This window comes from Strongylocentrotus purpuratus, unplaced genomic scaffold, assembly GCF_000002235.5.
Source record: "Strongylocentrotus purpuratus isolate Spur 01 unplaced genomic scaffold, Spur_5.0 spur5_scaffold_7, whole genome shotgun sequence".
NCBI classification, from domain to species: Eukaryota; Metazoa; Echinodermata; class Echinoidea; order Camarodonta; family Strongylocentrotidae; genus Strongylocentrotus; species Strongylocentrotus purpuratus.
This window is the reverse complement of record NW_022145613.1, coordinates 33,385,510-33,673,867: the sequence shown is the minus strand read 5'-3', so window position 1 is coordinate 33,673,867 and position 288,358 is coordinate 33,385,510. Positions and strand designations below refer to the sequence as shown.

Below are 288,358 nucleotides of genomic sequence, written 5' to 3'. Positions count from 1 at the left end.
CCAAGGCAATTTCAAAAGCCTTAATTGTCCACCACCTATTCAAAATTAATGTGCAAACATAATTAACGTATTACGACACCTTCACAAAGAATACGAACGGCGAAAAGACTTGTAAGTCATGTGTTTTCATTTCATTTCATTTATTTATTTAAACACGGTAACTCTCTCAGCTTAAATGGCTGTTTTTTCAGAAATTCTGTGTTAAATGAATACAAAATATACAAATTATATCGCAAACAAAAACCAGTAACAAAAGATAACAAAACAGAAACATATGCGAAATGAACGTATCAAATCAAAAGTAAGGAAAACATAATTGCATGGGTAACTATGAAGAATAAGAACATTAAAAAAAAACATGAATTTTATATAAATGTACAAAATATAAATTAACAATAATGAATCAAAAGTAGACAATTAACAGAGAAGTTAATTGTAAACCGAGAGTCTGATTGACTCTCCTCCCAAGGGTCAGCCCCCCCCCCCGCATCGTGTATTACCTAGGTGGTGACATGATGTGTTTTTCAAAAACATTTATTCTCTATGGTTTTCAGTTCCTGTAAAATTTTGTTCCAGCATTTCGCCACTCTATAGCTTAAACTCCTTATTCTATATTCGTTTGGCCCTTATGTAATGCGAAATTATGAAAAGAGTGTCGGGTATTATACACGGGGTTGCGCTTTTCAAAGAAACGTAGAAAAGGTTTTGGTGCATCATTATTATTTGGTGCATCTCTATTAATGTCCTTTTTAAAAATCTTTCTAAAATGTTATCTAAATTCAAAAGTAGGAACATCTGATCTGTTGAGAAACTTGGGTCTTTCCTTAAGACAATTTTTAGCGCTTTATTTGTAAAGTTTGAAGTTTTCGTAAGTTCGTAACCCCTGTATTTGCATAGACTATAATATATCACAGTAATCAAAATGACATTGCATCATGGATTTATAAAACAATTCTGCTTGGCGTTGTGTAATAATCGGACGAATTCTCCTTAGTATAATATATAATTTAAATAAAAATTGTCTTCTTATTTCGTTGATATGTAGGTTCCATCTTAGATTTTCGTCTAGAATTACGCCAAGATACTTACACGATGAAACTCTCGGAATGGGTTTACTCTCTACTAGTAAATGTATATTAGGATCAAGTCTGTTTAACTTACTTCTGGTACCTACAACATAAAACTCACACTTCTTAACATTTAATTTCAGTTTGATGCATTTTAGATATTCACATACGGATTCTAGGTCTTTGTTTAAAGTTGTTGTCAAACTTTGAACATAATAATAATAATAATAAGAGTGGGTTCTTGTAAAACGCTCATGTCAGTCAGATTTGACCCTCCTGACATAGCTACTCAACTGAAAAAAAAAAAAAAACATGTATAGTCAGCATACATTACCTCAGAATGCTTCACTGCAGTTGGTAGGTCGTTAATATTATAGTGAAAAACACCATGGGTCCTACGAAAGTACCTTGCGGTATTCCGCATGTAAGTTCCTTAGTATTCGAGCTTATACCATTCATTGTAATAAATTGATTTCTCCTATCAAATAACTTTATAAGATGAAGTCATGAATTATACTCAAGTAATTGCATGGGTAGTGAATTAGTGATAACTGGAAAGTATATTCGAATATTGAGAAACACGATCGCTGTTGTTTTCGAAAAATCAACTTTAATGCCCTAGAAATCACGCTCTGATTACGTAATCCGCCACTGCCATGTGCGCACATTTCGATAGGTGACACACAAGGATAGTGAAACTGAGGTTATACAGCCTAGATTCGATTGAGTTGAGATATAATTTAACGACTTAATTTTTGAGGCACCCTGTTGCTTTTTCTTATCTCGTTCTTTTGCATCATCATTGTATATACGCGCAATCTAATTCTAAACTTCTAATGTGTCTAATTTGAACGGTTCTGAAGGTGGATTAAACATCCGTCATGTGAATATATAAATCTATCCCATCACAAATTCTCCTGTGAAGTTCTAAATTATTGAGGTGAGGAGAGTAGGCCAAAATAGAACGGCACGTTTGAATACACCCGGTACTGTATGCGCAGAGAGGACAAAACGAGCGAAGAGAGACGAACAGAGGGGCATGCATTAATTTTAAGCAGCAAACGTGATATGAATGCTAAAACGGTGTGAAACAGATTTTTTAAAAGAGGGAAGATGACGACCGAAATGTAATTCCCTATTAAATGTCACAGATACATTTCCATTTAATGAGATACATGAACCTAATCATACCTGTTCGTATTCTCATTGCAAATTGCGAAAGTTTCTAACATATTCCGGTAAATCACAATGTTAATGGCATGCACATCAGCCAAACAAATACGAAATTTGAAAATGAACTTTAAAAAAAATTATTAGTTCAAAATTACGTAACATGTTTCTAACCTCAATGCCTGAATGAAAGTATTCTTAACATGCACGCCATAAATAAACTCAACAATAATTTAAAAATCTCCAACAACAAAAACCGATATACTTATAGAGGCATTGGGTATGAAAATGTGCCCCTTTGTCCAGTTTCTATTCCCAGTCTATCTAAAGTATTTGAAACTGGGAAAAACCTCACCATTTCTTTTTAGAAATTGGACATTCTACCATCCATATATTCGGATTATGTGCCCCTCCCCCCCCCCCCTATCGATGGGTGATACAAAAAGAAGAAGGAGGAGGAAGAGGAAGAGAAGGAGGAGGAGGAGGAGGTGAAGAAGGAGAGGTAGAAGGTGATGAGGAAGAAGAAGAAACAACAAAAAAAAGCAACAACATAGACATCAACAATGATATTTGTGTTCGTGATGATGTTTGAGGATTGCTTTACCTGACTGCTATACAGCATGTATTATTTTCATGTATAGGCTATGATTGTAAGTAAGCAAGCGAACTACCAGGGGACCGACGGCTTTAAGTCCTCGCCGAAGGACTTGGTAATGAAGATGAAAGCTTTACCAAAGGATATACGAGCGCATTGACTTGGTTTCGAACCCGTGACCTCCCGGTTATAAGAGAATTTTAAATATTCTGTTTTATTTGGTGAAGTACCGTTTACGAGTGGAGGAGGACTAACAATAAATATGTCGAAGTATACAGAAATGGAAACAAAATTTGGAATATAACAAATGTATGTATCTATAAAAAATAAGAAATAAAGAATACCAGAAATTGATATTCAGCAAAACTTATCCGAAATGGTACATTTTGTTTTATTGTTCCTATAGATGATCGTTATTATTATTGTTACTATTATCATTATTATAATCATTACTATTATATTATCATTATCATTAATCACTACATCGTGCTTTAGCATCAGTCTGAAGGTCTATATATCGCTACTATATGTCATTGACGAAGAGGCGTAATACCTATTCAAGGAGACGTCCCAGTTGTAAATACAGATCAATGAGCTTCCAATCAGTGTCAAGCATTTAATTACATGTTTTACAGAAGACTTTGAAAAATTAAAGAATGAAATAATGATAAGGAAATAAAAAGTAATACGCCTATTAGTGTCTTGTTCTTGTTTTATAATAGTTGAAGGATAAGGGAGAAGATTATAGAGAGAGAGCAGACTGAGATGGTATAGACACGTGAAGAGGAAAGACAAAGGTGAACTAAGATGGGCAGCAGAGAGAAAGATGAAAGGGGGGGGGGAGACCCGGGAAGAGGTGTTAAGGAACACGGAAGAGAAATTGATTTGGAATTGGTTACAGACAGGGCGAGATGGAGAGCGGAAACGAGGAGACCTGACCCACATAGAGAGGGGAACCCACGCGAGATGATCATCATCATCGAACAAACTGATAAACCTGCGCTGTTATAGGTCATTTAACTAATTCATTTTTGCGATAATGTTTAGTATAAAGAACCCCTTTTCAGCCACGTTCTTTACGTATACCTCTGGTATTAAAAGTTTGACTAAACTAAATAGTTGCAGCTCATATCAATCTGAAGGTTTGCACTGTGTATAAATAAAGAATGTCAAAGAATTTTTAAAGGGGAGGTGCTTTTTTTCCCAATTCGTGAGAAAATATTTAGCTGCGAATCAGACAGCCAGTGAATAAGCGGGGGGGGGGGGGGGTGGTAAGGAGCATTTTTTTTTTGAACACCCAAAACACCCCCCCTAAATACGCCATCGATATGTGTACATGATGACTGTGGAAAGTCGAATCATATTGTTGTATCAGGTATAAGATGTGATGGAGAATATAAGTCCCAGTAAAAGATTTTTGCTAATTAGTTACACTTATCATCATTGATTATTAGAATGAATATTTGATTATAAAATAAAAAGAATGAAATAATGAAGAATGAATTGATGATGTTGATAATGATAATAACACTAATGATGATGATAATAATGATAATGATAATATTATAATAATAACAAAAGTAATAAAAATATAAATAATTAACAATACTAATAATTGTCATTATCATACTCATAATTGTATACTATAGGTTTTCCCGCCCAATTCCATCAGAGTTGCATTCGAATTCATGAATAGGCGTTCAAGTTCTAACTATTTGCATAAACTCTCTGCTCTGATGGTTCATTTTCATTGTTTGAGCATTCAATTTCGTTCTATATCATTCCTTTTAAATAATTTAAAAGGAATGATATATTATTGTATTACATTCAAGTTAGAGAGAAACCCATTCAATTTGTTGACGCGAAGTTGTCATTCGATTTCGCGCTAGCTGGATAGACGTTCAATTTCGTCCTTATAATTTCAATTTCACTTATAGGCACACACTTTCGCAATTTGAACGTTCGAATCAAATTAATTATCATAAACAAGTTCTTTATTTCTATGTAATTCTTACCGCAATTTTTTTTCACGTCATACTTACTTTTTGCACTGTTTTTAATTATATAATTTCATTTTCATTTGTAAAGTTTCATAATGTTTATTTTAAACATATTTTATATATTCTCTTTTCTCTAATCTTCTCTCCCAGTTTCACTTTATTCCTTAGCAGCATGGATATAACACTTACAGAATGGTTATATTAAACTCATAAATTTGTTTACATGTAAGTGTATAATGTATATTTTTTCAACAAATTGTGCTTTATGTCACGTTTTGGGATGTATACAAAATGAGATATTTCTATATAAGGCGAATGTCCCATTACAAGGTTCATACAGTTTGCATAATTCATTTAAACATAATTATGCAAATGCAGATTGCAAATAACATAAACAGTAATATATATATATATATATATATATATATATATATTTTTTTTTTTTTTTTAAAAGACGGTTAAAACGCTATAAAATGCTTGCCTATTCGTCAGGGCGGTGCAGGTGCGATTTTTTTTCATTTGGACGCGATTTTACGTTTATGTGAGAAAATCATGAAATCGCATGCTAATACAATTAAATTGAATGCACTAGTTAGCTTTTTGAATGTTGATCTCGGTGATCATTCAAATTCGCTCGAAATTGAATGATCGCATCGTTAAATCGGATGCAACGTTGACGAAATTGGGCGGGAAAGCAATCATTGGTAGTATGCGTTTTTATTGTTGTTGTTGTTGTTGTTATTATTAATGTTGTTAATGTTGTTTTGTTATTCCTATTGTATATCATTATTTTTATTCATAAGTGTATTAAGTGCTTGTTTTTCATATCATGCTCACGACGTTGAATTCATGAACTGCAAGTTTAGAAATGCATGTCATATTTCATAATACGCTCGGGATTATAAATATCTTTACGTCAGTGAACAAAACATGAGAGATAAGAGGAGGGAGAGAGAAAGAGAGAGAGAGAGAGAGAGAGAGAGAGAGAGAGAGAGACAGAGAGAGAGAGACAGAGGAGTGTCCCACTGACCAAATTTAATTATATAAGATGTTGAGTCTAAGAGAGAAATATTTGCATCTCTGTCTTAACTATGGAAGCTGTCCCATTTTCTGAAGTGAAGTGTTAAAGCGCCTCTCTCCTCCGCTAATTCGATTCTTCTTGTCTATTTATATATATATATATTTGTTGTTGAGGAATTATAGGTGTCTATTTTAAGTTGAAATATACATAAAAATCACATGTTTTATTAAAAGAGTAATGTGATTTAACAATTTTTCTTCTTCTGCGTTGGATCCTTTTGTCCCGATATGAATTTCTATAGTTGCCAGTGTAGATTTGTTTAACGCTGATAAATCAAAAAGATCGCCACAGTCCTTCCAAATACTTACTACCTTCTCACAGGGGAAAAACAGATGTTCATAAGCAAGGGTGTCGATTTGTATTCGTGGTTGGGGGGATGATAGGTGCAAAAATATTTTCGGCAATGGATCAAAGCAACCAAAGTGGTAGAAGCGTGTGGCAAGTTGCACCCCTCCCAAGCGCGTAGCCAGGATTTAATTTTAAGTGGGCGGTAGTGAGCACGCGAAGCGCGGTTCCTAGGGGGTTGGGTGCAGAGAGGGGGAGTCCCCCCCCCCCCCCCCCCCCCGCGCAAAGCGCGGAAGCTTTGACGTTTCACTAAATTATTAGAGAAAGAAGACGATTCGTTGGACCGTTCTCGACTCTTAATCCTTGTTTGAATCAAATTCCCCTTCCTCCGCGCATAGTGCGGTAGCTCTGACGTTTCATTAGATTATTAAAGAAAGAAGACGATTCGATGTACCATTCTCGACTCTTAATCCTTGTTTGTATCAAGTTCCCCTTCCTCCGCGCATAGTGCGGTAGCTCTGACGTTTCATTAGATTATTAAAGAAAGAAGACGATTCGATGTACCATTCTCGACTCTTAATCCTTGTTTGTATCAAGTTCCCCTTCCTCCGTGCATAGCGCGGAAGCTCTGACGTTTCATTAGATTATTAAAGAAAGAAGACGATTCGATGTACCATTCTCGACTCTTAATCCTTGTTTGTATCAAGTTCCCCTTCCTCCGTGCATAGCGCGGAAGCTCTGACGTTTCATTAGATTATTAAAGAAAGAAGACGATTCTATGTACCATTCTCGACTCTTAATCCTTGTCTGAATTCATTTTTGCCCATTCCTGCGCGGAAGCTTTTACATATTATTACATTATTAGAGAAAGAAGACGATTTATTGTATCGTGTCCTTCATGAATTCAGTTTCCCTCCCTACCGCGCGAAGCGCGGAAGCTTTAATGTTTCAATAAATTATTACTCTTAATCCTTGTCTGTATTCATTTTCGCCCATTCCGCGCGTAGCGCGGAAGCTTTCACGTTTCATTAAATTATTAGTAAAAGAAGACGATTAGTTGTATCGTGTACTTTGACGTTTCATTTGATTATTACTCTTAATCCACGTCTGAATTCAGTTGCCCCCCTATAACAGCTTTGCCCTGTTCGCTAAATTGTTAGAGAAAGAAGACGATTCGTTGTACTGTTCTCTGTATTAATCCTTGTCTGAATTCAGTTTCCCCACTGAAAATAAGTTGTGACATGATAATTTTCCAAAATGAAAAATGTTTTAGGAAATATCAGAAAATAAAATGAGTGAAAAAAATAAAAAATAAAGATACAATGACGTGAATTTTAAAAAGGGTGCACGGAAACAACATAACAACTAGTGAACTATAGTTTTATAAGTCATACTAATGTCCGAAAATCTTTCTCCTTGTCTCCGATCTCATCACAAAATCGTCACAGAGTTCATCTATGTTTACACTGTCCAGGATTGTCTGATGTGCATTGCAGATTGCTACTTTTGTGCTTCGCGCTTAACATTTAGCTCGTTGCTTTTGATGCTGCGTCTTTGCATTTGACGCACTGCATTTCTATGATGCTGTTGATTGAACAAATTGAATAAATTCATCAATTCCTGATGAAGCCGTATGAGCGAGAATTCAATTTATTCTTGTCTCATATACGGTTGTCTTATTTACTTCGTATATATGTATGTATTATGAAAATGAGATAGCAAAATGTGTTTATTGATGGTCATCTTGCGAGTAATAACCAATAACTACTCTCATCGGACTCTCATGATTAATTTTTCTCTTCATTTAAAAAAAATAAATTATGGTGAATTATTGGGGGGGGGGGATGATTGTACAGGCCACCCCCCCACCTGAAATATTGGGGGGGGGGGATATATCCCCCCATCCCCCCCCCCCCCCCCCGGGATCGACACCCATGTTCATAAGACTCTTCGTGTTTATAGCAAAATGAGCAAAGGTTACTCTTTGCATGTTTAAAAGTGTATAGATGCTTATTTGTATAAATTAAATGATATAACATTTTACATTCAAATTCCCTCAGCTTTCTGTCCAAAGTAGATTTTCGGGGTCTTAAGAAAATAGCCATCTTTTCTATTTCGACCATATTATTTGCAAGGCATAACAATGTTAAAAATGAGAACAGAAAATGTTATGCCTTGCAAAGAGTGGGGTTTTCCATGAAAAATAAATTCTAAGCTTGATTAGGTATCCTTACAAGGATGTTCATACAATGTTATTTTCAAAAGGGTTTTCCATGAAAATGGAATGAAAACTGTTTTATTATATTAATGTCAATTGTTTAAAACCCATTAGTCTGAAATTGCTTGACGTATTTATGTCATCTTTCCTATCAACAATATGATAGATTTTAAATTATTTTTCAGAAATTAAGTCACCATGGAAATAAATATGCCCCTGAATGTGAATACATATATTATTGAATATAATAATCTTATATATGAGGAAGTTTGTCAGAGGAAGTATTGTATACGATACCCCCGGACGATACCGTTAGTGAGCGGAGTGGAATCCGTACAAAAATAAAGCCAGAAGTTAGTCGGGGAATTCCTTTGCGATTTAAGAAACGTCTCCTTTAGATGTCGACATGTTCAGTTCACGTGAGAGAAAACGTATAGTTTTCAAATACATGCGTGTTTTCATAATTCCTATAATAATTTATCTCGTTATTAACATCGGCCTAATCATCGTCGTCGTCGACATCATTATCACCTGCATTGAACCCGTATTTTATTTTATTAGGAGGAGTACAATTTTGAGATAATCCGACAAACAAAATATTTAAAGAAGTTATGAATTTGTTTCAGTTTTGATTAATCAAACACAAATAGGGCCTAATTGATAGTAAAATACTACGTTGCCGGACTGTCGATCTCAATGTCCGCGGTTCGAATCCCACCGCGGCACTACTGTCCTTTGGCAAGACTGATTTACATTTGCCACATTCCACCCAGGTGAAGTAAATGGGGACCGGTAGGAAGCAATTCCTTGAATCCTTCATTACATGACTAATTTTCAGCACTTTAATGTTTCACTCACATTCTGAAATCCGATCTATGCCCAAGCTCCCTACTTACTAAAATTGACCTACTAAATACATGTATTTACAACCCTTCGGTATGCACACTAATTACCGGCAAAGTAAAAGTGAAGTGTGAAAAAAGTATATTGCTTGTTTTTATACTACAGTTTTGTTAAGGAATGTAATTTTTGATACAACAAAACTTCAAAAACCTGTGAGGGGGTAGTCACTTCCGCCACCATCGCCCCTTTCGTTCACTATGCTCCCTCGTCCCCGGTCGCATTTCGTCCCCCCCTCCCCCCGGTCATGAACGAAATCGAATTTTGAATGGAAAGACGAAATATGTAATCATTTCCTACAAGTTCAACTATAGTCTATATCATGATTCTCAAAGTTGTTATCGCAGCACAATGATCGTATATTTATCTAAACAACTAGGCCCGAGTTCTGAAAGGAGGTTTGTCGACAAACCTAGGTTTATGTGCGTCATACGACGCGTTTTGACTCGTTTCAGACCAAGGTTTGTCTCAATCTTGGTCTGAAACGCATCGAAACGCGTCATATTATGACGCACATAGACCTAGGTTTGTCGACAAACCTCCTAATTCGGGCATAAAGTCTGAAAACATCGACTTCAATAATCCAGGTACGTCATTTTATATCGCCCCACTCTAAGAGCGACGGATCTACACGTGAGCGTTCTTTGCTACCAAGCTCCAACTCAATGGGCACGTGAGCGCTGCCAATCTAGGGTAAGTTCGGTGGGTTACAGGCGGTGAAGGAAAATGGAGCTTTAGCAACGTGACAATGATTACACGTGTACATAGACTTTTTGTTGTTGTTGGTTATTCCTCAGGCAACCGACATGTACCGTCACCGTGAAATGGAAAGGAGAAAGAAATGACAACGCAGATAGCAATCTCTCATTTCCCCCTTCCATTTCTAGAATTTAACTTCAGCTTTAAATACATTTTGGTGATAAGTATTTAGGTAGTACGCGATCCATAATCTCCCCATGCACGCAGTTTCTAAAAAAAAAAGTATCAAAGTGACGGTAGTGACCTGTTTTGCTAAAAAAAAAAAGAGGTAATAGATAAGAGTTTGCTATTTTTCTTTTTTTTAACCGGAAGAAAATGTGAAGTATTGTCGGCCTCAATTTCTTAATTGTGACAGGGAGAGAAAAAATACGATTGTGTTAATTTCGACTAAAGTCCTAAAATCGTGAGTTATTATTTACCCAAAAGATTTCCACAGTCGGCCATGGCGTAGGTAATATGGGCGCTCCGCTTCCGTTCGTTTCGTTTGAAGGGAACATCCACCCCACCCCCCCCCCCCCACCCCGTCCCTCGCGCTATCGATTTTGAAACCATGACCGCACCATAATATATACATGCTATAAAATAACACACATTAAATTGACACGGGTTTTACAACACCATGAATATATTTATAATGGGAATAATCAAAAGCACCTTATCATTGCACCAAGAAGAAACCTAACGTCTTTTCCTCCTTTCCACAATTTATACAAAACACAATGGGTTTTTTTGGGGGGTCTTCTTGTGTGTGTGTTTCCCTTTCTCCCCCCCCCCCCCCTCTCTCTCTCTCTCTCCCTAAACTATGTTCACTATGGATGTTAAAATGTAACATTGAGCTCTGGTATTGGCATCGGTATGTCGAGGGAACATGGCTAGGATTCATTCTGGATTGTGTATCTTGCAGTAGATTGATTGTTTGAACCAGTAAAATAAAAACAACGTCACCTAAACTTGCTGGAAATCAACTTCAATAACAATCACTACTCTCATATGCACATATTGACCTGTGTAATTAAGCACATGGCGTCGGGCCTACTTACCTTGATTTCCTTCTCTTTCTATGCTCATTACTCAGCCCTAAACATTTTAAACTAAAATAGTTTGGCACATGTCATTCATTTGTAATTTTGAACAATCAGCGAAGTTTTGTTGGATTCTGTGAGAATCTATTTTCTATCATTACCAGAACTCAAGCTTATTAGCAGCATGCATGCATATCGTGTTTCTGCAGAAATGACGGTTTGACACAAATCGAAACGATAACATAGCATCAGATATGTATCTTATGTAATTATTAATATTTATGCATATGTATGCATATTTAGGTATATTTTTGTATTATACCATCAGCTAATCAGCATCAGCTAATGAGGAAAGCCGTATTTGGCTTGGTTATATTTTGTTATGAGTGGGGTGCAGAGAAAGCACAAAGTACATCACATACAAAGAGATTTTTGCCTCAGAGCACAAAATGTAAAATGGGCGATTTTATTTAAAAGGGGAACTATCAATAAAAAGAATTTGTTCACTTCAGTTCGAAGAGGCACTTTTGTCAAAAAAGGGGCACGTTTCTTGATTTTTTTTTTGGGGGGGGGGGGACGTTAGCGCATCAGCTCCCCCCCCCCCCCCCCCCCGTTCCACCGCAGCTGTTAGGTGGGGCTCCTCATTCACAATGGTCTGGCGACACTCCTGATTGAGTATTTTACCCCGAGCTACCGTCACAAAAATCTATACTCCCAAATCTTTAATTAATTCCAAATTGTCTGATTACAACAAGCTAAAATATAATTATTACTGCAGGTGCTATTTCGATTTTTCTTTGGATTATTCTCATCATCGTTATCATCATGTTTATCATCGTCATCATGACCATCATTAAGATTATGCTTACAATTTAAAAAAATTCAACTTGAATAACCATAACTTTCTAGAATATAATATCGTACATAAGCCCTATGATGTTCATCGTTGTAGGAATGATGTCACATATTGTATACAAAATTTGCATAATTCATCTCGATCGTTGAGCACACTAATATGATTCAGACATGTCATTTTATTCTTCCAAGAAGGTTCTTTTGTGACATTCAAATAAAAGGTATCCTCTAAAATTTTACGGATTACGATCTTCGTGCTGTGAATACAAGAAAAAAAAACGCTGTTTACATGATCACAGAGCAGGGGCGTATCCAGCCGGCGGCAGGGGAGGGGGCCCAATTCGTGAGAAAATATTTAGTGGCGAAACAGCCGGCCGATAATTCGCCCAGTGGGGGGGGGGGGGGGTGAGCACTAATTTTGTTGGGGGCCCTCGAAAATTTGAAAAATTGCACCAGCGAAGGGGGCCCAGCTCCAAAAAAAGGCAATGTTAACGTAATATTTACACGTTCCCCTCCCCCCCCCCCCCAGGGGAGGGGGCCGGGGGCCCGGCCCCCTTGATTGATATCGTGAAGTTTGATTTTCTTGAAAGTCTTTGTTATATCACGCTTGTTATGAACATTGTGAAATAATGATAGTATAAAAATACTATACTTAAAAAATATGGCAATGAGAAGACCTGCATTTTTTCGAAACTGAACCCATTTACTCAGCAGATGTAAGTAAATTGGATCCTATTTAAATTATTTTATACTGTCTTATTGTATTTTAATCAGCTGTGGATGTTATCCTTAAACCGAAACGTTATACGAGGTTCATTATTCCTGATGATTTATTCCCCCCCCCCCCCCAACCGTAATTCTAATCGTAACAATCATAAAGGTTATATTTTAATCCACATAGAACAGGGGTCCGTTTCATAAAACTTGTTATCTATAACAACTGCTAAATTTCTATGACAAATTTGCTCTCAGCCAATCAGATGCCACGATTTCAGTAGCTTATAACAGTAGGTTGTAACTTGTTATTGATATCACGTTTTATGAAACAGGGCCCAGGACTACATTGGTCTGTCAGGCCTGCGAGCGTGAATTATTTAAAGAAAGTTTCAGCGACTATCAGTGACGTAGCCAAGATCCAGACATCGACTTGGGCGGGGGGGGGGGGGGGGGGCATCGATCTTATTTTAGGGGCAGGGAGTGGGCACAGATCTTATTTAGTGGTTGACGTGCACGAAAGGCTTTTGATTAATTAAGGAGTGTGGGAGAAGGTCGTTTGCATCTTTTAATCACGTTCCGCTCCCACTAGTTTTTATCCTCTCTCTCTCTCTCTCTCTCTCTCTCTCTCTCTATTCTCTCTCTCTCCATCTCTCTCTCTCTCTCTCTCTCTCTCTCTCTCTCTCCATCTCTCTCTCTATTTCTCTCTCTCTTCCTCCCCCCACTTTGTTTCCCGTCATTTTTTGGGGGATGGCACGTGCCTCATGCCCCCCCCCCCTCCCGACCACATGCAGCAATGAACACACACGGCGAACTAAAGGGTTGCTGTTGTACTTAGCAGTCGAGGCCCTTGTCATCTCAAGAAAAGCTTGAAACGATATTCCCAATGTTGTTCAACAATATTTGTTGACTTGTTGTTGATTAGAAAAGTAAAATACATTGAAAACAATATTTTTTAAAAAATCCAGTTAGGTGTGGTGTTAATGGAATATTTTCACGTTGAAGGATATTTTAATTTGAGCTATTGGCAACTCGGAAGTGTTCTCGAATAGCAGGAAAGTCGTTTTACCTAGCCATGTGGCATTATAATCACGTGTCAATATATTTTCCGTCATCACTCTCAAGTACGTAATACGTTCTTCTCTAAGCTCGAGGCAGGCACCATACACTGTCTTAATTATCCTATTTCAGAATTGCCAATGTAAGTTTATGTTTTTCATTCATAGTTACATACACCCCCACACATACGCCCATGTTCATAATTATTTAATTCAATTTGGCATTGTAACGAATTCAGATATGTGTAGTATTCACAAGTGAGAAATACACATAAAAGAATATTATAGATACTGTATTATGTCACTATTTCCGTATAACTTATTATTTTGTGGAGTATTATTTATGTATTTATGTATTTTATTTGTTTAACGATTTGTTGATGAGAACTCTTATATGTTACACATGGTTTGTGGCAAGATATAGACCGAATGTTTGGAGACGAAAGCTATGAAATCGACAGTGTCTCTAGTAACAGTTTAATAAGTTATGTTACAGTATATTTTATCTCTGGGATGCTGGGAAAGTATGGTTGATCGCCATTGCAAAGGGGTTTTGAATCAGGAACCTTCCGCTTCAAGACCATTGTATAATCAATGATCATGAATAGTCTCGGCTAACCCCCAAGCTTAACGTGCAGAATAATTTTATGGAAATCGCGTTTATATAGAAAAATATATCAAGGGAATACGGAAAATTGGCCGATCCAATGAGGCCGACAACTTTCCCACCCTATAGCGGAACCTCGGAAGGGCCGTAATAGAAAATAATGTCAGGGATGAAAAAGTGGAAATTGAAATGTATAGCGCATAATCACATTATAACGTCTCTATGGCTTCTAAAGAGCCTTGGAAATTGTTACCCTAGTATTAGCTCCGGCAGCTGTAATCAGCGCACAGTCATTTTTTCAGAGAATTTTCATACCAGGTACCCATTTACTTGTAAAATGTAAACGTAGATCAATATCTTGCCAAATAGTGCCGCGGTGGGATTGTCGTAGCGACAAACAGATTTGACAAAAGACTTAACTCCGTTTCGCTGACGATCGGCCATGCAAAAGGAATACGAAATATGGCTGATCGTCAACGAAACGGAGTTAAGTCTTTTGTCAAATCTGTTTGTCGCTACGACAGGCAGCCAGTGATTCAAATTATTTAAACTGCAAGCATTACTTTAAACAAACAGAACTTGTTATTCCTGACTAATTTGTTTTTGATTGAGGTGTCATAATTATGAAAGGGCAAAAACTGAACTTTCTAGAAATGTGATTTTTTTCATGAAGGCATACTGTAATTTCACAAATATTCTTTATGTACGTGATCGACGACATCACATGTCATCCATTACGTATACTGCTAACTACTTAGCTGCCACAGGGACAAGGGCCCTCTATGTTCACTCCTGAACAGCGTTAAGATACTAATGTCTATTATCCTCGACAAGGGCGGGGTTAATCGAACACAAAGGCCTGCATGATAATTAAAATTAATATAACAATGACCGTACCCTATTGAGGAAAAAATAAATGTGACTGTAATCGTGATCAGTATCATACAAAGAACTCGATCCACATATATTATCACCATAACCAATGCTGATGTTCACTTTTATAATGTGATAGGAGGCAATACTGAGGTGGCGGAGAACCTTCCAAAGTTTGTGTGTGTGTGTGGGGGGGGGGGGGGTAGGCACAAAAAAAGACACTTTCTGAAGAAGAAGAAAAAATGGGTCACCTACGAAGGGAAACCTCAAAGCTAGAAAATATACGATTTTTAGACAGTGGTATATGCCCAGGTCCGATTGGGTGTAATGGTCTGAATATTCATCTGCCAACGAGCAAACAAATTTAATGAGGTCGCTATGCGAAATATTACATCTTATATAGATAGAGGAAAAAACACAAATCCTAATAGGTTTTAAGCATAATCTAATCATGAAAGAATGAAAAGACCTCTAATAAGTAACATAATTGTATCAACTAAACATGCGAGCGAGCGTAGAGAGTGAGCTTCGGATTAAATTAAAGATAAAGTTGCTCTTAGTCGCTTTAGATTTAATAGGTGCGCATGTTATGGAGACAAGGGAAAAGGACACTTATTGGAAAAGATTAGGAGCACGTGTCAAAGTAAAAAGGGCAATTATCAGAGGTGGAGCGAGACACTTCTCGCACCTGAGAAGAGACACTCAACAGTGATGGAAAAGTGCATTTGTGATGATAGAAAAGGGGCACTTATTATAAAAGAAAAGGGACATCTGTTGAAGGAAACGTGCCCCTTTTCATTTCCGGTCAGTACACATTTTCTTTTATGATAAATGCCCCTATCAGATTTTAAAAGAGCAATTATCAGAGATTTTTTTTTTAAAGCACTTATTTCAAAATAAAAGGGGTACCTATCAGAGGTTAAGGGGGCACTCATCAAAGTTTTTTTTTTTAAAGGAGCACCTATCAGAAGGGGAAGGGGCAACTATTACAAAGGACGAGGGTCATGTGACAAATAAAACGGGCATCTCTCAGGTTTGAAAAGGGGAAATTATCAGCGGTAAATGGGCCACTCATCAGAAGTAAAAAGGAGCACTTTTCGTATACCTGAAAAGGGGCACGTATGAATGATGAAAGAAAAGCACTTATGAGAATGGATAGGGGCACTTGTCGAAGGAAATGGGCACTTCTTATATAGGTAGGCCTACCATAAAAGGGCACTTGTTAGGATTTTAGTGGAGGTGCAGGCATTATAAAATTATGAGGTGAATCCCAATTCTTTGGTCTAACAATACGCTTCTGCTGAGTCGTTGTTTACATCCCCAAATTTGTCCCAGCTTCGAGGGAAGGGTGAACTGATACACATTATGATGGTGTTAAACCAGGTCAGTACCCCAATGATTACGTAACTTATACAAAGCAATAAACAATCCATTCCAACTCCCTGCTTTAAACCATAGACTGTACTCACGGTACCGGGAAACGTGAGTTTAGTGTCGTACTCGATTATTACTTGGGAAGATGACAAAGTGCTCCCATCTTTACATAAGTATGAAACATTAGCAAAATGTTTTGAAATATTGTATAATAATTAATAATTCATAACATAATTTATCGCTTGATTATTAGACGAGTTTATTTGCCTAGAAAGAGATATAGAATTGAATGTGTGAGTAACGTTCACTAGGAATGCCACAATAACCCCCGCTGCAGAATGTATTCGTCCAAGGCACGTGTATCTGACAAATGTGTTGATGAGTTTCGTTCTGTGTGCGAGTCTGTAGCTGGAAACACCGTATGTAAATTACCTAAGCGACCTAATTCTGGGGTGAACTCACGTTCGGGTACAGACGATGCCAAATATACATGTAACTAAATCGAAGTCAGGGATGTGCATCTATCGGATGAGCAGTACCAGATAATAATTATATTGAGCCATTTCTTCTCCCTCGATGTACTTTCGAGATATATAGCTGTGCCAGATATCGGGCAAGAAACCTCTCACTCTGCGATCGGCTGTGCATATATAAGAAAGAAAAATCTGCGAGAAAGATTTGAGACTTTTTCTTGCTCTTGGAGAACATAGACGTGTCTTCGCTCCACGACTAGGCTCGGGAACTTATCGCGGTGACAACATCAAAACTCGGTCACCGTCTCCAAGTTCAACTCGGGGGGTACACGTCTGGGATGAATGGGAAGTAGAAAGGACTTATATTTGTTATTTTGACATCGGCATTGAGCAATTTCGGAAGATTTTCGGTGGAGTTGGTACAAGAGACATTACCTTGCTCTCCTCTATTCGTCTGCTACAGTGCTAGTGCTACTATTCCAGTGTTTAGATGCCTGGATTCTAATGGAAGGCTGAACTCCCTGGGCTGAAGCATCCAATAAAAGCTCCAACAAACGAGGATTGGTTGCGTTCCGAAATTTGGTACCACTACCAGACTTGAACATCGAGAAGAACGACCTGATTAACCTTTTTACGAGTGAAAATTCTGACAGAAGGTGAGTTTCCAGTCAACCAGAAAAGAGATTTGATAATTGCTACAATTTATTTTTGAATTTGCCTGTCTTTGTCTTTGAGGAAAGTGTATGTTTAACTTTATGAGCCTGTTTCAGTGATTGGGGTTCATTTAATTTTCTGGAGGAAACGGTAGCAACCTAATCCAGAATCTTTGTTTTCACTTTGATCGGATGTCTTTAATTTCATATTTTTCTTACACTAACTTACTTGAGTAGGATCTAACTACAAATCATGATCGATATCTGTGGTAACAAATTATGAGATAGATCTAGACTCTAGACTCTATAGACTATAGACCCAATTAACTCTTTGAAGATTAACATCATCGATATCGGGCACTGTTGATATTTCATTGTTTAAAATTTATATTCAATTAATTTACCTACTAACATTAGGTACGTACGGCTGTCTATTTGTAACTCTAATTTAGATGTGCCGAGCCTGCTTAGAAGACTCAGACTCGGAGTCAGTTGGTGTTTTATTTTGCTATCCTCATCCCCTCAGGACTTCCGTTTGCGTACTATTATATTATCATTAATTGTCCATAAATCTTCTAAATCCATCCACTTCTTATTTGGGATTTGGTAGGTATTCGTAGATCTACGGGATCCACCCACAGAATGATCTAATAATAATTTCATCTGAAACAAATGTGTGAGATGTGTGTGTGTGATCCGCATGACTGCTAACGTTGGCTGCGACCTGTACCTTCGTATCTGGAGCACATGTCGCGTGTCTTGTCCACGTGAGGACTGTAATGTAATAGAAGGTCGACAGTAAAAGGCAGTCGGTCACGTTGAAGATGCTCGGCAATCAGCGAGCGGCTCTCAAACTTAAGAATGTTTAAGCATATAACTGCATTTTAGGATTATGTAATTCATATTTCAGTTCTTCTCCGAATGGGTTGTGCGATTTAAGTTACCACAGATCTCAGTTACGTATTGTAATGGTGTATGGAAGCGAAATAAGCTATTTTACAGAACAAATTCGGAGGTTGATGATATCAACGGCTGTGAACTACTTTGTGTTCGCCTGCCTTTTATCGAGCGCGCTGCTACTTCCTATTACGTAACACTACGTTTGTGCTACACTTGCTGCATGATTATTTTCTCACATTCGAATTGAGAATGTTTTTTTATTCTATTATTAAGGGGAGTGGCTTAGTTTTATTAAAAAAATTATGAGCTACTTTCACTTTTAATTTAAAAAACAAGAACCATCTATTTAAATAATTTATGCTGTAACTATGGCCCGGCCCCCCCCCTCCCCCACTCAGTGTTATTTAGGGTACGCATATGCTCGTTCCCTCTTTTTGAAAGCACCCCCTATCTGAGGACTGCCAACATTTCCGAACCCTCCTTTCGCGGGCTTTTTGCAGGCTTTTCCTGCCTTGGAGACCCCCCTAAATTCGGAAAAATGTTCTATGTACCCCCCTAAATTCGGAATAATTTCTCAGGAGTCCAAAGAGATGAGAGAAAAAAAGAGAAAAAAACACCCCCTTTTTAAAGAAATCTCCTGGGTGAAAAGTCAAATACACCCCTTTTTTTACAATTCTCGGGCCGGACTTTGTCGCACGAAAAGTACCCTTTACCGTACATTTTGGCATCACGCATGCGGTCATTCCGACCCCGGAGTGGGGGGGGGGGGGGGGAACTATGGTCAGTGCATGAGATCCCAATATCCATCGGGCCAGGCCAATTAGTATTACAAAATTGAAAATGAGACAGAAATTTGTTGTTTCATTGTACTATATATCGTCGCTGTTTTCACGAAGTGACGGTAGTGAACAAAAATTGCATTCACTTTGCGTGACGATTTTCCTCACTACCGTCACTTCGTGAAAACAAGGACGATATGACTATTCCATGGACCAGTATTTTATAAATGGCTAATTGGTGGTATTATCTGGTATACATGTACTTGTAACTGTTTCCTCGATAGAAGTATATTTGGGTTTATCAAATAAAAATACTCCCCAAAAGCTTTCATAAATAATAAATATGCAGGCATCATCCTATTAGAATAATATCTTGTTCACCAATTTGTTACCCCATGTGCTGTCCAACTTTACTTGTAATACAAACAAATGCATTGCCGGTATATATTTCATTTTATCAGATAATCAATGATTGAGATATAGTATATTGAGTTTTTTTTAAACAATAATAGATTGCAGGATCTGATGTTGCCATCAAATTAGCTCATGAAAATTTGTCTGTTAAAAATACCAGTCACATTTCATTTCAGTGTGAATAAAAAAAGAAAACTTAATTTAAATGTTCAAAATGCAAAATTGAAATGGTTACAATTTAGAAATTTAACACTCCTTGACATTTTTGTTTAATCTGTTCATGTTTGGTGTAGGGGAAAAGATTTATAAAATTAAAAGGTTAAAAAGGGAGAAGAATTTTAGAATGATAATGTTACAATTTAGAAATAAAAAATATATATCCAAATGATATCTTTCTTGAATCTGTCCTTGTTTTGCGCAGGTGGAAAGGAATATCATACATACATAGCGTATTCTTCAAAACCAATCCCCTACCATCATATACGATCACATTTTTATTTATATATTTCCTGAAAGGAGGAGGAATGATGTATTGTGCATGACTTCGTCCCTCAGACATACAGCTCTCTGAAAAGCACTGTCATACATGCATTAGTTGGAAATTCAGACAGCCACTAACATACAGACTTTGGTTTACTGTTGCAGGCAATGTGCTATGTGCATCTGTGTTTATTCAATGCATGCTAGAATATAATATGAATTGAACCTCATATAGTCTGCCAATGAAGTAATTAACATGTTTAAAACTTCAGGAGAGCTCTATAATTATTGATAGGCACGTATCTGTAGATTACATTATGCAAATGACACAAGCAAGATAAAAATGATAAAAGTATATAAAGATTAATATGAGAGTTACGTTTTGCTATACACTGAATCAATGATACAGTAGTGGAACTTGGTACATTTTTAATTCAGTCTGCTAAAATGTATAGTATGGATTGTATATTATGTAGGCCTGTAAAGAAACAGATAATTGAGATTTCTAAAATTAATACCCTTTAGAACATATTGGTGTTGACGTTGTATTTGAGACTAACATTTTCTCTGTCAGGGATTTGGAAATAGCTGTCAAAACCAACAAATGGTATACTTTTCAAAGAAAAGCCTAAATTTGAATCACTCTGGTGGAAAAATGATTGTTTGCTGTCTTTATTTGGATGGGAGCCAGCCCCAATGCTTTGTAATGTAAACACTGTAGTCTTCCATGCTAGATCAGACAGACATGGGCCCTTTGTTTGTATGTTGCAGGTTCATGGGAAGTTCGAACATGCAATACTTGGCCTCATTTCAGTACAAGTACCCATAGTCTCTTGGATCAGACTTTTTTTAATGGTTTAAAAATATTTAGCGAATCTGGACCATTTTGTAAAATTTCTTGCACTTGAAGAAGTTTTCTGGATTTACAAATTAATAAAGTCATCCATAAGGTTGATCTTGCTGTAAAGTTTTAGGATATTGGAATGATTAAAAAAAAAAATTATATAAACTTTCTATATATATATATATATATATATATATACATCTCTGGTGATGGTGATCCAACATTTATGGTTGCAGTTAGGTTTCAGTTTGGGTTAAGGGTTAGGGTTTAGCATACCTTATTCATAGATTAAAGGTATACCGGTAGACCAGTTTTGGAAATGCCCCCCTCTCAAAAAATGAAAAGGAAGCTCTTATTACCAATCATGTGAAAGAATATGTTTTCACTAATATGTGATGATACAAATTTTGCGGAGAAACTGCCTACTAATTGATATATTTGGTAAATTATCATATCTATCCGGCCTGGATAGATACCGCTGTGTACAGTACTACAGTGCGTGTAACTTTACCAAGACTGGGCCAAATTTCTTATCATTTTGATGATTCCAGAACCTTGCAGTACACACCAATACTTATTTGCTAGATGATCAACCTTTTCTGATCGATTCCACAATGTTTCTTTCACAATGCCATTGCATGACCAGAACTGGTCTATACCTTTAAAGGTAAAGACCATGTGAAACGCCATGTGAAACGCCCCCCCCCCCCCCTCAAAAAAAAAAATGGAATCTCTTATTATCAATCATGTGAAAAAATATGTTTTTACTAATACGTGATGATACAAATTTTGCCGGGAAACTGCCTACTAATTGGTATATTTGCAATTTGGTAAATTATTATATCTATTTGGACCCGATAGATATCGCACATGTGTCGTGCACGTGTCGGGTAGTCCCATATACATGTATACATCTTTCTGTGTACAGTGCTTGTAACTTTACCAAGACTTGGCCAAATTTCTTATCATTTTGATGATTCCAAAACCTTGCAGTACACACCAATACTTATATACCGGTACTAGATGATCAACATTTTCTGATCGATTCCACAACGTTTCTTTCACAATGCAATTGCATGACCGGAACTGGTCTTTAACTTTAAGGGATCAGGATAGGGATTTGGTTAGTATAGAAAATATGGAAGAGCAATTACCACAGGAGCATGTGTCACAACCATATTCCTGTTACCCTTTTACTTCCAGTGAAGTTGCAAAATACATGGCAGAAATTAATCATTAAAAAGATGCAATTTTGATAATTCAATAACCTCAAGCCCTCAACCCACTCTGTCTCAACCTCCACTCCAGGCAATGGAACTTATTTGGAGAAAAAAAATGGCTACAAAATACAATACAGTGAAAGGCCTAAGGGTCTGGAAGATATTACATGTAGTTCCTGCTTTATGCAATGGGAAACAATGTTTCAAATCGAGCGAGCCATGTTTTGCCATATGGAGAAACTAGGGCAGTTCATTTCTGTACATGCACTTGGACTTGAGTCAGAAGTTTAACCTTGCTCTCCAGGCCCTGTGTTTGCAACCTACATGTATGTGCTTTTGCCACGGGAAAGGCATACATACATAAATTAAGAGGTAAAATATAAATACAGAGCAAATTCATGATACATGTATACCAACAATTACCTGGTACCTGGTTACAAACTACAAGTCATTGATAATTATTGTAATTGCACGATTCTATGTACTATACACAACTAGCAAGAGTTGAATGCATATATTTTGATCTTTGAAATGTAGGCTAAATTATTGTCAGAAACTGTTCAGTTTGTTCTAAAAAAGTGTGTCTTGGAGTCTTATTATATTGTCTCATTTCTTGGGCCATTATGTTGTACAGTTTACTTTAGCCATTTTTTTGTACTTTTGCAAAATCATTTATATATTTTTCTAGATCAGTCTCTCTTGTTATGGATCTCTCTCTCCCTCTCTCTCTCTCTCTCTCACTAAATCTGATCCTTGCACACTAGATAGTATTGTTGTTCCAGATTGTGAACTTGCCATCCATAATGGTGCCAAGCACCCCGCTCCAAATTACCCAAATACAGGTCGGGTTCAACCTCCAAATTCAGCCTGGCTGATAAATAGGTCAACAGAGTCGAATTTTGGTGGAGCTGTATTTGTCACAGATGTTGCCGTAGCGCGATCCCTGCTCGCTCCAATATCGCTGTCGTGGCTATATTGCCCCGAACACACATGCGCAATGGGTGAGCCCAATTTACCTTCTGCAGGCTTTGCCATCTCTTCGTAACTAGGTCAAGTAACCTGCAATTGCACAGCACATGTAGGTCTCCCATAAGCGCTTTCGAAAGGTCATGCAGCCTTTTTATATGAAGGTTTCATTCGCTTATCTAGTTTTCATGGGGCTGATAATTGTTTCAGCCTTGCTTGGGCATTGCGAAAGAAAGTGCTTAATTAAACCTGACCTATATTATAGCTGATATGAAATGATGTTATTAGAGCTATCACGTCAAAAGGCAAGAATACGATTTAAGGCAGTACGTATTAACTCCTTAACCTCTATAATTTTTGTTCAAAGATAAATGATTCATTATTCTCAATCTCTTTCTTTGTTTCTTTTTACAAACCCATGTAATCCAAGTGGTATCAACACTGAAAAGGTTCAATAAGGTTTAAGTTCTTAAAATTTACATGATCTAATAGGTGCTCTTGTATCACTTTGTTTTTGAAGACTGGTAACAAAGTTTGAACCATAGACTATGGGAGGCAAACAGTTCTTCCACTTGATATTGCGAAAGCTATTTCCAAGAGATTTGTCATCGGTCTCTGCTGAACTACAATCTTTGGCGTCCACTTATTACTCTATTGATTGACATGTAATCTTCACTTTGTTTAGTTGATGGCCATTTCTATTTTGGCAGAAAGGTGGGTCGGGTCAATACAGTCATACTTCCATAAATAGAGGCCGAGCTTGGAGGCATGTTTTATGTTGATATAATTTATTCATTTATTTCTCTCTGGGTTTCTCTCCCCTATTCTGTCTCTTTCTCTCTTTTAATTTTTTGGTTGCTAAAGATATATATGTTTCTTACTTTTGCCAGGTATTGGGAAGTAGTTGTGTGATGACTCGAAATGATGGTGTCTTTCTTTCTCTCTTCTCATGAACACCAATATCTTTCTGTTTTTCTTTCTTTCTTTTTGCTCCTTTACACATCACTATTTTTTGCTCCTTTTATATATCTTTCCTCTTTCTCACTCCATTTTTTGTGTTGCTCTCTCTCTCTCTTTCATCTGTCGCCACCCTCTCTCTCTTTCTCTCTCTCCCCCCCCCCCCCCCCCCCTCTCTCTCGGTTTCTGTCTCGTTCGTTCCTTCCTTCCTTCTGCCTACCTTGAAAGAAGGTCGGTTCAAGTCTTCTTGACATTATTTTGTGGTAGAGGTCACGCGTACTTGGCCCTGATACTACCTATATACCCTTACAAAAAGGGAACTCTAAAAGTTAGGCAAATATGCAGTAGTCTCGCTGCAGGATTCCCAATTATTGATTGGGAATAGCGTCAGAAATAGTGCTATTCCTGCCACCTCGATCCATAATTTCAACTAGAGCCTCTCAGTGCATGGTATATATATATATATATATATATATATGCACTGCAAAAATAGTTCATTATCATTATTACCGTAATGTAAGAGATTGCCAATTCATTCTGGGCCTTGTCTTAAAATAAGTTGCAATTGCTTCAAATCAATTGTTACTCTTTCTAATAAGGACCATAATCTTCAACCCAGAAAACCATTCTGGTCAATCTTAAGACTTAACTTTTAGAATTGATTGAAGCCATAATGTGAAATTTGGTGATGTATAAGAGCAACTAAGAGGAGGTGGGGTGTGAAGTTGTTTGCCCAAAATCTAGTTCCTGTTCACCGGGGAAAAAAGTGTTGTTTTTTGGACTTTGGTGTCAGGGTACGTGTCTATTACTATCTGGTATTTACATGTCTATTTTTAACTCCTTTTGAATTCATAATCAATAAAAATCAGTAGTTATGAAATATGAAAAGAATTGGCAGTCTGTGCAAATAGACATTTGTTAAAAGCACTTGAATTGCTTTATGGTGACTATATACCTCTCTTTCACTCACATTTTTTCTTTTGTAAACAGAGGAAATTGAGTTTTTAGTCATCTTACTTTAGAATGTTATTAGTTGCAGCAACTAATAACATTCTAAAGTATTGAGACTTGTTTCCTATTTCTAGATATCTAAACGAAGAAGGATAGTGTGAAATATAGATTATAATGCAACCCATATGAAGTCCCACTGGTACTGTTGTATAATCACATTTGCATGTTCACTTTCTTTTAATTAATGTGTTTGTGTGGGGAGGCAGGGGGGGGGGGGGAGAGGGGGTACATCAAATATGTTCAAAACAGGCAAAGCAATGTATATGTACAGTTTATGCTATGGTGTTAAGAGGATATCGTTAATTTGTGGAATCACGTCCCTGTACGCGCATAGAAGTTGCGTCATTGTGACTAAATGTTGTTTTGTGGTTTGACCAGAATACATCTATCTGCCATATTCATTGTTTCTCGCTTATGTACACGGCCAGGTGTGTATCTCGTGACGCCCAAACCATCCAACTCCGCTTTGTCTCGCTAATTTCAAATACGGTATGTTACATAATCCTGCCGAGGCAATCTGTTTGCTGCATGATCACTTAACCTCAGGGGTGGATAACCTCCCTGCAGCAGCCACACATCTCTTTGTCTGCAGTCGAGAGAGAGCGTTGGAAGGTGGACTATATTTGTGTTGCAGGGGAAATGATGAATTAATCCACATTGATTTAATTAACCCCGATGATGATGATGGGAGAGATAAAAGAACGAGAGGAGGTCAAGCAGTTCGATGTAACGCCTCAAGTGTCCCTCCTCATCATCACCTGCTACCATCTTTATCTAAGGGATACTATCTACTTCAGTTGATAATCATCACATTATGTAGTCCTTAGAAGAAAAGAAAGTACCAGTATAATAGAGAGAGAGAGAGAGAGAGAGAGGGGGGAGAGAGAGGAGAGAGAAAGAGAGAGGGAGGAGAGAGAGAGAGAGAGAGAGAGAGAGAGAGAGAGGGGGGAGAGAGAGAGAGAGAGGGGGGGGAGAGAGAGGAGAGAGGAGAGAGAGAGGGGGGGGGGGGGGGGAGAGGAGAGAGAGTGGGGAGGGGGTGAGAGAAAGAGGGGTGAGAGAAAGAAAGAGAAAAAGACAGGAGTAGCAAATACATGTACATGTAATAACAGTACAGAAGCTTGACATTAAAAATTATGGAAATATCGTGAAGGAAATGAATGCTCTTGTAAAATCCCCATTTTTGGTACAAGTATTCCTGTATTATATATTACCATCTCATTCTCTTTATCCATCTAAAAATACCAGGATTTTGTATAATGTTCAAATTTGAATATCATGATTCAATGAGAGTTACCCAGAGTTACTGTGCATAGATATCTAGTCCCGTGAATGTAATATCGATCCAGACATACAAGAGGTGACCATGAGGGGAAAACATTTTATAATCATGTGCGTATGAGTGTACAGACGCTTTTAATTGGGTCAGCCGAGAAGGAGGAACCGAAATAAAAACGGGGAGCATGAGGATTATTTTTAGCACTTGTACATTAACAGAATGCGGCCATGAAAAGAGAAAATAAATTGACATTTAAGAGTTGACTGTGACTCACGCCATGTCTTTCTTCAGAGTCATCTTCTTCTGCGAGGGCATGCATGCCTTCAATCATGTTTGAGTAGGTTTTCTATGGTGTCCTCAATGTGCGAATGTACTCTAGTCGCTGAGACTATCAAAGGTCAAGAAAAGTGCGTAGTTCATTATGGATTCTACTATCCATGAACCTAGCTAGCTGGAAACATGCCGTCTGATACTGATACGGGGCTGGTGGGAATCGAACAAGGAAACACATACATGTAACTGCATTGTGTATACATTCAGGGAAAGGGATGGATTTTTTTTGTTTTAAAGATAGAGAATTCAGCATTGTATAGTTGTTCCCCGATGCTCCTGTTCACTTATGTCATATGATGACACCCTTAGAGGCCCACTTCCTTCCTCTGTTAGACTTATTCCTGTTTATAGTCAACTTTAATTACACATTTGTCCTCTAAAATAATGTTTTTTAAAGAAAAGTATGGCTATGTCTATGTATGTGTGTCTGGGATTGGTTTGTACAGATGTGTACACATAGGCCAGTCAGATCCCGTTATTTAGTTTTTTTAGGGGTAACACTGAAAGATGTGAGTTAGGATCGAAAATCGCATGATTAAAAGCCAGGACCACAGAATCAACTATATGACCTACGTGCAACTTATTTCAGAGACGTTGAATCAAATCCATTGCTGCCACAATATTAATAGTCCACCATCAACTTCTTCATAAATGTATTGTAGCTATACCTGCTCTCTCTATTAAAGTCAATGGCTAGTGAAACATAGACTTGAAACCACTTTTTCTTCTTCTTTTTCCTGGATGTAGCGCTGTTCGGTTTCTTATTGCGATATTGTTGATCATTCTAAGAATCCATTCCGATTTTGAGTACATTTTGCTGGTTTCACCAAATGTACATCTGAGGAGAGCGTGAAGGGCTTTTCCTCTGAGCAATATATATACCAACATGTAGGAGTATAATGCCTTTCTGTCTCTCAGCAGTCAACAACAATGAGATTCTTTTCATCAATCTATCAATTATATAGGAGTATAAATTGATTTTAGAATATTGGTCAGTCGATAAGCCAGGCTCTCCTTTTAAGGCTCAAGTCGGAATCAGGGACCAGTTTCTTGAAACCGTCCTAAGTCTAAGTTCGTGGACATAAAATAACACACGTTTCAATGGGATATCTAAGAAGTAAGACTTATGACGGTTTCGAGAAACGGTCCCGTGGTGCTTACAATGGTAGAGTCTGTGAAGAAGAGACTAGGAAACTACTCATCTACTTGTGTGCCCAGAAAGTAGGTCACTCTTTTGACTGGTAATGGGATCTTGAAGGTCAAGTTCAGGGAGATGTCAATTCTCATCTCACTAGTCCTGATAACCTGACCCAGTTGGGACGTAGTTTGCGGGGCACACACCCTCCTCTTGCATAACAACACGTAACACAGAGTATGAACTCTGAGACTAAGGATACCCCCCAGTCTGTAGACCCTGTGGTGTAGTTGCTCCAGTCACAGGCTAGGCTCAAGGCTTGATGGAATCGTGTCAAGTGTCAAGTAGAGTCTGTTTCTGCAGACTAGTTCCGTGTGCTGTGGAGGATAGGGAGTTGTCTAAACCAATCGGAAGTGCTAGATACAGGAAGCACTTTCGCTTTGAAAAGAAACTTCAGTTTATTTGTCTTAATTTGCTTGATTTTGACCTAGTTTAGGAGAAGGCAGAATAGAGAAAGATTTGATACCTAAAGAGCCTGAAGGACAAGTCGCACGCACATGCAGTAGCAGTATTAAATGTATGCTTTTTTTGTATGTTTGTCCCCCAGGCCCTATTAAACATCTATTGTATCTCCAATCTGACTAATGGTACAATTTATTACATCCTTTGTTATCTTTCTGTATTCAACATGGAGTTTATTTGAAGTTACTGAAGGTTGAGGATACAAATTGAGTGAAGATACAATTAATTGTATCTCTATGTTTCTGTGTCTTTGTGCAGTGGAATATATTGAAGAGGGTTAGAATGATTAGGTAAGTGCATGTAGATTTATAAGCAGATTTAATGGCCCTAATTAGTAGATTATTGTCATTATCAATTAATGTTTGTATACATTTTTCATTTGCTGTAATGAATTTGAACTAAATTGTATTATTTCAGGTTGTGACATGATGACGTCTGTTGCAACAAGTGGGTATGCAGTCCTATGTCGGGTGTGTGGAGACAAGGCCTCTGGGTTCCACTATGGTGTACATGCATGTGAAGGGTGTAAGGTACGTAAGCTCAATTCTTAACTATTTCTAGAAATTTTGAAAAAATGCAAGAGAAAATGCTTACAGTATTAGACCCAGGATTTCTTCAATACTTTTAAAAGCCTCTGTATCCTGAATATTGATTACAAGGATTTAGTTCAAGTAGCAATCAAATGACTTTGATATAACTTTTTATTTTATTTGACTTTTAATATGACCTTTAACCTGGTGTTGAACCTGATATTTAACATGGCTGGCTTCTCTTAAATTTCCAGGGTTTCTTTCGACGGAGCATCCAGCACAACGTGAAGTACAGGGTATGTAGCAAGGGAGACGAGTGTCTCATCATGAGAATAAACAGGAACCGATGCCAGTACTGTCGCCTCAAGAAGTGCCTTGCAGTGGGGATGTCCAAAGATGGTAAGCAACCAAACAATGTTTCACTCTTGGGCCTCATCTTACAAAGAGTTACAATTGATTCAAATCAATCGCAAGTCCTCCAATCAATCACAAGTTTGCAGTCTCCTATCGCTTAAATTCATAGTTGCGATTTGATATCAACTCTATTTAAGACGGGGCCCAAGAATTATTTTTCTTAATTGCATAAAGTCACAAGTTCATTCTGTATTTTGAGAAATACAACCATTTGAAATAGAAAGGCTGACGTTCTTTCTCTGCAATCTAGCAATTAAAAAGACCATTCGTCTTTCCTCACTGGGACGTCGGGGGGGGGGGGCTGTTTTTTAAAGCAGTTTATCATTTCATTTGTGAATGAGGTGTAACACCATTACATATGTTCCATCATCAACTTTTCATTATTCCCACAAAGGTTTTATTCCGTACAATTTAGTATAAATGATGAACTTCAGATACTATCATGTCATCTTTTTTTTTCTCACACTCATATATGTATATATAAATGCTAAACATCATGCATGTATTATTTTATGTGGTCCCCTTTTAGCTGTGCGACTTGGCAGATGCCCCAAGAAGTGCAAGCCCCAGGGTCTGTTGATGCCCTCCCCGCCCCGCTCCCCTGCAGGAGATGGAGACACCAGCACCCTGGAGGACTCTCAGATGAAGACCGAGCAGCTCATACTAAGCATCCATGAAGCACAGAAGAAGACCTTATGGGATTGGGGCATCCTACAGTGCAGGAGTTATAACCTTCTATCACAGGTGGGTGTCTGTCTGTCTAGGGCTCCAGGCTGGGATCTCATAAGGCCATGTCTGTCTCGGTTGAGACCAAGGATAAACCAATTCCTGTTGATAAGCCTGATCGCATTATTGGCAATTATACCAGAAGTTTGCCCCTAAGAGCAATTCTGCGTTCATTTCAACATTATCGAATGTGTTTTTTAAACATGCATGTATATAATAATGTTTTAGTTCTAACTCATTTATTTAATTTAATGCTGCAATTAATCCATTATTTCAAAGTATGATATAACTGTTTACCTGGGAATTGCTCTGCAGTCAATTTCTAATGGAAACATGAAAAACAGACATTAAACCATGGACCAAAAACTATATCTAAGAAGTATCTGCAGTACTAATATTTTTATTTCATTTTTTTGCTTTTCTAGGTTTCAGACAACAACAACAATAACGGCGACAGCATCCTGGCAACTCGTTCCAAAATCATCAACAACCTCATCACAAACAACTTCACCGCGTCCATCACCCGCATCATCAGCTTCGCCAAACTCGTCCCAGGTTTCCTGACGCTGGACAAGTCGGACCAGATCACGCTACTCAAGCAGGGCTCGCTTGAGATCCTCCTGGTGCGGCTCGCACACTATCTCAACACCAAAGAAGAGGGCGCCAAACTGATCGAGAGCTGCGGGTCGGCTTGCCAGATGCTGGAGGAGTGCGGCCTGACGTCGCTCAAGGAGATCATGCTGGACGTGGTGGACTTTGCGCACAAGTTCAAGTCGTTAGGGATCGTGACGAGCGAGGTTGGACTCTTTACCGCAATCATTCTCCTTAGTGCAGGTAAACGATATGCTTTTTTATCTTTATTTACTCTTTCCACATAGCAAGCTTATAGCAGAAAAGAACTCTCATTAAAGGAGAGAGTGCATAGGGGAAGGAGATTTTGGCCAGTAGTGCCTATCATTACAAAATTCCAAACGTCTATGGCTGAGACACCATATGGAGCCTTAAAAACAATTGATAACATTTTTTATCATTTTATTCTTGACATTAATACACATGTCGAGACACTTTATGGAGCCTTAAAAACAATTGATAGCATTTTTTATCATTTTATTCTTGACATTAATATACATGTCGAGACACCATATGGAGCTTTCATAACAATTGATAGCATTTTTTTATCATTTTATTCTTGATTAAGTTCTCATGGATTTTAGCTATAGTAAAATATTGTCTACAGGAATTGATTTTATTGATGTATGGTGGTGCAAGAATTTCATTGAAAGCAAGAAAAGAAATGCGTTGTGAATAGCGTGAAAAAAAGAAATCAATGTTTCTTGTTTGCTTGTTTGTGTGTGTTGTGTTTCAAAACATATTCATGGCAGTTACCACTTGTTGCTATGCTGGGCAAACTTTGAACAAGCATTGGGCCTTTTATGGGTAGCAGTCGTTCAGGAAAAAATTCATTGAGTTACATGATACTTCTATGGACTTTTGAATTCACAAAGTCATGTAGTGTGCACTGATCAGCGATATATTAGGCAATCCTTACGCATGCACTATCGAGCCTTTGAGGAGAGTGCGCGAAGATTTAAATCTGCTGAGTACTCTCTTCATTTCAAGTGGCATCCATCCTAGCAAGCTACAATTTGGGGCAAAAGTGCAGGACCCCACCATACACAGACATCGATAGGCTAGAAAAAGATTGCTCGCTAGAAGGCGCCGACAGACTGGAGTACAGACTCGGTAAGCTGAACCAGTCGACTGGAAAGTAGGTCGCTACGAGTGACCCCAAAAAGGGCGCTGAGAGGTTCACCTCTGTTACACTCTGAGGCCATCAGTTCTCTCCCCCTCCTCTCCGCTCCCACACACACAACAATTCTCTCTCTCCAAACACCACTCGCTTGTCTCCCTCTCTCTCTCTCTGTATCCCTCTTCTCTTGCTCCAAACTCTAAGAGTCTTTTCTTTTCCTTCTGTATTTGATGCCTTGAACTCCTTTCTCACATGTCTCTTCTCTTTTTTAATTGTTTCTTCTTATCATGTATCACCTCGACCCCTTGCTTATGTTCTCTCACTATCTCTCTCTCTCTCTCTCTCTCTCTCTCTCTCTCTCTCTCTCTTGTGTTTACTCTTCTCTACCGCACTATGTACCTCTCTCAAGTCTAAATTTGACTCCACCTCAAGTTATTTCTCTGGAAGGAAAAAAAAAACACAAAGAGAAAACTAAATGTATTAAAATATACCCAAAAGATTTTTTTTTTTAAACAACAGATAATAGTCACTTAAAAGTGATTAAACTCTACAGCATGTAGATGTAGGTTCATTGCTTGCAATAAAAAGCTGCAATCATCAGATCAAATAAGATGATTAATTCAAGCAAAGTTCAGGACGTGACCGACAGACAGAGCCGCCATGGTGCACTTGAACTAGAGATAGATGTAGGTCACAAACACAAAACAGAAAAAAAAGGGACAGCCCGAACTGTGGGCTTAATTCCACATTTTAATCACTACCGCTTCCCTCACTGCCTATTCTAAGGCTGCCTCAAATCATGAACCCGGAGCAGATGTGTGTCAGTAAGGCCACATGAAGGGTCCTGCATGCTGCTGCAGTTCCTGCATTAATTGTCAAGGGCAAAAGTCACTTTGTTCTCGCCTCAGCGCTTGCTTCTAAAGACGAATTGCGTGCACAAGTACAGTGTACGTGCTATTGTGACGTTTGGTGAATGGTTGCCAAGATACGGTAGTTATTTTTTTCTTCTGTAAAGTGTGTCATTGATCTCACATGCCCGATGGCTGGGGATATACCTTTAATGATACAATGACGGACAAGATTTCCATATGAACGGATTTTAATTGCATCGGTATGACGATGGTGTGGGTAAAGAAACCGCAAATTACATTTTTTTATTTTGTCATGATATATTCATCTTGGAGTGAATGTAATGAAATCATAACAAATAACATTAATATACTTCATCCGTTCAGAGCATGAAAGGCATCAACTCATATACATGTACTGTATTCTGTAATACAGAGTTAACACCCTTCTGGCTCTCAACAGACCACATATCCTTCAAGAAAGGGTTAGCAATCGATTTTATTTTATCTTCAAAACTTAAGCGCAAAAACCTCTTGTGAAATAGGCATCAGCATTTGGAGGGGGGTCAGACGTGCCCCTTTGCACCACCACCGCATTTAACATGTGCCATGAACTTCCGCTGAGAAGTATGTCATGACGAGACCTATTTTTGCTATTAGCGAGAAAAAACGTCAGCAGACCATTGAATCTGCCCCACATTGTCGGCCTCTCCATGCTGTAGGATGTGTGTGTTTGAGGATGTGAGTGTGCGAGTGTGTGTGTTATTGTGTGCCGTGGTTGTCTCTCTCTCTCTCTCTCTCAGACCACATCACCGCTTTATTGATCGAATGGTAGAAAGATTGGCCTAGATTCCCGTCTAGTTCAGATGAATATGGCACAGTTGAGTAAGGCATTGCTGGTGAGATAATTGTGGGAGAGAGAGAGAGAGAGGGAAGGGGGGGGGGCGGCATAGGTTTATAAATGGTTAATCTTCCCGAGCAAAAACAGAAGTGCTATGATTATGAATCATAGATCATTCCTTTTGTGGGGATGGCATTTTATTTCCATGACAATTAACTAGAATTCTATGTGTTAATTTTAGGAAAATCACTAGTCTTTCTTAATTTATGCTTTTGGAATTTTGTTTGTTAAGGTTTCATTTTGTGTGAATTTACAAGTGAGACATATATTTTAAGGTGTCATTTCAATGGAATATTTAGTAATATAATGAACATTATTATTTTTTCTGAGTGAGATGTCCTGTTTTTACGTATTGTGTTGTCCATGTTTCTACATAATTTTGCAATGATTTATGGAAATCCTATCCAGTATACTAACCAAAACATACTTGTTATATATGCATTTTGAGATTTTTGGCAAAATTGTTAAAGGCAATAATTTAAATACAGATATACATTTATTTGATTATTTTGCGATAATGTGGATTTCATTTAAAAGCAGCAATAGCAGTATTTTGGGGGTAACTTATGAAAATTGTTCACCCTCATGCAAAACAAAAAAATTAGTAACTGCAAAAAGCTAACAAATTCTCCCCTATTCTTCCTTTACTGTTGACAGATCGTCCAGGTCTGAAGTACCCTCAGCAGATAGAACCGCTCCAGCTTCAGGTCATACAGGCCCTCCAGTCCCAGGTCATGCACAACCATCCCAACGACCGGTCCGTGTTCCCTCGTCTGGTCACCAGGCTCTCAGACGTCAGGCAATTCAGCGTCATCAACTCGGACAAGATGCTCAATATCTTTGACGCGGGAAAATGAGGCAAGCGCTGCTCTCGCTTGAGTTCGAGGAACAATCATGCCAATTATGAAAGACAATGGGAAATTTGAAAAGAGACTTCATGAAGAGTCGACTGCCCTTCTTTCTGCTTGGACTATAGAAGGCAATCGTAGAGGCGTTATCGGAGGATGTTTTTGTTGATGGCATCATGTCCCTGAACTACGGGATCAAATGCACAGACAGGTAAAAGATGCTGTTTTTAGCAACGTTTCCTGGAAAAACTTGTGTGAAGTATATAAATCTACACTATCGTGAAAGGGCCTCACGTTTTTGTCTTCACCACCTCTCTGTTCCTCCTCTTGACTCTGAAGATCATTGTGTGATAATTTCCTTCCAAAGCTGCAGAAGGAAGGAAAACAATCCACAAACAACCTGCTTCATAATGTGTGAATATTTATGTTATAATCTATGAAAAGATATGATGCACTTCTCTCCTGTCAGCTACTTTGTCCATTGTCACACGGAATGTCCATTTGTATTATCCCTTGTGTCAATTTAATTTGAGCATATTCCAAGTATTTTGATTCATATTGAACCTTAGGCAATCATGAGGTTATGGTGATGTTCCTCTCTGAAGATAATGTCCTTACTGCTTTATTACTTGCTTTCGTGTTTACTACAAGCTATAAGCCTAAGGGCAATAACTCATATTATTTTTCATACAGAGTTAATACCTTTCTGGCTCTCAACAGATTATTCATTTTATCGCAATATCTAATGTGTTCTTTGCATGTGACTTTCCAATGCAGCAAAAATAATTTCAATTAGCAAAATCATATCTATTGAAGACCAAAGAAAGACTCCGCCCTTCCCTTCTAAAAACATCTCAAATAAATCAATAAAAAATCTTGTATCAAATGCTGAGAGCTGGAACCCTCAGTATGAATTACAGGGTGGTTTTAAAAAAAATCCTGTCCAGGAAGCTATATGTAAGGTTATAAAATCATTATTATATATTATTTGCTGTTTAATTCAACTAAGTCAATGTCAGTGTTTTAAGCAAAGCCTCATAATTTTATGTACCTGTTTAAATTGCTCAAGTTTCTTTTGGGACATCTTCTTCCAATCTTTAAGTGCTGCTGTACCCCTGTCTCTTAACTGAAGGGACCTTGTGTAAAAGGGACCAGTCTCCCTATCTATCTATCCATCCATCCATCTATCTATCCATCCATCATCTATCTTTCTTCCTATTTATCTATCTTCCATTTTATTTATTAATCTATTTATCTATCCACCTCTCCATCTATCTACCAGTCCATCTATCCACCTATCTATTCATCTACTGATCTTTCTATTTGTCTATCTTCCAATTTGTTTATCTATCGATTAACCTATCTGTTTGTTTGTTTATCTATCTATCTGTCTGTTTATCTATGTCCCATCATAGCTTGGGGCCGCTGAGGCAACAGCATGTTTCATATCGACTCTTGAGGCACAGGTTCTCCTCCATAGATTTCTGTCTTCATCTGAATTATGTAAATGTACATAAATCTACCCTCTTTTCCTTTGACAACAGATCAGCAAAAGTTCTATTTTCTAGCAATGAAAGTAGATATTTCTGGTTAGCTTCTTTTATAACCCCCCCCCCCCCCCAATTATTCTATTCCAATTTTTAGAACATTGCTCGAGAAAACATGTTTCTCATGGATTTTGAAGTTTGAAAGTATTTACTTCAGTTACAAAATAAACTAGCCATTACACTGATCTGTACATACCTCAAGCTAGAAAGAACACAATAGGACACATTACTTTGTGAGTAAATCATAGTATTGTAATTTATAAGGATGCTGATATGCCCTTTTGTCATGTATGTGTGAATTTGCATCAATCATGTGCACTTGAACGTTGACACAAAATGTATATCTTGCAACAATTTTGCCAGAGATGATTGGAACTTCTAAATCGAAAAATAGCAACGGAAGCAAACATCCTAAAGCTTTTCATCTTGCCCTCATTAGAGTAAGTCACAAAAATGAACAGAAAGTAAATAATGGCCTTACATCTTCTTTCTGTCGGCCAATCACAGCCCAAGTATCTTTTGTGCGCTTGTTCCTGTAGCTTTCGCTTATATTGCCTGATTTCGGCTTTCTGTTCATTCTTGCGATTGACACTGATGAAGGCAAGACAAAAAACTTAAGTATGTCTGTTTTTGTTGCTATTTTTCAATTTTGCCAGAGTGCGTTGTGTATAAACTGCATCATTAATTGTGACACACTAGTTCCTTAATAGTTTTACCTGTGTGGATTGTAGAATCCATATTCAAGTATGTGGAATATGTGATATGATAGCATGCGGTCACCTCGTATGGATGCCTGAGAGATTGGTTTCTAAAACAAAAGCAAAACCATGACTTCTTAGCCATATGTAGTGAAATTCTCTTGATTTAGTCTGCTGAGAGTCAGAAGGCTTTAACTCATATCATTTCCCACAGTTAACACCCTTTGAGCTCTCACCATGTGATTGGTCTGATACATGAGTGGTATGAAGGTTGCATTTTAGTTTCTATTTTCTGCTCCTGAAAAGTATTCTGATATGTTAGAATATGTTACTGCTGTCTGGTCGGAGCCAGAAGGATGTTAACCCATATCCTTGAACACAGAGATAACACCCTTCTTGCACCAAGCATACAATGTCTAAGGATATGCAATCATGCTCCTTCATACTTATTCTGTACTTACCCACTTGCTGAATTCCTGTTTTCACCAGTACCAAATTATGCCTCTTCAAGGAAAACAAACAATTCTGTTCAGAGCTAAAGGGGCATTAATCCTCCTCTGTAAAAGTATCTGAGTTAATGCCCTTCTGGCTCCAAACAGACAAAACATCAAGTGTGTGCAATAGAAATAGTAAATTAAATCATAGTAGGTAGTTTTTCTTCTTTTATACTCATTCACATTTTTCTTTCTTGAAAATTTACATTTATTACCCTGTTGTTTCTATCTAAGCTGATAAATATTTAAATGAACGATGATGTCAACAGGGTGCAATAGGTATCCATAAAATCAAAGAATTCAACTACATGAACAAAGAGGGGGGGGGGGGGGGGGTGGAGATGATGAACTATTATATATCAAATTTACTTGAGAGAATTTGAGAGAATTGTGGTGATATGTGCTTTAGTGAATGCTACGTTGTTTTGTGTGACTTTGCAAATAACTGTTCATGAATGCTTTATAGACAGTCCTAATTTCCTAAACTATTATAAGTGTCATGTCGAAAGATATAATAATTCTTGTGCACGTGGCCTATTATGTGAATGTATTATGAAATCGTGTAAGTTGTATCTTTTCAGAATTGTACAGCAGATTATATATTATTAAAATGGCACATAAACAATTTAATTACAGAATCAATTGATTTTTTGGTTGTGAGATAGAGGTGAGAGATAGAGAGAAAGGGGATACAAATGCGAAATGAAGGTAATGTACATTTTGAGAGAGTAGAGGGAAAGGGAGGAGAGAGAAAGAGAGAGGGGAGGGAGAGAGAGAGAGAGAGAGAGAGAGAGAGAGAGAGAGAGAGAGAGGTGAGATGGAGAGGGGAGGAGGGAGAGAGAGAGAGAGGGGGGGGGGAGATGGAGAGGGCAGAGAGGGGAGGAGGGAGAGAGAGAGAGAGAGGGGGAAATGAAGAGGGGAGAGAGGGGAGGAGGGAGAGAGAGAGAGAGAGAGAGAGGGGGGAGATGGAGAGGGGAGAGAGGGGAGGAGGGAGAGAGAGAGAGAGATGGAGAGGGGAGAGAGGGGAGGAGGGAGAGAGAGAGAGAGAGGGGGGGGAGATGGAGAGGGGAGAGAGGGGAGGAGGGAGAGAGAGAGAGAGATGGAGAGGGGAGAGAGGGGAGGAGGGAGAGAGAGAGAGAGGGGGAGATGGAGAGAGGAGAGAGGGGAGGAGGGAGAGAGAGAGAGAGAGGGGGAGATGGAGAGGGGAGAGAGGGGAGGAGGGAGAGAGAGAGAGAGAGAGAGGGGGAGATGGAGAGGGGAGAGAGGAGAGGAGGGAGAGAGAGAGAGAGGGGGGATGGAGAGGGCAGAGAGGGGAGAAGGGAGAGAGAGAGAGAGAGAGAGAGGGGGGGGGGAGTGGATATGGACGGAAATGTCTGAAATTGAACAGATGAAGTCAACATGAAATCTCATCTATTCAAAACTGTGGGGGGGGGGGGGGGATCGAAGGTTAAAAAGCACCTTACCTTTTTTATACTAGATAGCGGGTCCCATCTGTAAAATGAAATCAAATAAAAAAAAATAAAAACCTGCATTATTTTACACTTCTTTTGAACATCTGGCGAGATCTGAAGAAAAATATAAACGTTTAGCGCCCTCAATCCCCAATTCATTATAGACATACTGGAGTTTGTTTTTCTTCTTCTATTCTCTCTTTCTTTTTCGATTGTGTGTGTTCTTCAAGATGTTTTCTTTTCGATCTCGTGTTAGTTACTTCACGATGTTCCTTATTTGGAGGGCCATCTATTCAAAGGGTATTGTAGTCATAATTTAATTACGATCAAGAAAAATGTGCATTTTTTATGCTTTAATTATTAATTGATGAAACAATAAACACGAATATTTAATATCAACAAAATTAAGAATATAATCTTGTCTGAATGATGAGTGTAAAGACCTGCGTACAGTCGAACCTGCTTTATTGACCACCCGTATAGAAAGACCACCTGCTCATAAAGATCACTTTTGTTGTCTCCCTTAATAAGCGGACTTTATAACAGGTTTCACTGTAGTTCAATTGAGACGGGCGCCAATTTGTTGACCCATTTTGTTCCGAGGCTTACCGTACTGTCTTTCTTGTAAGCTCTTTGGTGAATTTTGCCATTAAACAGAATGATGAAACACACAACAGAAGAAAAGTAGTGCGTGGAATGTCGAGGCTCTAATGGATGTAAAGGGAATGGAGCAAAGATGCCAGAGTTTTCTTCAAAGCGGGATCGAGAGAAGACACAAGAGAAGAAAAGGGAGAAAAGTAGCAACTGATATTGGCCGAATGTGCAATGTCATTTTGCAGTAGCAGCAACCGCAGCCTGTAAGGATTATTCATTGAATATTTATAAGCGATATGGCAAGCAAAATTTGAGATTTTTCAATTTTATCAACAGTATCTGGTATTTTCGGTCATTCTTTTTGTGTGTGCAGGATGATAGTAGCATTTCATATTCCATTTGATTTGTTTATGTTTACGGTCTGCTTAGTTATGAATTATTTTCATACGATATTTTGTTTCAGAGATTCTTTTGTTAAAAGACATGTGGATTCCAGGTATGAATGGTTTTATTTATCCATTCTCTAAGCTTTTGTAACGCAAGCACCGGTGAGCATTAACAACAAAAAATAGCTCTATTTATATATCTGAATTTCCTTTCATAGTGTTCGCGGTTCCTCAAAAAGTTTCCGACCGAATGATGGCGCTATTACAAATCATGCACGAATCTCTTTGACCATGCAGCGTGCACGTTCAATCAATGTCCCTCGATTGGCAAGTAATATTTTATGAATAAATTCCAAGACTTATTTAGCGCGTACAACTGGGGAATTGAATTGTTTTTGATAATTTTTTAACAAATGTGTTAAGCGCAGGGTTCATTCAGGTCACCATGATATGTTAAAGATACTCCGAAGATACTATGTCCCTTTTGCAGCCAACATCAAATTCTGTAGAACTTTGCAGGAATTAATATGTCATGTATGTCTTATCTGTGAAATTTAAACGTTAGCAGTGTCCTAATATTCAAATTATGCAAGGAAACCCGTTTACTTGCTAGACTTCACTGTCAGACACTATTGAGTGACTGACTGTCTTTTTCTTCTTCTTTGGTAATAACATACATAAAATGAGCTGTAACGGGTACATGAGCATTTGCCTACATCAATAACCCACTTCTTGTAATGGCCAAAATTAAACTGATTGAATCTTTGTGCAGCATAAATCGTACGACCATTCGGTACAATGGTCTGAAAATCAGACTATTACTTACTGGCTCTATAGCTCTTAAGTCGATTCGACAACTAATAGTCGTTATTTTCCCACTTAAAGACATTTTCAAGCCCCCCCCCCCCCTTTTTTTTTTAACGGAAGTTCTTAATTAGTATTATTCAAAGTTTCAAAGTTTATTCAACACTCTAATAATCTTTCAAATGCCGTTGGAATTCAACCTTTTCATTTTTTGGCCTGCAATGGGACATGCTACCTTTAAAGGTAATATAAAGTTTTGGTATGGGGTCATGAATTTGGTTCAAATGAACATATTGGAAGCATATGCGATTTTACAATATTTAATGATCGTTGTCGCGGTTTAAATCGACTCTAAAGTGATGAAATTGTCAATAATAAACTCTATATGTTGTATAGCTTCCTCTCAAGACTGATATTACTTTAGCTTTAAAACAATGTTTTTTTTTTATTACAATCGACTGATTTGTTATTCCCGTTTGGAAATTATATGTCGGAGCTGCTTAGTCTGAGATTTTCATGGTCGCAGCTACCATGGAGCGGCCTTAGGCGCTATTTGAAATTTTTGAAATTTACCGGGAGCACCGGTAAATTTTAATTTTTCAATTTCTCGAAAGCAGAATTGTTTTAGGGGCAAAATTTTCTAGTGCTTACAATACATTCAAAGGGGCATCCAAATATATCAACAATATTTTAAGGAAATACTATCAATTCAATCTTCAAATTTGCCCACAACTTTACATTACCTTTAAGTTTGAAAGCCGTACAATTGGGAAAGCAGAATGATAGGGTAAAACGGGGTTAAGCGGAACACACATCAAGATGAGGGACTTTTTACTTTGTAACCATGTCAATATTAATTGTAGCCTCTAATTTTTTAAATGTGGTATGTAATACTAATACTAGGCTATACTAGGACACCCTATCTTTGTTATGAGTTTTTTTTAAATACAATTAATCATCAACGAAAAAAGGGGTAATGGACGGTGAGAAGTGAGCCGCCCTAGGCCGAAGTGGGACAGTGCAAGGGGTGAAGTGGGACAAACTTCACATACATGCTAAAAGCGCAATTGTTACAGGCGATTGTCCCGAAATGAGTGATGAATATATTAAAAGTATTCAATCACTTTGAAATAAGAACATTTTAAAGGAGCCTTTATCTGACCTTAGAATATAATGGATCAATAATTGATGAGCATTTTGGTAAGTTTTATTTAAATTTCAACATTAAAAAAAGAAAGATTATTAGTAGAATGTATACTGTGTTTTGACCAATCTGAATCGCCTGATATAAGTTTATATCACTCTTTAATGTACAATATTTCTATGTAATATGTCTATGGACTATGACTGGATAAAATGTACGTTCCTAATAAATACAAATGTTAATGAGTAAAATGGGACAAAATGACCGAGTTCACCCCAAAATAAGAGGAAAACAACAAAATATTATTTCTTCAGGTTTTATCATTAAAGCTATTATTGCACAATATTGGTTCATATCAGAGCTTTAAACTATATGCACAGTGTTTAGAACGGCCAAGTGGTCGGTACACGGGTAAAACCTTTGACAGGAACCCCCCTCCACCACCCCCCCCCCCCCCCAAAAAAAAAAAAAAAAAAAAAAAAAAAACACGAAAAAAAGAAGAAGAAAAAGAAAGAAAAAAACCCAAAGAAACTTGTTAATAAAAAATAGTGATAATTATTGAACCTTCATACAACATCGTGGTATAGCTGTTGATGTATTTGTGAACATAGATAATTACGAATTTTTTATAGGATTTTACCAGATTAATATTTACAAAAATGAGTTAGCTAAGGTGTCCCACTTCTCCCGCGTCGAAGTTTACCCCGTTATCTCCTATCATTTGGAGGGAGAAAAAAATCATGCTTTGAAAGATAGGAAAGTCTATTGGTTATACACGAATTGAGTTCAAATAAATGACCCTATATTATTTTATGAGCAAGTGCAAGATGCAAGTGACTTCAGTTCTTAAATTCTACGAATATATTACTTGAATCGATCCTTGTCATTTAAAAACTCTCCCTCCAGTCTTTTTAACTATCAAGCTACTCCTCAGGGTGGTGGTCTGTTGTGGTCCGCTAACACAACAATATCGACCTTCGTATATTCTAACAAGTGCTCCTAAAAAGAACTCTGTTTTAAGAAGATACTGTGATCCTTTTCATATTACCATTTAATGTTTAATGAATTGGTGTGCCCTACTGAACTGCTAAAAAGTGCGTATCAAACAACCTTTATTTGCAATACTTTAAAATGAAAATAAGAAAGAAAGGAGAAACCAACAAAGCAGCAGATACCTCCATACCTCTTATCTTAGACAAATAAGTGATCATCGATATTGTTTTTTTTTTAGGTCAACGAGATGCACCAATTTAGCTAATACAAGATGTCGTCCTAAAACTTTTATAACGTGCATTTTAAAGGTAAAGACCAGTATTGGAAACGCCCCAATTTCAAAAAATGAAATGGAAGCTCTCATTACCAATCATGTGAAAGAATATGTTTTGACTAATATATGATGATAAAAAATTTGCCGGGAAACCGCCTACTATTTCATATATTTGGTAAATTTGTTTCTCTCATGGTCTGTGAGAGATATAGGGTAGTCCCATATACATCTTTCTGTGTATAGTGCTTGTAACTTTACGAAGAATGGGCCAAATTTCTTATCATTTTGATGATTCCAGAACCTTGCAGATGCTAGATGCTAGATGATCAACCTTTTCTGATCGATTCCACAACGTTTCTTTCACAATGCAATCGCATGACCATAACTGGTCTTTACCTTTAAACAAACCCAAATGTTCTTCTTTAAAAATCTATTTATTTCCAACACATGGGGTGGATGAGCCCTTTCAATAGAAATTGGTTTTCAAAGGGGTCCATAGACTTCAATTTATCTAACGAAAAGTCCACCCTGATATTAAGTTGGTTTTGATACAAGCAGAAAATGGGAGGGGAAAAAAAGAAGTGACAGTTTGCGCAATATCAGATCAAAAATAGGAAAGTTATGAATGTTTGAAGTTGTCGTCAGGGAAATACAAATTGGCATCTCTGTGACGTATCTTGCAAGCTCCTCTCCAGAACATTTTATAAACTTTCTTTTTTTTTAGTTATTGATGACGGAATAAATTTATTTTATAAAGGGGTTGTATAAAAAAAAAAAAATTCTTCAATAATTTATTGCGAATATATGATTGATAATTTTCACAAGGGAAAATATAATTTTTAAATCTTTTTAGAACAGGGAACATGGGAGTGGAGCTCGCAAGGCGTGTCAGAGTTGGCAATTTGTGTTTGGTTGATCGCACCTCCAAAAATTGAGAACTTTCTTATTTTTAATCATTTTTTGTTCTAACTTTCATAAAGGGGTTGTATAACAAAAAAACATATTCTTCAATAATTTATTGCGAATATATGATTGATAATTTTTACAAGGGAAAATATAATTTTTAAATCTTTTTAGAACAGGGAACATGGGAGAGGAGCTCGCAAGGCGTGTCAGAGTTGGCAATTTGTGTTTGGTTGATCGCACCTTCAAAAATTGAGAACTTTCTTATTTTTAATCATTTTTTGTTCTAACTTTCACTGACCTGTTTTTCTAATTGTTCTGCTTCTATTAAAACCAATTTAAAATTAGGGTGGACTTTCCTTTCCTTTTTTTTTAAAGTCCTAAAAAGTGCCCATTAATAGAAGCTCACATTCTTTCTGCTCGTCTTTTTTCTCACTCTTTTAACTTCTTTCCCTAATATCATTAAATTGTTTCATTTTTAAACAGGCCATTCATATAATTTTTCCACCTTGAAATTTTCCCTCTCTTTTACTCTCCCTGCCTTCCTTTAAGTTCTTTAAAGTAACTATTTTCTCTGAATCTTTGTTTATTTCTCTTCCTCAGAAAGAAAAAGAGAAGTCAACAAATTTAGACTTTCTCTATACTCCATCTCGCTTGTCTACTCTGTCATCTCTTTCTCCCCCCTCCCTCTTGCCCTTCTCTCCCTCTCTCACATATCTACCTCACTTTCTCTCTCTCACACATATCTCCCCTTATCTCCTCTTCTTCTTCCCCCTCTCTTGTCCTCTCACCATCCACCCTCTCTCGTGCCCTCTCTTTCACATATCCCCACTTTGTCTACAGATATCTATCAGCTCTTATCAAATTAAAGGCAAGGAGCATTCACAAATGAACCAATATCAAATTGAACCAATAATAAACTGAACAATGAACACAATATATACCAATCATCCAGCCTGCACATTCTTTTATCTACCAAACAAAACATAATGAACAAACAGTCAAACAAAGCCGCAATAACTCAAATGTGATTGCATTTCTTCCTCTTTTAATTTCATTCTCAATACAATTTAGGGAAACTAAGACGACAGAATAAAAAGAAGAGAAACATTCGGAAACATACAGAAATAATTCTTTCCCAATAAAGTTTGATTATGCAAAGAATAAAGAGAAACAGCATCAATACACTTAATACTTACATAGAGAAGAAATCAACATTAATAATCAATGTTATGAATGGTTATGTTTCAAAATCATCGAGCTTTAATGAGATACCACTTAGCTTCCATATTTATGGACAATTTTTCAGTGATAAGCATTTGATATCTATAAGTGTCTGATGTCTATTTTACGCTATCATTTCCAAAAAATTATATTTACAAACAGAAATATTTCTTCTCAGAGCATTACGTTGCTCCTCATTAGTTAGTTGAATTCATTGAATATTTCTGATGCACAAATAATTATGGAAAATATGAAATTTCAAACCCCTGGGTTTTGGGGGACATCTAATGCAGAACACAAATTACATCTTGATGCATCATGACATGCATAGGAAAATACACTCACATTTTTTTTTACAATCTTTAAATTTGTCTTTTTTAAACATGTCACAAATTTCAGCTGTTTTAGAATCTTATTTCAATTTCTATACAGTCGTACGTACGCATTCTCCACAACACAACGACACACTAGACATTAAATGGACTAATAGGACAGAAATCAAAAATCCAGATACATTCAAACAAACCTGTGTCCACATACTGTCAATGGTTGCTTCACAAATGTAAACCATTCATTGAGGTGCATTCTACATTAAAGCTTGCATGCCCCTTAAAAGGCGATCATCGCAAATGTCAGGCAACATTTGGTCGATGCAAACACGTGGCTAGTTCATACCATAGGCTGCCTTGAAGCTTTTAAACTCTTTGAGGTAACAGTCAGCAGTTATTTTTTCTCATTTTTTTCCTTTAAAATTCAGTAATTTACAACACTTTTATCTGGCAGTTTACACATAGAACGACACACAATTGGCAGAAAATGCAAAAATACATGTTTTCAATCCATGTTTTACAACTGGCAGAGTTAACCCATAATACATTTTATACAACAATTCACCCTTGTAACTCGTATGGACAAAAGCAGGTGCTCATACAACAAAAACTCAAGAAATTTCATTCAATCTCTGAGCAAAGAGCCAGAGAGAGAGAGAGAGAAAGAGAGATACAGAGACAAAAATATTTTAGTACAATTGAGAAATAATTTCTTGCACTGTTTCAATTCAAATATCTCAAGTGATGCTTCTGCTATAGAAAATTGTTTTCTTTTTTGTTTACACTGAACACACTTAAGATCTGTAAATTGTCAGAGCACATATCACATACAAGTAGTGGCAAAAAATGCTTAGATATTCATATTTACAACCAAGATCACACAGAATTCTCCTTTTTTTTGTTTCAACTCTACATGAACTATACATTCACATTCAAAATGCCTGAGATTATATTTCAGATAATTTACAAATAGTGGCTGGTGTCAGAAGGTGTTTATCTCTCTGTGGTAAGTGAGTTACACATCAAACAAAGCTTGGCATCAGCGAATTAATTACATGTACAACTATGAATCAGTTAGTCTATCTTCTACACAAATTGATCTGACCTAATTTACCCCCCTTCCCTTTCCCGCCCACAACTAGCTTCCTATTAAAGAAAAAAAGTCTATATTTCACATCAAATTAAACAAATGGCTACTTTCACACAACACCACATTATACACTACTGTTATTTTCTTTAAGATTATTCTACATTTGAAACAACAATGACTGTGTTTACCGTGTCTAAAAAATAGACTCACAAAAACATTTCTCTCTCTTCGTTCTGGTAGTAAAAAAGAAAAATCACCTAGCAGCATTTGTGTATTTGAATTGTTTTCAACAATTTTGACCAAAAATATTGAAAGAAAAAATAAAATAAAACTGAACACAAAATCTAACTTTTGTTAGTCTAAATTATTTGCTATCTAGAGAACAATGAAACAAATACTTATATTAGGGTGAAATTAATCGGTTGTAACCATTTCATTTTAACCATTAATACTTAATTTTTACTCTTTTATTTAGCATCAATATTAGCAGCATCATCACAGTGGTTATACTATGACCTGCCTCTTTCTAAGTAACATTAATAATACTTGGAATATCTAAATTAATCAGGTGATTTTTTTCTTCTTCAAAATTCCTATTTCGGTGTTCATTTGGCAAAGAATGCAAGCTACTAATTAAAATACAAAGTCTTAAAACAAAGAGGAAAGAATTAACTCTATTCTGATGGAACATAAAGAGATGACAATTTTAGTGCAGTCCTTATCTTTTGAGTTGTAAAGGTCGTGTGAGAAGGACAAAATATGATACATTTAAATAACATCTTTAAGATATGCATGATATGACATATAGAAAAAGTAAAATGATCATAAATATGAGGATTTATTCCTTTGACTTTTATAATAAACTGTGCATTTTGTGATAACAAAGCCACATACATAAGCTGACTAGGTTTCTGGATATATTACAGTGACTACATCTTATTCGAAACGATTTCATCCATTCATAGATCATCATCATCTCTTTCTTATAAAGTCAAAAGCACATCACAAATTTAGGCAGTCCACTCGACAGATCTGCAGTATAAATTGAGCAATAGGGGAAGCATTCAGTATTTCAGCTACAATAACTCAAAGATTTCTCTTATATATTTCATTTTTACTTTTTTTTACAACACGCAAGTGTTTTCTAGTTGAACTAGTATAGAGTCTTCACAACGACAGATATTGATTTTAGAAACTTCCTTTTCAATTTTGACATAGCTTAATTTTTTAGAAACACAAGCATACCTCTTCACATAAACGTGATTATAACGAAAATGAAGATGTACATTTGGCAAAATGGGAATCACTAAAAAGCGTCTACCCAGCGTAATATTTCAGTACGTATACCTTGGGTTTATCATGTATAAAACATGTTCGGATAAAATTATTTCATTTCTGTATTTCAAAAAACACTTCAGAAAGAAATATTGTGCATCTTATTTAAAGTGATAATAATACATGACAAAAAACATGATTTCAAAACAGCAATTTATTTGCTTAGCAAGAATAATATTGTTTGGCAATGGTTGGAACTGAGTTGAACTATTCTACAAAAATGATGTATATCATCTGGTTCACATGCATAGTCTCACAATGATTAAAAACCAAAGTAATTGTTGAGTTGTTTAACCACATCGATTGAGTTTGACACAATCATTTATCCTCATCAAAGACAAAACAAAATAAAAAAATCATCCTACTATCTTCCCGAGCCATCTTAAACCTTCTGTGCGATCAACTTAAAATGAAACCAACACTTGTCTTAAGTGTAATTTATGAGGTTAAAACTTTCAATCAACATGATGGTTTCATTAATAACCTGGCTTGTAAAATATTCCACCAGATTAAACTTTAAAATGAGCCTACCCATTTCTGTTTCAGGACAAATTACATTGGAATTCTTAAATTTGTCGCAAATTTGTCAAAATCTCAAATTCTTGGGCAGTATTTGCTCCTCCCCCCCCCCCCCAAACATGGACAGGATTAATGTCATCATAAGTTTCAAGGGGAAAATGCCAAAGAAATTGTCATTAATATTTAAATTCATTTAGATAAATGCACATGTGAAGATTTAATCTTGGAAAATACACAGATGACAGATGATGCTACATTGTTTTAGCCTGTGGCTATGTTCTCTGAAACAAAACTACATATGTCTACTAAAGAAATGCAGTATATATATACTCTATTATTATTATTAAGAATGAGTACAACTATTTTTTTAGTAAACAATCTTGATTTTACCAGATACTGAAGTAAAATATAGATTAAAAATCATCAAACATGGCCATACCTTATCTCCTGTCAGCCGTAATCAATTAGTTAATTTAAATGAAATATCAAACAATGATGATAAAAACAAAGATTCCAGTAAAAGATTTTGTTAAAAAGAAGTGACTCTTGTAAATTATTTTGAGTGGCAATGAAATCTCATATTTAAATTATATGATAATGTTTACTTTGTTGTTCTTAAATTGGTAACCAAATAACATTCATAGACAAGAAAAGAAAAAAGATATAGTTGGAATTCAACCTCACGATATGAGTATGAATATCTACCTTGAGACAACCGCTTACATACATGGATGGAATTCAGATTAATCTGACTGAGAATTAAATCTGTTGAGACTTTTCTTGATCAGGTATTCCGTTCAAATAATTATGAAAATGACTTACACAATAAAGAGATGCGCTCTACACAGTTCACAATACTCTTCCAAAAAGTATGGAGACATTGCTTAGCCAAACAACTCACAGAAAATAACCGACGACACACATTTGACTAAGGCTTTTCAAATCTTTTCCACTCTGTTATAAGCTACTGTTATAAGCTACTATAAAAACGACCCTGGTCTCCAATCCTATTCAATGCAAAAAAGTATGATGCTATCACACACAGAATTATTACTTAATCCTTCATTTTAGTCTTACACAAATTAGCTGCTGCCTGAAGCAAAACATTTTGGATAATATAAAAAACAAACACAAAAAAAAGATTAAAAAAAGTAATGACTCAAACATTATCTCAAGTATGTTTTTTTTTTTCAGTATCAATTCAAAGTTTGATATTTTTCTACACCATAAATTTATCAAAAAATTAAAGGAGCCGTATTATTCTTCATTCATTATTTGGAATATGGCAAACACATCAAAATAAATAGCTTCAAACCTGTCCATGAATGAATTAAATAAATTTAGAAAAATTCATTGATCAGTTGTAATCATATTTTAGGAGACATCCAATGGCAAAAATGATAAATCAGATTAATAACTGAAATCAAAATGTCCCCTGGAAATTCAGCTAAAGCTCACATGTTAAAACCTACATGAATACTACTGAGGTCCATCAAAATAATTTTTGAAGTAGTATTCATCTGGCAGTTTACTTTTCCAATTTATAAAACATATCTAGACAATATATTTTCATCTAATTTCAGAAACTAGAATTCCGTTTCTCTTTCACGGCAGGATATAATTGGTGCAAATGACTGGATAAATACCATCTAGAGTTTAGTCAATAAACCTCTTTAATCTTGGAAAACTAAAACTGAAAATATTGAAATCAGGCAGTTTGGGTAGTTTTGATCCTCTATATTTGGATTACAAAAAGAGAAGAAAGTGATGTGATAAGTATTTTATAAAAACTTGCAAATATCTCATCACAGAGAATATAGAATTTTGAAAATACTCTTCAGAATTGTTTGCGTATATGCCATATACAAGTTTCAACTGTCAATATTTCACTTTTTTTTGCTAAATAAAGATAAAAGTCATAGTGGGTGAGGGCAGCTGGAGGCTCAGCATAACAAAATATTTCAAAAGATTTGTATTTCAAGTTACCTACGGTATACCATGGTTTAACCTATACAGTGAAGGAGCGTAGTCCACATGATTGCCAATATGAAAAGAGATTTGATTTCAATGAAATGGGAGAAGAAAACTTCCACTGTTATATGTTCTATGGCAAATGATTATCTAAGTATGAAATAAACTGAAAACCTATTAAAGGGTAAATGGTTTTTAATCAGTTAAAAAGGAAATTAAAAACAGGGAAGGTACCCTTTTAAGAGTATACCTGACGATTTTTGTAAATGCCACATAAACTATTCTCACAGGTAGATATGTGAGACACTACGGGATTACATCTCCATATCTTATATTACAAGATACATGAGCATGTTCTTACTTTAATATATCAGGGTATATTACTCCACTCCATCCAAAAACTGTAAAATGTAAACACACCCATTTATAATAGTGCAAGCCGCCATGAAAAAAAGATATATTCAACTCGGCAGTATTGTCATAAAGAGTATCATATGCAACACCTGTCTAGCTATTCATACACTTACAAGTATCAACTGAAAATCTCAAAAATAGAACAAATTTTGTAATTTCGATATGTTCCTTGACTGGATCGTCAGACCGCGCTAACTGCTCTCAGCAGCTTCCTCTTTGTCCAGATCAAAGATTTCTGCGTGGAGGGGTGGAAAGCTGACACCAGGCTGGCGTATCTTGAGGTCCATGAGGCGTCGCGTGTGCTCCGGGCTGATCTCGCGCAGCTTGGGGATCGTGGTGAGCAGGCGAGCGAACAGCTGGTCGTCGTCGGGATGGTTGTCGCTGATCTCCAGTTGTAGGGCCTTGAGGAGGTCGAGCTGGACTTCCCTGATCAGCTTGCGGTTCTTGAGACCTGGTCGATCTACGAGACGATGAGGGGAAGGGAAGATGGAGTAATGAGAGAAGGAAGGAAGTTTAAGATAAAACTTGCAATACTGATTTTTTTTTAAATAACTCCATACCTGCCAACCTTCCACAAACATTAGAGAGCACAATGATGAATACAGTGCATGTAGAATGCTTTAGATCAGACTATTCTTTGACTATATGCGCACAGTACGCTACAGAGGACACATGGCGCCGGCAACGAATGCTTTGTGGTCAATATCCTACATCAAATGATTTCTTGAACTTGAACCCTGGATGAGACAATATACCTTAACCCTGACACTGACCCTAAACCTATCCTAAGACCCAATCACAACTCTAACCCTAACCCTACACCTAACCAAAAACCCTTACTGCAACCAAAACCCAAACCCTATGGCTTGAATTCACAAAGGAGGTTTGTCAACAAACCTAGGTTTATGTGCGTCATATGAAAGGCGTCATATGATGCACATAAACCTAGGTTTGAGGACATCAGTAGCAAATGTGGAAGCACCGATGAGACCTATCTCACCTGCTGACATGATGACCACGGCTGACATCAGAGCGTACTCGCTATCGTCCAGCATCATACGATTGACCCTCTGACCGAAGTCAAAGAGGAGATCAAAGAGGTTTCCCATGGGCATCTTGTGGGCGTCCACAAGGCTGAAGGTGTCCCCGGTCGTCCACCAGTAGACCGTGTTGGTCGCCACGTCCACCACCGTGGAGAATCGTATCGTCAGCACCTAATAGGAAGAGGGTGGGGTAGGAGAAGATACAATTGGAAGATTCTGTGAGTAAAGACATATAAACTAGAGCTCAGTATGATTGAGGTGCGCACGATTTACACAAGAATTTTTAGTAGTTCTATTCTAGGTAATTCTGAGTGTGGTGACATTGAAGCAAGGAAAAAAATTCTTTCTGAAAAGTACTCAAAATTGTCATGAGATATTTGTTTCATTTGAGGGATTAAAAGTTTTACCTCCATGAAACAATGTTATTAGAAACATATTTCTATAAATCTTTTCTTGCCATTACATTTAAACTCTTCAAGATTCAAAAATTGAGGTTTTAACTTTATGAAGTTGATTTCAAATATATCTAATGAAGGAAAACAATTATTATTTAGGCCAAAACTTAAAGTGCTTCAAAGTAAAGAACCAATCATGTCCCTTTCACTTAGATACTGAAGCATTTGTGCATGTGATCTTACCTCAAATAGTCCTGTCTTGATGAGTGTGATCTGATCTTCTCTATCCAGCTGCTTGAAGCCGGGGATCATCTTGCTGAAGTTGACGATCCTGGTGATCTGGCTGGTGAATTTGTTGGAGAAGAAGGTCCACATCTTCTGACCATCGATGGGGCCTTCAGAGGGGTCCAACTCCCTGGGTGGGATGGGACCGGTGGGGAATCCTGGAGGGGGATCGCACTTGCTGCAGTCATGGTCGTACTTGGAGTGTAACTGCAAGGTTGGTTGGGAGAAGAACATAGGTTAACTTTACGTTATTGCTGCCTTCAGAAACTTTACAGTGAATCAATTACGGTAAACTTTGCTGAACGAAAGGTAATTTTCTACAGATTTGTTAATGGAAAGATCACATGACATAACAGGTGAACTTTATTTTTTTTTCATTTAGAATGTGGGAAACCTGTCTAGAATGGTTAAGGAAAGCGGGAAGAGTAGAAGGTAAAGACCTGTCATCATATGGAGAAGAGCAGTGATGGAAGACTTAGAGCAAATGAGATTGAGCTGGGAAGATCGAGGCAAAGAATCTAGGTGAGGACAAAACCAGGTGGAAGAAAACAGGTTGCTTTTCTCAGTTTGATACTTACCCTTCCATTTAGCTCTTCATCTTCTCCTAGTTCCGGGAAGTATCGCTCCCTCAGGAATTTAATTCTTCTGAAGGTGTAGTGGCAGGTGTCATGGTAGACTTTGTTGACATCATGGATGATCTTCTGAAGCTTTGTCTTCATCTCTGGCGTGATGGGTTCATTGGGGTTGAAATTATCCAGCATGCCACTACGAGGAGTCTCCATCTTGGGTTCATCCTGCAGGCCAGGTTCCTCTTTGATGAACTGCTTATGGTTCTGATGGGGAGACGATGGTGACTTCGACAGATGCGGAGATGGGGAGAAGGACGGCGACCTCTCTGACTTGTCGGGGTCTGGCGTTGACCGGACCCTCTGGTGGAGCGGGTTGTGTGGAGATTTGGGATTGAGAGGCGAATGGTTGCTCTTGCGATCCATGGAGGCGTGGTGCATCTTGGCACTGTGAACCATGAAGGGACTACCCATGGGGGACATGGCCATTGAGAGGTGAGGTGGAGAGGCTGGCATGAAGGATGAGGAGATTGCAAGAGGAGGTCTGGTCATGGCCATGGGGGACCAGGGTGAACCCAGAGGTGAATGGGAGGGCAGGAATGTTGCCGGGGACATACCCTGAGGGAAGGATGAGGGAATTTGAAAAAACTGGCCACTGGGGCCCTGTAGGGTTGAATATGAGGTGATCTGCTTGCCGTGCGGTAGCGGGAATTCCTCTAGTGACTTGCGTCGCTTCATCGACACCCCATGGGCGTATTTTGAAGATGACGGGGAATCTCTGCTATCCGATCTTGAGCTCTTCTCTTCATCTTCTTCACGATCGTGATCGTCCATATCTGCCTCAAAATCTTTCTGATTGTCAATCACCACTACTGTTGGACTTGGTGGTATAACTATATCCCTGTGCCCCTTTTCTGCATCCCTCCCTTCCCTGGAGACATCTTTAGGTATTAATATAACAGGTTGTCCTGATCGTAGCATCTTAGAGATAGTAGACATAGGTAGCCTGCTGTAAGCAGCCTCATCCACCTCCATGGCTGTGGGCTGCTCACTAGAAGGGGCACTTTCTGAGCGGTACGCACAATGCGAATACTCCTCCTCAAACTTATCATACTTATTCTGGGGTACGCTCGGTGAGGTGTCGTGCCTCTGTGCAGAGTTATTCCCCGGTGAGCTCAACTTGACGGCTGAATACAGATCCACGCCGTTGCCTCGTGGATCTACTGCCCTGAACGGTGGGGTTGATAAACTTGTGATTGTTGGTGACTGCATGGCACTCTGCTGCATGGTGGCTGATGGGCATGTGTCTTGACAGCCCGTGACTGACGATCGTCGACTGTGGATCGGGGGTGGGGAGCCCTCAGGTGGGGTTGAGGTTTCGTTATAAGCAGGGTCTCGATCCTGACCCCCTTGCTCAAGTTCTTGTTTGATGATAGTGGAGATGGAGCGCATGTGTTCCATCACCACCTGTGGGTTGACCTGGCCGTCTCCGCCCAACATGGCTGCCATGGGGAATCCCCCCATCCCACCTGCCATAGAGGGGTGGCCATACATGGCAGCCATGCCTCCCATAGGCATCCCACCCATTCCTGGAGGCATATGGTGTCCCAGCATGGCTGCCTGAGGTCCACCTGGATGATTCATTCCTCCTGGTGGCATTCCTCCCGGCGGCATTCCACCCGGTCCGTACTTCCCTTGGGCAAACAGGTCTGGATGGTTGCTATAGAAACCAGCCGGCTTCACTGTCATGTCACCCTGGTTGCGTTGCTTGGCGATGGTCTCATGCATCTTCTCTATCATCCGCTTTGACCTCCGACCTAATCTGGATCCTGCAATAGAGAAACAGAAGAGAACAAGGAAATAATTAAATGTAACCTACAACAAGAAATTGAATTCATAACATATTACTATATTGAATTATGTCAACATACAAAATTTTTAAGAACAAGAGTTGATATTTTACAAATACATAGTGCTTCATGGAGGCAGGTAATGACCATATGCCTGGGACACTAAGAAACATGTTGAACCAATAACTTTAAGGTCATATAAATAATAACCCAAATAAACAGCTCGAAATGGATAGTCCAAAGGTGTCAAATTGTTTGAAATTCCTACTCCCATTGTGAAGAAGTTATATTTTTGTCACAACATTAAAACAGTTTAGCTTCCATAAGATTGGGGATTATTGAATATTAAAGTTCATCCATAAATTGCACCAAAAAAAAAAAAAAAACCCATTTAATTTGAGATTGGGATCATCTACTGATGACTTAGGAGCTCCTCTTGCACACAAGTTCACCTGCAGGGTAGCTGATGCTCTGTATAACTTCTTATAATAGAACAGAATACACATTGCTCATTATCCCATTACACGACAATTGACCTTAAACCAAGAAATGCCCAGGACTCTGCAAGGAAATTGGACCTTAATGGATGCGATTGTCGCCCCCCTTGGTTCCGATCATTGTGCATTCCTACACATTTCCTTTTCCAATTGGAGGTTAATTGGAACTGTCCGTGCCTGGCATGGAGAATGAGTTTATAAAGAAGAGGAGATCAAGATTAGCCGTTCTACTGGTATCGGTGTATGTTGGACTCCTACTAAAAGACCCTTTTTTTAATAGGCAGGGACTGTATCATGAGAGCCTGTAATTGTGAAGAATATTAATTTCATGTGAATGTAGGAATGAACAAAAGAATATCAGACGGAGAAAGAGAGGATACAAGGGGCGAGAATAAAGAGAGAAAAAGGCAGAAATAGGGATAGAGAAGGAGAGAGTTAAAAAAAAAGAGGCCTAAGAGAAGGAGAGAAAGAGAAAGAGATACGAAGGAAGTGATTGGGGAGAGGGAGGGTGAAAGAGTGAGGATGGAGAAAGAAAGAAAGTGAGGGATGGAGAAAGAAAGAGCGAGGGAGAAAGAGAAAGGAAATAGGGAAGGGAAAGGGGGAGAGAGAGAGAGACAGAGAGAGAGGGTGGGGAGAGCATTTCCTAGAATTGACAGGAGTTGTCAAGTTTTCCAAATGCCAAGGGACATCACATACCACATCCTTGTAAAACCTCCTCATCGATCGGTCACAGTTATTATGCAATGGCGACAATGTGACTGAAGCATGGTTAAACATTAAAAACAGAACAGGCACAACCAAGAGAACTCGACACATTTCCTCCTATAACCACATGATTATAGTCTTTTCACACATGAAAAGTGTGATCTTGAGGTCGGCTGCCAGCGCAAGCACAGACCAAAGCGAGTGACAAAGAAGAACCTTGATTCATTATATAGGAATAAAATTGACTACTACTGAAGGCAATATATATTTTATGTGATTTTGAAGAATCTATATAGGATTTAAATGCCTTTATTCTTATTTCTCCCCAAACACCATATAAAAGTCCTGAAGTATGAAATGTTAGGAAACTATTTATTGTGCTCAATGATCGAGAGAGAGAGAGAGAGAGAGAGAGAGAGAGAGAGAGAGAGGGGGGGGGGGGGGGGGGTGAAAGATATAGAGAAAAATATGTAGGTAGAGTTAGAGAGAGTGAGAGAGTGAGAAAGAGAGAGAGAGAGAGAGACAGACAGACAGACAAAGGTAGATTTGAAAAGTAAACCTTGCATGGCTGTTAACCTAATGCGCATCAATTCTTCCATGCACCGGACACGTCCCATCCGACCCGACCACCGGTATGAACTCAGGATGACATATCTTTGATGGATCTCCTCTTCCCATCCCCTGATTGCTCAGATATTAACCCAAGATTGACCAGTAATCAAGAGATTTTCAGCCGTCACCCCACTGGCTACTCTAATCAATTTCCAAACAGAGATCAAGAAAGTTTGGAGGAAGGGAAATCTCAATTGGATGTGAAAACAGTCCCGAGTGGCCTTCACCTCTATTATGCCAGGTCTGACTCAGTTGGCTTCTCCCCCCCCCCCCCCAAGTGACCGTACTTCTAACCCCTCTCGTCTGTCTGTCTCACCTGACCTTTTACCACTTGTATGATATTCTCTCTAATCTATTCATGTTTTAATAGATAATAAACTTTATAATGTTGTGGTGGGGATATACTTTAAATTTACACCTATCTTTGCTGGATGTCTTTAGCGAATCATATGTCTTTTCTAGGTTATTCTATGGCTACAGTTCTGTTGATTTGATTTACATTTAATTTATTCACCACTTTCATTAACAAAAAAAAATGTGCAAAGGTCAAAGCTCTTATGTTGCACCCTTTTCATCTTTACCACTCTTATCTGCAATATCATCCATTAAATGAATACAAAAATATCCTTGATATGTTTACTCTTTGTTATAGGCCTTCCTTGAATCATCCACATTTATCAAATTTTCTGTCACAGTCTCTTAAATTTATCCCTCTTCTACTCTTTACCTCTTTGCTCTACTGCACTTATAATAAAAATGATCCCATTTTCAATAGTTGTATTATCCTTGTATTCCTTATACATGTACTTCTGTCCCTCATCCTCTATTCAAAACCTAATCAAACATATCCTCCTTGCTATTTTATTTCTCTCCTATCTATTATTTATCTGTCTTTATCAGTCTGGCTATCTCTCGTTCACCCTCTCCTCATTTACCCATCTCCTCCTTCCATCCTTTTGTCGGCTAATTTCTTGACCGTCTCCCTCTAGCTTCTGTGGTTGGAGATTGACCGGTAATAAAGACTGCAGCCCATCCCTGTGGCTCCACTGGCAATTTGGGAGAGGAGTCGGAGGGAGGGATATCTAAATTGGATGTGAAAACAGAGCACATGCCCTCCGCTGGAGAACGTCTTACCGTCTCAGCCCGTAGACTCGTCATTATGTGCCATTATCTTTCTCATTCTCTTTCTCTTTCACATTTCCTCTTAATATCTGCATCTTTTTTTCTCCTCTATTCTGAATATGCTTGTCATACGTCTTCTCTCTCTCTCTTTCTCTCTTCCCTTCATTATATATTCCCTTCTTTCCTATCCATTCCTCCATCTCTTTCACTTCCTCTCATTCTCCCTCTTTTTCTCTCTTTCTCTCTCTCTCTCTCTTCCCTTCATTCCATTCTCCCTTCTTTCCTATTCATCCCTCCATCTCTCTCACTTCCTCCGATTCTCTATCTTTCTCTCTCTCTCTCTCTCTGCTCTCTCTCTCTCTCTTTCTCGCTCTCTCTCCCCCTCTCTCTCTCCGCTCTACATTCCACCTCTCTCTTTCACCCTCTCTCCCCACATGTTATTCATGTTTCTCAATACAACCTGCATCCCTCACAATTTCCATTTTCCCTTCTCCTGTCCCACCCACTCTCTCCATAGTCTGGATTATTTTTATTTGTTGATTTAAAAAAAAAAGAACCATACCGTTTGTCATGACGATAGCTTTAGCATTTTAACATTATAATCTTTCTTTTTTGAAATATTCTCAAACTTTCACTCTAGATCGCTTACCATTTTCTACATCATTCCACCGACTCCATAGAATCCATTATAAATTATATTTCAGACAAATGTAGAAAGAAAAACAAAAATTCAAAAGAATAGATGAAAGAATGAAAGAATTTTTCACACTTCAATCCCAAACCTTAGACCCAAACCTGGCACCAGGCTAAACTGATTTATTTGAATTCTGAGACTAATCCACCCTCTTTTGCAACAAATGACCATGAATCTAGATGCCGGCTGTACCCAGGAATCTTACTGGAGCCTGCAAATAATTCCCATATTTATGAAAACATAATTACTCTTTATATAAATTCTACCCGCAGCTAAATTGCTTTAGCCTTCATTTAAAAAAAAATATATGATATATAAGCAACTCTCCAATGAAAAAAATATGATATAAGCATCAAATAAATGAAATTTAAACTGGTAATATAGTGATAGTATATGTGATAGATTAATGTATCACTATGAGAGACATTATAGTCCATTTTAGGTGAATCTACTGGTTGTCGGGTCAGATTTCACAACTTTTAATCACCTTGACTGATGCTGCTAATCAATCAAATTACCCTCCTATATACCACTAGGTAACAATAAGAAATCTTCAATTAATACTAAAGAGCAACAATTTGGGTTTCTGCACTTTTTCAAAGCTAAATTTTGTTTGAGGTATCTTCAAAGGAAAACCTGTTACAAGACATGACAAAGAAATAAAACTATTTGAAATTATTCAAATCTGAAGATTAGCGATTCTGTCGGGGGGGGGGGGGGGGGGGGGGGTGGGAGCCTAGGCCCCTTAATTTTGTCAAGCCCCTCCCCTAATCTTTGTATAGCACATGTAGAAAATGAATACAAGAATTCCCTCGCCCCCTGCCCTCGCCCCCCCCCCCAAAAAAAAAAATAAAAAAATAAATAAATAAATAAAATAATAAAAAAAATAATAAATAAATAAAATAAATAAAAGATAAAATAAAAAAATAAATAAATAAAATTAAAAAAAAAAAAAAAAATTAAGATAAAAAAGTAATTAAAAAAAAAAAAATCTAGAATTGCTCCTGCTAATAACCAAAGACAAACATTCTAAGGTAGGTTTTGCCCCTAGTTAACTGGAATAAGTAAATCAAATTACAAGATTTTCTTTCTTTAAGAAACAAACCTGTAACTTGAATAGAGGCTTCCCTCAAATGTAAAGGGGCAGTTCCATACCACCAATAATGATGGTCGATAATGATGACTTTAACTATGAAATCAGTCTCTTAAGCTCATGAAGAAAAGGTATCGGATATGTCACCAATCTCATGAAATTGGTGCTCCAGGCTCATTTAGCAAAAATCAATGAGCAACATCAATATACAAGAACCCTCCCACAAACATTTCCAGAGACTGATTAAAAAAAAAGAAATTCTAGGTATTGGTGATAATAGACCAGCACTCAACTAAGATCAATGTCTATTGTAAACTTGGATCATACACCTTTGCTAGCTCTTACTGCTTATGCTTTTACCGATTGCTGGAGAAAACAGGTCATCTGAGACGTTCATCACCGCTATCATTACGACTATTGAATAACTCTATTGTCCGTGGAGGATAATATCACTCTTTCAGAACAGAAATCAGCCCATGCATGAACACTTTGCTTACAGAGCTGCAGATGGTATAATGCACTCAGAACAACACACAATTACATTTACTTTCACCAACAAACAAACGCAACTACTAACGACCTTGTGCGAACAAAATTCCCATGGCTAATCACGGGCATTGAATGTTTCTGCCTCTGAATGTTGCATGTCGCCAATTAATTTCCGGCATGGGTCCCCAACTTCTATTCTAAGTTGCGGAGCCGAAGGTTGATCTCGTTTGATGCTAGTCGCCAGAAAGCTAATGAATTCTTTGTCGCTTCAACAATGCCAAGGCCAGCAGAAATATGTATAACTTTAAAGGGGAAATATGGTTTCTGTGCCCGGTGTATGATACAATAATCGTATTTCAATAGTCAGAATGCAATCTGCATACATCAGGTGTTTGTCGGAAGGGCCAGCAAAATAATATTTGTGCATTCTCCCTATTTAGAGACAATACCACATAAAAGGGTGTATGTAGTATCTTTTTAATGGGTAAATGTGCATCAATTTGAATACATTTTGAAGCTTATCTAACATGTTATCATCTTTCTGAAAATTGTGTTAATTACGATATGGGATGAGTGGAAAATGATAAGTACCGGAGTGTTGGCTCAGTCAGTAGAGCGTCCGCCTCACAACCGGGAGGTCGTGGGTTCGAACTCCGGCCGCGTCATACCAAAAGACGTTAAAAGATGGGAGTTGTTGCTACCTTGTTTGGCGTTCAACAAAAAGGGATAGAGCAACGTCGATCTGGCGCTGCTCAGTGGCTGCCGGGCTCACGATCAATTGGGCAAAAAGAATTTCCGTTTTGGTTAAATAAAATTTGGAGTGGACTATTAGGCTATTATTATTATTATTATTATTATTATTATTATTATTATTATTTCTTATATTGGTACTTTTATTATGCTAGACTGACAATATTTTTCTTACACTTTTCCCCAGATCCCAGACAAGTAATATGAATGCGTATGTTACAAGGTTCTTCAAACGAATCAAACAAAACAAAAAGTAACCCCCCCCCCCCCAAACAAACAAAAACTATGAAACAATTCTTCTAATACAATTTAGCTCCATTCTATTCAGCACTGGAGTGCACTTCAATGCCACCTTTTCAGCCTTCTTCTCTTTTTACTTACCGCTTAAAGATAGACTACTTTTGAAATAGCTTCACACAAAACCTCTCTTACCTTAATGAAACACTGTTGTGTCATGCCTTTGATTTGCAGCGACAATTTCATTAATTTACAGACCCCCTCATTGTTAATGATACAATTTATGTTTTCAAGGAAAGTGTGAACAAATTCTGTGTCCTCAATAAGGATAATTAATTAATTAATAGATTATTCATTCTACCATGAACCAACTTGGATAATAATAAACGAGGCAAGTACACTGATGAAAAATTCATCAAAGAAATTAGGCAAAAGAGACATGCTGGTACTAATGAGCTAATGTTTGCTCATGAAAAGTATATGGATGCACATTCATAATACAACCAACCCGTTAATATAAGTGGTTTATTCTGGTACAATTCATTTAACTTTGTACTACATGTTTTTTTCTGTTATCAATTTGAAAGGAATTTCTAAAGAATGTACTTTCCATTGGAGCATGGAATTAAACTATGTAAATCTACACCTTACTTTTGATAACACATAAGATAGCATCTCCGAAAGATACTGTTGAACTCTTTGACTTTGAAAATTTCGATTTTTATATGAATGCAAGCTTTGAAGGACCTTTTCCAAGTACTATTTTACATCATTTTCAACTTAATAAGAATATGCATGGACACCAGATCAAGTATTCAAATAATTTTCATATTCCTGGGATAAGGGCATTACTTTTCCCAACAAACAATTTTCTTTAGGGGTCCAAAAATTTGGAATGATAAAGCAATAATTTTTCCTCTTTCTATTAAATAAGTAATAATTTATAATCATTTTTATTTTATCACTGGAGACAGACTTTAATATTAGGTCTGGCCATCCTGTCTTGTCTCAAATACTTTTATTTAATGTACATGTTTACTTTTTCCTTTTTATTGTCTTCTCCATTTTTTATTTGTACATATTATATTGATATCACTTTATAACTTTTATTTTTGATTACCTTTTTGTATATTTTTAATGAAAGTATTGAATAAAATAAACTGATCTGAACTGAAAAAAAGTAGTGACACTTATTGTGTATTTTTTTTAATGATACCTTCATTATACATTATCTTCAAAAGCTAATTAAAATCTAAATAAATTTGACACATATATATTTTTATTGTGTCATATATGTCTGAATCTCTTTAGATATAAGTGACTTTAAAGATCATGACTGAAATTTTCTCCTTTACTCTTTCTTGCAGAATTGTTCATCTTATAAAAACAATGCTGTCACTCAAATGTCTCAAGTCTAAATGTGTATAACAATGAGGAGACATTCATATTAATTAACTTGGGTAAACAAAGTAATCTAAAATATTTATTATCAAGAGGTCATCCAACCATTAAAACCAGTCAATATGTCTGCCTCTGACAGAGTTTATCACCTAATAAAGATAACCGTCTCCTAATTCATATAACATAAAGTATAACAACTTCCCCCAATAAAGTCCTAAAACTGAAACAGTGAATATTCTTGATGGGCAAAAGGCGATGTAACCATCTCACAAAAATCATAAACCTGATTGTTTTAAAATTTGATGATCGAAAAATATGAAATATATCCTATCTAAGGGCGCGTTCATGCTTGATTTTGACGGCCAGAATCAGGCATCTGTTACGCGTTTAGTTTAAAACACGCTTGCGTTCATGCTCACTTTGGTAGAATCACCGAAAAACGGCGATCACGATCGCCGATCGTAAACTCACAAAAAGATGCGTTTACAATTTGTAAACGCGTTTAAATGGGGTCAACGCACTGACCTCTAGTGGGTCTACGTAGCATGCGCACACAGGTTTGCGAATCCAGCTGAAGGCCACCCAAGAAGAATTGCCTGGAGAAGTAAGCATGAACACTACATCGTGGAACTGCGATCACGATGAGCGTTTACGATGAGCGTTTCAGATCGCTCATTCTGCCTTCAAAATTTAAGCATGAACGCAGCCTAAGTCTATTTAAATGAAGTCCATTATAAGGACTGGTTATATTTGGTGGTTTATTGCACACTTTCAAAAAAAAAATTGAAATTGAGTTTCTCCTGATGTATTACATGTAGATAGAAAGATAGAGAGTAACCATAGACAATCAGAAATATAGAGTTGGATAGGACGCTTGCTAATCCATGTAAATGGATCACAAAGAGATTAGATAATAAGAGCGATTAGAAAGAATAAAATAAGAGCTGAGAGGTCAAGAGACAGAGAGAGAAGAAAGAGAGTATAGAAGAAAGGGTAGATAGATCGAGAGAGAAGAGTACACGGGAGAGTGAAATGGAGAGTAAGACAGAGGGAGATGAGAGAATGAAAGAATGAGAGTGAGAATGACAGAATGAGAGAGAGAATGAAAGAATGAGAGTGAGAGAGAAAGAGAGAGAAAGAGAGAAAGAGAGAGAAAGAGAGATAAAAAGTGAGAGAGTAGGAGAGAGAGAGAAAGAGAAAGAAAGAAAGAAAGAAAGAGAGAGAGAAAAAGAATGAGAGTGTGAGAAACGGGGAGAGAGAAAGACAGAGAGAGAGAGAGAGAGGGAAAGAGAGAGGCATAGCGACAAAAAGAGAGGCAGACAAAAGTGATAGGAACAACACAGAGCAAGAGCAAGAGAGGGAGTTAGAGGATATAGGAGAGAGGGAGATAGAGGGGGAGAGACTGACCAACAGACGGACAGACAAACAGACAAAAGGAGACACAGAGAGATAGTAAATTCTATTTGGTGTTGCCACATGGCTGATGCCATACAAAGAGAGATGATAAAGGAGGGCGGAGTCTATGGGATGATATCATGAATTATTGATGCCAGGTTTCTCAATTACGGGTTTTCATTAAGAGCGCAGTCCATGATATATTCATCAGGCGAAGTGCAACGAAAACCGGGTTCATGGTCGTCGTCGAAGGCTATTTTTTCCGAGAGCGGGAGGCCGGTCTGAGTGGAGTTCCAGCTCAATTTTCGAGACAACCTGTTGGTGAATATCCCCACTGAGAGGCCATGAGCAGGCAGCTAGCATGTCATGAAATTTTCAGGAGACGTTCAAAAGGGATGAAGAAATAAAACCAATGCCTCACTTGGATCTTGTACATGCAGTTGTCACAAATCATAATTACGGCATGATACATATTACTGCTAGACGGGCATTGAAGTTTGACAGAGTCATATGTGTAACAGAATCCTTTAGACTTTCTATTAATATTACGACACAGAAACCACTCAGAAACCACTCATAAGTGTGACGCTATTACAGATGACACTATCAATTAATTAATTATCATCAATAGACACTCAAGGTCAAACTATTATGGCGTTATTTCTGAATAAGATTCCTAGAATATGATTACAATTACTTTCCAAAAATTCAATTCAACCGAAGATGATTTCTATGGGCCGTACAATCAGGTATTGAAGTTGTCTTTGAGATAATGGTTTGAAAATAATTGCGATAGTGTTCTAGCAGTACATTCCCTAGATTTAAGGTGACATAAGATAAGCTTTTCAACCATCACAAAAGCTTGAATAAGCTTGCACAATGTGAAGTATAGTTTTTTAAACCTCCTCTACTTTCAATTTTATTTTGGGAGGGCAATAATTGCAATATTTTAGTAAGCAGATAACTCAGAATGTCATTTTTTCCAACCATCACAAAAGCTTTAATAAGCTTGGATAATGTGAAAGTATAGTTTTGTAAACCTTTAGCACTTTTTAATTTATTTGGGAGGACAATAGTTGCTATGTTTTAGTAAGCAGATAACTCAGAATATCATTTTTCTCAACCATCTCAAAACTTGAATAAGCCTGCACTGTGTGAAGTATAGTTTTGTAAACCTTTACAACTATTTAAAAAAAAAAAAATATTTTTTTTTTTTTTTAAATTATTTTTATTTTTTATTTTTTTTAGGGGGGGGGGGGGGGGGGACAATAATTGCCATGTTTTTAAGTAAGCAGATAACTCATGATATCATCGTGAAAGCCAGAAGGACATTAATGTTCTGTGTTCAAGTATATGAGTTAATGCCCTTCAGGCTCTCAACAGAGATATCATACAGTACTGGGTAAGGCAATGAAAATGTATACAAAAAATGATTTAATTAGCCTTAAATTCAAGCTTGTGCACAAGATTTGTGCATGGAATTGGAGGAGAATTGCATAATTACATCATATGTGATGGCCTTTACCAAAAATTCCTTGGTCTAAAAAAATTCTACCAAATTAAATAAACATATCAATCCACATATTTCATACAGTGCTATAAAATCTGTATTTACCAATTGAAAGAGTGAATTACAATTTATAAAAAAAGGTTGGATGACTTTATTTGACACTAATTGTCCAATTTCTTTTGTTGAATGAATGGTTAATTGCAGGATATATCATATGGTTGCTAATTAAGCAGGTGCATATCTTTCTAACCTTGAAATAAATGACCATGAGACAATGAGCATTATTACTACACAGCTGCCTAACGAACGAACAAACCAATAGTCCCAATCGTAGTATGAAAAAAGGTGTGTTTTCATTGGTGCTATTAAACACAGAGTGGATAAACGATTTAGTGTTATATTTCGCATATCTTCTTTCACATTTCCCCCCATCCAAATTTGCTTGTACTCAAAAGTCATTTAACACATCGTACAAAATATCTAACTTCATAGTGAAATGTTTATAATTATCTTCTATTCTGTGTCCAACTATAATTTTTGGCAAGTTTGTCGCCAACATGGCAAAAAACAGGAAGTTTTATATGTAAAAATAACTAGTAAAAAGTAAATTTCTTCAATCCTATATGATCATTGGGGCATTCGAGATGTAGTAATATTTCTATCATCACTGCTTCATTTATTCCCGTAGCTTTTGTGAGGATAATCTAAACGCGCCTTCTGGTTTTCCTACCTAAACGGCTGAACCAGTGGGAAAGAATAAAAACCACAGCAGTAATATCCCCGAAAATCAATCTATTATTCAAATGGTCCAAATGCCAGATGGACAGAGAAGTTAGGTTTGTAAGGGATGGAAATGGATCTATTATTTACAACTAAAATAGAAACATTTATATATAACTCAGATTTCTTTCAGATCTGTTTTTTTTTTTTACGGCGGCTTACAATGCAGTAAAGTTCAGGGTTACAACTTTATCACAATAAATGTCAATTAGGACTTAAAATTGTAATAAAGTCCAAGGTAATATTCCAACCCCCATCTCCTGGTTTTCTCCTGTGATCTGTACTTTGAGTACAGTGCCTAGATATTACCATAGAGGTAACGATGTCATGGATCAGTGTCAATAACGCTAATAGGATGCACAAACTGTGCTAAATTGAGATGCAGTATTCCTCTTGGTTTGAGAAAGGAAGCATCGATCCGAGGGCTACAGATTTGATTCATATTTGTCCACCTATCTCAAAATTGCCGTCTTATAAAAGCAACGATTGACTGAGATGATTGGGGTTAAACAATGCCATACGTGTTTATTGAGATGAAGATTGCCTGCTTCATCTGCACAAGAGTGTAGAGAAGATAAAGAGGAATCTTCGTAAATTTAGACTAGTTTAGTTTTGTCCTCGGGATACAAAGAGTTCTCTAATGCCCAGTGCACACTACACGATCCTTCTGCGATCTGATTTTCGAAGAAATGGCAATTACATTAGATATGGAAATCTGGATAATCATCATCTTCCCAATTTAGATTCTGAATGATAAGAATGTCAACAACCAGAATCTTAGTGCATTTATATCTTCCAGTCAGAATTTAATTGTAGAAAATCGCAAAAAATGGTGAGATATCACTACGGTTATGAGCCGATTTAGCTTTTCCTTTCCCCAAGCAAGATTCCAATCCCTTGAAAATTAGATTTTAATAAGCATATGACTAATCAGATCCTCATCATTCAGATTTTAGAAGTTTGAATGTTCATATTAAATGGTACTGCAAATTCTTCCAAACTCTGATCATAGTCAGATCAGATCTTACAGAATGCGGTGGGCTTAAGGTAACATTCTTATCTGTTTGCTAATTCCATGTTTTACACCACTGCACGCCCCCCAAAACACAGGAAAATAAAGTTTAAAACACAGGCTGAGGTAGCTCAAAAATTTGTGCAGCTACTGTAATACCCCAATTTTCATAAATTTCACAAGGTTAAAACTGCACCTTGACTCTCATCACTTTCGTGCTTACACATGCAGAACAGTGACAAGTGCAAGAAACAGAAATAAGTAAACACCCAATTTTTTCTTTTCCAGTGGTGGAAATGGTATTTCAAAAAAATGATTATCATTTTTTTTTAAAAGGTTTTTCATCCTCTCCCAATCTACCTTCTTCATCCCTGTCTCATCTCCTTTAACCTCGATTTCCTCAGCACCTGCAGAGCCTTGATTGGCATTGTTTACATTATCCATTTTTAAACCAGATCTATCTTTCAGTCCTTATCAAGCTTTTATCTCTTTGGCATTGATAAAATATTAATGCTTTATTTAATGAGACAGTCAGAGAAATGGGTATGAATCCAACCAAGTGACTAGATTTGGATCATAGAAAATCAGATATGTGAGGGAATACAATATCAACTGAGCTATAGAATTTGCAATTGGTATAATTTACAGTGTGTAAATTTAGGGCTCCCTTTTATTCCTTCTCTATTTTTATCACGAGTTCTGTAGATAACAAATGACTTAATCTCACAAATTTTACGGTGAATGTCCGAAACTATAATCATGTGATATTTGCTGAACATTTTTCATAGAAAATAAATAACGGCTGAAAGTACAGCATGTCATCTCGACACTCATGAAGAAATATTAGTTGTGCTTTCCAATTAATGTAACTTCCAGCGAGTTTTTGCTATATTTTAAAACATTTCGCTGGATGAAATATCATATTACTTAATAAAATATTGAGAAATAGTCAGAGTTGATTTCTCTATAAATTCAGTTTCATCTTCAGAGCTCAAAGTCAGCTATTAAAAGTTAGTGTTTGTATCATAGAGATCTATGGGACATTACCGTCACTTGTGAATAATGAAAACAACCCTATGCTATGTGTAGGTGCCTCAATTGTCATTACAGAGCACTCGGACAATAGGACTGGCACCCCTCGGCTGTGTACATGTTTTGCCTTGTAATCTAGGCATATCGATATGGGAGTTCAGGAATGGGTCATATAGAAAATAGATGAAGTATAGCTGAAGATGATGATGAAGAAAAATGAGGTATATGAATTCAACGATAATGATAAAGGCAAAGAAATGTGAATATTGGCAACAATATGAAAAGATGGGGGCAATTAAAAGAAGAAAAAAAAGAAAGAATTAATTCCATGTGAAGAGCTTATTGTCTCCTGGCTCTGAGCAGAAAACTTATTGAAATGGAGAAGGAAAATATCAAAACTTTCTGAAAGGTAAAATCTTCTAAAAGAGAAACTCATTAGCCAACTCCATAAAACATTGACTACCCAAAAAAAAATATTTAAAAAGATTTCATGTTGCAAAACATTGTTGATCTATTCTGCTACTGAAAATTTTCATGGCACTTCACTTTCTTTCTTACAATTTGAAGAAAATAGCCATTTTACGGGCAATAACTTTTTGCAGTTTCAGAAAATTCAGTGTGGTGTCCGTTGCAATTCAATCCTTTGAAAGCATGACACTTTCATGACTCTGTTCCACCTGCAAAATTTGCAAATATAATAATGTATGTAAAGTTTCTGGTTTGGTAAACACCACAGGCCGCACATATATGCATGGTCCTGATGCTGGACAGGGGATGAGGATGCAGGAGGGAGGATGAGGGGTGGGGGTGGGGGATGAGGTGATAGGAGGAGGGATGCACTCACCATCTTTTGACATGCCGACACCGAGACATTTTTTCCATCTACAGAGTTGACACTGATTCCTGGTATAGAGGGAGATCTCGCACTGTCCGTTGTTTGAACACGTGTACGATTCATGTTGGTTGAGACTCCGCCTGAAGAAACCCTGTGATCAAGATGGAAATTGAAGAAAAAATAGAGAGAACAATTATGATGATGTGTTTGTGGCTGGCTGGTTTAGTTCTACAGATAGTTGATCCTACAAAATCAAGTTGCAGTTAACAATGTCTTTTTGTACAATTTCCACTGGAAACATATTTTTTACACTGGGCAGAGTAATTAATGTTTTTAATACAAAGTGTCCGAAAAGTCTGAAAAGAAAGAAAAAAGTAGACAGAAAACATGACAGGGGTATAATGGCTCAGTGGTAGGGCAGTGGCCTCACAACTGGGAGATCCTATGTTCAAAGCCAAGTCAATGTATATGTATTTGTCAATATATAATATCATAAATCAGTATTAAAGTATCGTAGTCATCAAAACTCATATCCTTATCATATGGAGTGATTTCATTTCCAATCTCTCTTCCTAATTCATTGTGCTAAGGTTTTGCATGTTACTATTTTCCATTCTTTTTCCAAGAAATCTCTAACTACAATCACTAATTTGCGGGTTTTCATGCAAGCGGGGAATAAATTCAATGCAAGGTGTCAAACCTTAAAAGTCAATGTTATACGATGATTCAACCCCCGCCCACACTGTCACAATCACAATGCTGTATTTCATGATTGTTACACATATGGCTCTGGGCCTTAGCAAACGGATTCTTCTTTCTTTACATAACAAGACATCCATCACTCCTAGCCTCCTACATACTTCCAGGTGTCAATTTCACAATACCACATTACCACGAGCTCGGAAAATTGAAATAGAAAAGGTGCGATCGTTATCAGCAATATCCCTCTGCTTCTTGTGCGCATCCATCTTTTTACGATCCGTCACCTCGACATTACCCGGGCTTTATAATTCTTCAAAGGCAACGAAGATCGAAGCTAGCTCTGAGGGTGTGAAAACCAGTATCCTGTAATTGTCCCAAGTTTGAACTTCTCGCGGCCTTCGATGCTCTTCCTCCGAGATTGCCATTTGGCCGCTGCTAATCCCAAAGATCAGAATTTTCTAATCCGGGGATGACGCTTCATATTTTTCCGTCAACAATTCAACGTGACAGAGAGAGGATACTTCTGTCAGCGGGCATTTATTCTGAGGAGTCTGCCAATGAGCCGGGATTGAAAGTGAAGGTGATCACCTATTAAGGTAACATACTGAATGTATTTAACACTTACAAATGTACACTAACATTTACAGAAATCACGTTTGACACTCCTGATGCATCGTGAAAGCTCTGGGGCTGACGCTGCGAGAAGTTGGATGACATCCATTTTTAGCACTGGACGGCTAAACGAACTGCAATCTAGCTAGCTAGTGTGCTCCTCATGTTACATTCTATGACTACTAATATTCAGAAAGAGTGTATTCATCATAAAGTATTGTGTTTGAAATGACAGAACCTAAAATCCTTGAATACTTCTTTATTATCCCCATTAATTATTACAGATAAAACTGGTAAGAAAGTATCTCAAGAGGAGGAAGCTGTTTAGACTACACAAAAACTTGATCAAAGTCACCAAGGATGCCACTTTCCTGTTCACTTAAATAAATCATTGAGAAAGAGTAGTGAAAAGCACAATTATCATTGTAGAAAGAGTTCCGTGGTAACTTGTTACAAAGGTCTCTTAACATCGAAATGATATTTGATATTCATATACAAAAGGATGACATTCAATGGGTTTGCAATTAGATCTGCGGACTTGTTTGAGAGGCATGTATGTTTTGCAGAAAGAAAACTGTATATGACCCATCTCGTGTTACTCTTATGCACATACTTAGTCTGAGTGGGACTTGAAGAAGAAAGAGAATTTACAAGTGCTCTCATTAAAAAAAAAATCACTAGTTTTAGTTTGCCAAATCTAAAGAAAAGAACATTTGAGATAGAGCATGAAATATGTTGAGAGATTGAGAGAAAGAGAAAGAAAGAGAAAAAAAAAAGATAATGGGAGAGACGAATGGAGGGTGAAATAAAAAAAGAAAGCGAGCCTGAGAGTTGAAAGAAAGGGCAGGAGAATGGAAAATACAGAGATTAAGGAGAGAGAGAGAGAGAGAGAGAGAGACACTGAGAAGAGCAAGAGCAAGAGAGAGAGATTATATACTTAGAGAAAGCTTATAAGTGGAATTCTATATGTATGACAAATAAATAAAATCAAAATCCAATCTGATCTGGAATTATATAAAACTAAAAATATAATTTGCATTTACATAATTTGGAATTTCAACATAGAATATTGCATTAATTATTAAAGACATGCTTTAAAAAAAGAATTGTCACTCTTGGCCCTCTGAACGTCTTCTTGTGCCCCCCCCCCCAAGAATCAAAGCCCCTGCCCTCTTCCTGAAACTGCCCCTTTGAATATCTGATTTGGGGCCTACATGTACAGAGATGAGACTCCCAATATTCCAATATTTGCGAAATATGTCAAAGTTCAAACAAGTCATACGTTCATTAACACCCTGGCTATCGATCAGCTCATCTATCTCTACTTCTCCTACAAGAATTTTCTCACGATCTTTCTCCTGCACACATCTCTGACCACCGACAGATAACTAATTGATGCTCGGGCTAAAAGATTAACAAATTTGAGCGAGGGGAAGGAACTCGCGTCACGGACGGGAAATGGAATGTACAACTCGATTTCCAACGAGAACTTTACGAGAGGCACACTCGAGATGGGTGAGTTGGTAACGCGAGAGGTGCTTGTATGTGATGCCAAATTGAACTTCGTTGAATGTTTTCCACCTTCCTTCTTCCCTTTCTGTATCTTGTTTCCTTTGAAATTTTCCTTCTCCGCGCCGTGTTATCGACATCCCTTGCATGTCGGCGAGTTCCCTTAATACATTACTGTCCAAGTTTCTGGCTTTCTTCACTTGTTTTCTTGTTGTGTATTGACTATTCCTCCACCGATTTCATCAATATATCCATAGCACTATACTAAGAATATAGTTCAAGGCAACTTTTATTTCACAGAATCACTCCTCAACAATTGCCTTATATAGTTCAGTGCATTATACAATACTCTTTCAGCTCAAGAATGCTCGCCATTTATAGTCAATTTACATAAAATATATCTATTTATGAGAATTGTTTTTGAAAGTTGTTGATAATGAGGAGAGAAAAGGAGTTCATTTTCATAACAACTTACAACTTTAAAATGGGCTTGATACATTTTATTTATCAATAAAAAAAATAGAATATTCTAAATAATAGAATACAATTTTTTCCCATCTCCAATGATGAAAAAAGCAATGATGCTTCCTAACTACTGTTAATCATCACTAAAGGTACAATACAAAAATAGATGGTACTGCTACTGAGTTTAAGTTAATACTGTAGATACCTTTCCATTGAATAGATGGCATTGTCCATAACTGAAGGTGTATTTTGCACGTATTAGGCAACCATAGCGGTAAGTGAAATCATTGGCATCATTATCATGAAGTGAAAAAGAGCATTATCATGGGGGAGTAGCAGAACAAAGCCTGTTTCCTTGTGGAAAAATTGAGTCCCTACCCACTACACTACTAAATGATCATTGAAACCCACAATTGACCAGGCATTTGTTTCAGGGACATTTGCTCCAGACTTCGTTTGATGAAAAAAAGATGTAAAGGGCTAGGATTATATGATAGTAACTGGGTTTTAGGTTTAACAGTTTGAGGGTTAGGGTTATGACTGTAGTTGGGAATTTGGTTTGTGTAGAGAATTGACAACAGACTAAAGCATGTGTCATACAGAACCGCATAGTTCTTGTGGCAATGGGAACAGAATTCTGTAGATACACCAGCGAGGGTCAAACCGATTTATGAGACCCATCCTTTTCATACGAATGTGAAGAGGGCCGGCCGTGTCGTCAAGGCATTAAAGTCCCCTCAGAATGGACACAAGCACATGCCGATTTCACGAGGCCAATTTTCATGAGACCGATCAGCTTTATCATGTGAAGAGGGCCAATGTCCTCAAGGTGTTGAAAGAATAAAGTCACATAATACCTGATGTTTTGGCAGGTACGAATGGAGGATAAAGTATCGCTCGGAGAACGAATCCACTGATTTCCCTCCTGGTTTCCTGATTGTTGCTGGATTTAAAGGCAAACATAGCCAGGAAACTGGGTTTTAAAGTAAGTTACCTTAATACATCCCGGGCTCTACCATGACCTTGCTATTTCTCACAAACTACTAACAATATCGAGGTGTTTATAGAAATATATATCTTTTGTTTGGATAGTTAACTCCAGCAATGTTTTTCTTTCCCTGAAGGATGAACTTGAGAGAGATTTAAGGGATTCGAGTAGAGGTCAATGATTATCCTAAGATAATCTCTTTGGATAGCTATACAGGTAATAATGCTTTAATGCTTAAACTATTAAAATCAATCCCCAAGTAAAGCTTGTCCATTCTATTCTACTATTGTATTAATACAACCATTTAACTATCTCTATAGGCTCAAAATATATTCAAGGCGAGTGCTTTGGAGAATTCCAGAATTTTCTTCAGACATCCACGAATGTAAATATAATTTAGACAAAGAAAAAGCCACCTTATTTTTCAAAATAGTTTATATGAAAAGTTAAACTTTTTCTTATTAGTCCGTGTAATAACCACTCAATTATAATAATCAATTATTGCATTTATTTTCTAATAGCTAGACGCCTAATATAGTGAACACAAAACAAGTATCACAAGATACACTTAATGGGTTATAATCATTGCGACAAAACCCAATAAAGCCTTATAATTCTATGTTTGTCCCTTTACATCTGACAGCATCTCTTGCACTCGAAAATGTTTAATGTAATTTACTTTCATATTTTTATTAAATTCCTTTAAAATCTGAAATTCAACTTGAAATATCTACATTATCTGGTATTTTCAGGGCTATTCTTCATACAGGAATACATGCTACGGTGTTAACTCTAATCCTTTGTTTATGAAACCTCAACAAGCAAATTACAAAACAGAATTTATTTACTGGTGCAATATTTAATCAAATAGTGATAAAATAGGCAAACTCTGTTTTGTGACAAATGGGTGGAGATGTCACAGTCGAATGGTTTATTCACTAGACCGGGGAAACAAAGGTCATGCGGCTCTCGCACAGTACTCACATCCTTAAGCAAGGCATTTTATTTACATTGCTTCTCTCCACACCGAATGGAGTGGAGAATGTGCGCCATAAGTGCAGAATTATAATTGTATCCGATGCTCGGGGTAATAATACATTGCAAAGTGCTTTGATCAGTTACTTCAATGGAAAGTAATTATTACCATCATTTATCAAAAAAGTATGTTTCATGCAAATTTAGGGATAAGAGAAGCCATTGTTCGTTGCAGATCAACAGTGCATGACATAAGAAGAATTATCAGGGTAGGCACTATGTTTGGCACTGCTTTGTTGTATAAATTCTACCGCTAGAGGTCAGACAGAACTAATTGAAAAAAATGCTCAATTTGTGATATATTATGAAAAAAGTTTAAAATGTATCTTATGGAAACTGTAGCCAATTTGGCAAAAAATTGTATCTGTATTATATGAGAATATACAATTCGCAAGTATGTCACTCGAAAATCTCTTGAAGATCATTTGGCAAGATTATAATACAACAGTTTACATGGCAAAAAATAATTTCTTGCATGGTTCACAATATATCAACAAAACCCAAACCCCAACTGCATCGAGTCGGTGAAAATTACTTATGTAATTAGTCAATGTAATTAGTCAATACAGTGCCGAGGTGTGTGAATTAAAGTTGTCCTTGATAATAGAGGCTTAAATGGGAGCCATTTTCTCTATCGTAAAAATATTTGAACTGCCCTAATTTTGATGTTGCTGGTAACATTGGGGGAAAACTATTCTTGTGTGTGCATTTTTAAAACAACTACATTTGAGGAGAGGGGAGCCCTTAAAAAGAAAATTTTTCTTTTTTCTCTGCAATCTCCATGTATTTGGTAGTTCTTTTATTAGCATTATTTTTGTAAGCTATAACATACCATATGATGTTATGTTCCGAGAAACTGAGACAAAAATATTGTTTTGAGACAAAATCCAACCTGTTTTTCTAGAAATTGAAGATAAAAAAAGAAAGGACCTGAGCCTACCCTTGGGAAATTAGACCACATTACTACCAGTATATCATCATTCGAAAATACAGTCAAACCTGTCTATAGCGACTGCCTAAGGGAAACACAAAAAATGGTCTTTTGAGACAGGTTCCTTTAGTACATGTTTCAATGAGAAACCCTTTTCAAGGGAAACAAAAAATGGTCTTTATAGACAGGTTCCTTAAGTACATGTTTCAATGAGAAACTATTTTCAATGGAAACAAAAAATGGTCTTTATAGACAGGTTCCTTTAGTACATGTTTCAATGAGAAACCATTTTTCAAGGGAAACAAAAAATGTGGTCTTTGTAGACAGGTTCCTTTAGTACATGTTTCAATGAGATATTTTCAAGGGAAACAAAAAAACATGGTCTTTGTAAACAGGTGGTCACGGTTAGGTTTGATTGTATGTTCAAGATGACATTAGAAGGGTTTATTGAGCTTACCTTGCAGCCTTCACATGAGTGTATCCCATAGTGAAATCCTGTTGATGTATCACCACATACCATGCATTTTATGAGCTCATTCAGTTCATCTGTAACAATAAAAATAAAAACAAAGAGAAGACATTAACCAATTAGGCCTATATCATATACACACTGTCTCGTCAATGTACATTTAACAACTAAATTATTCATACCATTACCAAGTTTTGTAATTTTGAAGTATGTGAAAGATTGATTCGTCCTGATTTATGCTTCTTGAGAATGTGACATTGAAGCTTACATCTAAAAGTATTCAACAAATTAAGGCCCTAATGTCACCTTTTATTCTTGAGTTACGAAAAAAACCCAAAAGCATCAAATTTACAAGGGGTATGAATAATGCAGTTATTAACGGTATGTGGGGGACAGTTTAAAGGCAGCGTAACGTAGAAGTGTAAGAATCAGGGCTGATTAATTTACAAACATTAATAAATTTAAATTTATTAGGCCAGTTGCAAGTAGGTGCTGTAAGTTGTCATTTCTACATTGTCATTAACTGACTCCAGATAAACAAAAGTTTGCAAATCTGTGAAGACTTAATTTGGGGGGGGGGGGGGGGGAGAGGGGGTTATATAGCATCAGCCTACAGTGATCAATGTTAATTATACTATTGATTTCAATTAACCATAGAAAAGTTCATTAATAATTTGCATCACATATGATAAAATGGTATGAATTATTAACTCTTTATCGGTTCGTTAAGGCACACAAATTACAAATAAGCCAAGTGTGAAATTGTTATGAACGCCTACTACTTCGTATGGACAAAATGGCGAAAGTGATACAAAAATCATTTTAGAAATGATCAAACATATATGTGGGACACTGTAACCATTATTTCATAAGATGCAAAGACATAGAGCAACATAAAACAATCACAGACACAAAACAGGCCAATTACACCCATACCAACGGAGAGATGACAGAAAGATACACGGATTCAATCATGTTCGCTCAGACCCAGAAGGACATTAAGTCACATACTTTTATGTTTTATAACCCTGACTTGATACCCATCTGGCTTTTAACAAGCACTGACATTCGCTGACGGTATAGACTCTGACATAGGTTCGGGTCATCTCTGTCGATCAGAATGAGGGTATGGTATGTTCATTAACACCTATTAGGACTATACAAACAGTATCAGGGAAATGCATTATCTTAAAATCTTAATATAAAATTGGATTATCCCAATTACCCCCCCCCCCCCCCCCCCTTCCCCATCAATTCCCATTTTATATATTTTGTAGGGTAAGGTTGTATATTATTCTCAAATATATACCAAACTATCACTATAATCCTATTAACACATTGGATACAATTTGATTTTGATGTAATAGGCATGCATGTACAGTATACTAGTATAGTACAGTACAGTGTAATACAGTGTAGCATAGAATAGTATAGTAGAGCAAAACATATTCAACCCTTAATGTAAAATTAGTTATTTTATTTCAATGTTCCTGAGCGTTCCTTGCAAACTGAAATAACAGAAGACATCTTTTCTACAGAATAAGAGTATTCATCCTAAATTATCAATGAAGTTTAGGGAACTGAGCCCCACCTAAATGGTACGCAGAGACGCACCCAAAAATACTAAAGGAATCATCAATGAAAATCATTACTTTGGCGCATAGATGCAGAACCATAATATTTTAATCTAAAAGTAGTATGCCCGTACAATTTGATTTTACAAAGATACACATGTCAATCTGATTTAATAGTCAGATCACAATTTTAGATGCACTGACATCACCAACAATTCTATCCTTTGCGTTGAGGGTGCGTCTTTATGTGCAACTACCGTTTGCTATCAATGCTATTCTATTTATGATGTATTCAGTTTTCTTCAAATACTTTGCAGAGTGTGAGTGTGGTTACGACAAAAATGAAAGTAAACCATTACATTACGCAGTTTGTATCTGAGAGTCAAGTTCAGTAGTTGAGAGGTTGCTGATACAAAGATTTAAGTGCAGAGTCATAAATCTTGAATGGTTCATGCATACCGCATTTCAAGTTGAGCTTCATTTGTCGACAAAGTAGTGTTTGAATAGACATAAGTACTTCTATCCAAAGAAAAGGAAGATTCATTTCCTATTTCTCTATCTTCCTAAATACCCATTCAGCAAAACCATTCAGCACAACCAACCAACTTGAAAAGAAATCTAGATACAAATTTCCTAAGTTTTATAAAGATACAATTGTGAGGAAGGAATTAAAAAGGGATTTGCATCTGCTCATCATTTCAAGCAGCATTACACATTTGGCTCAAGTTTTAATCCTTGAATTGTTAAACCACAATAGGAGCAAAAAGAGGCAATTTTGACAGATTTTATTGCCTGGATGTCTATTTTACTTGTTCACGTAAGTATGACATCACTGTCTCCATTGAGATCGACCCTGCCCTTGAACCTAAAAAGCAGCTAATTGCGATGCAACAAAGAATTGAACTTGAGTACAGAAAAAAGAAAACTGCGACTGCCTTAAGAGAATTCATTTTTTCTTCTTAAAAAACACACACACCCATACAAAGCATGCTTATAGTTTCCCCTGTAAATCATACTCAACACAGTTATAATTGTGGAAGAGGGCCCTCTATGAGCAATATGAATAACACTTCCACACAAGTTGACAATGTGTAGATTATTGAAAATTACAGTTCTCATTTTGCATAAAAATATATGTTCTTAGTCATGTAATGAGAAAAAGGGGCATTTATCACATGAACCAAATTATTATTTTCTTTTTCAAATTGGATTAATAATGCTGTAATTATTGTGACCACTATAATCACCAAAATTAAAATAAATGCTGATTATTAAAATGATTATCATGATCAATCTATAAGACTAGCTGTGCCATCACAACTAAGGCTACTGGGTCATTTTAAAAATCATGATAAGTTTGTCAGAAACATTATACTTTTGATATTCTTGTTATAGTCAAGTCCAATGGGCCCTAATGTCCGTTGAAAGAAATACTTAATCTATTTCATGGCATTACTTAAAATCAAATATTTCAATTTCTATCTACTTTCTATCTGTAATTATTTCATCCTAAGAAACCATTATTCTGTATAAGTGATAGTGATATACAATTTCATATTTTCATATTAATAAATGTCTATTCTAAAACCATATTATACAATTTCTAATGTTCTTTATCTGCAAAACTAGCAACCATTTATTGATTTGTAAATCTCTACGTCTCTTAAAACTTTGAAATTTGAGATTCATTCAATAATTTTTCCAAAAAGCAATTCTGTATTAAAAAAAATAATATTCTATGTACCTTACAAAACTAATTACATTTCCATCTTAGTTTCTTTGTGTATCTTTTTGTTTAAATAGATCAATATATATATTTATTTCAGAAACCTTCAACTTTTGGAGTATATCACAATGTCGTTTGAATCAAAACCATTTAGCTGGAAAATCACCAACGCTATCTCCTTTTATAATCTTTAATATTCATTTTAAAAAAGAAGAAAAAGAAATACAACCTATATCGTTTCAAACATACAGTGTAGATAAAACTATAGTGAAACTCTTGAAACTGTTTCACTATCTTAATGAGATTTTCTTGACATAGTCAATTGGACAATGTATTTTGATTTTGTTTCTCCTAATATCACCCCATTCTTTTTTTAAATGGTTAAATATGAACCAGAACTGTTGAGGACAAGCTATATCAGGGCGTCTCTTGCTACGCTGTATAAGCAAAGAAACATTATTGATTTAGGTAAAGCAAATACTACTTGCATAGCACCTGCTTTACTAGCCCTGGGGCAACAAGATACGCAATGCAGCATGTAATTCACAATGATCACTCAGTGGTGAAATTGGGCAAGCAAACCCTATCCACGACTGCTTTTATTTCATTTCGAAATGTGATTGACAAATGCAATCAGAATAATGTCCAGTAAGCGGACATGCTTAGCGCTGCACCTGTACGTTAAGTACCATATTATAGCGTAAAAATCTTGAAGATGAGGGTATCGCCCCGTAAAACATTTAAAAGAGTCATAGATAAAAACAAAAGGCTCAGGTATTTCATGTTTTAGTTAAGGGTAATAAATCCAGAACCTTTAAGATCAACTTAATATCTTGGTGCAGTATAAATAGGAAAGATACTTATCTTTGCTGCTTGAATTCTGAAGAATTTCTCAACAAATTCTTCCCAAATTTGCTCAGAAAGCACAAATTCTAGTTTGTTTCTTTTACAGGTAATACATTAGAACTGTGACGCCCCCTCCCTAGTAAAAAAAGAAAAAAGAAAGAGAGAAGAGAGAGAGGAAGGACGAAGCCTTAATACGATAGACCAATCTGTTATCACATTACCTGCATGCAAATAGGTCTTCATCCTCACCACTGCACCGTCACTGCGGTAGTAACGAGGGATCATCGATCAATGGCTAGGGATGACAATCCCCACAAAACTTATTCCGCACGTGTCCCTGAATCCCCCCGAGGCACAAGCTTTTCCCCCCTTTTCCTCTCCGCCTATTCAAAGCTTCCAGGTCATAATCACACACTCTGGATAAGGGAACATTCCTGCCGACTGGGGACAAAAGCACTAATGAGTCGCTGGTGGAGAGCGAAGAGGGAAGCGGGATGATGCCACTTCGACATGCACAAGAAGACAACAACCGAGGGGGTAATCTCGGACGGGATGGCTCACAAAACACCGTTTTTGTTTACTATGCTGTGATTATGTCACAAGCATATCCACGTGGAACTCACGTCAGGAGGGCCCTTGGCTGACAGACGACAATAACACCAGTGGAATGATCCATTCCTATTATCAACCAGGAATTAATCCATTTGTCTCATGGAGCTACAGGTACTGGTGGTACATGAGGCATCCCCTCATTGCTCTATCGGTGGCGGCGGCAGCGGCGGTGGCAGTGTACTGCCAGTGACAAACGCTGAATGAAAGATCTTTACAGAATGACCTTGAGAATTCTCTGAGTATATCCGAGTGTTGATGGACGCAGTCATAGATTAGGGAAAAATCCTGTGTTACGAAAGTATAGTGTCATTGCCGGTGATGGTACAAGTGTGAGTGAAAAAAAGGAGGGAGAGGGCCAGAGAGGAAGAGGAAAAGTGAGAGGGGGGGGGGATCGAGGGAAAGAGAGAGAAGGCGGAAAAAAGAGAGAGAAGGCGGAAAAAAGAGACAGATGGAGGGATAGAGAAAGAGAGGGAGAGAGGGAAGAGAGAAATAGAGAAAGAGAAAGAGAGAGAAAGATAGATTGAAGGGGAGGGGGGGGGGGGTAAGGCAGCAGTAAAGTTATCTATGGATAAAGAGAATGAAATAATCACACTAATACATGACAAAGCTCAGTGGCTGACTATCTCCAATATTCACATAACATGGCCACAAACTCTCTCTGTCTCTCTCTCTCTTTTTCGCCAAAAAGGATTGAATGAGGAGGTGAGAGAGGGACGAGGGGGAGAGAGAGGCCAAAGAAGTGTCGTTGGATGACCGATGACTGAAAAGGGGGCTCAGAGTACGATGCTGCCGTAGCAGACGAGTCGGGCGTACACGCTCGGGTAGTTGCGTGGGGAAACTTCACGTGGAGTGTGTTATCATGTTTGTCTTTCACGACCAACACTGGCATGGCAGTGGCTGGGTTGTTGCACTTGTTATTTCATGTCATTTGCAAGGCCATTCCAGTTCAAGGTTGGGCTTCTTGTCACAAAGTCACATACAACCACAATATCATATCTTCTTCCTCTTCCATTGCGCTGCCGAGTTTCTTTTGATAATGTCCAGCTCAATTTCCGTGAAATTTGCGGGTTCAAATCCAGTTCAACTCCAGGGAAATGAAATCAAACTTTGATATCAACACACTTTGCATTTCAGAGGAACTATCAGAGTTACAGAGATCCAAGTGTATACTTATATCTTATAGTTATCATAAAACAAATCATGTTCAATGCTACTGAAATGCACAGAAATATATTCATTTACATTTTATTTCAACCAAGACACAGCAAGCTTATCAATAATACTTACACATCTCAGGCTGATAGCCTTTGACCCCACCCTCCCCCTCCCCTCCCCCCCCTCTCTCTCTCTCTCTCTCTCTCTCTCTCTCTCTCTTCTCTCTTTCTCTCTCTCTCTCTCTCTTTCTCTCTTTCTCTCTCTTTCTCTCTCTCTTAAACATTCCAAAGCACAAATAGCTATTTAACTTTAAATTTAAAGGCAAATTTAAGTCACCCATACATCCATTCCATGCATGCATAATGTACTTTGATAAAAGTTCATTATTTGGGTATCTGCAGATGTTTTTAGACTAATTCAAAACATTAAAATTGCATAATAATGATTCCAATGATTCTAGGGCTTTAAATCCTGAAAATATTATTGAAAGCTATGGAACAATGAAAAAGTACATGAAATTAAAGGAGCTTTTTCATTGCTGAAATTATCTCTTTATCAAAGCACTGAAAAAGATTGACCGAAGATTCTCCCTTAAACATGACACTAAAACATCAATATCAATCAATCTAATCACCAGTAATACTGTATGCATAATTAAACTTAGCATTGATTTGTAATGAAAATTGTATTTTGCTAATTCAACAAAACACGTAGTATCTCATATAATGAGTAACAAAATACTCTGCTGAAGAAATATAAGATAGCTACAAGCAGTGGAGCTGTACTAAATTTGTCTTTTCGTATGTCATTTTCTCTAACTTTTGTTTCATCTGCAAAATTTATCTCGCTTTATTTGCCTGTCGTCATATCTTCCCTCTCCTTATCTGATTTCGGATCAACAGAGGGAGGTTGTCGCACTTGCTCCGCCGTCGCTTGGGTACCGGTGATAGAATTAGATTGATTTTTTCGGACAGAACGATGAAAACCCTGTCAATCTACGGAACATAAAATGTCTACTGGACAATGGATATGCTACTATCGGTTCTTACGCCATCTCTACTCTGGGGTTTGGCATGGCTCATCCGACGTTTGGTTTCTTGCGGCTTAGAATACAGCAAAGTTCAAAGCGACGAACATTGTTCTTTATGTCGCCCCCAACAGGTAAAGGTAAGCACTGCATGGTTGAGAAGACAAGTATTTTATGATTTCATGGGTTAGCTTGTTGTTTACAAAGAAGTCCCAATTTAGAAAATTTAGAAGAAAGAAAATCAAATTACTTCTCTTGAACTAACAGTGTATCTTTGATCTTCAATTCTTATCCAGGATATAAAAAAATAAAACAAATATGAGGGACAAAATTGCCCTCAACATCATTTTTTCATTTCCTGATTTCAATCTTGTTTAATTGTGAAGATATTTTGTTCTTTCTTGATAAGTTGTCCTTGTAATCAAGGAAGGATCTGGGGAAATTATAGTTCAACCCAATAATAAAAGGCAACTAATTCACTACTAATGTAAATGAGTCCAGGGGCTACTCAATTGCTGGTACCATTGCAAGACAGAAGCTATTTTCATAACACAGTTTGATTCATAGGGAATTTGAAAAGGCCACTTTTACAAAAGTTTTTTAAAAAACTAGAGAGGGAAAGGACACGGTTTATTCCTCTCCACGTTATAAGACTCCCTTCAAATCTTAACGTTTTCAATTAAATGGGAATGTCTTGGACAAATGAAGTTCTTACAATAAAGTACTATTGGAAACAGTTTCATTTTCGAACTGTCAGCTATGAGGCAGCAGGATGTTAACTCTATGTAAAAGAAGAGGAATTAATGCCCTTCCCCCTATACAACATACATTTTAAATGAATGTAATCGCATGTCATCTCCGGCTTAGTATCCAGTGGAATAAAGATCATTTCAATCTTGGCGGAGAGAGGGGGTGGGGACATCTGGGGAGGGGGTAGGGAGGAGCGGGAGAAAGTGCAACATCCTTGCTCCGTCAAAGTCAAGCTCCGAAAGTTCCTTATCCAAACCAAGATGGGGGTGCCTCTAAACTAATTCCCCCGATCTGAAAGGAGCTCAGAGTAGTCCTCACACCGGCGCTAATTATCCATCGAGAGTCTGTCACATTGTAAGTGAACAGCAGCCCCGGAGTAACTCGGAGCAAATTTACGAGAGAGGGACGATTGAATGGGAGAGTTACCAACATTAAGCCATGATAATTGGATAAGAATTATGCATGCTACAATAATGCCACTTTCTAGAGTCGATTGACCTTCTAGGTAGTGCAGAAAAAGGGTTTCAAGCAGATTGACAGAAATGCTTGCTTTCTAGTGAATTCCGAGAAAGGAATGGTTTGAAAACATAAAAAGTAATTCTTCCTCTCTATTACACAATATTCACTGAACGGTCTCCCCCTCTAAATGTAACTTTAATAACCAGTATAAATCTAATCAGCATGTCAAATAGGAGACCAAATAAATACTTGAAATTAAATGACTTCTTTTTCAAAAAACATTCTAATTTGATAGAACAAAATGACTGAATAGATGAAATTGAATTTCATGAAACATCATTCTTCAGAATCATTTTCAAAATGAAATACATTTTATGTTTAGTTTACAAATATGAGTTTAGCCTGCAACATTATGAAAATATCAACCGGAAGAAAATTCATATATATCTTATTGCATCAGAAAAAACCTCTTGAATATAATCATGTCAATCTTGCTACAGAAATAAAACAATTTCATTATACAACAAGCTGAAAAATATGATTATCTGTCTGAATCGCCTTCTGGGATTTAGATCTAATACTTTTATGAATTGTTCTTTCAATTTACTCTAATACAAAGTATGGAAATTCATACCAAGATTTCCAACAGGTAAAGATGACATATATCATTATTAACAAACAATGAAATACTTTTGTTCTTCTACATACGATACAGACAATATATTTACCAAAGTTAAAAACTAAAGAGATGATTGGTAATACAAAACTGAAAATTAGCAACAAATACTGAAGCTTTACATCTTGCACTCGATCATCAGATAAATTGCAAGAATGAACAGAAAGCCGAAATTGGACGATATAAAAGTAAAAGATACAAAATGGACAAACATACAGTGACTATTCCTTCAGAGGGAGAGCGAGGGGTATATCCAGGGGACTTTGGGATTTCAAGATGTAAAGTGTGAACTAATGATTGTGCTATCATATCCTCCATCCTGCGACAACATCACTTACATAGAACATCCCCTGATCTTATCATCATCTCTCTCTTTCCAAGCAAGTATCCCACTCATAGTGACATCATCTAAAGTTCATGTACTTTGCACTCGAGGGGGGGGGGGGGGGGAGGAGGGGGAAGATGCCTCTCACAAGTGATGTTTAGGAAACATTTTGACAACTGTGGCATTAAGAGCTGGAATATCTGGTACTGCTGCAGAGGGAGAAACTTCACAAAGAATCTATTTTTATCTGTCATTTTAAAGAGTGACCATGTATTGATTTTTCTAGGAGCAAACTTTGACTATGCAGATTTGCGTAACACCTTTAAAACCAACAAGATATTGATGGTAATAAATTTGAGAAAAAAACACAAACTTTTAAGGGTATATTCTACGCACAGACTTTTCTCTTATCAAATTAAAAAGGTCAATCAATATTTCTAAAAAGATCACCTCTGTTTTTTTTACCACCTGTTTGTGTCATGTACAATAATAAATCATCCTTTTCAAACTTTTGGGAGAATAAGATCTTTGTCGATAGTTTCAAACTCAGTATAGAATATGATATGGAACCTTTAAGCTGTCAAGGTGATCAAACTATTTAGCTGTGCATTTTTTTAGTAGAAATAAGAAAGAAATACTTCCATTCTGACCTGTTTAAGCTAGGCTTCTGGCTTCTAAAGAAAATATTTAGGATAAATGACCACCTACTCCCTTTGATATCTCAAAGAGAAGCGATACAAATTCAGTCACTTTTCATCGCATGTGCCACTCTGTTTATTTCTTGCTGAAAAGAGTGGCCTGAATTATTCTTTTGTTGAACAAGCTTCACAGAGTTATTGGGGTGAAACAATAATTGTATTTATTGTACATAAAAGTTACTATCGATAGAGTATACCTGTATAGTATTTCATGCTACTTAAACGTGTACTGCTTGTACTGCTGTATCGGTTTCTGCTGCTGCTACAAATCTACTTTTACTACCTCTTTAATTTCTACTGAATTTCTTTGAATATTGCTACTTTAGCTACCACACATGCTGCTATATCAGGCATTGTACCATGACAACTGCCAATGTGTTTGGAATAAACTGGTGAAAATAAACTTCTGTTGGGCAAGAGGATGATTGATGCTCTACTACTTTTATTACAATTACACTAATAAACAAACTCAACAATTCGTCCTTGTTTTCACGAAGTGACGGTAGTGAGGAAAATGGTCACGCAAAGTGAATGCAATTTTTTTTCACTACCGTCACTTCGTGAAAACAGCAACAAATTGATATCATTGTACGGGTAATTATACATATCAAATCAGAAATATACAAGTTTATTGCGTTGTTCAGGAATACTGGGATTTCAACGTTGGATGACCGAAAAAGTAAAAAGGATTCAAGTAAAGAGGAGAAGCAAGGCCCTTTGAGCTTCTTTATCTACGTATCATCTTGTAAAAACAAATTCAAAAGATAATATTTTATATCAAATTCCCATTTCAAAGGTGAATTTACTGTCTGCAATGATAAATTTTCCTTCTGTGATGAGTCCATGAAAGGGGTTCAAAACTTCATCAACATGGTAGCATAAGTCATAGTACATTTAATTTTCGTCCATATTTACTAAACCCATAAGGCAAAAGTGACCTACATGTCAGATAAGATGATGATAAAACGATTTGAGGTTCTATGTTTTATGTCCATTTTGCAAAGGCGGTAATGAATTGAGACAGGATATTCAGTTTCGAGATAGTGGCGAATCACATATTCCATGTCTGACGCTTATCTCTTTAAACTCATACTCTACCATAGTGACCTACATGTCAACATGAATAACTGTAAGAATCATGATTTGAGCTGTAAAAATGTGACATTTATTTAGCTAAAATTATGCTTACATCATAACACAGGATGTGTACATTTCACCCCAAATTCGCAATAACACCAAAGTCTGGAGTATGCTTACTGCTCCCTCACTAGCAATATCACAAAACTGTGTGAATACCCATGGAAATATATATCATTATAATTTTAATTATATAAAAAACGATTGTCAGGTGAAGACATTAAAACTAATTTATTTTATAAACATGTACATGTATATTCACGAAGGAAAATAACTCGAAATCTAGCATTCACACTATACATCAAAAAATATTTAAAAAAGAACCCTAATAAACCAATAATTTCCTTATAAGTTTAAACTTCAACATTAATATAACCCATTGCCTACTGGACACACATGGTCCCTGTATTAAACCTATGGGAATTAGATAATTCAGTAGTCGATGGTTAAGTAAATTCAAAATTTTCATGGTGATACAGAGTCTTTCTTTTTTCTCCATTTTGTATCCCATGATCTGGAAAAATTCCACATTGTCTAAAAGATGAAAAATACATAATCATAGTTCAAACCAAATCATACCCTAGACAATAATATGAGGTATTGTGCTAGAGTTCTTTAAAATGAGCTACTGCAGCAAACATTTAATCAAACAAACAAGGGACATAAACCAGGCAATACTACTAATCCCCCATCAAAAATATTTGTTTCCTCAATGGTCATTCTTCTTTGATTCTAATTTAACAAACATCATGATAGGTCTGCCATGCAACTTTTTCTACTGTTGAATATCTTTACAAAAAAACTAAACTCTAAAACAAAACAGTGAACTTTTTCGAAAATCAGAGTGTCAGAACCGAACACGCTCAATATCCATAACAGCATAAACACAAGACGGCGAGGTATAACAAAATACAGCTCCTTTCCTTCGAGAGATGTTAAATTGAATGTAGAAATCACGATTGTCTCTATTTATATCAATCATTCATTCGAACTGAAAACTGACAAATGGATGGCAAAGCAAATGAAAATTGAGGCCAAAGATAACATAATTTTATAAAAGAGTGAGAAATAAAAGTCTTTTTCTTTTTTCTGATATTTCAGCATAACCTTGCAATGGTTTTGTCTCAAATGCAAGTTGACTTGGGGAGAAGAATTACAAAGGAACATCCGATATCACTGAAAGCATGATTAAGTCTCTTTGTCATGTGCCCTCTAGCTTTAGTCATTTCTAATATCAATAAATGCATCTGTTGGAGCGGAGGAATCCAAAAGTCGTGAGAATATCATTTTGTGCATGAAGAAGGTAAAAAGGTAAGAAGGTATTAAAGAAGGGGTGGAGGAAGATGGGGATGCATTGAACGAGAATGAGGATGAGAAAGAGAAAGAGAAAGAGAGAGAGAGAGAGACAGAGAGAGAAAGAAAGATAGATACGCAGATAATTGATAAATGGAGAGAGAGAGAGAGAGAGAGAGAGAGAGAGAGAGAAAGATAGATAAAGATGCAGACAATTGATACATGGAGAGAGAGAGATGTAGATAATTGATAAATGGTGAGATGGAGAGAGAGAGAGAGAGAGAGAGAGAGAGAGAGAGAGAGAGAGAGAATAGATAGATAGATAGATAGATAGATAGCGAGATGGATGGTTAGATAGAAAGATAGATAGAGAGAGGGTGCAAAACAGAAAGTGAAGGGACAGGCAGACAGACATAAAGATAAACATAGAGAGATAGAGAAAGTATATTAAGAAGAATAAGAATAAGCGGAAATGATAATCCTATATACCCGACATGCTTTAAAAAAACTGTTAGATCTGAAACTTTGACTTTTTTTTACAAAGCTGTGAATCTTTACTGGTCAGAAGTGAAAGTGAATTATTATGCATTTTTTGTGGCAAGATCAATGCACAGTGTAAACTGAGCATTGAAGTATGCCATATCCTGTTGAATCTTGTCACTTGTGTCAAGTTAATAAATTTGAAGAATTGACAACTTGAATACGAGCTAATAAATACATTTTGATTTACATTTCACAACATTCATAGATGTCTCGAGGTTGTTCAAAACAGTGATATTAAATGTAGTATGTCTCTGCTCGAACGGCTACTTCCGGATTTGAATACATGCCTTCACACAACAGTTCCTCTGTTTGGAGCCAGAAGGGCATTAACTCATACACTTCCACACTGAGTTAACGTCCTTCCGGCTCTCAACGGACAATGCATTAGTTCCTATAATTAATGCACAGACTACTGAGGTAGTAAATCAAACTATGACGTTCATTGCAAAACATGAATCCTGTGGTCTACTGGAGCGTATATTTTACTCAAAAGCAGTTTTTGTTCTTCTTTTTTTGCGCCATTTGAAATGGGCTGACTCATTCTGGCTCAGCTTAGCTAGACACACAGATATTTCTTTGACTTGCATGACTGCCAGAGAGATATAAAAATATAAATAAAAAAGGGAGGGGGGGGGGGGGGGGAGACAGACATATTAAATGCAGCAGCTTTACCCTATGTTGGGAGTAAGGTGTGCATATCCCTTAGCATATAGCATGGATGGAGGAAGAAGAAAAAAGGGAGGAAGAAAAAAAAGGGAGGAAGAAATAAAAAAAGGGGGAAAAAGATGTCTTGACATTTTCTCAACCAATCAGGTGAGGTTCTTCGCTAACCAATCTTTTAGGGTGCTATCGGTTGGGCACGGCCTGACACATGATGTTGTGTTTAGAGGGCAGGGAATTTGGTACGAGATGTAATTTGCTGGCCAAATATTTGTGCTATGAGTTACAGACAACTCGTCAAGGCAAACGCTTACAGCGCTGGTTGCGTGGACCTACCAGAATGGGATGGGAAAATGGATACAAAACCAACACGGAGGGTGTTGTCAAAGGGAAAAGTAGAAATGAATGGGAAAAAATAAGTGGAAGAGGACTGTGAAAAGGAGAAAGGAAGATTGGGATCGATTGAAAGAGGGAGATGGAGAGAGAGAGAGAGGGGGGAGGGGGAGAAAGAGAGGGGGAAGAAGGGAGAAAGAGAGGGGGAAGAAGGGAGAAAGAGAGGGGGAAGAAGGGAGAGAGAGGGAGGGAGAGAGGAAGAGATGAAGAGAGAGAGAGAGTAAAGGGACAGAGGGAGGAAGGGGAGAATAGAGAGAAGAATAGAGAGAAGAAGGGAGAGAGAGAAGGGAGAGAGAGAGGCAGAGAGGGAGAGAGAGGCAGAAAGAGAGAAAGAGAATAGATGTGAATAGTTTAAAAAAGGAGAGCCCCCTTAAAAGTCACCATCAATTTGCAGAATATGTGTCTATTGTGTGAAGAAATTGAGTGGGTTGTAACGGTTGAACTGTACAGTAAAACCATCACAAGAAACATGTAAGCCAATGACGACTGAATTCTCTCATTCTCATGGGCTTTAATATGGGAGCCACCCAGTTCCTGCAGGCAATGAGTTAACAAACTGTTTCCTTTATATCACAGCAAAGATGGGTTGTGCACATCAACTAATCATTCTGAACAGTCTTGACGTAAACTACAAATACACACCATTGAAGGGATGGTGGTATATAGTTCATATCATACGCTCTAAAAATCTAGAGATGTGGTAAGCCACACGATTCTACCGACAAATTTAGCCGCTACCCATGTGCTTAACGATTCATCATGATCACACCTCAAAAAATAGCAGGCATACATGTCTCATGGATCGGAATACATTGTACGTACATTAACAACATTTATTTTGTAGGGCATAAAGGATGCGGATCTCTAGACAGGTGCAGTAAAAAAAAATGTTCATTCCCTTTCAAAGTGAGTCAAAGATGAGGTAATCGTTGAAATCTATAAAAATATTATATCCATGTTACATTTGGTGAGTTAATTGGAGCCAGAAAGGCGATAAATCTATGTCAATTTATATTAATGGCCGTCTTGCCCGCAACAGATGTGTTAGATGTTTCTGAAGCTTGCAGAAAGTTGAATTGGGTCCCAATTGGAGACATTTTACTGTCCCTGTTTTGACATAAAAGCTGATAGAGAGAGAGAGTGATATATGATACAAGTATAATCTGTAAAGCTAATATTTTATATTTGTTTCTAGTTTTGAACACATTAACCTATGCAGAATTAATTAGTGGGTTGCAATGATAAAATGGGTCACAAACAAATTGAAAGAGTTTTGAAGTCTCAATTTCAAAGGAAAAAAAAATTGTTTAAAATTAATTAAAAAATGAATCACCTCATTAATCACTATCCCTAATGGGAAGGGTGCAAATCAGATTTGAGGTACTCTGTCCTGAAATCTGAATTCATTATTTTTTTTTTTAATTCTAAAAGAGAAATGAATTTTGCCACCAGCTTCCACCAGGGTTATCATATCAGGAAGTTATATGGCCCTAATCCCCACAAACACATCGTCAATGCTGCATGTATGCCTTGTCATTCACAAGAAGGAATTTCACTGGAATGGATTCGTATTAAGCGTCGTAATCTCATTCTCAGGGTGGGGCGAGATGACCTGTTGATAATCTCTTGAAGACAGCAATACAACATGTACAGTGCACTTTCATATGACAAAAACATTTAGTTTCGTCAGATAGAGAGTGAGAGAAAGGAGTGAGAGAAAGAAGTGACAGAGAGACAGAGATAGAGGTAGATAGATCCAAGGGGACAGAGAGGAAGAGAGAGAGAGAGAGAGAGAGAGAGAGAGAGAGAGAGAGAGAGAGAGAGAGAGAGAAGTATCCATAAGAATCGAGCAGAAAATAAAAGGAGAGAAAGAGATATAAGTGCGCAGGCAACGAGAGAGAGAGGATGGGGATGGGGGGGGGGGGGGGGGGGGGGGGGTGGGGGTGGGGGGGGGGGGGGAGGGTGGGGTGGGGGTGGAGAGCAATATAGAGAGGATAGGAGGGAGAGCTAGAGAAAGAAATAGAGAAAGTGAAATAGTCATATTGCAGTCACACTGAAACTGCCAATAACAGACCGAACTCAAAGATTGCATTATCTCAATTGGTTGGTTTGGATACAGCAGTGTGCCTGAGGTATCAGAAGATGGAGAGGGGGAGGGGGGGGGGGGGTGTCACCTCCATACCAGTAAGAGTGCAAGTCAGATCAGGGTAATGCCTTCACAATATTTTCCCCCTTGTTGATCTTGAGACAGTTGTGTACTTTTCCCCCCTGCATGCCATGCTTGTTTGGCCAGCTATCTCTGACAAGATCTTGTCCAAGACAACGAAAATGCTAAACAGGGAATTCACTCCACATTCAAATCAAGTAACAACAGATAAGTAAACGTACATGTCATCAATGTACCCAGAAAGGCATCAACTGTGTTAAAGTATACGGGTTAAAGTCCTTCTACCCTTCAACAGATAACACCGTACATTTGTTAGAGTCTTGGCATCTCTTTCAAAGGATATACTTTATATGTGTACACTCATAGCACAAATCCATTACTTCTCACTTAATGGAAACGCTAGATCAATTATTATTGTACAAACTTGGCCTTGAGCCGAAAAAGCAGACATTTTTGATACTACACATACCTCGATTTATAACAATGGCACTAAAATACATATCTTCGCTTGACTGGTGAATCAAGGGATAAGTTTTTGTTCTCATTGTACGTGCCTTGCCCTCTTTTATAATGTACTTTTCAGTGATTATAAATAAAGGCCATTTGTCCCATTTGCAAAAGTCACAATTTTATTAATCCCTGAAATAAACGATACAATGCTTTTCTGACTTTAATTAAGGTTTTTATAAATGTGTTTTGGTAATTTTAGGCAATTGACAGTCCCGTTTTGAGTCACTGAATTCAAAGCTCTAAATAAAATGGGCTTGGCACTAGAAAATGAGTGGTATGTTTATGTAAAATTGAATTCAACAGGTTAAATTACGCATCAACTGGATTCATCCGATAATTCATTCAGAGAATTGTATTGAATATTTGATAAGGCCCTTCATAACTCCAATAAATAAACTGAACAGATTGCCTTTACATGTTTCTGTAGAATTATAAAGGAAACAGTAAATTATTGAAAAGGTGTTTTAGAATTTTCTCCTGCATGAAGCAATGGAGGAACATACATGGAGGGTTAAGAATGGACTTAAGATTGGAGGGTTCATCACATTTTGGGGGCAAAATGATACACCTGTACTATTCACATCAATGTAAGAATATTATTTTCAACTGTTATTCAGCTACTGACTACATAACATGTTATTCTATAACCAGAATGAAGTCTAAATAGTGTACAAGTTTGTTTCCTACTTCCCTCCATTCCCCCTTCTCCGTGTCTTTTCCTCTTTCTCTCCATTTCTTTCTCTCTCTCTCTCTCCCCCTCTCTCTCTCTTTCTCTAAGGTCATCTCCTTTTCACAGAGGTCATCTTCTCATCAATGAAAGAATATTATTTACAATTGTTTTTCAGCTACTGACTACATCAAATGTTATTTTGGAACTATAATGAATTCTAAAAAGTGTACAAGTTTTTTCCTATATCTCTCCATTTCTTTCTCTCTCCCTCTCTCTGTCTCTGTCTCTTTCTCTCTCTAAGGTCATCTCCTTTTCACAGAGGTCATGTTCAAAATAGAGAAAAATTTTCCATCCATGGATTTAAGACTGTCCGGGGTTCAGACTGTTCCACACAGAAGGAAGGGAAAGGTATGGTGGGAGGAATTAACCCACAGGTATGTGACACCAAGATTTGGGTATCTCTCTTCACCTTCAAACTTCTGGGTCTCCTGGTTGGGGATGGGTATTCCTGGTGTGGCATTCACAAATATACATCTATTTTCTTCTCACCTTCTGCCATTCTCTGTTATTACTTCTCCTCTTGCGTTTTTATATCGGAGGTGCCTCCTACCCCCTCCCTCAATCCCTGCCCCCTCTTTCTCTACCCCTTTCATCCTTCCATCCTATTCCCTGTTCATGTACTTCAAGGGAGGTGTAAAATAAAGCCTGTGACATTCACCCCTCTTAATTTCTTCATTAGATTCTAGGACAATGCTTCAGATGATCATAGTTAAATCTTCGGGAAATAAATAAATAAATAACTATGAAGAGAACTGTGTAATAATGATCCCAAGAAGATTCCTCGAGGGACACTGATAACACGTGTGCTCTGTATCTTTGGAAAAAGGCGCTTCATGAATAAGTATGCATCAGAATGGTGGGAACAATGTTATATGCATTTAAAGAGATACCAATCACTGGTCACTTCTGGAAATTCATACATTTTTTATAAAATATTTTTTTGGAGGGGGTGGGGTCATATTTCTCCTAGATTTCAATGCATATCATTTTTAGGAGGTAAAACAAGACGAAGCCTTGGAAATTCCCATACTATATGGAATACAAGTCCATGGAGACGATATAAACTTGTTTCAGATGGAGAGGCTAGCTCCCACCATGACAGAAGCAATAGAACCCCCTTCACTGATCACCTTGATCTTTGACCTACGATAAATTAACACTTAGACATATCCCATCACTCCTTGCTGGGTATCATGTGACCTGCCTAGGTGTTCCAAGCTCGACAGGTCTACGTCCTTGCATCTATATCAGTATCGCACTTGAATTCACTTTCCATTTTTACGGCAAGAAATCTGGTTATACAAGACTGTATAATTATATTCTCTTTGGAAGGGTCTGGTAAGGTTATGGGTATGCCTTGACTGAATGTGGCATGCCATACGTCACATTCTGGACAAGTAACGGACAATCTGATACAGTAACTGATAAGCCTGACAATTGCCTGCAACTGTGCCTAACTCTTATTTACTATGGGTAATCATTTTATTGTACAAATATGTATGTGTGCCAAAATTTAACTGTGGCAAACCTCCTCTTTGCTTCATTGGTTGATTAAAGCTTGTAAAGGGTTAAGAACAACAAACCATGTTACTGGCGGAAAATTAGAAAATGACATCACAATATGAATGAAGCTGCATTTCAAAACAACATCCTGAAACGTATTCCAGAGTAAATTCCACAAGGGCGTTAACTCATGTACTTTAACACAGAGCATAATGCCCCTCTGGTTCCGAACAGACGCTATCATGAAGAAGTTTCCTTTTTCTCTCCCCGGGCTAAATTCATTCTCTTTCCTGTACCTCCTCTTCATCTCTCTCTCTCTCTCTCTACTCAAGTCCGTCATGAACTTGTTGATCATGAACCCAGCGTGCTCGGAGGGATTATTCCACGTCGTGAAATTCAAACCATTCTCTAGCTGATAGGCTTGGCAACACAAATCGCTGGTATCATTCATCTTACAGGAAAGAGTTACGTTTCAGCCAGTGCCCCACTCACTCATTCTCAAGCTCGACTATCCAGAGGGTATGGGCAGTGCGCTAATTAATAGATTTTCTACCCAAACAAGTATATGGCCGCTGCCTGTCCACAAGAAGGTTGTAAGGGCTATAGACTGTCAATGGCAGTATTAGTAACGTCCTTCTTGCGGCCGACATTATATGAGACACCCCTTTCACGGAAAGAAAAAGGAGTACCAATTATTTAGGTGATGGGGGAGGGGGGGGGGGTCATCAATAAGGTGAGAGGGATTATATACTTCTCTAGAGTTCATTGTCATTAATATAATTTTTATTTATATCAGTCACTTTATAGAGAGAGAAGAAGCCTTTCTTCATTGAATAATGCTTGTTCTTTGTACCAACTATACTTTGAAATATATCAATTTTCAAAGAAAATTTCATATGGAAATGCTGGAAATTTAAAAATTAAATATATATATATATATATATATATATAAGGAGGAAAAAGAAAAAAATTCAAAACCTTCATTGTACAGTCATCCCCCAAGTATACTCCAATTGCTCAGTATATAATACTTTACGATTGCACTCATTATCACAATATTCATACAAAAGATGGAATGTTGATTATGTATTAAAGGTCATTTAGAGCAATACCAGTGGTACGTGACAAGAGGCTAGAATTTTGACAGTTAAATACACCAATAGATAATTCAGTGTCACACAACTTTCTTGCACATGTAGAAGTGTTTCATTTTCATTTCCTATTTGATCATCTTGCTAAATTTACGGACCAATTAAATTGCTGTGAATTGGTTTCACTTCTTCTTTCAAAACATCTTATACTGAAGTTTCTATCTATTATCTCATCCTACGCAGGGTACTTAAAAGTACAAGTGACCTCTTACTTGTCTCTAGATAAAGTACAGCTTTATGCTGAAGCTTGAGGTCTATTGAAATAAGCTAGAACTTTTAACGTTGTCTGTTGAGAGCCAGAATGGCATTAACTCTGTTTTAAAGCATATAAGTTAATGCCCTTCTGGCTCCAAACACACACAATATCTCATGAAAGTTATTAAATGCTGCAGAATTAAAATACAGCCATTTCCCGCTAGGCTTTATATAGTTTGCGTCCTTTTTAGCAGTTCGATCCAGTTAATAAAATAAAGGTATTATGATAGAGCTATGTCTATAGACAGCTGATACAGCTTAAAATCACACACAAAACGGGGAGGAAAAGTGCAGTATACATCTTAAAGAGGCATAAGACTAGTTTGGTCGGTATCATACTGGGAGTTTAATTCAGTGTTAACATTTTCCTTTGATGAATAGTGTTTTTTCCTTTACCATTTCAACCATGCAAGCATGTTGCCTCTATTGTACAATTGTTCTTTCTTTGGTCTTACATACATTTACAATATTATGATGCCGGGCCCCCTTTTATAATTGATGGGAGGGAGGGGGGGGGGGGGATAGAGTTAAAATAAAAAGACTGTGATTAAAGTGTGAAGTACAAATTGGAAGATAAATACCGGCACAGAACACTTTGTTTGCCCTGAATAGAAAACTTTACAAAATCTGAATGCGGTTGGAAAATAGCGAACAATTAAGAGAACATAGGGTGAAACGTGAAATACTAGATAAAATAGAAATGCAGTGATAACATGTGATGTATATAGAAAACAGAATCAAGTCATGTCATGGTGCCGTAAGGCCACATGCTATTCTAGTATCCACGTTCGACTGGGCACAGCATGGTGTAACAGCCCATAAGCCATACAGTCAGGCCTCCAGTCGCACATAAAAATCACATTGGGATTCCACCACAAATCTGTCATTCACAGCAAACAAGCCGCGCTGCATAACCGTTGGCTTTGCACAACAAAAGGAAAGAATAATTCGTTTACACTGGGATAACGAGACCCATGGATGGGTTCCTATTCAGTTTGAGTGAGCATGTACCCGTACGTAAGAACAGTGACTATAGATATGAATGAGATATGAAAACGGTGAACTTGCCAAACATGGTTGGTCGCATCCGATCATTACTATATCCAATCACAACATATATAGGCTAGCATAGACAGGTCCAGAACTTGGATGGTCCTCGGTAATGGAGGCCTGGTCTAGAAACGATAACTCCCCGTCTTTTTCCTGGTTGCAATGGGACTGGTACTAAATCCATATAATACAACTCTAATTTTGTGTTCCTTTTGTTGTTGAACCTTTGTGAGTGAGGCTCTGTAATAATAAAAGCAGACTCGTTGTTGGTTGGCTTGTGCTGTGCTTTTGTGTAGAGATAAATAGCTATGCACTAGAGTGAAATAACTATCCAAACTGGTTTTGATAGTGACATCTTGTGACCCGTATTCCCCCCTTTGTAACCAATCTTTATTGCAGTCTAGGGAAGGCTCCCTCCAAAAGAATTGGGTCAATGCTTTGAAAAGTCCACAGACAGCTAGCACAGAGCAAGAATCATACTCGCAGAATTGGATCGACTCACAACATTTACAGTTGCTTTCTGTAGGAGAAAAGCCCCTGTTCGTTGCCCTCTCTCCCTCTCTCCCTCCCTCTACATCCCACATGCGGGTTTATTTAGACAGAGATAGAACAAAGTCCTCCCAAACGGGGCAAAGAACGCCATTACTGCACCAAAATGTGGGTCAAGGATGCACTGCCTGTTTGCATGTTTACGTTAAACTAGATCGAAGCACACATCTTGGCGATGATATGATTGCGATTCCTAATCTCAGAAGAATTGAATTCTGGTTCATCATGATGGTAATATTTGTAAAGATTTACACCTCGTAGTCATGGGCCGTGCCAGATTTCCACCGTAAACTAGGCCAGAAATCCAATCGTACACTAACCCAACATGCGCACAAGAGTGCTACGACAGTGACCTACATTGATAAGTTGTGAACCTGCTGCGTGACGGCTATTATGATGGATGTGACAAAAAGAAAAGAATTGGACATTGATTATTTACGTCTGCTCATAGAACCAGACCTTTCCCCCAGGTATTAGGATTTCAAAGCTAACAGTTTACTATTGTGAAGTGAGCGTTTTCAGAAAGCAAAGTGACATGAGAACTGCTAATAGTAATCCCCAGTGGACTGAACAGTATATATGAAGAAAGGCTGGTAACAGATACATTCAAGTCAGCACACATTGCTCTTTTCAAGCATACCATACAGTACCGTGCCATGCCAGAGGAGGCGCTAGAATGTTCCTAAAGCAAACCATACTGTACCGTACTGTACAGTACCATGGCGGAATACCTCTGAGGTGGTCCAGAGCATATCAAAGTGAACCGTACCGTACCGTACCTCGACGAGCGCCTGAACGCAAGCCAGTCTACAGTGTACCGTACCAGAAGTGACCAAGTGCCCCCCCCCCAAAAGCAATGGTGATTGGGTGACGGCCAGGCAGCTTAATAGTTCTTTAAAATAGCGTGCCAAATACTTCACTTTTGACACGTTGGTCGTCCCCAACCCCCAGCCCTGACTGAGTGGGAAGCAAACCAAATTGGTAACTTAGAGGTATGCTTCCCACATAGGCGTCTGAATGTTCGCTAAAAAGAATCACCTGGCATGGTACACATTGGAGCGGTACAGGTCAGTACGGTATGATTTGCTCCCAAAAGCACTTGAATGCACCCTATAAAAATTCATGAAAAGAAAAAAGTTCATAGACATCTACAAACTATAAACCTGTCATTATTCAGCATCTCTTTCCAAACATCCTCAAGATACAATAAGAGCTCAAACTTTAGCGATAAATTATAATCATCCACTGTTAATGACATAAGAAAATACATTTTTAAAAGTCACAAGATACAGGAAAAGGACAGAAAATTAGAGGCGATGTTTTAAGAGTTTCTGACATTGGAAAATCTGCCATATTAATGGCTGATCTTATATCTAGCAACATAGCAAAATGGAAGTAAATAATTAAAACTATGATTTTCATATCCACTGTAGATTTTTTTAATCACCTGAATGTATTTAGAATTATTGAAGTGGATGCACTTTTTGCGTTAAGCACACATATTGAAAAAGAACAGTAAAGAGGACGTGTTCACCTTGACAACTCATCGATCGATAAGTTTGTTTTCATAAAATGAGGATAAAGCCAATATGAAAAGGGATGTAGGAATGACTAAAAAGCATGATGGCACAAATATCTCTGAGAAGAATTATCAGAGAGATTAGAATTACACTTCTCAATATCTCATTTGAGCGACAGTTCCACTATCTATCTCTTGCTCTCTATCTCACTTTAAACCTTGTCTCTCACTAGAGGGCTTATACAGAAAAACAAGAGCTTTGTCTTTACCTAAATACCATTTACAAACATCCCCCTTGCTACCGACTTAAAGCCTCCGCCTTCAGGGATAACTAATTTCGCTGAACTTCTGCATGAATATGGTGAAGATCGTAATGTGTGAGGAGGTAAACTAGAAATCCCTTTTCAACAGCTTCTCATTGTAATTCATCCACTTAGTCCCCATTGAGCGCCTCCATCGCTAGCTTAAAATCAAGCTTCATATATCTGTTGGAACTAGGAAGCGCAATTCAATTTGATGCTCTCTTAATCTCAAGTGCAATGGTAAATTCCACCGCAAAGGCACAGCTGGAGATAGACCCTCAGATTGAAAACCCTGTGTGAATAAAGGAATTGTCTAATTAGTCCTGAATTATTTAATTTTCGGCAATGCAAGTGCTCATTTTTCATACATGTGGTAGACTTGTATGCAGGTGTTGTGGAGAATAATATGGAAAAGTGCAATGACCTTTGATCTTTCTTTACCCTGTGAGCTGAGAATTTGAGAATACCTAGTCCATCCTCAGGATGAAGATGTGAGATGGAGGAGTAAGATATGGGAATGCTGCCACAATTTAGATAACAATTCTATTTCATGAGAATCATCCTCAGTGATTTTTTACTTTAGACCAAATTGCAAAACTTCAAATTCCTACGGTTATGATTTCTGGTATAAAGTCTGAAAATAATTCATAAATGTTCTTGTGATACTAGACAAACAAGATGGTTAATTGATTAAAGAACTTCTCTAAAACATAGCACCTCTGGCACAAAATTACAATTCAGAGGTGGAGCATGACCCTCGTGATGCAACAATTTCCATAAACAAATATTCAACAATATTTGAAGCATCTGTTTCAGAAAGCTTCTACATCAGGCACTGCTGGTCGGAGGGATGTCTATTCGGCATTACCGACCTCCACGGCCTAGCGATAATTGGGAGCGGAGGTTAACGTTGCAGACAACGATATTCATGGGGACGAGGTTAGCACGGCTTCCCCCACAAAGTCAAGTGTGTGCAAATAAACGGTGGTCGTTTGGCCAGATAAGAAAGACATGATGGTGACTGATGGCCCGGTATTAGGATGCCTTCCAAGACGGATCGGTGTCTGATTTATGGAACGAAGAGTGATGGCATGGAGACGGAGAGAGAGAGAGAGAGAGAGAGAGAGAGAGAGAGAGATGCACATAAAGAGTGAGAGGTGGAAGAGAGGGAAAAAACCAGGGATAAAGAGGGAAGGAGAGGGGAAGAGGGAGAGTGGAAGAGAGAGAGAGAGAGAGAGAGAGATGCACATAAAGAGTGAGAGGTGGAAGAGAGGAAAAAAACCAGGGATAAAGAGGGAAGGAGAGGGGAAGAGGGAGAGTGGAAGAGAGAGAGAGAGAGAGAGAGATGCTCATAAAGAGAAAGAGGTGGAAGAGGGGAAGGGGAGAGAGAAAGGGAGAAAGGACAGGGAGAATGGGAGAGCTAAGAGGGAGGGAGTGAGAGAGAGAGAGATACAATAGAGATATAAAGTAAAGGAGATAGGAGATAGAAAGAGAAGACGGGAGATTGGGGGGGGGGGGGGGGTCTTTCCAAGCTGATCATGATGAAATCACTTCCTATACGCCTCTAGACTTAAATTATCACAAATAAATGAGCATGTTTAGAGTAACAGGGACAGTGTATATTGAAATAGGCAAATTCTTAACCTATGAGTGCATTACAAGAGTAAATCATACAAAATACTTAAGGATCAGACTTGGGTTGTGGGAAAAAGGGGGAAGGGGAGCCGCCGGGGAAAACTTTGAAGAAAAAGGAGTAAAACAATGATTACTATACAGTGAGAGCTCTGCATTATCCTGGAGGAACAAATTAGCGCAAGCTGGACACAATTTTTCGCTCTCACTGGAGCTCATTATTCCCAAACGAAGAGCGAGATGTGAACATTTTCAAATAATCCCCTCAAATTGTAGAGAAAGACAGATGGTGATAGAGATACAGAGAGAGAGAGAGAGAGAGAGAGAGAGAGAGAGAGGGAGAGATAGAGATAGAGATAGATAGAGATAGAGAGAGAGAGATATGGAGAGAGAGAGAGAGAGAGAGAGAGAGAGAGAGAGAAAAGAGAGAGGAGGGAACGAGAGAAAGATAGTATGGAAAGGGGGCACCATGAATAGAAACATGCTGAGATTGTAGAGATAGAGAAGCAGCAAGAGAGAGAGAGAGAGAGGATGGGGAGGGGGAGGAGGGGGAGGAGGGGGGCGGGGAGGGGTTACTATGAATAGAGACATGCTGAGATAACAAAGTGACCCATGTTATCTTCCTTGACATGTTTTTTCCCTCCTCCCAACACGGTTTGGCTTGGCTCGGCGAGAGGAGAAAGGAGGCCGAGAGGTGATCGAGTGAAAAGTTCAGGCGAGAATCAAGCGGAATCTCGGCGCGATCGTCAGAGCCACGGTTCTGCCGGGCTGCCTACAAGACAGACAATTCAATTTTAAAAACCACACAGAGCGCCTCATTCTAACATGGACAACAACACACAACCCTCTCTCTCTCATGTCTGAAATCTTAGGACTGATCCTTCCAAAACATAGATAGGGTTTCATCGTCGGGCAGTAACCCAAAGGGGGAGGGTCTTAAACTACAAGCAGTACCGACACAGAGGGTAACCACTCAAGGTCACCCGCTAATTACTTTAGGAAGATCTACATTCAGAAACAATGGTTATAATTCATACTTTGGAGGGTAATATACCGGCAATTTCCTAATTGGTAGAGAACCATTAGGTAATCACTTTGAATCTCTTTTTAACTTAATTCACTTTGAACATAGAATGACAAGATGACATTGTTCCTAAAAGAACAAAAGGAACAGTATCATGATCTGAAATGTGTTCTTTTAGGGATAGCATACCTTACATATTTATTATCATAGCCATTATTGCTTAAAGAGGATCTCAAGGCCAGATTAATAACTGAAGGGCAATATCATTACCTGATGTATTGTCTTTAGAAAATTGTCTGTTTAGAGCCAGAAGGGCACTGACGCATATACTTTAATAACACAGATCTAAAGCCCTTCTGCCTGCAATCAAACAAAACCATGTCTGCATTATGTCCATTGTCATTGTCATGTTCGAACATTTCAAAAAGTGATGCCCAAGGCTACCAAATTTGCCTAAGGTTGTTTTTTCGAAAGTCTTAGCAATTGTGTTTATACACCATTATACTTCACACTTTAAGTGCCTTTATATCAAAATGGGAGCAAAAACTCAACTTAAATTGAATGCATTTTTGTTTTGGTAGCCAAACTTTGTACATAGATTGCAATAATAGAATACTTCGTTCACATCTTATGAAGAAAGTACACCGCCAAATCACACTGGATTCAAGTATTGATAAATTTCTGCATAAGAGAAATTGTGTACAGCAAAGTTGTTTTCATATCTTTAAGTTTAAACTTTTCCCTTGTTCAAGCATAGGCCTACATAAATATGTAATCCCAATCCACATACATGCATTAGGTAAATTAACAAAAATTGATGAACATCAAAGAGAAAAATACAAAAGGCTAGATAATTTACCATTCCGAGGCTAATGGAAATTGTGCAACAAATTAAGCTGGCCTTGATGAGATTAACTTATCAATTTCTAAAGTGAAAATGCTATTACCTGTAGAAGGTCATTACTTTACCTAGAAACATCTACTATATATACTATAATGATAACTATATTGAGATATAAAAAGAGTAGATATTTCCTCTCTTTGAGCTGATAATGAGTGTTATATTTTCTGGGTGGTGAGAAATCGTTAGGTTTCCTTGGCGATGGGGTGGAATGGATAAATGATAAGAGAGAGGGAGGGAGAGGGAGAGGGAAGGAGAGGGGGAGAAAGAGAGAGAGAGAGAGAGAGACAGACAGAAAGAAAGAGAGAGAGAGAGAGTGAGAGTAAGAGTACACTTATGTTCAACAGGTCCACTCATTACATGAACATTTGCGATAAAAGACAACAAACTGTAACAAGCAATAAAGATTGTCCATTGAAATTCATCACATCAACAGAATTGTTCTTTCACAGGCCAAATACAAATTATGTACTGTATCTGTCTATGTATATTATCCCAAAATTGTCTCATTGCCTAACCTTTCAAACAAGTTTGACATCAAATGAAGAAGAAGAAAAAAAAAATCAAATTGGAATATAACTTTTATATTCCTATCTGCTTTACATTGCCCAACAAGTAACTGTTATCAAGCACATCTTTTTTTCCCCGACTGCCCTGAAAGAAAGCAAAGTTCAACTAGGAATCACATATATTCTTCACACTTTGTGTGAATCAATGTGGTCATGTGACAGGAGCAATCAACCACTCACATTAATTACCTTTGCAGCATTCCCGACATAGTTGGCATTCTTTCAAACTTTGGGCCCGGGAGAGGATAGGATGGTGCTGCACGGCAGGAAGGGTTTCACACGCGCTCTAACCCGGCCCAGATTGGATCAACCCACACAAGGGGAAGAAGATTTGGCAGAGAAACTAGGAGGATGACCTTGGTACAAACCCTACAGTGTACTTGACTCTAACATTCAAGTGTTAACATCGTTTCCTGCGCTTGTCACGGTAGGATTGAAATTAAGAATAATGACAGACTATGAAGGATGAAGAGAAAGTAAGTTACAACACCAAGTTTTTTTTCTCCAAAAATATAGAGAGGTCAAATAGGAACCTTTTTTTTTAGGGAGAGCAAACTTATTCAGACTCTTCTCTGAGAGTAACATAATTGATTCATACAGGTTTATCCAAAATCATACCATATATACAAATTTACAGAAAATTTCCAATTTACAAATTGGAACACTCATCAACTTATATCAAATTGACATGTATATCACTGAATATATAATGGAACATTACTTACTGACTTAAACAAATGAAGAAAAAGAATACATAAAGCTATTCGATTTATATCTCAAGTTGAAATTGTGAACGTTATCGCCCACATACAAAATCCTGCAATCTATGATTCCTTTATATTATAGGAGATATGTAATATCCTGTCCTGATCATGGGATTTTAACAAACAATCATGTGGTTTAAAGGAAAATCTATCAGGAATGAAATATACCAGAATATACAAATTAGCTGATGAGGGATAAAACATTGAAAGCAGAAAATAGAAGGTAGGTAATTAAAAATTAAATCCTGAAAATTCATGGGCATACCTTTTTTCAATTATTTTCAACCAAATGTCTACAATGAGTGATACAAAATTGATCCTATGTCTTCCAGATAAATAAAACATTACTTGGAGTGTGCAAACATTAATTTCCAACTCCTAACATATCAATGAATAATTTACTGAGTTTTTAACTACAACAGAAATTACATTTTCACATAGAGCAACGATTTTGTTCCATTCCCTAATCCATGATACTTAAAATAAAACTGCACATGAATATTTTCCATCAACTCATTTGATGGCGTTTATAATCTGCATCTCATAGCGACATACTTGATATTTTCCTCATTTTCTCATCAATGTTCAGAGGACCATTCGATACCACAGGGGCAACTCCGTTCCACAGGTGACTGCCCCGTCGGGCAACCAGCAAGAGCAGCTAATCGAGCATCTAGAGCTCGCCCCAGGGGTGCGGGTGTATAGTCTTACCCATGTCCAACCCTCCCCAAATTAAACTCTTTAAGGTAATCTCATCCTCGTTGAAATCTTAGTCGGTTAGTCCATCCAAGCCACGGGCAGCTAATCACACTTCATCCAGGTGAGGAAGAAGAGTATATTGTCTATAAAATACTGGGTTATTGCATCTGCAGGTTAGAAAAAAGAAGTCTACAAAATAGGAAGATGATGGATAAAAGAGGCCGGAAGGGAGGAAAAAAAGCAGAATTTCATCCAAATCACTTGTAAATCTAGAACCACCTAGTCTGGGTGGCATCAAGAGAATGCCATTTCTTAATGCCATTAATACCTTGCAGGTAGATTAATCAGGTAGTTTGGGGGAGAAGTGCACATCTCATGTTGTTTCATCTCTCTAATACATTGGCACAGGATGTCCCTTATACAAACAAATTTTACCACACTATACAATGTGTATACCCCCAAAAAGTATATCCAACTTTGGTAGATTCCCATTTAAAAGATAAAACATATGTGATCTACCTTAAATTATATTTCACTTTAAAGGATAACTAATATTCTGTCTAAAGATACCTTATTCACATCTCTGCTGCCATGGATAACTGAGCATCAGGCTTTTCAAAAATTGTTGTTGGGTTTTTTGTTCAGGCTGAATCAATGAATGTTTGCACTTATGCACTGTTGTTTCAGTCAGGAAACAATTGCCGACTTATTTACATTGATTTTGAGCGCTCTAATAAAAAATGTAACAATGTCAGCACTGACCCAAGAGCCTCACTTACAAGTCGAATTTATGATATTCACTTTGTTGTGATGTCACATTCTTGGCTTCTCTCGCATCCCTTGTTTAAAGTAAGCCTTGTCATTTAGACATTAAGAATGAACAAAGTTTACTTGGAACGCTACCGTTTTACATAAATGTTTTTATAAAAGTCTACTGTTAATATCTTTGGTAGTTATCATCTTGTCTATCTTTCTTCCATTTATTGAATCTTTGAGGTAAGTAACCTTTGAGTTCTCCTGTGCTGTTTGAGACAAATACCTTATGTACCTGAAGCATTGGAAATGGTGCAATGGACAATTGACAAGAGAGATCTTAGATATCATGAGATGAGAAGTAAGTTCGCTTACTGGTACTTAATTAATCTACGGTTATTCTGTGGATTGAACCAATTGCTTCATTTTATCTTGATATCAAGAATAAACCCCTACGTCCATTTCCAATCAATCATTCTGTATTTAATTCTTACAATATGATCCACAGGGAAATCATATTCATGAAATTTAAGACTCACAATGATCCATAAACTACCAAACTTATTCCCATTTAACCTAGAAAATATGGCCGGAATTTGATAAAGAGTTTGGTGATTTTTTTCCAACTTCCACAGATTTGATGGAAAACTACACAATATTTGAACCAATGTTTCTGTTTATAATATTTCAATAGGTTCAAAAAGCTTTTGGAACACTTGAGTCCGGCAGCATTGTTAATCATATGAAATACAATACCTAAAGATATGTAAAACAAATTGATTATTCTTTTCCTAGAATTGACAAATCATAAGAATTAATGTCATGTCATGAAGAGAAATGGAAAATTCTTTCTTCTGAACAATTTCAAGTCTATGTTTATTTCTAGAGCTTCTTAGGCAACAGCTTGCTTGTAAAGAAAATTTTGGACTTCCAATTCTTATTCATTTTGAAACAGTAATAAATGGAGAGGTACAGGTCAATGAAAGCAATCAATCCTTGCATCTTGCTAAAGAAGAGAAAATGTTCTACTGAAATAAATTATTCTCAAAGCTAAAAATAGTTGACTTTGATAACGTTTTGAAGATAGAAAAAATGCATCTGAAAGCAAACCAATCCAGATGCTTATTATCAGAAGTAATTTAAAACAAAGGGCCTAAACAATACCCAGTGCATGTGTAAGATAAACGTAAATTTCCTCTTAAAGTTTTTAACTAGCTTATGCTTACTACCCAAATAGGAACTGACCAGTCTTGCTTCCTTTCAAGGTCATATTAAATGGAAGCGCTTAAAGTCGGTTTATTGATTTATATCTATAATTTTAAGCAAGATTACGATAACCCTGGGGTCTACTAAGCTTGTCAGATTATTCTAGATCTTATACGGATTATAGAAATCAGTTTATAAATGACATTAGAAACGGATACTGCAATTTACAAGACAAATGTTATTCCCCGATTAAATCCCACTTATGCTTCGGAGGTGCGTTATGGTGGTCACATTCTTGGATGTTTCTGACCCAATACTTATCATGATTTCTCCTATCACAGTATGCATGTAGTTAAAATTCATATAGTAAGCTGAGAGAGAGAGAGAGAGAGAGAGAGAGAGAGAGAGAGAGAGAGAGAGAGAGAGAGAAAGAGAGAGAGAGAGAGAGAGAGAGAGAGAGAGAGAGAGAGAGAGAGAGAGAGAGAGAGAGAGAGAGAGAGAATATGGTGAAACAGAAATTGCAGATAAATCTATGTAAATGTACGATTGCTTATCAATTTCAACATATTTGAAATCAATTTACCTTCAACTCTCTCTCCCTTCTATCTAGAGTATTATAACTAAGATGGAAAGGTAGAAAATATGATTGAATTAAATGAGACCGTTTCTCTTTTTTAAAAACATCTTTTTGTCCTTCCTCCATTCCTGCCTCCCCCCTTCTCTCTCTCTCTCTCTCTCTCTCTCTCTCTCTCTCTTTCTCTCCTTCAGATGCACAGTTTTCATGCAACGTGATGTTCACATCATGGACAATGCAGTAGACCTCAATTCTTTATCAAGCTTTTGTTTGAAAAGAAGCCAAAACCTGTCGTTTGGACTATAAAGAAAAAATTTTATTGTATAATATTATTGTATATAATTAAAGTTTTCGCGTAACTATACCATTAATTTTTCTAGTCTGAACGCGAGGATAGGGTCCTTGTCTCCGCCTCTACAGAGTCTGTTCATCATCGAATGTCGTCTTTGACTGATGGAATAGATAAATAAATAAATCCATGCTCGGTAGAGATTGATGCTCTCTAATTGGAGTTTGGAGGGTGCATATGATCCAGATATGTCGGCTCGCATTAAACGAAATCGTATAACGAGGGGCGGAGATCATGCAGCAAAATAAACCCGTGTTGGAGGGGTATAGGTGGAAGAGAGAGCGGAGGAACACTCTTTTAAAGGTATTTCTGGGGATTGATGGAGGAAACAAATTAAGGGAGAATATCTGCTTACACTTATAGCTCCGTAATGACTTCTACATGACTTTCAACATATTGAATTCATCTCTTGATTCTTCTGCTTCTAGCATCTCTTCCGTTCTTGCCTGTCTGCATGCTTTATATGCGGTTTGTGCTACTCTTTCCCCTATGAAAAGTTAGGTTGTCTTTTATTGTGTTATATTGCATTTCTCTTGCATTCTTTCCATTTCTTTATTTCTTTCATGAAAATATTCAACCCCTTTCAGATGAATCAAAGAGAATTTTCCAGTTAATATTCCAAAGAAATAAACTGAAATGGCAATGTAAATTGATTCTGTCTCCTTATCTTCTTCTTCAGAAGAATTCATCCTTTCACTACATGCCAGTCTTCTCTTTTTTATCATTTCCATGACAGATAATTCCTTTCTCGGACATTCCCAAATTTTCTATTTTTTCTTTCTCTTTACATCTCTCTCTCCCTCTCTCTCTCTCTCTCTCTCTCTCTCTCTCTCTCTCTCTCTCTCTCTTCTCTCCCTCTCTCTTATACCTGAATCTATGTTTGTCCCCCCTCTCTCTCTCTCTCTCTCTCTCTCTACCTATGCATAGCTGTCTATTGGTCTATCTCTTTATCTTTCTCCCTCTAGATGACCGTTTCTGATAAAGATATTACCCTACATGACGCCAAGAAGGATACAAATCTCACTTTCCTGGATCTATGTATCTTTCAGGAGGTGGGGTGAAATAATTGCTTTGTCTATTTCTCATCTCTCTCTCTCTCTCTCTCTCTCTCTCTCTCTCTCTCTCCATGAATTTTCCTCTTTCTCTACTTTGTTTTTTCTCCACTTTTCTTTTTTCTGTGCATTTAATTATATATACACAACTTTCATTACTTCATTTATTAATGCTAAATACTTTGTATAGGTGTACTTATATTGTCATATAAGATCTGTTAACAAAAAGTAGGTGAAATCCCATATTAATATCTGATCATTGATTAACCAACACAAGTGATTTTTGTTTTTCATCTAACACACATTTACAATGAATTTCATCTCCATTCATGTTTCAGGACTTAACAGGTTAATAAATGATGAGAGATTAGAAATTATTCATCAAATGAACTCGACTGACCTCCAATCAGAGTACAAGCCATGAACTGCTCTTCAGGAATGCTTAGATGTATCACTCCCTCCATAAAGTGACTAGTTACATCAAGCATTTGATAGTGATGGATAAAAGTGAAGAAATAATAACGACTCAAACTCAAAGAATATGTCTCATGAAAAAAGGAGCACACACAGTGCACTGGATTAGTAGTTAATACATCTACTGCTGATGTTGAAGTACTACAAGACAACTAGCACAACATCACATGTTCAGAGGTACAGGAGAAAATTCATGAATGAATGATGAATAATTCACACGCCAATATATAAACTGGACATGCTGAAAACAAGTAAGTTGAAGCCAGTTTCTGTCTTGAATTCAATCATTGAATTTACCGCCGTAGAAGCATTGGAAAGAATTATAAAAACTTGTAAAATTAGAGTAACAGATTGGGTTATACGAAAGATGGATTATAGGATCAGACAATAACATAGGCATACATATATAATCGGAGGGAGAGGGGGAGAGGAAGATAGGAAGAGAGGAAGAGAGGGAGAGGAAGATAGGAAGAGAGGGAGAGGAAGAGAGGAGGAGAAGAAGAGAGGAAGAGAGGAAGAGAGGAAGAGAGGAAGGAAGGAAGAGGGGAAGAGAGGAAGAGAGAGATAGGAAGGGAGAGAGAGAGAGAGAGAGAGAGAGAGAGAGATAGGGAGGGAGAGAGAGAGAGAGATAGGGAGGGAGAGAGAGAGAGATAGGGAGGGAGAGAGAGAATTTTTCCTTACAACTACACACCCACTCACAGGCCACAAGATGAGGAAGGGAGAGCTCTATTGGCATCAAAATATCAGGTGAAATCGTACGCTGATGTTCAAGAAAAACGGAAATCACACAAAAACAGGAGAGAGAGGAATAACACAAAGATGGGGATCCATTAGATGAACGAGTCAACATTAGTAGCCTGGCAAGAGGGGAGGACCTACTTTCATAAGTGTTGCTTTGAAAATTTCATGAAGAAAGAGAGGAGAGGGGAAAGGAGAAGGGATAGGAGAGGAGAGGAGAGGGGAGAGTTGGAAGAAAGAGAGAAAGGGAAATAAAGAAGTGAGGGATAGAGACTGGAAGAGAGAGAAAAAGAGTGAAAGCAGAAGAGTGATGGAGAGAGCACCCCATTATGTGGGGGAGGAGGAAAAAAAGCACAAAAGTAGGGAAGAGCAGAGATCGAGAAGAGAGCAAGAAAAACAGCGGACAGAGAATGGATTCGATCTTGACGAATGCGCCTTAGCTTTCACATTCATGTTTGCAACCTAAGCCGCCATCCCCTCCTAGAGTTTCGATCGGACTGAAACCCGGCCGCGCCGAGATGCATATGTATTCGCGGGAAGCAATCTCCAAAGAGTCGACTTTGCGCATGAATGGAAAAACACTTTGAGGATATCAGAACTCCCACCAGGATTCTGCAGATATTGCCAATTTCCAGTTTGAAGATTTTAATCTGATTTTTCTCCTTTGATTCCCTTCTCTATTTTTTTTATCAGTCGTTATCTGTTGGGAAACCATTAAGGTTGATATCACAAACGTATTTTCTCCTTTCTTCCTCCTGCTCTGATCATATGTACGGCCCAAGCTTCATTTCGATTAACATTAGATTGCAAAGACATAGGGATATGAAAGGTTTGCTGTTTTGATTGGTGGCTAGAATTTATTTGTGACACTTTTCTGCCTAGTTACAAGCTTATGGGAGGGAATGGATATGTAAAATGAATTAAAAATTGTTAATAAAAAGAGAGACAGGGAAAAGGACTCTGTTCATTCAACAGATAAAAGCCAATGTTACACTCAGAATAAACAATAAAAACGTTGAAAAATAGAAAGCGACACAGTTAGTATACAGTTATAGTCATACCCATAGAGCACAGGTTAAAAAGGAGAAAAGGCTTTAATTTTCAAATGTTTAAATGACTGTTATTCACAAATCTCTTTCAGTAAAATTTCCCCAAATCTTCTTTTTTCATTGGCTTGTCTTTGGGTTTTATTTACATATGATAATTCGCAACAATTTGCACAAGGTTCAGAAGCAGTTACTCATTAAAAGAGCAAAACTCAATTCATGGTTCAACACAAATATTTCAAATAGTTAAATTTTGTTGTCCATGGCAGATAGAAAAACAGGGAACTGTAATATTCATCACACCAATACGACAAAGGGGAACAAATCTTGCATTTGAAACCATGATTCCAAAGAGAAATTAATCTGTCTCCTGACAACGATCAATATCTTGCGATATCAAGCTTTTTTTTGCTAAGTGTCATATACCATGTTTGAAGTAGAGTACGGAGAAAGAAATCTGTTTTGGATGCTCTAAAGCCAGAGGCCAAAGGTGCATCACATTTCTAAAATTTGGAATCAAAACAACAATAATTGTTGGCAAAGAGGGCCTCGAATTACACCGAATAGGACTTAAATGTGCCTGTACTCGCACAAAACATAGGTATTATAGAATTAGGGTTTGACCGGTTGTGGGTTAATATCACAGATCAGGTTTGTCAAAAGTTAGATCTCTCTCTGTTTCTCTTTGGAAAAAATACAATTTTCATTTCGTTCTAGAGTGTTATGAATATTGATCCTCTTGAACTAGTGTCCAAATATGATTTGATGATTTGTTTGTCTCTATCAAACCCTTGGCTGACCAGCCATTTGATCCTTCCTTTCCATCGGTATCATGGAAATCAATTCTAGAAGAGGTAGGTGGGATGGCCGTGCCCCAACTTCTGCTATGGTAACAAACGTTATGAGCTTCATTTCATCCAATCAATAGGGTAAAGGTTAGGGTAAGGATCAGTTAGTGTGTTGTGTCCAGGATTGAAGATATGAATTCAGTTACTGCAGGATAATGACTGCAGGGGGGTGTTTCACAAAGACTAAGATCAACTTTAAGTTGGACTTAACTATGGCAGGCCGTTCATGCCACTAGTCGCTCTCACCATTGGTCTCTCAATTATGATCTTAAGATAATATTTTTTCCTTCAATAATGAACTATCAAAAAAAGGTAAATTCTGTAGATTTGTGACCACGATTAGTACGTCTCTTGAGAGACCAATACCACTAAATGGTGAGAGAAAACAGTGGCATGAACAAACTTGCCATAGTTAAGTCAAACTTAAAGTCGATCTTAGTCTTTGTGAAACACTCCCTAGAACAATGTTTGTCAGAGCATCAAAGTGTAGAACCTAGGTGCTCAGAAGCAATGGGCTCAGAAGAGCTACTCTGGTAGATTGGTCGGTAGCTGTTTGCCTGCAGGTGCCAAGGTTCTATTCGTCTGGGATCGTGTTCGACAGAGCCAGGGATGGGAACCGCAGTGTAACCAGTCTGTGGAAATCCAATCTCTGGACCACACTTTGTGAGGGTTGCACAAGGTTATGCTGCTGCCGGCTCCGGTGGCCTAACCTGAAAGAGATCTGGTTGGAAGACTAATCTAATTATACTATGAAACCAGGCCTATAGTCTCCTGTTCCCAGACTCGGAGGTTAGAGGTAGTGATTGCGAATTGAGGATCATGAGCGAGATTACGGCACTTCATCTTAGAATTGGTGGTCGGGTAGGCGGTGGTGAAGTACGATGAAGGGGAAGGGACCAAAAGTCAGAGACGACCAAATGAATGCTATGATATCAATAATAATGTTGGGCTTATATAGTGCATAATATGTCACTATCTCTATGCGCTTAACAAAGCAAAAAACAAACTTTTATCTTACAAAACATTTGAAATAGCTATACTGAATGATGTGAGCAAAATAATGACAGGATTGTGCTATACATTAACTTTTGATGTAATGATCCATATTTCTTTGCAGTTTTGTAATTTTCAAACATATCCTCAGCCTTGTTTCTACGTCTTGAAATATGATACTCAACCACCGCGGAACAGGCGCAATCCAGCCCATGCGAGGGGGTACTACTGTTTGCGCAGACAAAACTCGCCACCGAGTCTTCCGTTACGTTTGGGAACGAGACGGGAGGAGAGAAACGGATGCCCTCTTGAACAAACATCGCCGAGCCTCTGTTGTTCAAACTCAGGTCTGCTTGGTTTGGACGACGGGAGTTCACGCGACATTCATGTTCGTTCGTGGTTTGTATGGTCAAGGAAATAGAAGGGCCCGGTGATTGGAGTAACAGCAAAGTGGAGCAAGATTGGAAGGACAAGCGGAAGAGATGGAAGAAACTGACAGCAGGGGAAATGTGCATGGAGAGTAGGAGAGAGAAATAGAGAGATAGAGAGGGAGGGGGGACGGAGGGACAGAGACGAAGACAGAAGATAGAGAGAAAAAGAGAGAAAGAGAGAAAGAAAGAAAGAAAGAGAGACATAGATACAATAAGAGACAAAGAGGGGACATGGTAAAGAGAAAGACAAGAAAAGAGGGAAGACAACCTAAGATAGAAAGCGATTTAGACAGGTTCAGAAAGTGAGAGAGAGAGAGAGAGAAAGAGGGAGAGGGGGGAGGGGAGAAAGAGAGAGAATAAAGACATGTACCAACTACACGCTATCAGCTCTAAATATTGTCAAAGACTCACCAGGCATAGCAACAAACAAGGCATTCAACCCTACCTCTAATGGTGTGCCAAGGTAGCAGAATGAAGATTTGTTAAAAGAGATAAAGAAGAAAAAGGGACATAGATAGAGAGGAGGAGTGAGATAGGGTTGCAAGAATGGGGACTAGAAGGGGAAAAGAAACATACCTAAGTCAACAGATCTAGAAACAAAGTCTAGATGACATAAAAAGGAACGTATTGGCTCACTTGGCGTCAGTCAGTTTACTGTTCGAGTAAAGCCCTCGAGGGACTCTATCAGAGCGCATCTGCCCTAAAATGTTTTACTTGCATTGAGGAGGCGATTAATGGAGGGTGAAGGCATGTATCTCACACAAGATCACTTTATACTCGTTGTGCTTATCTTTACTTCCAATGCTCATCCCATCCTTGGTCAAAAAAACTGGACACGTTTTAGTTTCCTATTTCGTAGCCTAATGTTCCCAATTTGTTCCCCTCGGCCGCAGACTTGAAGATATCGTCAGGGGTACTATAGATGGCAGAGGCTCCTATATCCAAGATGGTTCCATTCACTGTCACAAACAACCCCACATAATTCTTAGATGAAGATCTACTCATCTTGCTTGCCACTATTGAGACTTTAATAGTGCATACATCTCTTAAAATAACTTGAAATGCTCTACACGAAACTACATGAAAGATACTATGGAGAAAAAAACACTATAAACATGGACAAATCTTAGAATAGTTTCTTGCCATTTCATGTTTTGCTTTGGAAAGTTTACCATTTATTCGATTAGTGATATGTGAAGGTCGCTATCAATCAATTTGTTATACACATAAACAACATGCGATCAAATCACCAAGGTTTTGAATAATGACAGATAACTCAAATTAAATCCTAATTAATAGAAAGTGGAAGTAAAAAAGAAGTATATACATAGAGGGATTAAGAGGACAAAAGGAGACATAATTAATGGGATGCAAGTAGAGAAATGGAGAGCAAAGGATAATGTAGAAAGAGGGTGGGTACGTACACCACCCATCCTCTTAAACAACATTATTATTACAACAGAGCAAAGTACTCATCTATCTTCCAATTCTTCAAATGTCTTTCCCAATCAGACTAACAAATACAGCGCAATTCTCCTTATGTACCTGCTCCGCAAACATCTCTATGTTCCCCAGTCCTCACGGGCGGCGTGAGGATATTTATAGATTGGTAAAAATGCAGTCATGTCACGGCGGCGCTGTAAGACTACACTCACATTCTGAAGGCCAGGTGCCATTAGGCCTCTGTGTCTCTCTCTTTAAAATGAATCCAAACTGTTCCTGGTTGGCACATCTTAACTTATGCATAGTGTGCACTTGAGAGGTCACAGCTAATCATCAGGAATAAAAGTGGGGGGAAGGATGACGAGAGGCGCGAATACGGAGCTGTACGTCAACCTTGTCGTTATTAGCAAAATTTATTATCTTAACTAGTCTGCCGAGAACCAGAAAGGTGCCCATTCTATATTTGATGATATGAATCAAGGTCCTTCTGCTTCTCACAGGCAGACTAATCTCATAACACTTGATAGGGCAAGGTGTTGTAGCACTTTCCCTCCTGTTAACATTGCTGAAATGGCTAAAAACAAGTATTTTCTACTTTCATCTATTGCCGATTTGCAGTTTTGTTAGAATGGCCTCTCAACCCAATACACTGATAGGAGTATACTCCATGACATGTCTCAACTGTTAGCTAAAAAACTACCCCTCCTCCCCCTTCTCATTATCAGCATCATGACTCTATAGCCCATGCACGTCTATGCTGCAGCTGCACTATCTAACAAAGTAAGAGACAAACTTGCAATCTTTTCATATAGTCATTGGATGATACAAAATCAAACCTGAAGATCTTTCGTAAAGTATCAGACTCCAATATTATTCCTTGTCCCAGGGCTACAGGATTACCTTCTGAAACGACGGAGAAGATGACTGAAATACGAGTAAGAGAAGGGCACGGACAGGGTGGGGGCATTGTAAAAGCCCTCTGCATATATTCTAATATTCGATCCCCGCTGTGAAATGCATGTGGCCGGCAGAGGGTATTCCGCTGAAGGCAACGTAGAGAGCACATTATTCAGAACATATTCCCTCTTGGAAGACTGAGGGTATTCTCAGAGGCACGTGAATGACCTACAGTAGAATGTTCTCTTTCAAAACTCATGTTGTTTTCATACTGCCTTTCTTTTACAGCTTCTTTCATGGAACTATGAACATTACAACATTCATACTTTTAAGAAAGAAACAAAATATAAGTATGAGCTCTAGGAATAGGATACTGCCTTGCTGGGTTTAATATCAGCACATTTGCACAAAATTCTAGTATAAGAATTGCCTACATTAAATGATATTGACATTTTGGGCAAGATAGGATAATGTTACAGAAGAAAGCTAGCATGTCTGTGATCTGAATAGAAAGACCACCAGACTACAATGACTTTATTTTCATTTTCTCAAGAACAGTTCCTTACTGAACAATCTATCAAAGGAATAATTCAATAAAACCACCCGCTTTTAAAGATCACCTCCCTTGTTTCCCTTACACAGTCTTAATATACACGTTTCAATGTGTTAGACAGAAAGAGTAATACAAATTCTTAGAAATCATTTATTAGTTTGTAACAAACACAAAGAAAACGAATCAGAGTTTGTGTTTGTCAAGTACTCCACCTGTCTACATGTGCCTACATCACGTAATCCTGGGGAAGGAGAGGGAAAAAAAATATCTCACCCATTAAGAAAACATTTGTTTTGTGTGACTAGCTAGGCAGACACCCCAAAGTGTGTCGTCGTAAGTGGCACGTAGGAAAAGTGCCCCTAAATCTATATTCAACAGGAAAAGAAGCGGAGGAGTGAAGAAGGTTTATTACGTGGCTAAATAAATTACAAAGCTTAAAGGTATAGTTATGCCACGGACAATGAGAGAATAAAAATAAGTGCAAGAGTTTTGGACTGCATAGAGCTTGAGGTCACCAATAGTCGTGAGTGAAATGTCGCTAGTATGTTCACTTGATATCGTACAAGATTGAAAAAGAGTGACTTTCAATAATTAGCAAACCAAATATTACAAATAAAAGAAGATATACAGAGTCATAGGTAATAATGAACAGAAAAATGGGATAAAAATAAAAAGGGAAGGAAATTACTACAGACTGAAGTAATTCATGAACATCGAATCTGTGATGTAGAAGCAGACAGCTCCTGAGTGTGGGGGCCCACTTTGGCATGGATAAGCCGACTCTATCGCCATGGCAACGTCATCCCTGAACCGGCCACGTGCATCCCGGGGTAGGATGGCTGGCATCACCTGTCCCGCAACTGTATCGGATGTTGCCGATCAGGGAGCAGAACAAGATGCAGGCGAGGATGGGTTTTAACCACCATCATATAACCCAAAGCTTAAAAACAACATGCCTCTCCTACCCCTCCCTGTAACTCCATGGGGTGTTTCACAAAGATTCCAAGTTGAACTTAACTTTAAGTTGGACTTAAATATTATGAAGAGCCATTTGTAGCCTTAAAATGAAATATATTCAAAAGCAAAAAATCAAGTATTTTAGACTTTTCATAAAGTCCACATCAAGAACATGAAATCTCCTTGATAATAGAAAATATGAATGATTTGGATCAACATTTTATGCCTTTTAAAATAACTTTTACAAAATATTTTCAAGGGTGCTAATGGCTTTCCATAATTGTCAAGTCCAACTTAGAGATAAGTTCAACTTAGCATCTTTGTGAAACACCCCCCCCCCCCATGTGCATAATCTGATATTGTCTGCTGGGAGCCAGAAGGGCATAAAGCAATTGTAAAAACTATATGTAGTATACAGTGTTTATGTCCTCTATTATTGTGTAGACTTTCTAAGAGCTGCAAAAGGCCTTAAGTAACTCTCATTCTTTTATGAAGAGTCAATACATATGTAGAGGTGTTGTGGTTAGAATACTCCCCATGCAGAGAGTGGAGAATGTGCACACATTGTGTGCGGACAAGCCTGAATCCGCTGAACGGGTTTATAATGTGTCTGTAAAGCGCTTAGAGACATTGTTGATTTATTAAGCGCTATATAAATGCAGAATATTATTATCCAGAGAAAAAAATATTTAACAAAATTTGGGGGCTACTTTTCAAGCTTGCTTGCAAGACAAGAAATTCTTTAATTTGTTTTGCATTGAACTATATGCACATTTTGGGGGGCTCTTTTATGACTTTCGGGTGATCTTTTTGGCATTTCGGGGCTAACTTGCCCTGAAACCCCCTCTAATTCTTTTCCCTGTTATTATCATTATCATTCTAACATTGATCTGAAATTCAAAGTAGAGGAACAACATCAGTAATGGTGGAAGAAAGAAAGTGATCTTTTTCCCCTCAAACCTATTAAACCAGAAGTAAGCCAACCATCATATTATCGGCCTATAAACCTCAAATAAATTGGAAACAAAGAGAACATATGTAAGGTTGTTGTGTATTTTCACTGCTGCAGAAAATTTTAAGACACACAGTTATTGTCTCCTTTCTCATACTTGCGGGCTATTACAGAACTGTTCACACCGTTGTTCGGTAATCGCATGCCCCCTATTCTTCTCCCAGCCTCACATTGTTCATCAGACCACAGCTATGCAAATAAAAGCCATGGGGAAACAAAAAAGGTGTGTGAAATACCTTTTGATGAAAGTACAACGTTGGGTCATCTATTGAAAAAATGCCTCTGATGACCCTGAAATGTGCTTGCAATTAGCAAATTCCCCTAAATGTAATATGCCGACTTATATAGTCAAGATTAGTGCAGCTCTGCTGGGGGGAAGTTCACACGTGGGAAATAGTTGGTGGACAAACTTCCATAAATGATGTTAATTATTTAATAGGTTGATGAAAATCTTAATTCCCACATTCATTTTTAATTATAAAATGCAAATATGTGTGACAAATGTTGATGTAGGCCTTAAATCATGAAGAAAGAAAATTACTTTAAACATTTTTAATTACAAAGTCTATTAAAACTAAAGATTAGTACAACTCAAATATAGAAGATATTTTGCCCCAATAATAGAAAACAGAAGAAATTCAATAAAGACTCAGGTAAAAGTAGCCACTTAATAGCTATAGTATCTCCTTATCTTTGTTTGTTTGTTTGTTTTTATTTCTTTTTTGTTTTGAATCAGATTTCCTGATTCCATAATAGCGTTTCATTCCATAGCGTTTTAGCAAAAGACAGGGAAGTGACATTGGTACAAGCAATGATGTATGAACGGGAAGGCAACAGAAAAGGTAAATTCAGAGAATTCATCCTTGATCTCTCCAGTCTAGGTCATCTGTTTAATTACAAGATTCACACCTTGTTAATCCTACTTAATACAGGTGCCTTTGACAGCATTTCACTCAGTAACATTTGTGAGTCATCATAAACTTTAATGAATGAATAGTAACAATTTAAATACATTTTATTTGTTGTTGAATCAAAGAATGAACCAATTAGCAGACGCAGAGACAGCCGCAAGGTCGCTGTGAAAAAATGCCCCCATTTCGCTTAGATATCAATATTACTTTAAAATGATGTTTTGTACGTACACAGAAACATCAAGAGAACAATTTTGATGACAAAAGTATGCATAGTTTGTGCATGGTTTATAAATTAATTTTCATTGGAAGAAAAAAAACAGAAAAAAAGTGAAGGAAAAAAATCAGCGGGGTCACACCAAAAAGACATATCAATAAGATATTGCTGAGAGCCAGAATGGCATTCACTTCTGGCTCCAAACTGCTGATGATGGGTTTCTTTCTTCTTCAATTCCTCCTTCTTTTCTCCTTCTTCTAATTGTAACTTTATTTAGTTCAGGAGTCGGAGGCCTAATAACACTTGCGAACGTTGTACATCTATCAATAGACTAAAATAACATTCGCATTGAGAGCGTTATCAAACAAAGTGATCAGATTTCTCATTAAGTTGAACATTCATCCTCCTTCGCGGTACGAGGGGTGGTAGAAGATCATATGTATCTCTTCCTATTTGCACATTACATATCAGTTGAAGTTAGAGTACTCTGAATCTCCATTTTTTCCAAAAAATCTAACGCTAGGTAAATATTCTTTAAAAAAAATGATGGCAAATTCAGAATATGTATTTCTAAGACCCGACAAAGTAAGAGGCAGCATTGTTTTACTAGTAACATATCCTTTTCTCTCTTTGCTCAACACCAAACTGATATTTGATATTGCAACGACTATGGCGTCTTTAAATTGCAAACCCTTACTGAAGTTTGAATATTGTATATTAGATATCATTACACAAATATATCAGCTACCGATCCACTTAGAAGTATATAAATATTATAAGTGTTCAAATATCACACTGGCTGGGGTTCTTAAATGAAGTTTGTTTAAGCTTTTGTTCTGGTCTTTGAGTCCTTCAACAAAATACAGAAAAATCATCTTGAATGAAAGTGGTGGCATTGACAGGAATATAAAGAAGGTGCTCTATAAGAGGATATCAGATGAAATTGGGCGACTGTTTTTCATTTTATCCAGGTGAAAAGTATGACAGACAATTCTTTGGGCGATACAAAGCTTCCGCAAACTTCTTGGGCAGCCCACAAACTATCCTTGGGTATTATTGGCAGGTTTGTTTGCATATGAACTAGAAAAGAAACATTAATAAACCCTTTGGAAATTAAGCCTAAGATAACTTGGACTGGAAGCAATGGGAATGTGTGCTACACCAAATCAAATGTATTTGATGGGGTAAAAAGAGGATAAAATGAAGATGATCCATTTCTACATGGATTAATTGATCTGCAAAGAGATTAAATTACTGGGAGGCACTAGAGGAGGAATTCTCTTAAAACGACTTTGATAATTCAATATAGAAAATAAACATTGGGTTAAATGTAAGTATGCTCCAGCTGCAATTAATCTGTTTTAATTTGTTGAGATTTAGGATAAGAGTTAGGATTGCTAACTGGCAATCTGGTATTGGATTAGGGTTAGGGTTAAGGTTAGGTTTAGTGTTACGTCCAGGATTGAATTTAGATATTGAGTAAGTTTAGGCAATTGACCAGGAAGCAATTGCTGTAGGAATATATGTCATACAACCAAAATAAGGCAGGTCAAAGTCAAACCTGCAAGGAAAAATATGACAGGATGCTATTTTTATCGGACCTTTATGAAGATGATTGACAGGTTATATTGTGCACATGCTTATAATACCTAGTAATGTGGTATCTTCAATGTCAATTTGTGATCATTAATCCTTTAATGTACTTAGAAATGGAACGAATGTGAAAATGAACAATTAGATATGCATCAATCAAGTTATCTAATGGGACAAATAAATGAGTACTCTATATCTCATTTATTAATCATTCACTCACACATCCATCATCCAATATGCATGTAGCGACTAGCATGATGAGAATAACCAGTCTGTTTAGAGACAGAAGGGTGTTAAATCATATGTATACTTTAACACCCTTTAATACGTACAATGTATGTTAAAGCCTTTTTCGCGCTTAGCAGATAACAAAATTACACAAGGACACACACAAAAAAGGCAGATGACTGTAAAGTAATAAACCTCCTCTTAAATTATCGAGTTTTACTGCTGATATTTCTGACAAAGTAAATATTGGCACCGGGCTGTCATTGGTCATGGCCATGTCAACTCAATTAAGACGTGAACCATCGGATGCATTTGTTAGATCATGCCATGACACAGCCAAGGAAAGGTGTCAGGTCATTGGCGAATAATTTGCTATTAGTCGACACTTTCCCCGAGCTCAATTGACTGACGGGGATGCAAGGTGAAGGTGGTTGTGAATCATCAAAATGAAAAAGGAAAAAATTGAAAAAATTGAAAAGAGGTACGAGGTATGAAATGAAGTAAGGGGAAAATGAGTGAATGTGTGTGATAGGGTGAAAAGGAGCGGGTTGGAAAGGTGTTGGGGCGCAACCCCCCCCCCCCATATAACGCAGACTATTTTTCATTTCTTTTATTGATGAGTATTAGGAGGCATAGGGGCTCATAGATATAATGGCTGATCATTTTAAAGCCCATCTGCACTAGCTTGGCCAGGGGGGATGAGACCTCCCTGCAAGGTCACTGACGGGTGGTTATCACATCAAATAAGATTTCGGTTAACATAAGAAAAAGGGGATAATGGGGGACCAATAGGCACCGCTTAGGCATTGTTCGCTATATAGAGGGCGCAAGTAGCAACAAGTAGTGCAGTGGGGCTTTAAGTCAAGATGGCAAAGATCATACTAAGCAGCTCAGATTTTCACTCTTACTATTACTATTACTCATGTAACTACTGTAAATCATCAAGCAAAGGCTTACACGAACGGTAAAAAGTAAAGAAACAATACCTTACAAAGGAAGAAACGAGATGTGTAGATTTACATGCTTCAAGGTGATGAAGATAAACGCACTGATGGTGTGTGTATACTGATTTGTGCAATGATTGTGTGTGTATTCTAACCATTCAGCAAATTTTCATGGATAAAATGTTGTGCTCCTCTGCAAACTGGAGTAATATCCAAATCAGCATAAGATATGAATTTAGAACACGAACATTTAAAGATTTATCTTCACACTGCATACTCTTTGGGAAGAGAAAGAAAACCAGCCTCCTGACTTTATTATTCCTAGCATTGAGTAAATTTGTACCAAAAAGTGGAATTATTAAATGCTCCATTTCACCTTTATACATATATATATATATTTCCAGTATTCTAGTTCTCTTTTACTAATAGCCTGACGCAGATGGTAAACGGGTGAAATTCATTGACGTGCTGCTGCAATAATTTTCCAGGAAGCAGTATTATGTTTGTTTAAAGAACTAGATGAGTTGTATTACTAATCATACGTTATGGGTCACCTCTCATCATCAATTATGAATAGGGACAAAGTATCTCTCACTTACTCTGTCAAGGTTAGTGTACTAGTTCACACTTGAGGAACCATCAAGGTCAAAGGAATGGGCAAGGAGCCACCTGCTTTGCTCCTCTACCCAACCCAGAACCCCCCCCCCCAAAAAAAAACCCCCTCTATTTCTCTCTCTCTCTCTCTCTCTCTCTGTCTCTGTGTCTGTGTGTGTGTGTCTCTCTCTGTCTCTCTCTGTCTGTCTGTCTCTCTCTGTCTCTCTCTGTCTGTCTGTCTGTCTCTCTCTCTCTCTCTCTCTGTGTCTCTCTCTGTCTCTCTCTCCTCTTTCTCTGTCTCTGTCTGTCTCTCTCTCTCTCTCTCTCTCTCCCCCTCTCTCTCACTCTCTCTCTCTCTCTGCTCTACCTCCTCCTTCCTCCATTGGGTTCTTGCATTTATCTAGATTGTAGATATTCAGCTGCGCACGGGACGAGACGAGGAGGCGCCGCCGACAATTAGGCCCAATCTGGGATGGGGGGAGCGCGGGTCATGGAACACGGGTTCAACCCGGTTTAAAGCTAGGTCAGTGCCCAGGTGGACAGGACATGGGTGATGGGATTGGAAGAGATGGGTTACGCGCGCGCGACGCGAAGCCAGGTGTGAATGATACCACCGATCATTTCCATGGGCAAACGGCCAGGGGCAATGTTTAACCATGTTACCCAACCAATCGATGGCTCATCAAGAACAACAATCTACAACACTGAAGAGCAACGTCCACGGGCTAACCTTGAAATGTGCTAACTGCGGAGAAACAGTTCCGAGATAATCCTATTATCGCGATCATCAGGGACACCTCGTGGGACTGTTACTGCATGTATCGTCATCGCTTCGTTGAGTACCTGGGACACTTCAACAGGTGATTAGACACCCTAGGACATAGTATCACTACAAGAATAACAGTTTAGACAATGAATTAGCAAGAACCTTCAGGACAGGTGTGGAGCCATGCCAAAGACATCTCCTCCCATGTGCTATAAATGTTTGTCTGATCTGGATTGACAGCGCAAGTTCAAATGAAAGTGGGTTAAAAGACCTTTAGTCTTCTCCAACCTCTTGTTTGGTGTTCGATAGATCGCTTAAAAGGGGCACATTAAGCTGATGTGATATTGTATGTCCTTACCCTTGCATGTCATCCAAATGGTAAAATATTCTATTAAACTGCCCAATTATACTTCTGTAATATTACATTATTATAGAGAGGTGATGATGAATTAGGTCTGGAGTATACACTGACTACATAACCCCTAACTAATTGAAGTATATACCAGCTTGTCCGTATATACCATACTCCAGTTATCCTAACATATATTTTGAAGGTACCATCAACTTTTGAAGTCATATGTTAAAATAATAAATGCCTCAAAATCATGGGAAGCACAGACATCTGGATACTGATAAATACATGGAATTTCTTACATTCCAGAAGGAATATTTGTTCAAAACAGGGTATGAAAAGAAAACTAAAATTATTGGGTTGAATTTCATTTTATTTTAAAACAAGTACTGCATCAGTTTTTCTTAAAAACTCCAAGAGACATTTGTTAAATCTGTTAAAATCAGTCTAAGACAAAGTGATCAACAATCCACAAATTGTCATGAACATGCTAAAATGTTAAAATAGTAAACAGTGGGGGGGGGGGGCACTACTTGAGCCTAGGAGCTACACTTTCCCAGTCATCAATCATATGGGGACAAATAATCCTCAATTCATTGGAACATTAATCATTTCACATCATGCACTTTACCGATACCTAACGGTTGAGTCACTTATAAATGGCACCATCGTATGAATAGGAGATGGCAATGAAAAACATTCTATTACAAATTAAAAATCATTACCTCCCCCATCTATTATAGCATTCAGCCAGAAATGCAATAACCAGAGAAAACGCTACCCCCCTCTTTTCAGAGGAATATAACCCTTTTGAAATTCTATAGCTTTGCCATTTATCGATCTTCATAAATCCATGGCAATCATATGCGGAGGAGAGGATGAGCGCACGAATGCTCGCCTCGACGCCAGACCCACAGATAGGTGACAAATCAACAAAAGAGGGCACTATCACGTTTCACACCGAGATAATCCAACTAACATTCTGGCCGAGTCCAAACTTGACAACCTTTGGCGATGCGTTGCAATATCATGTTTTCTCTGCCTTGACAGGGAAACAGGACGGTTTGGAAACCAACGACGGTCCAATATATCACAGAGACGATCGATGCGTGTGCCAGAGGCTTTACATATCGCAAATCCTCATAAGAATGGAACGGTGGATGCTGGGAAGGACGTCACGAGAAGTAATGTGCACCCGTCCATACAGCCTCCCTAGAATATACAACTCTTTAGTTTCACACTAATGAGTTGCAGAGTGCATCTTATGAGTAAGAGCTGCAAACGCATGAGGAATGCATTGCAGAGCATCCCCATATGAACGACCATATTCCTGCCTGGAAATGCAGTGTCTTAGAGATTGCTATTCAGTATTCACATATATTTATTTATGTCATTTTTACATTATCTACCTCCATCTCTTCACAATTGTTTTCACTAATTGGAATAAGTTGGATAGCAGAAATGCAACGATTAAGTAACTGAATATATGTTTTATGTACTTATTCTGTTTTTTATTAAATATAGTAAGAAACATTCTGTTTTTCTATCAAGCATTATCTTGGGTTAAGAAATTTCCTTTTAAAATGTTACGTTGCCTTTATGCAAGCATTCAAAAAGTAAAAGAACGTTTTCTACCCATAGATAATGGTATTGATATTCCTTCAGCTTCTTGCTCATAAAATAAAGATGTTATGCCAGTTGTTTTGGGAAAGTGACGTGGTAGTTGAGATGCACTGTCAAACGACTCATTACCATAGCAACGGATGATGATCAGGAGACACTAAGGGTGCACATATATAAAGAGCGGTCCTTTGCACCCATGATAGTAAGCACGATTGGAGCATTACCAAGCAAAATACTGTCTCCACTGGGAATTATCAGCAAGAAAAAAATGTTCATTCCTGCATAAGGTTTTTTGTTAACATGAAAGAGGGAAACGAACGCTTTTAGAGTAAAGAACATAGAAGCATTGAGGATCAGGTTGTATAATATACCAGCAAGCAGTCTAAGATCAAAAGCAAATTAGAATTCACATCAGTTGTCGCATGTTTTTTTTTGGAGGTAGGAATCGAAGTAAGACGATCATCAATGAATGTTCAGAGAATTTAACATGAATAACAACACGAAAAACAACTGACGCAGAATGTACTGAAAACTTAGTTCATTGTCATCCGAAGGTTGATTCAGGTAAAATCTGATATTCTTCAAAGAAATATGTTTAAAACCCAAAGTACATTCAACCTTCATTCTTACATCATGGAGAAAAAAAAGGGCTAGACCTCCAGAAAACAAAATTAAGGAAAATGATATACAAATAGCCATCGGATGCATTTGTTAGGTCATGCCATGACACAGCCAAGGAAAGGTGTCAGGTCATTGGCGAATAATTTGCTATTAGTCGACACTTTCCCCGAGCTCGATTGACGGGGATACAAACGATTACAAAAACGATAAAGAAATACATTCATGAACAAACCGCCAAAAAAATTTTTAAAAAAAAGACCCATTCCCACATCATCTCAACAGTACTGAAGACCAGAGGATACACATTTTTAGGACCTGTAAGAGCCAGATATAATCAAACAAGATGACAAACTACAAATAAACACACATAAAAATGGGACAATAAAGATATACAATTATTAAAGCATACTCAATAACATAAAATATGACTAAACAAAACTTACCTGAGTTATCCAAAGTAGATGTAGAAGAAGCAGAAACATGAAAGATAAAAAAAGAGAAGAATAAATAAAAATCAATATACAAAAGCTAGACAAAAATATTTGCAAATATGTTCATAGAAAATTGCATAAAAAATTTGAACTTCATATCCAATGAAACACATACTTTCCCAATTTGTTTTGGATGTAAGAAAGTGAAGAACACTTCAACATTTACACTTCACAGTTCACACACAACAAATATGCTCATCACTTTTTTTAGTACATAAAACATTGATTATGCTTTTATGACATTTTACGTATTAGTATTACAATTTTCCTATGTGAAAAGAAAGATCAAAATAACTTCAAATTTGATTATTGCTTTGAATTGTTGTCACTGTCATTCAGATTTCAAAACAAAAGTGAAATAACAATTATGTAGAAACAACCAAAAGCAACAACAATAATCAAACATACATTTTTTCAGAAGGATAACAAAAAACAGTTCTTTGTTCTCCCTTGTAGCAACGAAGAAAAGAAAGACGGAAGAGAGGGGGAGTTTAATAAACAAGTAAAAAGGAGGTGCACTTGGCTTGTCGAGTTCCTCTCTCGGTCGACATGAGCTTCATGAAATGACAATATCTCTCCTCATCTCAAAACATCATGCATCCCTAAAAAACACACTCCTCACTGAAGTCCTTCTGAAAGACTAGACGAGAAGAAACAGAAAGTTCTTCAGAAGAAAGCAAGGGAATAAGCTCCTGCAATCAAGGACATAGGCCATATCAGATAACATTATCTGAAGTAAGAATCCATTAGTCTTGAAATGCTAGAAACGCTAAAATTGTGAGATGAACAGAAAAATGGCCAGCACACTTCATCAACCTACTTTCCCCACCCGGAAAGAAAGTCATTTGAACATCAACAAATTACAGAGAAGGGGTTCATGAAAATGTGCTTTGAAAGGCATTGTCATCATCACTACATAAAAATCTCTTGTTTGGAGACCAAACTCATGATACAAGTTTTAAACAAAAGAAATCCAAATTCAACAGATTCAAAGCAAATGATTACCCAACTAAAATCCATTGGTTCATACAATGACATAAATTTTTCACACCCTGATAAAATGGAGTACTGGGGTGAAAGAAAATGTAAGGACTAATATATCAAGATAATATCAATTAAAAGCTTAACCCTTTACTAACTTTGGTCGACTAATGGAACAAACAATACATTGCTATAATCAACTTTTGTCACACAATATGTATCATGTACTCCCAGAACTTACAGGGCAGTTTGGGGTTTAGATCCATAGTTAATAAAGAGTTAAAATATCTAAAAGGAAATTGAAATATTCAGTACTAAATTTTATCAAAATTCTTCCCTTTCTCGTCCTTTTTCATTTTTAAATCAGAATCAGATGTGAAATAATTGCAGCATTCATCTTAGTCTGAAGCTCAACTTTGAAGATTGACTAATTTGCTCAAAACTTCCTTCAAAATACCATCTTTTCCAAATCTCTAGCTAAGAAAATGGGATTTAATGTCATGAAGTTTACTTCTGAAATTTTCTCCCCCTTCCCTTGATGTTTTAAAAACAAACGCATAGATTAAACAGAGGGGATATCCAAGAATTCAGCAATTACAACAATTTATTGACCAGTTTATATTGGGTGTAATGTCAAGAGAGAGAGTGTACGACGGCTGGAGTTAAGATGGGTAGAAGGTCTTAAGAAAGCAGCGATTACGGTGTTTGTCTGTTTACCCAGGGTCGAGCACTCCTTCCGTAGATCCGTTCCGACGCTTCCGATCCAACGATAAGCAATCTGTGCCTCTCGTGAACAAACGTTATTGCCAGAATGTCTCTTTTGCGTCAGCAGCAGCAGCAAACAGGAGAAGGCGTTTCGCTCTGACCACACTTTGTGTTTACTCATTTTGTCAACTACACATGCCACGGGAGTTAGTGGTGCTGAGAGAATGGAGTTTGGTTAAAGGAGACTGGTTTAACTTTTTTAGTCTGTTTTCGAGGAATCGACTCATCTTCAAGAGTGGGCGAAGGGGGCGAAGAGGATGAGAGGGGTAAATACAGTGATCAGCATAAACATCTCTGTAGGATACATATTACGTTCAACTCTATGTGAACTGTGCATTTTCTAGTTGAGAAGGAAAAAATCCTAATAGCAATTTGGGAGCAAAGTTTACAAATAAGAAACATGAAACAAGACATTGACAATCATGATGAGACTATATGATTCATACTGATAAAGGCGATGAAAATTGTGATAATAGAATTACAAAATAAATGTTATTAGAATCAGGATATAAGTTTACAAAAATATTTCACCGGAAATACCCACCCCCAAAAATAAATCACAAAAAATACCCCTCCCCCCAAAAAATACAAAGTAGTAAATGATTGTCAGCAAAGGAACATGTACATGAAGCACTAAAAGTGTAGAAATACCTCATTTCCTGTCAATTCATTTGTTTAGGAAAATCATTTCCAGAATAGTATTAAGGTGGCGTCAAAAATGTAACATTTTGACTAAAGAATCGGATATAAATCATGAACATCCATGAGTTTACTGTATCAACAACATTGAAACAGTCTCACTGGTGACAGTATGTGGTTTGATTTCTTTTTCTTCAATTTATGAGTTAGGTCTAAACAAATTGGTTGATTTTCGCCACCAAGGGAAACTAGATGTATCACATTACTAAGAGAATCTAGTTTTGAGGAAATTGGAACGCTTTATCAAATTTCGCTGCCAATTTTGCCATGTTCAATTCCAGCGGTTTTCATTCTAAACTCCAATTCAAGACAGCTGAAATTGCAATTTGCACATTACTGCATATTGATTTGGTGCGTTGTTGTCTATAATAGAGGAATATCTCTGTTTACGGTAGACATATCTTGTAAATCCAAACATAATCTCTGACAGATGGACTTTCAGGCTGCACTTCCAGACTGCAAATATCGCTCCCAGAGAGCAAGAAGGATGCTAACTCTGTACTAAAGTATACGTACCAATGCCCTTCTGGCTCTCAGCACCATTTTTGTACAGACTTGATACCATTTTGTTCTGATGTTTAATACATGTATAGAGAATGTTTAAAATGCCATTTGCTAATTTCAGGCAGAGATCTAGAAGATCAGTCTAAATCTGACTAAATTGTTCGCTTGAGGGCTATTCCTCCAACAAGTGTCCAGGTATCATAAGATTTCTAGAATTTTTCTTTTCTTTTCCTCATCTGCTTAAAGTGGAATACAAAAATGGTTCTTCTCCGACATTCTCACAAAATATTAATCACTTTCAACATGATGCACAGCTTCTTTTCTGATATCAAAAAAACAAATTACTAGATCAAGATTATTTTTATTCATCCCGAATGCAATTTCCTTCTATTTAAAATGAATTTGTATGGAAAAATCAATGTTTAGTATACTGCAATTATTAGTTTTAAAAAAAGGCATATATGGACTCTCAAGTATTAAAGTTTCACTTGTTCTGTTCGTCTTATTGAAGAGTTTGACGCGAAATGTTTTCCATGGGAATAACATTTAGAGTGAAGATAGATACCTGTATCAGTTTCAAGAGTGTATGCAATTGCATCAATTCTAAATTTAAACACAACGTTCACTACTCAAATTTTTGAGCAGGAAATGCATGCCACCCATGGCAGAGAAAGGGTTCACTACAGAACATGAGAGCCTGTTATATTTTTTTTCTTCTTGTTTATCATCTCCAACTTTTCCTCCTTCTATATCATTTAATTTTGTATTTGTTGTCTGGGGAAAGCGCGATGGTGGCATTTAGAGAACCATCATGGCGCTGTGAGAGTTGTGTTTGCGAGAGGAAATGAGGACATTCTATTATTTGTCATCGGAGAAGGAAGAAGGAACCAAACTCCTCTCATATTTCATCATAAATTCAAGACGAGCTTGGAGTAGGTGCTTCGGTAACAGAGAGGGGAGAAGTACCCACAACTCCAATAATAGAGGAAGTGATCATCGGAATGGAATGATGCAAGCAAAACAACAAAATGGCCATCGTTTGTCTTAAAGAGGAAAAGTAGGAAAGTAGTCTCTCCCATGCAGTCCAAAAGAGAGAAATCAGAGGCTTGATGAAAACAGGGCAACATAAGGCTTCTTTCTACCATTAAACTAAGTCTGTATGTCATTTTACGTTGACATTTGCATTATAAGACCAACTCATCATCTACTCAAAGCCAAAAAGGGTATTAACTTTAACATTTCACCAAGAGTTATCATTCTTTTGGTTCTCAACAGATAAAACATTCTTGAACTTTTTGTTCTGGGCCACTATCTATCTCATGAACAGTTACACCAGTTCAATACAATCAGTTTCTAAATAATAGGTATTTCAAGAGTATGCCTCTTCTATACAATTTTAAATAGCATCTAAACAACAATTACACAAAGTTTATTCTCATTGCTTATTAATATACAAAGATATCTGGTACCACAGGGAAATAACTCTTATACTTTAACCCAGTAATTCCCTTCTGGCTCAAAACAGACAATAACTATTAATTTATCTCAAAAGCGATAAACATACAATAAATCAATTTCACCTTAGAATATCAAAAAGATAAATCCTCTAGAGTGGGTTTTATAGTGTCCTTCCCCTTCTTAAATTTCTGCATTCCTTAATAATGCATTGGCTTTGGAAGAGGATGCCTGGAGTTTAGAGATTTGTAGAAAAGAAAGGATTTAGGAGATCTTAAAAACAGAATGCAGTAGACAAATAATCAATGGCCAAAAATCTGACAGTTTATTCTATTAATACCATGCAAGTATCAAATTACCTTCTGGAAAATCTAATCTCTCATTATGTTTTGAAGGTATACTAAAACAAAAATAAGGCTAATACATTACAAAGATGAAATTGAGATAATGTAACTTAATCCAATATCTTATCTAGTAAAAGAGCACAGGAAATTAATTTGTACAAAGTCATAAGCTTCCCTGAATGTGGATCTCCTGTTAAAATACATTTTGAAACAAAGGTTTCTTTAAAAACAATGAAAATAAAAACAGAATAAACTAAATTACAGTGAATATGGATTTTGTTTGTTCCAATATCTTTTAAACACATCCTTGAAACATACAAACTTTACTGTAGCTTTGTATTCTCTGTTTTCTTGATTTTGTCTGGGCCAAAATAAATAATAAATATAATTCTTTCTCTAACAAACTAGGAATGAACTCATGCACCTTCTGCCTTCCTAGCTTTTCTTTCTCAACATAATTTCAAACGATAGACTACAGCATCTAGCCTCTGATGCGTTCCTTATTTGCCTCAACTTAATTCAAACTTGCCAACTGGCGTGGCCGATATGGGAGGTTCTACAACCGATGCCTTCTTTCACTAAGACCCCGTTCTCACTCACTTCGTTGGAGCGCTCTGGAGCGCTCCAACTAGGACCCGCTCCTCAAGAGCGGTTCTTAGGTGAGTGAGAACGCTCAAAGTGGTCCAGGAAGCGGACTTCTGGACCGCTCCAGAAGTCCACCTTCCATGGTGGTCTTGAGGAGCGGGTCTTATTAAGAGCGCTCCAGAGTGCAACGTGCAATGTGAACGGAAAGCGTACTTTGAACGGAAGTGAGCTAGTGACCTTCGGTGCGAAACATGTAGTACGGTACATACGGTTTGGATTCCGCGCGCGAAAAAATTGACCCGCCTACCTGAGCTGCCATAGCAACAAGACCACTTTGACTCGTGGAGCGGTTTGAGCCATAAAAACTGCTCAGAGTGTTAACGCTCGCAAACCGTTCCTCAAGACCCGTTCCTCTGGAGCGGTCTGGAGCGGTCTTACTAAGACCACTTTCAAAGTGAGTGAGAACGGGGTCTAAGTTGCCCACATGCAATAAGGATACTCCATCAAAATCACGGGAGGCATTTCACATATCGCATAAGGGTGTTAACTCATGCAGTGTTACAGTGTAAACGCACAGGAGCCCTTTCACATATTGCAAGAGCCATAAGGGTGCCATAACTCATGCACTGTTACAGTGTAAACACACTTCCGGCTCTTAACAGATGTTTTGTAACTACAACTGATGACATTTAAAGATATAAAACCTCATTACCGTAAAGTACAGAAATTATATTGAAGCAAAACCGGGAAATATTTATGTGTTCGCCTGAATTTTTATGTAAATCTTGGATATCTAAAGCCAACTAATACACGAGTTGTAGACGTAGTAGCAGTCTTTAATGGATAACTTGAGCAGCCAAGGGGATAATCTAACAAAAGGTTTTTTGGAGTTGATTTTGAAAGTCATTAAGTGTTTTCACTCTATAACTGTATTCACAACTGAAGAAGGAATCAAATATAGACAAATCTCTTTGAGTGAAAATGGATATCTCTCTGCATAAGCATTTTATGAATATTTGGTGCCATGCTATAAATACTACTACATGGTTAAACTAAACCTTGCAAAAGTTCAAAAGGAAACCTACTTTTATTGTTAGAATCTAAAAGGTTCATCTACATGTCAAAACTATGAGAGAAAATCTGAGAGCTAAATTCCATGGCGGCTCTTTCCACATAATATTTCTTATTAAATGTTCCATATACTAGAGAGCTTTCGCAAGTGCATGTGAGACCTGTATATACCGTTTGATATTTCATTGATAATTTGAAATACATATGACCCCAATAGCTAGTTTAATTTTGATCTTATCAGAACGAAACTTGCACACAATCTTTGGTATTTCCAGCTAATAAAAATTGGCAGACTACCATACTTGGAAATAGTTAAGCCCATTTTAAAAGTAAAGTTGATTATTGGTAGATATAGAAGCACTTTCTACCAAGACTTCTTTGAACATAAATTACACTTATTTTGACAGAAATCAAATTAAAAAAAACTTTTTCCATCATTCAAATTACTATTATAAAAAGAAAAAGAGAGAGATATTTTGTACCTAAAGAAATTGTGTATCTTGAGATAAACAAATTTCATTGTCATGTCCAAAAGTCTACCATCTTTCCACATAAATGCATGTCCGAGTGCATGTGTGTCCATAAATATTACAATATAATATTAATTCCTTTGATATCATAAAAAACAGATAAATGGCAGCATTCAATGTTAATAGCCAATATCTATTTTTTTTGTTGCAAAAATATGAAGTAAGCAAGGGGGGGGGTCAAGAAAATAAAGGAAATAATATTTTATTAAAAATATGTCCGAGAGAGAGAGAGAGAGAGAGAGAGAGAGAGAGAGAGAGAGAGAAAGGGGGAGAGGGAGATACAAGAGGGGAGTCAAAGTTAAAGAACAGCGGAGAGAATATAAAACAGGAAGCATTGAAGTACAGATATAACAATCAATAAAGTCAAATAATGAGAGTGAGATAAAGAGAAAGAGAAAGAGAAAGAGAAAGAGAGAGAGAGAGAGCAAGAGAGAGAGTGAGAGAGGGAGAGAGAGCAAAAGAGCGAGAGAGAGAGAGAGAGAAAGAGAGAGAGAGAGAGAGAGAGGGGGGATAACGAGAAATGGAATATAGAAAAATCTAATAATGACAAACATGATGACCATGGCTCTACCTGAAGGCCAACTAATTTCTCATTGAAAAAAAAAATCATCATATTTCAACTTCCCCCTGGACAACATCGCTATGACCAACCCATTATAAAGCACATCCACTATGAAGTGACCACAATTACCCTCGAAGCCAGCGACCAGAACTGTCCAATCTTCTGCTGAGAGCCATAAGGATCTTAACTCATATCATTTCACATAAAGCTAACGTCCTTCTGACTACCAGCATACATAATGATTCTGGTGTCATTCAATCTCTGTTTCCCCCATACGACTAGCCAAAGCAATATAAATTGGCTGGGCAACTTAATTGTCTTAGCGCTGTGAATTGTCTTCACCCCTTTTCTTTGTTTGTGTATTTCTGATTTTCTTTGTGGAGTCCTGTGCCTCGTTTAAATTAAAGTTAGGAGGCCGTGGCGTTGTGAAATGCTTGATCCCAGAGCGGATTCAAGCATTTTACATTCTGCTCGCATCCATGAAGACGATTGCTTCTTGGTGTAAGCTCATCAAGCTTTTCTTGTTTCTTTATAAAGATTGGGCAAAGGGAAGTTAAGGACATGATGGAGACAAAACAGAGTTTGAGACAGACTGAACAATTACAAACAGACGGAACATTGACAAACAGTAGGATTCAATAGAAACAAAGATTTTTTGAAATATATTAAGTGAGGTGAGTTCACATAATTCATAACTACAATAGAATCCAATAAGACAGCGGGAGCAAATAGGTAAAAAATTACAAAAGGAAACAAAATTAATATTCTACTAATCAATGATAGAGAATTTTTGGGTTAAAATTTCAAACTAAAGAGAAATGATGGGAAAGAAAATTAAAGAGTTATCCTACTATGCCAATGGATCTTAAAACAATTTAGTCCAAGACCCTAAACAGGCATTGCTGCTCAGCACTGTGGCCTACCACACAAAATATTAAAAAACAAATAACTAGAATTTGACTACATACTTATCAATAAGCAGTCAATAGAAGGACTGAATTGCATGCAGTTTGAGCACATAAATTCATAGAATCTGTATTGGTTTCTCTCTTCTTTAAACCCTTTATTATCCTAAGAAACAAAACAAAAAAAGAAATGATGCATAGAGACATATTGTGATATAAGTACAGTATATTATTATTATTAATGAGGTTCCAAATGTCAGAGACAAGTTTCATTCTAGTTGAACACGTTTTTATTGTGTAAAAAGGATATAAAATAGAATGGAAAATTTGAGACGAGAAGGTAGACAAATAAAAAAATAAAAATAAAAAAAAAATAGTGTAAGATTCAATATTTATGGTTCCCCTGGCTATTATCGTCCTCCATAAACCAAGAAATAAGAGGATTGCACAGACTATGAAAAAAAATTAGAATAGTACCTGTTAAGCAAGAAAAAAAGATATAAAGCCTATATATTTCTTTATGAAGACAAGAAGAAGGAAAAAGCTAAATATAAAATCAAACACAATATAAAATTAAAGTACAGATGGAAGTAATAAAAGTAAAGGCACCTTTTGTTGTTTATATAGCAATTGAAATTAAAAATTCAGCAATTATCCTTCTTTTTATAGCTCCCAGACTGTACATTTTAAAGATCATGGTCACCTGTTATCAGCAGAAAATAGGAAGTGATAAAACTATAGAAAGCTTCAGAATTCAGATGTGAAATAAAATGACTTCCCAGGGGTAATTTTTACACTTCCTAAAAACTGTTTTAAATCTTGAACCTTCTTACGATATTGAAAAGTAAATTATCTTCTTCTTTAAATCCATCTGATATTTCTCTTTCTTTCTGTCTCTCTTGATTTATTTTTCTTCTTGTCTCTTCTTCCTTTGCCAGTCAGTCTTCCCTATATCTCTTTCATTCTCTCTCCCTCTCCATCTCCCCCTCTCTCTCTCTCTTCTTTCCTCTCTCTTTCTTTCTCTCTCTCTGTCTATTCAATTTGTGCATTTTTTTCATCCTTTATTTGTTTCTTTATTCATTTCTCCTCATAACATTTCACCTTTTCTCTATTTATTTTTGTCTTCTATTTCCTTATGATATCAATCTTTGCATATATATTTCATTTAATATAGTTATTCTATCTCCTGGTCACTAACCAACCACTATCTGTCTCCACCATTCCCCTTTTCGTTATTTACTTGTATTTCTTACTATATTTCTTTTCTACCCCTCTTTTCTGCCTCTATCTCTCCTGTCTCCGTCTCTTCCAATTATCTAGGTCAAGAAACCACAAACTTCTTGCCACGTCTAACATTTCATGATAATTGATATTCGAGCTTGCTTATGTTGGTTAGAATCACTGTTTATTTTCCCTATACGAACACACAATAACACCTGTGCGGCTAGATGGATATTTACCTACAGATGAGGTTGTGATGTATGAAAATTTCTATAAAAATAAAAAAAAGAGATTTTTAAAAAATAAAAAAATTCTTCACATTTTGTTATCTTTATCCTGACGAAGATGATCAGGATCTTAGCAGAATCGAATATTGTCTTTGAAAACCCCCACAAATAAACAAATTAACACAGAAGCAAACAAACAAACAAATATAGGACATCTGATTTAAATTAACCCTTAACCAATGTTTGAAACAGAAAAATGGCGCCTAACAAGTGCTGTGGAGCTTCATGATGATAAAGATGAAAGAAAAAAACAAACAAACAAAAGCAACAGACAAGACAAGAAAATGGATATGTTATCTCTCCTCTATCTTCAAAAGTTTCCTGTGACATATGTGTGACGCCTGCATTGTCGTTGCCACAATTTACTTTGGACAAAACCAACTTCACTGGATAATAGAAAGTAAACTATAAAACAATTTTTCTCCACATGGACAACTAATGCGTATCCTTACTTTCCCCTATGAAAAAATAATGACCATAGCTGCACGGACACTCCCCATGCTCATGAAGCAAGTTTGTCTTTTTCCAAGGTTCATTAGGCACAGAAATTCTAACCAACATCACAGTCGTTAGCAGACACAAAAAGCTAGGGGTGGGTCTACACCATGAATATTTCATGATAGTAGTCAAGAGATCATGACATAGCCAGTGTTGGCAGTGTCATAGATAATGTAAAGCTATCATCTGAAGGGTTCATTTCAACTTCAAAATAGCACTTACGATCTCGGGTACTGTACTAAAGAAATGACGAGTTTAATTCCAAAAGGAGCTAAATCCACTTTGGATAAATATGGAGTTATTGATATCAGAACATTGTTCACTAGCTTAAGCACCAGTCTTTCAACAAAATCATTTACCTAAATTTGGGGACCAATTATGAAAAATGCACCTTCGAATATCACTTTTCCTTAGACGCCTGTACAAAATCTGGTAAACCACTTCTATTTTCTCTGTAGTTACAATAATGGATTTAGCTCCTTTTGGAATTAAACTCTTCAAATATCTATCTATCGTGATGAAGTAGGCTGGGCATCGTAATTGTCCAACTGCAAGCCTCATTGAGAGTAAAGTGATATTATTTGTTAAGCTATATCAATCTAAACTTCATTTCCCTCATGAGCATCATTCAATTTTAACCCTTTCGCTGCCTTGAATCATACAACATATAAATGTAAAAAAGAAACTTTTGCATGCAGGAAACTTCTGCGAATTGAGTGAGTGATCAAGATCCTTAAAGGTTTCAAGCCACAGAAGATTTGATTATGCAACATAGACTAGATATAAATCAATACAGCTTCTTGCCACCAAATAATTGTAATTACCAACTCACAAGGTTTCATATCCCCAAAGTTTCCAGTTTACAAAAGCTATTTTCTCTTTTAAATAATGAATTTTTTATTTATATACTGAACCAAGTTTCTCTCGTATGCCTAATTAATTTCATTTATTTTAACCCTCACACATCAGAAATTGTAAGCACAATAGCCATTAACTTTTTGAAATAAATTCAATTATTGCATAAACTTTGCCACATCACCTATAATACGATATGCTTTGTGTAATTCATCAGGTATGAATAGAGTACAAAAAGGGGAATTCCCACACAGAAATTCTTAAAAGATTGAATAGCTCTACATAATGCAATAATCCTTCAGCATTAACACAAAACTGCTCAGGCAGTTTATCTGTTGTGGGCGTGTAGGCTAAAACGACTGAAATTGATTGTATTTATGTTTTAATAAGTACCAGAACTGCATTACTTTTGATATAAAACCTTTCGTAATAATACACTTAGGTATTCATGATTGGAAAGCTAGATGATAGATGTAAATATTTTATAAAGAAAGCAATAGCAATTGCAAAATCTTTTTTTTTTAAAGGGTTAGTTTACATCTACTTAAGATAGCACTTTCAGGGAAAAAGATTCTACCATAAATAAACAGATTTCACCCACCATTTCAATATTTTGGATTTAATTTAGAATAATATTAGAATTAGAATTAGAATTATATATTACCTAATGAAATATATAATGAAACTCTATGTCTATTCATAATGACTATTTTACATCATTCCAAAAGGCAATAGTCTTATTTTGTTATATTCCATTTGATTGATGAAAGCATGTTATAGTGTAAATACAATTGAAAATGAACTATAAAAACTATTTATAATTCTAATTAGAAATAATCTTCCTCACACAGGTGATAAATTCATAATCCATAACACTTCAAATTCATAACCCATTCAAACATTATAACATCTGTGACTTTACTGAGTATGCACATGCAGTGTCAACTTGACCTAGTTTTCTGTTAATAATTTTTAATTATCTGCTGAATTCATTTGCTAATTATAAATCTGTCTGCTTATGTGTTGCTTCATAGAATCAAGGTCACATATTTAATAACATAATCAAATAATTGCTCTTACAGTCAACATTTTGGAAAATGAATTTGTGGGAATATCTTGCTGCATGTTGTGTACAACGACAAAAAAGATGGCAATGCAAGGTTCATCATATGGAAGTGTCATTTAAGCATCGCTCCTTGCCTTAATTCATTCTTGGAAATCTTAAAGTGTAGATCATGCATTCAGTTGAAAACCTGTTCATGTCATTTTCTTTTCTTGGAAGTGACACAAAATTAGAGAAACAACCATCATGATGAGTAGATAATAGCCACTGCTATGGATACTATTCAACAATTATTTATTGAGATTGTTAAATAAATTTGTTTAGGAACTATTTGCCAACAATGGTGGTAACAACAGAACTAGAAACCAGAAAATATAGCTTCCATTTTTCATATAAACTGACATCAAACAATGATTTTTATTTCATAATATATTGAATGAGGATTTTTTCAGGGTTTTTATAACCCCTTGCCTTTAAAAAAATTCCCATGATGCAAAATTAACCCGACACCATTTCATATTTGTATTCTGCTAAGAGCCAGAATGGCATTAACTCAGTTTTAAAGAGCTGTCAGTTAAAGCCCTTATGGTCCTAAGCAGAAAAAATGGTCTACCCCCTAAGGAAGGCCCTTCCCATAAGAGCCATGATGGGCATTGGTATTTATCTTCATCTTCTGGCAAGCAGGGAGTCGATTCTATTTTCAGTGAGCTTGTGGTAAATGGAATAACTCTACATTTGTCTTTATTATTCTCCCTTCTCCCTCTTCTTTCAACTTCAAATTGGAATAGCACCCTAATTGATTGAATTATGCTTCCATAAGTATGTTGGCGAATGAACCTGTCCTCTTCAAGGACCCAGTTTTCATGACGGAACCGTTCTCGGATATGTTACCCGATGGAACGCTGTGCAAACCAAACCACTGTATACACCAGAAATATCCAACATTGGGACTGTGTAACAGAAATCATGATTTAAGTTAACTAATGAGAAATTATCAATTTCTTATAATAATTTTATTATGTGTAAAGTGTATTTGTATAGTAAGCAAGAAAAAATGAAGATGTACATAAATTTTTGTTTCTTCATACTTTCTGTAATAATATATTAATACCTTTGTTTATCTTTCTGTTGGAAATGAAATAAAAATGAATTGAATTGAAAAAAATAAACCCATAATTTTATAAGTAACAAAGGAACAATACAACAACAAGAAGACAGATGGCGCAAACAATTCTTCCTAAATCGAATTTCTTTGACCAAGGGATGTAATTTACTTCATCATCAAAAAAATGATTGGACGAAAATATGCAAGCAGGAGATATAGTCCATTTTTCTGTTAATGACAGGTGCAGCGAGTGAAATGTTATTTTTCCTCTTTTACAACTAATTTTGGCGTCTACATCGAGCATCACAAAAAATGACAAGGACCACGTTTTGATTATTTTTGAGTAGAATTTAGAACTAATATTTGTTTCTATTCCTGACGCTGACAAAGATGCACTTTTTTTTTCATGTTGTCCATGGCTGGAAGTTTAAACAAGATGCCTGATTTTCTGCTCATAATTGGAATGTATGCATAGGCTATATATGGCAACTCACTTTGTGCACAAATACATGTACCTATCTTATTGAATGAAAGCAGGAGAGAGAGAGAGAGAGAGAGAAATAGAGAGAGGGAGGGAGAGAGAGGGAGGAAGAGAAAGAGATGGAGGAAGAGAAAGAGAGAGAGGGAGGAAGAGAAAGAGAGAGGGAGGAAGAGAAAGAGAGAGGGAGGAAGAGAAAGAGAGAGGGTTGAGAGAGTAGCACCTAGAGATGGGGATGAGAAGAAGAGAGAAAACAGGGAGAGAAGGGGAAGAGATAAAGGGAGAGAGAGATTGGGGGGGGGGGCAAGAAAGGCAAAAGGGGGAACGGGGGTAGAGAGCACGAGGGAGAGGGGGGAGGGGGTTAGATTGTCAAGAATGCCGAGACAAATTCAGCTGTCATTCAATCTATAGGCATTATGCATCCCCCATTCTCTCTCTCTCTTTCTCTTCCTCTTCTGCGGCGATTTTATATCTTATTTAGTTGGACAGGGTCTTGTTTGCTCAGTTGCATGTCTGTTATTCTTACAGAAATAACATTTACCCTCTCCCAAGACAGATGAGCAGGGCAGGGACAAAACGCCGCAGGGAGAGGATATAAGACCCTGCTTATAGCACCTTTCTAGAACATTCTTTCTTTTCTTTTGACAATATGACTGCAAGTTGTACTGACCAACCATATTGGTAGATGGACATCGTATCATCTGAATCATTTCCTGCACCGAAAGTACAGTTCAAATTGAGGGGGGGGGGGGATTTGACAGAGTGCCACTTAAGTGGCTTCACTGAAACCACATTACATGAAATTAAACAAATTATATTTTCATTTGGCCATTTTATAACATTTTTAATTGCAATTATACTTTGTTCTGCATAATAACCTTCAGATTTCTAAATTTTTGAAATGCCACCATGAATTTGGAAACATGTTGTATAGTGAAATATGATCATGCAAAATGTGGCATGGACAGAAATTGTTGTTAAAAATTAAATCATCCTAGCAATATGGTAGCTCAATGACCTGACCTGACCTACTTCTGATCACGCAATATCAACATAATCAATGCACTTTTGAAGAAGAAAAAAAAAAGGGGAGGAAAATCAATTTCTATATCTGTATCTAATCAGTTTCCATCAGTCAGTCAACAGTGTCAGTTACATGTACTTTTGCGACACCTACGAGTCTATAAGAGAGAGCTTGGATATATATATTAAAGGAACTGGTATTAAACAAAAATCAATTAATACATACAGACAGGTAAACAAACAGCAAAGGGTAATAACTCACAGCATAAAGATCATAGGTGATGGTGAGGTAACAGTCAGTCCCACATGTTAAATTCTACGAGGTAATTGTTTGTACTTCAGGGACACAGCCAAACCTATCTAGGGCAGGCACTTTAGTGTACCTATTTATGAAATGGACCACTGGATGGCGTAAAACACCTGCTCGAACTTCAACACCAGTCGCAGCTAAGCTAAGGCCCCGTTTATTTGAGTTGGAAGATTTATTAAAAAATGGAGTTCTCAAATGTAATATCATCAGGCAAGAGCCATAAGGGCGTCAACTCAGTGTTAACGTATGAGTTAATGACCTTCTGGTTCTGATCGCTTCCGCCAAGGGCTACAGCTAATGTGTGAAGAGACTAGTCCACACAGGATTTCAATCACACAGTATGTTAAGCAGTAGAGGGCATCGTATGGCTCATGCTAACTGCACTTTGACAAATAAATCCAGTTCATACCCAAGTTCACATTTTAAAATTCTAGTCTTTTCTACCAATACAAACGTGTGTCACTATAACCTTATATTCACATCACTCTCAAAGCTGTCAGAAATTTGTGGCACCAAATGATACGGAATAAGAGAACGTCTGATGCCAGTGTGAAAAACCAATGTGTATGCAGAACACATTTTTTAGAAGTACAGAAGGTGTGTTGCAAATGGTTTAGGCCTATATTGGTTTGCGTGCCAAAATGGGCAAAGTAAATTGATTTTCTTCTATTATTCCAGGCTAACATAAATTGAAGGAGAGAGAGGAGGGGGCATTTAAGGTCAGTGTCCCTATGATGTGAATTGAGGAAGGAGGGGGGGGGGGGGTAAGGTTAAGGTGAAAGCCCCTTGCCTCTCCTTGAATCAAATCTTATGAAACATAATCTTTCCAGAGACACGGGGAAAATGACGGCGAAATGGCGTCTTGAATCTCTAATTCTTGACCTGAAAACATCAACACGCTTAGCGCTCTTCATATTTCACTTTTACTCCTGATGTATCATTCAGATCAACATTGTGACATTTGATCATCGTCTCTTTTCAGTTACACCACTCTTGACAAAATTGATAGGTGGAGGTGACAACATCCACGACATCGTTGCCAAGGTAACATCATCGCAGGTAAATGGTATTTGCCAAGGAATGAACAATGCCTGGTCCACCCCCCCCTTCAGTTTACAAGCTCCTCTCTCTCTTTTTCATCTCTCTCCTCTCCCTAAGACCACTTCCATATCCCCCCATATCTCTCTCTCCTCCCCCTCTCTCTCTCTCTCTCTCTCTCTCTCTCTCTTTCTGTAAATCCATCTTGAAAATGTGATGAATGGAGCGTATATGAATAAATCATTTCAAAATGTTAATGGGCCTTGAAATGACCATTAACATGCATCTGACTATGGATGAAACTAAAAAGTAGGGAAAACAACAATGAATAGCACAAACATGCGTGTGAACAATATGGCTTGGAATACTTTGCTGAAAAACAACATATGGTAAGCAGGGAAAAATAAGTATTTATAGAATTTCATGTATTTATGCCCATGCTTGCATTAACTATGTACCTACTTTGGACCCTCACAGATTTATAAGGGTGGGGGGGGGGGGGGCAAGAATATTCATAATGTCGGAATACTTTTTTCAACCAAATTCTTGCAACACAGATTCTATCATAAATGATTCATAATTAACCAAGTTGCATGTTTTTATTCTTGTAATAATCTGTATAGAAAATGATAACGATTTTTATCCATCTAGCGCTCTATTCCGCATAAGTCTTTTTTTTTCTTGGTTCACACACATTGATAGATACAGTTACATTAATAACACACATCACAAGCAACAAATGCATTAATGTGTTTGTAACAAGATCTTTCAAAAAGTATTTTAAATTTTGACATTTTTCTGAAAATAGTTATAGTGTTTATGGTGATTTGGTCATGGAAAATAGGGGAAAATTCTGGAAGTTTAAAGATAACTATTGAACTTTAGTAAGGGATAATTAATGTAAACATTACCACAAAAAAAAAAATTCTGTTCATACTATGATAAATGTGACCCTATTATCATTGAAATCACTCTAGTAAGAGGAATGATCAAAAAAAGTTTCATACAATTTTCACTTCTCATTTTCTTGCTAACTAAATGTTCATATATTTTTCACATAATCTAGTTTCATTATAAAATACTACACAAGTTCACATGAAAGAGAGAGTTTTACAATGTTTCATTTAAAAAAAAAAAAAAAATTGATGTTGCGTGTTGTGAAAACTATTCAAAATTATATTTTATAAATGCAATATCTTCAAAAGAATGATAACTGCCAATAATATGTGTTTCACTTTAAGTTTTATATACCGTAAGCATTTCTTAAAAAAATTAAAGTGTAATAATTTCATCGATTATCTCTGAAAATTATAAAAAAGAGTTCAAAATAGACTCTTACTTGAGGAAAAGCGGAAGGAAGAGGATTATACCATTGATGTGTATTTGGAAAACTAGGCACATGAATGTTTTATCCATCAAGTTCAACTAGAGAGAGAGAGATAGTCTCGTGGTCAGAGTAAACTCTTTAGGCCTACAAGTTCACCTCATACTCCTAGACCCCCCTCCCTCTCCCTCCCCGTCCCCCTCCCCCACATCACTGCCAAAATGTGTCAGATTTAGGTGCGACTGTTTGCATAACATGATCGGTACCGTAAACGTTTCTCTCGTGATTCTTTGGGGCTATTTTCAATTCATCTACTCTGTGATGATTAGACAGGGTTAGGACATCATCACCTGTTTAAGAGCGAGAAGGACGTTAACTCATCTACTTTCACCTGCAGTTAGTGCCCTTCTGGCTCTGAACAGACGCCTTGTGATGTCTTTCCAAACACTGCATGCTTATTTCTAATTTGCAAGCGTGCCGATAACAAAGTGGATGAAATTGGGTGTGAGTACCTGGATTTTAATCTCTTAAAGAAAAAAAAATGATACACTAAGACAAAAGTGATGGGCTATTGTGTTATAAGAATTACGGGAAAACGTTTATATTTATATGTGGAAAATGTGAATTCAAGGATACCTTAAACACTATACTAAACAGGATCCATAAAAATAACCCTTTAATATCAAGGGAGAATAAATGAAATGCTTGAACTCCTGGTGTAAAGAGAGGTATGGTAAATGGAAAATTATAGGCTCAATAGGACAATACTTAGGTGTCATTGCTGTTTTAATGACTCGTTGTATTACATCTTTGTAATGAAATATTCAATTATATAACAAATACCCAGAATAATACCAAAACCAAAATATCATATTTTTTGTGTGCAATGAATTGGAGGACACTGTTGTGAAATATATGGATGTTGACATGGCAATGCTATGCTGAAATTTTTCTACTCAAAATTGTAAACTTAACCTAAAACTAACTGCAAACAAAGATCTTTCTCTTTGACGAAATAAACTGAGAGCAAAAGTCACCACAGCAAACATGGCAGATCAAAAAATGATTTGACAGTTCAATAATGGAGTGTGATGGCTTAATAAAGATATTGAAAGATTTAATATCAAACTAGAAATCATCCTTCATTTTGATTTGACCCTTGGAAGGGCTAGGTATATATCATGCACACCTAACATTCCTTCACACAGAACTGTCATCTACAGGAGATACAGACCCCGATTCCACCATGGATCTATATGCCACATGATGTAACTGTACAACAAGGGTCCTGTTAAATAAAACTTGTTATCAATAATTTGTTAAAATAACTGTTACAAGCTACTGAAATCATGACATTTGATTGGATGAAATCTAATTTTTCATAGAAATTTAGCACTTTATATTGTTCACAAGGTTTATTGAACAGGGCCCAGAAATGCACTTCATACAGCATAGGGACACAAACAGCATAAAGACTAGCCATGTTGAATTCACAGACCACAGATCTCCAGGCCCAAGTAACCCCTTCGAAAGGTAGTGACCCGCCGATTGCATGCCGATTTCAATCTCTCACACTCTCTCACCACCGAATTAAACAGTGAGGAGGTCATAAGCGAACGTAATTACAGGGTTGCCTAGACCAGGATGGTGCCATGCGGTTTATATAATTCTATTTCACTGGACAACCCTTCCCTCCTCCATACAATTCGCCATCGGCAGAGCGTGTAACGTCCAGGTGACGTTCTCGCGCTCTAATGACCTACAAAAGCATGACCCTTGCTACACGACCTACAAACACATCATGACCTTCAATAACCCATAGCTATAGTCATGACCTTTTCGCAACTCCGAGGCACCTCTATTGTTCAGTATGAGGTTTCTGCCGTTATATAAACAAAGATGTTATCTTTTGTTCCTTTCTCTTTTGCTCCTTGTCATATTATTCTACATGTATTCCAGATTTACTGGTGGCCTATTGTACCAGTTTAGCAACTAACATACAAAGCTTTGATACAGTCATTTCCCGCCCATGATATCTAATGGTTTTGTTACAATACGTTTTTTAAAGAATTTTACAGGTTAAAAATATGAGGTATGGGAAAGGTTTCAAAGACAGTCATTGGGGGATGTGCAAAAATGAGATTGCGCACTTCAATCCAATTTGACTATAGATACCAGAGCTGCCAACCTTGTGCGACCAAAAAAAGGTATCATGATGGCAAAAAAAAAGGAATTTCAAGCAAAAAAAAAGGAATTCATTAAAACGAAAACTTACAACCACATGCGACACACTTCCAATGCAGAAATGTCCATTCCTTTTGCTGTTTTTTTCTCCTTACAAGCAGGTTTTTATTATTATTTTTAAAATTTGGTATTATCAGTACCGGAATTTCATTCTTTTTGATAATATTTTTCTCTTCAAGTATGTTTTCAAGTATATTTTAAACTAAGTTTTCTATTGAATTTGGGATCAGATCAACATTTTAGAGCAGTTGTTTGATGTGCGGTATGAAAAAAAAAAAAAAAAAAAAAAAAAAGTGCAATTTATGAAGAAAAAACGTAATACCGTAATTTGGAGGAAAAACGGAGTAATTCCGGCAAAAACAGAATGGTTGGCAGCTCTGAGATACCATTATCATTTCTATGATAAATATAAGAAAAGGGGGAGGCATATTTCTAAATGCTGATATGTTTCTGTGTAGATCCTGTATATATAGCATTCAGTCTTTGTAAGTTTACAATCATAGCTCTCTTTTCATTCATATATTCTTTCCTACTGACAAAACAGGCAACAGCAATAATAAAAATACAATGTAACTTTGCCTTGCAGTTTTGTAATTCTTTTTTCCCCTTATATTCACCTCTGCCCCCTCCCTTAATCTCACTTCTTGTCCCTTGTCTAGCCTTCCATTTTTTTGTATTTTACTTTTTATTTCATCCTACCAATCAACTTAACCTGATTCCTTTAGTCCCCTCCCACCAACGCCTTGCGCACTATATAACATATTCATCAAGTCTGGATAAATCCAGCAGATAACCCCTTTGAATAAAACCTTTATATAACTAAGGATCATGTGGATTAACTACACCCATGGATACATCAATTGTAGTCATATTCAGAAATCCATAAAAGCTTTAAAGAGTAAAAAGAAATCCTGGCAGTAGATACATAAAAAAAAGGATATTATTCATGAAATTATACATTCCCAAGCAGACGGAAGGCATTATACAATCTGATATGGCTTAACCTTTTTTTTCACCTATTTCAACAGCGGCTTGCTTCAAAGATGAAGTTGAGTTCTGGTCATGCGATTGCATTGTGAAAGAAATGGTGTGGAATCGACCAGAAAAGGTTGATCATCTAGCATATAAGTATTCGTGTCTATTGCAAGGTTCTGGAATCATCAAAATGATAAGAAATTCGGCCAAGTCTTGGTAAAGTTACAAACACTGTACACAGAAAGATGTATATGGGACTACACGAACACGTGGCGTAAAAATCCAACCCTGGATTTTTACGATGTTACATGACATATTTAGAATATGAAGGCTTTTGAAGAGCCATGATTTTCCGGGAACATGTTTTATCTGATGTTCTTCCACACTTGCATAATAACAATGATAACGCTCACAAATTATTTTTCACCTCTTCCCAGAACTCAACCTTCTCTTTAAAGAGAAATAAGAAAATGAAAGTGGTATAAAAGCTACAGGTTTACACATGCATCTGGGTAACTTGCTGTGTCATCATGCCCACAATAAAACTCATAATATCATACCTTGTTCTGAAAATAACAAATTAAAAAAGAAATAAACTTACCTATGGATGATAGGGACGGACGGAAGGTGGGTTGATGGTTTGTCCATGGAGTGAGGAATATGGTGGAAAAGGCAGATATGGAATGAAAAACAGAGAACAAAAAAGAGGATATTTTATTGTTTAAGTGTCTCTTGTCTCTTCACATGAACAACAAAACAAAACGCAAAAAAAGTTCAAATATTCAAGAATCTTAAACCACCTCCCTTGAAAGCTTTGAGAGAAACTTTCATGCTAAAAACAGGTCGTTCAGATAATGAAGTGGTAAACTTTGACAGTTTTTTACAACGTGTAAAAGAAGGCTATATAGAAATATGAAGAGTATTACACTTATGCCATAAAAAACTAGTGGTTTACAGTGCCATAGCTGAACGAGGCTTAACAACTGAACTTTAATGAGAACACAATTCTCCTCCCCCGAGCTTCAAATAATCATTTAAATCATTTGACTCCATCTTCACAACAAAATTTTGCAGCATAGAAATACATTTTCTACCATGCACAGAAAATTAAAACTTTTTCTGCATGGAACAGAAACAGAGATGTGTTTTTTTTTACCACTGAAAGACAAATGTAATGAAACAAAAATCAAAACACAGATTTGATGCTTGAAATTTAATTTATGATAACAGACATGTGACTTGTGAAGTACACAGGACAAGCTGCTTCTAAAGCTACCTCGTACAAAAACAAAAGTAACTCTTGGAGACCAAAGTAGGAATAGCCTACCTCTAGACATAAGAAAAGCCTCATCTGTTGCTGTCTTCTAAGTTTTGTTGAAGACACACTTGTTTTCAGGAGCTTTTGAATAGTTTTTCATATTTTCTTTTATTGTGTGTCTGTAAAGTAACACTGTTGGAAGTTTCGTTTCCATCACAGCGCAGTATATTTATAGGGTAGCTTCGCTATAAATTGATCCAATTATTATTATTATTATACTAGTTTGTCAACCTACTAGATCAAGTCCTTGACAGTGATTGATAAGGATTCATTTTTTTCATTTATTCCATTGGAATCTCTGATTCTTCAGCCAAATTAAAAAAATGCCTAGATGTTTACTATACAATTTGGCCGATATAAAATATCTATTTCGGATTCTATAATGTGTGTGTATCTTGTGGTTTCATTATCCCTCAATGCTCTATATTTGTAAAAGTTGTGTAAAAGTTGTGTAGCTATCAAGTATATTTACCCCTTTGTCATATTCAAAGGAAAATATTTTTAGAATTCATCAGACACAAACGAAATTCTAACACATCTTTCTTCAAAGGCTGCTCTCTCTGTTTGTTTCTCTCCCTCTCTCTCTCTCTCTCTCTCTCTTCTCTTTTTTCTCTCTCTCTCTCTCTCTCTCTCTCTCTCTCTCTCTCTCTCTCTCTCTCTCTCTCTCTCTCTTTTCTCGTCATATGAAACCATTCAGCATTATACTCAGCAACTACAACGAATAAATTACACAAGTCATCCAGACGTTTCGTTAATCGGAAGTACCTGTCATTATGCTTTGCAATGTGACTATACAAGTACACGAGCATCCTTTGGGAGAAAATAAATGTCTGATGTAACAGAACCCCCTTTAGCAGAGACCCAAAAAGCTGTTAGGGCATGCAGGAATTATCAAAATGTGGCAATTGCATGTCAAGCAATTGAGAAAGGCAAGTGTCGAGCACCAGAGCCCTAAATTACATTTCTTGATTGTTATTCATTCCAAAATGTAATTTGACATATTGAAAGGGTAAACACACGGCAAGGATGGGTCTAAATGTGTAGAGTTCATGTGGTGGGAGTGGTAAATGGGGGTGATGTACGGCAGGTAATGAGAGAGAGAGAGAGAGAGAGAGAGAGAGAGAGAGAGAGAGAGAGAGAGAGACAGACAGACAGACAGACAGAGAGACAGAAAGACAGAGACCTGACAGGGGGGGGGGGTGGAGTCTGTTAACCATCGTCACTCACTTTGGATACCACTAAATAGTCCTACATTTCATTGCAAATCATAGATCCATCGTGAAAAGTTTGAATGAGTGACAAAGTATCATATACAGTATATGAATAAAAACTATATAATGGAATAAGGAGACCCCGGCACTGTACATTGGACTGATCGACAGAGGACACACAGTCCCACATCATAGCGACATTTGTGGTTGTTTGTCGGGTTGGGGTTAATGAATTTTGAATGGTGAATGCAGCAGACAGTGACAGAAAATGTCACATGATCCAACAGATCAATACTCTCTGCTGATCAGACTTTGTTCAAATAAGATATGGCAAGATGAAAGAGAGAAAGATGAGAGGAAGATGGGAGGAAGATGAGAGGAACGGATGTGGAGGGATGAAGACAGTCAAGGAGGAGATGAGGAAATAATGAATAAGAGGATCAAAGGAGAAAACAAAGCAAAGCAAGAAAGAGGGAAATAGGAGAGGAGAAAATCTATGAGACCAAAGATGGGAAAAGATTCAGAGGAAGAGAGAGAGAGAGGGAGGGAGGGAGAGAGACAAAGGAAGGTAGTGTGTGTGAGTGTGTGAGAGAGAGAGGGAGAGAAAGACAGAGGGAGAAAGATATAGATTAACTATAAATAATGATCAAAGATAGCTGAATGATCAAAATTTGGTGAGATATGAGGAAAAGGAGAAGAAATAGGTGAGGAGGAGAGGCAATTAGAGGAAGGAAACTTACAACAAAGCAATTAATGCGAGCATGATTGGGGTCCCAGAACAACGAAGAGCAAGAATTATTTACGGTGGCACATAAACATGTTGAAAAGAGTGTCTAAAATGAAAAAAAGGCATGATTGATGAGAAAATGAGATGAGCTTTGGAATGAAAAAGGCAAAGGAAGGAATGAATATTAAGCGAATGAAAACAGAAAATATATATTCATAGGAATCAGCTAGAATGAAATAAGAGGGGGAAAAAGATGGGAAACTAAACAATTCACTTTGGAAGAAAAAAATAGAAGGGTATTATAAGAAAAGGAGATACAAGAGAAAGTGAATTTGTCTTTCCCATTCAAAATTTACCTTAGGCAATAACTAGCTGAAGCAGTGAATGTATTCAGAAAGATCTGTCCATGCAGGGGCCTTGTTGTGAAATGAATATTGAACTGCCCTCACACAATCAAATCCATGATCATTTGTACCTGTATTATTGTCTCAAAAATCAATTTTCAATTGCTCCCCCTGGATGTGGAGTTAATTCTCTCTGGTTTTCCTATTTTACTGATCTCCTCATCTTATTCACATTTTCTCATGCCTTGTTGTTAACATGAAGATCTTTTGATATTCTCAAATACAGATTTGTTTCCCTCTTTCCTCCTTACTTTGATATTTGCTTTGAGATCAAAGGAAATATCCCTCCGGTGCAAAACTAATGTGACTTTGACATTAAAGTCTAGCGACTAGCGCCTACATATGACATCATCAATTTCTTATTCACTCTTTCTTTCTTTCTATAACATTTTGATGCTTTTTATGTCATCTCGTTCCTTTTGGCTTTGATTGTACACCGTAAGCACCGGGTCAAATGAGCGCACAAAACCTCTCATAAAATCGTGGACAAGAATAGAAACTATAGACCCTAATAAAATATTGATATCCCAATGCAACAAATCGTTTCCTGCACAATAGGATATGTGTTGTGAATGGTGGATTCCATTTTCTTCTGGCACATACTACCCAGATCCCCTCTCAGCAATCTATTCATGACATTCATCAAAGAAAGGAGATTTTATAGAAAAATATAGCTCGGCATCGGTATTAGAAACAGATTGAAAGTCATTGCTCAAAGGGCATGCCGCCGAAAATGGGGAGAGGGCGAAATCAGATTATCAGTGACTCCAAATGAAAACTCAAATTTGAAGCGGATTACGGCGAGCAAACCGGCATCGTTTCAATCCTCAATGTCTTCGTTGAGATCCGGGCGCTCGGGTAAAAAGTCTTGGGGGTCATATGAAGAAAACAGCAGCAGCTTCAGAAACATATGATGGCTAGCTGTCCCAGAAAATAAGAGAGGGGTTGAGAACGGTGATGAAGAGATGAAAAGTGGCAACCGCAATAATACCTGAAAAGTCTCCTTCTTTCGAACCCTTTGAGAGCCGACCTTTATTTATCGCAAGGCAAAGCATGTATGGAGATTCCAAAGTCATTCATGAAGCTCATATAAAATCCAGGAAAACCTCCCCTTCACCCACTATAATCAGAGTGAGCTTTGGACCAAGAATATATATATCTCAAACGCATCATGTTAAAATGGAGTTACCATTCTATACTGACGAAATAGCAGCAGTAACCACTCTATCGACAAAAAATGCAAACAAAACTGCTGGATATGCAAGGATTAAGTTTGTGGCTTACCAAAGTTTTGTATTAAATGAATAGTATATCTGTACAGTGCTTAAAGACATTTTTATTAAAGGCTACATAAAAGTGGAATATTATTTTATTATTACCTGTATTATTGTGTGAGACCAACTGTGGTGGCTCCATAGCATACCTACGGACCACTGTATAAAATAGCATTTGTATCTTCCGTTGGAAATCATTCTGCAGATACTGTGATAATTCATAGGTAACGTTTTTGATTTCTAATCTGATAGTCCCAAAAGAGTTTAGATAATGAGTAAACTTATGTGATGGTATATCAAAAAATTAATAAAACAGACAAATGGCAGACATTTTCAAGAATTTATATCTGTAGGTATTTATTTGCATGCTAATGTTGTTTAAACAAATATTGCCATATATGACGTCAATGAAAGAAATGTCATGAACAAGTAAACTTGTATAAAATGTTAACTTACAAAAAGAAAATTTTAAATACGGTACTTAAAAATATTCCAACTAATTTGTCAGCTCTGTCTGATATTCTCACTTGACTTCAATAAGCAGCAACATCAAAGAAATTGAACATTCCTTGACACGAAGCATGAATTGCCATGGCAACGAACATTTTTATGAATCATAACACTCAAATGGGGGGAAAGGGGGATTTTTTTTATTTGGTTCACCGATAATTAGTCCCACACGCTCAAACCTATTCCTTTCATGTGCAACAAAGGTTTACACTTATTCCTCATGAACTATGTGGTAGATATTCAGGAAAGAAAAAGATCATATTTATGCTTTTAACCATACTGAAATTCGCTTAAAAGAAATAAAGCAAACACGATTCAGGGCTATATTTTATAATGTTTGAGGAAATTTAGTATTTATGACAGTTTATCATTTCGTTTTTGAAAATAACAATTTGTATCTATATATATATATATATATATATATATATATTTTACTAAAGGCGTCATTAGAGGGACATTTGGAGTGAAAAAATGAGTCATTAAGTAGACATTGTCATTAGAAGGACAATATGGTGTCCTCTTAACGTTTTTTACGTTTTATTTCTCAAAGAAGGCCCAATTTGTTTATATATCTCTCTATAAATATGTAATTCCACTAAAGGTGTCATTGGAGTGACATTTTGAGTGAAAAATGAGTCATTAAGTAGACATTAGGGTTAGGGTTAGTGTAAGGATTAGGGTTAGGGTTAGGGTTGGGTTAGGTTTAGAGTTAGGGTTAGGGTTAGGGTTAGGATTTTTATGATGTCCGCTTAATGTACCATGTAGGGCTATATATATATATATATATATATATATATATATATATATATATATATATATATATATATTTGATTATTTATGATTCATTGTCAGAAAAATACTTATTGTACTTTATACTATTATTGTTATCGAAAAACTGTTTAATTACATGAATGCAGAAGAAAGAAAAATAAAATAAAATAAGACAAAATATATGCCTGCAGACTTCATGAGGTATTAAACATATTTTATCATGATGTAAGTTGCCACATTGCTATGAAATGAAAACAAGAAAATAAGATTAAAGTAAAGATAAACATATATATAGATGAATACATCTATTTATATACTCATGGCATATCTGTCAATACACAATACTATGAAAACGAGGAACAACGAAACAGGAAATCAGTAATTCAACTTGACAATTGAGTTCATATCAACTATTGTGATTTATATATCAGAATTAAATCAAACAAAGATTCAATCCCATAAGTTTCTGGTGGATTTCCTCACAAACGTCCTGTCTGCACTTTTGCTTCTTTCAAACCAAGGGTCATACAGATCTTAAAACCACACAACTATGAATGTACTTTACTTTTGATCCTTTTCCTTAATTCCTTCCTTTTTTTCTCTCTTTCTCTCTTGCTTCCACAATTTTTTGCGCTTCCTTGGGTAGTTGTGAAACAGATTTCAAGTCGAATTATTTGGGTTTTCTGCATCCAGTTAGCTTGAAAGGGAGTCAATGAGACGAAAAGAAAAGGAACTGCTAGATTGATCATTTCAAACCCACTCATGTGTGTTTGCTGTTTTCTTTGTGTCTAATCTCAATTTTTTTTAAAGTCTTCGGAGTTGTTTTTCTTAGCTTTTGTGAGCTGTGGTGGTGTACTTAATTCACTATTTACTCAGGCAAGTGATCATCTGCAAGGCAGACGGCACATTTCTTTAGCACTCACACCATCTAAAATAGTCGATGAAAAGCCATTTTCGATCTGGAAAAAAAGTAGGGTGAAAAAGTTCTGCCCGCTGACCAAATATTCTTGAGAAGACTCTTTGTTTCTGGGGGAAAACTTCCTAAAGTTTTTTTAATATCACCTTGGTTCATCCACCTTGCCTATAGCTTTTTACTTAAAAGCATGATTTATCACACATCTTTAGATGTACTTTACTTTATAGCCTCTTTCTAAAAAAAAGAAAAAATTCAGGGGGATTTTTAATATGCATTAACTTTATTATTCATGTTTGGAATGATTGCCATGTCAGAATCAGAGTTACCTCCTTGTAATTTGTCAAAGAAAATAATAGACATAATTATTAGACACAACATTAGAAAGAGACAAAAGAATATAAAAATGTAACTGCATGGTAATGAAGTTCAAACTTATGAATGGTTCAATAGTTTGATTTCAAATCAAATCAGGCAATTTGTGTCAAGTTTGGTAAAAGGTTGAAAATATGACTACACTAGCAATCAATGCAACTGTCATTCACTTTGAAATAAGCTTTCATTTGTGACATGTCTATATGGATTCTCTGTCCTGTTCTTTCTTTTCTTTCTCAATTGAAAAACTGTCAGAAGCAGCAGAAGGCACTTGTACTTTCGGTGCTCATTCAAAATCTTGTCGTCTAAGACTTGGAAGGAATAAGAGTTATTCCTAGAGTTCTTCATGAGCATGCAGGGAGATATGAACGATTTGGCTACTGGAGTGAGAACTTCGCAATTAGTATGAGGCAGAGGAAAGTAGGAGAGGAAACAGAGAAAAGGAAACAGACGTAAGCTTCTTTTTCTCTCCGCCATCTGTCTGGCAAAAAAAAAGTTGAAATAATTTCATCTGCTAATGCTGATGAACAATTATTACAATTGCAACTAGATTTCTGGAAAACCACAGCCTCTGCCTAGCAATCATTAAGACAGGCAGAAAGGTGGGTAGAGGTGCATTTCAAATCAATGCCATTACCGCAAAGCATTTTTTTTTTCCTTCTGTTTTTTTTTTGTCTTTCTGGCTGATCGTTCTAAAGCAAGGAGCTGCAAACCAGAATATCCAACCACAAGATCACATCAGCGCCCAGTCGCTGTACAATTGGGATCGCTCTCGGGGCGGGAAACCAAATGCTACATTGAGGTGGCCGTGTTTCATGTTCATAACCAGTTCAATGAGCCTACGTAAACGGCATGCTTTAGGCGCACACGCACCTGTAATTTTTGTTCCCCAACAGCCATGTTAGGAGCGCACGAAGCTGCTCATTCGGGCTTGCGGATTACCATGTGGTTGATGGCAAGTCAATTCAAACAGGGCGGAGAAAGCCATGAATAAGGGATCAGTCATCGTCACTACGTCGCTTACCTTTCGTTATTTTTACGAATCACTACAACAAAAAGATATGTACAGCTAGCACGCACAGTGGGAGGGCCTCTATCCGGTCCAGCAATAGTACAGTTATCCTTTTAATCCCCCACTCCTCCCCCTCTTTATCCTTATAAAGGGGCAGCCTTGTTCCCATTTGCGTAAATTTGCATCACATCATCGTCCCCCCTCCCCCCTGGTGAAACAATCACTGAATTTACGGCACATTTGCCACATCTCTTAGGAATCGTATTTAGAAGGCAACATCAATCAAGGTAGAACCAAAGTATCAGAAACTTTTCATAAAAAACTGAAATATATTCAAGCTCGAAACACATATTAATAACCCCATTATTCAAGAATTGTTGAAAGTGTAGGAAGGCACTGCAGATGAAAGGTAAATTTCAACTGTATTGAAGAAAAAAATTAATTACAGAAGGACAAAATGCCTTTAAAAACACACCATCACACACGACTGCACGCTCCCCGCTATTCATACGTCTGACAGAGACGAAGCACGAATCGCACATGAATGAGCCAACGGGAGAAAATTGGAAGCACATTCACCCCTAAACATGAATAGTAGAGACAATCACATTACATGGTCGTCCAGTTGCTATCTGAATTACCCCAAGACACGTGCCAGCCGCGCAAATTCAATGGTCACTGCCATTACATATGCAATTCTTCCAATTAACCACATGGCTGACTGCTAAATGAAAGAAGTCATTGTCGATTTCTCCCTTCCGTGAATCGTTCGCACAGCCAATACTACACTCTTCCAAACTCTGCTAGCTAATTTCATCTATATACGATCCATCGCCAATGAATATATACATCAAATTACTTTCTCTTTTTTTAGAACATTATAACTCCATAATAATGCCCCAAATGTGCTTTTGCAAGTTACCTCAATTTCATGAAAAGACAATTTTGAAATAAATTTACAAGAATATCTGTTTATACAAGCCCTGAAAACTTTAAAAAATGTGTTGTGTGAGGTATGCCATTCATATCACGATGTTCTACATAGTAGTTTGCATATCTTCTCTCTCTCTCTCTCTCTCTCTCTTTCTCTCTCTCTCTCTCTCTCTCTCTCTCTCTCTCTCTATTTTATGGGGGGGGGGGGGCTCCTGTATCTTCAACTCACTTAGATTTAAATTCTGGCCCAATTTCGGAACTGTCTATATGCCCATGCTAGTTCAAGTCACTATCAAAGGTAGGTGGGTTTAAAGAGGCTGCACACCACACACATATAGCTGCTCCCCTAATAAACAAAACACTGTCAGTGGGAAAGTACCCACATAATTTCACCATGGACTCTCACTCTGAGTGGAATAAAATGTTATTTACCTGCAAGAAAGGGAATGTACTTTTTATTCTTCCTTTCTGATTCCATAGCTATTGATACATGATTAACAGACTTTTTGTGTGTGTGTGTGTGTGCAACCCTTTATCATAACATTATTTGATATGAAGCGTAAATAATCCAGACATCAATAATAAACCGTACAGTTGTTTTTTTAATGCTTCAATAGAAATTTTTGACAAGTAAGAAAATTTAAAGAAATATTCTCTCTGTAAATATCGAAATTGATCAACAAAAACACATAAAACATTTACTACTGTTTCACTAGCTGTTTGCAATAAATGTAGTTTCTGTTAGAACAAAATAGGACTTGATACTCTTTTAAATGCTTCAATCGAACAAGGACAAAAATTAATAAATAAAGTTAATACAAGTAATCAAGGATCTCAATATATTATATATCCACATGCATGGAGAGAGAAAGAAGGAATCATGCGTTCCAATAAACTATTGCACAATATCAGTATAGTACATTGAAACATAAAAAGGAGTTTAGCTTAATTTAATCTATATAAAATTATCAATAGAGGGAGCCCTATTCTCTATCAGAATGATGAATATTTACAGAGAGCCATTGTGCACTTTTAAACCAAGAATGAGCTATTGCTAATCCTATGGAGTGGTTTCACACAAACATATAATCCTCATGACTTTGAAAACGAATTAAACCTGAATATATCCTTATTTCTCCTGATTAAACATCGCAATCCACAACTTTTAAGTTGCAATTACATCACTTCCATAACAAACATTAGCACTCCATTCCCAGGGGTCGATATAGATCTGTTTTGTACTCTTTCCACGACGATGACAAATTTCAATGAAATTACGTCGTCGAGACAGAGGGAATACTCTTTCTCCTATGGAGAGAAAAATGGGTCACTTTTAGGCAAAAAACTATAGCACAATGACAGTCATCTTTTCTGGGGCAATTTTATGTTTTTGTTTCTCCGCTTTCAGCCGACCAGACTGAAATTAAATGGGTTGTTTTCACGTGTTGATTTGCGAGGAAGTAGTAGGGCGGCATGTCTCATTTCCGACTCGCTGCGCCACGGACAAATAGCGATTATGGGTCGCATTGAAATTGGAGGATGTAATAACAACATGAGACATTTCTACATAAATGCTGAAGGGTGGAGGTGGGGAGGGGGGGGGGGGCTAAATTGAAGAATTATGTTCTAAAATTAATATGCACTTTAATTTGTAAAGTTATCAAACAGCCCATCCTCTGGAGAGAAAAAAATGCAAAGTCATGCAAGACTATGGTTCTAAATGGAAGGAGGCGATAGGTGCGATGTGCGGATTAATGCCAATAGAGGGCCTTACACATTCTAAATTTCACTGGCATTATGTTCACATCATTCTCATCACATTAAAAACAAAATTCATAATTTTGATTCTATTAGTTTAATTCACATTGCAATATTTTCTTGTAGAAATACTGGGTTTTCTCATTCTGTTCACCAGTCTACAAAACTGTGTGGTCTTTGAGGGCAACTTGATTCAAATTCATATTACAAATGTTGTTCGAAACAGGCTGAGGAAAACAAAATCATTCAATTGTAGATTTCCTGTTTCAATAGCCTACCTCGTATGTCATACATCATATATCTACTGGGAGACCCAAATTGGTATAATTTTTAATCAATCAATTCTATTTTCTGTATTGGAGAGGATGGGCTTCCTACTTTTCCACCTTTTACAACATTTCTTGAACAAACTATTAATTCTCTGTGAAGGATTTTCTTTTCTCCTATCTTAAAGACTCTGCTCTTTTATATAGTCTACCCCACAAAATTGGCCATCATCTCTAACATCCCACGCCCCAAAGAAAGTTCTCCACCCTTTCATTTCTTTCTCTGCTGCCCTCTCCTTACCATTAACGTCATATCATCCATCAGATCACTCGTATGATGAACATCTCCTACGATTCAATGAAACACAAACCTTCCATTCTGGTCTGCCAGACACCCAATTGATTCCGCAGGGTGGACGATCGACATGGCCAAATAACATTGACTCAAAATGAAAGAGTCAATCTTTTATTTGCTATTTCTGGGGGTAAGGTGTAATGAAGGAGGAAAAACAATTTGGAATGATGATGATAACATCTGATCATTAATTTTCAAAATGACTACTCCCACCTGTCTGCCTGTGGCATGAGGTATGCTGGAAGAAATGCTACATTCCAAGGACGCGCGTATTATTGGTGAAAAGTACAGCATGACGTGTGAATCGATGATTTCCAAAATATTGATAGTGCATGTTGGGTGAAACTTAAATAAGAACTACGACACCTGAAATAAAATTACTCTCTCGTAACCTGTGAATTTAACTTCTCACTATTGAAAATGAATAGAAATATTTTCAAACTGCATTACGGCTTAAAACTTCATAATTGATTATTACAGATATATTCTAATTTACAGAAACTGACAAGAATTACAATACGGTGGATTTCTAAAGGATGGATATGTCATACAAGACATACAATTCATCATATATATACAAAAATATATAAATATAAATTTCCTTTTATAACATTTTCTCATTCAAATAATTAATTAGACCAAACAGTTTTATCATAATCATCATGTTCTACTTATCATATTGATTGAATTTTGATGTTTAAAACCATTGCTAGAGTTCTACCTAAACTTACACATTTACTATCCATTTTTATCATGTTTCAATCAGTCCTTTACTAACTTTCTCTTATTTACGTTCTCATGCTCACGCCTTCCATAAAACATTATCGCTCAAAGACGTAGTGCACACTGCCTGAAAACATTACTGACAGGTCATAATTATATGATTTGCGCACCTGCTAATAATACAAGGTGGAGCATAAAAACCCATCAACACCAACTTGACAGGTTTTCAGCAACTTTAGATGTCTGGCTGTGAGAATATGCCCCCCAAATGTGGAAACGTTTTATAGAACAATTGCGCACCTTATACCATTCTATACCTGACCTAACTTTTATAACCTTTGGAAGTAAGTTTGAATGTCAAATACATTAAGAGATGAAAATTGAACTCCAGGGGCATATTAACACATAGCTGGTGATGCTGGAGAGAGGGGAGGGGGGGGGGGTAGAATAGAGGACCCCTCCCTAACAATTATTCTCACCTTTTCTCCCTTCCAGAATGTCTGCCTGTTAAATTTTTGAAATTCTGCCAACTGTGAATTACATGACGAATATGGTTAGGAACTGGGAACATATGCCTCCCATATAGGCCTACGTGTTAGCCAACCAAATCCTATCTCAGTGTCAATAGTTCATTCCATTTCGTACAACAAAACGGTTCCAAATTTTATATCTAAAAATCACATAAAAAGATGGAATAAGGTACAACCTAACATTGTTCAAAGTCTCCTCTAGTTGAATCAGGCATAGACATCTTCCAATAATTTTAGGGAAAAAAGACATATTGAAAAAAATTGCCCTATAAAAAAAAGGCCCCTATCGTTTATGAAATTCCACCTGCTTAATTCATCCCTTAGTTTCTGTTATTTTCTGCCTCAGTTTGGCAAAGGTAGGTAAAAGCTACAGCACAATATTCGTTAAAACATTGCATGATACATTAGAGAGTGAGACAAGAGTTGTTTCGTTAGCATATTGTGAAGATCTGTGTATCATACCCCCACCCTGTCCCCACCCCTACCCCCCCCCCACCCTCGAGCATATTCACCCCAAGCTGCCCCTACCTGCATATAGGTGAATTAAATTTACTGACATACACCAAGATACCAACAGGTGACACATTGTGTAGCGCTTCAGGGGGTAGACCGGGGACCGTAGGGAGGGTAAAATTTACACCAGTGGTGAATTAAGGAGGGCAGGCACAGGCACTGGGTGCACCCGCTCCAACGCTAGGTACCTGGGACCAGTCAGAGTCACAATCAAATTTGGGAGAGAGGATCGGAAAGGGAAACACGATGACAGTAATCATATTTGAGCACTGTCAAAACTTGGTTGGGGGTTAACTTGGCCTATGATACGCACTACTGTGGAGTACTTCGTACAACAGTTGTTGACATTCATGTAGCGTTTTATATGCGGGGAATCAGAGATGAATAACTGTTTTAAATGAGAAGATGGACAGCTTTCTGGCGAAGGGTGGAACAAATAAATCAAAGAGGACTGTAAGAATGGAAATAAAAAGAGAAAAGAGAAATAAAATAATAATGACAGAAAACAAAAGATGAAATAAGTCAGGAATGTATGTACAAAGAACTTGATGAGAAGGAACATACAACAACAGAAAGAGAATAGCATGAAGAGAAACGATAAGACAGATGATTATAAAAAGAAGAAAGGATGAGAAAATAGATGACGAAGGATATATATGTACATCCCTTTCAAAACCAATGACAACTTTCCATGCATGTTAACTCCCACCCTTTCGGGTAACGCACACAAACAAACAAACACTAACTGTGGACGGACACACTGGAAATAAAGCCCTTCGGAAACACACACGCCACACTACTCCCATGCACTGTCCTTCTCCGAACCGAGCCGTCCCGGGGTCATGCTGCTCTGCAAATTGGCATCAGATATCATGGCACAGGAGGCAAGGGGTCAGGGGTCGGGATTGTTTTCTCGGCGGAGCACACCTGGAAGAATCTGGTGGAATGTGGGGAGGTATTAAGGCTAGACCAACCTGACCTCCATTCTCCTCAAGAATCCGTAGCCTGCCTGCGCTGCGTAGCCCTGTTATATTGGTTGACGTTGGGCTTGTCTGGCGTGCCATGAAACCAGAGCTACAACACTGGGGCTTATTCCAGGTTATTCCATGGAATTGTCTCTGTTAAGTTTCACATTCAATGTGGTTCAGCGGCTTTTGATTGTTCCTTACTTTGAAAAACCTGATGGACAGATGGATTACAGTTTGGAAAGTAGTGAAGGGATAGGGTGGTATATGTCTTTGGCAACTAAAATGTTCATGTCATTTTCTTTCTTTAAATGCAATGGAATTATGACAACTATATCAGCTAGAGCAGAGACATGTGCATATATTTTCCAAACATCTCCTCAAGATATTGACTTTGCATTTTATTTTCACAAGTTAGATGAATATACAATCAAAACCTCTATTTTTTGCATGAAACTCTTCATAATCAATATTCCAATTCAAATTTAAGATTCAGAACTAACATTTTTTTTACACATGTATCATATCCATTATGAAATGGTATTCTAACAAGAATTAAACTTGAAGCTTAAGATAAAACCCTAATGGAAATGTTATAATAAACTATAAAGGCATAAATAATATGCCTAGTGAATGGTATCGACTACTGAAGAAAAGCATTCTCTTTTTATTTAAAAAAAATTAATTCTAGCTCAAGTATATGACAAATATAGTAAATCAAAAAATACTATAATCATCAATTCTCCCACTAAATTTACCACATTGTCCCAATTTGTGTTTTTATCACCTAGAAGATGCAACACACCTTCAATACTATATATGAAGGTGAGTTATCAGCACAGTTTATCAGTCATCCGTTTATAAGTTGATTCTACTGCTCAAGCATTGGGCTGAAAGTTCAATGCAATATTTATGTGAACCCTGGCAATACATCAATGTCATACTGATAAACTGTGTGTTAAAGGGAATATACTGTCTGTTGAGAGTTAAGAAGGGCATCAACTCCTATTCTTTCATACAGAGTTACGCCCTTCTATCTCAAAAGGGACGGTATATAGGCCTATGTCATCTGTTCAGAGGTAGAAGGGCGTTAACTCTGTGTTAAAGTATATGACTTAACGCCCTTCTGGCTATAAACAGATTATAAAAATGGTAAATTGCACAAAGGCAAATTCATATTTAAGTCACACTGCTGATAAAACAAAGAAATTGAGAGACAAACATAAAGTCTACAGAAGATTGTAAGATGAAGAAGTTCTGGGACCCATTTCACAAAGCCTTTTTCCAATGACAAATGACAAAAAACAGTGACAAATCTGCTGATAACCAATCAGAAGCAAGGATTTCAATAGCATATAACAAAAACTGTCATTTGTCACTGATGACAAGTTTTGTGAAATAGGGCCCTGGTCTAATAAGTAAATTTCTACATATCCATGACCTTGAGATATGATTTGATAAAATAAGAAAGAAGTAATCCTTTGAATGAAAACGTTATAAAGAAAAGCACTTGAATCCTTTCACAAGACAAAGCAAATGACAAATGACTGCGTCCCTAGGATGGGATAGTGGACTATTGGTCCTGTGGGCTACGTACGCTTCCTATGTGGCAGACTAAAAATAAATCAAATATTTGAACAATGCAAACATTGGTCTGTAAGCATCATCCCCCTGTCACTCACTGCATCATTTCTCAGCAGCTAATCGATAGTCTTTCTAATCCAGACCCTTCAAGTGTTTCTCTTCTCGAATTGGAAAATGAGTTTCCATAGTTACAATAGCACTCAAGATCAAATCTGGTTAAAATTTGGTGGAAATAATATTAGTTGGAATAGCCATTGCTTCTTTGGAGAGAAAGAACAGAAGGAAAGTGCTTTGATTTACCAACTGAGCTTGGAAGGTATGATTCTGCCCTTGAATATGATAATACATGTGTATCTTGTGATATCTGATCTCTCGGTTTGAGATTTGTAGTAGAATATAATAACCTATTCACTTTCGCAATGATTTCCCCCGAGGTCTTTAATCTGCTTAAAATATTCACCTACTTCCCAGAAAGGTTCAACTCCATTAAATTAACCTACATCTTCATGTATCCAAAACATACAGTTTTTTAAACAAGACAAAGAAAAAGAAAACAAAACAGATCACTTGAAGATTCTTATTTGATTTTGATGATGATGAATTTACAGGGCAGGATCGAATTCAAATTCTAATTCAAATTCAAAGTCCAGTCAACAATCTTCATGAAAACATTTAAAACATACAAATACAGAATGAAATGATAAAAAAAAAGATTTAAAAAAAAGAGAGTGTTAGAAATTACAATGGCAATTTATGAGAGCATTTGGAATAGGATCTACTTTGGGAGAGAAAGCGTTTGGAACGTTAGACTATTTAATGAGGGAGGTATTAGTCCATAGAGGGGATACGATGAGAGGCACTTATTTATTCCTGAGTACCCTTACCCATCTCATCCTGTTTAAGCCATCGGCTTGATATCTACCCATCATTCTACCATCCATTGTTCTACAAATCACATTCATGCCATTCAACAAGAGTGCTTTCATTTATAAACATTCAACATGGCCGACTGTCAGTTACGTACGTAGCAAACTTCTATTCATAGACAAGAATTCTTCAATTAGGAAAGGAGAAGACAATTCATATGCATGAATGTTGGTTATTTCTCACAATTAAGCTCTTTACCTCTTTTTAAATGACTGTAATGAGATTATTAGATCAAGATCTTAATTGTTTCACTGTAACATGAGTATACTCCTAATAAGTCATGTAAGCAATTGCTTCAATGAAGACACTTCCAAAACATAATTTTCAGAAGTTAACATTTCTTGAAACTTCCTCCATTGATTTCCTTTTTTATAATGCCCTCGACCGTTCCACTCTTGGTCAAAATATTATTTACCTATCTTGCACTTTGTCCTTACCTACATATACTATGCATTTCTTAGCTGCACTGCATCGGAATCATGTATGCATGTGTAGCATCAGTCGTAAAATCCAAAATAAATGACATCCCCACTTCAATAGGCTGCATAGTTAATAACACCTTAAATGGCTTAGTAAAACAAATAATAGATTCTAAATTACTGAGAAATGGCCATCATCTAACAATTAACAGAACATAGCCTCTGTTCATATATTTTATAACACCTCTCAAATTTTCCTGCAATTATAACATTCCACTCGCATGCATGAGATATATATATCTTTTGTTTTTAAAGTGACCAACTAAATCACTGACCCTAACTGGCACTCTATCTCACCTTTAAACTGGATGATAAACGTATCGCGACATGAGTGATCTTTCAATCAGCCATTTTGTCTCACTCTATCCATCCTATCGTTTCGTCGAGCGGAAAATCTATGCGATACTGTTTACTTAGCAGATAAGCCCCATTCCAAAACCGCTTGGACCATTAGCTCAAGTTCATCTATAATGACTTGCTACACAGGACGGCCATGACCTAGATGTACCAATGTCATGGAGGGGAAAAATTGATAACTTATTTTTAAAGATCTACACAATATAAAAGCTGGGGTAATTATACTAAAGCTCCACAAGTATCATGTAAGACGGACACGAGTGTGATACATGTACCCACTATTATCCTTGTATTTTTTTCCTTTTTCAATTACTCTACCAATTGATCTGAACTGCTTTTTGATATCTAAATGAAATCATAAAGACAGCATAAACGTTATTTTTGCCTTCAATAATGAAATTGCTCAAGAGTAAGCCAACCCCTTCACACAAAAAACACCATGATGATTTGATCAATCTGCTCTGATTTTTTTCTATGCATGCCATTGATCATAGTTCTGTACAATAATCACAATGTCAGCCTACGATCAGTCACAAGAATCAACCCAACTGATAATATATCAAAAGAAAACAATGTTTTATTTATTTTAAAAATAGAATAGAATCAAAAAAATATAATGTTACCAAAAATAATGACAGTTGTTTGTATAGAGCTATATAGAAGTATATAGAACTATATACAAGTAGGTAATCTCTTTTCAGTGGAAACCTCTGTGATTCTGTAATGACTTGTGATACCCCTGTCACACAACCATCACCAGATACCCCAAGGTCACCCCCTCCTATCATAAAGATATCCTTGTACTATAACCTTGACCCGGGTCAAACCCAAGCTATATCTGTTCAGGAAACTCAAGAGCTAGGTTCATACGGGAGTCTATATAGCACCACTTTAGTGGTTTTAGACTTCTGGTTTATCTTGTACTTAAGGGCTGTGAAAATGGCCCCATGGTTTTGGGAACTTGAATCATATTTAAAGTCTGGATTGCAGCTTAAAGGCATTGTTAATCAATGTTTCCAGTTGAGAATCATGGCCCTAGTGTCATCAGTGTCTGTGATATGGTGTAATATTGAAGCCCTAAATGATCATGAAGTGCCTCAAAAAAGTAAAAAATCTTTGAGTGACTCATTTTCGTTGGGAAAACAGTTTGTGAAATTCCGTATTCCAATAATAAATATCTTGATAATCAGACAGGTGATCGGCTTTTAAAAGTCATGGGGTTCCTGACTGACCTTAATGTTTATAATTATCATTGCAACATGAGCTAAATCCAGGATTTTGTTTAAAATTTGAGGCAAAGATACCCAATCCCTTTAAATCTTTAAGCAGTAGTTGTTTAGATACCAGTGAACCCACATGGTGGTTAATGGGTTATTGTTTACAAATTCGAGTTGCTAAAAACATATGGTGTAAAACAGCTATGGTGTCATGCAAACACAGCTTGTGTGACAAAAAATAGAAAAATCCATTTGTCATATCAGCTACAGATAGCCCTGTCCAAGAGCGACAATGGAAAAGATTTCTGCCACTAGGCCTGTCTTCATCAGGTCGAAATTGCAAAATATTCCACTATTTTAACTATTCCGAACGCAAATTATCCAGCTAATTTGCGACTTCATCAGCCCGCAGTTGAAATTAGCGGGATATTTGGTCAAGATAATCATCCCAAGATATCTTGGGCTACTTTGCAAAATATCCCGCTATTTGTCCGGTGTGTGCCTTTACCAGCCCGAAGACTCGCAATATGCGTGAACGCTTAGCAAAATATCTTGAGCTAGTTTCTCGAGCTCGAGCTGGTGAAGACGCAATTTTATACTTTGGGCTTATTTCCCAAATCAGAACTAGCGGGCTATTTGGCAATCTCGAGCTGATGACGACATACCTAGTGAACAAGCCTCAAACCTTATTCCTGACCTGGGTCATGAACGGATCTCTCTGCTTGGGGTTACAAGACCTCTTCGCTCTTCTACATTCAGATAACAATGTCCGGAGGCATGAGAAATAAAATATTCCGCGCTACCATCCCATGCGAGAAAGTGCCTCACAGTAACCCTGACCTACTTCATAATCCATACATGCGTTACACAAGGAAACCTGTTACATCAGTTGATGATCTATAGCGTTGTTGTTAATCCAACCATACAAAAATATGCCGCTCATATTGTACGTATTAGAAATCAGAAAAGACAATGTGTAGAATGCAATCTGGATACTTTTTGTTGTTGAATTTAGTTTAAAGGCTACAGCTAAGGATATATCTTTATCTTACCCTAGTATACTGTTGGTATATTTCCAGGTTAATCTAACTCTAATTTAATAATTTACACATAGATTACTCCATATCTACTGTATACCTACTCCTATTTTACATTTAAAGTACTCAGGTATACAGTAAGAGTTGATACATTCTGGCTCTACTTCAAATTTACTTCAAGTACAGTGTGTATAGGTAGACCAGGGCCTTGTTTCATAAAACTTTTTATCAATAACAAATTATAAATTTCTATGACTAATATGCTCTCAGCCAATCAACTGCCACAATTTAAGTAGCGTATAACAGTTATTCACAACTTAATATCGATAACGAGTTTTTATGAAACGGGGCCCTTATTTTACACTAAACGTACACCGAGTTTACTCCACATCTACCTAAGATTAACTATTTGATTATCCTTGATACTCAGTGCTCCATTCAAAGTTTACACGTTATCACATTTAGCAATACCTAAAACTTACACAAATTTACACAAATTTTACACCAAATTTACACAAATTTACACAAACTTACACAAATTTACACAAATTTTACACCAAATTTACTTTTGATCCACTAGCTGATCAAACTTGGCGTAATTGGTTTCTACTCTATATTTACTCCTAATCAAATACACAAATCTTACAATAGTTCAGGACAGAATTAAAACAAAGTTTACATCACAGATGTCCAAGATTTACCACTTGATCATCCTTAGTATCCTCAATATCTACACCATGTTCATCTTAAATTGACAATGTATCTACACAGATATTACACAGGCTCTACACCAAACCTATGCAGCGTTAATTCCACATCTACTAAAGATCGACAACCTGGTTCAACACTGATTTGAGATCAATATTTACAATATGGGGCAAGATAACATCTTATCACTGCTTTAGGACCACCCACTACAACAACAACCCCCCCCCCCCCCTCCAAAAAAAATTATTAACAAAACACTACAAGACAACTACATTTGCTCGTTTGGACACCTAAACACTATACCAAGACCAAATAATATTGAAGGAGTACTCTTCGTCTGTCCATAAATAACATACTACAGCTTTAATTCCACCCAAATAAATTTGGCTGCACCGAGGAGACAGTTCTTGAAGAGTGTATTCACCTTCTATAATGACCAATTGCCCTTCCAAGGTACTCAGAATCATGTCACAAATCTCCCAAGCAATAAAGTATAAGTGTCGTTTTCTTTTTAAAAGCAAAGTGTGTAAGGTATAGTCAGACCCCTAAGATATCTTACTGGTGATATTAGTTTTTGTGTAGTGCAATAGGGACGATTCTTAGTGATGGCAAGAACATTTAATCAAGCAAATGTATAGATAAATTCTTACATAAGTTTCTGATGAAATAATGTCAGGAAAGTTAAGCAGTTAATGAAAAATGTAGACTGTAAAAACCAATTATCTTATTTATTGAAGGGGGGATTGGCAAAGTTATTTCATGGCAGCAGTATGAGTTCATTGTCTAAAAATAACTGCAAATGTCAAGGCAAATGTTATTATTCTTGTAGTCTTGTCAACATGAACTGATTTCACAAATAAGAAACCTTGAATCGAGTCGGGAGCTATATCTAAAATATTCAAATCTCTTCAACAACAAAGAAATATAACAACTTCCTTTCCTGGCCCAGTGCCTCTCCTTTCGGATTCAACCTTTAAGAATTATCTCTATAAATTATAAAGACGCAAAGGCTGGGACAGTCCTTTAGAGAGAGGGGATAAGTGTGGGAATAAATTTCTCCCATAAAGACTTGACTGGATGACAGTAAATGTGTCAATAAAGAGAAGAGTGTCTGGAAGGGAAAATTGATGGGTTTTTAGAAGGATGGGGAGAAGGGTAGTCAGCAGTGCTGTGGATGATGCCTTACCTTTTGGGTAGTCTTGGGTTCCGAGACCATGCTCATCATTTTGTGACAACATAACTGTGATGATGATGATGGGGTGATGGTGGTAAAAGTGGTGATGGGGATAATGGTGGCATTGGAGGAATGGATGATGGTCATCATGATGTGGTGGTGGGAGTAGTGATGATGATGATGAAGAAGATTATGGTGATGATGGTAGGGGTGGTGATGATGGTAGTGGTGGTGGTGGTGATGATGGTCATCAATATCATGATGTGGTGGTGGCAGTAGTGATGATGATGATGATGAAGATAATGGTGATGATGATGGTAGTGGTAGTGATAATGATGATGGTGGTGATGGTGATGAATATCATGATGTGGTGGCGGTGATGATGATGATGGGGGTGATGGTGGTGAAGGTGGTGGTGAAGGTGGTGGTGATGGTGATGATGGTGATGAATATCATGATGTGGTGGTGGCAGTAATGATGATGATGAAGATAATGGTGATGATGATGGTAGTGGTAGTGATAATGATTGTGGTGATGACAATGGTGGTGATGATGGTTGTGTTAATGATGGTTGTTTAATGGTGTTTGTGATGGTGGTGGTAATGATCGTAGGGATGGTTACTATAATGGTGGTGATGATGGTGGTAACAGGGGGATTATATTGATGAAGATGAAGATAATGGTGGTGGTGGTAATGATACAACAGACGACAGTGATAAATGTGGTAATCATAGTCCTTGCTATGATAATGATGCCCATTCTCGTTTCAATAATAGTTGGGATTCTAAAGATGCTTTATGATTGTGGTAATGGTGATGATGATAATTTTGATAGTGATGGTGATGATGTTTAACAACGATGACAGTTGTAAAAAAACAAAATCAATAAATAATTATGTCCAACCAATGAAAGAACCTACACCCTTTCCCACTCTTAGAAACACTAAGTGGTAGCGATGGCTACAACATTGTATGACAGCGCAAGCAGTGGTGGAGTGGTTAGGAGATGATCATGGTGGTTATAACGGTGTTGGCAGTAATGGCAGAGATGGTGATGAATATATTGATCATGTGCCATTCATGAGCGCTCCATGTTCCCCAAAATCTAACGTGGTTAGATTGCAATCGTGATGCTATCGGTTTCCAATGTCAATAAAGGGTGGTGAAAGCAAGACTAGGAGAAGGCTGAGTTGGAAGGAGTAATTGTCAATCATCTTTTATTCCTAGACAGGGGAGCAGCCATGAAAAATGTTTGTGTTGACATAGTAGGTGATCTCAAAGATGAATTGGACAATTTCTTGTCATCAGGATTTCTCTCAGCCTCTCTCTCTCTCTTTCTCTTTCCTTCTCTGTCACTCTTCGCACTGTATGCAGATTTATCTTTGAGGTTTTCCCCTCCCCCTCCCCTCTCTCTCTCTCTCTCGGTCTTGTGGTCTCTTAAAATACCCCCTCTATCTCTCTACCCACTCTCCCTCCCTCTCCATCACTCACTCTCTCTCTTCATCCCATTTCAATCAATCTTGTATTCTATTTATTTGTCAAAATATTGCTATAAAAAGTTAGGGTTCAAAATCACATTTAAAGGGATACCCCCTACTAAAATAGGGTTAGGTAAAATTGTTCTCTTTGTGCACTAAGAGGATCATTTGCATTGTGAGATGATTTATACCTTACAAATTCAAGGTTAAAAATCAGCGTCTTTTGTACCGATCATCGCTCCAGATATTTGAAATACAACCTCATCCAAGAAAGTGGTTAAATTCACAGGTAAAGGGGTAAATTGCCAATGTTCCTGTCCATTTGATCGATCAGTCGAGCTTGAATAGAAACGGTCAGAGCCCCCTTTTGTAACCTTGATCTAAAACCCAGATATATCAACAGTCTTGACTGTGACCTTTGACCTGAGAAAAATGAGTCACGGCTCGGCCAAACAATGGGGACTTCAAAACGCTCTGAGAGTATGTGTGATAATCGCTGGACAAACACTCTTGCAGAATTGGGTGAATTCGGCAAGATACAGTATCGTGTATAGAGCGTGAACTGCAGGGCCACTGGGTAATTGTAGTAGGTGAATAGGTCCGAAGACATTGTGTAGGTGCACACAGTATAAATGCTGTTTTTTGTAAGTTTATTCATGCCATTCACCAATTTTATCATCAGTCTGAACAGTCAAAAAATTCCAATAAATATCATTTCTGAAGGGCGAGGCTTCATTATGAAACACATCATCATACAAATACAATACAGTTACAGATTCAAAATTAATTCTTTAAATACAAGAATGAACAGAGTCCATCAATGTAACTCCCATTTTATCATCCAAAATCTCAAAATAAATTCAGATGTACTCTAACTGATTAATATTCCAATATTTGATTTGCTAATTCTGTGAAATTGAGTTCTCTATCCGTAATTCCCTGTTTCTTTATATACAATTTAAAAAACATCAAAAATTTCAGTCTTGTAAAAATTCACATATAGTTTGGAGTTGTTGATTAACTTTACTTACCATTCACTGAATAATTATAATTGGATACATGAATGATAATAATGGCCATTAAAAATAAGGAAAAAGAGAAGGGCAGAACTTACCAACAAGATAGGTATGTGTGTGTCAGGATGTAGATCCATGTGTACATTGAGGTTCAGCAAGACAACGATTGATCATCCAGCGAGGGCATAAAGAGAATAGATGGGTAGAAGATGGAGGGGGGGTAGGAATGTGATAAAGAGATAAATTGGTGGAGGAGAAGTGATATTTTCAAGAAAAGGAGGAATTGGAGAAGAGTGACAGGGAAAACACAGGTTGATTCAGAACAGGGAGTTCATCATAACCGTTAAAGGAAGATAGATAGATGGATAGGGAAAGAGACAATTAACCAGGAGAATGGAGGATAGAAAAAAATAATAAAAAGAGAGATGGATAGATAGAATAATGAGCAGAGAAGAAAAAACAGAGAGATGTTTGGTCGGGGATGGAGAGAAAAGGGAAAAAACAAAACAAATGATTTTGTTAATATTATTCATCAAACATATATATTAACCTCTGTGGGCAAACGCCAGAGGACTCGATAATGAACTTTAAAACCCGCTTCATATCTCTTTCTTCCTCGTCTTCATATCTTAATCCATTACACAAGTGGTTCCTGCATCTTGCCTAAGGGACAGACACATAGCAGTAGCCAACAGGTTGCTTAAAACACTTCTCTAATTTGTTAATCAAAATATTTCATCAATAAAATTACCATGCATAGGATAATGGCCCATCAAGAAATAGACCTTCATAAGATAATAAATACAAAATAAACACAAATATCATTCCAGAACTCTGTATCCCCATAAATTCACCCACTGATTCACTTTGGAAGAGTTGATAAAATAATACCTCCTATAACACACCTTAATTTTACAAACATTGTGGCACAATTTATTGCACAAATGCATACCCAGACAAAGCCTCATTTAGAAAGCATTGTATTAGCAACCCTCCTTCTCCCTAGTTATTCCCATCCATTGTATTATCACTCTCCTCCTGAATGGACCAATGCCACTGCCACCAGGGGGCTACGAGGGCAGCCTTTAGTCAGACCCTGCACTTTTGAAAGTCAAGGTCAGATGCCACAATGGAACCGTTTAGAAGGTGGATCAATTTGATGGATTATGAAAAGGACTTTTGTTCCCAACCCCTCACTCTCTCCACTCATGCATCACCTCTAGCAATTAAACAGCGGCCATCGATTACAATTTGCCGGGAAGATAAAGGCCCGTATAAAAAGATTGTTATTGTACTATTTTCATTGACATTCATGAGTTATTGTTACTTTTCTAAGAGCCATTTTGTCTGCAAACAATCAGCTGTGTATAAATGATTAATGACCCATGTTGGAAAATCTTGAAAATAGTGCATCCATTTGAAATGATAAATTAAAAATGAGGGGAAACAAATGAAGCAATTTCTTTGAATAATAATAATCATATTGACATACATAATTAAATAATTTTGTTTTGTTTTGATCTGACATAGCTATAACAATCCAAATGTATGCCAACAAAAATGTGGGAACAATATCAGCTGTGTATAAATGATTAATGAACCATGCTGAAAAATCTTGAAAATAGTGCATGCATTTTAATTATAATAAAATGAGGGGAAACAAATGAAGCTATTTCTTTGAATATATATTGACATATATGATTATTTAATTCTTCTTTTTGTTGTACTGATTGATATAGCAATAATAATCCAAATGTATGCCAACAAAATGCGGGTACAATCAGCTGTGTATAAATGATTAGTGACCCAGGCATGCTGGAAAAATCTTGATAATAATGCATGCATTTGAAATGATAAATAAAATGAGGGGAAACAAATAAAGCTATTTCTTAGACATATTGACATATATAATTATATGATTTTGTTTTGTTTTGATCTGATATAGCATTAATAGTCCAACTGTATGCCCCTCCCCCAAATGTGAAGTTAAGCCTGTATCATCATCTCCCCCTATATTGCTCAATCTCCTTCATGTTGCTCACTCTCACACCCTATCTTAAAGGCAAAGACCAGTATTGGAAACGCCCCAATTTCAAAAAATGAAATGGAAGCTCTCATTACCAATCATGTGAAAGAATATGTTTTGACTAATACATGATGATACAAAATTTGCCGGGAAACCGCCTACTAATTCATATATTTGGTAAATTTGTTTCTCTCATGGTCTGTGAGAGATATAGGGTAGTCCCATATACATATTTCTGTGTATAGTGCTTGTAACTTTACGAAGAATGGGCCAAATTTCTTATCATTTTGATGATTCCAGAACCTTGCAGATGCTAGATGCTAGATGATCAACCTTTTCTGATCGATTCCACAACGTTTCTTTCACAATGCAATCGCATGACCATAACTGGTCTTTACCTTTAAGAGCCAGAAGATCGTTTGTTTACCAAAAAAGTAGCAAAAAGTAGATGAGCTTAAACACCCTTCTGGTCCTCAACAGATGGTTTCATCTTTTTCTAGTCTCCCCACATACTAGAAATGGTGTTATGTATTTCAGCAAACTGCTGCATACTATATAGTTTTTCATATCTCTATTTCTTTGGTCAGTGATACCCTTTCAGCAAAGTTGCTTTTGATAGTATTTTGCCTATGGGGAACATCCTCTTCAGTCCATTTAAGACTTTCCAGTTTCACACTCTAATTTCTCTTCCTGTACACTTTTCAATGTCATAAACCTCTTCGATTTAAATATGATTCAAAGAAATCATGTCAATTATAGTTTTTGTCATGCATCTCATCTCTTTTCAATCCCTGAATTTACAATGGTAAATCCATGTGTAATTAAACTGACCCTCAGTTGCCCTATGTACCCATCTTCCTATCATTTTGAAGGCATCCATCACAATCATTTGGTTTCTTTTCAATTAATAATGCTTCTTTCAATCCATCTACCTAGTATTAATAGCAATACTACAAAGAACGCATTACTTTGCGTTCTCTGTTTTCTAGTTCTAAAGGAAGAGGGGAACTCATTGTGCACTTTATATGGTATTTCCTGCACATTCATGCCCGTTCCCACAGGTTTACAATACAGTCAACAATAACAAATTATTGAAGAATCTGATCTAAATGTACCATGAAATCTCTCTATTGATTAAAATCTTGCTAAAAATTGATTTCTATTTTTATTCCTCCTTTGCTTCAGCGATTATGGTTAGAACGATTATTTTGTCTAGTTGAAAAGCAGACCTAGATCATGATCAAAGGGTAAGAGAGACCAATATATCATTCTGTGGGGAAAAACAATTTCCATGAATGACTTGGCAAGGACAAAAGAAAAATAGCAGAAATCATAATCAGTCATCAGAACATGAAAGAGCACAAAGGCTCTTATCAAAACTAGTTTACTCAAAAGAAGTCATAAAACATCTGGAGTCATGCTTTCTTTTGAAATTCACATCTGGTACGGAACGATGCTTTTCTTAAGTTTTCTGTTGAACCTTTCTCTTGTCTGCGTGCGTGCGACACAAAGACGATAATAAACGAATGAATAAACGAGTAAAAAGGTAGACAATATGATTCCAGGGCAAGCTTGCGATTAAACTAAAATCTCCTAAAGCCTCGAACATGACCTACCGGTATGTTACAAAATGTGATTACTTTCCGCAGACGCATCAGTGATGATGCTAATTTTCTACAATAACCCAAAATTTCGTCACCTGACCTACATGGTTTTAACCAGGCAGACAGTTTTGATTAACCCAAAACCACAACCAATTTTGGAGGTGAATTCTGCGGTCGGCGAATAAGTTTTGGGTCCAGCTCTGGTTTAAAGTAGTGCAAGTGTTGAGGAGTCCGTGTCTGCCATCAGAGAGAGAAAACGGAAATAATAAAAACAGGAGTCCAGATGGATGAGTTGCTAGACCAGTGATGCAGCAAAATTGAGGCAGATGTTTTAACAAAAAAAGAGCCTATAAAGCAAAATACTATTTCTTTTATGACAGTTTGAATAAAATCCCTATATTGGTAAGAAAAAGTATATGCAGTCATACATTTTCACTGGATGAAGGATCAGAAAAAGGATATGCTAAAATATTGTTGTTCTATCTAGTTCATAATTTTGGCTTCAAATGTTGAAACATAATATCGTGCCATGAAATAATGCTTGATGTTTGCAAAGTAAGACTTGTATTATTAAGTAGTAGACAATAAAAAATATATTCCAATGTTGTGTAGGTTGCATCACTATGAAAACTGACAAATAAATAAGTAATTGCTGAAATAGAAATAAAATAAGAGGAATTCCAAATTACCTACACGGTATCTTGCTACGTGTCTGCAATTGCTTGACAACTAGAGTAATAAAATAGTTTTTAAATAATAAAAGGTTGCTGATCTTTTAAAAGAGAGAAAGAGATAGAGAGAGATAGAGAGAGAGAGAGAGAGAGAGAATAACAAGAAGAAGAAGAAAAGGGAAGGGAGAGAGATAGAGAGAGGAATAGGAATGAGATCGAGAGAGAAAAAGTTATGAGACTTTGATAGTTGCCTTTACGTGCTCTACATTTCTGTTTCCATAAAACAACGTTGCCTGCATTGTCGTTAGAAAAGTACACGTCGTACTCTGAATCATCACATATAACACCAATGGCAATCATCAAACCGATCAGTAAAACGTCTGCAGCATTGAAATGATATATGGAAACACATCTACACATAACACAACCATGGATATACACTTATCTGTATCTCCATGCTAACCCAAACCTATATATAAGCCCTCTTTCTCCCACCAATCACAAAAAGTGCAATCAATGTTCATAGTTATATTAAGTCAGTCATTACAGCAGTGGAAATGCTAAATATATAAATATACATATTTATATATATATACACCAGGATGCATTCATATTGTATTCAACAAAAGTAACTTCCACAAAGAGCCATAAAATGGTATATGACAATCACTCCATCAATTGCTCATTTATATACGACCCCTCTTTTCCTGAACGGCTGCTAATGCCTGTTGAAATAATACATTCACGAGGTACTGCTGACCAGCATTTTTCAATCTTACGCGGCTCATGGCCCCTAACATGGGAGATGCATAAAACTGATATACGAGGCTGTATTTAGACAATAATGTAGTTATGGATGCGTACTGCAACCATCCTGTGATGGCACGAGCATAATGATAACATCGTGGAGGAGCATGCTCCGGTTCACGGTTGATCGCTTCGAGATGGCAGTGGTCAGTTGCTTCCAAAGCCCTCTCTGTTCCCTCACGATATCCCTCAGCTTCTATGTGAATGCTAAATTAGTGCTTACCGGTTGGTGATAGTCTCAGACTATTAACCACTATTTTAGTAATGTGAATGCATGACATACTTCCAATGAATTATCAGTTTGCTATATCATTTGAATGGAGGAATATGCTTGCTTTGATTTGTGTGTATAGATGATCACTCAATATCTATCTATTCATGAAAGACAAACTTTACTTCAAGGAAGGAAAGAGAAAAAAATATTCAAATCCAATTTCACTCCTAAATGACTCATCTCAGATTCAGAGTTAGATTATATGCTGGTAATTAACATAAATAATATTTGCCGTCAAGCAAAGCAATAATATACATAATATTGTGAGATAAATACAGGCAAGACATCTATACGACTCTCATTCAGTATGTCTAATTGCGAAACATATCCTCTAAAACATTACCTTGATGTTTACAGATGTACACACCAATATATCAAACATGAATATTTGATAGATATCAAACCTTTTTGTTACATCTCAGCACATTTTGTTAATATCCTACGACTACTGCTGACCCAAAATGTCAAATTTGAAAATGGGATATCACCAAACTGACGAATAAATGGCATTCAGTTGTACATATCACATAACTGAATTCTATAATGGTCTGCCTTTCGAGACTACCACTACCGACTGAGCATAGTTATTTGAGTGGCACATTACGTCCGTCCACCGCATACACTCGCAGCCTGTCCCACTATAGCAGGCAATCTAATGTATTACGTCAATGTTTGAGGGATCTCAGAGGTAGAGGTATAAATGCTTCGATTCGCCTGAAATGTTCGCCCGCCGCGAGGTCACCTGTTTCCAATATTAAACCGCTGAAAAGGGAGGAATAATACAAGCAGCCTGCGCAGGACTAACTAGTACTAGTAGAATGTGCTGAGAGAATGGGCCAAAAGTGGAGAGAGGGAGGGAGAGAGAGAGAGAGAGAGAGAGAGGGAGTCATTAGAATATTCAGAATGAGACAGAAAGACTGAATCATATAAATTCAGAAAGAAATATATAAAGAAGAGACGTGGACATATAAAGACAGATATCTTGATATACAAATCAGCTTGAGGGATCACTGAACATCCCAACATGGTCTTGAAAGAAGGTGAACTGTATATGAATGTATGAAAAGGACATGACCCCAGGGTGATATTAAAAATGTCTACCCCAAGTAAAAATATCAAAAAATAAAGGCTTGAGGGATGAAGAGTCATAGAAGTCATAATGTGCAATGGAAAAGGGGAAAAATACATAAGGAGACAATGGGTGTGAAACCTAGAAATTTAAGAATTTAAACTTTAAAGATATACAATGTTCTAGAATACAGATGAGAATGGAGGGATACAAAAATATGGGAAAAGACAGAGAGGTAGAGAGAGAGAGAGAGAGAGAGAGAGGGAGAGACACACACACAAACACACACATACAGAGAGGGAAAGAAGAGAGACAGAGACAGAAACAAGACTGCATATAAAAAAACAGAACGAAGAAGAGAAAGATGACAGGGATGTTGTATATGTGTTTTAATGACATGAACTGGATTGGGATCGGGGGCAGCGCATCTTCTGGAGATGTATTTATCCCCTGGAAGGACAGGTATATCAAGTACTAGCGCCCGCTGAACGACACCTGCACAAAATTGCTGAATGGATCTCCCAAATGATCTCCGCATATGACATGCCCCTGTCTTCATGGTAATGACATTCTTATATTAAAGGTACCGATACCGGTACACAGCTATGGCTGACAGGACAACGCAACAAAGTGTGGTCTAATGTTTCATATTTAATAAGTTATAAGTAATATGGTAAGTTTGAAATATGAGGGCATTACATGAGCAAATCCTTTTCATGTGACAATGTCATCACAATATTCTTTCTGATAGGAATAAACAAATGATTAAAAAGGAAGAACAGCTCACATATGACTTTTCACCTTTAACGAAACTCAACTTTCTCTTTAAATTATTGACATTTATCCAAAGTGTCCCAAAGTGGCAATATGAGAAAAATATGCCTGATAGCTAGATCAATAGTAATGAAAACTTCAACAATCAAAGAAATTAATTAAAATTACTTTTAGGGGGGACATTGATGACATTTGGTGCTCCAGATGAACATCAGATTTTGATGTTTTGAACGAATAACAGGTCAAATGGGAAATCTGTTCTATTTACATTGAGAGGTGACGACCTCAGATGATAACATTCAGAATTTTTCCAATCAAAACACTTAATTTCTGCACAACATTGATTTTTGTGAAAGGTTGAGACAAGGATTTAAAATAACAGTTTGTTTTAAAGGTTGCTTGGTCAAGATCACATATAAATGATTAATATCTATTTCAATAGTACATCTATATATTTGTTTGTAATAAAAGAAAGTGGAATCTTCCACTATCTCTTAGCCCCCCTCTCCCCCCCCCCCCTCCTCCTCCCTGGAAACAAAAAGATAATGCTATAATGTATCCCTCACTCATGAGACAATACCAGTGGCTCAAATTTGAAGACATTGCCAAAAGACAAACTAATGAATTACGATTCTTCAATTTAAATACAGTAGGAATGAAGACAAAATAATGCGGTATCCTTGGGAAATAGCCAAAGTGTTTCCAAGGCGATTGATGCGAGGATCGGACATGTCTCGGGACACGCAGACATGCATCTAAAAACACACTTCACTAATGAACGATGCTCCACTTTGATTAATGTGTGTCACATAGGCAGCATTCATCTCCAAGGTCTTTACTATTTCAATGTTGCAGGTTTTTTCTCCTCTCCTTCTGTCTTTCATTAAAAATGCAACCTGTGTAATACTCCCACGGGACCTATGGCTTGAAGTCGTATTCCCTACTCGGCCTCTAGCCACAGTGAAAATTTCTTGTAAACAAGTTTTTAATGCAATTCGTAAGACGTCAGTAGGATACATGAGTGTAAAAGGTAGACAATTGCTGCTCACATTTAGAAGGTGATGGGGCCTAGTCACTACAGTTCTTTTTATCACGGGGGGGGGGGGGGGGGGGGCTATTTCACATTGAAGAGCAACATGATAAAAGGAACAATCACACAACAGACAAGTGGGGGCCCAGTCACTATGCTTCTTCGACGGAGGGGGGGGGGGGTGTTGCCATTAGTGAAGGGGAAATGTTACACAATTTCTGCTCACATTTAGAAGGTGGGGCCTGATCACTACAGATTTTTTTTTTGTTGGGGGGGGGGGGGGGCTTTTTGATGATATAGAGCAACATGATATATGGATGAACCACAAAAGTAGACAACTGCTTAGATGTAAAAGGGTGGGGCCTGGTCACTATGTCTTAAGGGGGAGGGGTGCTCCTATTGTTGAGGGGCAAAATTATCTTAAAGTACAACCATAATGGTCGACACTGGTGCTTAGTTGTAGAAAATGGGGCCTGGTCACTATGCCCTTTGGGAGGGGGGGGGGGTGGGGTTAACCCCGGTCACACTTTTTTGTGAGGGGGGTGGGAGGTATCCTATGTTGGTGAACAATATCTGAGGTTAATTCAATCATAAGTTTTCACAGGGAGTGAATACCTGTTTAACAAACATTGCGATCAAGGGCTTAGATAGTTTCATGTTTCCCTAAACATTGTGTCTCGTTTAACCAACTTCTTTTTCAACTTGGATGAAATCAAGAGCAACGAGTGCTCAAATTCAACTGTCTGTCTTTACAGCAGCAATATATGATAACTGTACCCTACATCAAAAAGTTCAATAGTGCAAGATGACTTCTTCTCCAGACAAAATGGAAAATTTGATGCGTATTAGAACACTTTATTTTAGCAAAAGAGGCCATCAAATTCATATCATGTCAGTCATTAGTGAATAATAAAACAAAGACACCATAGACATTCAATACACATGTACCATATTCTCTAAATCAAGGAGCTGAGCTAATTGCCTGAACTGAAAATAACACCGTCTACAGTAGCTGGTAGCAAGTAAATTAATTCTCTTTTGATACACTTAAACTGGAATAAGTTCCTTGAAACTCCTCCAAGGCTCCAATATTTCTTGTTTTTCATCCAGGAACATATCTAATCCCTTTTTTACCAGTAGTAAAGTGTCATTCTGGACTATCCTGTTATATAGACGAGCTGGACCGATTCCCACTGCAGCCTTATAAAATCTTCACTGAACCTTTTAACATTCACAACAACAAAAATTGGCAGAAGCTGGACAGGCCCATAGTGGGTGAGCTCCTGGGTGGATTCGATTTTTCTGAACTTGAAGTGTGAAGATTGTTTCCACCCTAGGGCTCACCAGGGAAACCAAAGAAACTTGAGGCTGGAAATCAGTTAGAACCTTGGACCGTAGAAAGATGGGGGTGGACAGTGATCTCATAGAAGCTGTTAGGACGAGGAAGTGATTGTGACAGACACTTGTATACCAACATTTGGGCTTGGACGAGTTTAGAAAGGCGTTCATGTAAAGTTCAAAAAGCATGCTGTCACACAAACAGGCATCACTTGAATGAGACAGTCTATAGGCCACAAAGCATTGGCTACTCTTATGTGATTATAAAACTTTTATCAAATCATTTCATGTTCTAAAAGCTGAGCTAACATTATGGAATAAAAAATTCAATTAAATTGTTAACTTTTATCAATCTATGGGTAACAGAATCAAAAGACACAAGTACCACGTTCTAATATCGATTGTGCCATGTATTCTCATGTAGGTCATAACTGTTCAAGGAGTTCAGAAGGTCATTCTTACATATCATTCCATACATCTTCTTCTTTACCAACTCTTACCATTTCAATCAACAAAAGTTATTCAAAACAACAAATTGACAAATTTATGTCAAGTTTTTCAATGCAATTTTTTTTCTTCAATTTTGCTCCCTTCCAATCAGCACTTTCCCTCTCGATCAAAATGAAAACAAAAACAACAAAAATTCTGTAATTCGACAGACACTCTTGGCACACTATCCAGCTCGAGTCTTGTGCAACAAGGGTCCAGACAATTTCCCTCAACCTCATTTCCGAGGGCTCACGCCTGGCCACAGGAACCTCAGAACGTCGCCGTACCATAAAAAAACTGATTCAAGAAAATTTACGACAACCGACATTATCAGCCACAGAGGGGTCGCAGTAATCCCAGTAATTACTCGTGATGAGGGTAGGAGCAAAGACAGGGTCCAAATTGTTCTGGACATTGTGGAAAGCTAGAATTAGCATGTTGACGCAGGGGGCTCGGCCTTGGCTAGTTGCATGGCGGCAACTCCATTTACTTCTAATTTGGTTGCGGTGTTGTTGCCAAAGTCATTTGGGATAGTTTGAAGGTCTGTGTGTAGAGATGCAGCTCCAGAGAGCTAGGAGCCAGGACATCGCCGAGATTGGCGTGTTTAAATTAAGAGTGGCAAATTAAGTGGGAAAAGAAGGCGTATTGTGGGCGAGAAGCGGCGGTGCGAGGAAATACATATATCCTGGTTTTCCACTTCGTTCACAAATACAGGCACAGATTTTCTTCTTTCTGTGCCAATGTGCAGTCACAATTGAGATCACAGACATTACAATGACTGAAAAAACAAGCAGAGTTACATCAGCCTGTCATGACCTACATACACATAAGTTCACTGAGAATACAACATGAGGCTAATTCAATCAAGCATTATTACCATATCAATCTAATTTGTCTTCAATATATCTCAGGATAATTACAAGGTAAAAGCACAGTAAACATCCTTTGTATGGATCCTAATCATGACACAATAGTCACAAATATCACAACAAAATGAATATATGTATAATAACATCCCTTTGAGATCTGTATTTTTTTCAATCCAAAGTACTACACTACTAGATGTATGGTGAACTTATACAACAAACTAAAATCTTTTGTATCTCTGCTTGTATTGAAAGGACACTGCTCACTTAGCTATCTAGGGAAAATAAGATATAAACTCCCACAAATTTAGATACAATTTTGCCTGTTTATTAAAAGAACATCTGCAAACCCTCCCTATTCATTCATCCATTCTCAACCACTTACATTTATCTTATCTTTTGTCATCATCTTCCTAACACAATTTTTTTCCAGGTCAAAATACTATTTTTCTCCCTAAAGACTACATCCTGGTCTGTGGAGCAGCACTAAAAAGCATGTCACATGCATTCCCCGACATGGAATAACTAGAGAAAGCAAATAAACATGAACTCAATAAAGGGCAGTTACCCTGTATTGCCATCCCCTAATTCCACTTGCACTGGACAGAATCCAATTATACTTTGCTCACACCTAGCTTTAGCCCCACCTATATCTTTCCGTGTGATCTCGATGAGAAGTGTAGCGGCAGCCTCCCATGGGTTAAGCCATCACTCCGGGCGACACGGGCAGGCAGCAGTCGGGTGAAATGCGGTCTCAGCTGATTTGCGGGCACATTCTCGCTTTACATTTTTACGCATGTTGTTTTAAACGATGCCGAGATTTTCACGCTGGATGCACACATCACGCTGGTTAAACTAACATCCCTAATTTCATACCTGCATCGGACTACAGTATCAAATTAGAATTGATGATCATCACGTACTGCTTTATGGAAAGAACCCATGCTATGCCAAAGTTACTACCATCCTTTTGGTGACCATGAGATCAGATCATATTACATTTTCATATGTTAACTGTTCACATATTTACAAGTGTAAATTTGTCCATTTCTTTGTCTTTAGAATCCAACAGACACAAAATATTTCCCTCATAATCTACAAACCTCAGTTTCAAAGTGCATACAAATATACAAATACAGTCATGACCACCAATAAGACATTTCTTTTGATGTAATATGGCCTCCAAAAAACCTTTACATTGGTTAATATTGGTTTCGCTTGTTAATTGAGTACCTAAATATAGAATATTGATTCATGAATTGAGAATTCCAACCATTTCTCCATTCATGAACTCAATACCAAGACAATCATCTATTTATGTTGTCAATCACACAAGACACATCTTCATCTCCACCCTTAAATCGTTCCTAACCATATCAATCAATCAATCAATCAATCCATTAATTCTTCCATGTACCGTCCCCTACATGCACTTATCCATTCATCTTTCCACTCAATCCTCCATCGATACCTTCATCCATCCATCTAACCATCTCTCCATCCATTCATCTGTCATTCCATCTCTCCATCCATCCATCCATCCATCCATCTATCATTCCATCTCTCCATCTATCCATCTACCCCTCCACCTATATCCTTCCATTCCTCCATCTACCCATGCATTCATTCAACCATCCATCAAGGACTACAAACCGGACAACATTTCCCACCCCGACAACATTTCTCAAAACATCTGCCGGTGTTTAGATAATCTTGCAAAAATAGTTTTCAAAAGGAAGATGCACTTTACCCCCCTCCCCCCCCCCCTACCCCCCTTCCTCGCTCTCTACATCTCTCACATCCTCTTTGTCCTACATTCCCCCCGCATCCTCCGCCGACCAACGAACACCAGATAGAAGGATAGATGAAATGCGCTTCTCCTGTAAAAACCGCCCCAAGATATTATCTTTGGAAACATGCGTGTTGCCGGTTATGCCCGCTCAGCTCTCCTGGCATTAGCAATCTTTTTCATTCATGACATTACCTAGCTCCCATCAAATGTAAGATGTATTGCTGCAAACAGGGATATCTTAAACAGGCCCTCCTCGATATGTTTTTTCTACGATGTTGACATCAAAACTATTATTTTGATACCGTCCGATAATATTATCGTAAGGTATGAGTTTGGGAGATCATATTCACATTACGGATGACCCATTATGAGTTCTCCTAGATACAACATATTTGAAGTAGGTTATTATGCTGCTTGCCTAAGGCTTTCACTCAGTGTTAAAGATGTTTATTGTTATTAAATTATCATACTCTATTCATAGTAGCAGTTTATGTTCATACATGTACATGTACAGTGCCAGGATTCTACCATCAAAGAAAAGTGAAATTGAATTGACAATAAATCCCATAAACACAAATGTACCACCTCATTGATGTGAAAACACACAAGTTTCTTCATTTCAAATTTAAATAAAACTATAGCAGCTTTGCAAAAAAACATTTCATACATTACTCACAACGGTAATTATGTCTACATAGAAACTTACTAATATACTTTTTAATTGCATCTGAAAAGATAATCTAGACGACAAGGCAGTTATGTTTTTATAATGTTTCGCCATCTGTCCTTATCCTGTGGTATATTTTACCAATAATAGACATCGGGATAGAAATGCGACATCTATGTTTGTCTTTCGTATTGATTATCTGAGACGACATCTTTCAACGGATAAACATGGATTCATCATGCTCATCCAGGAAGTTGGGGAAGGCTTACCATACACCTGCATGGGATCTACTCTCCCTGCCTTGTGAGGGACAAGGACCTTTTTATACCCTTTTCTCCACCCCCTTCCTTTTTGTTTTACTTTTAAAGAGAAAGAACATTATTCCATCGCAAACAAGACATTAAAATGTGATCACTTTGAACTAAACTAAATTTATGGGTAATGTATTTTACATGAAAATGAAGCCATTACTAACAGGCTAAGTTTACAATGCATCGTGTTGAACATTAATGTTCATTTCCATCTTAAGCAGTAGATGATGATGATGATGCCCCCTTTCAGAATAGCAAGATTTAATGTTTTGCTATACAATAAGTAATTGATACTACTAGTGTGAACATCTTTTATTTATTTTATTTATTTGACATATTTATACAGGATAAAAAAGAAACAATCGAATCAGCAAAGCTGTTTTTCATTGATGTCCTGTTAACATGATTAAACATTTCCAATTCTAACCAATGGGATTCTTTTCATTACATCATGTTGTCTGTTTGGTGCAAGAGGGGCGTTAATTAACTCATATACTTTAACACAAAGTTAATGCCCTTCTGGCTCTGAACAGACAAATTATAACAAAATATTGTCCAGCAAACTGGAGGGTTGAACATCATTTCTAATGAATTCTTGATCCAGGGTCCATGATTCCCTTTGTAAACATCTATACACCAATCACACACTGTACAGGCCTATACCTATAACTGGGCAGGGAGTGTTATGAACATTTGCTGATATGACCAGTGCCAGCACTGCCCATGACTTCAGCAGACAGCAACATATGATGTAAGATGACCTCCTGCAGAAGTAGTGTCCACATACAACGTTCCTTCCGATGATAATCTTATCACAGGTGTATATGCCCCTTTCAATATATGATAACTCTTTACATGTTTTCCTTACACAAATTTTAACTTTGTATAAGTTTCATCTAGTGTGAATACCACATGCTTCTCCATATGCAGCTATGCTCGTGCAATCTAGGATTGAATTTCCTAACAGAGTATAAGGAGGAGAAAAAATGGAACACAAGAACAAATTTTAACTTTGCACAAACTTCATCTAGTGTGAATACCCCATGCTTCTCCATATGCAGCTATGTTCGTGCAATCTAGGATTGAATGTCCTGACGGGGTATAAGGAGGAGAAAAAATGGAACACAAGAACAAATTTGAACTTTGCATAAACTTAATTTTTCTAGTGTGAATGGGTCGACCCTTATGTGAATCCAGGCTATGTTTAATTGATTGAATGTAGAGCCTTATAGGGTATAAGGAGGAGAGCATATGGATAAGGAGAGTAAAGATTGACATCAGTAATCATCAATTAGCACACTCTTAAGGCACATGCAGGTCACTCAATGAACGAGTTTCTCCCTCCTCAACTACATCACAAGCGAGCAAGAGAGCGCTACCTGTGTAATTGATATTGATGACTTGAGGTCTCCACCTGGTACAGTCCCAATCTCTCCCTATTTTGCAATCTCTGTCTCTGTCCGACTCTCCCACTCCTCTATCTCTCTCTCTCTTTCTCATTCTCTCTTGTCTTTCCCATCTATATATTTGAATATATTTCTCCCTATCTCTTTCTCTCTCTCTTTTTGTTGTTGGTGGTCCTTCTTTAGTTTCATTTCTTTCTAGCTCATTTCATTTTTTCATCTCCATATTCTTATTTTTCAATATCGTGCTGCATAAAGGATAAAGGATAATTAAACTAAATCAGGCTGCAAATCAATCAATCTTCATAAAAATTTTACCAACACACATTTGCTTGACTTACAACATTTAAACTATTATTATTGAATTATCAAACCTCAATATCATTTATCTTGCAGGTGACAGAAGGCAGCAGTTACACAGTAAATGTAAGATTTGTCATTTCCTTCAAATTTACGATATGACTTTTACATACATATGGCCAACATATAGTTTGTTGACTTTCAACATTGAACAATGAACAATTACGATAGCTATCATAATGCTAGGATCATCATTTTCAGTTGTTCAACAATTAAAGTTGAACTTGAGAACTTTCAAATTATGGTAAAACGTTTCATTTCAATGTACAACATCATGACGAGAAAGGTAATACTACTTGGATTAGTACTCGATCACTATAAAAGACAAACATCCTGTGCCAATAGAATGACAACAAAAACAAAAATATATAAAAATTATATAAACAAACAAAATTTTTAGTCTAAAAGAAATTTTATCAAAATCTCTACTAGTTGTAAGTGTTGAAATACGTATTTTTTCAAATCAAGCGCAAGTATTATACATCCTTCTTCTCTTCCAAACGGCACATATCGCTATGGTAACAAAAGCAAGCGGTATCTCATGAAGCAGCCTGGGGAACAGACTAATTCATCCGGGGCGAGTGGGAAGTGAAGTTAGCATCTATTTCCATTTGACCTCCTTTTTCCTCCAAAAAATACCATCAAATCCTCTTACTTCTTCTTGAAGCTAACGAGGTGTTGTGTACAGGATTACCCCTAATGTGTCATCAATGAGGATCGGGAGGAACCGCTCTTTAAGAGAATACTAAGCCGGGTGATAATCGCAATCTGAGTCTCGTGTTTACAGACGAGGGGTTGACGACTAAATAATGCTTCCACGTTTCAAGAGTAATTCATTAAACCTGTTGGTGTTATGTTGAATTTGCATCATGCAGATTTTTTAAAGGTTCTTTTTAATATGATAGGGTTCAATGAATATATAACATACAATATGTTTAATATATATATATATATATATATATATATATATATATATATATATATCACCATTAGATTGTTTATTCTATATAATTTATATATATATATCATATATATAACATCACTAAGGGCAGCAGTAGTAGCAACTGCTTGTAAGAATATTGGAACAATTAATTCTAAAGGGCATTACAACAGTCTTACAGTCATAATGACATGTGATATGAATTTTAATAGAATTATTGACATCATTATTATTCTAGCTCATTTGGTTTAATCATTGTTGGAAAAGCGGTGTTCATATTTTGTAGTTTGTTTTTCTGCAATCATTTTCACATCATTTACATTTCCATCCCTGAAATCAGATTGGTAAAATATGAATGTTTGAAGGCAAAGTGTCTGAATATGAGACCCTACTAAGCATTATGCAAACCTAACTTGCTTGTTTTATTAATTTTAAAGTGAATCTCATCTAAACGCATCCCCTTATTTCACCTAGATGTATCGTGTTACATTTCCAAGGTTGAGCATTTAATTACAAGCAATTAATAATGGCAATGCACTCGCAAGGATGATAAAAGTTCAAAAGTTGAAGTGGTTGAAAAGAGATTTTCTCATTTTGTGATATTTTGGGTGGGGGTATAACCCCTGAAAATTGTGTTTAAAAATACCTGCAATACTTACAATCCCAGAAATTAAATATTGAAATATAAGCAAGTTATAAAAGATAATTTTTTAATGGGTAAAACAAGATTGGTTTTGCTGGTCAGACACTGTCAATCAACATTGTCCTGATAAAGATTTAAAAGGGAATAGAAGGAAAACAATTTATCAATTTGTACATTATAGAAAAGCAACTATAGGCACCAAGAGAACACAATTGAACCAAAAAAATGAGCTCAACCACTAATATGTGCTTCTTTTAAATTCAAAACTTACAAAATAAACACACATTCTGATGAAGAAGCATATGTCACCAGTAATAAAACAGCCTCTCGTAATTCTTTCTTCTTTCATGAATTGAGGTCCTCTCATCAAGCAGAATTCCATAAAAAATGACAATACACTCCACGCTGCTTCTTCACTGACACTGAACCAGATTCCACACGTTTTGATCTCCACTGAGAATACCGACAGAGTCCAGCCTCCTAATCATCTGGAAACAACATCTCATGTTTAATTCATCGCGGCGAGGGATAAGATAGCGATTAAGAGGACTGAACTTCCGTAAGCCATTAATAGATCATCTTCTTATTGACCTTAGCAATGGCTAGTCGGCGGTGATGAACTCACGCCTTTCTCATCAATCATGCAACTACTTCAAGCCATAGCATCCTGCCAAGCGATTGTCTTACGACTCTATCCTGAAAATGGAAGATTTTCTGCGTGATGTAAATTTAATGAAGCGTTATGAATCACTGAAATAGGTTGTTAAGCAATAGGCCTATATGAAATCCACGCATTCTATTGCCCTTCTCCTCCTTCATTATAAGATTCATTTTCATTCATTCATTCAATCGTTCATTCTCGGTTCTCTAAGTAACACCATGCAATGTTAAAAAGCTAAAAACTTGTGGGTACATATATTTCCAACAGTTTTATAATTATTTTTGCCTTGCAGTTGTTATTAGATGAATCTTGTTTTCGATAAAATGATAGTTCATTTATTTGTACATATTTTTCTAAATGAATACAACAAAAATATATACAAAATTCAATTTAAATTTTAACGGAAATGATCCAATACTTACAACGGATGCTATAATTAATTTATAAATACATCTACTGAAAACCTGATTAACCCCACATAACACGGCATAATATTCAACATTCATTGATGTATAATTGTTAGAATTACATCCATGACAATGAAATCATGGTATTCTGCAAACATGAGATCATGAACATCAAGCATATTCGGACTGGATTTAATCGGTTTATCACCTGTAGATTGAAGTTGACAGCAACCTCACTGACCAACAGATACCAAATTAAAATTAATATCCTGGATATAAATTTGTCGGTATTTAATACATCATCTATTTTCTTCGACCACAGAGGGGCATCAACAAACCTCAATTAATCTAGGTGAGCCACCAAAATACGACAACAAAATCTTCATTTAATTGAAAAATATGAAATAATGAGGGTGGTTACTTAAATTGTATGGGCTGTTAGTTAGTCGAAAGTGATATCCATGCTGACAGCTGCACTTCTACTTATAATTCAACCTGACAGGGTTTCAGACCAGTCAGAATTTAAGATAAATCTTTTAGATTTAAACCTACAGCCTATGATGAAGCTAGCACTGGTCTATTTGTCATGCTCTTAAGAGAGGCATTTATACAACCATATATATGTATGCCATAAATCTAGACAAGATGGTCATAATACGAAGGGGCAATCAGTCATTTAGCTCAGACCTGGGGAAAAGAAATACATGACATGAAGAAGAGGAATTCACACTAGTCAGAACTCTCAAACTATTATAAGAAACGGACTCTAACGGACTCTAAAAGGGGGATTAATGTGGATAGGGACATACAGAAGATCTAGATATCAGAGGGGAGAGGGGAGAGAGAGAGGGGAGAGAGAGGGGGAAGGAGGGAAGGAGGGAAGGAGGGAAGGAGGGAAGGAGGGAAGGAGGGAAGGAGGGAAGGAGGGAAGGAGGGAAGGAGGGAAGGAGGAAAGGAGAGAGAGGGGGAAGGAGAGAGAGAGGGGAGGAGTGATAGAGAATGACAGAGAGAGAGAGAGAGAGAGAGAGAGGGGGGGGAGGGAATGAGAGAAAGAGAAAGGGGAGAGCCAAGGAGAGAATAATTGGAAAGAACGAGAGAGACAGAGAAACAGAGACAGAGGGACAGAGAATAGCCCCTATACAAATTTAAGTTCGTCGCGAACTCGTATTATGCTCGTGGTAAGCTTAATAAGATCGTTTTTTAGGCTTTAAGCTCGTAACACGCTCCCAGGACGCTTGTAACGATCTTACAAAATCTTGGCGAGCTCGTGCACGAGTTCGCCACGAGCTCGTGGCGAACTCGCGGGTAAACTGGGGAGCTCATGGCGAGCTCGTGGATAAAAGAGGGAGCTCGTGGCGAGCTCGTTGGTAAAAGGGGGAGCTCGTGGCGAGCTCGTGGGTAAAAGGGGGAGCTCGTGGCGAGCTCGGGCGTAAACTTGGGAGCTCGTGGGCGAGCTCGGGGGTAAACTGGGGAGCTCGTGGCGAGCTCGTGGGTAAAAGGGGGAGTTCGTGGCGAGCTCGTGGCGAGCTCGGGGGTAAACTCGGGAGCTCGTGGGGAGCTCGTGGGGAGCTCGTGGGTAAAAGGGGGAGCTCGTGGCGAGCTCGTGGGTAAAAGGGGGAGTTCGTGGCGAGCTCGGGGTTAAACTGGGGAGCTCGTGGCGAGCTCGGGGGTAAACTCGGGAGCTCGTGGGTAAAAGGGGGAGCTCGTGGCGAGCTCGTGGGTAAAAGGTGGAGTTCGTGGTGAGCTCGGGGTTAAACTGAGGTTAAACAGCTCCCAGGAAAACAGTTAGGTATACAGTGTGAGTCCCAAAAAAATTTACACCTAGAAAATTGCTAATTATTTTAAAAATTATCTGTGAACAGTAAATTATTATACATTCTATGAAAGAGTGTTTTATCTTGAATCATTTAGTATCATTTTTGTGTGGTATGTTTGGATGAAGAGGAGGCATTGTATGCGAGAGTGCAAAAATCGACTTGCGCCAAAGTTGCTAATGTGATGTTTGAATAAAACAATTGCGATATGGGTATTATTTCAGTCATTACAGATCAACATAACATCCCAAACAAAATTAATCATGCCACACATATCAAAAATTGAATATAAAATATCAACGAACATTGTTAGTGTGTTTGCTTGTGACTTTGCTTCTGCAAAAAACATATGCAATGCATTTCATTTGATACATTCAATTCATTCTCTCACTCCGCTGATCCCAACATAATACATACTGTAGGCATCACTTTGGCGCAAGTCAATTTTTGCACTTTCACAAACAATGCCTCCTGTTCATCCAAGCGTGAACACAAACCACACAAAAGTGATACCAAACGATTTGGAATAAAACACTCTTTCATAAGATGTATAATAATTTACTGTTCATAGATGATTTTTAGAATAATTAGCATTTTTCTAGTTGTAAACTTTTTTTTGACTCACACAGTATACATGTATATGTATTTTAAAGTTCCCTTCAGGATGCCAATTTCTTTTATTTATTCTATTAATATATGTACATGTATTTTTAAAATGTCTTGGGCCAAGGAAAATGAGTTCCTACTTCCTAGTTTCTTGTCTCCATCAGCATCCTTTTTATGTAATTTTTTTTTAAATAAAAATATTGATCTGAAGATATCTCTCACCTGAAATAATTAAGGTAAACAAATGCATACTTTATTATTTTGATACATTTTTGAGCCTCTTTGTCAGAACGTAAATTGTATATGCAATTACATTGAAAGTTCAGAAAATTTGTGTTGAAATTGAAACAATAGCTTTTTCATGCTGAAGTAACCTGTCAAATTACTTGTAAATTTAATTAAATTCTTTTGAAACTTTGAAACATTTATTTGCAGCATACCAGATTGGGAAGGGGGGGGTTGCCATTTATTCTGACTGTATCATATATTTAACACCTTGAAATGTCACTATCAGGTATTACATAAGAGCACACACCCAGACCTTGATTCGAGGTCAACTCCCTGTTTCTAACTTGCTCTCTCCTTATGTACATAGGATTCCCCACTGCTAAGACACAAATCTCTATTCCTCTCTTTTCCCCACTCTCACTTTCTTGTTTACTCTCTCTTGTGGAATTACCACTGGTAGCATTCCTGATAAGAATGAATTGATGTGTTAGTTATAGGCCACTTTGGGCAAGTCTTTCTCCATCTTGCTTTTGTAGAGAGCAGACATGGGTTTTGAATGGTATTGCAGCTCCTTTGTTTTAGGTAAGAGAAAAACTAATTCCTCACACCTTATAACTAAATGTTCTACTTGTGTATTTATAGGCCAACAGTTAGGCCTACCTCTCTTATACATTTATGAAAGAGAAGTGTAGAGTAATGATTAATGAGATAAAGTATTTATTCTCTTTCTAGTGAGATATCTTTTCATATATTGGGAAGTTTGTTTCTCTATCTATATAGCACATAGTATATTCACTTCATTAAAGTAACATTAGATATAATCTATGTGATAAGGTTATATTCATGTAAATATTCCTGTATCTTGACTGACAAACCCTATCATTTAGGCAACATGAGAGCACATTAATGCATTTTGTCTGAATACTGAAAACTAGTTTGCTAGCGGATATAAAGAAGGGATTGTTCTAGAGATCCTATAGTATGTGTACATGTATCATTACTTGGTACCCTGGGTTGGTGAATACACTGACAAGAAGGGGGATGCTATATAGTTATTGTATGAATACCGCTTTATTAGTTTGGATCTTTGTAATATTATGAGTGATTAGAATGATGGAATAATTACCAAAATGGATAATAATATTTCTTCAAAGGCAGAGTATTATACAGTGTAATTACTCACATATTTAATTTCATTATACAATGTAATTATATAATTTGGAAATCATTTATTCATTCATATCGTTGTGTGAAGTTGTGAACACTGCATACAGGTAACATGTATTTTACAGGGTTTGTATTGACTCTAATAAAAAGATACTTGTTTTAAGTTATATTTTATGTTATATCTTTTCTTTCTGTACTTTGATATATTAGTGTTTTCATTGATTGATATCCCAGAAGTAATGAGCTTTTAACTTTCCCTTATTCTAAAGAGGATCACTGTATTCTTCACCAGCTTGCCAACTGAATTGTCCCTGCACAGCCAGCCTGCAGATGTTAACAGGATATTGGAAGGTTGATAAGTTAGATAAATATATACATGTATGCATACCAATAGCTCAACAGGATCATCAAGTTCACCTCTATATGTAGACACAAATTAGTTCTCAATAGGGACTTTTAGATTTGCACGAAGACAATGTGGATTGCTACGGTCGACGTCCTTTTTATGCACTGCCTTCAATGGACGTCACAGGTTTCAGTCCACGCAAATCTAAAAGTCCCTAATGCCAACATGCTGTTGAGCACGCCATTAAGCTCGCAGCCATTTTTTTCTCCACAAGATTGTCGACGAACTCGTTGACGAGCTTGTCGACGAACTCGTACGAACTCGTTGACGAACTCGTTGACGAACTCGTACGAACTCGTTGACGAGCTTGTCGACGAACTCATACGAGCTCGTACGAACTCGCCAACGAGCACGCCAACGAGCTCGCCAACGAGCTAATCGGCCAGTGACGAGCTGCATATTTGGAGCACGCCAACGAGCTCGCCAACGAGCTCGCGTGCATGCTCGTAGCTAATTTGCATATTTGGAACGAAACGAGCTCGCTGGCGAGTTCGTCTGCGAGTTCGTCGACGAACTCGTGGGCGAGCACGCTGACGAGCTCGCGTGTTAGCGTACTGAAATTTGTATAGGGGAGAGACAGTGGGGCAGAAAGACAGAAAACAGACAGAGAGACAAACAGAGAAAAGAGAAATTGTATAACCTACCAAGAAAACACTAGCAGATTGGTCATTACAACGCAATAACTTCCAAACAGATTTTCAATTTTGAGAAATAAGAAAAAATACAACAAGTACACAAAACGTAATATATACTATCATTGTGGGTGTTCGGTTATACTGCACAGTAACCAGATCGATGAGCGTAATGCTATTGGGAGATTGATCTTAATTCTCAAATTACATCATCAATCAGACAAATTGGGTCATATTATTTAGAAACTGATACCAATTGAAGTGGAATTTGCCTTTTCATCATACCTAATCACATTCCCTATCTTTTAATCCTATTGAATTGGAGAAGACAGGGTACTGGAATTCGATTGGAAATATTGAATGGAAATAATTGTCTAGTTTTACCATACATTAAAGCAAAAAAGGAAAATCAGCATTGTGACTCCTCACTTGTAAACAAATTATCTCATATTTATGATGTGTTTCACCTTGAAAATAGATTTTTGCACATCAATTTTTTTAATTAAAAAAAAAAAAGTTTCACAGAGTGCAAACCCTTTCTAAAATCATTTTATGAATAGGTGAAAAATGTTGTTGTTGTTGAAAACAATTACTTTATTACATTCCTACATAGAATTAAATTTGTCACACAATTATTGTTTTTAACAGTTGCTTTGACGTGCATTGGACCTTTCAGTCACGTTGAGATCTTTTCCAAAAGTATAATGCACTATCAAAGAACTGTCCTATTATTATCGTTATGTCAGACAAGCTTTTGAGTAACCTTTGGTCATTTTTGACACATCCATGACCTGCAATATAACAGCCTCAACACTTTTTCTATTCCTGGATGTATGGGTTGCTGTTTTGTTTTGTTTTTCAAACAAGCCAGACGATTTAAACTATTGATTCATTTACAGACAAAAGAAAAAAGAGATCATGAGTGAGTGAAAGTGCATTAGGTTATTTTACTTTATGGACGCTTCATACGCAACCATGTGCCTTTCTGCTACTGCCTTGCTGATGTTATGACACGCCAAAAACCTTGTACCTGTTGCCTAGCTAGTGCAGCTTCCATGCCTTTCATAAATCCAGCGGCAACGACGATATTGTATTATTGCAGGTCGGCATGCATTCTTTCATCTTTAATTGCACCAGAATTGATCTTACTTGGATCAAGCTTAAATGAGCAAGACCTTGACGTGCGTGTTTCATTGGTTAATCACTTGGTTGGATGATTGGGAGGCCGTTCTTATTCACATATTAAGTTTTTCAAGGTCACCAATTAGTTGCCGCAAGTGCCTGCATCAGCACATCTTAAAAATTGATATTATGATTTTTTTGTTTGTTATGATAATAGTTTACGACAAAGGAAATTATATAAAATATTGTTTCCTGAATTACAGACAAAGACCTACTTTAATGGGTGGATATTAAAAATATTTTACCATTATTTTCTAGAAGAATATGTCATTTCTATCTATTAATATTAAGAAAAGATCATTTTGAGCAACAGTAATTCTTAGTTCAACTATAATGACCAAAAGGTAAATTGACGGTTTCTGTATAATTTGTGATCTCAAACTTTCAAAGGTTCACCTCACCGCTCTTTGTCCCATCTATCACAAACGATGTAATTATTTGTTTCCACTCATGTGGATCAACTTTTAAATAAGATTTTTAATCCCAAACTGAAGTTCTGTTTCCACTTATAAAGATAACACCTTCAGCAGTTGATGGTTCAGGATAATTATTCTGGGTCAAAAGTTAAAGGAAATCCAAATAACTGCATCAAACTAACTGAACTTATATTAAGTTTCCTTCGCAACCTGCTGCCTTTAACCTATAAAGCAGTAGATAATTTGCAGAGTCATTTGCTCACAAGACAAACTACGTAATGACATAATGGGCAAAGGTAAACAACATGATCTCCAGAGAGAGATAGGAAACAGAATTGGCCCGGGAAAAAAGATACCTCAAAAGAAGAAGACATCTCAGACCTCCAATTATTCCATCTTCTATAAAAAGCTCCCAATTATTGGACTGAGACTTCTTTGGCTTATTAAGGTACAGAGCTATCTCGAGAGATTAACTTGATTTATTCCTATCTTGACCACAGCAGTCAGAATGTTTCTGTTTGGGAACTAATGAATTAAAGTAGAAATATCAGGAGATTTCTACTCCACCAGCTTAATTTACTGGGCATTGAAAATTCTCTGAGGATGTAGAAATGATCTATTCTTCTGTGTATGTTTTCTTAGCTCAAAGAAATCAGTAATATTTAAAGTATTAAAGTAAATTAGATATATCATGAGACTTTATAAACAAGGTAAAAGCAAATCATTTCATTTTTTTTTCTCATTTTGGTGTGCCAGCCAGGCAACATTGATAACTGATTGGTTTGTCTAAAAATCAACTTTAGAATTCATTTACATTAGATCATACAAAATTCAAACCAAAGAATAATGAATACATGAAAGTACTTGCAGACATTTATAGTTGCTACCCAGGTCGCAAAAAGGTTTGACTTTGAAGTTCCCTGATGAGATGTTCAGTAATATGGCAAACAAAACTATTGGTTACTGTAAACGCGGAAATATTTGCGATACATTAATTTTCACGGATTTTCGCGCTAAAGTCGGTGTCTGCAAATTTTAGAACCCGCGAAAATAAAAACATGACTTCTTATGCGTGTTCAGAACGGGTTGAATTTGGTGCAACGCGAATTTAAGAACCAGCGAATATGTTTTGGGGTTGCTCAGCACGAAAAATTAATTGCGCAAAGTAACAGCGTTTACAGTAGTTCAAGTTCTAGCTGTGATTCATGTATAGATCTGTTCCTTCGTTCAGTTTCAGGGCTCAAATCACCCAGAGGCAACTGTGATGCTCTACTAATTCAGTTCACTGCCAGTCCATGAAATATTTACAAGCAAGCGATGTGCTATTTACAGACCTAGATTGTGATGCATTCATTTGCAAATGCAACGAGTGTAACAGGAGTTAGAAGTGCTGTGTCTGCTGCATACCATGAATAGAAAAAGGGCTAAGACTTTCAATAAACCAATTTGAGAGCAAGTTGAAAACCCTATTGTTTTGACAATAGAAATATTGCCTGGATTACGTAACACAGCTGCACTTTCCAAAATGTGACACACAACACTATTAAACTTGTCTAAGGTTGAATTTTTTCTAAGCCTTTGTGATCGTGTTGAAAGGGGTATTTCGTTTAACCATTAATGACTACAATGTTGTAATCTATGAATCAACCCTACCTTAAACACTCACCCTAGCTACCCATTTGCAACACCAACAATTTACAAACAAGTGAGATTCAGTTACAAAAGGCAAAACTATCCACCAATTAAGGAGGGGTGAAACAAAACATCCATTATAAAAGTTTTCAAACTTGCACTCTAAGAGCAAGGTCATTCATACAAACCGCAGAGGAATGGCAGAGGGGGAAGAGAAAAGTATGGAAAAAGAGAGGAGGAAAATAAAATTGAAAGTGACCTAGAAAGTCAACTGACACCACCCAAGGAGAAAGAGCATTTTAATGGGGGCTTTCACACTTCCTTTAAACTTCACACTTAAATGCTGCAGTCACACTCTCATGAAAAGCCTAGCCGTCAGTACTATTAAAGCCCCACTGTACTACTTGTAGCTAATTACTCCCTTTATATAGAAAACAATGGATAAGGCCTGTTTAATTCTTTGAGCATCTGAAATGTTGTAAGTGCATGGTTCTTATGTCACTTTTTAGGAGTTATGTGGACTTTTTAGAGGCGTTTCACAGCAAAATATTTTTTAACGAAAATTGGCCACCAGTGGCACTTACAGCAGGTCTTTACAAGAAATCTGACTGTGGCCTTAAAGACACAGTAACCTTCAAAGGCTATCTGTGGCTGATTTTAAAAGACAAAAACCATAGGATTGAGAACAAAATGAGACAACCCACTAATCAAGTCATTATTCAAACAGTTCCCAAATCAATTCCATCAAACTCAATCATGAGGGTGATCGACTGCAAGAATCATGTCCAATTCCAATGTTAACAGATTTCCCAGTTTTGAAACTGTGAAACGTCAATTTCATCTATGATTAATCAGACGACCCATATCAGTCTCTCTCCCTGTAGCTTGCATTGGTTCTCATCCCACCCACTGCTATCAGAGGCAATTGGGAGAAAGGTATAAGTAAAGAGATGTTTTTTTAAATCAATGAGGCACACAAATTGTTGTTAAAAATTCTTAACTGATGAATTAGATGAGAAGGGCAGCTCTGACACTACTGGATATAAATCCATTATGGAAATAATTTGGCCTACTTTTTGTTAAGATTTTATATGATTTCATATTTTGTTTTGCATTCTATTTTGGGAGGCAATGCATATCAATTAATGTCAATTTTAACCAACATTCAAGGCTCCCCTCTTATCCCCAAATCTGCAAAATGTTTTTTTTTCTTCTGAACATTGAAAAGAACAAGATTAAACATATTTCCAATGAATATTGTATTTATTTTTGGAAATCAATTTCCATTTTCTACTAGGAAAGTAGCATTCTTCATTAAGGGATCATGATAAAATGTGGTATACCGGTAAACCTGTTTTGTATTAAACAATGACATATACCACCATAATAAAAATGGTATATAAGGCATCATATGAGGCTTAGAGGAGGAAAGTATATGTTAGAATTTTTGAGCTGGTGTGAATAAACCTCATGGGTCAGGCAGGTTTGACGAGGCTGGTTTACTTTTCCAGTGCAGTGTCCAAATTACTGTGTCACATGTTGTGATAATGACACACATGAACACGCTGCTAACCCACCAACCGAACGAAGGAACGTACCAACCAAGGAACAAGGAAGGAGCCAGGCTTAATCTAGTGTGTGTGCACAGAGGCACGTTAGAAACGAGATTTAACGGGAGAGGCAGAGAGAAAATAAGACGGGAGAAAGGTGATGCTCCTACTATGCATACATGTCCGCATCATCATCCAGCAAACGAACAGCGATGGAACGGAACGCTCATGAAGGAGCAGGCTACATCCTCTGCGACAACGCGCACATCAATTTCATGCATAATTGATGCGAAAACTGGGGTAGGAATAATGCCTACTGATCCATTGAAAGCGGTTGACGTATGCATCATAATTATATATTCATGGCCAAGAAATTCATGTTTATCCCCCAAAAAGTCAGTCATCATTTTTTGTTTCATTCATGAGAAACATTCTCCACTACAGGAGAGGAAGCCATACAGGTAGAATGATGTATACCTACGGATTTAGCCAAAACCAAGGCAAAGAGGGGGAAAAAAGCTACGTACCGTCATTAAAAATTCATATGAAAATATCTTGTATGATTATTAATTCAACGCGATACATCATTCGCTAGAAGGGAGACAAATACACCACATATAGAAATTTCATGAGCACGGTGGCACAATGTTTATCATCTGAATAAATGAGGCAATGACATGGAAAATTATTTTTTTCCTTTGCCAGGCTTGCCAACCTTTTTTTCTTGATCAGCGAGTGTGAAATTTCTTTTTGTACCAAAACATTAAGAAGAAAAACAATTTTCCAATAATGCATTTGAAATAGTGTATACAATTGTGTTTGGCGAGTTTCATACTCCATTAGCATTTTGGGTCGTTTATTTTCTTCACCCCTCCTGCCCCAGTTTTCCACCAGGGTGAATGGAATTTCATAAATTTTCAGAAAGTACATTATCTCTTTCTTTGGTCATTACTGTTGCGCATTCTCTCTTCCACTGTCATGAAGAATTTCCCTCACGTTATTTGATTCACCTGCATCTCTCCACATTTCATTAATATTTATGGTTTTGTTCATTTTGTCTTCTATCACGTTTTTCTTCTCCCCCACCTCTTTCTTTCTATCCTTCACTCTCTCTCTCTTTCTCTCTCCTTCTCTCTCTCTCTCTCTCTCCTTCTCTCTCTCTCATTCTCTCTCTCTCTCTCTTTCTCTCTCTCTTTCTTTCTCTCTCTCTCTCTCTCTCCCTCCCTCCCTCTCTCTCTACCATCTACATGTCCTCCCATTAATCCTTCCTTCTTTTCCATTAACTTCTCACCCTTATTATCAAATCCTTGACACTTCCTTCTCTTATCATCACTTGTTCAACAACACCAGCAATTTCCACCCACTGTTTGAGCTGCATTATCAATAGGTAATAACAAATACTGGGTAATATCCTCGTCTCAAGTTTAAGAAAGAAGTACATGGAATTTTAGTGCTTAAAACACTTCACATTAAGTCAAATTACAGCCACAAATGGGAGTTCAAATATAAATTCATACATAGGTTTATCTGCTGAAAGCCAAAGCCTGAAGCGGTAATCAACTAAACCATTTGACATCTTTAACACCTCTCTGCCTTCATGAAACATGCTATAACCAGAATAAAGTTTGACAAAAGGGAATTATATCACTTGTTGTGTGTGCACGCAACAGAAAGATAATGTCAGGCCTCCATCGCATTTCTATGCAATTCCTAAAGCCTCTATTTCTTCCCTTTTTCGCCAATTTCATGCTTCACCCATGTCGTAGCTATGTTACAAGCTTGATGCACTTTCACGACACAAAACATTTATAAAGTTCACCTAAATTAAACAAGACCCTTTCTATGATCCATTTCCTCTCATGATCTGTGTCTCTACATGTCTCTCCAGGCACGTCTTTCCCTCTACATCCCTACACATTTATCCATTTTACCTCTCTCCATCTCCCTTGCCGCCCCCCCCCCCACGCCCTCCTCTCTCTCTCTCTCCCCCTCTCTATCTCTTTCCATCTCTCTGCTGCAAGAAACTTGATTCTCATCATTTCCTCTGAAAGAGATTCTAGGTAAGACAATTATCAGCGCAGTTAACTATCCACACATAACTTTCATTCTTATGGGCTTGCTTCCAATAACATTCAATACTTTCTTGGTATGATATGATATATGCCTACAAAGTATAATATATCTATAAAGTATTCATTATGATCTTGTACCACATTGCACTCATGAATTTCTGTTCACAGTATTGCTCATATCCCTCGGCCAGTGACAAAGCTATACATGGAGTTTACTGAATAAACAAAAAAAAGGTTTACTCCATAAGAAATAGCTGCCAAATCTTCATCTTCTCCTCATTGTATTTCCTCTTGTTCAATCTACATCTCATGAAATTCCCCCATCCATTTTGTGTAAGATCTCTCGTACTGCCAACTTCCTTTCTTCTTTCCTCTTTCTCTCTCTCTCTCTCTCTCTCTCTCTCTCTCTTTCCGTATCTTTTATATATACATCTCTCTCTCTTTCTGTATCTTCTATCTCTCTCTCTCTCTCTCTCTCTTTCTGTATCTCCTATCTCTCTCTCTCTCTCTCTCTCTCTCTCTCTTTCACTCTTTCTGTATCTTCTATCTTTCTCTCTCTCTCTCTCTCTCTCTCTCTCTCTCTCTCTCTCTCTCTCTCTCTCTATCTCTCTATCTCTTTCCCTCTTTTTGTGTCTTCTATCTCTCTCCCCAATAGATATTTTTCTCTCTCTCTCTCTCTCGAATGCAAGGCATGTCGCCATACACATGTCACTCTCTATAAGAGAAATAAATGCACATACCATCAATCTTGCTTTCTCTGATGTGCAAACAGCAAACACAATAATCATCATCAAACCAGCATGACAAAAGAGACATACAATGAAACCAATAAAGGCATAATACAGACATACATTACGCGCATTACACTGGTACCATACACAAACTAACAATCAGCGAAACCTCGTTCAATCCTCATGTCATTCACATGAAAACTTAAGGGTTCCTGGTATGCGCCGCAATCTCAGGTTGACAAAGCATGCATGTCGCATGCTGGCGAAGCAAAAAATAGTGGCCCGGAGGGAAACTGCATAAAAACCACATTAAACACACACTGGAAAATAGAGAAAGAGGTGAAATAGCCTCGGGGCTACAAAATCATGTTTTGCTGTTTCATCTTTCATCCAAGGGGAAATATGAAAACAGAAAGGAAAGGCCCTTGCTCTTGCCAATCGAGGCATGCACGCATATAGTCCTTGCTAAGAACCCAAAGTTTACCTACATGCGGTTTTGTCATCAATGCTAAATTAGAACGATTAACCTCGGTGATCCTTATGCACCTCCTTCGGAAAAACATTCTACCGTTCTGCAATCATGCAGCTGTGTATGTATGTTCCTTTGCATCGGTGTGGGTAATTATATGTTTGGATATACTTTGCATATTACATTCCGTAAAATAATTTGCAAGAAAATAACGTCATGAGAGCGCTTATAGATGCAACCAACTTTACAGAATTTTATCTGTCCAACTTGGGTAATCTTTAACAACAAAAAGAAGCAATAATCATCAGGTTAATTGCCCATAACTTTGGCAAAAATTTATTTACTCTCTGGGTCATTTTTTTTTTTTTACAGTATTCATATTTTCAGTACCATTAATTGTATATTTTCTTCTTTCTTCAATCAAAGATCTGTTTTTATTCAGAAGCTCAGCCTGTGCAAAACATGAACTGGAATACGCATGAAACACTTTAAGACACCTCCATTTTCACGTTCTTACGTAAAGTCATTTATACCACGGTGATCTCCTGCATTCCTTTTAAATTATTATCATCCATTAAAACATATAATATGAATGACGTACTCTAGGAGGCTTTTACCTGCTCTATTGCACATAACACTCTTCTGGGGGCCCATCCCCACTGAAAATGCAACTACATGTGACAGGATGAATTCATAGTCACAATATGCACATACTAACAACAAGTGACACACCAACTACCTTTCTAATACCGTGTGCTCTCACAATCTCTAACATAAAACAAGCACATTGGTAACAGATGAAACAATCTAATAAGGAAGGAGGCAATCGGCGAGGGTAAGAAGGGAGGGACAATTTGAGTTTTGGATATGAATACAAACCCATGTACTACAAAGACGATGAGAAAAAGAAAAATCATCCTTGCGTGAACTACCTCCTAAAACCATTTTGCGGCACACTTTGAAGAATGGTTCAAACCTATTCATTCATAGAGTGCCGGTCTTTATAGATATTTGCGCAAGGGGCTATATTTATAGTCGGCTTCATGCACATCTGCTGGTGCGACTAGACTACTGGAACAAATGTGACATTGACATCATTTCTCCTGACCTTGATTTGGTGAGAGGTGGGGAGTAGGGCGGGATGAGACCATGGGGTACCTACCCATGAAGAATGGGGATCTATTTATCGGATCTGAATAACTGGACTGGTTTTTAGCCGCTTGATTAACCCCTGACACCTTTAGCGCCTGCGCCTCGCACGTAAAGGTCACATGAGCATGTGACAGGGGTCTTGAATGATGCTCTTAAAGGGAGCGCACACCATGATGCCTTCTAGCTAGGTGATATCCTCGTCACATCGGCTTGATCCATGCCGGCTTGGACACACTCTCTTCATGCCCTCATCTCTTTATCAAACATTCTATGGAATATCAGATGTATTGTTTGGTTATTCCAAGTCTATTCAGCATATCAGTTACTTCCCGTTTTTTTCAAAAGAGATTTCAAAAGAGAAAATACCAAGTGGCAATGAAAATGTTGAAAAGCAAAGAACCAAAGAACCAAAGAACCAAAGCACCATATATTGTCTTGATGCCTGCTGTGTACGCACTCGATCTCTTAAAAAAACCATGTCAACTCTCACAAGGTGAAACCACATTTTGTTCACAATTACTGTTTATATTCATTTTCCTGCAAGCAATATCGTTTTGAAATAGCAATTACAAATGTTTCAAGGATTTATCAATTCATGAATATTTATTGGGTTTATCCACCATATTCTCTGCATTAAATGTAATTGTTTGTTGGAAACACTGCCATAAAAATTCTTGTTAATATGCAGACAAGTTCTTGATTTGTATTTTAAAATGACATAACAACAACAATATTCTTTGTAGTCTTAGAAAGCTACTACAATTAAGACGATTTCAAAATGATTTCCTTCACCACTCTAGTTCACTACAGCACAATTGCCCAAACCTCCTGGAGAAAAAAATGCCTACAATTTGTCTCGCCACTTGACCTACAGAACCAGAATTGGTTGCATGCTCATTTCAATGCTTGCTTGCATAAATTGCATATGGATGTCATTGTGGTAAAGACTTTCAAATTGTACAACTTAACGGCAGGAAGGTAAGTTGTACAATCGATTCACAAGACACAGTGCAACCAAGATCGTCTTTCCACTTCACGGCCAGAAGCCGTGACGAACTCCGGGACAGCCTCCCCCATCCCTCTTGCGCACAGACAGCTCCCCGACTCTCACCCTCTTCGCGATTCCTCCGTGAGTGAAGAGCATGTTATCTATGCTGATGTATTAGGCACAAGGTATTTGAAGACGTTCAGAGACACTTTTTAAGATAAGACACTGACCTATATAACTAATATTGCTCCAGTCATTGAGGGGATTGTAATAGGAATGCATTTACATACGATTACGACACTTGCGGTGAAGACCATTCCATCAAGTACAGGAAAGGTCTTAAGTGTTGTACAGCCCTGACAGTGGGCCTACCCACACGTTTCTCCTCTTTCAGGCAATATAATGTGATCATGACTTTCGTGTAATGATGTAGTACATTTGAGAAGCATCCTACCTCCCTCCATCCCTCTTTTTTTCTCTCATCTCATTATCCTCTTTTCTCCTTTTCTTCTCTATCAGTCTCTACCCATGTATATCTCTTTCTCTTTATCTGAATTTCTCATTTTCTCTCATTCTATGGTGTGTGTGTGTGTGTGTGTGTGTGTGTCTTTCTCTACATCTCTGTCTCTCTCTCTCTTCTCTGCTATCACCCATTCCCTCCTCTATCTAGCTCTTTACCCAACTTCATTTCCCTCCCTCCCCTAACCTTCCTCCCTCCATCTCTTCCTCTCAACCACCCATTCACCCACCCATCCATCCACCCTCCCTCCCTCACTCCCACCCTCCCTCCCTCCATCCCTCCCAGGCGCGTAGCCAGGGGGGGCGGTGGGGGCGGTCGCCCCCCATAAAAAACGCCGGCCAAAAAAGAAAAAGAGAGAAAAAAAGAAGAAAGTAAGAGGACGTAGGAAGAAAAAGGATTAAGAGTCGAGAACGGTACAACGAATCGTCTTCTTTCTCTAATAATTTAATGAAACGTCTAAGCTTTGCGCGGGAGGGGAGGGGGGGGAAACTGAATTCAGATAAGGATTAAAAGTCGAGAACGGTACAACAAATCGTCTTCTTTCTCTAATAATTTATGAAACGTCAAAGCTTCCGCGGTAGGGGAGGGGGGGAACTGAATTCAGATAAGGATTAAGAGTCGAGAACGGTACAACAAATCGTCTTCTTTCTCTAATAATTTATGAAACGTCAAAGCTTCCGCGGGAGGGGAGGGGGGAGGACTGAATTCAGACAAGGATTAATAGTCGACCGAGAATGGTACAACGAATCTTCTTCTTTCTTTAATAATCTAATAAAACGTGAGAGCTTCCGCGCTACAGCTTCCGCGGAGGAAGGGGAACTTGATACAAAAAAAGGATTAAGAGTCGAGGACGGTACAACGAATCGTCTTCTTTCTCTAATGAAACGTCAAAAGAAACTGAATTTAGATAAGGATTAAGAGTCGAGAACGGTCCAACGAATCGTCTTCTTTCTCTTATAATTTGATGAAACCTCAAAGCTTTCGCGCTTCGCGCGGGAGGGGGGAAAATCCCCCCTCCCTGCACCCTCCCCCCTAGGGAGCGCGCTACGCGCGCTCTGTAAGTGATTCGCACGCTTCGCGTGCTCACTACCGCCCCCCCTAAAATGAAATCCTGGCTACGCGCTTGATCCCTCCATCCCACCTACCCACCCTCCCTCCCACCCACCACTCACCCTCCCTCCCTCCTCCCTCTGCCCTCCTCTACCCTCCCTCCCTCCCTCCCTCCCAACCACCCACTGACTCACCCACCCACCCACCCACCTATCCACCTTTCCTCCCCCCCCCCCTCTCCCTTTTTCTTAATCCCTTTCTCATATGATCAATGACTCACCTGTTAGCCAGAGGTAAGGAAAGCAACATCGTGTTGAAGGCAGTCATGGAGGAAGACGGAAGAAAAGAAAAGGAGAGAAAAGCGAGAAACATTTCATTAATAATTTGCACATTACTAGTTCTCTGTCATGAATTACTAATGCAAATAAGAGCGATTGTGGCGTCAAATCTGCAACAGTTAAATCTGAAAAAAGGCACTCAATATGCAGAGGTGTAGAAATGTTACTACTACAACACTAACATCATGGCGACACAAACGACTTGGGCTCTATATATCTTTCAACATATTTTGTTTAGAAAATGAAATATCAATACTATAATCCAGATGAACATTGAAATAATTATTGTTAAACTGTTGAGGTTATGTACAAGGATGAAACACACTATATAACACTATAATCAACATTATCAAGAAGTTGAGTATAAGTTATTATTTAATTTTTTGTTGGCATCATTTCTTTTAAATAAGTTTGGGAGTGGGTATTAAAACAGGGATTCATTGAGAAGTGTAATATAATAAGCACTCATAAGCAAAAGAAGGAAACCAGTTATATAAATATTAATCCATAGACCAAAGTAGCTTGCAATATTTTTTGCACCATTATTTTATAAATCCTCCTTTTCTTGGAGACAAAAATGAGTACATATAAGCATCTTTTCTTGGAAATACCTGAGATCATTTGATTTTGGAAGAACAAAGTTCTTACTGGTTGAACACCTAGTGTATGACTTGGACATGCAAGCTTTTCTAACAACTTGAGTACAACAATTTCAACAAGAAACAATATTTTAGAAAAAAGTCTCTCAGCCATTCCGCTAATTTGTCAAGTTCAACAGGGTAACTTAATCCTAAGAGTATACTTCATTGTCTAGGTTATAAGATTACAACATCTCATTGACAGAGCTTTTTCTCGCCCGCCGGTGGCCGGCCAACCAGCCAAATGCAATTTCAAGAATCCAAGATGACGGGCGGGCGGTAGAAAAGTAAACTGAAAGAGTAGCCGGGACCACAAACTGACACTATTCACTCACATTGATTGATTGGCAGGGGCCTTGATTAAACGGTCAATATTGGATAACACAACATCATCGGATATTAACTTCCACTTCTTTTATTTCATTCGGGAGTTTGCATGGGACCGCCGCTGCGAAGACACCACATTCGCCTTCCGTCCGTTCAACGTGATCAGCACGTTCCCCGATCAGGTAAAACAAAAGTTCTCCTGCAGTGCATTGTGGTAGTGTATACTGCACAAACTCACAAATCGATAGTCTATGAAAAATAACTTCCTGAAGGAAACTCTAACAACTTCTCTTCTTCGGACACTCGTTACTGGATAAAAAGCTGGACATTAAGGACACTGAATGACTATTTTACAGACACCTTCAAGGATATACAAGTATTTTCAGGTATCCAAAGTCTAAAACCTAAAACTAACTTCCAATTAGACGTAAACTACACTTAGACTACCCTCAAACTACTCCAAATAACCGCGTCAGGGTATGTGGCTGGAAAAAAATTCCGGTGCTGAAGCGATAGACTAGCTAGCTGAAGCCGGCAGAAAGGATCGTGTGAGAGGCATTTTGGCAGGTGTTGGCTGCGTTCCAAGAGACAGACAGACAGGCCAGAACGAGCGCCACGCTAACCCAAACAGTTTCCCCTCGCTGACATGCTGTACAATCCTCATAGTCTGCTCCTCGGACGTTCTCCTGATTGAAACCCAGCGAGGGCTCCCTTTCAACAGGACAGTACACCGACCGACCGACATAGGCACATTCGGATGTGAGAATGTTAATAGCATCAAAGAATGTTGATAGCATTCGAAACGAGCAAGAGGCCATATTCCCTTTCTCTGTGTTATTAAACGGGAGGGAAGTATCATATTGCTCTTACGTTAAACAAGGGAATTATCGATGCTCTTTCTCTTACTTTAAAATCCATATTGCAAACAATCCTTGCCCTTCAACATATGAAGTAAACATCTGAAAAACAATATTTGCTCTCTCCATGCACACCAACCCAATGAAGCACAATGGATTTTTGCATGTGGATCAATGATCAATGATAGAAATATGTGTATTTCCGGTAAACCTGGTCGATAAAGCTTGGTGTCCATCAAGTGGATACTCCAATTTAATTTAATTTAATAGACAGCATAGGCCTATATGTCTTTCCCCTAAGGCTTTTAATCATAATGTATGTTATTGAGATTGCCAATTAATTAGCAGTATTGACTTGAACTGGCCTATATATGGAAATTCGCCGATGGCTTTCAAGAATTATTTTTGAAATTAGGTATGGAGATCCTGAAGTATCTAAACTAAAAGAATTGTGCACATGTATTCTTTTTTCATTCAATTCGGATTTGATTGAACAAAATGTATTAATTTATATTTTTTGTAACATTTTTTGTAAGGCAATTATGTGTAGATATATAACAGAGAATCTCACATTAGTTAAAAATGGTTTAAAGGCAAAAAAGCATCAAAGAAATTGGGCTGTACGACAGATATCATTAAAGCATTCTCAATACAATTTCTGAAGCATTAATGTCTCAAAACGAATTATGTATACACAAAATTAGGATGCTATGCACGATCCCATAAAGCCTGAGAATTTTGTTGAAAATGAGAGTAAAAATAAAATGATGTTCTTGTATGAGAATATCCTATAACCATATAATGTACCTTTGCCCTACAAATTTGGCAAAAGGGCGAGGATTCTCAAGAGTCATAAGGCTCATTCCAGATGTCACTCAATTCTCTAAATTGAAGCCAAATAAAATATCAAATTATAGAACACGCATTAACACATCCCTCTTCATCCCTCCCCCTCTATAAAAAAATGTGTGAATAATATGGCATTTTATTCAATAGGAGCAAAAAATAAACACCGGTTTCTGTTTGCCTTATATAGCTTGGATATAATGCTTCAGCCACGATGAATAGCCGATCGCCAGCCTTCGCGCTTCCTCTGGACACAAAGGAATGGAGGTCTGAGAGGTGAGGTCGGTGGTGTGGAGAGCGGTGAAATGGGTCGGTCTAGCAAACACCACTTTACTTAAACAGCATGAGGTTTTACACTAACAACAGATTAAGCGTGGACGAAACACTCTACCTTCTCTTAATGATGTAATAATAGGGGAATGAATTGTATTGATTCAGCTTATAAAGCACTGTGATATGTTACTTATTTAATATTTCACAAAGTTGAGTGTTTAGATCAGCTAATTAGGGTGTGAAAGGATGTAACCTTACTTACAAAACATGATCGATCGCAACTACTTTAAAAAAAATCAACCGAAGGCCATTTCAATGCCCTTGAACGTCACCTTTTGAAACGTGTGAACATTACGATGACGTATTTCCTAATCTGAACAACATTTTTGGGGGACATACCGTACCAGAGGGTACTGTAAATTGCACTTGAGCTGATTCTTTTTTAAACAGTTGTAAGCAAGTTAGAATGAATCTAACAAAATGCTCATAACTTGCTTTTTAAGAATAATTCAGGAATTTCATTTTCACTTTGAATGTTCAATTGCATCTTTATAACCTACACGTCTATCTTCTTCCTGATATATTCATGAATGCATTCCCTATCCTACTTCACAGGATTATAATATAAAAACAATCTCATTCTCATGTTGGCTGCTGGAAGCCCTCCCGGGGCAAAAATGATGGAAATAAATGTTTTTTTGTCTTCTTGAGCAAAATTGGTTCACTTTCCAGTATCGCTTTTATATGATTACATGTAAGCTTTTCCTCATCTATGTTCATTTCTACAAAAATTCCCTGTTTCACATTTGTAGATGAATTTTTGTTCCTTTCTCATCATTTTCCTAAACCATATTCATCTCATTTACATATCTCTTTTCTCTCAATCTCATCCTTCACCCTCCCCCCCCCCCCCTTCTCTCTCTCTCTCTCTCTCTCTCTCTCTTTCTCACCTCCTTCTCTTTCTCCTCTTCCTCCTACCCATCTACATTTATCCTACTTTATTTTACTCCTACAGCGTACTTCATTTCACCCTCCTTCCTCTCTTTGCTTCTCTCATACTCTATCTCTTATTCTCCAATCCCATCCCAAAGATATTTTCTCTGGTCTAATTCGACAACTGAACTGGGTAGTCTTAATACCAATACATATACATTCTGTTATGATGAGTGATTACAATTCATGAATACAAATGTGTGCCAGGAAATAATTTTTTGAGAAATAATTCCTCTTCATGATGACATAGGATTTAAGGTTATTGGGTTCTTTGCCCATCAGCTGTCACAGGATTATGTCTCTTCAGCTAGCAAGTAATCTTTATAACCTTTTCCTTGGCAAAAAAAAATGTTATCAAGATAATTATACTGTACAATAAACAGCAGGTATATGTCGTATTTTGATGATATATTACATTCTGATTTTGTTCTATTTCAGTTGGATAGCCCTATCATTAAATTTTATTTTATTGGGGGAGGGGGGGAGGGGGGGGGGGGGGTCCCAAAATGTAATGCAAGTCCAAACGTGCAAGGGATTAAGACTTTGGTAACACAGACGTTCAGTTCATCCCATGTTACTATTTGATATATATGTCCCTTTCCCTGGAAATAGAGTGAATAACTAAAATTGTATAATATTTGTTTTGACAAAATTGATTCATAACAGGCAACAGATGAACAATAAAATATTCACTCTGTACCTATAATTACACACAAAATTACGGTCAATTACTGAGGATAGGTGACAAATATAATATCAGATAAGGCCAAATTTAGACCAGCAAATCTTCTAAACTAGATATACTGCCCAAATATTCCCTTCTGATTACGCACTTCCATACCATTATTAAATGTTCACGGTACTTCTGGAATAAAATGAAATGAAATGAAATGGAAGGGAAAATGTCTGCAATCTTTTCTATTTTTACATCAATGTGATTTTGGGCATGTCGCCATTGGAACATTTCTGACATGTATGAAAATAATTGGGCGATTTCTTCTATTAGGAGACAGGAGGGTGTTAACTCTATGGAAAATATATGAGTGAACGCCCTTGTGATTCCAAGCACACGTTTTCTTGAAAGCACCCTGCAAACAGGACTGGTGCCTGCAAGTCGTTTTTTTTCTTTGACGACAATTCAATTATTTCAAATGTTTGTGTACTGTCTGTTCAGCATTTCCCCCATAGACTATAGTAATAAATATAATCAAAAGTGATCGAAGACCAAAACACTCGAACATAAAATACAAATAAATATATTTGCAAAAGAAAAGACAAATCTAATGCTGTACCTTTCTAACTTTAATCTGCAAGCCATTAAATCAATTATTAGTGATGAAACTAATTTCTACATTCCTTATTCCTAAATCTTATGAATGGAAATCACAAAGCTTCCATGTAATACTTAATGAAAATGCTTTATAAAACTAAATTTATAAAAATTCTATTTGACTGAAATAATAGAGAGATAACCATTTTCTGGAGACATTTTTAATTTGAGCAACCGGTTTAAAAAGAAAGGCTTGCACTGAACTTGTCAATGTCACTGCATTCCACTAGCAAGTGAAGGAGCGTGGATGTTGCTGAAGAGAAAACGTGCCTAGCATGAGAAGTATGAATATAACCCCGCACCTCGGGGCAGGTTACGCTATTAATATGGATCTTTCTTCTTATGTTCTAGAGACAGAGGGATAGCCTCAACCACCATCACCACCCCCCCCCCCCCAGCCCAGCTCCTGAATATGAGATAGGGTAAGGGAGGTAAGGGGACGGAGAGAGGAAATGAAGGAGGGAACGAGAGAATCGTCTTCGATGGAGCAAGGTTAATGACTGCATCACTTGAGTCAAGAGGGTGCGACCATGGACAGATGACCATGTTCACACTTCCATTGTTCATCATTAACTGTTACTCCTGTGGCTATGAAGGAAAACCTGCAAGCTTGATGTGAGAAGAACAGCATTCATAATCTATTAGGCAAAATATGGACTATGCCAAACTCGTCAAGTGCTAATTGATTATTTGGATCCCTATAATTTATGGAAAAAATTATAAATAAACACATTATTAGTCAGCACGTTGAGTTGAATGTAAATGCCACATGTGAAACGATTCTTCTAAATCTGTGCTCAAAGTGTCACAAAAAATGCAAGATTCTATTTGCATGTTTTTGCGGCCTAGTTTTTTATCCTGACATCATGATCGTAGACAATGATATTGTTAATGAGGTAGGTCATCTCCAGATTGGGGCAAGATGCTTCAAGACTGCCTATCATCAACCTCTTGGTTAAAATTAGATTTTAGTACAACACACATTTTCCTGCTGACTGCAGCCCCATTCATCTCTGGCATAGTATTTAACGTTTTAAATACGATACGATAAGTAAGGATGTGAACAGATCATGCAGGAAGAACAAGAGATGATCTTGAACTTCATCAACGATGTAGGTCAGGTAACTCATCTCAAGTCCTTTCCCAGCCAGTCTCTCAAGCCAGTCAGGATGACGACCTTGTCTCGCTGACCATGGGGTGGCGGATGGGATGTACAGGGTGTCTAAGAAAATGATGAGCCAGCCTCTCGAGCCAGACAGGATGACGACCTTGCCTCGCTGACCATGGGGTGGTGGATGGCATGTACAGGGTGTCTAAGAAAAAGTGATGAGCCAGTCTCTCAAGCCAGACAGGATGACGACCTTGTCTCGCTGACCACGGGGTGGTGGATGGCATGTACAGGGTGTCTAAGAAAATGATGAGCCAGTCTCTCAGGCCAGTCAGGATGATGACCTTGTCTCGCTGACCATGGGGTGGTGGATGGCATGTACAGGGTGTCTAAGAAAAAGTGATAAGCCAGTCTCTCAAGCCAGTCAGGATGACGACCTTGTCTCACTGACCATGGGGGGGGGGGGGGGGGGGGTGGATGGCATATACAGGGTGTCTAAGAAAATGATGAGCCAGTCTCTCAAGCCAGTCAGGATGACGACGACCTTGTCTCGCTGACCATGTGGTGCTGGATGCATGGGATGTACAAGGTGTCTAAGAAAATATATCGTTTCCTTCCAGGTCTACCCTGGTAAAGATCTTTAGAGGTCATCTTGAGTACTGAGGATGACAATTCTTTGAGCTGGACATGGGGGTGGTGGAGGGATCTAAAGGGTGTCTAAGAAAATGATCAGCCAGTCTCCCAAGTCAGTCTCCCAATTAAACCAGTCAAAACAACAATCTTGCATCTTTGACCATAGGGTGGTGAACGATGTATAGGGTGACTGAGCAACTGGCCAACTCAAGATATTTAAAAGATAAAGAAGGCCCAAGCCTGTGTTATTGCACATGTCTAATAATCAGCTCCAATTAGCATAATGTGGCATAAACTGAGATTAACGGGAGAATGTGGATCTATCAAGTTTTGAAGTAAAGTAAGATATTATATGTTTAAAAATAAAAATAAGTATAAACAACAAACCTTGATCTCACAGAAATAAGGCAAAGCTAGATGATAATTCAAGTTTTATGCAAACATCAAGTTTGATGAAAGCGTTCATAAGAATTTTACATTAAGAAGTAGAAAAAAGGCAAACTTCCTTTTTTGGAAATCAGGACAGACTTTCTCAAAATATCCTATTTCATTTATCTGGTCAAAGAATTTTATATGAATAAAGTAAAAAAGAAAGACAAAAATATTGTTTTTTTGTATATTTATGGGCATCCATACATCAGAGATCTTAAGGAGAATATGAGCATTTTGCTGGCACAGTAATCTTGATGTCTTTTTTCCCCAGGTTTTCTTCGATGATGTGAATGGTTACCATGGTAATTTAACCTTTTCCATCACATTCCTCGAAGATCACCAAATATTAAAAAATGTATGAAGATTTCCTGGAGCGGCACCCTGCAGATTTCAAAAGGCGATGAGGGCCATTTGGAACCCTTTCTTTGTCCTCCGGAAAGTCATCTTCATCTCCATAATGAACACACCTCATGTTCCTGCCGCATCAACAGATCACATACAACGAGGCTCGTTGCTGCGGACATATCTGCATAATTACTGCCGTAACCTAGATAAACTAAGTCCTCACAACGGCACAAGATGAGGAATAAGTCACACCGCAAGAAGCCCCCCACGCCTTAACTCTGCAGATCCAGATATGGTAATCAGACGTGCTATTCGCAGACACAGACTGCATGTCATTAGCGAGTCCTAAACATCAATTTTAAAAAGCGACGCTACATCAACACGGCGAGAGAAATCCGACACCTCCAATGGCAGGATAGAGATGCATCTCCATTTTGTTCCCTCCTTGTATCGGGAGAAAAAGGCTGAATTTACATCTTAAAGGTATTCAGTGACAAATGATCAAATGCAATCGTCAGGTTGCCTGGTTGGCACAAAAACTTTCATTTGCCAAAGGGATTAGTTGTTAATGCGTACATCAACCGAGAATGCTACCTGAAGCAGTCTCCAAAACCCCATCATTCTGACATTGACATTTTTGTTGTTCTTTAAAAAGGATGTTTTCTAATGTTGGTTAGCCACTAGGTACGAAGCATTTTCGCAAGGGGTTCAGGAAGATATGCAGAGCGAGGCAAGGTTGTATAAAATGTATAATTGACTTGCAAGATTACCATTTGATTTGGTTTTCCATCATCCCCCCCCCCCCCCCCAAGTTTCTTGCATATCTTTTTCTTCTACTACAATCATTTTATTCATGAAGCACAGGAACGTACATCCATGTCAACGATGAAAGGATGTAAACTCTGACATTTTCAGTTTAATGGTAATCTCAGGCAGATGTGGAACTACTCTGTTGATCAACAGCGGCCCGTATATGTTTCTTGCAACATTATGCATATTGTTTTTTGCAAGTGAGAAAGAAGTCTTATATCATCCATGATTGCAAGGTGGGTGCAATGGAGAGGTGAGAATAATAAAAACAGCTTCAGCAATGAGTTGCATGAATAGAGCCTAAATGGATTAGTCTTACCAACTCAATACAAGATTTTAAGAATGGCGAAAGGAGGAGACAGATAGCATCTGACAGAGACATATAGGTTCATTCAGCTCTTTCAGAACCACGATTTGTGTCCAACTTGTGATTATAATCTCCTCTCCTGCTTTTCAATGAACATTCCCATTCCACGCTAAAACAAATGATTACGATAACAATCACAAGACATCTCTTCCAGCTGAGTACCAATACACAATCAAATTCTCATCCACACTTGAAGGCCAGAATGTTCAAAGAGCACCAGATTATTTGAAATGAAAGACAAAAGTCTATGCCTACTGGTATGTGCAATGGAATACTGGTTATTTTTTTACTCATAAGCGCTAAATTTTGATACAGGTTTGCAAGAAGCTCTACATGTATATCAACCAAAGCTTTCTTCTTCTTCTTTTTCCAAGAAAAGTGCTGCTTCAAGGCCTTTGTGGAATTATTTCATAAACTTCAGTGACTGAATTAACCCTAGAGATGGCAAATTTCATCTCTCTCCTACTAGCCATGTGAACATGCCTCCTTGCGCAGTGTCCCCCCCCCCCCTAACTGATTACACATTTGTCATACAAGACTGACAGACAGGTCTCCTTTTAGTCAAGGTGGCAGACAAAGAATCCCTCCATCACTCACTGTCAAACCTTGCTCTTGCTCAACGCAGCATCATCAAGGAGCGACCATTCCAGGAAAGGGCCTGGATGGATCATGCAAACGTAGCGTAGCAGAGGATTTGTGCTACCCAGGGTGTCGGTGCTACCAGGGTGTCGGTGAAGGGCAAACAAGGATGATGGAAGGTCTAAAATAACCTTCATTAAGCACTTTATGAAGGTGTCAGGAATGAAGGTGATAGATAATGTTGGTGAAGATCACAGATCTGGTGAAAATATTGTTGTCTTGGTGCATTATCAAGGTGTAAGACAAGATTGATATCAGTAACACAATAGCAACTAGTTAAGAAAATTTCAATGGCCCTGTGTGTCCCCTAATGAAGTGCGGGAACACTTCAAAGACGTATTACGTAATCAAAATATGACTTCTATGGGATAAACAATAGGGTATTGAAATTGCCCATGAGTTGATTTTTTCAAAAGTAGTTGCAAACATTTTCTTCAATTTACCTTAAAGGGATCGTGTAACAGTGTTAAATCTGAGATACACGGTCCTATATGTTACTAGTGTCTGTGATATGGTGTAATATTGAAGCCCTAAAAAAATCGCGCTTCAAAATGATCAAGAAGCGCCTCAAAAAAGTAAAAATCTTTGAGTGACCGGTTTAACCATACTCGTTTTCCCCAATAGACTGTAGTGTTATGAAAACCGTTCAGCGAACGGTTTTCAAAATTTGTAATTCCAATCATTAATATCTTGATAATCAGACAGGCGATCGGCTTGTAAAAGTCATGGAGTTCCTGACTGACCTAAAGGTTTATAATTATCATTGCAGCATGAGCTAAATCAAGGATTATTTCTAAAGGATCTAAGACAAAGTTACCGGATCCCTTTAAAAGCTATAAGGGCAAATATAGATCAGTTCAAAGTCAAATAGTAAGAGAATGTGTATCAAAGTATGTACCAGCATAGCTACGTTTATGGCATTCAATCATAAAATTTCACGGACAAAGAAATAGTAAGTCAGAAATTACGAAAGACCAGCATATTAGCACGTCTATACCATCAAAAGCAAATAATTGATTTCAAATAAATATCATCTACCTCAAGCTAAATCTTGAAGACTGTCTCTTCTTTAAATGGGCTCTTGCCATTAGTATGATCTCTTTGTACTAGAGAAAATGCGCTAAATGCGGATTCGTAGCGAGACTACGTCATTTATGCATAAATGGAAACAACTTCGGAATGCCTTCTCGATCCCGCAAGTCCACAGGTAACCCCAACTCTAACCCCACCCAAAGGGCCAAATTCTAAAGCCCTATTTCTAGCATTAACCATAAACATTAAACAAGCACACCCTTCTATTGTACTTCTTGCTCTAAAAAATCAGTCTTCATAAGATAAAACAGTGCTAACTTGAAATCATACTGGATAAATCTTGACGAGTTCCATGAAGTGGCATACTTGGAATGGTTTGGCACCTGAACATAATAGCTGAATTGCTAAAACCCACGCTGAAATATCTGTCCCCGTTTCTAATTCATTATTTGTGCTTCAAACACAGTGACCTGTTCACTTTTAACACACTTTTTCTCAAGGTCATCTCATCCTACTTCACACTGATACACTACATATTGAAAAGTAGGGCGGTGCATGCATGCCAAGGAGTTAAGTCCACCCTGAGGTGAATATGAGGTGCTTAAATAAAAGAGGGGGGCAGTGGGATTCCCCCTACAAACTTGGCTCCCGGCATTCTGGACCTCTCATACAAGTACCTGAAGAGCACCGGGATAATGTATTGGCCCCTTCACAACAAATTCAGACTCAAGCATTTTACGTCAACACTCCCATTCCGCCGAGCACCCTTTCATTTACATAGGAGTTGCTCAATGGGTCAATGATGGGTGATTCCTTATCCCATTTCCGAAGGCCTCCCAACATTTTTCTTCTCCCCCTCATCTTCCTCATGAATACCCCATTCATTACCTCAATTCTATTTAAACATCAGGGGAACATCAGGCCCTTACCCTTGAGTTTTCATCTCGTTCGTCATCTTCACATGTATTTTATTGGACGCCAAATGAGAGGTTACTCACTGAAGTAGCAACTGACTTTAAGTTTGCTTTAATAATGACCCGTTTTCCCCGTGAACCCATTACGTTATATAAATCGTTAACAGTCATTATTCCCATGATAGATCAATGCCACTTATGTATCCATGTGTATTTGTCATTATGTTCGTATGTGTCTCCTCTTCGTCCTTGCGTTACGATCAAAATCTATTTTTATTGATTAGTCTTCTACTTTCCTAAATGGAAATGATCTTCTCAGGTTTTCTTCTTCTGTAAACGAACCCTTTCTCTTTCAATGTTTATTTGTCTATCAATCTCTGACTCTCTCTCTCTCCTTATCTCTCTCTCTCTTACTCACTCTCCCTCTATATCTCTGTTTGTCTCTCTTTGTCTCCCTTTTCCTTCCCTTTTTTTTTCTCCCTAGGTCAACCTCTCTCTCTATTTCATTACCCCTGGCCCCCTCCCTCCCTCCCTCTCTCTCTCTCTCTCTCTCTCTCTCTCTCTCTCTCTCTTCCTCCCCCTCCCTCTCTCTCTCTTCATCACAACGACAACATTACTCCATATCCTTCATGTACCTCAATCCATCTTTCATCGTGTGGGCTTAGAGCCATCATGTAGATATGTTGTGGGATGTTTGCACAACCCTAACACCGTGAGCTGCCAAGCGGGGAAGCGGCCCAAATGCATCGACTCCACGCAGACATACTTTGCATGCCTTTCAAAATATGACATAATACAGGGCTTGAACATCACCCAACAACTGGAGATCTATTCACATGTGATGATTAATCCCCTGGCCACAGTATGAACACGACTATTACAGAATACTTTTCAAATATGACATAATCATCCAACAACTGCAATCCATTCACATATGACTCTTCACCAATTCGTCCTTGTTTTCACGAAGTGACGGTAGTGAGGAAAATCGTAACGCAAAGTGAATGCAATTTTTTTTCACTACCGTCACTTCGTGAAAACAGCGACGAATTATTGTGTGAACCTTGCTACTACAAAATACCTTTCAAACTATTGCTTAATAGAAGGCTTGAACATCACCCAACAACTGGGGATCTGTTCACATGTGATGATTAATCCACTGATCAATGTGTGAACACTGCCTTCACAAAATGCATTTCAAAATAGACCATACTAAGGTACAGTGCTTGATTATCACGAGATAACTAGAGACGTGTTTACATATCTATGCAACATGTAAACACTTCTATTTCAAAATACCATCCATCTTTAGATGAGAGGACTCCATTTTGAGTGAACTTGGAATAATCCAAACACAAAAGGGGTATTAAATCCCCAATCTCTAACCATCCAATAGGTCCCAGTATATCCCTTGATTCATCATCAGTATACCTAGGACCAGGTTGGTAGTGGTATCAGCCACCCTTGGACGTTTCCATGGACCCATTGTTCCCTTACTGCTTTTTAACGCCATTCGTCCTTGATTTGTAAAGCCTTCATTCAGAAGATAAATTGCAGGAAAGCTCTTATCAATCCAAATGTTATCAATCAAACGTCATTTTAACCATCTGCATCCCGTTCGCAAGGCAACCGCCATCGAGGTTTCCCCCGACTGAAGAAAAAAAATGATTGGCTTTCTGTCTTGCATAAAGGGGAGATTATATGCATAATCCATTATTCATTCCTCCATACGTTCATGGTCAATGAGACATTGCATTACATGCATCTCCTTGTTTCCGGGAGCCACAAAGGCATCAACTCCGCGTTTAAAAAAATATGAGTCAAAGCTCTTCTGGCTACAAACATGCAATATATATACATGTATTGTATCATATGCGGGAGCCAGAAAGGCATTAACTCATATCATTTACTGGAGAGTTAATGCCTGGCTCTCAACAGATGATGTCTATGTCTGCAGAGGGCCACAAGGGCATAAGTCAATGTCAAAGGTTATGGTTACCACCTCTCCTTACAGCTCTCTGCAGATGTAATATGTCAGGTGAACACACACCTTTATGTGATCTGACCTTTACTCCTGCAGCATATGCTCCAGGGGGGGGGGGGGGTTCACAAAACTTGTCATCAGTTACAAATGACAGTTTTTGTTATAAGCTACTGAAATCCTTGCTTCTGATTGGTTATCAGCAGATCTGTCACTGAATTTTGTCATTTGTCAATGAAAAAAGGCTTTGTGAAACGGGTCCCAGGACTTATTTGTTCAAAGATAACGGGTTGAGGCTACAGCTCAGTTTCAGGTTAGGGTTCAGGTTAGGATTGTGGTTTGTATATTCTTGGTCCAGGGTTTGAAGGTAGAAATTCAGTTACTGTAGGATATTCAAAGCTGAGCAGACCGACACTGGAGTATGTGCTGTACAACAAGTTCAAAAACCATACAGCTCTAAGCAGAATGGCTATATCACTTTACAACTTTACAGTAACCTGCCATGAAGATGTCTTTCACCATCTCATGTGGATGTTATCTGCTAAGAGCCAGAAGGATGCTAAGTCATATAATTTTACAACACAATTTCCAATATTACCATTTTAGTATTCAAAGAGTACTAAAAAACATGTTCATATCTTATACAGATAGCTGGGCACAATAGCTCACTATTTTTGAGTTGATCATAACCAATTTACTTCTAGGCCTGCAACAACTCAAATGGCATCAATGGAATATGCCTGGTGTAGCAAAATCAAATTCGATCAAATGGGTTAAAATTCAGAATCATAATTCTTAGGGGTATTACAATAATCCTCCATATGAAGGACACGCTGTGCTTACTGACCTATTTTAGCATCAAACGATATACACACATCTTATTTACAAAAATCACCTAATGTGATGTACAGAGAGAATGGGAGGGGAGCTTGCAAGATATGTCACAGCTAGAGTTGCAAATTTGTGTTTGATTGATCACAACTTCACTTATTCATAACTTTCTTATTTTGTAATTCAGAATTTGCTCAAAATTTCACTGACCTGTTCCTCTCATTTTGTTGCTTCTATTCAAACCAATTTAATATCAGGGTGGACTTCCTCTTTAAATACTGATCACATAGTCACTCTTTGTGGATTCTTTGGGAATTATATGTTATATAAAAATCAAATAGTATCCAATGGTTATCCATGACATTAACCATAAGTTTAACTTCATAGAGTACTAGGTTTGGTCTTGCAATTCAAGTATTTATGATCAGCTATTTATTTCCATCTTATTCATTTCTATTTTCTGTTTTCTTCATTGAAGTGTGCTAAAAACTGAAACCTCAAAAACAAAACCTCAGCCTCATTCTATTTTCCCATGAACCCTCTCAAAATCATGTTGCGAGCTAAAGACAGGAAGTAAACTATCCCATGACCTACAAATTATTGAAGACAGGACGACAGGAAGGAGAGTCTGGACAACTGAAACATCCTATTCATTTCCATCGCGATATCTTTTCCCAGTAAACGCCTCCCAACCCATCAGGAAGGAATACATCGCCTGCCAACGACCAAAAGGGCGTTAATTCATACTCTTTCATGCGGTTAACATCCTTCTGGCTCCGAGCAGTCAGCATTCTCTTTGCGGAGCTCTGTGGACACCTACTACATCCCAACCTCACTAATGCATAAGGCATTGTTTGGAGAGAGGCAAAAAAGGGGTCTCTCGGGTACCTTCTTGCAAACCGCTTCAATTTGAAGGACAACTTCATGTTTTTCCTCCGGTTTAAAAACCTTTTTTCTCCTATTTATATCCAACCGGCTGGCGGATAAAGCATCGCACACTTCCCGTTTGCAAATTTTGTCTCTGCCAAAACATCACTTTCCCCCACTTTGCTTATTTTCACCAAAGCAATAACCTTCTAAAAATGCATATACATATCCAAGAATAGTTTGAACCTCAGAAGAAGGGGGTCCAACTTTACCACAAACCGAACAGTGACCAATAATCATACATTCTATTTTATATTTGGTGATGCTTAAAAGAGACAACAGATATTTTATCATAAATTGCTGGTTATGTATGAAAGCCTGACATAGATGTTCTGAGCATTTTCCACTAGTGAAGTGTAAACAAAAATAGGCACACAATCTATTTCTTTTCCCTCAAATTTAGAGAGCGGTAATGGCTCGTATTGTGGTTTTTAATAGGTTTCCAAGTAGTTGTGCATCACGACTGAATATGAATATTTAATAGCTATTGAATCATTTAGGGGTTTATGATGTCTGGAGAGTTGAAACAATTTTTTGTTTGTTTACAACTTTCTGTTCCAAATGGCCTCAAAACAACAATGATTAGGCATGTTTTTGCCAGGTTTTTTTCCCATAAACCCCATTCTCAAATTCTCTTCTTTTCATATAATCCCTCATTCCTTTATGCATAATTTCTACAGATATTTACAACTGAAGAAAAGAAAACTCTCTAGATTTTAGAGGCATTCCTTATCCCCTTTGGAATATGATACATTGATAAAAGCCATTTTCATGACTTATTCTGTTACATAAATCATTCTAAGATTAGCAAATTCCAAGTCAGTGATTTTCTCTTTCATAGTCCCATGCGACCACTGTAACACGGGCTTTAATGGCTCTCCTATTTGACTAGAAAAACAACATTAGTCATTCTATAAAGATGTTGAGACGTTAGTAACACTCATATTTCTGTATTTGCCCATTCATCACCGAGGGGTCCATCTGGAAGAGTTCAGCCATGTTTGGAATCCCGAGATTTACTTGGGATTAAAGCAACATGAACATTAAAATCAAATGAATCTTTCTTGGTGTTACAATGTACCATGAATATACATTCGTCAATAGTTATGATCTTAATTGTAATTAATGAAATTATGGAACTCAATACACAGTCTCCTACAACTCTTAGTGATGTATCAACCCCCAGAAGATGAATCTTAAACTTAAACAGATTATAGGATTCAAGGATTCAGCAATAATACGCATTCAAAATTTGGGTTAAATTAAATGATTAAAGCAAGGAGCTCTCAATCTACTTGCAAATTTATACAAAATTTCGACTAATGCTTGGTATAAAAATAAGTGTGTATCACTTTTGCAAGAGTTACATCAATCAACTTACAAATAATTCAAGCAGGATTTCTGTAACTAAAAGATAATAAATGTCAGAAATTGCCCTACATAAAAGATCTTTTGTTTTGTTTTGTTAATGTTTGTATTAAAGGATTCATCTGTATTACTTTCTCTCTTGATCTACTTAAACACTACAATTTATTTTCACATATTGATTGATTTGGTTTCCCTTTAGACCCATATGTACCAATTCTATTCATCATATGTGGGTTAAAACAAAAACATTTCTAACTCGTCCTTCAACAGGTAAACATTCTTGTGGTTTCTTCTTTCCAGCATTGGGCAAATTCTCCAAAGTGATCGATAATCAATATGATTAATTTTTGAGGCACAATTTGGTAAATCTCACTTGGGGTTTATGTCTAGAAAATGTGGGGTAGAAACAAGCATTACAAAGATTGTAAGGAAAACATGAAGGGAAGGAAGAGGACAGATAGGGTTAAACAAAAAAGAGAAAGGAACAATTGAGAGGAGAAAGGAGAAAGTAGAAAGGTGAAGAGAGAGAGAAGAGATGAGAGAGTGTGAGGAGAGAGAGAGAGTGAGAGAGAGAAGAGAGAGAAGAGAGAGAAGAGAGAGAGAGAGAGAGAGAGATTGAGAGAGAGAATAGAGAGAGGAGAGGGGTAGGAAGAGAGAGAGAGAATAGATGTAGAGCAGAGAGTGTAAAAAAAGGAGATAATTAGGAAGAGAGAAAGAGAGAGAGAGAGAGAGAGAGAAAGAGAGAGAGAGAGAAAGAGAGAGAGAGAGAGATAGAGAAAGAGAGAGAGAGGGAGAGAGAAAATGGAGGTAGAAAGTGAGGAGAATGATAAAGAAAGAGAAGGATGCCAATAAAGAAACAGATGTAATAATGCAAAAACTCTTTTTTTCTGACCACAGACAAATATGTATATAGTTAAACCAATTTTCTGCCCAACATCATGTAAGCATTGATGTTTTCTATGAAGGGTAAGGCATTAATTCTGAATTTAACTTTCTCATGGTTGCACACTTCAATTCTTGTGACTGCACTTTTCTCTTGATGACAGGCAATTATACCCACCGAGTCTGGCATTTAAAAAAAACCTTTACACAGTTTTTTTTTTCCTTTCTAATATGAATCCACAATGAACGATTCTATTTAATTATGTAGGCCGTTAGTGACAAGTTAACTCCCCCATGAGAAGTAGCGGAACACCTATATTTTACTATGTTGCTGACTGGCATGAATCTTTAATTGTGCATAATATTATATATAACCCACAAGCTCCTTTCACATATGCCACAGTACACAGTAATACAATAGCAGAGAAAGATAAAATGGCATAATCATACTATGCATTACATTTTTGTTAAAATTAGGATAAGTAAATACACACAAATTTTTCTCTTACATTCAGCTACTTATTTTTGCCCCCCCCCCCTCACTTGCCATTCTTCACCCTTAAAAACATATATATTTTAAATTTTGATCTAGCATAATTTAGGTGGTTTATACGAACAAGGCTTAAGAAGTGAAAATCTCCTAGAATATGTGCAAATATATTCTGACCGATGTAAACAGACTTCTTTGATGTCCAATATTGCTGCTGGGAATAAAGAAATATGTTTCCTTTACAAATGGTATCAAACAAGCAAAAGCAAACAAAAAGTAGTGATCTGAAAGAGTATTCACATTGAAAACACTGAAGCCTAAATCTCCTAGAATATGTGCAAATATATTCTGACCGATGTAAACAGACTTCTTTGATGTCCAATATTGCTGCTGAGAATAAAGAAATATGTTTCCTTTACAAATGGTATCAAACAAGCAAAAGCAAACAAAAAGTAGTGAACTGAAAGAGTATTCACATTGAAAACACTGAAGCCAATGATCTATGAACTAACCGATATGATAAATAATTTGGAAACGATTAGCAACATTAACAATGACAGTGTATGTGCTAAAAAAACATTAACTTTTCTTCATGAAAATCAGAACCTGAGTCCATCTGTAGCAACCCATTTCAACCAATAACACATTTGTTGACGCTCCGCTGGTTCGCTGGCCGAGCTACGGCGGCCACCTGCCATGTCTAGCCCTGCGGAGAGATCAACATATGACACAAAAAAGAAACGACACGAGGCCATACCGCATATTCTCATTCTGCATCTCCTGAATTTTAAACTTGTTTGTCCGAGGGCCAACTTTATAATATTCATACGTTTTCTGGAGAGGAAAAAACAGTGACAGGTAAGAATACACTTGTTTTTCTTCTAGCCTTGCGCCCCCAAAAGGTGACACAAAACTGACAACGCATCAAACGTTTGCCAAGGAGAAACAAACAAACATTTGGTTCATGGCCAAATGATATCGTCCTTGTTTTCACGAAGTGACGGTAGTGAGGAAAATCGTAACGCAAAGTGAATGCAATTTTTTTTCACTACCGTCACTTCGTGAAAACAGCGACGATATATTTAGCATATTGGAGACAAACATAAGATAAAGTAGAGTTGGACAAATTGTATCAGAATAATTATAGCTTTTATATATACCTATTGATAGGTAAACAAAATTTTAGATGACAAAGTAACAGAAATTTGAAATTATCACTACATTATATTATTATAATGGGTATGCTTTGTTGTATACTTCCCCCTTAACAATTATTCATGAGTATATTCCAAACTCTAGAGAAAATGTTAATTATCTTATGCATGTGTGCGCTTGAAAAATATCCCCATTTGTATAAACCCAATGATAACAAAAAATGATGATAATAAAATTTGTAACATCAATTATTAAAGATCCACTACATTTACCTATGCAAATATGAGAAAATGTCCTCCTGGACAGAAAAGTTGATTCACATGTGATAACAAACAAATTATTAAAAGAAATAAAATCCAGCAGTAAAAGATATTGAGCAAAAATCAAATGATAAAGTACAAGAAATGGCTATGGGAACAAAAATGAGGAAGTTTCTCATGGAAATGGTTGTGGGTTAAAGATGGGGCAATAAAACATGTCAACTGGATCAGTGATAATAATAATAATATGAATACAAATATTTTACACCATTTCATGTGTCATTAGTCTCTTTCAATCGTTTGCATAATAAACTGCTTTCAAAGCAGTATTTCCTATCAGCCCTTATATACACAACAATCAGGGGCAAACATGGATACTCCATTGGGGGGGGGGGGGAGGAGGTAAAATTTTCCTAAATGTAATTTTCTCATGAATATATGATCTAAACATCCAACTGGCCATCTATATAGACAAGTAAAAGTGAAAACAAATATTATGGGATGAGCAAAAACAGAGTTCTCACTGAAGGTGTTGACTCCCCCCTCCCCCCTTTTTTTAGGGGGCCTCCATTCGCCTTGGCCCCCTTCTGGATCCAACAATGGATAAGTGGGCTTTATAAAAAATACACAGTAGCGATACTGAATACTGAAAAGTTTTACATCCATGTTTCTGATAATGCCACTAACGTGACAATCCTGAGAACCGACCACACACAACAAAACTATTATGAACAGAAATTGTGATTTTATACAATACTTCACAATAACGAGAAAGACCCGGCATTGATATGAATGCATACAATGAAAGTTGATTGCTTCATAAATGTATGTCCTAATATTCCCTCACAAGAAAATGAATTACCATGAACGGGACAGAGTATTCTCTTTCTAGTTGTGGTAGTCATACAATCGCCCTACTGATGTTATCAGACAGAGCCGCAAGCGGGAGGCTTTTAAATCATATTTGTATTTAAGCCATTGAGTCAACATTAGACATGAGAATCCTGGGACCGAAGAAAAAAAAGTTTCATGGCCAAGAAAGGGCAGTGAAAGAAAATAAAGGAAAAGAGAGCTGAAATATGAAACACAAAAATATCACTCCCAGTTATAAATCTAGTTACGAGCTAGTCGACGTTCTCATTTCTTGTTACCGGCTGGAAACCGCTTCGGGGCGTTTACGGAGTATTGTTGATATATGGCGAGCGGGCGACATAGGAGCTCCGTTTCGGAAATGAAAATGTGCTGCAGAGATCGGTAAACCGCACAATACATTAACATATTCATCAACACATAAAAAAGATGCATAATAAAAAATAAATTTGTTCTTCTTTCCATTCTGAAACTAAACTGTATATTCTTTCGTTATATCTTTTGTAGAGAAGAATGAAAGTAGACCGGCGTTAGGATTCTCAAAATAAATGTCAATTCATCATTAACTAGTGAGATCTATATGCAATTAACTGTCAGTTCATTTATATACAGAGTGTCACAATTTAGGAAGCTATTGCAGCATGAATGGAAGATAAAGTATTCTGTTCAAACACTTTATTTTCATTTTCATATCACATTTTGTGAATATGCTGTTCTCTCAAGATTGCCTACAGAGAGTCATAGGGGCGTTAATTGACTCTATCTAAAAAATAAAAAAAAAGTCCAAGCATATATGAGCGAGCGTTCGTCTGGCTCATTATAGCAGATAATAAATATTCCAGAGGTTTAATTTCACAGAAATCCAAACAAAAACTATAAGTGAAACCAAGGAAAGAAAAAATTCCAATGAATATTTGATGAGTAACATCAATATTTAATGTGAGCATGATATTCAAAACATGTACACTCTGAAAATGGGATCGATTTATAACTCCAACATGGCTTTGATACTTTTTCATGAATACTAAGTATTGTCATACTTTTTCAATCAGCTTTACATTGGCGCCTGATTTCCAGAAACAAGGGAAGTTCCTATCAGTCAGAGAGAAGAAGGATGATCAATCCATGAGAAAAAAGGGCAAGAATGAAATAAGAAATAGAAATCAATGGGGGTATAGAGAAAGGTAAAGAAGTTAGAGAGTGAAAGTGCAGAGTAAAACAAGGATGGAAAAGACACAATAGAATAAAAAAGGTTAACAATTTAAGATACAAAAAGAGGCTATTGATAGAAGAGAAGAAATAAGACATATTAAAAATTAAAAAATAGGCAGTAGAACAAGAAAAGCTAAGAAACTTGGAGAGATCATCAAAGAAATTAGGGAAAAGATGAATGATAAACACACTGGAAAAAATTAAATCATCAAAGAAAAACAGCAAAAGTGATACAAATCACAGAAGAGAAGAAATGGAAAGTAATTCTTGCAATGGAATACATTTGAAGTCTTCTGAAAATAGACTGTCTTGCTGTGCTGAATATGTTTACGTTAAACATTGCTCCATCATGTTTAGAATGCAAAAACGCACTTTCAGAGCCTCTCTGCAAAACCACAAAGAACTAGATTTGAAATGCTAATACATAAGCCATCTCCATGTACCCTAGAAACGAGAAGCGGTCGTAAAATATGGAGAATGAAAGAGAAATATGCTTCCATGGAGATCCCTTACAGGAATATATACCCATTCTAATTTTTATTTCTAGTGCATCAATAAAAATTGAGAAGCTTGAAATGTATCGATGAATGAAAATGGATAGAATATAATTTGAGATTAAATTGCTTTTATTATTAAAGGTGGGAGTGAATGTTAAACCTTGATCTTACTGATGTTCCTGAATGAAGCCTCGTAACTGTCAAATCTAAATTCCAAGCTAAAACTAATTAAAATGGCAATCATTCATGAATTGCCTTAATGAGTGATCCACACCCAATTTGTCATAATCCGCAAATCAAATTAGCTTATTAATGAGCATATCAAGTCCAATACATTGTACATTTAAGCTACTACAATGGCTACAACTCAAAATCAAGCCTTCTTTTGCTCCTTTTTCTTCTAATATTTTTAATTCTTTCTCTTAAATGTATTCATAGGATAGCTCTCTGTATTTTCAATAACATTCCAAAGATATTAGATGTAAAACATTCTACCACATAATTTGGAATATGGAGTGGCGTACTTCACCTTTAAAAGTTTTACTTTCAAACCACACACATTACAATCTCTACAAGTATCTCCTTAATCGGATAAAATAGACCGGATAAAATCTCTGCGGTTGTCCAATAAATTGAAAAGGACTGGTCCCCTTGAAGAAGATCAGAACCCAGCATGCTTTACAAATACGATGTCTAGCATGTCACTGGGCTAAATATAGTTTTTATAACATTTGTTTTCTTCATGTTAATACTTCTTTTCGTTGCCTCTGAAAGCAGGCCAGCTCTTGTACGCATGCCTTTAGCCTCAACTCTGTCACTCATGTACTTTCCACTCAGAGCCATAAAGCAAAACTGTTCCATAACGCAAACAAAATGCCATATCCAAATTATTCCTTTTTATTTCTTTTAAATTCAAGGCATTCCACTTAGTCTCATACCCAGACACCAACGTAAAAAGCATTTCCCTACACCATTCATAACTGATAGGGTCTTGATCTAGGCTACACCTTCCACAGATTCCAATTTCTTTTCTATATTCTTTCTGTTCTGTTGGTGAGTCCTGGGCCTATCCTTACCTCACAGCTGGGGCTAAACAGCAGGTCCCAGTTTGTATATGCCTGCCACTTTCAATAATTCTCCCCATGTCAGGAGGTACCCCCTTCTAACTGCCAACCCGCTGGGTTGTGCTATATAAAGCGGAATGCTGCTATAGTCTTTCAGCCCGCCCTTTTTTCACCTTTCTTAACCTTTCTTATTCTCTGTCCGTCCTAGCTTTCTGTATTTGTTCTCCCCTCCTTCTCTCTCTCTCTCTCTCTCTCTCTTTCTCTCTCTCTATTTGTAGAATTTATCTCAACATTTCAATTTCATGGCGAATTTTTGTTTGAACCCCTCCCCCTCCCCCCCCCCCCCAAAAAAAAAAAAAATCAACAACAACAAATTCCATGTGTTGGCATAAAAAGAGAAAAAATAGATTTGTATTATTTTGAAGCAAGACATTTCAAGAGATTTATTCTTTCTATCAATTCATTATTACATACCAGAAGTGATCAACACAACAACAATAAAAATGTTCTTCATAACAGTTTTACCTCTTTGTTGCAGTTATTTTCACCTTATAATCACATTTTTGTCACTGTTCTTTTCTTCTCTCTCTTTCTGACTCTCTCTCTCTCTCTCTCTCTCTCTCTCTCTCTCTATTTATCTATCCCTCCATCAGTCTTCTCACTTTACTGATTTTCCATCCACTCTAGCTCTACCCCATTGCAAACATTTTTTTCCCTTTCTCGACTTCTATTTGCAAAGAAATGTAAACAGGGCAACGAGTACTTTAACTTTTCATAGCAACACGACTGCTTTCACACCTCGTCAAGGAGATTGCAAAAACATTTGCAATCGTATTTGCATATATTTTCCCTATGACCAACTTCGCACCTTTGATCTACTAAAAGAAAAATCAAGCTTTCTTCGAAACTTGCTCGACTGGTGAGTGAACTAGTGAAGAACAGAGCACACATGCTTGTAGGAAAGAAAGAGTTTGGTCAAATTAAAGTGTCATTATTTGGGATGTATGAACAACAGAAAGATTAATTGACAGATGGAGAACATAGAAAACAGATAAGCAGATGTTAAAATTTAAATATAATATTAAACCTGTAGTGATCACTTTATTTCATCTACCGCCCCCTTCTCCTACCGGTACAACATTTGCTATACAATCTTATAAATACCCTCTCCACTTTCCAAACCTTCCCCTACTGCATCTCACCTCCATCTCTTCACTTTATCCCCCCCCCCCCCCTCATATCCCATTCCCTCATTCCCTCAATCTCCTCTGGTCTATCCTTCCATTTACAACATCTCAACTCTCCCTCCTTTTTTCTCTCCACTCCACTCTCCCTCCCAACATTCTCCCTCCCATCCTTCTACTACCTGCCTATACCTCCTCCTCTCCTTCACTCTCTCTATCTCTCTCTTTCCTTCCCTCTATCTCTCTCTCACCTCTTCTACCTTTCCACCTATTATCTTCACTCTTCCTCCCTCTACTATTTCTCTTCTACCCCCCCTCCCCCCTCTCTCTCTCTCTCTCTCTCTTTCTCTCCTCCTCTACCTTTCCACCTAATATCTTCAATCTTCCTCCCTCTACTACTTCTCTTCTACCCCCTCTCTCTCTCTCCTCCTCTAACTTTCCACCTATTATCTTCACTCTCCCTCCCTCTACTACTTCTCTTCTACCCCCTCTCTTTCTCTCTCTCCTCCTCTACCTGTCCACCTATCATCTTTACTCTTTCTCCCTCTACTACTTCTCTTCTCCTCCCTCTACTACTTCTCTTCTCCCCCTCTCTCTCCTTCTCGTCCTTCCTCTCTTATCTCCCTCGTCCTTCCTCTCTCACCTTCCCCCTCCCCCTCCTCCTTTACTCTTCCACCTACCATCTTCACTCCCCATCATTCTACTCCTTCTCTTCTCCTTGTCTCACCTGCATCAGATCTCTCCCTCACCCCATCTTATCTCGCTCCCCCATTCTCATTCATCCAAACAACATGAAATGCAAATTTTCCTTCATCGAAAACAGCCCTAAAAGCTGAGGGAGGAAAATCACTCTCCAATCATATTTGTTGATTGCGAGGGGCACCGAAGAAAACGACCACGAAACCAAAATTGTAACATTATCACTGGTAATGGTTTTGCCTAAGGAGGCAACATACATTCGTAATCATTTTTGGGTCTCCCCCTTCTCTTGCCTGGGCTCACTGCTTTGAAAGTTTTGGCTGCAAAGTAATGAGTTGTTTCATTACCATTCTATAGCTGCTAGATATGATCTATTACAACCCATTTATGGTATTGAAGCCTTGAATGATTTGGACGGATCGACAGAACGTGAGAGAAAGAGAGAAAGAGAGAGATGGAAAAAATACTATGCGACAATTCCCCCTCGTTTTGTTGGTTGGAGGCAGTGTACATTTGCATAGAATGGGGCAAAGATAAAATATATGCAGTCACATTCATTTGACTTTCTTATGTTGATCTTAATCAGGATGCATATGTTAACAACACTGCTAACCATATACTCTTGACATACTTTTCCATATTCCTTAGCAGAAAATCCCAGATTCAAGATGGGAACCGTTTGAAGGCATGTATGGTAATGGTAACCTTATCCCTTACCCATGAAATAATTCCTGACTTAGGGGTAGAAAGAGTCATAAGAAATCATTCTTGTAATGTAGAAATACTTAGCCCAAGTGGTCCTTTAGCTATAGAAATATTTATATGATTAATAACAACATTTATACTTGGAAGTAGAAAAGAAAAATACTTTAACAAAAAAAAAAGTGACTACTTTCAGAGTCAAGGAGAATCTACCAAGACCTAAAATTTTGTATTTTTTGTAAATTTGTATGTTGATAGATTATGAATTCTAGTTTCATTTTCAAACAAAACTTGAAAACCAGCTGAAGTATTTTTATTTTTTGTCGCTATAACTTCATAATCTCAAGCATTTAAAATTAACAAAATTAGTTATCAGTTTAAGCACAAATAGAACATAAACATTGAAAGGTGACTGAGACAGTAATAAATAGTTTTATTAATGGTGACTAAAATACACATATATGAAAAAGATTTTTCTTTTTTCCATAACATTTCTATACCACAATGAGCACCAGGTCCATTATTTTTAATGAGAAGAAAATATTGTTGGGAAAACTGTAAGCCAGTGGATGAATTATGGTAGGGATCACTATGTGTACTTTGGTCTGTATTAAGAGATTAATACTGATTAATGTACGCTGTAAAATACGGATCCAGGGTCCACTCATCATGTTGCTTAGAATGATATACGGCATTTGGAAAGGATTTGCATGTAAACTTATCGTGTCTTCCAAGGAGGGTTATACAGCGCTTGCTCCTGCAACAATTGCTTCGCATCAATTTCCTAGACTAACCAAATTCTACATTTCAACCCTATATCAAAGGTTATATATAACCCTAACCCTAATCCTAAACCTAAATGATAACCCAATTAAAACCCTGACCTTAACCCTATATCTTTAAAGATATAAAGGCAGGAGTAATTGTTGCAAGAGCAAATGTCAGGTCACCCTAAGGAAAGCGAAGTAATTTTCTGTTAATGGAACGCGGTTTAGCTTTAGTGGTAGAAAAGTACAATATCTTTACAACAATTTGTATATGTTTTATTGTTTTATCATAGCTCTTTTCCAGTTCACCAGTGATGTATCTTTTTAAAGATTTTCAGTGTAAACTTGCTTATCAATCCTGTATGCTTTTTTCAAGAAAAACAATAATTACTAAAAAATTCATTTTTTAGCAAATTCAATGTTTTCTCCCTCACTGCCTTGCACATTATGCATTTATAATATACCTTAATCAAAAATGAAATAAGTTATTGAGATGCACTTCAGATGTTGTGAAATAAAAATATTTTACTACAGAGACTGAATGTGATTAAAACGTCTGTAACACTGCATTAGAATGTTCTTTTTTTCGAAGTATGATTCACGTTTCATACTTTTTCTACGTCATCTATGATGACCTTGCCCGCCGGCGCAGGTGAATCTGTCTCAATCTTGTGTCGTATTGCGACACGTTTCTCGCTTTTCAGAACGAAAAATAAAAGTGCAATGAGCAGCGTCCAGATAAAGCCAGTCAGACTCAGTCCGGTTGTTAACCCTAAGCACGTTTCACGGATATCACCGCGCATTTCTAGCGGAAACTAAAAATATCTTTCAGCTGTAACTCTTTAATGTTCAACAATTCTTTCTCCTCTCTCTCTCTCTCTGTCTAGTTTTTCTCTTGTCATTCCCTGTTATTGATCATGTGCTGTCTATGAGAAAGAGTTATGACAACATAGCAAGCAGTGATTGAAAAGGAAACCGTTTGTGTCACTGTACTATATCTTTTGTTGCGAGAAAAATAAATGCTTTAAATTGATGTTTATAATTGAGACATGGTTGATTCGATCCTGCCTCTCTCTCTCTCTCTATTCTGTTGGGTGGTGAAATCCTGCTGTGGTGCCTGCATCACTCCAGCTGTGCGAGACCCCTTGATTAGCACGTTTGGAAATTGGTTGCTTTTTCTGCATTGAGAGTTATTGTTCTTGGCAGAGGATTTCGCACTTCTACGGCACATGAATGTATAAAGGCGTGCTGCTGGGCTTTTGTCTCCTGACAGCTAACTCGCCGTAAGATCTGACAGGATGTTTCTCACCAAGAACCAAAGGAAAGAAAGCAAAAGGCATAGAGACAGCTAGGAGAGGAGGGAGGAAAGAGAAGGAGGAGGGGGAGGAGGAGGAGAACAGGTTTGAAAAGTAGAAAGGAATAAACACATGAAAATCACAATCGCAATTAGAGACAGCGGTAGAGACAGCGGTAGGAAAGCGTTCATGATTACACCACGGATCATTGACTTAGTACTTTTCTTTTTATCGTTCAGAGTTCATCAACAGAAGGAGACCGAATCCAGCATGCTTTTGTAAATCCTTATTGTCAAGCGAGCACACATTATTCACCTGATTTCTTCGAGTTTTTCTAAGCTGAGCGATCGCATCCAGAAGGGGGGGGGGTAACAATTGTATTTAGCTTCCTCAAAACCAAGTCAAATGTTCTTATAGCGACAAATCCATCCCCATTGGTGAATGGATGCATTCTCTCTTCCACCGCACAGCACGACCACCCACACCCCACACACACGTACACACATCAACATTTTCTTTCACCATATTCAAGACGAACTCTAAAGCTCTCCTCACGTTTGGCTCAGAGAGGGGGGCCCCTTGTATGCTAATCATTCAGATATATTTCTACACACATTTGGCCAGGGTCTGTCCGGGGCATTGTGGAGAAAATGGGGCATTTTCAGTCAACACTCTTTTGTTTGCTATAGACTATTGCACCTAAAAAGTAAACACAATAACCCTTTATATTGCTACCCCTTTTTCATTTCTAGGCATCCTCAATCAGAGATATTTTTCCCTCTATGGCATTGCTAAACATTCACGAATCAGTCGACACTGGCAGCTAGGCGCAGTGTGTGGTTCATATCATATGTATGAATGCATGCCGGTCGCTCTGTATGAGGCGAACGCTCGCCTCATTCGACTAGCTGCGCTGCATGGAAGTGGGTCTGTACCAAATATATGTAGGTAACTCAAGGCCATGTTGAATAGATAATGAAATGAAGCTCGTGATCTCTCTGCATACAGTTTGAACAATGTGGCAAATGCAATCGCTCCATGCGAGATGTGCGTACGTGTTTTCCTTTTGACCTCCTGCCATAGATGCATTGTATCTACGGCTAGGTGATGTCATGAATATTATTCATGTATGTCATGAATATTATTGGCATTTCCAATCTGTAAACAACTGTTGATCACCATGGTATACTGACTTGATTCAACTTAAAGCCTCCTCATCTCAATATTAATATCTCACTAATCTTTTAACAGCATTAATCTTAATAAATGTTCTCATCCCCCAATTTTAATTTCTTACCTTGTATACTTGCTTTGTTGAAAATGTTGGAATCACATCATAATTCATATTGCAAGTGAAAATGACAGAATGCTTGTATCAGATTCTTTCTTAGAGGCTTACATTTATAATATTTTCAGTCGGCCTTTAATTCTGTGTTAAATTATACAGTCAATGCCCTTCTGGACCTGAGAAGACAATATAATAGTTGATCTGCTGCAATAAACCCAACAATGTGATGACACAATTGACAAATGTAAAAGGCCCTCGACAATCAAAATAGATTACAATTACGTTGGCATTACAGATTATGAACATTCTAGATAATAAAAGAGAAGAGAATTTCCCTGGAAAAAAATGCTTTCATTGTTCACAATCTTAAACATACAAAATTAGCTAGCCATCAAATAAAAATGATAACTCCAATGTAGGCACACCCACTTTGCGGGAAAGAAATCCGCAGAGAAAATCTTATCTGTAATATGCATCTTACAGAAGTTTAATTTAAAGATGAGAGTTCTAGATTGAATTGTCTGACGATAATCTATTTTTTCTTCCTTCATGTTTATGACCAATCCGATGCTATTCATGTAGGTTGTAAGTCAAAGTTTAAACAAGCTTTAAAAAGAAGATAACTTTGCCTAAAATCTTTGCAAAATGGATTTCAACCAAAAGAAGAAGGATTATACCTTTAAGGAAACTATCGCCCCATCAATCATCATATACTCGCAGTATAGCATAACACCGACGACTACATTCTATTTACATTAAGCATTCAATACATCAGAGAGTAAATATTGGGTAAGTTATCTATATATACTTGTTTTAATTAATTGGTAGTCTGGATTGATCGAAGCATGATTGGCAGTCTGAATACAATCAACTGATAGATTCTGTCTTTTCTTTCTTTTTTGTGAGGGGGAAGGGGGGTGGGGTTTAATTTGGCTTACATTATCAAAAGCCAAATACATTGAGAGATTAATTAACCTTTTCAGCTAAGCACATGATATCAAATAATATAACAGACTGGCCTGAATTTGTTTTTCTATCATTTGTGAAGAAAGAAGTAATTTTTCAAATACCTCCCAAGATAAAATAAGGTTCTTTATTGCCACTTATTGAAATTCAAAAACCAAACACCTGTTCATAGCTTTCCATCTTTCCACTTTGGTAATCTAGTCTAAAGTCCTAAAATGCCCCAAAATAGACAAACATATATATATACTTAAACTACTATTCATGATAAAGGAAACATAATATCCTATCAATGCCACACGTTTCCTGACAATAATGTCATACATCATCCAATCTCGGCAGGGTGCATTTGTCATGTAATCTTCGTCATGTTATGAAAAGTTTGCCCCGACCGATCGACAAATGTTGATTATGGACATACATATTAAACGGAGGTGTCCCGAATGGCACCCTCGTCACAACACCCATTGTGAGAGCCCTACCGGCATAGCTAGCTATCTAGTTATATGCTTCAATGGTATTTGGTCTAAATAAGCACTCCGTGTTTGATCTCGGTTCTCGGGGAACGCAGGAGAGAGGTTCGGAAAAGGAAATGGACTCAGGAATAGGCAAATAGTACAACTGGATTGTGTTTGTCATGGTCGGAAAGTACAGCCGTACGGACGACAAGAACAAGAAGAGGTAACCAGGGGCTCATATTAACCCCCCTCCTCCACTACTCATACCCCTCGGCCCCCTGTCTCTGTAAAACACTCTTAGCTCTTTTGAATGTCACTGCCACTTCATTAGCTGTTTCAGATTAATGAAAGTTAATAAGATTAATAGTAGAAATGAAACCTTAGATTAGACTGTCCTAACATTTTTTGTAAACCTAGTTGGCTAGTTTTGTTAAAGCTAAAGACCAGTTATGGTCATGCGATTACATTGTGAAAGAAACGTTGTGAAATCGATCAGAAAAGGTTGATCATCTAGCATAGATGTACTGCAAGGTTCTGGAATCATCAAAATGATAAGAAATTTGGCCAAGTCCTCATAAAGTTAGAAGCACTGTACACAGAAAGATGTATATGGGATTACACACACGTGCGCGACACGTGCATTTCATATCTCTCAACAGGCAAGAGATACACTAATTTACCAAATATATCGATTAGTAGGAGGTTTCCCGTCAAAATTTGTATCATCATGTAATATTCAAAACATATTCTTTCACATGATTGGTAATAAGAGCTTCCATTTCATTTTTTGAAATTGGGGCATTTCCAATACTGGTCTTTACCTTTAAGATCAGATCATGGACCTACTAAGTAAAGGATCTTCTCGGTAATGTCAGGGAGTAAACTTGTCAGAAATAGAAGTTGAGTTTGGTTGATGCTGTCAAGATTTTATGACATTTAAAGTGATTATGTGGTCTGGGGTTTTGGGGTAAAGTTCACTCCGAACAAAAAACAATTTCAGCCCATTTTGAACCTGATTCATTCAAGGGAAAGTAGGATTCAACGTGGGTCTTAAAATGGATTTATGTCAACATATTCCCAACCCATGAATATATTTAGTTTCTAGCTTTCAGTATGATTGATTTTTCCTCTCCATGATTAACCTGGACGTACAGAAATGCAACAATTTTATTCATTCATTCACAAATTGATATACATTTGAGAGAGAAAATATATATATACAAGGGCAAAGATATGAGAGAAATTTATTATTTATATGGTTCAGAAGATTGGCAAGCATTTTAAAAAAAAATTTACTTACTCTTGTCCAGAAAACTACAAATATGTAGATAGGGGAAAACCTAAAGATATACCACTCTCTGTGTTCTTTATAAAGAGCTATATAATAAATGTAAATCAACCCCAGTTAATCCAATTCATAATATCTGGTGATGTTTTAGTAAAAAAATCCAAAAAGTTGCAGGTAGGGTATTTTAGCGACATCACTTCCACTGCTTTTATGTATTTTCTATTGCACAATCTTTTAGTTAAGGCATACATAGAGTGATATGTAGTTTCTGTACCCAAGCATCATCATTTGCACTTCAATAGTTGGTGATGCATTGTGGGACATGGCTATCAACGCATCTGGACATTTCAAGCATAGAGGGCAGTCTACTTAAATCTGAAGTAGTGTAAGTAGAACCCCCCCCCCCCTTTAAAGGGGAAGTCCACCCTGATATTAAGTTGATTTTAATATTAGCAGGAAAATGGGAGAAACAAATTAAGGAAAGTTTAAGCAAAATCTGATAGGAAATAGGAAATGTATGACTTTTTTAACTTGTCATTCGTGAAATACAAACTGGCAACACTGTGACATATCTTGGGGGCTCTTCTCAAATTTGCTTGTTATTAAAATCAAGCATACATCATACTTAAAAAAGTTGGATATGTCTGTTACCTTAGTGGCATGGTAATGGTTGAGAATTCTATTTTATTTTTGTCAAACCTTTACCAAATGGTCTGAGATGCAGGCAGAAAAGGATTCAAATAGATGTGGTCTACTGAGGTGTCAGAGACTAATATGTATAAACTTGGGTGATCTTTAGAATAGTAATTACAACTACTACAATGCCATTTACTCTGAAATCCACATGCAAAAATGAGCAACCCCCCGAAAAGCAAAAGATCAAGAAAAAATGTTTTATGGATACTTTCTAGAATTCATTGATGGGATTCTCAGAAGAGATATATGATAAATCATTCAAGAAGAAAAAATGTCTTATAAAATTTTCAATAATTTATTTTTTATTGAGCCGCATTCCTTTTCACATTATTCACATGCTTCTCTCAGCGGTAATCCTTCATTTTCCTGTCATAAACGGAGGCAAATTTACCTCTATGAAGAGACATATCATACTACACATGAGTGTCCTCAAAGGGCACCTTACAAGGCTAGGGACTTTGGGGACCGGCCGAGTGTTTGATGTTTCACAACTCCTCACACACTCTGCAAACACTGGGCCTAACAATCACCACCACGACCGGGGGATGGCACCAAAGAGGCATCGCGGCTCGGAAAGAGCAAGAGTCTAACACTGGTAGAAGAGAGCGAGGGAAAAAGTTGTGAGATCCTCCGCCAAAAAGCCAGTCAGCCTTTTCTCACTGACAAGTTTCCCTTGGGGTCAATCTATTAGGTGATGAATTTGGTTGCCTCTCTCTTTAGGGGGGCTTCCGAGTAGGGGGCTCTTCAGGGGGAGGCGTAAGAGCGTTCTTTTGGTTCGGCTCTTTGTGGTGAGGAGAAATCATTGTGAAATCTGGGAACACTAGAAAACCCTTTGGTTGTGGTTTGGTAACATTTAATTGACTGCTTGTTAAATGATTGTACAAAAATGTAAAGCCTCTTTAGAATGATGTCATGTTATAAACCTTAAATGAATGGATGGAATCCTTCAAAGTTTCTAACCAAAATTTCTTCTGGAATGCAATATTGAAAGAAAGCCTACAGGCACAGCAAACATGTAGGCTAAAACCTAAAACATGCACAGTTGAAAAGATGTCACACAAATTTCAGAAAATAACTTCTCAGTAGTCCTCATTTTTCAGAATTAATGATAACTTACAAACTATACCGGTATAACAAAGTTAAATAGAACCAAGCTCTTCATATAACCTCAGATATTAAAACTAAAGCAAATAACAAAGATGTAATCCGTAAGTTGAGGCTACTCCATGGATAAGAGAGTTGGTCCTTATTTCCTTGAATGACAAATTTCAGTAAATTTTGTCAGTCATTTCATATATTAAACTAGGAGTGGTGTTATACATATCAGCTTGGTACAATTGCTTTGGAAAAACACTCTGTAGTAAAAATGAGTTGTTAAATTTTTTTCCTCAAAGCAATAACTTGCTCTTGATCAATCCAAAAACTCATAATTGCAGTTGTGAATTAAACACTTTGTGGTTAACAAATAGAAGAGGGTTGAATGTAATTTAGCCCAACAAGTGACAAATTTCCTTCATTCCCATATGTCCCTTTTCACGTCTAGTAAAATATTTCATTCCATTTATGACACTTTTTTGTCCTTCTCCTCCATGCGCTGTTGAGTTTCAAGAGGCAAAGAGGAGCCCCTTGAGTTTGCAAATTGCATTTGAAACATACCATGGGATATGTGCATATTCTTGTCTGTGAAAGGATGGGGGTTTCCCCCGTTTTGTTAAGTATAATGCCATGATAAGCTAGATGCGATATGTATGAACTGAATTTCATAGAAGATTCCATGTTCCAATCACAAAGTAATCTTTGACTCACCTGGATTAATGAGAAGATCAACACATCAGCGAAGAAGATGACATGAAAGAGAATAAAAGAAAAAGAAAAAGAAAAAACAAATTAATTCATTTTCTATATATATAGAATTGTTGAAAATATTTGTATGTAGGGGTTTTTGGTCAAGAGAAAATGCATTAATTCATGAAATAATATCAGTTATATCCCACACAATGACAGCATCAAATTAAATGGGATAAATAATAATTCATGCTACTTGAATTTTTCTCCACGCTATCTACTGTACTTCTTATTGATACCTGAACTGAACTCCATTAAAAGTATGTCAGTAATAGATGTTGTATTTGAGAAGGCTGTTAAATGAACGCAACTGACCGTTATGATTAAAGGTGTGAAATTCATTTGTCCGTAAATCCACTCCCACACAAGGCTGAATAAATATTCCTTGTGTCTTCAGTGTGTGTCTTCATAATAAGAATTCGAAACGTTCTTGACCATGACCTTGAAACATATAATAATACGAGCATGTACGTAGGAGCATTGTAACGTGAAGCTGAGTTTCCACTATTCAGGATTACTAGATATACATGTAGATGTATTTTTAAGAAACAAACAATAGAAAAACATTTCAAAATTGGTAAACAGATGAGAATGAGAGGAGTCAAAATGAATGTTCGGTTTGTCTTGCTTTTATTCTTTTATTACATTTAAAAATGAAAATTTGTTTTCTACATCCGTGAGGCTTTAATTAAGAGTATTTACAAAAAGATGAGAGAGGAGAACGTCAAAATTCTTTGTCGATATCACCATCATCATCACCATCATCATTATTACTGTCTTTAATCATCACCCTCATCATCATCGTCATCATCTTCATCATCATTATCACCATCATCACTTCAGTGTTAATCTTAATCATCACCATCATCATAATCATCAACATCATCATCATCATCTTCATCTTCATCAACATCAACATCATCACTACTGTCTTAATATTCATTATCACCATCATCATCAGTTCCATCATCAACATCACCATCATCATCATCATCATCACCATCATCATCATCATCATCATCTTCGTCATCATTATCACCATCATCACTTCAGTGTTAATCTTCATTATCACCATCATCATAATCATCAACAACATCATCATCATCTTCATCTTCATCAACATCATCACTACTGTCTTAATATTCATTATCACCATCATCATCAGTTCTATCATCAACATCACCATCATCACCATCATCATCATCATCATCATCATCATCATCATCACCATCACCATCATCATCATCATCACCATCATCACCATCATCATCATCATCATCATTATCACCATCATCATCATCATCATCATCATCATCATCATCATCATCATTATCACCATCACCATCATCATCATCATCACCATCATCACCATCATCATCATCATCATCATTATCACCATCATCATCATCATCATCATTATCACCATCATCATCATCATCATCATCATCATCATCATCATCATCATCATCATCATCATCATCATCATCACAACCACCACCATCTCATTCTTCTCCTCATCATCGATACACGATATCACCATCATGCACAGTCTCCTTATCATCCAAACTTGCGATGCAATCATCCACGATTCTTCTTCATCAGATTAGAGATGGAAGGAACGTGCAAGATCACCTCAGTTCAGAACAGTCTGGAGCCTAGCTCATTCGGACATGTGGAGGTATATACTGCCTAAAAAACGCTATGACAAAATAACATGAAATAAAACGTTGAGTGCTTATCGCAGATCTGGATATCTAATCACATGCTGTAGTCCAGAGAGTACGAGAAGAGATTTGTTGGAGCTAACTTCTATTTTTTTCCCCACTGGCCATTCATTTGCACATAAAAATGTTTATTTTGCTGCATCATTCTTTGTTTTCTTTTGGTTTGTTTTTCTTGAGGAAATTTACTGCTGCAAGTCTGAATCGATTTTAAGTGACAATATGGAAATCTTGCGTGTGAACAGCACACAACTTCTTATTATTGATTTACAATGACTGAATACATGACCTTTATCAATATACAGCGTGAATGTCATTTCACACTTCTCTAAACTCGACCCCAATTCGCTGGTGTCGGGCGTTTTAGGTTTATCAGGGACAAATAAAACAAATTATCAATAAGAAATTATAAACATTCAAAAAGACAACAAAATGCAGTTGATTGTGCTATTGGTGTCAGGGAACTACAACCTACGGGGCAATGTGCACTTTAGCACTGTAATTATCAACAAGTATTCAGGAACTAAAGAGAGAGGGAAAGAGAAAAATCAAATATATTGCCCTGCCCGAGCCCCTCAGAGTGAACAATAATTTGAAATTTTACTATTAAATAATTAGAAATACGGCAAAGAACGAAGATATGATTCAACACCAATGTGTTGGGAATGGAATCATTGAGAGTAGTAGTATCAGTATAAAACCAGTATAAAATTATTTTTTAAAGAGTCAGAAATAGCAATCATCACAACATCTTTATCTTTATTTTAGAGGTGAAATTATAAGAATCAAACTAAAAGTTGTCAAAAGTAATTATCAATAATTCTCTACAAATAGCAATTCAACTTCTACAGCATAAAGCATAATGTAAAAGCAACTGTATATATAGTTCAACGCTGGCAATTGGCTCTCCTAGCTCCCTTCTCTCTAAACCTAGCAATGTTTTCCAGAATAGGACAAAATTTGATTATGAGCAAAAAAAAGTCAAGGCCAGCGAGAAGGAACCCCAATAATCGCTGAATGAAATATTCATAACTTGAGTCGATCATCATACATGGTATACATTGTGTGCCTCTGCCATTCAATAGGGGAAAACAAAATTGAAAAGGAACAAGGATGCATGGTATCTCTATCAGCGAGGCCCCCCATGGAAGTATGATTTTCATTTTGTTCTTAGGATTTGACAATTACATGTATGAATGGGTCTATTTTACAGCTTGGTAATAATGACACAGTCCACTGACCATGTTTTGTGCTGGTAGGAGAGATGACAATGCAATGACTCCAACCATTTCATCAACTATTAGCTCCAATAATTGGCAAATAAATAAACAATGTTGACCATACTGCAATATTGATGCGAAATTCTAATTTCTATGTGCGCCAAGGTCTCGATGACTACTTTACCATGAAATTCGTGAATGGAGTTATTTCCGTACTACATTAATAAAGCATCGACTTGAATTTCCTTTTTTTAAAGTAATTTCAATCATTTCTAATTTAATAACGGATGGTTTCTGAATTTATAAACCACTGACCAGTTGATGCGGAACATCATCCTTGGAGCTAATATAATATTTAGGGCTGATCGATATATTATTAGTCAAATTTGCATTAGAATGATTGTCTATTACATATTATGATTGCACTATTTACTCATCAGTTTAATACAGACTGTCAACAAAAGTGATAAATGATTCTGTATAATTTTCATGTAGCAATCTTCAGAATTTTTCATTTCATTTCCTTTTTCATTGATCTTATCGTACTATTTCAAGTAGCTTGAATTAGCATACACAAAAAAACAATACAGAGGGATAAAATGAAACAAAAATGGAGTGGATAAGTGCTACATCAGAGAGCTAAAAATCATGGGGTATAAACACAGTGGATTGATGCTAAAGATATAAAAGTCTGATTAAATATTAAATGGCTATAGATATACAATATAGATGATAGAATGAGATAGAGATGTGATAAACAGAAAGGGAAAGAGACTGAATGGGGGGGGGGCAGATAACAAAAAGGTAGAAAATGGTGGAGATAGAGGACAGCACAGGGAGAAGTAAGGGAAATATTGAGATGTACAGGAGTTAGCCTGAGAAAGACTGAAAGATTAGTTAGAAGATAGACAAAATAGACAATTTAGGAAGAGAGATTGAGAGAAAGAAAGAGAAAGAAAGAAAGAGAGAAATACAGAGAAAGTGAGAGAGAAAAAAAGAAAAAGAAAGAGAGAGAGGGGGAGAGGAAGAAAGAGAGAACAAAAGAGAAAGAGAGGGAAAGAAAGAGAGGGGGAAAGAGAAGAGGGGAGAGAGAGGAAGAAAGAGAGAGAGAGAGAAAGAGAGAGAGAGAGAGAGAGAGAGAGAGAGAGAGAAGAGGGGGAGAGAGAGAGAGAAAGAGGGGGCACTAATGGGCAGACATTGAACATGTCACAAGCAATCAAAACTGTCCATAATTCAGTATTGTTATCCTTTTGTGCCATGAAATACAGCTATGGTATTGACCTGGACTTCCCAAAATGCAAAGAGTTTGGAAAATGTGAATTGAAACCGCATGAAATTAAACCCAAGAAGGTTGCTGTATTCATTGGGGTACCGGGTCAGGCTGGACCAACCTGTGCCGAGCTGATATATTTACAATCCGCCCGAACTCGTTACAAGAGCGTCCACAATCAGACAGAGTCCCTAGGTCTCACGGGCGGAAGTGAAAGGCAGATATTTTGGGTTGATAGGCCTCGCAGGCTTACAACATGTTTGTTGCAATTTGGGATGAAATACACAAATATTAACTTTTTCTAGCCAAATATTCCATGAGAAGGTGATCCATTAAAAAAGTAAGTCCCACAGCAAGACAAATATAATAAAGTGCGCTTTAGAAGTACATCTGTATCAACTTCTACTGCCTTGATTACACAGAATATGACCCTGCCCTTATATTCCAAAACAAACGTAAAAACAAACACTACTATCAATATATTTCTTGAAGTATATACTGGCTGAAAGTTTTTAATTATTTATCCCATCATAATGATGATACATGGTTGATATAGAAAGACACCTGTTTGATTCAATCATTATTTACTCATTGATTCACACAGATGTCCACCAAGATAATATTTAATCTACCTTTTACAATCTGCCTGCTTCGTATCGATAAATCAATTCTCTTGAAAGCTAGTCATCTGAGAAATTATGAACATATTGTCTGGTCAGAGCTAGAAGGGTGCTAATGCATATAATTCTACACAGAGTTAATTCCCTTCTGGCTCCCAGCACACAATATGTTGATACATATGACTGACTCGCTTACGAGTATAATCAACCTCACATGAATTTATTAATATTTCCATCTGTCTATCATTATACAAATAAAAAAACCTTTGAGCTTAATAATTGACTTCTATCAATCTTTGTCATTTTTATTATTCACATTTTTCCCAGTATTCATCCAATGCCTAGAATATTTACTAACTTACAATAGAAAATATGCCTTTTTGTGAACAATATTCTTGTCACCATAAAGCATTTTCACCTGCTTTATGAAGCAAAATAAAAGCTTGACTTGATATTAAGACTAAAATTTAATATCTGAATGTTGCAGTTACAAATCTACTGTACCAGACTTAAAATATAGTTTACTAGCCAGACATAAAGGAAAAAGGTGAAGGAACAGCAGTTAATACTCTTGTCATATCCGGCATGTCAAGTGCTAGGTACTTAATATAATCTGAATGTTTCAAGGACAATACAACTTCCCTTTCAAAACTTAAGCGGGTTTAAATTATATCCTACCGGAGGAAAAGGAATTAAATATTTCACACATGCACATCCTTTCTGTCGATTCTAAGAATCTCAAATTACGAGCAAAATTCGTAATTCAATAATTCCATTAAAAATGAGTAACATATTAATCAGAGTCAAAACTATATCTCTTGATTTTCATATCTCTTTAACTTAATTTTCAGCAATTGTTTGCAATAGCTAACAACATTCAATAATTTCATCAATATAGTACTCTTAAAAAGTGCACTGTTGTTACAAGAAACTTTGAAAATTGTCAAAGTACGGTTTCAATTCTTTGTCACTGTTTAAAATTGGTTTTTGACAGATTTCTTGAACATATATGAAGAAGGGCTACACATGTACATGAATGAATCATGGAAATTCACTTCAAAGTAACAACTGTGCTTACTACAAATTTAGACTTGTATCTGCCGAACAGAAAGCAGAATGTAATGCATAGTTTATAGTGGTAACACGTTTGAAAGGTGACTATCCCTTTAAAGCTCATAACACAGAGACATGTATACAAACACAGATTTCCTCTAGAAAATGATATTTACTCTATGTGTCATACCAAATCACACAATACAGCATGCATGTAGCCACTGACAGTGGCATTGTCAGGTTTGAATGAAGGAAAGGAAAGGGAAGAATGACATTAAAATCCTAAACATATTTTACAGTGTAGTATTACTTCCTTCTTTTCTATATAAGGTCACTTTCAGCAATCACCGCTTTTTCATTATGACCTTAAAAGAAGTTTGATTCACAAATATTGAAACCAGTTTTATTCCCCAAATGTTGTAGAGGCACAAAGCAACTTTCTCCTAGCATGATCCAAACAATTTAATGGTAGGTAACTGTTTATTATAAGTTTTATTATTTGTACACAAAATGTTGTTGAACATATTTCAGATGTGATTCTAAGCAAGTAATATCATTATACATACATGTCTACCAATATTTGACAAATCTAAGCATCCCATCCCATAATATAGTCTCTAGGTTCAGGTTTTAGCTTCTGTTGTACAACAAAAAAGTGACCTTCAAGTTCAATATCTAACTTAAAAATCCTATTTGTGGGTGGGTGGGGGTGTGCAAGCAGATAAAACACAAGTTGTTGCATTTTGAGGTTGTTCACAGTGATAATTTTCCTAGATTACCATGACCCCCTTAATAATTCTAGTTCTTTTGACCTTTTAAAGAGCCCACTGTGATTTAAAGATGGATGAATATAATATGCATTAACCTTCGTGATGAGTTACATCGCAGGATAAAAAGATAAATAAATCAAAAAGATGCTTAAAATGATTGATAATGTGATCTAAACGCATTAATCTTTCACATTCTCAAAGCATAGGAAAAAACAAACATAATTGCATGCTTACAAAAGGAATGTATATCTAGGTTAAAAGGAATTGTTACTGAAACCCTGTTTCAAAGATTTATTCCATCAATTTACTAGTTATGCAAATACTATGGTAGAAAAGGAGAAAGTGTTGAATGTGTTTTATCAAAATATATGAAAGCTATATGAACAATACCTTTTTTTCTTCAAATGAGGGAAATTCAATTCCAAGTCATGAGATCACTTAATCACACTCTCTCTCTCTCTCTTTCTCTCTCTTTCTCTCTCTCTCTTTCATATCTCTATTGTTCATATTCTCATATCCTCTCTTATGTCTCCCCTTCTCTCTTCTCCATCTCTCTTCCACTTCCCTCCTCTTTCCCTCCATACACCATGTACATTCATCTATGTATCTCAGAGATGTTAATTTCTTACAAATATGTCTTCTTTACCTAATTTTTAACAAAATTCAAAACAGAGAGAGAGAGAGAGAGAGAGAGAGAGAGGGGGGAGGGGCAGACAGAGAGGGATACAGAGAGAGAGAGAGACAGAAGTCAGGGAGAAAAATATTGTGAACACATCTGCACTCCCCAAAATAAAGTTACACACCCACACAATTTGCCTTCCAGGAGGGCAGCTACATCCCTGGAAAGCTTTGTGAAACAAGAGCCTTCGACCTGGCGCAAAGAACCAGCACCAAGAAACAAAAGGAGAAGAACAAGAGGAGCGAGTCCTCCTCCCTTTAAAAGACTTTGTGAAACGAAAGCTACACACTTGAGATAATGTATCACAGCCTGGGGCGAAGACTACCGAGAGTCTCGGAAATCTCGAGCCTTGAACGGAGCATGACATGCATGACCCCGTTTGAAAAAGGTCCTCAGTTTACGAAATTTTGGCACCTCCAGTGCGGAAAGCTTGTCACCTACTGTTTCCGAACAGTTTCGCAGATACATAATCTAGTTTGTTACATGAGGTCAAAAAATCAGGTGGTAAAGCATGGCTGGGCACATGGGTAGGAAAAAAAGCCCTACCCCTGCACTTTTTAATGAATGCTGGGGTATAGTAAGGTAAAATACCTTACCTTGATTTAACCCATTTACTACCACCACCCAAAAATGCCTATGACTTCACACAAAGTATTTAGACCTTCAGGAGTGACAGGGTAAAAAAGCCGGTGTAAAACTTTCAGGGGGCCGAGGTTCACACCTGTCAAACAATTTACCTGCACCTTTACCATACTAGATAATGAAGTTTAAAACTTTTTCAATATGAATTGGGAAAAGACCCCTCCCCCCTCCCACAATGTCCCCTTTCACAAAATGTAATGGCTAAATTCTAAGTGTATGTAGCTATCAATGCTAATAGTGAAAAATCTGGGATGGTGAAAGAATACATGTTTGTCAGAAAGGATTTGCGTGGACACAAGCAAATGAAAAGCATAGATGTGGGATGGTGCCATTCCATTTGTTCATCTCTTTCCCCAAAAATACCAGGGGAATAAGAAAACAGTTCTTTATTAGTTAGCAATCAATTGGAAGATGAGACATAGAGTTTGCCTTTTATTAAGAAGCCCTACATGAGATAAACATACAGAGTGCCCTAAATCAAGAACACTCGAGATTGAATTGCGACATGAATAACATGAGAAGTGAGACACATAGACATTGGCAATTCACCTAGATTTCTAGAGCTTTGTGACGTCTCTAAGGGTCAACAAGTGACAAGCTACCACTTAGCTCTCGTATATCATGACTGGCATAAGGACCCAGAGGGTTTCACAAACATATCTTCCCCCGAGAGCCAGAAAGGCGTAAACCCCGCATCCTTTAACACGGCGCTAACAACCTTCTGGCTCTTAACAGACGGATTAAATCGTCTGAGAGGAAACCATCACGCACTTTAGCAGACATCCCCTCCAGATCCAGTCTGTGTGCGCATGCAGAATAACACCAGCTTCGTACATCGTTGTGGAATGCTCCAAAAATTCTGCCGAAAAATCCCCGGCATGGCCAAATTGAAATCCAAACATTATGAAGCCATGGAACCTATTACAGGGCAGGAAGAAGCCTCAGACAGTTCACATGCCCCCCAGTCGCTCCACAAATTGAAATCGGATACCAGGGAAAATATTTGGGTGAAGAGCAATCAAGATATATCAATATGAATATATTTTCTTTGCCCCACAACACCTTTCTTTTCAATGTCTGCTTCTGACATTAACTTTGGCTGAGTCCTGGACCCAAAACAAAACAGTATAGACTCAACAACAGTGGGCCTAGTCTAGGAACGAGTCCCGTACAGGGTAGGTTGTCTCGTAGTGGGGCTGACGCAATGGGAGAGGTATTCTGCACTTTATTTTGAAAACTTACAGTAATTGGGTAGGCCTACAGTAACATTATTTCTGTTTTATGTAGTCTAAGACTGTACCCCCTTGTTTAGAAACCTCATAGGAAACTTCAGCAAATAATACTCTACAACAATGCATGCATTTCATAATTAACTTATTACAAAGTTGGGCATCATGTTCTTTTAAATGTCAGATCTTTGTAATCGAAACTGCATGCACACCAAATAAATCTATACCAACAGGATACCATTAGGATAAGTGCATTCTTGCAGCATTCAAATTACATACTCACTGTTAATGGGTATCTTCTAATATTCTTCATATCATTTGATCCAATTCCACAATGAAAAGCAGGATTTAATATAGATATATCATCCTTTCAGAACCAGGACTTAAAGTCATATCATTTTACACAGGGTTAGTGCCCTTCTAGCTCCAAACGAATGATGTTTTTTGTTTTGTTCTGAATGCAGAGACTCGGAGAGTAAAGAGTGTTCATCTTCCTTCATACCCACTTATTTCATCTGTTTCAGAGCAAGAAAGACATTTAAAACTAGGTGTTAAAGGGACTTGGTAACATTGTTCAGATGAGAGATAGTGGTGCTAAGGCAGTGACTTCAATGCTAGATGTACAATTAAAGATAATCTGAAAATTTGAGTGAAAACGGACCATTATTCATGGTACAAATTGGGAAAAACTGATCTGATCGATTCTTCAATTCTATATTATTACAATTTAATTACATTTTAGGTGAATGGAAATCGCCACAAAGCAATAAAATGGCTTTACATAGCCTGTTTTATGTCTTTTTTTCATGGAAAAACGGTTGGGAAAATTCAAAAATGGTTGAGAGAATTTACTGTCAATCACTGTTAGAGGGTACATCGACCCCTTCAAAGAAAACCATAGATATCTTCTTGGTTTGAGAATTTTTTTCAGGATTTTTGGCATGTCAGAGGGTTAGTTACTGGTGACTGATTGTCATATCCCCTGCAGAAGGACATTCCAAATGATTAAATGCTTTCATGAACCCTAAATATGGGACCAATCCTATATTTTGTGAATATGTGTGGCCAACCATGCACAATGTTGATACGGACACACAAATCCCGCAAATCAAGCACAAATTTATAATTTCTGACTTATAAAACATAAATGAGTGTATGTCATAGAAAAATAAATATATGCCGGTTCCCATACCATGCATACCTCACTTATACATGTAGTACTGTTATACGCCTAGACAAAGTAAAGTTACTGCTGGTCGAGAGCCCGTAGAATCCCCATAGCATAGAGGGCAGTGTTGGCCAAGTGCACACAAAACAAATGCAGGAATCTTAATACTTCACCAAGAAGAAACCCCATGCTTATGCCTTTCTGATGGGCGCACAATGAAAACCTAGACACGCCAGTAGGGTTGTTTCTTTCATTGCCGATACATTAGCTAATGAGCAGAGTTTCCTTGTGATTACCTTTCACCTGAAGAACCGAGAAATGCAAAGGTTAAGCGCCATTCCACAAACGGAGAATGAAACTCGAGGCTGGTGGCTGTGGGCTGCACAACAGCATTGATGTGTTCATTCTATTTTCCTTTAACGGAATGCTAATTGTGAATTTTCAAATGAGTCTCATCAGAGAAACGTATTTCATACACCCCCCCCCCCCCCTCCCCCCAGAAAAAAGAAGATCTGTGGAAATTGCATTATAAGTCTCTCTGGTGAAATAATTCTAATGTATGGTCATTTTCACATTCGATATACACAACAAAATTACAAATGTAGTAGATATCAACTGAACTACCAACATATATTTCATGTCAACATGAATAATAATAAAGAATTCAAACTTAAATTCATCTACTTATTCTCTTATACCTATTTTAAACCAAGGAAGACAAAGGATGATTTTTGTTTACTGCGTCCAAGGAGATCAACGGTACGTCTGACCGTTCCAGACTACTACATGTATAATTCCAAACCAGTGATGCTAAAACCAGAAAAGTAATGAAGACAAATCCAGAAATACGGTTCCGACTCAAGGCTTTGAAGTTTGACCCAGTTTCCACAAGAATATCATCTAGAAATCCAAGAATCAAATAACAACAAAACTAGGCCACAATTTTTATGTAAGCATAGATTAGATTCAATATCTCAAGAAGATGAAGAAGAAGATGATGTTGTCTTGGCAACCGTCTATCTGTCATAATTCGGACAACAAATTGTCACTTAATTGCTTAATGGATTGCAAGTCAAACGTCAATGATTATTGCAACTTTTTAATAAATATTCAAGTGTGGGGAAAACAACAAAAAATCATTACCCTTAGAAGTGCCCTTAAGTCTTCATGATTATGTTTTAGATAGAGAACAAATCAACAAAGATAAATAAAATTAATTTATAAAGTTGTACATCTGGCTAATTAATGTTTGTATTTACATAACATTTGCTTTCAAAATTAGTTAAGAATTGTTGACCCAAAGGGTTTCCATGTTGGTAATATTTTGATAAAATATGCATTAAATTCATTTTTTGTTTAATATAAGGTTGCTTAGAGGAACGATGAGTGACAGTTTCACATTTTCTCTTTAATGATTTCAGCCCTTTCATTTATTATCAGACAATTCAACGTATTGATCTACCCTTAGCAAACAACTTGTTATTACAAGTACTGTATGGTTTATAATTTCAGTGCTTTCATTTAACATACAACTCAATATTAATCCATCCTTGTACAAGTTATAGCATATTACTTGTTATGACAAGTCTGGTTTATAATTTGAGTGTTTTATTATCCTCTTTCAATTCCTCTGATATAATAAAGCAATCCTGGGCAACAAAAATGACGTCAAAATGTTATAAATACACAAAATGACGCTAAACTATCTTATAAGTCAATATGAATACATTTACACATGATGAATAAACAAAAAATATGTTGTTAAATAATTCTTTAAAAACTTACGTGTGTTCACAAAACTGGAAATAATATGAAAACCATATATAGCATTTCTGAACAGTTAGCAATATGTTGTAATTAAAGTATAAAATAGCTTTTATCAAACATGACTTTGTATATAGACTTTATCGAATGAATAAAACAGCAACTGAGGAAGTAAAACCACCAAAAAATAAAACCACAATATCTTTCTTACTTCATATGTTACATTGGATTATGGATTAGTTTAACTTACCCATTTAACAAACAAGAAAATAACAAACAAAGGCAGAAAATCCCTTCTACATGGTTACTCTTTCATTTGGAACCGTTCCTTGTGAGAGCTGGGCCTTGTTCCATCTTGGACACAAAAGGGGGCAACTGATTTGCCGAAGACGAATTCATATTTCATCTCTCTGCCAGGGGTGAAACGAGGTCGGCGCAGCTTCTGTTCATCTCTAGTCTATAAAGTACCTCTCTACTAAGTAGTTGGTGTCAATGACCTGGACCTGTTTGTCACAATTTTCTTGAAAATTCCCCTTTTTAACACGCACACATCAAAGGGCCAAGTCAAAATTGTAGCCTAAGATTTGTTCTCACATAGCCAAGGGAATACAAAAGTTTTCAATCTTTTGATTTTTGTTTTCAAATATGATAATCTCCCCAAATTTTGATAACTCTCTCTTTGGTGTCTGTTTTAACAGGGGGAAAAGAATCGTAATCATTTAGATGAAATAATTTTACTTTTAAAATGTTATGCTTCTGAATGAAAAGGATATATTCTCTCAATAAGAATGGATTCACACATTGTTAGGTTTTAGAAATCAGGATGCAAAAATCTTTTGGAACGACCAAATTAATCCAAAAAAGAAACAGATTCACTGCATGTTTATAAAATATCAATCCAAGGTCTCTTTGTCTGTTAATCAGCATATATCACAAAGTGAACTGTACATTTAACAACATATAAAGAGTGCAAGAACTTCACATGCACACCCTTTTTTTATTGTCAAATCAAACAGGCAAAATGACAACATATGATTTTCTTGTTGTTATTATGGTTGTTATTCAGAAGTATCTTTCCAGTTAAAGGTGAATGTTTAAAATGAAATACTAAATCACTATATAAATGTACATTTTTCCTTACTAATTAGGCCACTAATCATTCATTCTAACATTGTTGTGTGTGTTTTTTCTTTCTTTTACTTTCCCAGAACAAAACAGATAACCTTTGGGCAAGTCTAAAATATTTTCAAAATCATATTCTTACTTGTAAATCCTTCATATTGATACAACACATACCGGTAACCAAAAGTTGACTGAACACTAAGACTAACCATTGTTACCTGTTCGGCTATGGTGAAAGGGCTCATATTTCTAGATTGGTTATTGGAAATTAAGACAAATGTCATATCGCCCTGACTCAAAGCACCATCGAGATCCCATTCATATTCAAGTTTAGACCTGGCATTCCAACGATCCATAATTGATGTTTTTCATCTAAATCCAACCACTTGATTGTAATTTGTATGCGATTGATTATTAAAGGCCTTAGAATGTATGCAGAACGGTCACTTCAATTCCTCCATCGGGATTAGAAAAGAGGTGTGCCCATTTCAAATAAGCTCTCAAATTTCAAGCAAGCAAGTGACATGTCTGCTTAAATTGTTAGATAGTACCTGTTGTGTTATAGTTATTACAATGAGCTCCTGTACGTTCTTTGAACATCTATAGACAAGTTCTATACGTTCTTTGATTAAATCTTGTGCATAACAACATGACTTGAAATACACATGTCAAAAAAATATAGGCAATTCGTCGGCCAGGTGGCAGAAGGGCGTTAGCGCGCGAGCGATGCGAAAAACTACTTTTCAAATTATTTGCAGTTGAAGGTTTGTTTTATATTTAAACTGCTTTCCGTCTGGAAAATTGGTTTAAAACTTTAAAGACTAATATAAATGTTATAGTAGAACACGGACACAATTTTTTACTCGGAAACAAGTCAGTTTCATAAAAGTTTCAGGCGATTTAGTGCTAACACCCTTCTGCTTAATGTTTCATTTTTGACCTGAAATTCGAGCTAACGCCCTTCTGCCACCCAGGCGACGAATTTCAAAGTTGTCAGGTAATAAGATTACACTTTGTATGCTGTCCATTGTTTTTCCTTATACTGATAAGTGTATTGAATGGCACCTTTTCTTCTTAGAATAAAATTTAGCTTTTAATTTCTGGAGAAAAATGAATTTCAACATTTACAGCAACTAAGAAAGAGGTACCGGTACAATGTAAATATTTGGTATGAATTTCAGTGTCAATTTTTAGGGTCAAGTTAATTACGGTCAGTCGGTCAAGTGTATACTGAACCTGTGAGAGCCTGGTTGTAATAACATACTAGACATGATAGAGATATTAGAGGTCATGTTGAGCCATATCTCAGACACCATCTGCCATTTTCTTCAATTCTTCATTTACCTCACATACCCCCTTCTCCCTCCCCCACCCCTCCCCCAAGTTACATTTTATCCTCACTATCCCCTCCCCCATCCCTCTCTCCATTTCTGTCACATCCTTCTACCTTTCATCCTTTGAGTGCCAAGCATACCCCACCTCCTCTCCTCCCTCCTGAATTACATTTTATAATCACTACCCCCCCCCCCCATCCTCCCTCCCTTTCTGTCATGTCCTTCTACCCTTCATCCTTTGAGTGCCAAGAACCCCCTCCCCCCCACCCCAAGAATCACAATGAGATAGTTTTCATACTATCTGGGGAAGGCAAGAGACCCTAGATCAAATAATAAATTCTTGCACTAAAAAATAAAAATAAAGAAATAGTCAAACTCAGCTTGACATGAAGTAATATAGTCCCATTTTACCAACTTATGAGAATATAATTGGATCAAAGTGGCATTAATTTGGTGATACGATAAGCTGCATTTACACTACCCGATACCAGCAAAAACCTTTGGTTTTTCTCACATTCCAGTGTTTCATCAGGGCCTGGTCATCATACAAACGTCACTTATTAAAGAGTGACATATTGTGATAGCAATAATTTGTACATGACCCTTTCTTTTTCTTTAAATTGAAGCATTCTACTGCATCATACCTGCATGAGTTGACTTAATATTTATTCCAGACCAATTCTATATAAATTGTGTAATCCATTAAATACTTAATCACAAATTTTTTAAACATTTTTTCAGTCAGCTCTTGCACAATTTTATTAAATGAGGTTCTTGAACTATAGTAAAGTATATAAACAAAGCCATGATAAGTTGATAGCATTTATGGATGGCTAACATGAAATAATCATTATTTATGAGAATCAACATTGCCTTGCCTGAAAGCTAGACTAAGGCTGACTTACTCATAAAATGCATTTTTGGAGAGAGAAAAAAAACCTTAAAGGTAAAGACCAGTATTGGAAACGCCCCAATTTCAAAAAATGAAATGGAAGCTCTTATTACCAATCATGTGAAAGAATATGTTTTGAATATTACATGACGATAACAATTTTGACGGGAAACCGCCTACTAATTGATATATTTGGTAAATTAGTATATCTATATACTGTTGAGAGATACAAATGCACGTGTCGCGCACGTGTGCGTAGTCCCATATACATCTTTCTGTGTACAGTGCTTGTAACTTTATGAAGACTGGGCCAAATTTCTTATCATTTTGATGATTCCAGAACCTTGCAGTACATCTATGCTAGATGATCAACCTTTTCTGATCGATTTCACAACGTTTCTTTCACAACGTTTCTTTCACAATGCAATCGCATGACCATAACTGGTCTTTATCTTTAATTTTTCACACCATTCAAAGTAAACTATTGGCATTCGGACTGTCTGGTCAAGCCATCAATCACTTGAATGGTCAGTTAGATTGCTATCTGATCATAAACAGATGATTGGTCAGCCATTCACACAGGCTGACTGTAATAAGCGATGGTGATGATAATGATCACACCATCATACCTCACTCATATACATACAACCTGTTTGGAGGCACAAGGGCATTAGCTCATACACATTAAACGTATTGCAAAGTTTTGGGAAATGTTGAAAATTGGATGAATAAGTAATTCTTTAAAATGTTGACATGTTTGGATGCCCCTGTGAATGAATTATAAGCACTAGAAAATTTAGCCCCTTAAACACTTTTGCTTTTGAGATATTGAATATTCAAAAATTTACCACTGCTCCCAGTAAATTTAAAATATTTCAAATAGCCGCTAAGGCCATTCCATGGTAGCTGCGACCATGAAAATCTCAGAAAATGCAGTTCTGATATATAATTTCCAAACGGGAATAGCAAAGCGATTGATTGTAGTCAAGAACCATTGTTTTGAAGCTAACGTGATATCAGTCTTTAGAGGGCGCTATACAACATAAAGAGTTTATTATGTACAATTTCATCACTTTAAACTCGATTTCAACCGCGACAATGATCATTGAATATTGTAAAATCGCATATGCTTCCAATATGTTCATTGGAAAAAATTGAATACCCCCTTACCAAAACTTTGTATTACCTTTAACACAGGGTTAATGCCCTTATGGCTATGAACAGTAATTCATTGCACAGAGAATATTGTGGACACAACACAAAGAAGTAACTACATGGGTTGACTGTAAAACCAGACACTCTGAACTAGTCGCAAACTTCATAAACATGTTATACATGTAAAACTTTCTGGTTCTGTGTCTTTGACATATCATTAAACCTAACACAAACTACAAACCATAAACCTATTCCTAAACCCAACCACTATGTCAAATTTCATGAACATTTCATAGATGTGGAAGTACCCGATTCTACCGGACTTCACCTACGAAGTTCACTGTACACAGCATATCATCTATTGAGTGTCAGAAGGATGTAACTCGTACATTTACATAGAGTTAAAAACCCTTCTGTCTCCCAACTGATATATTGGACACAATGTGAGAAAATACGAAGGAGTACAGTACTTTACTGCATTCTTCTATTTAGATTGTATCTTTTCAGTCTAATCAAACAGTTGGCTTCCCACATGTGACAGAAGAAAAAACAGATTAAAACCACACCTGAAAGGAGACACCACAGATAGAAAATCGACGATGACGAAATCTAGCCATTATGACAGATTGACGCAGCGATTAATATTGCATTTTATTATTTTATTTATTTACACTTTGACTTTAAACAATAAAGGGGGCAAGTGTGAACTGAATCAGACTGAGGGAAATGTGTGGTCAGTCGCATTGAACTTTTGTACAGTCAAGTCTGGAATAACATTTGGTTTTGATAGAAGCCCAACATGGAGTCTTTTATACTGTGGAGCAGCAGTTGTTTTATGTCCCTGACGCAAATATCATATCGAAGAATAGAAAGTAGAATATTGGTGGACAAACACAAAAATGGATGCAGTATAATTCATATGTCTCTAAAATACTTAGAGATTTGATGAAAAGAAATATCCCACAGTAGGAAAAACACTTTTCATAGCATTGGTCACTGCAATGAACAGTTGCTGCTTATATATATTTGTTGATTTTTTAAAGTTAAAAAAGTTGTACATCAGTTGTCCGCACTTCCATTTTTCCTCCTCTAAAAAATGCAATGAATATATAATGTAAAAACAAACTCATAACAGATATATGCCAAGTGTAAACACTACATGTAGAAATGCCAAAAGCTTGAAACAACACACTTAAAATTGCATTTCATTTCCTCTCTCTCTATCTCAAAAAGTCAAGTAGGAAACACCTTGCTTGCAAGCAATGCCTAATCCATTGCCCACTGGAACGGGTGTTCTCTGTATTAAGCCTATGGGATTAGAGAATTTAGTAGTCAACGGCTTAGGTACGAACAGATTGCTCTCTCTCCATCACCTGCATCCCCCTTCCCCCTCCCGGACTTCTCAAATGCGACATTGCTGGAAGAGAGGATGAAGAGGATGAGGAGACTGAGAAAGCGAGGCTGGATTAGAACAATAATATCCAACTAAATCCTACAGGGAAAACTGCCAGGGAGACAAAGGAAGAGAAAGGGAATATCTGCTCCGAGAGCTGGCGATTTTTTTTTCTTTCTTACACTCGATTCATGTCACCCCCTCCCCCCAAGACGACTCTCGCTGGAATGACTATGAATTTTATGCGTACGCAAAACAGGCACTGTGGAAAATGTGAAAACATTTTTGCATGAGAAGAGACAATACATTTAGAGGGGGAAATGAATGGGGGGGGGGGGGTGGTGAATATATTTTCTACCCTGGTTAAGAAATGTGCAAAATTAATAGCTCTTAAAATAAATCATACGTAAGTTTATCTACCATCTAACCAACCCGTAAATCACACAAAAGAATTAAATCCTCCTGTTGCTACAAACCACACATATAATTAACACTATAGATAGTGAAGCTCCATCCTGAAAAACATCTTCTTGATTTAACTAACCTGCTTTTTTAAAACCACAAACCACCCAAAATAATATCTTGTTAGTATAAGAGCTTTTAAACCATTTGTTATGACCACAAACTAGAATTTCAATTAACTTGTCGTGCAATATGTTCAAAAGCAATAATTATGGTGTCATGAAACTATCAAAAAAATCAATTAGAATTGAAACAGATGTGTGTAGAGGGGAGAAGGAGAAAGGAGGAAGGAAAATGATTGATCAATCCTGGAAAGGAGACTATAAAGCTGCTGGTACATTAGCTTTGGTCGGGATAAACATATTTCAAGATTCTGAGGACAAGAAAAAGGATACATTTGTCAAATATTTGCTTGTGAAGAGGACTTGAGGCTCAAGCATATCTGTAGGAGGATGAAGGGTATATTAGAGGTGTTTGCTTCCGATTACCGATTAGAAATAATCGCTGTGTGCAGAAAGCTTCAAATTGCAGCCAGAATGTACAATGTTCCAGGGACAGGAAGCGGAGGGGGAGGGGGGGGGGAGGACACCATTTTTTTAAAGTGCAATGGTAAGAAAGAATGGTATAGAATGTTCCAGAGAGGGAGGTGTGGTACCTTGACAAAAAAGGAGATGAAAAATGTTACCACTCTTTGACGATCCTATTCTGTAGATGTGTTATCATTTGACTTCGAAGGTAGTAATGAACAGGGTTAGAAATGTGACAACCTCTCAATAAATCCATCTACATCAATATACTTGGTAATGAGGACTGTAAAAAGGCAGAAAATAATGAATAAAATGTCCATGTGAGGGATTCCAAAACGATGAAGGTCGTACTTTAATGAAGATAATGGTAATGATAGAGTAATAATGTTGTGAAGGTCAATGTGATGACACAGGGAAACCATTATCCTGATAATTATTTCATGAAACACAGTAATGATATATTCGCGATGAATATAGGATGAATATGGGCTACAGGTTATGTATCGTTTAATTTCTTTTCATTATTTCACAACAAAACACGCACTCCTCCCACCTCTAACTGATCATACAGCATTCCATTTTCATTTGATTTCTGCTATACATATCCATCTCTATATCAATTCAAAGGCCCCGAGAAAAAAGACAGGCCATGCATTCCACTTAGCAATGGATTTCCTCACTGATCAATTGTGCATCAAGTAGGCCTATGAGCAATTAATTCCTATTGCTCAATGAATACGCACCGCCCGACAAGACTCGATCGGAGGAGAAGGAAAAAAAACACCTATTTATGTGAGAGTCCTTAATATTGACCTCCCCGTGCCACACATAAAACCTACTTCAATGCAATCACCGCATACACTTTACATACCTGCACATGAAAGTCACACACGACCTTAAAACGCACCAACCTCCAAAATCGGTGGTGCTCGCTTCTTCCACGAATATAGGCCTACCTACCGTCGTCGCACAACATGTATACACACCCAGTTTACACAATGGGCAATCCACAATACCGTGTGAATTTGGACAATTGAATCTTGGATAATTTCTTTAAATGTTGTTGTTAATTTAGGTTAAGGTAATATGCTTTTTAGCTTGGCTATGAACAACTGCAACATTTCCAGACAAGAGGGATACATTGAGTTATTTTTAATGTATTTGCTAAAACAAAGAATGCCAGCAAGGAAAGAAATGCAGGTATGCTATATACGCATATATATGCAATTGTTTTCATCTCTCTTTTGTTGTTGTTTCTATTCATTCCGATAATCTCGACCCCCCCCCCTTCTCTCTCTCTGTCTGTCTCTCTTTCTCTCTCTCTCTCTGTCTCTCTGTGACTCTCTCTTTCTCTCTCCCTCTCTCTCCCCTCTCTCTCTCCCTCTCTCTTTCTCTCTCTCTCTCTCATTCTCTTTCTATCTCTTTCTTTCTCTCTCTCTCTCTTCCCCCTCTCTTCCCCTCTCTCATTGATCATGTCACCAACATACATGTTTCTATTAAGTGAATGCATTTGTTCTTCTCTTAATTACCTCTCCTATATATGCTCAGCATTAAAGGGGAAGTATCAGGGTGGATTTCCCCTTTAATATGTCCCTCTGCCATATATGCTATTCCATTCCTCTTTCCTCCCTCCCTCCCCTTCTTCATATTTCTTAGCATACTTTCTCTGCTTGCTATATTACACATACAAATACATCAACATAAGGGTTGAACACAATTACACAAACATATGTTGGCCTCGCTCTCTAACATGGCACCAGCTTATTCTGTTTCCTGCAACTCCACAAAAATATTGACCTCCTTAGGCGTGTCTTCACTATCTCGAGATTGCTGCCAAATATGCAGCTATTTGAACTATCCCGATCGCAAACTATCCAGCTAATTTGCGTCTTCATTGGACCGAAGTAGCAAATTAGCTGGATAGTTGGTCGGGATAATATCCCTAGATATCCGGTTTTCCGTGTTTACTAGTTGTACTAGCGCGCACACATGCGATCCATACCGCTCAGCACGGAAAACTGTAAATCGTTGTGCATGATGGGATCGGGATATTTTACTCCGTACTTCGGTCTAATGAAGACGGTTGCAAACTATCCCGCTAGTTGGGAAATAGTGGGATATTTTGCAAACTAGACCGAGATATCTTGGGATATTATACCGACCAACCATCCAGCTAATTTACTACTTCGGTCTAATGAAGACGCAAATTAGCTGGATATAGTTTGCGATCGGGATAGTTCAAATAGCTGGATATTTGGCAATCTCGAGATAGTGAAGACAGGCCTCTTGGGACTTTTCTTAGCAGCTAATTTAGGTCAAGGTCCCTTTCATTCCATAACTGTACAGAGTTTTTACCTCAAACATAGCAATGAACTGGCTATACAATATATACCTGTATGGGAGCCAGTCAAACTATAATGCAATAAATGAATAAGAATGGAGGAAACATTACAGCAGTAGCGAGGTTTTCATTCCACCTCTATACATCTCTCTAGGTCTTTTCCTATATTTGTCTTGTTCTGAGTCTCTACAGTAATGTGCCTCTCTACCCCTGTCTCTCTACACCCCCCCCCCCCTCCCCTCACTCTCTCTCTCTCTCTCTCTCTCTCTCTCTCTATCTTTCTTTCTCCTTCTCTCTTTCTCCTTCTCTCTCTCAATCTCCTCTCGCATTAGACTTCCTCTAGACATGAAATGGATAACATTGGTGGTTCTGATAAGAAATGCCTAGTGACAGTACTAAGCATGAGATGAGAACAAAAGAGAGAGATAGATAGACAGACTGACGGACAAAAAGAAAGAAAGGCAGAGACAGCTCTAGAGAAAGGGAAGACAGAGACAGAGAAAGACACAATCCAAATTTGCCTTTTCACATAAATAGTGTCCCACATTGCATTTATCTCTCCTGTGTATTTGTCCCCAACTGTTAACTCTAAATGGTGCACAAGAATCCATCCATCCCAAATGATTTCTGCCATACCTAATGTCCAAACATTTTTATGACCAATTTTGTCCTAATTGCAAGGGTCAATTTTTATCCTAAGAACTGTATACACACCAGGCAGCAAATCTCTTGATGCACTTGTTGTCCCACAGTCATTGTACTACAACTGAGGATTCATGGTCATATATGCATAATGGCATTGGAAACCACTTCAAATAATCAAAATCAATAAATAATTGGAGTGATTATGAATAATAAAACTGGTTTTATGTGTGTGTGCGTGTGTGTGTGTGTGTGTGTGTGTGGGTGTGTGCGTGTGTGTGTGTGTGTGTGTGTGTGTTAAACTACCATAGTAGCAGAAACAACAGATGGAATTACTGAATGCCAAAAACCTCAAAGCACACATTCATTCATTTATCTTTCAATTATTCATTTTCCAATCTATATAATATGTAGATAGGAAAATGAATATATACTATAAACATAATAATTTGTTTATTCCTTAGGTTCCTTTATCTAAGATGATCCTTTAGGTGTCATGCCTGCACATGTTATTGAACTGATATGGGATTAATTTTTCATTCGGAGCTAGAAGGGCATTAACTCTGTGTAAAAAAAAAAGATGCATTAATTCCCTTCCGGCTCCAAACAAGTGATATACCAGTTTTACAGAGATGGCACATCATTTTTCTTTGATTCGACTGGAAACCATGCAATAACCTGTTTCTGTAATGATGATATACACACCTGTATGTACCATTCCCTAATTGAATTCATGCTATTTTCCTAAAAACGTCTTTCTAAAATGTATTCATCCAATGTCCCCTTCCTACTTCACCTCCTTTTCCTCTCTTTAAAGGTATTACAAAGTTTTGGGAAATTTTGAAAATTGGGTGGGTAGTGATTCTTTACAATTTTGATATATTTGGATGCCCCTGTGGATGTATTATAAGCACTGAAAAATTTAGCCCCTAAAACACTTTTGTTTTCGAGTAAAATTGGATATAAAAATTTACCGGTGCTCCCGGTAAATTTTTATAAATTTCAAATGACGCCTACGGCCGGACGATGGTAGCTGCAACCATGAAATTGTCAGAATATGTAGTTGTGATATATAATTTCCAAACGGGAATAGCTGATCGGTCGATTTCAGTCAAGAAACATTGTTTTATAGCTTAATTAATATCTTGACCTTGAGAGTTTATTATCTACAATTTCATAACTTTAGACTCGATTTCAACCCCAACAACGATCAACGAATATTTGTAGGATCGCATATGTTTCCAATATGTTCATTTGAACCAAATTCATGACCCCATACCAAAACTTTGTATTACCTTTAATGCTATAGCTTTTGGTTCCTTCTCGGCTCCCTCTTTCCTCTTGTTCCCAATCCCCATTGTTTGTCTACATGTACATGTGTCACTGACATTCACTTCAAAAAATACAATGACATATGTGCCACAGGACATGCTTTACATTATGCATCAGTCCTTTGTACGGTCATGAAGTTTGCTCCATAAAATCAAATCTATCATATCAAATTTGTCACTAGTACAATGAGAGAAAAGCATGACTTTATAGCTCGTAAAAGGCCCTCATGAAGAGGCTGCGGATTTGGGAACATGGATTCCATGCCACAAAAGTCAACCCTGTCTGAACTTTAGAATTTAACCTGTATTTTACGAGTCACGATTCTGCTCACTGTGATATTAAAAAAACACCATTTTATGTTGTGATCCAATGAATGCTCCCGCAACATAAGCTTCAGGCTTTATTTTGCCATAGATATATGGTTAGGGTTGCGATTAGGTTTTATAACCCTGTAGGCTTAGGTTTAGGTTAAAGTTAAGATTTAGGTTTAGGGTGAAGTATGGGGTTAGGGTTAGGTTAAGGTTTATGATTAAGATTATAAACAAATTTAGGTTTAATGATATGTCAAAGATAGAAGTAGATCCATAATTGACTACTTAATTATCTCATACCCACAGGCTTAGAACAGAAATCAACCAGTTCCTGTATGCAATAGGATAAGAATTTAGTTACTGTTTGAAATCGACTTGGAAGCAATTGTTACCAGAGCAAGGGTCATAGACCTTCTTTTGCACTCAGGAAAGCACAAATTTACATAAATAAATCATTGAAGGATTTACTACCTGTGCCACTTAATAGTAGAATTAAAATATCAGCTCTGCTACGACTTCATCAAAACCATATGCTCAATAAACTACCAATGAAACCACAATTACAAATTTCTTCCAACGTTTCGACACAACAAATAATAGGAATCCCTAGAATAGCTCATAAGATAAGCAATCATGATCATAATCTTGATGATTGACTGGTCACCTCAGGGGCCGGCAAGTGCATTCTGACCACCGAATCTCATTGAGGTGCTTGCAACTAGATATCCTTGAGATGGCCCTATTTGGGGAAATAGAATTTTAATTTTACAAAACATAGGTTTGTATTTTAGTAGTGTAAAGATGTACATCATTTCCTGAGAGAGAGAGAAGTGCATTAAATCATAAAAATTTACATTGTTAAAGACCATTCTGGTTCTTAGCAGATGATTTAATTTTAAAATATTATTTCATCATATAATGTAGTCACATCTCTAATTTAATTATGTTTGTGTGATTGTAGTAGTATGTGAATTTGTGCAAGTGGCTACTAATATGTCAAACGATCATTAGCACAAAATAATCTTAAATTTTAGGGCTAGGATCAACTTGGGCTACTCAATGATTATTCTGGCAACCACCTTGCCCATTTGGGCAGTTGGCCAACCAGATGTCATGTGACCTATAGCATTAACATGAACCGGTCAAGTATATCTATGCCAGTTCACTGCACTGTCTACATTTTTAATATTCCAAAGGCAAATCTATAATAATATCACTTCGCCATATCCCTAATTCCCCTCCAGTACACCCTTAAGAGATTCTAGAAACGTTAATTGCAAGTATATATCATTCACCCAATAAAGCCATCATTCATGGGCAAGATCGATGGGGTTTCATCTGCAGAAGGGCTCAACTCCATTCTGCAAGGAAAATCTTCCTCCCTTGCTAAAAGAATTAATACATTTCCCTTACCAACATATTTATTCATAACACAATCTTATGATACTGCTTAGTGCATAGAAAACTTGTGCCATCGTACTACAAGTAACAAAAGCTGCCCACGATGTAACAGTTACAGAAGTTCATATCCATTCCTTCTATGAATTTGTATAAACATACTAGCATTATATCAATATTGGAAGGACAAAAAAAGAACAATAAATTGTCAGGAGACACATCCTGTTCTCACCCACCTATTATACTTTTAACAATAAAGTGAATATAAATTCAGTAAAACTGTGGTATATATGATGTACATAGCTGGTTTACACAGTAGAAACGATGTGACTACGGTGGCTACACTGTTCAACCAAACCGCAGTTTTTCATACAAATGAAAAATCAAGTTGATTATTTCATAGTTGAATCCTTGTTTCATTGGAAGAATTTGTACAATCGCAACGAACGGGTACCAATTATCTTGAATTTCTCCTTGCAGTACTTATGCCTTTCTGCCATCAAACTTGCCATGTAGAACTCCTAGACTCCTTGACTCTGTGGTAATGTGAGTGGACGTTTCTAATAAACCCACTAATCATACTAATTCATGGGAAGTCTTCGGGCTAGGATAGCGCATACATCTTTCGGACTATCTGGTCGTCCTCCAAGGGTAGGCCGGCTGCCCACGCGGCTCTCACAAATAAAGCTAAAATAAAGCCTTGGGGGAGTTTGAATAAGTAAGGAAATCAGTTACCATTTCCAAAAACGTTATTCACATAGACAAACTTGTGAAATACCAAGTATACCAAGTTCAGTTAACAAAGAATGATATCTATCGGACATCAAAAATACCATGGGAAAATTACTTTGAAAAAACTGTTGAGACGGATCTTCACATCTTTTATTATATTTTTAACATATGAGAAACAGTTTTTTTTAATTCAGAAGATTAAGGATATGCAATATTCTTGAAGGGAGAGTGATAAATTAGATTTGTCAAAATGACATTACAGTGACTTACTGCTTAATTATGTGAATTAAATCAGACATTGGATGTTTTATAATGAAGACTTCCTCATCTTCCAGTGTCTAGTTTTGTTCTTGTAACTGATATTTATGGGTTACAATTTATGATCAAGATTATCTTAGATTAAACATAATTGCCAGAACAAAACAGCTAAAAAGTTTCTGAACATAACTTCTGTACATAAAACTCCATAGATAACCACAGATGCAAAAGTGACAGGGAATATGAGCTAATATTGTGTAATTCTGACAGAGGCGAAAGGCAGATGCAAAATATCATTCCCACATCCCTACCAGACATTACAAAATACAGGAAATAGAATCCACATTTGCCATGTTTAGGTCTTTTCTAATTTTCCTCACGGCTGTGATAGCTCTGCTTGTATACACACAGCGCACAATATTCAGCCGCCTTTTTTAAACAGCTAGATCGCTTTCACAAGGGCCAGCGTGCAACGAGTTTGCTCAGCACTTGGCGGGGACAAGACTTTGCACAAGATACAACTCCGAACCGGTCACGTTTCTCATACGCCTGCAGTATGTACTCAGCACACACAGGGCCAAAGCCCGGCAGAATACACAGAGGGCTGCAGTGACTACACAGCAGCCAACGCCAAGTGCTACCGGTGGGACTGTGGGATGAATGCCGAAGAAGGGGGGGGGGGGTGATCCTTGAGCATTTTGCCAGGAGTAGTTTGGAACCTATTATGACACTCTAAAGCTACACCTCTTGGAGGAGCCATGAAGAGGTGTGGTGGCAGGATGAAAGTGGCTGATGAAAGTGGCAGCGGAAATTCCTTGACTAAGCGACTCTTTCACATACCAATGAAGAAAAGACAATTAAACGTCCATTTGCAGATGACCAATCTTCTTCGGCCGGTCCACCTTGCTTATTGAAACCAGCAAGCACTTGCATAGATTTTCAATTCTTAAATTACTCCACTGCAATGATAAACAAGCACTCAGAATTTAAAAAAAAATAATAATGAAAGAATGAATGAAAAGCATTAAAAAAATACAGGTATACTAAGTAAAGATTATAGTAATAGGTCATGTACATCATTTTATCTACCAGGTGTGGATTATTTGGCTATTTCTTTGGAATAGAGAATTAATATATTTTTTCCATGAATTAACATACAAATCAATATGAGAACTTAGAGGGTATGAACATACTTTAATTATTCAATCATTTGAGGCATTTCTAAATTGTTGGCAGCGGAATTTTGTTGTAAAGGGAGAGGAAGTACTTTTCATGAATTAAAACACAAAAGTACTCTGATTGATTGTCTACGTTGTGACAGCAGGATATCTTTCAAGAACATATAAATCATCTTTACAAAGAAGTGTGATTATCTTTCCTAAATTGAATAAAAATACCAATTTGCAATCCAACATTTCTCATCATCTATTTGAATAGTGTATTTGTTTTGCAGATTGTTCAAATATGTATCCCTTCATGAATTGACTTTATTGAGACGATACAAATGATCTCTAGCTAGTTACAATGGCTCATTGCACATAGCCTTGACAACAATGGGACAATCATTTATAAGGAAGCAACATTCACAAACAAAAAGACTATTTAAACTGGAATAAAAGAAAGTTACTGCTCAAAGTGCATTTTTACCAAGGACTTGCATTCGATATCCTTTTCTGGACAGCCATGATCTCACTACTTTTGACAAATAGTGAAAGTGTACAATAAACCTGATCAATATTGATGCACAACTTGGCGTGTTAAAAGGAGAGATTAATACCGACAAAAGCAGAGAGATATGTATGCCTTACACACCTATCTGGAGAAAAGTACATTCACCCCCCTGCAGAACCATTGGAATAATTAATGCCAACATGATGATACAATTCCATTTATTCCTTTGCAACTCTAATTTTGTGTTACCCTTTCAGCATCTACTTCATTCCAATTTAAATTCTGCTGGCTGTGGAACGCACAAAGCATGTTTTGAATATTTAATCGCCCACAGAATATGTGGTAATGGCACGCCAAGGAGAGTGGCTGGTCCGTCACATTGCAAGGCACGTAGCTTCACGTAATTCCCCTCGAAAGCAAATTGAATGGATCTTTTACAACCAATTCTAGCATGGAGTGTCTGTCTCCAATAAAATGAATTTTCACACACACCAAAACTGCAAGATTGAGACCAAATTTGGCCAAGGATCCGTAAAGTGCAGAAAGATATAGTTTAACCTGATATTTTTAGAATACCCCTCCAAGAAGAAAAGGGATCCTACAAAATTAATTATCAACAGAGAATATGGTAATAATCAAAATATATCGATGTGAAATTTTCATTACTTCATCCATCAGCAGGGAAAAAGAAGGGGTAGGTCTCCACCCCCCCCCCCCCCTCCCGCCTCCTTCCCTCCAGCGAATATACCCCTTGGAATGATCTGTGGGGGAGGTATGAAAGAAGTGGCCAGGTGGCCGTATTCATATCAATTCAGTTATCAAATCCCCCTCCTCCGATTACAATAGCGGGAGGGAGGGAGGGAGAGAACGTAAAGCAAAACATAGCAATAAGAACAAACATCGTTTGTCAGTACGTCTGATCGGATCTGACATGTGAATAACTGGTAGAGTGTAAACACTGCAAGTACCTCGTTCCCTCGACCCCGTACGAATGCAATGTAATGCCATGTATTAGTTTGACTTACCTTAGATTCTACATTTCAAGTAACTTGATTATGAATTTACATATATCGGAGGCAATTTTTCTCAAGGACAGAGGAAATGTAATTTTTAACCCAAGATGTATCAGTATAGATCTGTGTGTCCTTCTAGGCCTATTTCTTGGTGTATGTTTCTGTCTTTTTCTCAATAGAGGCATGTTTTCTGTGTCCCAGTGGACATTGCCTGTCCTACCACCCCTCCCCCTCTCTCTCTCTCTCTCTCTCTCTCTCTGTCTGTCTGTCTCTGTCCCTCCCTCTCTCTCATTCATTCTCTCTCTCCCTTTTTCTCTCTTTCTCTCAACCCCCCCCCCCCCCCTCTCTCTCTCTTTCTTTTCTCTCTGTATCCCCCTCGCCCTCTCATCAATCATAAATCATACAAACATGTAGAGTCTTATATTACTTTAATCTTTTTCTCAACCAAGAAGAACAAGTTGCAATCACCAGGGCTTTTTCAATCGAAAATAGTAAGGAACCATGTTTAATCTTACATTTATTAAAATGTGCAAACATTATCAAATCACCAGTAACACAATCTGCTTATGATTTTCTATAGACATTATGAAAAGGTATTGGAATCTTTTGTTAAGATTACTTGATTATGATTAAAGGTACTATGTCCCTCATATGACTCTCAATGACAATACAATAAAATGAACACTATTGCATGGAATTTTACAGATTGTTTGCTATAACTGTCAAATTGCTCTTTTCAAGAATGCATAACAGGTTCCATTTTTCATTTCTCCATTTCCATTTCATTAAACTGAGAGCCTTACAATACAAGGTACAATATTATCAAGGTAATAGTACCTCTGCCACCGATAATGGGAAAGAGTCAAACCAATTCATGTCGAGGGGTTGCGTCATGTTGCACGCTTTCTTCTCTGTTTCCTCTTGTGTTTCAGTCTCTTCTGTGTAGTCTGTTATGCTACACACATCTACAAGAGGACCTTAAAGTAATGAAGTGCGCGGAGTACGCCATTCTAAATTTGCCAGGCCCCCATGCTTACTCAAGTAATATAGCGCTCCTCAAACAGAGTGACACGAATCTGAACTCTCCTCCTCCTCCTCCTATGCTTTTTATTTCAACATGACATCATGGACTAAAACAGCAACTTCTTTATTCTTCTTTTATGCGCAGAGCAAACTTGGAATAAAGCACATCCTCCGCTCTTCACACCTTTACCCTGAATATTACCGCCATCGTCAAGGTTTTTTTTCTTCTGATAACGAAACAAAGAGGAATAAGCGTGGATAAACCATGGAATGTAATGAGACAAGTGGCATCGCATGGCGCAAACTCTCAAAAACAAACTCTCTTGTTTGGCTAAAATGCTCTTATCAAAACATCCGGGCATGACTGCAAATAGGAATTGCTCCAGCAGAAGCCTGAAACTAAATGAATTACCAAGCACTGTAAACAAAACAGATATATGCATGGAACAAAGAATATCTCCCCTTGAAAGCAGAGAGGGAGCGGAATAGAGAGATATTCTGCAGGCAAGAAAAGCAGGTGTAGTCATTTCTAGTAAACAACTCATTTCCTTCGATGAGGTGAAACTATAAATTCCACCACACCTCCATAGCTAAATATTCCTATTCATGATAATTGACATTCTGTCATGTCAGAATGCTAAAATATCTTTCAAAATGTGACTCAATAAAAGCAATTAACCCATGCATACCTGCAACATCAAACAATTGCAAAAGCAGACAACTTATTTTAGACTTTTGACCAAAGAAGGGGCATCTGTAGTTTCCTCTATTTGAATAATTCAAAAAACATTCATTAATCTTCTAATCATACAGTAACAAAAATTAATGGGTGAATTATTTTCATAATGAATTACTTTCTGCAATCAGTTGTTACATCTTATAATCCCACATTTGAAACAAGACCTACTGCACAGGCATTATACCACTCCGTAGGAATTCAAGCCACCACAAAACTACTCTTTGGACAGTCAAATCCATGACGTAATTGCTGATAACCACATCACATCCTCATACTTTGTACTTTGGCGAATAAATGTAATTGGGAGGCAAGGGCTTAACGTGCTCGTTTGCTTTGATACCCTGGTTCCAGCAAGCGAGGGGGTCGTCTTGAGCCGCTCACTCGCTGACATTTTGGTGCAAGTCTCTATAGATCAATCCCGTTGAGCGGTGACACGTGAACAAATGTTGAATGGCAACCATTGCCAATGTGATGCCTTTGCATTTACAGCCCCCGCCACAGTCCCACTAACTGCTTTACCTGTCGGCTACATCTGCTGCCCATTCTTTGGCTGTGCATTCTGATTGTCAATGCCAATTTGACACACATACTTAGGCAGTGAATGCATGGGATAACAATGCTATCCTAGCTGTGACAGTGACTGATCTCATCTATGAGAATGTTATCTTACCAGATAATTTTCCTAAATAGATACCGTTGATATGAACTTTCATGAGATTTCACAAGTTTAAAAAAAAAGGTTTGTTTAAAGGTACTATGTCCCTTTTGCAGCCAACCTCAAATTCTGTAGAACTTTGCAGGAATTATGAATATGTCATGTATGTCCTATCTGTGAAATTTAAACGTTAGCAGTGTCCTCATATTCAAATTATGCAAGGAAACCCGTTTACTTGCTAGACTTCACTGTCAGACACTATTGAGTGACTGACTGGCTTTTTTCTTCTTTGGTAATAACATACATGAAAAGAGTTGTAAAGGGTACATGAGCATTTGTCTACATCAATAACCCACTTCTTGTGATGGCCAAGATTAAACTGATTGAATCTTTGCGCAGCATAAAACGTATGACCATTCAGTACAATTGTCTGAAAATCAAGACTATTACTTTTGGGCTCTATAGCCCTAAAGTCGATTTGACAACTAATAATCATTATTTTCCCACTTGAAGACATTTTCAAGCCCCACCTTTTTTAGGGAAGTTCTAAATAAGTATTATCTTTCAAATGCAGTTGGAATTTAACTTTTTCATTTTTTTGGCCTGCAAATGGGACATAGTACCTTTAAAACCCTATCATTGCCATAAAGAGATCTCAGATGGAGTTCACTGATCATATCATTAAACTTCATCCCTCTTTCCAGAAAGAGTCTGCACTATATATGAAAAGCACAATGAAAATAAAGATAATATCATTTGTGTGCTTGCATGCTTCATGAAGTTCAATCCACTTCAATAAAACAGGTCTAAAGTTCAAGATATATATATATATGACATGTCAGAATGGTTGATAATTCAGATGGAAAAACGACCCAAAGCTATTAAATTCAAATGCTCACTTGCAAGACAAATGTCATTTCAGCACCTTACTCACACCCAATAATCATGTTTTTGCAATTGCAATCTTCGTTCAAAGCATGTCAGTCAATCAAACATTTATTTCACTATTTCCACATTTATTTCACAATTTCTTTTCCTTATTGTTAATGATCAACGTGATATCAGAGAATGAACCAAGCAGGCAACAAGGTTTATTCACCCCCAAGAACAGTAAAGATCTTTGTTACTCCGCAACACTATTAAAATAACAGCAATAAGTTAGCAGATGATCATCATTGACACGATATGAAAACCAATTTGGTTCAAAATGTGACAATTGGCTTGACACTTGAACCTGGGACTTGGAAAGTGGTGCATGAACAAAGCTTGGTATTCTCGGCCTTGACTCTGCGAAGTAAATCAAGGCCTCTCCCTGAACTCTACAGACACCAACTGGCCAGTGTTGATAGCTGTGTTTTCTTATTCCTGTAACATAATTGTGGTTGCGCCGTGGAGACGCGATCGGGGGGAAGGTCGATTAATAAAATATCATATCAATATGAAATTCATGAAAACTGGTCTAACATATGCTGAATAGGAGAAGGAAAATCAGTGTCGATGAAGGAGCAAAGTTTGTTGTAATAATGACAGTGACAGACATTTATAGGATTAACGAGGATGACAATTTTGTTGTACTTTCCTCTCTCTATCTCTCTCTCTCTCTCTCTCTCTCTCTCTCTCTCTCTCTCTCTCTCGCTCTCTCTCTCTCTCTCTCCATCTCTCTCCCACTCTCTATCTCTCTCCCACTCTCTATCTCTCTCCCACTCTCTATCTCTCTCCCACTCTCTATCTCTCTCCCACTCTCTCTCTCTCTATCTCTCTCCCACTCACTTTCTCTCTCTTGTTACATTTCTTCTCCTTCCTCACTCCATCTCTCTCTATATACTTTCACTTTCACTTTCCAGCCCTTTCTCTTTATCACTATCTCTCTTATATTCCATTCTTTCATAGATAATATACATACAGAGCATCTCTATTAATCTTCTTTAGCTTTGGAGCAGTATGGCTTTATTCTCTATTTCAAATTATTATTTCACTCTTTCCCCTTCATTTCTCTCTCTCTCTCTCTCTCTCTCTCTCTCTCTCTCTCTCTCATTCTCTCTCTCTCTCTCTCTCTCTCTCTCTCCCCCCTCTCTCTCTCTCTCTCTCTCTGTCTCTTTTTGTCTCTCTTTCCCTCAAGCCTCCTCTCTATCTCTCTGCTCCCTCCCACCATTTTAATTTGTCATTCTAGTTAATGGATAGAGTATGTTGTCCCAAGAGTTTGATTCATATTCATATGTACTCTACTTCCTTTAAGAAAAATGTAATTTCCACCTAAATCGGAACCCAAATAGATGCAAGGTACTTAAGGGGCTTGGTTTCTGTTCTGGAGTGGGAGAATAATATTTCTTTTTACTGCAGAGTAATATCCATCTGTTCAACTGATAAAAATAGAAAGATCCTCAGGCAAAAATAGACAATTGAATTAACAAAATAGATTGAATCCATCGGAACAGTTAAATGTAATACGGAAAATGGCGGACATTGCCGTGAAAGCGAATGGAAAGAGGAGGGAGAGATTTGCAAAATGTCTTGAGTGCATACAGTCCGCACAGCTAGCTTCGCTAGGCAGAGCCTGGTAGTATAGAGGTTTTCCAGTAAACTGGTTTTCTTTGGTCCCACAAACTCTGAATACTGCATTGTACACAATTTGTGTAATCAATACAATCGGGGCATATTCTGTACCCCTGAGCGGAGCACCACAATGGTAATATGACCATGCCCTACTTGCCAGCAACCCCGCTACAGTGTGAGCCCGATTTTCTGGGGCAAAATGGTCCATTTCGCGCGTTTCCATCTGTTTGACATCTCTATTGTGCTACTGCGTCTCTTCAGATTTCTATAAATATATATCTCAGAGTTTTCCTGGAGAGAGCTGAGGTCCACAGTTACCCGAACCGGGCTTTATTGTGCTGTCCCGCTGGAGGCTCGCAGCAAAATTTCTGATCTGGTAGTCGCGTTCAGGATTTCCTGTAGAGCCATTACAAAACTAACAATGAATTTGAATATGAAAAGTACAACCATGGTCATAACACCATCACATTTGGTAGTCTATGCTTGCAGTCTTTGGTAGAATTTGTTGTATCATTGCACAATCTCTCTGCATATGAAATCTTACTTTACCACCCAGTGTACAAACATGTATCACAAAGAAATTTTGTTTAACAAAAAAAAGCTTTCAAGTTAGTGCTTTTTGTATTGTAAATCAAACTTCAGAATTCATGAACTAATTTTTGAATTTCAAGAAGTAAGATAAACTTTCTTAGAATTTCATACACACTACTAAAAAAAATTGAGCAGCCTATTCTGCAGTAAGAATACCGAAGCTCTGTAACATTGTTTATTGTAAAGCCTACATTATAAATCATTGTTAAAATTATGCCTACCAGTAGTTAGTTTATTATCTAATGAAGATAGCAGGGTAAATATGAGAAGAATAAAATATGCCCTTATTAGTTATTTCGTCGCTATTTTCACGAAGTGACGGTAGTGAAAAAAAATTGCATTCACTTTGCGTGACGATTTTCCTCACTACCGTCACTTCGTGAAAACAGGGACGATTTTATGCAGCTAATGTAGTCTTCCTCATTGGAAACATGTTGAAATATTTTTTTCCCTTCTTCTCCTGTATAAATACGTGCCTAAAACCATTTACGTGGCAACATCTCTGCCTAATTGACTTACAGGTGTTATATTTTGAGGCATGCAGTCTACTAAAAGCATGATCTGATTAATCAATGATAACTCCTTTTTTTTAAGTGACATCACTGAAACTTGTTTCCATAGCATCTGTACAAGCTTGTGCATCCACTGTTCAGACTTTTTGTGGGTGCCATCTTTAAAAATCTTATACCATGCAGTGCTTCAAATTTTTAGTTCAGAAGCAAAAACATATCCATGAGTCTTAATTCAGATTCTGCAGTTAAGTAGAACCTCAAAAATGCTAAGAGGCCATAGACCTGTATAATACCTATAATATAGAATCTCTGAGATACTATCAGCAGGCTGCCTTACTTCTATTTTATTTAACAGACATTAAAGTAATTGGAGTTACCAGCAAACCATTAGGCTATCAGTAGGGGACAAAACAAAGAAATGTAAGAATAGTTCTTTTTTTAATCCCTTCCTTCAATAAAGTCCACAGCTCCTCCTGCCGTTTGACATGATTAATCAAATGGAAGGACCTGAACTTTCCTAACCAACCCGCACAACAATCGAGTAAATCACACAAATGAAATTCATCCATTTAAGATCCAAACCGCGAGGGGCAGTCATCAGTGCTTAATTATTGTGAAAATGGGGAGTAATTGGGGCTGGCTGGAGTTTCATTGTGGAAGCCCCAGTTTAAATGTAGGCAGAGTGGGAAACCCCTGCCATGGCTACAAGCCGCAAGAAATGAAGACATCACAAGCATCTCCAGTTACCAACCAACCACTTGAAATATGGAAACATGCAACAACAAAACTGACAGGATTATTTTTGTTGTAACTTACATTTAAACAAAGCCACCAGAATTAAAAAAAAAACATTGGAGTGAAGGGGGGAGTGAAGGGGGGGGGGGGGAAGAGGTGATGAAAACGTTATACATTTTTAAACAATTCTTATCTTGAACTAAATAATAAACCTCTTTCAAACAGAACAACAACAAAACATCCAAAAAAATAACAATTAACTTTTGTAAAATATTTATCTAGGCATATAATGGCTCAGTGGTAGAGCAGCGGTGTAACAGGAAGGTCCCATGCAGTTTGAAACCAAGTTCATGTCCTATCTACCCCTTTGGTAAGGCATTAATACTCTTTAAAAAGTCCCTCAGAAATGACTTACAGCCATCAGTCGCCTGTTTGCTTACTTTAAAAGCATACAAATCCTTCCTACACATTTAGGTAAAAAACAAAAACAAACATCAAACTCATGACATGCATTTCAAATGAAGTCTATTCATGTACAGGCATGAAATGATGGACTCCGGACTCCCATACAACAAAGAGAATAGCATTGTTATGAAGGCAGAGGTGATCTATGCATGAATTCCAAACATCTATTTCACAGTAATTACTTTTTATTGCAATTTTACAAAAATAACGAACATCAGTATTAATTTGAAGGATTTAAATCCTTACATAAATGATAGAGATGCAGCGAATAGCAATAACCACTTTATCCAGAGTTCTAGTCAGGCTGCAAAAATACTGACCACGTGCTGGACTTATGCACTGACCAATGTGAAACCGTATCCACTGGTCAAGCTAGCAACCGCTCTATTCTTGCGCTAATGCCACCACAATCATATGGGTTGGGTCAAGCTTACGTGCTTATTGTGCAATGTCGCCAGCGGGATGACCGCAACATATGCACTGACCGCTCCGCAAGTGCCCGTTCCTCTCTATTTGATTGTCGAAGAGTGTGCCTACAGAGTGAAGCCGGGCAAATGCTGATGGCTTTAATCTCTGTCCTTTGTGTGGGAACTCTTTAAGATTGGCCAACACCAATTATCCTTGTAAACAGTATCAAAAATGGTTACTTTCTGCATTATGCCCACTATTATCACACATTTTTAGCCTTTCATTTTTTTTCTGTGATAACCCTCATTTTTCATATTTGACAATTGATCTCATTTTGTCATTTCGTCAATATTTTTTTTCCTGATGGACTTTTCACAGAAGAAGGACTATAAATGCAAAATGAAGTATATTGTCGTTAAACAGGTGATTTAGTGATGAAGATTTGATGAAAGACTTCATAGCAATTGATGGAGCCTGATCAAGGACATGGGAAAATAATATAGAGTTATCTTTTATTCACGAGGTCAAATTAGTCAATGAACTCATTGCTCTTCTGAATATTTATTTTAGAGAAAAGCGATGAAATATTTTGCTAACGCTATAGAAATACAGAGCAATAAAGTATTCCCCCTCCCCCCACGTATGGCATATAAAGATATTTTCAAAGATTTCTCAGTATATTTGTTTATATCTTTTCTCTGTTGCACACATGTATCCCTTTTATTCCAAAGCAATGGTCATTCCAATGGCACATCATCTTAAAATATAAACAAGCATCTCTAATACATCCTACTAAAAGAACTATAACAATTAGTAAAGGGCAGGTTGAAGTTATGTCCCATAGAGCACACAGTATTTCTTAATTGGATTATAGAACCGCGACCTTAAAAACTGACATAAAAATGTCAGTTTATTTGATGTCTTGTCTCCTTCAAGTTCTAAGACAGATTAGCTTGACACTGTCTTCAGATAAACTGATATATTATATGTGGTGGGGATATCACATACAGGTACATGTATGGGACATAATAGCTTGGAAATGCCCTAAAGTACACATACAGGTACTTTAATATATCACCAACTCATACTGAGCAGTACACATGAACTTGGCAGTCTCAATGTCAATATGGACTTCTTTTGACCTAGAAAAGTCTGAAGTATGATCATTCACCCAGCCTTTTCAGGTCCAAAGGTCTATTTCTTCCACATTTTTATTTCCTAACGAATTCCTTCATCCAGTAAAGTGGAATTTGTTAGACCTGCTTTATCTAACCAAACACACCAATGTGTTCACCATTTTTATTGATAGCTGGGACTGACAGGCTTGTTTAAGAATTTTTTTCTGTATTTGCTACTTAAATTCTTGAAGAAAAAATCACTATTAACAATGAATATTATAAATAATATTCAGGGATTTTTTTTTGTTTTTAAAGTGAGATAGGAATAGAAATAAATCATTTAGTTTAGGAAAAAGGGTACTTAATGTGGCAGAATCGTAGAGAGATTTGAGTGAGAGAGGAAGACAGACCCTAAAACAAAATGATATCAATTGTCAAAAGAAACATTTTCTTGTAATAAAAGTGCCTTTATTTTCATTTTATGCAAAATATATTTTTTAAATGTCAAAAAAGTCGATTTCAAGATTATCAGTCACCATGCGGTCAAGCAAACATATGGTGATAGCATCTGTTTACTTTTATAAACTGTGCTTTGTTTTGAGATGATATGCACGCTCTGATTAATATATGCTCTGGCCCATGAAGATATCATTTGTGCTTTTGTTATGAATGCCTACGTAACAACTCAGACTAAATATGAAACAACGATTGGGCACATTGATCGCCGGTGCAGGAATTGACAATGTGGCCATGAGACGATCTATCCTGTATATTGGAATGTTGACAGATATGAATATGAAGCATTTTTGGCTTTTATCCAGAACCAGCCCGGCTGTAAACACGACAACAAAAGGTCATGAAAGAACTGGGTTTCGACTTTCGAGAGACAATATCCCCATGACAAACAGTTCACCGTTTCATTAATGGTGGCACTCCATTCCATGCCACATTTCGACGTGCAGCAGAGTGGTAACAGATCCTTTCTCTGTCACAAAATCATGGTTGGACTGGGCAAACTAAGCGACATATTGTGGTAATATTTATCAATCTGAAGTGCTTTGTGACCCAATAAATGTCATTGGAATGGCGGAGTGAAGCAGCGCGGGGTCTGGAGTGGTTGATTGTTCCTCTCTTCAAGTGACAGATCCATCAAAGAGAATAGAGGGGGTGGGAAGGCTAAGAGAACAGTCTGTTATGGGTGTCTCTCGTTAATACAACGCCCACTGTAGTTATGCCTCATTACCACTTCGCTTGTCCTTGTGTGCAGGATTGATTGGGGGCAGAAATGTGATTTTTAAAAGGGACACAAAATTAGTCAAAGTCACGTATTTGTTTAATATTCTTGTTCTATATTTTTTCAGTGCTTAAGGATGGATTTGACCAAGAAAAAAATCAAAGTTCTTTACCTATCATGGACGCCTATACAACTTCAAGAGAACCTAAAGTTGGGAATTGTAGTTGCACATTAGGCGACGTGCTTGCAGGGATTCTACAAAAATTCTATTGTAATAAAAGTATAGAAGAAAACATGAAATTTAATCAAATCGATATCTGTACTTGGACTACGATAGCTAGAGACAGAAGAGAATGTAAATGTTATGAGGAGGGTTTGTCCAACGTCTGGATGAACTATATTAGCCTGATAGATAGATAGATAGATATCTGCAGAGCTGCCAACCTCCAGAACAGAAAATCAGTAATCACAAGGCTCAAAATCAGTAATTTGGGGTATAAATCAGTAATTTCTTATGCGGCGCTATGAATCTAAAAAAACGACACGCCAACACTGCGCGGACGCATGATTATCTGAAATTTTTGGTGATTTTACTCACACAAAGATGTTAAGTATTGAATTTCAGGTCATCACAACACAGTTTATCATGAAAAATGGCTCCTATTCACAGCACTCGCTACGATAAATCATATTTAATTCATTAAAAAAAAAAAAAAAAAAAAAAAAAATATTTTTTTTAATTTTTTTTTTTAAATCCGTAATTTGAGACAACATTCCGTAATGGTCGTTAATTTCCGTACCAATTACGGAAAATCCGTACTAGTTGGCAGCTCTGTATCTGCACCAACACTAAATAATACATTGTGCATCCTATAGCTCTATTGTACTATTGATAATGTGTATAGTATAGGTCAATTTAGGAAGCCCAGCCAAATTGCAGTGTTTCTCAGAAATTACCTGTGAATTAGAGACCTGGATGGGAGATGGGCCTACAGGTATACCCATACATAGGTAAGCTATGATAGGGAATGGTGTAATGAAGATAATTTGCACTTCAGGATACCTTTTGATTGAGTGAATTTCATTAAAAGACTTGATTGCCACTCCTATACTTTCATTTATTCCCATTTTCTTTATTAAATAAGTCCAATGACCTTGATTACTTATATCAATTCTGCGACCTTCGCTACCAACATCATAGCTTCAAATCATCCCCATTATACTCTACTTATACTCTCAAAGGGAACATAACTATTTCTTAATCACTTAAGTGCTTTGTACTTTAGCCTCTACAAGGCATTTCTCTATAAATTGTAAATAAGTCCTTGTGAAACTCATGAGAAGGGGTCTCAAGGGAGAGGGGTAAGGTGGGAGCTTTCAAGGTCAGATAGTGATATATTGAAACTAACAGAATCTCCTAATATTTATTTGACTACATTGACTAGCCCTACCCTTCAAATTCATGTCAAATCCCTTCATACTTGTCTGACTATGCTTATCACAAATACAAATATACTAAGTATGAAATGTACACTAACCAAAGACTTTTTTGATCAAGGCTCAACCACAATCAATATGCAAATTATACAAAAATGGTTTGATAAAAATAAACCTCAAAGTTTAGATGAAAGCTTAGTGAAAAAAGTAACAACAACAAAAGACTGATAAACCAAATGTATGAATGCTATACATTTCCTTCCCTTTCATTTCAATTGAATATATACATTTCCTTACAAATACAATATCTAACTAAAGGAGGCGGCGGCAAAGGAAATTGAATCAAAGTAGTTATGAATATTTGACATTAATACATAATAGTAGGTAAGGAACTAAGCTTATAGGGAACTATGTTAGTATGACATGTGGGTGGGTGTACACATAATATTGAACAATGAATGGAAGAGAGATAGAAAGAGAAAAATTCTTGTTATTTGGTCATGCATTGCATTGTGGTGAGATCTTAAGAGTTCCAATCCCAAATGAACATGATGTTTGATATTCATCAAAAAAAATATATTATTTTCTTTTCTTGTATTCCCTTTTTTTTTTGGGGGGGGGGGGGTTGGGGGGGGGGATCTGCCCACATTTACTCTGTAGGTACAATACAAAGCTGTATCTAGAGAATACAAAGCTGTATCTAGAGGCTCCAAATTCAATTGTTAACAGGGATTCTGGAAGGAAATAAGTATAAGGGTCTGTCTGATGCATGCACCCATATAAATCCTAAATGGAGGGGTCCAGGATTAAAAGTTTGTGGCCCATGTACATTGAACCTATACAAAGTTCAAGCCCCACTATATCTGTTACTCACGCCCTGCACAATGTGGTGAGTTAGAGTAGCAACTGCAGCACATTTGCATTATTTTCTTTCTTTCTTTCCATAGGTTCAATGTCTCAGGTTCTTGCTGTACATCGATAATTCGGAATTAATCTTGGCATCTCCGAACCTTGAAAGCCAGAACTCCCCTCGATGTACATTTATACAATTTCCACCGCATAGATCTAACTTGGAAAAGAAAAGGGGAGAATCGAATATCCTTTACAAAAAACTTGAGTGCTTAAAAAATCAATGTGAAATGAAACTCAAGCTACAGTGTGTGATGTGTGTAGGGGAAAACCTGAACTAATGCTCTCCCCATCTCTCAGTCTCTCTCTCTCTCTCTCAATCTCTGTGCCTCGCTCCATCTCTCCCTCTGTCTGTCTCCATCTCTCTCACTCTCTCTCTCTCTCTCTCCATCCCTTCTTTCTCTCTCTCTCTCTCTCTCTCTCTCTCCGTCTCTCTCTCTGTCTATTGTTCTGTCTGTCTGTCCATCTCTTTCCATCTCTCTTTCTCTATCCATCTCTCTCTCTCTCTGTCTTTCTCTCTCTCTTTCTCTGTCTCTGTCTCTCTGTCTCTGTCTCTCTGTGTCTCTGTCTCTCTCTCCACCCCCTATCTCTCTCTCTCTCTCTCTCTCTCTCTCTATCTTTCTGGCAGATTCATCGAACCATCCCGCAAAGTCTGACATCGTCAGGAGAGAGCGGGAGGACCAGACACAAAAGAAGAAAATCCAGAAGGTAAAGCTACACCCTCCCAGTTCTAAAACGCCACGAGAGAGGCGAAACCCACGAGGAGTTGCTTCCACCTGTGAAACGGGATGCACATGAAAATGAGAGTGTTTTGGGTGATGCGATTGATTTTGTTTCAATTTACCTTTTTCAGCACCTTTCCATGCTCTCTGTTGGTATTCCTGGACACCGTAGTAGTTGGCTTGATACTGATTTCCACCTACAGGGCACAAGAAAAAGTAGGGATTGCCAATTTAAAGATCTGCGTTACAAAATTACAACATGCAAAGGATATTTAATGCAAGGAATTTGAAAAAAATATGAAAAACATGGCTGGTCACTCAATCTCTTACATTGTTTTGAGTTAGGAAATTTAATATATTTTTAGAGGTTAGAATAAATGGTCATAAAGCAATTTTGGGGAGCAGATATAAAACTCACAGTACAACTTATGTCAACATTACACTACAGCATAATGGAATTATCAACTATCCATTTATTTTTACCTGATTTTGATTATACCAAAATTAGTATTACCTAAATGTAAAACTGGTTATTACTGATTTTATTAGAGTCACCTTATAGAAACTGGAATTGTAATAGGCTAGATTTTCTTATAATTCTAAAAGGACCTCAGGAAATGATCCTTTAAACTTTCCCATTAAAAACAGAAGATGAATTCATTGATTATTTTCGAACAATAATAAATTTTGGTGAAATCAATCTTAAAAACTATTATATGGGATTAATCATTCAGTGGTAAAACCCTTAAGAGGAAATGAAATTTGTTGGAATGTCTCCTATAATAAACCTTGGCACACTCATGTGAATATAAAAAATAAAAAATGAACATCAGCAATGAAAATAGAGCAATGAAAAACAACAATAACAAATGAATATTTATTTATGATTTCATCGATACCTGCATTACAAAAATGGAAGCTACACAATCTAAAGATTACAAAGTACAAGGTAAATTGTGCCATTAACGTTTTTACAACCTTGGAATCTTGAAATAACAAATCATACGCATATTGTAGCCTACATACAATTCCTTAAAGTACATAAATTGAACTATATTCATTTCCTGCATGTCTATCATGTTCACACTTCAACTGTGACCAATTGATGGAAGTACAGTCATTGCCAGTTTACCTTTGATAAACATAATGTATGTCAACGGAAATTGATAAATTGATTTATAAAACAATTAATATTGCATTTCGAAGTAAACATACCAGGAACATACAGTGGACACAGTATACAAGCAGAGCAAATGATTCATAATAAACAATGTTTGCCTGCAAATGAACTACTTATCCAACACTAGAAAGTGTGACTACATTTCAGTAGAGTGTGGCAAATGAAACCAACTAACAAAGTGAATAAGTAAAAATACTAGAATAATAACAATTTGTACTCCAGGGTTCAAAAAAAATTCTCCACTTCCAGGCCAAACCCAAAATGAACCATTGAGGAAGAACTCAAGAATAGGTCTATTTAATATGTTTGTGGAAAGAAGTCTGTTGAGAATGAGAAAAGTCTTCAATATTCTACTTATTTCATCAAGACACGTCTTTCTGGCTGTCAGGTGACAGAATTGCTAGCTCATATTATCAAATCTAGAGAAACAAGAACTTAAATAAAATGCAAGTTCCCATTCATTTACTCACTCCAACATTAATGTCATTTTGTGATAAATTGGCACAAGCAGTGTGAAAATTAAAAGATTTCTTTTTTCCTGGTTAGAATGCAACATTTCTCGCACCTTAAAAAGCACATTAAAAGCCTCTGACCTTGTGGCAACGCGGATGACATTGAAAGGCAATATTGAGAAAAGGGGAAAGTTATAAGCCGAAATATTGAGGAAATTCTCAGGAAATTGATTTCAAGTTTTTCAACTTGAAAACGGGAGGCCAAGGTTGTCACTTAGTTTGCCTAATGTTCTTAGAGAGAGTTAGTGCTGTGCATGCTCTTATGGTTTGTAAATCACTCTGGCAAAAAAAGGAATTTAGTCACAAAAGTAATATCACATAGACTTTGTTTTAAAGACCATGTTGATAAGTTAAAATGCTTTCCTTGATAAGCAAAGATTGAAATATAAAGTAAAATACAACACCAAGAAAGATGATACCAAAGAATTCTAATACATGTGTAGACTGAGAACCATTTCTGATAAAGCGATTGAATCCAAAGTACATGTAAATGATGTCACAAATATGATTAAAGTCTTCCATATTTTAAAAGTTCTTAACTTTTTGAGGAATTAATCTTTCCACTCACCAGCGAATATCTCTTTACAGGGAAGTTTGTGAAAACCTTGCACTTCATGGAAATGATCAAAACCATTTACTACCGGTAATCCTAATCCACTCAAACTGGCTTAAGAGATCAATAGAGAAATGAAGAAGCAATCTAAATATTTATGACATCAGAACATCAAAGGGCTGTATCACTGTTGCTTGATAAATGGGGAAAATAAGCATATTTTACACAAATTTTAATCAACAAATCTAATAATTCTTTTAACTGTTGGTTGATACGGTGATGAAGTAGCCATCAGTCACGATTAAGGGAAGCTGCATCAAAATCTGGGTCCTCTTTGCGAGGCAACCTCAAACTGCCATTTTGGGCGCTCCAGGCAGGGAACTATTGGCCCTCATGGTTTGATGATTTTAACCGCAATCGATATGCAGAGGTGAGGCAAAATATTCAGATCAATCGTTTATTTATTTAAATGCACGCCATCAGTCCTTTTAAGAGCACATGTTCCCACACACCTAGCGTTTTCTTTTAAACAAAGTACCTTACAAGTGTACAGCCATAATATAAGCAAGTGCTACATGATGTTCATAGTGCAATGTGAATGGTGCTGCAGGGGCTGCGCATTGCATGTGTGGCTGGCGGTTCTGGGTCGGGGGTTGACGATGGGCAGTGGGAACGGTGCTGTGAGCGTCAAACTTACAGTGCATGGCCCCCAGCAGCCATCAGAATCGATCAGAGTTGAAAAATGGAATGTCATCTAGCCTTGACATTCACATTCTGCACTTTACAATCATTGCTCCAAGAATGATCTCTTTCTCTCTCTCTCTCTCTCTCTCTCTCTCTCTCTCTCTCTCTCTCTCCTCTCTCTCCTTCACTCTCATTTTATTATCTGACCAATTCGTTTCCATCTTTATCTACCCATCATTCTATCAATCTAAATATATTCCACCCTCTCTCGAGCATTTTTACACCGACTCCTGTATTCCCTCCATACAAATCAAGATTATCTATCATTAACATCTAAATCATGTTTATTATCAATATATGAAGTATTTCTCTTTTCAACCAAATGTTTACAAAATCATATTTTAGCTTTGTGCTGTAACCTGGCTGTATTGTTTTTATTGCATAAACCATATCAAATATCAATTCATACATAAATATCCACCTATATTGTATCTCTGTAATTTGTTTGCACATTACCTGTCAATATCTCTATCTGTGTTATCTGCCCGACTGTTCCCAGATTTTAAAACTTCCCCTTTTTCCTCCCTTCTTCAAATTCATATACACTGTATGTGTGATATATGAATTTAACTATTGAACTACACCCAGTTTTCTCATTTCTTGCTAGCTTAGGGCATCATTTATCTCTTTAATCAGTCCAAAGAATCCAGCTCAGAGCTGTCCCTCTATATGGTTTTCCAAAATCAATCAAGTCAGCTTCCCATTTCTCCAGCCCAATCCACAATTTATTTATCACTAATCCATTTGCACATATATGCACCAAGCAGTACCACATCCATCAAATCAATTGTTTATTTAGTACTAACAGCCAATGCAACTATCGCAATCATGACTTTAATCTACGTTTCCATTCCTAGATTTTTTATATTTATATTCTCTATTATGTTTCTACTTCTCTCAACTGCATGTTCTACTTTGCTTAATCCTTCATTTACATTCTATAATTGCAACAACAAAATATGAATAATTCTTAAAGGAGAAGTCAACCCTGCTATTTTGTGGATTTTAATAACAGCAGAAAAATGAGAGAAATATAAATTAGTGAATCATGTTTATGCCTGACAAAGTTTCAATATCTAAATGTCCCAATTAAAATCACAGTTAGACAACATTCTAGGTAAAGCAAAGTATTAGCATAACAACAATCATGCAAGAAATATATTTTAGAATCAATGTTTTCATAATTCCTAACTTACTGACGTATGCAATTGTTTTATTTTGTTAAGGGTCATATAAATTGCATTTTGGTATACTGGTACCTGTGTTCTAAAGGTGTGTTTAGACTTAAGAGCAAGAAGGGCATTAATTCATACACTTTAACACAGAATTAATGCCATTATGGATTCATAGAGAAGATATGCTAATTTGGGAATTTATTAGTAAACTATTTAAACAGTATATATGGAAATCACTTATGTCACAAGATTTCTATGGTTATTTTTATCAAAATATTCAATTCGTAGAAAATTGATCGACAAGAAAAATACTAAGAGAGCTCAGAAGCATACATTATAGTATAAAAGTATAAAAGTGTAATATGGTCCATTTGAAGCCTTCGGGTTCAAAACAGATGATAAAGAAGCACTTCAATGAAGTAGGACTACCATTTAACATAGCAAGACTGTTCACACATTGAAGCACTCTCATACATGTAATTTATTTTTTAATGAAATGAATCTCAAAACATCACAGTGTAGAAATGATACTTCACTGCAAGACAATCAAATATGAGAGCCTGTGTGAGATGCTAATTCATATCATGATTTGATTATTCATTTCTTTAAACCCTGTGAATTGGTTTCTAGAGTTTAATCCCATCTATCAACTTTCCCAAGCTTTAACCAGGCTCTCATGTTCCATCCCCCCTCCACCAGATGCAAACATTTTATACTCAATCCTTTTCCACCCAAAATCCAAATTGAAATAAATTCCGACCCATCTTTACCGGGTAGAGGAGGAAAGAGGCAAAAGAAGCAAGAATAACACTATAACAACGACGAAAGAAAAGAGACAGAGAGACAGAGGAGACGGAGCGAGCTGAGATTGAATTCATTACTCCATGGCACCCCGTAATTCCACATAAATTGCAATCTGATGACAATTTCAGCACATCTCAAAAATAAACATGCAAGTCCATCATGGCCATGTGAATGAAAAGGATCCCTCTTCCTGTTTTAAAGGCCAACCGTCCTTCTTCCTGCTTCCAGATGCATTCCAGTAGCCATTGGTCGACTA

General features: G+C 37.2%; 2 protein-coding genes and 1 pseudogene across 2 annotated transcripts; 2 read left to right on the top strand and 1 right to left on the bottom strand.

The window, feature by feature from the left end:
- The first annotated feature begins 17,384 nt into the window (after window positions 1-17,384).
- LOC580686 (nuclear receptor subfamily 1 group D member 1) lies at window positions 17,385-37,927 on the top strand. Its single transcript, XM_780727.4, has 6 exons — window positions 17,385-17,707; window positions 28,959-29,071; window positions 29,326-29,470; window positions 30,015-30,229; window positions 30,637-31,045; window positions 34,368-37,927. Exons 2-6 carry the CDS (start codon window positions 28,967-28,969, stop codon window positions 34,565-34,567), a joined length of 1,074 nt encoding a protein of 357 aa, XP_785820.2. The 5' UTR covers window positions 17,385-17,707; window positions 28,959-28,966; the 3' UTR covers window positions 34,568-37,927.
- Window positions 37,928-50,900: 12,973 nt separating this feature from the next.
- On the bottom strand, window positions 50,901-182,482 carry LOC100890792. The gene is made up of 7 exons (XM_030974531.1): window positions 182,362-182,482; window positions 75,731-75,819; window positions 69,041-69,182; window positions 53,030-54,846; window positions 52,410-52,658; window positions 51,729-51,942; window positions 50,901-51,188 (listed from the first exon to the last, which is right to left on the bottom strand). Exons 1-7 carry the CDS (start codon window positions 182,480-182,482, stop codon window positions 50,920-50,922), a joined length of 2,901 nt encoding a protein of 966 aa, XP_030830391.1. The 3' UTR covers window positions 50,901-50,919.
- A 59,630-nt stretch (window positions 182,483-242,112) lies between these two features.
- Window positions 242,113-242,781, top strand: LOC115919735 (annotated as a pseudogene).
- Window positions 242,782-288,358: the final 45,577 nt, after the last annotated feature.

Coding starts and splice junctions, on each gene's coding strand:
- LOC580686 (XM_780727.4), top strand. CDS start 28,967: ATGATGACGTCTGTTGCAACAAGTGGGTATGCAGTCCTATGTCGGGTG. Junction 30,230..30,636: donor GTTATAACCTTCTATCACAG/GTGGGTGTCTGT, acceptor TTGCTTTTCTAG/GTTTCAGACAACAACAACAA. Junction 31,046..34,367: donor AATCATTCTCCTTAGTGCAG/GTAAACGATATG, acceptor TACTGTTGACAG/ATCGTCCAGGTCTGAAGTAC.
- LOC100890792 (XM_030974531.1), bottom strand. CDS start 182,482: ATGCTAATTCTAGCTTTCCACAATGTCCAGAACAATTTGGACCCTGTC. Junction 54,847..69,040: donor TGTCGGCATGTCAAAAGATG/GTGAGTGCATCC, acceptor TCTCTATTGCAG/GATCCAGATTAGGTCGGAGG. Junction 52,659..53,029: donor ATGAAGAGCTAAATGGAAGG/GTAAGTATCAAA, acceptor CCAACCTTGCAG/TTACACTCCAAGTACGACCA.